This window comes from Crocodylus siamensis, chromosome 12 (assembly GCF_052110815.1).
Source record: "Crocodylus siamensis isolate JL-2025a chromosome 12, ASM5211081v1, whole genome shotgun sequence".
Taxonomy (NCBI): Eukaryota; Metazoa; Chordata; order Crocodylia; family Crocodylidae; genus Crocodylus; species Crocodylus siamensis.
In genome coordinates this window covers 5474700-5763057 of record NC_143406.1, presented here as the reverse complement: position 1 = coordinate 5763057, position 288358 = coordinate 5474700, and the positions used below count along the sequence as shown (strand labels likewise).

Sequence of the window (288358 nt, the reverse complement as noted above, 5' to 3'; positions counted from 1 at the left end):
AAGACCACAGAACTGGCCCCTTATCCACAAAGAATTTCCATCTCTCTATCAAATCAAAGATGTTAGTTGGGATGTTGCTATTCACTCTGAGGAGCCTTTAAGTTTTTGAACACAAGGGCTAACATGGTTCCTGGACACAGTATGTCTTGCATCCTCTCCCTCCTGGGGAGCATCCATGCTGGGTAGGGCAGCACCTTGCCTTCTTATGGGGGAAGAACACAACTCAGCACTTGTTTTGCCAGACTACAAGGCACCTTGAAGCAAGAAACAGCTCTGATATGTCAGTCTGCTTGGCGGAGCAGATGGCTGAGCTAGGCTAAGGTCACAGATGCTCATTAATGCATTGTTAAACTAGGACAAGGTATGTGCAGATGCAGTGGTTATCAGATGCAAGGGATGTGCCTGGAATGGTAAGGACTTGAGGGCCTGTTGGCAAGAGACAAGGCTGCAGTCATGGGCTTTGATCTTCCTTTCAATGACCCTGGAGTGACTGCACTGGAGTCGCCATACACTGAGAAACCAGCCCCATACATCTGTAAAATTTGTTTAAAAAAAAAAAAAATCTCCTTATGGATCATTTCCTTCCTTCCTATGCCAAAATAAAAATTAACATGTAGAAAAGCTCTGGAAGGGTTTATGTTTTCCAGCCAGTATCTTCATCAGAGCTAAATCAGCAGAGCTCTGTAATACTGATGTTCACAAACCTCTCACTCGATACTGAGTCACGTACTTATGTGTTTTAGTGGATAAGCAGGAATTGAGACTGTAGAGGAGATACTGGTCTTGGGCCACACTCAGTCAAATGCAAGCACATGCTCCACAAACCAACCATCTGGGAATAATGCACAACCTACAAGATAACATTAGAAAGAATCAGTCTCTATGAAATATTTCTGCTGGAAACACTAAAATGCTCTCTGCTCAATGTGTTTTGTGCTCCTCGGAAGCAGTATTATTTAGATGATGATAAATGTTTAAGTCACTTTTTTTTTATCCCATCAGTCTTGTGTTCATAAGGCTATGGTTGAAATACTTTCAGCTGTCATTCAGAAGCCTACATTTTAGGGTTCATCTTCATGTAATTGTTTTTTTAAAAGGCCAATGCAGATTAAATAATCCTAAGAACAACTTTTTCTTACAGTTTTGCTTGAAAGATGATTTTTTTTGTTTGTTTTTTTTGCAGCTACAACTCATTTTTAAGTGTGGATATTCTGTAATATAACTTGATCCTTGACATTTTGATTAGTGCTTGATGTTCACACCCGTGAGGCTTCTGGCAGCTTCATGTAGCTGAAGTTAAAAAGTAAAAGGTAAAAGTATGCATCAATATAGATGGTGCACACCCATTGGTACTGCTGCTAGTTCAGTAGTATTATTGACATCAGCATCACCTAGCTTTGCACGGCACAGACCTCAACATAAAATACAACATTCCCCAAAAAAGATTAAAATATTCTATTGTATTTCCTAGTCTCCAATACTAATTGTGGATACAAAAGACACAGGATAACTAGAAAGCTGTATATTATTTTGGCCTCCCATGGATGGAAGGAAGATGTCAGTCTCTAAAGAATGAGGACTTGGACAAGTTATTCAATTGTACAGTCTTTGGAACAGAAAGCATGCCTCCCTACGCAGTTCTCCAATGCACAGCATGTTGTGGGGAGTGCCAGAACTAGAGAATAAGAACAATGATTTTAAAACGACTTCCATAAGTATTTTAAAATGTACCAGTCATTGTCACCCACAAGAAACTGCTGAAGCTCTTAAATTGCAGGAGTTGCTACAAACGATCACGCTACATCTTTACATGGGAGACTGAACAGGCTTCAAAGGAGCACCACCAGCTTTTCAGCTTCCCTGTGCATAGGTTAAATAAAAATCTCAATATGCATTTGCCCAACTGACCCAAATGACTGCGAGGATTTGTTGTAGTTACTTTCTCCTGTGGCAACAATCCAGGTGAGAGGTTTAACAGCTAATATGTTAACCTGCTGCCGATTGTGCAACACAATCTATTCTAGAGACAGCAAGAGAGTTACGAGGTTTGGGGGAGAATTAATAAGTGAAAACAGACTGGGAATTTTTGCCAAGGCTGCCAGAATCATCTCATACATTATTAAAAGCTTCAAGTGACAAAATATCACTTCTTCTGCAAAGCCTTTTGATAATTATCCACTTACAATGCGGAAGCACAGCAACGTCCTACACTCCAACACTAATAAGCCATCTATCTGATGTACCCGAACTCTATAATCTGTGTCTAATTTGGGTTATAAGAGCCTGATTTCCTTTAAAATTGGACAGCTTTGCAGGGTACGCAAGGCTGATTTAGCTGGCCAGGGGAAAGTACCTCTTGTACAGGGAAGTTTTCTGGCAACGCAACTGCCTTAGGCTGTTCTTACACTACCCCACCTTCATTCATGACTTCTGGCCAAAGGTAGGGCCAGGAAGAAAAGAAGTGGACTTTAAATATGTTTGGGATGTCCCTCTCCACTGGTCATTCTAGGCTGGCAGAATGGTCTTGTACTTTTTCAATGCAATTTAGTGCAGCCTGCAAGTGCAGATGGGGATTATGGCTCTCCTGGGTTGCTCAGATCAGTGATTTTGGTTTGGCCAAGGAGAGATGTAGCCCATCCTATTTCAGATCCAGATTCAAACTCTCCAAACTTCATTTCAGAGTTGTGTAAACTGAGTTTTAGTGCCTGTCTATTGGAAGTAGAATTTTTTAAGGCTTAAAGGATACATGCCTGGCTTGAAGAGTCAAGCCTTCTGTCCTCACATCTGTGGACAGCATGTGTGGAAGAGGGGCTTCATGATCGAGCAAAATGCTCTGTGTAGAGCAAACTTGCACGTCCTGAACAGAACTGGCCCAAGCAACCCAGTGCAGTCCTATTCATTGTTCATTCCTACAAACTCTTCTCTTTCCATGACCTAAAAGTCAAGTCTATTCTGCAGGGTTTTACCCAGATTTTTTTTTTGACAAGCTAAGGGGAAAAAAAGTACATTATGCATTGCTAACCCAATATTACACATTGCTGTGGGGCTTTACAGGGTTGGTGGTGGGGAATGAGATCTGAGCAATAGTGCCTGTGAGCCAGGAGAGTCTAACCGTAACTGAAGCATCTGCCACTGCCACGAAAAGTGTCACTTGTGGGCCGTTACTGTCACCGGCTCTTGACCTTGTCCTTTTCATTGTGTATTTCATCACTGCACTGCATCAATCGTAAGAGATGGGATGTGAAATAAATGCCTCTGCTGGGAGATCAAGAACTTCTGTGGGCTATGTAATGGACTCTATAATGTCCATAAGCAATCTCATTTCATCATATTTATTCCTTCTTTGGAAAAGGAGTACAAATATTCAACATTTCAACAGAAAAACACGCTGTTATGAACCACCACTTAACTCCACAGTAAAGCACCTGTATTGCCACTAGAGGTCGCTAAGAACAGGTTTTTACAACAAATGCAACTCTATTAATAAGCCCTCCTGCTAGAGATGGTCATATACATTAAGATTTAACCATAAAAATCAGCCCTTGGGGTTTTTTTGTCCTTATTTGCAGGCAGATAAATTTAATCAAGACATGTGCCAGATGGGCAGTTCTGGAGGCAAGAGTGTTTCATTCACACGACCAGTACAGAGCACAGGGCAGAATTGGTGTGAGTGCCTCCAGGCATCTCTGTCCCCGGGTTTGATGGCTGGCCTGAAGGGACCACCTCCAGGAAGGAAGAGCCATTTTCTCCCGCGTGGTCCATTTTGTCTCCGAAAATGCTTATCTCATTCAAGCATTTTGGTTCTGATCCATTTTATCCCGCGTCGTCCATTTGGTCTCCGACCAGTCTGCAACAACTGCAAGAGGACCTTAGCTTAGCCCTGATTCTATGCGGAGCCGAACTAATGAACCAGGCACACTTTGCTCAAGTTTCATTGAAGTCTACCGGATCAACTGTCCATTTCTGCAGATTTTAAAAGCTATTTTCCATGCCCACAGACTTTCCCAGACTTGTGCTCATTCAAGCATTTGTTCCTGATTTGTTGAACCCGATCTGTGCCAACAAGCAAGAAGTCCAACTGAGCAGAAGCCAAGTCATCGTAAGCTGTAAAGAGTCGCAGCTTTTAAGACCCAAAGGGAACATTGTACATGATTTAATACACAATGCAAGCTATACAATTTCACCGTTACTTCTGCGTTGAACCTGATAACTTGCATTTGATTAAAGAAATCTTCCAGAAAGGCATCCAGTCTTGATTTGAAGACTTCGAGAGGTGAAAAAAATCCACTCATTTCCCTTAATGGAAAGCTCTAAAGATTAGTAGGTACAGCCAGCAGTCCTCTTCCTTGGTACATAGGCCCTGCTTTTAGCTGTATTAAAATCATTTTGTTTTTATGGGTCCAGCATCTCAAGTGATCCAGACTGTTTTGTAAAATTGCCCTGACCTCAATATTATTTACCACTTTGCTAATCTTCACATCATTCATTCACGCATTTTATCAGTAGTGATTTTATATTTATTTCCAGACCATCGATGAAAGCACTGATCAGCCTTGTAGCGATCCCTGAAGAAACCCAGTATAAACTTTCCCATTCAATGACAGAGTTAGAGTTCTGTTTATTGAGTTTGAATATCACTAATATTTTAATCAGATTATAATGCATCATGAAGGCAAATGTCTTACAAAAGTCTATCACATCTGTGCAAACTTGTAAGTTCATGGAAAGATTAAATCAGGCTTGTTTGATGTAGTGTGGTTTTAGGGATGAGTTCCCTGTCCTTTAATTCATTATTGACCAAATCCCATATCAACTTTTCATATCAACCAGCTGATAATTGGGGGCCATTTTTTTGCCTTATTAGCATGAAATTACCACACTTGGAATGTTCTTCAATGCCTCCTATGCTCCAACATTTATTTTAAAATAGTATTATGGTAACCCAGATCATTCTTTGCAGGGGTGGCTGGTGCAAAGCCTGTTTTGTTGCAGTTCTTATTACTGAAATCCTATTTGCCATTCGTATGTGACTTGCCTATTTTCCATGGTATTTTATGAAGAAACCTGTTCATGTGCCCTGCTTCTCCCAAGAGACTCTATTGATTTTCTAGATTTTATTTTCTTGCCATTGGTACCACATGCCTCTCTGCATGCTTTGACACGAAGTCAGGCTCTGTAACTATCTGGCTGCATGTCAGCAAGCATGGGACCTCCAAACCCAGACCCAAGTGAAATCACACACAAAAGCCAGAGTGTTCTCCTCTAATCATGAGCAATTGCAAACATGAGAATTTGCATTTATGCAACACAGACGGGGGACCTGGATTTAGCCCAAAGACCAACTGTTTACAATGAAGTCAGCATATGGACTAGACCCCTGGCAAGATCTGCAGTGAACCAAATTAAAGCTTTCTGATCAGAACCACTTGGGGTACTGTCATTGTAGTGTGGCAAATTAGGTGCTGGGAGTTTGAATAAGTTTGTTTCACGCAACCCACCTCCCAGGCACCAGAAAGAAACATTTTTTTAACTGCTAAGTGTGTCCTTGACTGGATTTACATTGACTTGGCCATTAAGATCTCCACTTCCCAGTGGTACATTCAACACGCTTCCCCACTGTTGTTCCACTGCTCCAAACACTGCCCATTCACATTCATAGTGGTATATGGCTCACAGCACAGGCAAAGTCAGCTAAAAAAATCTAGGCCGATCAAGGATGAAATGGTGGCTTCATATAGTTGATCTAATAAAAGATATCACACCGACCCAAAAAACTCTGGTTTCATATAGTTGCACTCAGCCATTTTTTTAACTGCTATTATCTCTTGATCAGACCAGTCTCTTTAACCCTCCTAGATCTAAAGCATTAATGCCATTTTGCAGCTCTTCACAGCATAAATGTGCTTCCCAGCCAACTTTTTGGACCTTCATGTGCAAGAAGATCCAGCATTTTGTCAAGGAGGTGCATCCACAGGCAATTTAACAGGTGCTTCCTGGCTGTGAGAGCTGCAAAATACTATCTGGGTCATGCCTGGTATCTCTTCTTCCCTTACAGCATGTAAAACATTTGCTCCTTTCTTGGGGGACTGCGGGAGACTTTACTGCAAACCCAAAGCCCTTTACAAGGACATACCTGCTTAGCGACTGCACAAGCCCACACAGTAACCTGCAGATACGGCTTCTCAAATCTGCCTTGTTTCGAGTCCAGTGCAAGATCACTCCTTTTAATGGGGTTCTTGCACATTAGCCTCACTACAGCTGAGGAGACCTATGCAGAGGGGCTTCGTTCCCTGGGCACATATCCCTACACAGAAAGGAGAGGGCCGTTAGCCATACTCCACCACAATTGCACAGCTAAGGGTAGAAAGATAAAGCAGCACCCCCAGGCAGCTTAATTTCTCTCTCACAGCTGTCTTAGTGGTGTTCAGGGTGGGTGGGAGATCCCACAGCAAGTACTGATCTGTGGAACATCCCGTGCCCCAGCAGCTGCATTACTATGGGAAGGACCTGGCCCATTAACTAGTGGAAAGGCCTGGGTCAGACAGCTGTGCTGACCCACACACAACCCAAGAGATTTACAGGGTTTGGTAGCTGACTCTGCAGCACGTTCCTCCAGGAGCAAATTGGCGCTAAAATGCAGAGCTCAGGGTCAGGGGTGTAGGTTGTAGCTGTATTGGTCTAAGGACATAGGCAGAGGGTGTTTGTGCCCAAAAGCTTGCTAAGAAGAATTTTTCCAACTATATGAGTTTGTCTAATAAAAGATATCGGATTTACCCTAACAACTGGGGGTCAGACTCTTGTAACAGGTACTCATCCCAGGGGTGGCTGTGACACACCCCAATGGCTGTTCAGCCCTGGTCTAGTCTGGTTCTCCTTGGGCACTCTCCTTCTTTCCTGCCACGGCTTGATGCTGTTACCTCTTAGAGTAAGGGAGCCTGCCCCAGGGCTTCCCGAGTCAGCTTTCTTCTCGTGAACACAAGTGTCTGTGCTCATTTCCTTCAGGGCTAATTACATGGCTCCAACTGCCCTTACACCACGCCCAGACCTTGCAGACTGAGAGTCCAATGACTCCCTTGTTGGGTCTTGGCCTTCTCAGCCTCCTCCCCTTTCCTCTTTGGCTTTCTAGCCTGGGGCCACTCTACTGGACCTGGCTTATTAGGCACCAGCTCTTGTCTGCATTATTTTAGTTCTGGGCCCCCAAGCTCTGCCCTTCTCTGGGGTCTGGGCCCCCCTGGCCCCAGTTTATACCTTAAGCCTGGAGCCTGGCAGGGCTTAAGGCAGTTACATGACCCTCAGGCACTAATGGGCCCTCCAGCCCCAATTAGGCCCTTTCCGTACTACCAGTTGTAAACTGTGACAGAAACTTCACCAGCTCCAGATATAGCTAATGACAGCACTAGCTTTCTGTCTTGCAGCATGACTTCCCCTTACCCAGGGTTGTGTTGCTCAGTAAGGCATTTATATTTGACTGGCAGTCCTCTTGCTGCTTGAGATAGGCATTGCCCGCTTGGCTTCTTGTGGGCAGCCCAGCCTGGGGAAAGCAGCCATAGTGCAGGTCTCCAGCTGCCTAGTAGGGCTGTGCGAGGTTTCGGATCTGGAGAGGCTTTGGATGCTTCGGACACCGAAGCAGTATGTACAGATCGAAGCGCTGGCTTCATTAGGCTTTCCGAAGTGCTTTGGAAAAGATCCAGCCATAGGGTATAATGGGGAATCAATGAAATATCTAGAACTTTGTTGTTTTTTGTCTGATTTGGATGAAACCTGCAGAGGTGGTAGACTCTGCTGAGAGCATGAAGACCTGCCCAGTTTCAAGAAGATCGGTGCAGGGGTTTGGGGGGAACGGCACCCCAGATTCTTGAAAGCAAAATTCATGTCACGTGTATGTGTTACACCAGGGGTGGGCGGGGACTGCAGGAATGATGGCCCCTGGTGAGGCCACAAAGCCTACCAGGTTTTAAGGTGATAGGTGCAGGGGTTTAGGGGCAACTGCAGGGGTTTGGGGGCAAAACTCATGACAGATGACCCTGTGTGTGTTAAGGTGCAGCGGTCTGAAAACTGCAGGGGCGGTGGCCGCAAAGCCCGCCAGCTATCGAGGAGATCGGTGCAGGGGGCTTCTGGGGCCCTGCACCCCTAGCTGCTGACAGACAAAACTCGTGCCAGGTGCTTGTGGGACTGACTGTGTCTGTCTTGGGGCAGTTGATTGTCTGTATTGCAATGGACAGCAGAAAATGACCTGTTATCTTTATGTGGTGAGGTTAGTGTCTTGTAAAATCTATTTTTATGAGCAGCTGTAAATTGTTTCTCAGTACCCCCGCATGTGACGGTTTCTTATGTCCTCACAGCTGCCAACACTTTCCACTGATTAATATGCCACTACTCCATGCTTATTATTTTTTATTAACAGACCCTTCAAGCAAAGTGTGCAGTCATGTCAAGTACGGGAAATAAATCAGAGTAATTGGTTAGCAATTAGTGCGGAGTAACCAGTGCTGGAAAAGTGTGCACTGCTAGTGGTAATGGAACGCTTTTCCACAAGCTTTTTTGCAGCCCGTTTTCCCACCACCTCTTGTCTGCCCAGAACAGACGTGGCCTGGACCATGCTGTGACAAAACCCTAGGGGTCACGTTACCCCCAGAGATACACCCTGGGTTTCCATGAACTGCTTGGTCCCACCCTGCTGAAGGGGCATGCCCACGGTATTAATTTGCCCACATTTAACCACAGCACTTTGGTAAAGTAAGAAGAAAACAAGAGGGTTTTCTGCAAGGAAAAACAAATGGTATAAAAAAAGAAAAAGGCAATCAATCGCTTTGACAGTGGAATACAGTAAAGCAAGACTGACAGCAGCTTTGCCCTGTGGTTGGACTCCCACGTAGCCCTCCTAAAAATTCCTCTGAAAATCTCCAGGGGTCAATCACGGCCAGCTCCCTCAGTTGGGGACCTCCAGTTTTCCTCTCCTCACAAGGAGCCCTCTCTCTCTTGCCACCTGCCCACATTTACCTTCTGGGGAGCCAGAAAATCCTTTAAAGTGTTTCTGCCTGTGGATCCATGACCGGGGCCTGTTTGTTTACTATCTTGTACAAGATAGGCATATATGGCATGTCTACACATTCAATTAATGTGCTTTAGGTTAATGCACATTAACCTGGCCTAGGTTAATGCGCATAGTCCCTCCATTGGGAAGTACTAAAAAATGTGCATTAGCCTATTTTAATGCACATTAACTAAAGAGCATGGATTTTTTGTGGCGCTTTAATGAGCATTGATATAGACTAATGAGCATTAAAGTGCATGTGTAGATACACCCATATATACACACCCACAAGAGCACCTTGGTCTAACTGGGACTGTGCTTTTGCGTGGTAAGCATAATTTATGTCATAGCAACACATAAGAGTCTACTGAAACTAGTTCCAGGAGTTGCCCTAATGCATTGTAAGGGATAATCCTATTCTCATGGTGCTTCCAGTCCACATAGGCATGACAGAAAAAAGGAAATTTGAGTATTATGGACAGACTTCAAAGCTGGGGAGGCTTTCTCATAGTCATACTGGGGGACTGCAGCAGAGCTAGGAATTGAACCCACAGTCTTCAGTTGCTGTTCATTTAATAAACTCATGCCCAACCACCTTTAAATATAAATATTAAATAATGACAGTAATCCCAGGGAGAACCAAATCCAGCTTCTGTCTCATGGAGTCATGGCTAGCAATATGAAAATCCAATGTTAAAAGCATGTAAATGTCTATACCCATTCAGTGCATAAATGTTCCTGTGCATGAACTTTCTTGATCAGATGAATGCATATTATATTATATATCATTCATTATTCAGTAGTGTCAGTGTTATGAAACTTTCTCATCTTAATATTTTTTGCAAACATTCACTTTAACACAAAGAAGTTGCCGTAGAGATAAGCCTGGGAAGCTGAGCTCTGTTGGAGGTGAGTTAGCTGAATAAGGCTTGGTTTCAACTTGGGCCACTTCTCATCTGCTAGGTTTCAAGTAGACCTTACGCCCTACCCAAAACCAGCATTTCAAAGGGCTCCTATATTTACAGTGGGTTGAAACATTCCCAAATCCCAACATCTTTAAATGTAGGAGCATCGGAGAATTGTGTGAAGTCATCTTTAACACACTAGAATTTATCTTGAAAATTTAGAGTGGAACCCACTCAAATGACCAAGTTTCACAAGGTTTGGTGCAACAACACCACACAAAATTGCGGGGTTTCACACAATACTAATGCAACATGCACTAATGCATGATACTAATGAAGCTACTCCTAGAATCTATAGAAAGTATAGGATATTCCTCTAAAACACAGTTAAGTCACCCTTGAAAGTCTGGCTTGACAGATCATTTAATGAAGTTTGGCTGTTTTAGATCTGTAATGTAATGAAACTTGAAAGCAAGAAGAGTGAACTAGTTCTATGTTTCAATACAAAAAGATCTGCCAAGCTCTAATTATTGACCTGTTTATACTATCTCTGTAATTGCTGTGCATGTTACATGCTGTACAAACTACATGGGACAAAGAAGTTGCCCATTTCCATTTGTGTACTGAAAAGCCTCTGCCTGTAATCAGAAAAGAGCCAGGTAATGTTTCCATTTCTGCCCTTTCTCACACACACAAATGACCGACAACAGTGTAGTAATAGAAATATATTGGTGTTATTTGTAACCATGGCACTACATATTGAAAATCATGTCAATTCATTTTCTTAAAAGAACAAGAATAGAATAAGCCAGTATGGATGTGGCATATCCTTCTCCTGTACTGCCTAATTTTGTTGCAATGTATTTCTGGAAAAAATAATCTTCTGACAGTGACTGTAGCATCACAACAACTTGAAAAAGCTGGAAAGATAAGAAGGAGTGAAATACACTGAGCCTGGTTTTGATCTCAGCATGGTATAAATGAGGGGGGTCTGTCCTCTGACATCAATGGAGTTAGACTGATGTGAAATCAGTATGAGCTCTCATGTATATTTTGTGCCCCAGCCTACCTTATGCAATGAGAATACATGACCTCAATACAATGCATTTCACCCATAGATCTCAAAGCACTTTTAAAAAGGCAACTAAGTATTGAGATCCCCATTTTACAGACAAGGAAACTGTGGCACAGAGAGGTGAAGTGACTTGCCAAAGGTCACACAGCTGGTCACCAGCAAAGAATGATTCCTTATCCTGCACCCTATCCACTAGACCATGCTACCCCTCTAATCTTGCACCCTATCCATGCTGACCATGTGACCATGCTACCCCTCTATTAGACAAATAAAATTCCAGTTTCATCTACGTGAGCACTAGCACACTATTTAGATACAAAAGGTTTGGGGTGATTGCCATACAAGTCAGTTCACATTAACTGTACAAGGCAAAATCATAGAAAACAAAAGGAAAAGGAAAAGGAAAAGGAAAAGCTTTATAGAACTAATACCAATTTTACAGCAGTTAAACAGACGCTACTTCTTGTCAGATCCGATTGTTCTGCAATAGAATACAGTCTTTAGGCTGTGTTTTTCTTGTTTATTTATTATTATTTTAAGCCTTCATGGCTTTTCTATATACTATTTTCAATATGTATGTTTTTAAAAAAAATATTTCCTTTACAAATTTGTTAAAAATAAACTTGTCCTAAAAAGCTGTCCGGCACTATTCCAAAAAGCTCTTGTAACAAATGTTCATTTTCTTCTTTTTTTTTTTTTAACAAAAACATCTACCCTCCTGTAAATAAAATCAAGTTTTGACAAGAACTACAATACAGCCAGAATTGTAGATTTGAGGGCCAGATTCTACTCTTGCTTCATTGTTGTTCATTAAGAGAACACCACTGACTTCAATTGTCATCACTCTGGATTTATACCACAGTGACTGAGCAAAATATAGCCCTTAGTATTTCAAAATGATTCATACCCTGATTCTGCAGGTAAGTCTTTAAGCCTGGGTGAAGTAAATGAGGAGGGGTCCACATGGATCAGCTTGAAGGATCTGGTTGGCCAGCATTCATAATTGATTATGTTATCTTTCCACAGTGGGAAAGCTCTCCTCATATCTAACCCCAGATCCATGTAAGGCATTTTTTAATAATTTATTTAATACTAATTAGTCGGAGAACAAATTATTTGAAGTATATCCTTTGAGAAACATGAACCCCTTTGGCTGAACAAACTCCATGGCAATCTCTGCTTTACAGAAACATAATGTGATCCTATATCCAGTGAAAAGGCTGTTAGGATCATTGCTTTTTAATAGGGATGGACAAGAGAAACCCCAGATATGAGTATATTCTTGCTCCCCGTTCATCAAAGCAATCTTATTCAGGGCAGTAAGTAAGCAGGCGCTTATCTTAAAGCATATAATTAAATTCTAGTGATGTGAATAAGGCTTCAGCACATCCCGACTCAGGGAATTTAGGCTGAAAAATGATCCAGAGAAAATTTTACACTTGGCTTCATCTCCAATAATGTATATATTCAAGGGCAAGCTCTCTAATAATGTGTGTATTCAACACAGATCCTATTTTTCCTCCTCTACTTTCTAAAAGCAAACCACAGTATTAAGTCTGAATATTTTAATTGCTCTTTTTGTATTTCCTAATGGGGACATGCTTATACTCATACTTCAAACCCACTTGTAATGAGGCATGCATTGAGCTCCATAATTCAGACTCAGATCAACCCAGATTGCCAACTCCACAGAGACTGGGGCATTTTAGCTCAGGAGAAGGGACCAATTTTTGAAATGCAAAGCAGCTCTCCATGTTTGGGGCTGTTCAATTCCCCCATTTTGCTTCATCTTGTGTCTCTTTGTAACAAACATGGGTATCATGAAATTCTGGTTATGCAGAAGCACAATGAAAGCACCAGAGTATTTCAATGCATTACTATTCCAGTCGCTATTTCTATTCAATGCTGCCAAGAATTCTAGTTGGAGTGACCCCCTGTTTATAGTAGTCAAGTTATTCAGGTGAGTAATGAAAGCCAGCATTGTCCTGGGCTTGAATGATATGGTAGAATAAAGATACTGAGATCCAGCATTAGTAAACAAGGATTGTCTTTGCCTCATTGCATCAAAAAGCACAGAAGAATGTTATCATTTGTATTTGTACATGGCCAAATGTACTGGGTGGGTAGCTGCTCTACAGCAGCCAGTGATTGAAAGGTTCCCTTTGTCGTTAAGACCTAGAACAATATTGGCTTACGTAAAACATTTATTTGCTTCAGTGAAGCCCCAAATCAGTGTCACTGGCTGAAGGGTGAATATTTATATCCAGAAAATGCTAGCCTTCTGTTACTACTCTGTCAAGATCTATGGACTATTTTGACTGAACTTTGTCATTCTGCAAGTTGAAGAGTTTACCAGAATGTCCCTTTTACCTAGTCCTAGTGAGGAAGGTATATGATTGCTTTTGTATTTCCAACTCAAAGCCCTGCAATAGAGTGGATCCTTTCTGGAGTGTAGTTACAACAAACTAGTAAGCACTTATAGCCATTCAAGAAGGCAATCTAAAGGCTGTCAGAAATTAGTTTTTCTTAAAAAACATGACTTCTCTCCACATCCTTTCCATGTCCTCTTCCCTTCAACTTTGAATGCAAAGACTGAGTAAACATCACAGAAATGTCCAGCTTCATGGTCTCTTGGTTAGAAAGAGAAGTCCAGCCGCAATGTTCTCAGAAGTGCATTGTGCTTTCCGCCATTGACTTGGTTGGCCCATTATTAATTTGTTGGATTTAGTTCACATATTTAAAGAGCTTCCATTTCTTCTTATTTCTTTTATTTTCCCATTATTAACATAAAAAGAACATAGACAATATTCAGCCCTCGCTTTCTTCATCGTCTTCATCCTCACCCTCTTTATTAGGAGCACATCTTTGGAAGCAATGCACCAATGCTGCCAAGAAGAAGCTTGATAGAATAGCAGCAATGGAGACTGCAACTCCAGAGAAAATGATGATAAAAAGGTCTGTTAATGATAAATTAAATTTGCATTCACTGAAGCTGACATCAGATAATTCATTCAGAAAGATTCTTCTATTTTCCACAGGCAGGGAACACTGGATTTCTTGAAGACCTGCAAAGAAAAAGAGAAGACATCAGAAGAACACTGGCCAACTACGCAGCTGAGGAAATTAGTAGCAAGATCACTCTAATGTTCTCAAGTTTGTAGTCAGCTTAATTAGATAATTCCCAAAACTAATATCATCTGATGGCTGGGATATGGTCTAATTCAGATAAGTTTAGGATAACTCAAACTACTTCCCAGTGGACAAAAAAGCAATAGTCAATGTCTATTGACAAACTCCGCAGAGATGGCAAGGACTGGATGGATCCGTTATTGTTTTATCTTTCTCTTCTAGGCCAGGTTTGAGACATACTAGAGGGTCAGTGTAGGGAAGTTTGCCACTGTAAAAAAGTACTGGGTTTCAGTCTTCAGGCTATGTGTATTGGGCATGTTTCATGATTACTATGTTCACCATCAGAAATAAAATGAACATTTTCTTAAATGCAGTCCTCACAGCCTGGATCATGGTAATGATGTTCATGTACCGTAATACAATATTGTTATCTAGAGCAGTGGTTCTCAAACTTTTTTGTACAAGGGCCCATTTGCAAACATTGATGGCCAGTCCTGACCCAGTACCCCTCATTCCTGACCTGCTGCCCCCCACCCCCAGGATGGGGGGGCCATGAGGATCCCAAGCAGTCCCTTGCAGGCTGGAGCTCTGCCATCCTGCAAAGGAAGAGCCACAGTTTCCCATGTTTTTCTCATCTAAAGGAGAATCCAGTTTTAAAGTTTGTTGATCCATTTTTAAAGTTTGTTCCTGTCCCTTTCATATATTCTTGCAACCCACTTTTGGGTCATAAATTCATATATTATAGAGTCAGAAGGTACCAAATGGATCATCATGTCCAACTGCCTGCCCGGCAGGAAAGAGGACTGAGGTTGGACAACCCCAGGTTGAGAAATGCTGATCTAGAGGAAGAAACAGGTTTTTTTTTTCCCTTTATGAAACAATCCCAACCAGGAATGAATTCCCTTTGAGTACAAATCACATCTGTGCAGAGGGGCTGCACATCTAGATCTGACCCATAGCTCTTGTCCTAGGAGAGGCAGCTGCACACCTTTCTACCTTCCCTTCTACCTCATCAAGGATAAAAACATGACAAGGTTTTTCCTTATGATCAAAACAATAGCTTAGGTTTAACTGGTGCTTGTTTAACTCTGTGATCTGCTTTTACCTTCTCCTCATGCTCTGTTATAAGAGATGCAGCTCAGCTGATATTATTCCTACATGCATTATTGAAGAATGCATAGAGCTGGGCAAAAGTGTCAGGTATTTATAGTGAAAGCAAGAAATCTAAATTCAGAAAGTAATGCAAATATATTTGGACACTAACAGCCAGGATACAGCAGTAAAAGAAATTGGTCTCCCCCAGCAAAGTAAGTAGAAGATGGTGAATATTTTAATGGGGCCAAGGAAGGGTGTGGATGAAGCAAAAGGCAGAGTGAGTGAACTCGTCAGGGCCCGTAGCATGACAGGTTCTACTTGGCTATTGAAGATATGAATGTAAGGAGGAAATACGAGAAATGAGTATTAATGACCTGAGATCTATAGCTGGTCTATTCAATACGCATTTCCCTTTGTCTGATGCTGAACACAGGAGGGCTAGAAAGGAAACCGGCCTTTCAGTTTTTGATTCTGCCTTACAGAGATGGATGCTTTTCTGGTGCCATACTGTGCTCCTGCATCAACATAGCCTCACGTTGTTAAGGGCACTATGATGATATGGTTTCTCCTGTGGCTGGGAATCCCTATTTCATGTAAATAATATCTAGCTTTTCCTTTGTGCTGGTCTTGAGTGGTTGGCATTAGTAATCTAGGGCAAGACTCAGAGAGGTGCTTTACAGACCTCCAACTTTGGCACCACAATGGCCAGAATGTAGGTCAGTAACAGGCTGATACAAGGAAATATTGATTGCTATTAATGAGGCACTTTCAAAGGTCAATTTACAATGAATGGAGAGAGTTTTGCACCTCAAACACCCAGGGCATGTCTACTAGATATGCACTTTCATAAACATTAGTTTATTTTAATGTGCATAAAAGGCTCATGTAAAAAAAATACTTTTTATTGAATGTGCATTGAAGTATGCTAATGCATATTAAACATCAATTTAAAAAGTTTGTGCTTTAGTTAATGTGCGTTGTCCAGGCTTCATGCACATTTTCCTTGTACCTCATAATAGAGGTACTAGATGTAATGTGCATTAACTAAAGCACATTAATGCATGTGTAGAAATGCCCCTAATCTTCTGTACTTCTCTGGGACAATGCAGCCAACAAAAACCAGAGCTGGTGAACTAGAGAAAAAGCATTTTTGGGCTGTGGGACAGCCATAAATGGATGGGTGGCAGCCTAGTGCTGGCCAACAGGAAATGCTGAATTCAGGGGGCTTGCTCCACTCCCAGCCCTCTCTGGAGCTTAGAGTGTGGCACATTTGGCATTGCCACCTGCTCTAAATTGAGAATACAGTCATCTTGTAAGGGTACGCACCTAACTGAACAGAACTCACTCTGCTTAAAAGGCATGGCTAGACTGTGGTGCCCAACTTCTGTACAATGGGGAGAGCCCTTGAACAGAAAACAGGAGACCTGGATTCTAGACCCTCCCTGGATTTGCCAAGGGAAGGGATAGAGTCAGACCCATGACATCTCCCACTTCCTACAGGAGACCCCCAACCAGCAGGCTCTGCTAGCTTTCTGCACAAGAGAAAATGCTGTAATTGTTTTGCTGGAAACAGGTCGTGGCTCCTTTTGGCCAGAAGACTTTGAGTGGCAGAACCCTGCAGTCTTCTTTTCAAAGCTAAGACACTGTGCAGCCAGGGGTGTAAGAGCCAGGGGCAGGAGGGAGAGCAAACAAAAAGGATCCTGCATATAGCTTAGTGGTTAGTGCACAGCCCTGAGGGAGTCTGACTGTGGCTCAGTCGGCTAAATTCCACCTAAATCCCACTTTGAGTGCCTAGGCTGGTTCTTTGGAATTGACTTCTTGATATGATCGACTATCTGGATCTAGCCCTGCTGTTACATGCTAGCTGCCCACTTTGAAGGTAGTAGGGAAGGAGTTAGGTTAGCGTACATCACAGGCTTATTTTTCACATTTTTTCAATTTTTTTTTTTTTAAAGAAATGTTTTATGTTCCAAGCCAAATCAGCCCAATCAAGTCCAAATCCCTGAGTCAGTGCCAAACCTTAAGTGGCCCTACAACTGGCAAACATCTTCCACCCCCACCAGGCGCTTCAGATATTGCCAGTGTCTTTTGGCAGGCATCCTGTGTGCAGGCCCAAGCCTGGAGGCTTGGGGTTCAGATGCCCTCAAGTTTCTCCTGCCTTCAGCCATATGGCTGCAGGAGAAAGCTAGGGAGGAGCCTCCTACTTCCATAAAATGGGTTTTAAGTCCCAATACCTCGGCGGGTACTAAACCACTCCAGAAGAACTGTTATCCTGGAGAGGACTTAAGGAAAACTTCCTTCATGGACCCAGATACAGATCCTATAATGTTAGGACTTTGCTGTGGGAAATAGTGACTAAAAAAACTCAGCCTGGCAACAGCTAGTTCTTCCATGTGTTGGTGCCTTTGCGGCTCTCCTCTTCCCTCTCCTCCACTACACAATACACAGCTGCCATCACAAGAGGATAGCAGGCATCTTGCCCACAGTTCTCCAGCAAAAGAAGAGTCTGAGTCATTTTCTCAAGGCAAAATGCCACCTGAAATATGTGCCTCACGTTTCTCTTGAGCCTGGGGTGCTGTAGGAATGTGTGCTGGAAGCCTATGCAGGCTGCCTGGCTTTTTGTACCTTTTAAAACCGTTCTGTCTGCATGGTTGAGGAGGGTGAGGAAGTTCTTGACATCTTCACAAAATTGGAGCTGTCCTGTATTCACTGCACACATAAAGGTTTCCTTAAAGCTTGGGCGCACAGGCTGGCAGATTGGGACCCAGGGAATGGGAGGAAGGTGGAACTGAATTATAATGTCTGTGGCTGCGGAGGACAGCCAGGGAATCTATGGGATAATGTGCTGCCATTTCACAGCTCATGGTGGAGGTTTCTCTACGCCCCAGCCTACCGCAGAGATCTCCATAATGCACAGCCTGTTTCCTAGATCTGTGCTTTGGGTCAGTGACAAACTTCAGAGAAACATCCCACATGGTAACAATAAGAGTGAAAAGTAAAACAAGAATATAAGGACTTCTGCTCCCCCAAAATCCCTTGCAAAAAAAAACCAGGAGCAAGAGAAAATGTAGAGGTCATGGCTGTGAAAGACTCATATTGCTCCCTTTCTCTTCTGTCAGATTGCAAAGCAAGGAGTGGGGTTTTTTTAAATAAAAACATTGTAATTTATAGAGGCCACTGCCAATTTTCAACTGGCAAAAAGAGGGAAAGAGATGTGATGCAACATCACCTGGATCTACTTCCGCCTCCTAGAAATATCTGCCGTTTCTGCAGTTGAGCGGATCTCAGATTGGCCTCCTTGGTCATCTACAGACTCACGGATGGCTTTCCTATTTACTGGAAGACTCATCCTCATATTACGGGTCTGCCATCACCACCAACTAGTTTGTCACAAACAGGTATTTTTGTTATAAATCAGGAATACAAAGCAACTATATTATGTCTTTGTGGGGTGCCTGCTAGGCTCATTTCCACATAGCCACCTAGTCTTCTGTACTCCTCTGGACAACACAGCCAACAAAATCCAGGCCTGGAGAACTAAAAGGAAAGCCTTCTTGGGCGGTGGAATGTCCTAGCAGAAGGGATTACATGCTTTTGCTAATGAACTTCTAGCAGAAGGAGAAGGCTTTATTATTATTAGTAAAAATGAGCACATACACCGACAAACTACTACTTATCTAGTTTCCTAGATTCCTACACCCTGAGAAAGCCAACCAGCAGAAATCTACTATGATCTCTTTACGCTCATTTAATTTACCTTTATGATCTCTTTACACTCATTAAATGCTTAGGCTATATGGGGCCAGCTTTCCCGGCGTATCAAGCATACAGGGTGCTGAGGAGTACTGAAAATCTGACCCCAGCTACGGGCAGTGAACACGTGAATGGCGCTAAACAGAGAGCCCTAAACGGAGCCAGGATGGACCCAGGGTTTAGCATCTGCCAAGGTTCTCCAAGAGTCTGAAACCACTTCTTTGATCAGCACAGTTGTCTTTCCAAGAGCGTTATGCTCTTCCATAACTTAGAAGTTTTCAAAATTCACTCTAAATGATTCATTTCCTTCATCCCCCACCTATAAAGTCTTTATATCCCCTTAGCACAAGTGGGAAACTGGAGGCAGGAAAAAGGTAAGCGCTTGCCACCTACAGTGAGTTAATGGATAATAACGGACACAGAACCCAATGGCCCCGAATCCCACAGCACCCTGCAGTCAATGGCACCTTGAAATGAATTGTCTTTGCTCTAGGGATTTGCAGGAAGGGCCTCATCTATTGTGAGTTTATTTTTCTTTTTGTCCAAAAAAACCCGCAGTTCCTGTTCACCTGCTTTTCAGGAACTTCCTTCCTGATGGGTCATGTTCTGAAAAATATATATTGTCAGGGTGCTTTAGTCACCCTACATCCCAGGATGAAATGCAACAGTGACATAAAAGGACCTGACTAGCCCAACGGCGCTGAAAGAAAAGTCAGGATCTCAGCTGCTGAACCTTTTAGAAAAGCCTGTCTTTTAAAATTTCCTGGCTGATGCATCACACCGGGTTGAAAGATTCAAGTCGTGAATCATAAAGTGACGAGTCAGGAAATGAGAAAGGCAAAAGAAAGATTTGTTCTGAGGGAGACAGAACGTCCCCAAATAGCACTGTCTTTTCACAGGGTACAGCCACACAGAGCAAAGGGATGTCAGGCGGAGACCTGCTGCCAATGTGCCGTATCCATGCATGCGGGGTGGAGGAAAGCAGCCTAGTTGTGTCAGCGCAGCTCTGTGCGTGTGCCGGGACGTTGTCTCAGGTCAGCCTCTGTAAAGTCAATTAGTGTCCGGTTCAGAACATATTCATGCATGTGTCGCATCCCACAAATGCAGCTATACTGTGTCCAGTCTGAAGCAGAGCATTCATGGAGCAAGTACGGTGCGGTTCAGCATGCCTTGCACCATAGAGACATACAAATAGCGGCACATGGTTTAAAGCACTAGGAATCCATGCCATGGTGCATTTCATTGCAAATTCAAAGCTAGTCCTGTTTTGCCTTCCTTATTGTGGCAAAAGGGAATGACTTCCAGAGCAAATCAGCTGCTGAGTTCCTTTAATGGAAGCCTCATTGCCATACTTGAAGCCTAGCTGGCCAGCTTGCTGGGTTAGCCCAAGGCTCGGCTTCTTTCCCCATGTGCTGATGGTAGCTCAGGCCAAATCAAAATTCACTTTTAAATGTGAATTAATATTAAAAGATAACTGTCTCTCCACTAGTATGTATTAGGGCCTGATCTTGCATGGTGCTCAGTTCCTACCGTTTACAGTCCTTGCCCCTGCTCCCGGGGCTGTGGGAGGTCACACTCACAACCACGAACAATGGGGTGGGGAGCTCAGCTCCCTCCCCTCTGGTATTCAGAACAAAATCGCAAACTATTGCTGGCAGATCCAGCGTGTCTGCTTTGTTTTCTGAAGATCCTGAGGTTTTCCCCCGATGATGATGATGATTAGAAGAGAGGCAGGGATAAGTGAATCGGCAAAGGTATCAATTGTGAAGTACACTTTTGGGTTGCTAGACACGACTCCCCAAGGACTTGATCTTAGACCACCAGATCACACCCAATCCACCAACAAGCCATCAAAATAGCAACAACCCATGGAAAGTCTTTATATAGACTAGAGTTGAAACAGGGACAAAGATACCAGAGGCAGCATATCCAATTCCCCAAGGCCATCTAGTTCTCTTATGATTTATTTAATACAATTTGTACACTAGAAATAATGAAGTGCTAGCTGCTCTCTGCTTCTAAAGCATTAATTATGTGTAAAAGGTTAAAAAAACATGGGAACATAATTAGGAGCCAGAAGTGAATCAGGGTAGCATATTGCAAATCAGAATTAACTGGAAGACATTAGCTATGGGGAAGAGATCACTGCAATGTTGTGGCAGAAAATTCTGCTCCCAGGGGATGTGGGATCTGTGGAAAGGTTTTTCAGCTAAGCACGGCTGAGAAAATAATCGTTGTGGAGGTGGGAATTTGCAAATATTCAAAAGAGGAAAGAAAATGTGAGTCTAAATGTGATGGCGAGACTGCGAGCCCTCCCACTTTACATGCATAAGAACATAACATACAGACATCAGAACTGCCATTTACTGGGTCAGACCATAGGTCCATCATGCCCAGTGTCACACAGTGGCAGAGCAGGGAGGCTGAAAAGGAGTCAGCTGGGTGGGACCAGGGGTTTTTCCCCTGTTCCTCTCCCACTTGCAGCTTCAAAGGATTTAAGGTCCAGGAAGTTCTGATTCAGCGGCTGTACCCCTATGCCCCATGCTCCATAGCTTCTCACGCACCTTTCCTCCAAGAATTTGTCCAAACCCTTTTTACAGGCACAGATACTTGAGCAGCGCTTTTAAGATCAGGTAGTTGAAAAGACAATCGAACTGAAACTCCCCCGGCAGCAGAGTGCAAGCACTTTAAATCTATGCCCTGTTTACATTCAGTTGGGCTTCAATACAATTCCAGTGCAAATGAGCTGTCAGCTGGTGGTCTGCCCGGAAGCACAATTTCATCCATGAGATGAAATTCTACACTTACTCTCATTTATCATCATCATCATCATCATCGTATATAGCAAGCAGGCAAAAAACATGTCATGCGAATTTGGCATTATGGTAAATAGCCCTGTAATAAAGAAAGCTGCTATTTTCTTGTGTGCCCAAGGGATACTCAGCAGACGTCCAAAGGAGAGATGCAAGAAGTGACTTTAACCCCACCAGGTGCCTCTCAAACCTGGATTATTTTGGTTGCCAGTGAGAGCCAGTCATCATTTCCCAATTTTTCTATTAGAAAATGTGATCTTGCACTCAAAAATCTTTTGGTGCAAATGTTCCAATTTTGACAAAATCCTACTGAAGCAAATAAGAAATCTCAATACTATTTCAACACTACCGAAGAGGAACACACCAGTTTTTGTTTCAAATCAGCTTGCATTTGAAAAAGGATATAGTGTTAAACACTTTGATAAAACCAGATGCGGATATTAAATGTCATCAATGTGGATTTTCAAAAAAAAGTATTATTTCAAGAGATGCTTCCAGTCTGGTTCCAAATAGCTTTTAAAAATCAGAATACCCTGAAATTTGGTTTTCATGCCAGTCTGCTCCTCAGCTTCATTTAGAGCAATTTACACTGTCTGCGGCTGCCCTTCCAGCCACAAATCAACCTGGCATACAGACAGCCTGGCCACTCTTCCTGGACCAGAAGGTCTCATAGAAGGACTCTGCCAGTGGTCAGATCCCCGACAGCTTTCGATGTCTGTTCCATGCAGGAGTGGTGCAAAGCAGCTTTACTGCACACAAGCATCAGAAAGAAAATATATGCTGCGCTTTCTCCCACCATGTGAAAGAAAAAAGAAAAAAAATAAGAGCAAAAGGCTGAGGGAGATCAGGTGAGATGGCGGAAAGTGTTATTGTTCTGAAAAGCAGCATTTCCGCAGGTCTTGCAGCAAGTCTACGCTGCTTATCTCCTGAGCCTGGGTGCACCCTAGAGAAGCATCCGTGCCCCCTCAGTCCTGCTCTTCACGTGCCAAATCCTGGGCATCAGACAATGTAGTCACTTGAGTGACCGAATGGGCACAGCTGAGAGCAAGCGGGAGCAGTGCTAGGTATACATTTGGCAGAGCTACCATTGCTTCACTTGTAGGACCTGCTGCATGCGGGGCAGGGCATACTTTTTGGTTGCCCTCCTGGCTCAGCACAGGTGCGATGCAAACATGCCCTTTGTCCCTGGGAATAGCTCAGCCTCATGCTGTGCACATAACATGCAAGCAAGGCAAAATGTGAAGTAGGGAGAAGGACTAGGGCCCAATCCTGAAAAACCTATGGCTAGAGCAGGGGTGTTACTAATATTGGTGAGAAGCAGGGTGCAGCTCTGGTCTGTTCCCCAAGTGACATTCACAGTTTACACGTCACTTCGGGAAGCAAAGGCTGCAAATAGAGGAGAGTCTGCTTTGCAGCAAGCTGCAGAAGAGTAGATCCTGCTGCGAGAATCAGGGGACGCCGTAGCGAGGTGGAGCCCAATTACAACACAAGCAAACAAGGCTCCTCTGCAGATTCCCACCCTGGGTCTGGAAATCTAGGTCACACTTTCAGGCGAGCCAGAGTACATTGGAATTTTCTGTTTCCTTTATTTTCTGACGTAACAATGTGCAAGTTTTTGCGGGGCTCTTAATCATGGGAACAAATAGGTGGCAATGGGCAAAGCAGGACCTCAGATCAAAGAGAAGCTGGCACAGAGGCCTAGCTAGCTTCCACCCACTCTGCATAAGCACCTTCTTCTGTGTGCGACGGGAAGGAAAAAAACTCCACAGGGTGCTAAAATTGTGCCGGCAGTAACCAGGCCATGCTCAATGGCAATAGGAGCCAGTGGGTGCGAGGCTATTTATGGTCCCGTTCACATTAGTGGATTGTGGATGTTGCAGGCTGTTGCAAAGCCTCTGAATGTCACTCAGAGTTTCCTTCAAGAGACCTTTTGACTTCAAGGGGCCTTTTGTTTGTAGCTGGAGCAAAAAAAATAGCCATGTCTCTAATGACACATGGGGCTTCTCCCACCAAAGCTAACACAGCTGCCTCAGCAGTGATTGCCGAGAGGTAATGAGCCTTACATGAAGATGTAAAGGAATTGATTTTCTTCATACATCTCCCTAAATTCCTGTTTTAGATCGGCATTGCACACAATGCTGTTTCATCGCCACAACGCTGTTCTTGGAGAAGGCCCCGTCTTATATCAGCTAGATCTACCCCCTATCCTGCTCTACTACATGGAGGTCATGCAGGGTGAAAGGGGCTCTGTGGATGAAGGCAAGGCAGGGGATCTTGCTGCAGAGTGGTCAGCATTAATTACAATCATTATTTTGCTGCCAGGTACGACGCTGGACAGCATGACTTCCCAGCAGCTCTCTCCCTGTCCAACCTGCTAAGGTCAGAAGACAGAAGGATGGTGTCTTATAAGCTGAGCTCCCAGCCTGTGAACACGTCTTGGTCACTCAAATAAGCTTTGTGCTTCCCTGATTAATCTATATTACATCACAGATAACAGGCAAGCTCTTTTCAGCCAGACTCCTGCCCAGTGGCAGCTGCACAAAGGCCATTTTGGACCGCCCTGCCCTGGGTACAAGGCAGTAGCATAACTAGGATGGGATGATTGGGAAGCAATCCCACGCCAACTTGGAGTGGGGGAAGAAGTCATTGCTGCTTCCATATGTGGCAGCTGCTTTCGGTGCCCAGTCATGCCATCACACCTCTAATACAAGGGGCAGAGTTAATCTTGAGCTGCAGCTGCTTCATATCATCTTAAATAGTGGGAAGCAGCCACATGGCTCTCCTCATCCCCACAGCAGAGAAGCCTCCCAGTACAGGATCAGCGCCATCAGCTCTGCGCTGCCTCCATGGGGGCCCCTCCATCCTCCAGATACAAGCCTGTGGGGGAAAACCTGAGGAGGAAAGGGGCATAAACCTCTGGGATTATGAACTCTTGTTGCTATGGGCCAAGATGGAAATGAGAGAAGTCCTAAGGATTTCCCTACCTTGTGCGAAATGCTGCTCCAGCCCCAGACAACCCCTGACTGGAGAAGATGGCAACCTGACTCTTCCAGGCACCAGGACAAGTCTATCCTAGGACCTCTCTAGGCTCCCCCGACTGGTTGAATCTATAAGCCCGCTCATCACTATCCCCCCCCCCCACCCGGGGTGATGGCTGCGGTACAACACACCCCTAGACACCTAGACTGCGCCATTTCCTACGCAGTCGTTATTCGTGGTGCCGTTGAAATAACAAAGCACATTTGATAATTGAGAAGATCAGGATACCACAGCTAATCTGACTAGTGTGGTTATGTAACCTAAAGCGCCAGCTTTACATATGGGTCATGAAGACTCAACTCTTCTGTGACAAGGTGTGGGGGGGGAAGGCTGGTGGTGGGGAAAACAGGACCTTCTCTAGTAAGACGAGCGTTGCTGGTTCATTCCCCAGTGCACTGTAATCCCTGCCAGAAGACAAGCTGTACTGAGTTGGTAGTATTGGTCTAGGGATGCTCACCAGAAAAGTGTATACTTTGCACCTGCAGCAATCTTCTCACGCTAAGAAACAGCACCGAACAGATCCCGGTTACATTTGGCTCCATCACAGAAACAGCATCCGCATAGACAGGCACAACTGACAAAGTAGCTGGTCAGCAATCATAGGCACTATTTAAGATTTTAGCAATTTTACTACTTGGACTAGTAGATTTTGCTTCAAGAAGAAAACATACCCTGACTCTTAGGCACACTCGCCAACTAACGAGACAAGTTGGAGAAACCTAGCGCTTGGGTGGAGCCTCTCCTGAAAATGCCAGTACCTTAAGAAAACCATCCTATAAAGTATACTAGACAAATTAGGCATTCTGTAGTTTGACTTCTTATTCTCTTCATTTGTTTTGAACTATCCTATTCAGTTGCATAGAGCAGTGGATGCCACCCTTGGTACCTATACCCTACCTGGCAGCCCTGGGGAAGTTCTAGATCTTGGCTCGCACTCATTAATGACTATGGCAAAACAATAGAACAAATCTTGCATTGCAAAGAACGTAGAAAGACCGTAGCAGGCCGAAGTGGTCTTCCCACTGTGGATTCCTATTTGAAATTTATGGGCATAATCTTGTGAGTCCTACGTGGGTGTTTGCACTGCTAACGTTGCATGGTGTCCCACCCCTTTAAAAGCCACCCTGGATGAGGATCACTGGCAGACAGACTTCTGTTCCTCCCAAATATTTTTTTCTGTACGGCACAGTTAATCTCAAGTGGTCCTCCAAAAGACGCTCATATACAAATATCTACCACCACTTTTGCTGGCTGCCAGTTAACACCAGACATATAGCAGCAGTACTGTACAGCAGATACAAACTGTCCATTGAATACTGAACATAGTTGTAAAAAGGAGGCTAAAATCATTGCAAACATTGCACTGAGCTCTGTTTTCACTACCCCTGGGTTTGCTACCTTGTAGAAGCTGCTATTAGGAGCATTTGAATATTCTTCTCCAATTTTTCTGGAAAAATAAAATGAATATCTGCCCCCAGGGTGACATTTTAGCTGTTCTCTGAAGTTACAAAATGAAGTTTATAAAGCCTTTATAAAGTTTAAGTGGATCATGTTATCCCTTGGATAGTATTCTGCCTCCACTTATATTTCCCTGTCTTCTACTTAAATACAGTCGCAAATGTCTTAGCTGTATTAATAAAGCAGTGAGAGAGACATCAGCTTTGGAGAGATGGAATTTCATGGAAAACCTGCCTGCAGCTACCAATAAATAAGAAAAAAAGGAAAAAAAAGAAAGAAATCAAAATCTGAGCACCTAAAAAAGCCAGCTTAATTCTTTCTTTCTTAAAAAAAAAAAAAAAGATGCAAGAACCCATAATTCTCCTTGACTTCAGTTTGCCTCAGATTAGGGCCGAAAGTACTTCACTATCTAAATAGGGGCTTAGGGGCTTGTTTTTGAAAACGCTGGCCTGAGTGGATTTGTGAAGTAGAAATGACCAAAGTTGTCCTGGCAGCCTTAGGAAAAAGGAAGAGACTAGTGAAAACCAGCACCTGTCAGATTGTTTTACAGCAAGACAATCAGGATTCACTGTTTTTACAAACTGGTGCAGGGGGCACGCACTTCTTTTTGAAGGAACGGCTTCTGCAACAGCCTAAAAGCTGCTGAATGGGCAAGATGTACTGGAGCTTTTCATTCTTTTCCTGGCTCCTGTTAGTTCTGCGCTAGCAACATGTCTGCACATTCAGTGACGCCGGATGAAGAGCTGTGCTGGGGCAATGTCTCAGGGCTCTTCCAGGGTGAGTCTGGTTTAATCCTGACACCCACTGTTAAGGCTGCTCAGTGTGTACCATGGAAACATGGATCGGTGCTTAATATGAGGAAGGGAGGACTGCACATGAAGGCTGACAGTTTCGCTGATCTTCTACCTAAGTAGAAGGTTAAATGAAACTTGTGCCTTTCTTTATGACACGCTTGGAAATGAACACTCACTGTTTTCAAGGAGTTCATTAGGACCACTGATGTCAGCATGGCCAGTCTGGCCCTTGGCTGCAAGAATCTACAAGGAAATTGAATTAAAACAACCTCAATGCGGTTGTCTCGTGATCCTTTGGGCTAAGGACAGAAATTACACCTAAACCGGTGTAAGTGTTCGGAAACCTGCTCAAATCTGTAATACAACAAAAGTTCAATGCACATAAACCACTTTCAAAATGTCCAAAACTAGTTTAAGATAAACCTGGATGGTTTCAGACTTAACTGACTTAGGTTAAATCAGTTTATTGAACTTCTGTCCCAGACCCCCTCCAGATTCAAGTTCATTTACAGTCTTCCAGCATACCAGGATGCTTTGCACCTCCCCTGAAAACCCCCTCCTCCCCCACCGCATGGTGAGCAGAATAGCCTTGGCCCAACCTGCCTGCCCCAGCTGAGCAGGGGGGCATACTTCAGCACCCCCCAGCTTCTGGCCTGGGTCACTGCAGGCATGGACAGCATTTCCAAAATCAATAGTGAATGTCTGTTCACGAGCTTATCGGTTCAATCCACAGGTGACTGGTGCCTCCTGAGACCCCAGCAGCCAATCACTGACCAGACCAGTGGCAAAACTGGAAGAGCACTTCTGCTGGCACTTCCAGTTTCATGGCTGGTGCTTCCAAGGGGTGCACGGACGATCTCAGCAGGTGCACATGCCATATGCGTCGCCAGCGGTTCAATCTACACAGCCAAAACTAAGCTGCAAAGACTGAATTGATTCAGCCTTGGGCTTTTTGACTGTCTGTACATAGCCTTGATAACCTTCATTCCAGTTTACCAAACCATCAGCATCAAGCTGCTGTCTCCCTTGCTCCAGTGACATTGTTCCATCCCTAGAATCCGACTTCAGCTTCCTGCATCCCATTCAGGGACCTCCCTCCACAAAGCTGCCTACAATGTCATCCTCCCTACTAATTTTTTTCTTCTCCCTTTCTCATTGCCACTTTCCTTTCAAAACTTTTTCTGCAGATCATTTTTATCTATCCATCTTATCACGGAAGTCCTGATGACAGCTCAGCTGGCTATATATCTGCAGCAACATGAACCTAATACTTTAGAGTTTATTAAGGTCAAGTGCCATTCCTGCACATGCAAAAGAGCAACAGCTGATTCAACAAGTGCCTGGCAAAGGAGATGTGGACATGGCTCCAGCTGTAACTTTTGTGTTTTCACATGGGATCTCCAGCCATCAATGGCATTCCTTCCAACAACTGTCAGAGGGAACCAGAGAGCTCAGATTCTCCTATTACCTCAACTTAGGAGACACTCCTCTCCCTCAGCCATGTAAATGCTAATCCTATTGATTTCCGACATCTATAACCATCACGCTACAATCTGTCAGGAACTCGGTGACTGACCGACATCGTGGGCCTCTTAAAAATATGATCAACCCATATTGTTTTGCTAGTAGCCCCTCTCAGACACTGGTTTCTGTTAAAGTGATGCAAGCATCATATAGCTCCATAGCTGGAACGTTTTAATAAATAAGACTTTGAAACTTTTTGTTCCTCTAAATTTGGGAAGGCCCTTCATTGGAACATGTATTACCTAACAACAGGATGATAATGACCCTGTTGTTGTCACTACTTTTAAATGGTAGAATGGCTGCTCTTTGCAATACTGTTACATCATAGTGGCTTTCTGACCCTCACTGGGAAAGCTTTTCCTAAGACACAAAATGAGAGAGAGTGTAAAAGGAGGGCAAGATGATGGAAAGGAGACACCATAGTCACACTTCAAGAACTACTTAAACTCTAATTAAAAGCAATGTTAAAAATGCATTAGCCATTAGCAAACAAGGTCATGCTCACAGCTACCTAAAGCATGTCCATGGAAGGTATAAAACAGAAACAGAGAGCTCTACAAAGAACTTAAATTAATATGGCCACCACAGGCTACTTGAATTCTGCCCAGTACCGGCATTTTTCTCCACGCACTGTCTCGTTTAAGACAGGGGGAAGTCAGGAGTGTACTAGAGTAGATTTTTCTTATACAACTGTACAACTTACACTGTACCACCATACAACTTACTAGTATAAGAGAGTGTCCTTGCCCCAAGTTTTATCCCCAGAAATCTGCTCAGGTTTAAGGACTAAAATTGCAAACTTAGACCCCAAACTGCAATCCATCAGCAGGTGCTTTTGAAAGCAGCAAGTTGTAGGATAAGCCTGGAATTTGAAATAATAGCAGTGGGAGAACAAAATTAAGAAGTGTAGGCAAGAGGCAATATGTGCATTTTCAGCTGAGATGGGACAGGAGACAGACAGCAGATGAGGTCTGGGAAAACAGGAAGGCTGTTTCAGATAGCACAGCAGCTGGGTTGTATTTTTATGGCATTAGTAGCCCTGCCTGAAGCAGCAAATACTAGAAGTATCAGGAAATAAGCTTTTGGATGAATTCCTGGTGCCACTGAATGCAATGGCCACACTACTTTTGGCTTTGGTGGGTCTGTAATTTCCCCTTGTATTCTTAAGATCTCTTCTACACCTCTAGCAGACTTGGATGGTTGGAACACAGATCCCAAAGTTTTGCAAATCCATTCTCCAAACATGCTGGCATTTATTCAGCATTAACTCACACTTCCTAACAGCACAATTCTTACATTGCATCTCCCAAGTTCCCTGGAAAATTTCTAGTGTATGCTCTTCCTCTCACTTTTGATAAATCGGTTTAACCCTCAAATTCCCGGTCTCTCATCCTTCAAAGATAGGATACTACTTGTTTCAGAGCATGGGTGCCTCTGTGTGTGTGTGTGTGTGTGTGTGTGTGTGTGTGTGTGTGTGTGCATGGAGGGGGATGTTCAGCAGAACTGTTATGTACAGAAGCACATTGCAGAATAAAATTCTTTGTTATCTTTAGTATCTGGCCCCTTGCAATGCGCAGCAGATATCTCAGTGGTTCTGCATTTCATAGAATGCATTTTACCTCCATGCAGATAACTTGAAGAAAGCTTAAATACCAGGGTGAATTTTGCCTGTAGTTTGGAAAGCACTTTTTAGATTCTTTCAAGAAGAAAAACCTGCTATACAACACCATTCATTTATTTTTAAACAAGACTTCAGTTCCTTTGACAATTTGATTCATTGACTGGAGAAATTCCAATGGCAAAATGTACATTTGGTTTTGAAGCATGATAGAAATTCAAGATTTTTTTTAACCTTTTCACAATGTTGGAAGAGCAATCAACAGCCTTCAGCTTGAAGCACAAACCTTTATATGCAGCTTCTGTTACAAGTCTGTTTGCAATGTAGTATGTGAGAAGCAACACTTACTGCCACGGGATGCTTTATTTAAGATATGGGTTGGATGAATAAATGCTGGGAGCTGTAAAATGACTCAAATCCCAGCTGGTTATATGAAGCAACAGAGCTGGATGTGCAAAAAGCAGCACAGCTGGGGAAAAGCTTCCCAATCAAACAGTTGGAGACAGGTCAGCACTGACTGCAAGTTTACAGACTTTCTACCTTAAATAAGAATTCAGGGAAAATGGACACGGGTTTTGCAAAATGCCATGGGTTGAATTATTGTTAAGACACGGGCCACCAATTAATCCAGACATCTGGATTGTGCAAGTAGAGGGTTTGGGGGATGAATTGTTCTAGGGTTTAAACAGCATATATGGTGACTACAATCTGTGTATTTTGTTTTTGTTAAATCCTATACATCAGGCATTTGGCTTGTATAATTAAAATCCAAGGCAGCTGGATCAGGATCCCACTTACTGAAGCACCAAAGTTCAGAGACAGAGTAGCTGGTGGGCTAAATAAATGGTTCCAGTTGGAGTCACTCTTCATTTCATGGAAGAAGCAGAGCCCATTAAAATGAGACTCCTGAAATGCTCTTTAAGTGCATGATCAAGAGAAATTTACAGTCTGAAGCCATACTGATGTTCCTCCTTCCCAGCCTCTCCTTCCTTTCTCTCTACCAGCTCTAACCTTTAAAAGGGTTACCATACTCCACAGTCACATCTGAAAGCTGCAGTCCTAGGTCTAGAATCTCTCACTAGTGCAAGTTAGTCCTGCTGGTGTTACACTAGCTACTAAACATCAGGAGTGTATCCTCTTCCTATCCTGGCAGGCCTTCTCCTCTCCCAGTCCACCATATCACACCTCAAGCTAGTTTTGAGCCTAGCAGAGATGTCCACTACATTAGCCAAAGCTTTACACCATCTTTGCAATGCTTTGTGGCCAACACTGTTGCACAAAATGTTGTAGGTCACAGACAATTCAGTTCCTCCTGCACCCTGCAGATTTCACCTGGATTTCAATGTGTTCCCTTTCCGCCAGACCTGAACGTTAAATGTAAGGTATCTGGTGGTTTCAAGCTTGAGACTTTATAGAACTATCCCTTGACAGCCCGCATTGCTAAGTCACAGCCTGTTCTCAGTGACCCTTAGGTAGATGTAATCACCAACCATTCTAGCTTTCCCCATTAAGACACACCAGCAAGTGCAAACAGTGGAGTTGCTACCAAACCAGATAGGGAACGTGTGCTGCAGAATTCATTCTTTTATTTTGAACCCTGGAAGTTCACCCTGCCTCTTCCACTTTTACACTGTCTCCAGGCATAATGTTGGCTGCCCTACTTCTCTTGACATGCTCAAAGCAAGAACACTTTTATGTGTCTCCAGACATCCAGAAGCATATCACAAAGCCAATTAGTCTGAATGCCAAATATCCCGGTGGAGTGCAGTTTTTCCTGCTACCCTGCAGAGTTGTTTCCGGCTGTAATGCTATCAGAGAAGTTAATCAGAATGTGGCTTTGACAACCAGACACATGATAGAGCATCTGATGTCAAATGCCTAGCACTTAGCATTGTTACTTACACTGTGAAAAGCAGGTGGAAAATGCTGCTAAATCAGAATAGTGACATGCTATTTTTATACCTACATTGCCTAAGAAAGTGATAGAGTGATGTTGCCGCCGTGACAGTAAAAAATCCTCTCCTCTCCCATAAGGAAGTGATGGCACAAGTTGAAAAGCACTGGAGAATCATGTCCAGTCTCCCTCAAGAGTCACGAAGCAATGCTCCCACTTTGCGGCTCAGGTTTTTCTTGCACATCCTTAAATAAGGTCTTTATACTTTAACTGACGAGACAACAAGTGCATCTATCTACACGTGCATTAATGTGCTTTAGTTAATATGCATTAAATCTAGTATCGCCATTGTGAGGTACTAGGAAATTGCACATTAGCTTGTCTTAATGCGCATTAACTAAAGAGCACATTTTAAGTGATGCTTAATGTCCATTGAAATAGGCTAATATGCATTAAAGTGCATGGGTAGATGCACCCAGGCTGTACTTTTAAGGGTATTTGAGTCCTGATCCTGCAAGCCCTTCTGCTTACATGCTGTCACGAGTAAAGCTATAACCCTTTGTTTGCAGGATTGAGGTATAGGGATGGGGGGAAACAACTGCAAAAAGAACCAGTTTGAACTTCTGCCCAAAGATAAATCAAAGTGAATCTTCGGAGGCTTGGAAGAAACTAGTGAATACTTTTAGTTACTTGGCCAGCATTTCTGTTTCCTTGATTCACTTGGGCATTAAAGCAGTCCCAATCAGATATTGTCAGAGGGCATACCCTGCCGGGATGATAACAGAAAGCACTGGAAATGCTATGAGAAATCTGGATCTCTTGGGATTTCCAGGCCAAACAAGCTTGGAGTTGAAACGAGCGTAGAAAATAGGCATAAGAGCAATTCCAGGTGAGAGGAGAAAGGAGGCAACTCTGCTGAAAAAGGATGGGACAGGACACCCGCTGGGGTTGAGGGCACAAGGCCTGACCAGAATTGGTTTGGATATGAGGGCAAGATAGGTCAGAATGACTGGGGAAGTCCTGGGTCAGAAAAAGAGGTGGGAGAACCCAGCACTTTCTAACAGGGAAAGGTTTAGGGAGCAAAGTTTAAATGCAGCTCAGACAAGATCTTGGGATGCAGGTTCAGCTGGGAACCTGGGGTGGGGGAGAGGGATAATAGGTGGTGTCTGGGCTTGAATGTAGGGGGAAAATGGACCTGGGTTTGACTCAGAAACAGCAGAAGAGATCCCAGGTGAGCCCATTTTCAACTAAGAAACAAACCAAAATTGGGCTTGATAGGGGAAGAAGGGTTAAGGTGTGACTTAAACATGGTGAAAGAGCCGGGGCAAAGTGGGGCTTATCAAGTGGTTATATAACGCCCCCCTCCCCCCTCCATACACACACTCCTTTTTTTTTTTGAAAATCAGTTGTTCCCCAAAACAACATCCTTTTGTTAAAGCAGAGGGTACATAAAGCACAGATAAAGCCAGCCAAGGGCAGGGACATAAGCTATTACAACCTCACTGGTGATCATGAGAAGAAAAAAAAAATGAAGCTACTGAAATTGGTTTCTTAGCTCACATTGCCTTTTCCTTCCTCTGCCTCTGCCAATGCAGGCAACACAGTGGAGCTGTTTGGATGATGGGGCCCCACCACATCCTCTTCCTCCAGTCCTCAAGCCCCAGTCTTTTATCATCCCAGCCCCTTCCCTAATCAAACACAGTCCTACTCAGACACAGACCCTGCAGCTCCCATCTCACAAAGGGTGTGACTTCACGCACCGAGAGCTGCTCTGTGACCTCCCATGCTCCCGGCAGCTTGCCTTTCACTGCCAGCTGGGTGGCTCAGTGGCAAAAGTTTATGACCTGGTGCTTGTAGGGAGCCATGAACTGTGCTGTGATCTCCAACTAAAGCTTGTCAGATTAAGAGGAGAGTTGAGGAGGGCGTGTCGAAGCCTGCACGTGACAGTCTTAATACTATTTCAGTGCATGCCAGTCCAAGCCCCCAGACCGCGTCCCCTGCACTTTGGGGTGTTCCAGAACCAAACTGCCTGCAGATCCAAATTTTGTAGCTTGAGCCAATGTCTAAATTGGCTTCTCAGACTATAAATGATGTTATTTTCATGAGCGACATCAGCAGCTAACCTGATGCCAGAGATCTGTATGCTGCCTACCAAAAGCAAATAACCCCAAGGAAAGGATCAACCACAGTGGTTTAAAATAGGGAGCGTGGACTGAAGCTTCCTGTGCTGTTTTATAGATGAGCAAGGCAGAGTCAAATCATTTCTCTCAGTGTGCTGGCACAAAATGTTCATCCCTTAAAGGGGCTTATTAGAAGAAATCTATTTATTCACCTGAAAGAAGCCAAAGTCTGGAAGAGAATCAGCATTGGCTCACCCCATGTGAAAAGGCTCCTTTTCTCCCTGATTAGTGCCCAAGCCAAAATCATGCATTATTAGGTCCTACATTTTGCGGGGGGGTGGGCAGGTACGAGTGTTGTTGCTATAAGAAACCAGCTTTGTTTTACTAGACTTACTGGTGTCAAACATGTAATTGTGGATGGACCAAAACCCACAATTTGGGTCACTGCAGGCAACACACCTAGACAGATAATCTGACCCACAGGACCAGCACGTGAGTGCATGCACGCACACACACGCACGCACGCACACACACACACATGCACATGCACCCCCACCCTTTTAGCTTTACCTTTCTGAAGCTTGGATGCATTCTCCTGTATCCAGCTGAAGAGGTTGGCAAAGTCACAGTCGCAGACCCAAGGGTTGCCCTCCAGGCGTATAGTCCGAAGAGATGGAAGAGCTTCCAGGGCAGCCACGCTGAGGGTCTGCAAGTTATTGTCATTCAGCTCTAGCACTTGGAGCTGCTCCAGGTTCTCAAAAGCAGCCTCATCAACATCCACCAGATTATTGTTCCCGAGGCTTAATTTGATCAGCTTTTCTGCCGACCTGAATATCCCAGCATCGAGCTGCGTTAAATTATTGTAGCTTAAGTCTAAAAAAACCAGCTTTGTGGAGCTGCTGAAAGTCCCCTCTTCTATGGAGGTGATGGAATTATTGCTGAAGTCCAAGTAGACCAGATCTCCATAAAAGATAAAGAAATCAGACGGTATATCCTGAATGTTGTTATCAGCTATGAGAAGTTTCCGTACATCCAGGGGAAACGGGCTAGGGACCCTGGGGAGTCCTTGATCTCTGCAGTCGATAGTGTGGTAGTCCATACAGCTACACACAGGAGGGCAGAAGTGCCCCAGGGGTAAGAAGAGCAGGCAGACAAAGAGAGGAGGTGGCAGAAGGAAGAAGGGACAGCATGGCCACATCGTCAAGGATCTGAAATCTTTGAGGATGAGCACCACTGCTAGGAGAAAGACATTTTGCTCAGCTGAGTAGCAATGCCTGGTACTTGTGTGTGTGGTTGTATCCAAGAGATCACATATCATCATAGATCAGATAGCAGCAGACTTGTGCGGGGGGGAGGGAGAGTGGGATGGAGGGAGAGAGGGAGGGAGGTAAGTGTGAGGATTTACACTGTCAGGGAATTGAAATAGCGTAGAGCACAGGGGACAGAGGAAGGACTGGGCAAATACACGGCCTTTTACAGACTCCTTTGTTCTTTTTCTTTTCTTTTTTTTTGCAGGTTAAAGAAGCAAAGAGCCTGTCTTTTGCTGGAATTGGCAGCAAAGGCACAGAGCGATCGGAGCTCCCCCGCAGCTCTGCCAGCAACAGTTTATGTTTAAGCAGCCGTTCAGGTAATACGCCCTGATGCCGTCAGGTGTTTTATTTCCTCCCACGGCATGGTGCGTTCCTGCTTCTGAGTGGTCAGCACCCAAAAGGTGGGCAGGCAGGGGGAGGGAGCTAGCCTGCTCCTGCTGTAGGGAGCTGAGCTATTCATTTCGTCATTCCCCACTGTGCACATCCTTGCAGCACACAGATTTGTGGCCTGGACAGCCCTGAAGGGCTAAAGGCATAAATAGCACAACTCCAGTGAGAGCAACAGGAACTGGATGCCTAAATACCTCTGAGACACTTTCCTCAAACTCCAAAAGAAGCTAGCAACAAATGACCTAAATCCATATATATGATCACAGTCATGGTTACCCAAGACAGGGTGCAAATGTGTCCTTCCCTCTAAATTGGTCCTTGCTTGGCATGTGTTCAGAGCTAAATCTAGCATCTCAGCCTGCGCGCCTTGTTCCATACCCTTCGCTTTACAGAAAAAAAAGCCTTCTCCCTAATGGATGGCTTCTTGTGGTATGCTATTTTAGACTGAGAGTCCTGCATTTTCACATCACCGTTAAGAAAGATGGGGCAATCCTGACCAGCTGGGCTCAACAATGTTGCATGGTAGTTTTGCTTTGGCTTTGGTGCCTGGGATAGCAGATGGATTATACCATTGCACAAACTTCCAGGAGAAGCATGTTTTACTTCACTCGCTGCTGCGATAGCAGAGCACAGAGGAGGAGGGCGATGAGAGCCCAGAGGAGGTAGGGAGCCGAGGGGGAATTAATTTTTGCCGTGCAGATGCTCTAAGCTAGGGGAGCCTGTGTGAATGGAGTGACAATGCGGCTGCAAACCTGTGCCCTCCTCTCAGGCAAGGGGGATAAGTAGGGAGCCAGTATAGGCAGTTCTGTGCCAACCCACGCATTGCCCCTGGCACTAGCAGTGTGCTGGGGGCAGGAAGGAGAGACAGAGAATAGCATAGCTAGGGCTTTCTAACACCAGTCACTGTCCCCTGGGAGCATAATAACCTAAAGCAGGCAGTAGTGTCACAATTATAGCATCCCTCAGAGCTGTTCTGGCCTCCACTAGGGCTATATTGGGCTCAGCTGTCCAAGGACAGGAGAGGTTTAAGACAGCTCCCCTGTCCTTACTCATCATCAAATGAATAAGCAAAGGGAAAGCTGGCTGCAAAAGCCATGTTACATAAAGAGCCCCTTCTGGTCTGGAAACCATCCATCCATCAGCTGCACAAAGGAGCTACCACTGATATTCCTCATGCAGAATAAAAGGCTGTTAACCTTTAATGGCCCAGTCCTGCAGACACTCACTACTGGGGCATGCTCCTGTAAGGAGCTGCAGGTACTTAGCACCTCTCAGTATTTAGCCAAAACTTGAATCAGAAGCTGCTTTCCTATCTGCTTCAGGTAAAAAAGGCAGGGCCGGTGGGAATTCAAGAATGCTCTGAGAATGCCCTGTATTAATAGTGCCTTTAACTTATGACTGTGATTCTGCATCATTTCCCGGAGGTCTGGGAGAACAGACTTGATGAGCCAGGAGTTCCCTTCCAGTCCCCTTGTTACAAAGACCCAGAATTGGGGTCATAAAGCTTTATATTCAGAGATGGCTCCGTACTGTTATGTATGGGAAACGGATAGAGAATCCTGCCTTGCCAGAGGTCCCTGGCCGTGTTACTAATAGAGGCAACAAGAGAACTCAGATCTGCCCCCAACCCCGGGGCTCTAACCACAGCCCCTTGCCCTGAAAGGACTCCCCTCCTGTAGAGTAAATCACGAGTATCCTTTACCTTGCAAGGAGAGTGCTGTGAGCAGGTACAAATGCCCCCAGTGTGATAGTTTGCACTCCTGACACACACCGTGGAGTTTCTGCAAAGGGCCTCAAGGCACATTTTATGTCTGAAATGTCACAGACAGGAAGGTAGAAGCCTAGCGGCTGCAGTCACCACGGTGCCAGGTGTAGTGCAATGACGTTGAATACAGGCCCCAAAGAGCTGACAGCCAAACAAAGCTATGTGCAGAAGAAAGACATGATTGCACACAACAACACTGCCCCTCAGCTGCCCAAAACCAATTGTAGCATGTCCCCCCGCCGCCTGCCTCCCTGCTGTAGTCTACAGCCTTTCCTGTATTATTCTCCATTTGAGCCAGTTTCCTCTTGACCTGCTTTTCTGTCTGACATTTCTGTGTCTGTCTGTTCTGCTACACTGCTCAGCTCTTCCTGTGGCTTTTGCTGATTTGTGCCTCTCTTCTCTCCCTCTCAGTATAGAAAGTCTTTCCCCTCCTTTTAAAATTTCAGTCATTGTAAATATTTTAAAACGTCCAAAACATTTCAGACGCTCCTGGTAGAACAGGGAAGAAATGAAGCAGAATCATCTGTCTAATGAGACACAAAGGCACAGTCACTGGCTGGGTACTTTATTTCTATCATATAGACAAAATGCTATTAAAATAGTGAGTACAATCAGCTTTTTAAGGATATAGCACCCTCTTGTGCCCTAAAGGACAGTGGTCATTCCATAAATAGCTTATAATCTCCACAGTACACCTAGAAGCAATGTCATTGTGCTTTCCCTGCTTTGGGTCTCCTTTCTTCCCCTTCCAACATCCTTCAAAACACACACACCTCAAAATGGAGCTACAGGATTTAATTCATGGTGTATCCCTTTTGACTGGCCACGTTTGAGGTCCTACTTTCAGAGTGGCACATACTGAAATCTCTGTGCTGTCCCCAGGTAATCCTTCTTGCTGTCTGACTGATATGCAGGTAGTGGATTGTGCTTCCTGATACATGTAGAAAGGGGGATGCAATGAGCAGATGTCTTCTGTGTGATACAATTAATGGGCCTCTGAAAGTGCTCTACCGCTGGGCCGTGACAATCGCGCACGGCTGCAGAGTGCTTTTTAAATGGCCGATGGTGCAAAAAATCAGCCCTCCTTCAAATGAGGTATGGGATGAAGGCGCTCTGCTTTACAGCATCTTAGGGAACGTATGCTCCCTCAAGAGCTAATTTTTTGCATGTTGTGGGCTGTGCTTTCCTGCGTTGCAGGTGGGGAGGTGGAGCAGCACAGAGCTGCTGGCTGGGGTTTGCTGCCTGGCTGGAGCTGGAGGTGTTGGGGGGGGGGTGGAATAGAGCCCCACCGCCGCCTTGCAACTGCTGGCTGGGGTATTGGGGTGAGCCAGGTTGAGCCTGCAAGGCAAGGGAGCTCTGTTCCAGCCCCTTTCCAGCTCAAGCTGGGCAAAGTAAAGATGGGGAAAGGAGCAGGATGAGCTGTCTGCTTGCCCAGCCTGAGCTGTAGGTGGGGGGTGGAATGGAGGTCCCTCATCTCACAAGCCCAGCCTGGCTCCCCCAATACCCCAGCTAGGATAGCTGAGGGTGGGGGGCCGCTCCATTCCACCCCCAAACCCTCCAGCTGTAGCCAGGCAGCAAACCCCAGCCAGCAGCTCCCTCCATTGCCCTCCCCCTCCTGCTTGCAAGCCCGGCCAGCTTGGTATAAAGCGCCATGAGTTAGAGCACAGCTAAGGTACTTCTGTCCCATGCCACTGAATTTCCAACCAGCTTCAAATTGATTTCAGCGAAGTTTTGCAAATGCAGCTGTACTCCCTTCCAAAGTCTGAATTTGGTTCATTGTAAGTAGTTCAACAACATCTCCTAGCTAGTTCTTTCGGTAACGAAGACCCTAGAGCATAGATCTTAAAAGGCACCTAGCAAACATGGAGATTTCAAGCAAATGCAGAACCATCTCAGGTCCATTAAGGTAAGGCTGCAGCACTTTTACTTTGACCCCAGAGGAGTTACAGAATAAAATTTCTCCACCAATGAGTAGTCTACAGAGCATGAGGTGCTTGTTTGCTGACATTTCAGCTTTTTCTGGTACCACCCAGCACCTCTTCACAGTTAAAACCATCCCAGTAGGCTTCTCATGGGCAAAACTTTAGTTCATTCAATTTTAGGGGAGATTGGCGACAGGGAAAAAAACTTTCCAGCTGGTATCTTTTAACTAAAGCTGCTTTACTCAGTCTGAGGAGACCCCACTTAAATCAGCTGTCAACCACCAGCCCCTTCAGTTAAGACCCCCTTGAACACTAGTGGGGAAAGATGCTTTTAAGCATACCCAGAAGGGGAGCACACTCACTTTCCTAGTCAAAGCACCAACGTACAAGCTTTCTGTACTACGCATCATCATTGTATCTCTCATCTGTATGGACCCCGAGCACAGTAAGAGGCCTCCTATGCACTGGTTTAGTATAATTAACAATCAAGCACAGCAGCCTATAAAACACCAACATAATTCAAGTACAACCTTCGGAAGTAGCTAAGGAAGTTATGGTGTCTACCCCTTCTGTAGAGGAAGGGCAGACACAAGAAGCCCCTCTCCCATTTGCAATGACAAGCTTGATGCTTGGAGAAAATGAAGACCTGAGCACTAGTTGGCCTTCTAATACAAGGCACATCAGCCTCTCCTAAAATGAAACAGAAGAGATGAGGCCACACAACAAGTCTGTCGTAGGGTTTTGTACTGGTGACCATCACCGCACGGGCCAGCAGCTCACACACAAAAAGCAGCAGCAATAGCAAAGTTATATAGTCTACACCTTTTTCTCCACAAGCCAGCACAGAGGGGAAAGTGGTCTCCTGACCTCAGGGAAAAGGAGGCAAAGCTTCGGTGCTCTCCCTACACCTCAGGAGGCAATCTGCGTGCTTCACTGCCCCCACAAAAGAAGATGCCTTAAAGGTGCAGCATAACCTCGAACAACTCCAATAAAGAGCAGAAAAGAAGGTGCAGCCACAGCTTGGAAATGTCGCAGAGAGAGTCAGGACTTTTCGGCATTACTTATACGTGGCTGAAGCAAGGAACTGCCTGCCCTCAAGCTGGTGAAAAGTTAAGGGAGCTGTTTCTTTGGAAAGAAGTTGCTACTGCAGCCGTGTGCTTTATTGGCTGTCCGACTTCTGAGCATTGGTCACAGGCCCCAGAGGGATGGTAGCCAGGCAGGAGCCTGAGGTCAGCGTATTAATGCCTCCTGAGCCAGAGTCAGCCCGTGGCCTGCCAGTTGGGCAGCCCTGGTTTGTCTCACCTCCCAGGCTGTTGTACCAGGTACAGTTAATGATCACAGGCGACTCGCCTCTTCATTATCGTGCATCACTATTGTGCATTGAGATCCAACATTCATACTTGGATGGCTCAAGTTAACCACCTCACCATCATCCAGTCGACTGAGCAGTGAAATCAATGGTATTTGCAAGTGCATAGAAACATCTCTGACTTAAGTAGATACCTAATCTTTTGGCTTAGATGCTTTCTTCGTACAGCAAACATTAGCAAAGGTGTTGGCCATAGAGGTTTGATGTTTGTGCGCACGGAGCCAAAGGGCAGCATAAGCCAATGTTTCCTTTGATCTTATACTTAAGAGTGAACAAACAAAAGAAAGAAAAGGGGAGCTTTTCCTTGTCTTGAATAATTTATAAAGAATGTTGGAATCTGAAGTGAAGTGAAGCTCATATTACACCTGCCCTGAGTCCTTTATTGCCGCTGCACCATTGAGAAACAAAACACATCACAATTAATCAACACAACGGCAGCAATGATTGAATTTGAAAACTTTCGACATCGCAGTTCAGCAGCCAGGTTCTGCTGGAAAGAAGCCATCATCTGCCCCAGAGGGAACGTGGGTTGCCCAGACATGAGGCCACGTTATTAATCACAAGTCACAAATAACATCACTAGCAAATGGAGCCTGTAGCTTATACTTCCCCACCTAAAGGAGGGTATTTGCATCCAACTGTGGTTAGCTTCCCAGCCTCTGGGACAGGTGGTAGCATGCAATTTTACATGCTGGCCTAGTGCAACAATGGTTTCAAAGGGAATTAAAGGCTGCTGAACACAGCTACTCCAACTTGCAGCGAACTCTGCCATGTTATCTAACTGAGAAATGCAAATGTGCCTGCCCGACACAGTGATGAGAGAAGAGCTTGGTCTCTAGTTACGGGGAGTTTCTCAAAACAAGACGCTGAAGGCTGATGGTAGGGTAGAGAGAGGACTGTGATCTTTATTGCTCATCTGGAGTGCTTACGTATGCAACACATATAAGCTCCCAAAGCCTGGGCCTGGCACTCAGGCTTTAGTGTGAAATTTGACATGAATTCTGCAAAATATTGCGCTACGTTTTAAAAATGGTTCCCAACATAGAGTTTAAGGGTTATCAGTGACTACAGGCTGTCTCTCTCACTTATTTCCAGCTGCTGAATTGCACAATAAAATTGAACACCGAAGTGTTAAGCAAATGGAACAGGAGATGACCCACCTGGTAGCAAGCGGGAGGAGTTGTCCAGGTGACACACTCCCCGTTTAAGATGTGTGGCCTGCTGTGAGAATGCTTGAGAAGTTTTACTTTCAAATAGTCATGCAGGACTGATTTGAACACAGGCTAGACAATACCTGGGGTCTGCATATTTGACTCATAGATTTCATAGATTTCATAGACATTAGGGCTGGAAGGGACCTCGGGAGATCATCGAGTCCAGCCCCCTGCCCAAAGGGCAGGAAGTCAGCTGGACTCATTAGAACAGGGTTTCTCTTGAGATTTATGGTACATCCTACCTCTATTCAAGTTGGACTATTTCCTATAGAATCATGCTACAGGATTCTCCTGGCGAAGACCTGGAGTTACAGAGCATCATTCAAAATAATAGGTTGGGAGACAGGGATAGAAGCTGGGCCCAGAATCATTAAACAGCCTAATAGTAAGTGCTGGATTGGAGTAGTCTTGACTAAACTAGTTTCCTCAGCCTAATCTTGACCCCCACTGGCATAGCTAGCTATCTCTCTTGTGCCCAGGATAATGCACTCAGTCCCTGACAAATACCTCTGCATCAAAATACCTGTACACAATAACTCATCAGCCTACCGCTCCTGATCTCTCTCTTAAGATACCTGTGTACCTAACAGAGTCTCCTGCTTTCAGCATATCTGAGCATCTTTTAAAACAAAAAAGAAGACGCGTTTTCCTGTCGGTTAAAAAGAAATGTACCGTTTTGAGCATCTCCATTGCACTTGTATGTGAAATGCATGAATATGCATACATCTTTCTCTTTATTTGGTTCAAGTGGAATGACTTCATTATTATTATGACTCACATTGCAAAAGTGCCTAAAGACCCCAGCCAGAATTCAGGCCCTCCTTGCATTATACATGGAAAGAAGATGGTCCTCGTCACAGAGCCTCTGACAAAGTAGGCTGTTAAAAAGCTAATGCCTCTTTGAAATGGTTGGTCTCTAAGGTAGCCCTGCTTTCTGTCCGAAAGAATTTGCAAACATTTTTAGACTGTAACTAAACCACATTTCTGTCATCTGTTCTCTGAGTTAAAAATGGCTCCATCTGCAACTTTGGTATCTTTAGTTTCAGGTTCAGTCCCAAACCCCAAATCTTTATCCTGCAATCAAGATTTGAAGAACCTTGGGCAAACCTTGGGCCTGAGTTTTTCAACAATCAGTTCAGCTTTTGGATAAGTCCTGTCAAATTGATGATTTTCAGGAGAAAATATATTAAATTCGCTGGCTTTAAAGCAGTGGCTTGAGCTGAGAGTTGCTTTGACTTCTGAGGCTTGTTTGAACCTAAAACTCAAAGTGAATCTCAAGCAGTGAGAACCTATGCAAAGCAGACAGAAAAGAAGGGTTTGTACAAACCCTTAAAACCTCTACTAAGCCAAAGATTGTCATGCAGCCTCAGTTAAAAGTAAAATGTTATGTGATCTGAACCCATCATTGCCAATATGTCATGTTGGCTCCAAGTAATGAGACACTAATGACTTTATCAAATTGATTTCTTCCAAGTGCAACCCCTGTGCTTCATACTCACTCTCTCTAACCTCTCTATAGACAGGAATAATCAATGCTTTATCAAAGCAGTTAGAGCCTGACCGTGTCATTCCACCTTCTGGCTAAGCAGAGGGCAATGTAAGATGACAAATGGCACATGCCCTGGGAAGCAGAGGTAGCCAAAAAGCTCTTAGAGGAACGAAAGCAAGAAATTAATCTGGAATATGATGGAAACTCATCTGCATTATTCTAGCAGATAGCGCCATGCTTTATTGCCTATCCATAAAACATATGGAGTACTTTGGACATTCTTGTTGCGGCCCAGCTAATAGCATGTGCTCCAAGGGGACTGAGAAAAGCACAGGTTGAAATCCCACTGCCCAGCTCCTTATGTATTAATTTATTGCAATTTATGAGCAAGATGCTTTTCTGTTCATAGGCCTCCATCCTATGCTGTGGGATCCAGGGCAACCTGGATTTTCTGCGTAGACAATAGAATAGCTGGTGGTTCCTTCCACCCCCAGTCATTCAGCAGCTGAGCCTTCCCATCCTTTCATTCTCCATTACACATAGCAAACTTCTTCCAGTCTGCTGCCACTTCCTCAGAAGATTAGGAGAGGGGCTTTGCAGAATAGAAGCATAAGAGATCTTGACCTCTGGGGAGAAGGATGAAGTATACTGAGCCGAGGCTCCACATACCATCTGCATGTACCAGCAGAAAGCTTCCTTTTGGTCCTGGAAAAGATTACATAGAGACGAGAAAGTTTGAGCCACTCCTAGCCAGTGGCCAGGGGAACCACAGCTGTACAAGTCCAATTGCCCAAACACCCTGCAAAAAGGACGGTTTTTGATCATGATAGAAAAAAAGGAAGGATGCTTTAGAGAGTGATTGCGGTGCAGCCCCATCCCCACACCCTGATTTGGGGGAGGTCGTGGGTTGCTTGGGTTTTATGCAAGTCCTTTATATTTTGCAAGCTTAAAGGTTCTTCATCCATTAAGTCAGCATGGCAGCTCCCATTTACTTGCAGACAACTTGAGTTCACTTTGCTATTAATGTTGTAATTCTAACGGACAGAATGTCCTTTGGAGACTGAAGGAGATGATGCATTATGGTGATGGTTTTGTGCAAATACCAGTAGGTGCCAAATTATATCCCTAGCTCAAAAATCATTTCATGGGCAAACAAGGGCACAGGAAAAAGTAATGGCTAGCCAAAGTCTTATTAGCAAATCCCTTGCCCTTCTGTCTACTACAAAACAGAGGTTTAAATAGCACACAGGTGTTCTGAACTCCCTCATTTTTGCTCTGCTATATCATCATATTTGATATGATACAAAACTAATTGGAATAGAAGAAGATAGCTGGGTTTTGCTAATAAACAGAAACAAAAACAAAACAAAACAGGCACAGGGAGTGACACCATTCTGCTATACACTATGCCCACCATTATTATTGCATGCCTTTTGCTGATTCCATGTGCAGAATTCCTGGCTGATGGGTGATCCACAGCGTGTACATAACCTGTGTGCCTTTCTCTGGGGCTTTGTACCATGCCGGCACTTCACAACAGTTACTAAGAGTTTATCAGAACAACAGTCCAAATTTGCTCCCTCAAAACTGCATGCTCAGCAGCTTGCATGCACCTATTAGGCACCCATGCAATGCCCTAAGGAGCGCCTGCTGTTGCAGAGATCATGTTGGAAAACTTGGTCTGCTATACAGAAATTGCTTCATTCACCACCAGAAAGCACCTACTTCTGTTAAATAGCTGCAGTGTTGCACTTCAGTACAAATCAACATCACACACTAATTTAGGACAGGAAGTGAAGGTTGGAAGGGATCTCACAACTCCTCTGGTCCAGCTCCCTGCCTGAACACTGTTAAGACAGCATTGGACCTTCCTGAATCATTCATTAACACACCACTTTTGTAGTTTTTTTCCTGCATCACTGCACTTCAAGCCCCCAGGAGAATGGTGTGGATTGCTCAAACCCTTGAGCACTGGAACAATCATAGGCCAGCTCCTAAAACTAGACACACTGGCTTCACTCGTGTGAGTAGATCCCTACCGAAGTCAACAGAACTAACTTCCAGAATAGGGACAGTGATATGAACAGATATTTTCAGGATGGGGACCATCCCGATTAATTAGTTCAATTACTGTGCCCTGGCCTACAGTCCCATGCACGGTGTGCTAACATGGTTGCTCAACTGTGCTCACATAAAGATGATTTTTCTCTAGTCAGCGTGACTTTCTCTGGCTATGTGAAAATACAGGAGCCCTTAAGAAATGCAGCAGATCTGATTTAATGTTTTCTGACATTTCACTCGCCTTGTTAATAAGATGGGTGAAATGCCAAGAGAAATTAAATCAACTAGTGCAGCAGCCCCCACAAGGGAAATACTAGGAATTCTGTAATACTTCCTCTGGATTTGCCTTTTTAAAATAATCTTTCAGACCCAAACTGATCTACCCTAATTACATTATATTGATATATACTGCATCCACTTTGGTTGTACTGTTCAAGTCCTTGGAACTTTATTTTAGTACTTCATTAATATTTGCGGCACTCTTTCAGTGCTCGACAGTAGTACTGTTAATACTTGGTGATCCCATAGCTTTATATATTGTTAACTAGTAGATTCTAGAGGGATGTGGACTCTGTCTTTCTTTACTAATGACTACATTAACTCCTCTGTATACTTTTTCACTTTTACCTTTATATTTGTGTAAGGTCAGATATTACAGAAATTGAAAAACACCAAAAATGGAATAGTGTGGAAAACCACTAAAAGTGAAGGTCTTTTATCTGGATTAGAAGGTCTCTGTTTGGTGGTCATTAGCCATCATCATGGTCTTTCTGTTGATAATTTTTGTTCCTTCATAGAAAATACAATAGAAAAATAAACATTTTCTAATATATATGCTTTATACATATAAAGCTTTTGTCTTTTTTTTGGAGAGGAAGAGTATCTAATTGTAAACATTTTGCACCATATCTCAATGCTGCTCAGTGGGATGATGTCTTCTGAGATGTCTTCTGAATCTTCTACATGTTCATATTTTAAACATAATGATTTTATTATTTATTATTATTGTTGCTAGTTTTGAACTGCCCTTAAAAAGTGCTGTCTTGGCTCAGCCAGCTAATACCTGGCACATTTTAGTACCTAGGCACATAGACGTGATAGAGGACAAGAGCAGGAGGAATCAGTCAGATTTATGGAGGCTACACTTGGAAATTCCCCAAGGTGCTCTGCACCTGATTTTCTTTTTTTTTCTTGTTAAGGATAAGCCTTGTGAACCATAGAGACGTGAAGAGCTGTAGTATAAGGAATTCACTAAGAGATGGATCATTATTTCATGGCATAAAGTTCTCTTGACTAACAATGCAGGGTCACAGCCAAGAATGAACCCCAACTTTTCCGACGAACGCTTTGGGAGCTTTATCATAGAATCAGAGAATCACTGAAAATGCGGTTTGGAAGGAACCTCAGGAGATCATTTAGTTTAACCCCCTGCTCAAAGCAGAACCAGCCCCAACTAGATCATCCCAGCCAAGGCTTTGTCTACCCGGGTCTAAAAAACCTCCAGGGATGGAGACTCTACCACCTCTCTAGGTAGTCTTTTCCAGTGCGTTACTAGCTTTATGTGCAGTAACATCAGATGAAATCCATCCTATTTGCAATGCACAAGTTGGCACTTTAATGACCCACAGTCTGAAAAAAACCCACCAGGAGTAATCGTGTTTAAAAAAAAAATTCTGCCATTGCTCCTGTTCACAACAAATCACAACAGCTCCATGGCTCATTTCCTCTTTTTTGTAAAAGGGAAAATACTTCTTGTATGCCCTGGCTTGCAGGCTCTAAATCTTTTTTCTCTTTATTTCACAGAGCTGTATGTGCCCCCAAATACAGATAAATCCCATGGGGTCCTTCCCCTGAAGAAACACCAATCTATTTTCCATTCATTTTTGTGAAATCTGTAGTCTATTGTAAAGTATGATTATTGTAATTAAAAATTGCCTCCAGGCAATTAAAAATTGTTAACATCATTAGTGTTGTACATGGTGTACAGCTTCCTACGCCTACAAATATGTGACTCATAAGTCTTTAACTGGTTTTCCTGCACTGATACTAAGGACAGACGAGCAGTCAAGGAAATAAAACCTGCTTCACCCCTTATTAAGATCTAATAAAATCATTGTTAAGAGGGACAAGTGTAGTCTAGCCAGTGGGACATGAGACAGGGAGTCTACAACCTTGGTTCTTTTCCCAGCTCTGCCACTGCCCAGCTGTGACTAGTGGCTTACCTTTCTGTGCCTCAGTTTCCAATATGTCAAATGGGGATAATGGTATTTATCTATCCTTGTTCATAGAGTTCACTGAGATGTATGGATGAAAAGCACTCCATAGGTGCTAACTGTTATTACTGTTGTTATAAATCAGCCAAATTGACTTTGCTGTTGACCTTAACAGGACTGAGCCCCAAGTTTAGAGGAAACCTGTTTCCATCTCATTGCCATAAGAGCCTTCAGCATTTCCAGTGTTAAATGCATAGACCATAATGTATTGATATTTGAGCACTGCCACTATGCCTGGATCTCAGGCCAATTTTAGATGACAGCAGCTCTGAAAGTGCTGCACCACTTTCCAAGGGAGCAGCTGTCTGTCTCTCCGCAGCGTCCTTGAATTGGTTTACGCAAGACAGGTCTTACTTTTAAACCCCGAGGAAAGCAAAAAGCATTTAGCCCTAATTTAAAGCCTGATTTAACTCACCCTGTAGCCATAAAAATCCTGTGTTTAAATGGCCTTTCCCTCACTCCCTCCAGTTACGATCACAGGGTCTCGCTCAGTGAGTGCTACCGCCTGGATTTGCTAAGCCACATCCCATGCCAAGTCTGAGAGTGCATTGCCTTGCACAGTTTCTAGCAATTCTGATGTGTGCAAAGTGAGGATAAAGTGCAACAAACCAACATGGCTGCAGAATCCACTCATTTCACACACAGTTGCAAATGCTGCCAAAGGCAAGAGGAAGTAAAGAACCAAGTCCTCCTGACCTGCCACTGATTAGTATTTTACAGATTGATTCTTTTTTTCCCCTCATGCTTATTTGAAAAAAAATCAAATTGAATTGAATTTTAAAAGGAGAACAAAGTACAACCCCGAAGAACGGTGTAAACAAATACCATCAAAATGAATTATTGGAGGAAAAAATTAAAAACTACTATCTGATTCTGGTATCTTCTCCCAAAGAGCTACCACTCGTTGCTGGAAACATCCCTTTATTAAATTAAAGTGCTACTACAATGCATGAGTATAAAAATATGTATTTGATTATAGAACGAGATGCCTCATTTGGGAATGGAGGAGGATTTTACAGAGTAACCACAATCTATTTTCATGATTCATACATTTGAGGATTGTCTTTGAATTGAGTCTGGGCATTCACTGGGGCCTCCCTGAAAAAAACTTCAGATTGCAGTTAAGTATTCAGTTTGCTACTGGCCAGCAGGTCACTTGGGTAAGTATGGCAACTTGCATTTCAGGAAAGCAAATGTTTTCTACAGTTTACCGTTCATGGAAGCCGATTATAATTTAATTCACTCTCCAATATATAGCTTTGGGGTAGGGAGAGAAGCAGGGGCTTTGGTGCCTGAAGTGGTGTTGCAGATTAGAAGTCCAGTTTGTTCAAAGAGCATTTGCTTGAATTTCTGGAGGGTGGGAAAAGGGTGGCATCCAGCATGTAAATAGTGACAGCCTTTACAAAGAGCAACCAGTGAACATGCAGCTCCCTCTCGTGGCCACAAAACACACATGTCCTATACAGGCTCCCTTGTTGCTGGTTCATTTAACAAACCCTTCGCAGACACACAGGAGAGGTGAGTCATGGCTGATGGGTAGGTACACCGATGTTACAAAACCAGGGAAAACCACCGTGGATTTATCACTCCGGTAACCTCTCCCTTGCTTTCACGAGTGCTCCCTTGCTGTGAGAGGCAATCAGGACTTGTAGTAGAGATGATATCTTTTATTAGACCAACAAGATTTTTGGAAAAAAAAATCTTGAATTGAAATCTTTTTGCAAAAATCTTGGTGGTCTAATAAAAGATATCATCTCTACTGTGAGTCCTGATTGCCCTTTCCTCTAGACCTTCGGTTCTGAACCGGGGGTACATGTACCCCCCAGGGGTACATGAAGCCTCATCGGGGGTACGTGAGATATATTTCATACATTGTCTAACACAGGTCGAAGGGCCTAAAAAATTAATTTCCCATTGAAAGGGGGTACGTGAAGTCTCACTCTGAGGCCAAGGGGTACGTTGACTGAAAAAAGTTCAGAACCACTGCTCTAGACCAATGCGGCTACAACCTGGATACCCTTGCTGTGAAGGCCCTTATCCCTGGCACAGACACTTCAACCTCCCTCTCTGTCAGATCCCTCCTTAAAAACACAATGGGAGCATTTCCAATTAACAGCTGTTGGGTCAGAATTTCCCATCCACATCCCCACACCCACACAGAGGCACCTCAATTTTTCCATAAAAATATTTATAGAAGCGAATCCACCGTGCAAAGAGGCACTCTTCTCCCTTCATTTAGCAGAAGAAATCAGCTGTACCACTATGCAACATCTCCTGTTCTCCTGAATGACTGTTACTCTGTGCAGAAGACCAACAAATGGCCTACAAAGTACTCAAGTCCCAATTCTCAAGTTCATGTAGGGTCATAGCATTACATAAACTCTGTGCTGGCTTTCTGAGCAGGGAGGAATTTCAGCTGCAGTGATTTAGATGTGAATTGTTATCTATTATTTCCCTGTTAAGATTATAATCCCTGTCTGTTTACAGGCAGCACTGAGCAAGTACAAATTATTAACAAGAACGAAGGTGTTTATTTTGGATCTTTGCTTTATTACTTTAAAATCACTGTGAAGCATTGAAAGGCTTGGAAATAGCAGAAAAATCATCAACACAGTCAGACGCATCCTATGCATAATAGATAGGATGAGAGGGAGATAGTGAATAAATACACAGAGTCCATGTTTGTGTCTTTTATTTTTTTGGGTCCTCTTGCTCTATTGCTTTCCTTATTTAACTGGCCTGGTTAAATGAAAACTCCTGACCTAAGAAAACCTGTGTCAACCTTATAATTTTTGGTTAAATACACAGTGGTCATCCACAGATTTAAAATTAGCCAAGTAAAGTAAAGAGTGAACTTTCCATATTTAAGTCTGAGCCACTCTGTTGTATGGCATGTACAGCCAACTGGTGGCAATTTTGGAAGGCCTTTTTCTGGAGAACGATAGTGATCGGTTACTGTGGGTCCTACGTAGCAAGCCCCAGTCCTGCAAACTAATATAGAGTCCCATTAACTTCAGAGGAAACCATATTTGCAAGACTGAGCCCAAAGTAAATACAATAAACATGCATAATATCGATACAACACTTAGGCATGGAAGTTGGCTAGGAGTATTGCTAGTCTACAAAGTACTAAAAACAGTATTTTACAGTGTGTACCATAGTGCAGCTTTATTTTAGAACAGTCTACCTGAATTTCAATTATTGCAGTTGTGTGTACAAACATCATTCATGGAGCACTGAAGTTTCTAGAAACTATGAAACAATGAAACATGCATGTGGGCTTCATTTTTGTCTCACGAGACAGTTATGGGACATTCTTGCCTAAAGGCCTTTGATTGTGGAGTAGTATCAGAGAGGAGCATAGTCTGAGCCCGACCATTTTAGGGCACTTAACCCAGGCTCCTATTATAGCTGAATGTGAGGAGGACCCGAACAGAACATATAGGCAGGCAAATGGAGGAGCGAAGAGCAGAGGGTCGTGTTGCTGCCATTGTTAATCCGGCTAACTCTCCTTGCAGTGGCTAGTGACGGACTTTGGCTATGGTGGGGGGACTGAGGACGTGGTAGAGACACATCTCACATGCTTTGCTGAAGAAATGGTGGTAAGCTGAAATACAGTGGCTCACATCACATATTTAGATCAAATGGCCAGACCTTTTTCTTACACAAACAATAGGCTTTGCATCCTTTTTTATGTAACTGAAACATTGCTTACAAGCCGCCTCCAATCCACTCCATGTTACAGCCACTCCCATGCAGGCTCTCCATCGCAGCATGATAGTCTTCCTTAATGTCTCTCTCAACTAAACCCAGCTACAAGGCTTTTGGGTGTGCACATGAGTGAGGGTTGGACTAGAGGGTTGGAGTAAAATCTGGGGAAGTTCTGCAACGAGGACAAAACCTTGAAGGTTTGAATCAGTGTAAACTCATAAATGGGGGCAGAGTATGTGTAGGGACTACTGTCCTTCATTTCTCTTCTTGCAGGCTGTGACACCGGCTTTAAACCCCTCCTCCTAGCCAACAGGGCCCTCTCTGAGGGAAAATGTCTCTGCACCTTATTCAGTCCTTGAACTGCAATACTTCACTTGGATCACAAAAAAGCTACTGGTTCAGGCAAAATCCTGCCTCGAGCAGGAGGCTGGATGAGATTATCTCATGAGTTCCCTTCCAGCTGTAGTTTCCTCAACCACTCTCATCACACACACAGTGACTTTTGGAAAACGGTAAAATGCCCACGAAATCCTAATTTTCACTTGGATAAAGCATGCTAGCTTTTCGTTTCTGTCCGTGCCTCATGTCCTAGAGCCGTGGTTGGTGCATGCTGGTATAGCTGCAGCCGTTTCAGGGGAGCACGGCTGATCTAGGTCTGACTTCTAACCTCAGCAAGTGGGGAATAAATGCTCTCTAGTCCAAGCAGCCATTCAGTTTTCCTATTTAATAAACTCTCTGAACTCTACATCTGGCTGGGCTGACAGGTCTACACTCGTTATTTGACAGCCAGGAGTATAAAATAAATGTTCAAGAAGTGAAGTTATACACATTTATGGACCTTCTGCTTCTTCTGTTGCGAAGACGAGAAGTGGAGACCTCAGCTCCACCCTAGAGTGCACAATTCACTTCTTCAAGCAGTCATGTGCTACAGCTTTCCCTCTTCGGTCTCCCTCATTTTTTCTGCTCTGAGTCTGACTCCATTTTCAAGTAAATATGCTCATTTGTCAGAACCTGTGGTTTTTTATCAGAGACCAATATAGAAAGAAAGTAGCACCTTCACCTTTTCCCACTCCCCTGACATTTGCCTGATGAAAACCCTTCTGGCTGTAATTCCAACAGTGGCTGGCAGCTGCGGCGATAGGGTGATATGATTTGCAAGGTGATGAGGGTTAATGAGCTCCTGCGCTGCAAGATGTTCCCAAATGATCTTGGAAGTAACGAACAAAGAAATACACCTGACAAATAATGTAGGCCTGAATAATGAGGGAAGGATCTAGTGTCCTCTGCAGTTAAAAGGAAGATTTCCATTGACTTCTGTGAAATTCAGATCACTTCTTTACTATTTATTCACCCTCTTGGTGGAAACCAGGACAAATGTGGAGCAAGCGTTTTACACCAGAACGGAGTCAAATGTTCGGTGCTCTCCTACTCTGGATGTGCCAAAGGCTCTTGCAGCAGTGTCCTTAGGGTTGTTGTGGCCCTGGGCAAGAGAGTCATTTGGGGCCCATTAGAGATACTCAGGTAAATATTACTCCACCACAGTTGCATCATGGATCTTTTTCATATTCTTTGGGGGAATTAGAGAAATAGTCAAGTGTTAAAATGCAAATAGAGCCACTTCCTTGCAAAAACTTCCCCCCCCAAAAAAATTTGTTGCAAAATTTTGGGGCCCCCTAAAATGTGGGGCCCTGGGTGGTTGCCCAGTTTGCTCTCTCCTAAGGTTGCTACCGGTTCTTGCACAAGTGAGTTAAGAGCTAGGAGCAAAGTGACTCAAACAGCAAAAACTGGCACCGGACCTTAGCTACCTAGAGCCTAGGTGAGAGCCAATGGAAAACTGCAATGGACCTTGAATCAAACCTTTGTAAATAAGAGACAGTGGGCCTATCATACGGAGTTAATCTCTCCTCCTTTCTGAGGAAGTGCCCTGGGAAACAGTCAACTTTACTTAGGCAGCCTCTCTTGCTCAGCTCCTGCAGCGTATCATGGAAGATGTAGTCAGAACAAGGAGCCATTTCAAATGCAATCTCTAAAAAAAACAGAGAAATACCAGTGGCGCAACAATCCCATTACTTTTACCAGAAAAAAGGTAAGTGACATGTTGTTAAGGGTGATCAGCACCTAAATTTTAAGGAAGCTTGTGTAACAACAAAACTACAGAATAAACTCGGGAGACCCAGCAAAGGGTACTGTGCTACCCAAAGCTTGTCTAACTCTATCCCAACCAGGCAGTTTGTCCAGTTCAGGATATCACCCACAAAAACCCACTAATTTTGTGTCTTAGCGATCATTGTCACGGGCTTTGCTGCTCTTGCCCATTTCCTAACGCCTCCATAGCCCGTTAAAATAAAAGCTGTGTTTTTGCTATGTATATTAACGATGGCCTCATTTTGGCATCACCTGTATCTTAGTCTCTTGCCTAATTTCTTTAACAAATGAGTGTTGTGGTCACAGATCCACAGATTCACAGATGTTTAGGGCTGGAAGGGACCTCATGGGGTCATCGGGTCCAGCCCCGCTGCTCTGGGCAGGAACGACTGCTGGGGTCAAATGACACCAGCGAGGTGTGTGTCCAGTCTCCTTTTGAAGATCTCCAGGATCTAGAGATGCTAGAGATCAAGCAAGTTATCTTGTCTAGAGCAGGTGATGTTTAATTTTATCACAGAAAGTTAAACTCATGCCCAGGGTGAATTGCTTTACATCAGAAAAGGATCAAAATGCCATTCAGATGATCCATTTTACGCTTGTTTTGCCTTTGTTCTTTTTATTTTCTTAAAGGTTCACTTTCATTACACTAAAGAATGTGGATTTAAACTCGAGTTTGCAGGGACTGGTAAAAACATATATATATTTTATATATAAAATACGCGTGGGTGTGTGTTTCAAGTTCAGAAGTATAAAACATTCCACAACTCCTTCTGTCCCTCATGCTAATGAATTAAACTTGAAAGGGTGGAAATGAGCACAAGATCTGTCCTATTCACTTACTTCCTGTACTGCAGCAAAGCAATTATTAAAAGCCTGTGATAAATTAGTTAGTCATATGTGGGCCTCTGGCTACTGCTGAATGCAGTGTCACAGAGCTCAGCTGATAGGTGACTGTGCTTGCGAAACCAGAGGATCCAGGTTATCTCCTGGCTGTCTCATTAAGATCCAGGTTATCAGCATGCTGGCAAACGTGATGTTTGTGACTGACTCCAGACTTGCTACAGCAATTTTTTGTTCTTGTTCAGCTCCATCTGCTGCTAGGATTTCTTTTTATGCTGAATTAGCTCCAGCACAGTCGAGAGCCTCCTCTCGAAGAGTTTCTCCAGATACGCCAGCCAGTGCAACACTTGTCCATTATACTGCCCTCAAATTTCCCAAGAAAAGAACAACTGAAGCCTACAATTTGTTATCCTTTCAAAGCTGCTCTAAAACTAGAACGAACTTGTCTCTTTCCGTTGTCAAATTTCCTGTTTCTGTATCCTGGGGCAGCTGTGGGCTCTGCAATATTGGGCCAGAAACATAAAAGCTGTTTTCTTCAAGCTTTATTAATTTTCAAGTCATTTCCTGTTTTCCTTCTGCAGCCAAAACCACCCCTTTGGCAGGTAGCGAAATCCCAAACTCCCTGATTCAGACTCAGTAAACGGTCTGAGTAGTCAAAAGGAAAGATCCAGAGTGACTTGGATAGTGTCATTTTTTTGCTTTAAAAAAAAATGGCAATTTTACTTCATTGTGAATAAGCTTCCCACAGCAAACCCCATCACACTCAAAGTCCACAGTCAACTTTCTGAAGCATTGCACACATGGAGACTTATACTTTTCAGAGCACTTCTGGAAAGTGCCTTCCCTTGAAAACTGAACGCATGGTACAAATTCCAGGCGGTATAGGTCTCACATCTATAAAGCACCTGAAGTTGGGAGAGCGCTTGGACGACTAAGGTCCACACTTTCAAAATGACCTCTGAGTTTGTGGATCCAGCTTGAAAAGCCACAGTCCTGTCTGGAAAAGGACTGACTACCCACTGGTCTAAATGAAGTCAATAGGAACTGTGCATGTTCAGCACCTCTGAATCCCTTGACTTAATGTCTTGCAGTAGATTCCCAAGAGACAGAGAATGAAACTCAGAGACCACTTTTGACCCTATTGACCTAAAACTCCTATGACTTGACTTTACCTGCAACCCTGTTCCCCACTCCACAAAGGAAAAATCCCTGAGAGAAATTAGGGGGAGTGGTGGCAATATTGTCATGTTGCCCTGGGATGTCTGCTGCAATAAGCAAGATGAAGCTGCCCGCTTGGTGCTCCATAAAGAGCCTTTCCTCCCTCTGCATCTCCAGGGAAGACACACAGGGAAGATGCCAAATCAGCATATTTCCCACATGTCATACCATGCTTTTTCCCTAGCAAGCATTGGTCCATTTCTGGGATGCAATGGGACCCCTGATAAAGTGGTGGCTGCGGTGGCTTCAGATGGATTTTGCACCCTAGGGGATCTGGGGGCTGGACTCTTTCTGTGAAACTAAATCAACCTATCAATATAGTTTGCTAGGGAAGGGCAGCCATCTCTAGGAAAGAAGCTATAACGGTAGCAATCAATACCACACAAGAGCTTCAGGGGGTTTTGCATAAGCTGGAGGCACTGTAGGGTCCAACACGTGCCAAGCCCAGTTAGCAGAGGCAGGACCCGTTGGCTCCACCTTGCTGTGGCCATGTGCATGCACTCACTCTGTGCACCGTGGGTGACATGGTTCTGGCCATCTGCACTGTCCCCTGAACCATGCTCATCCCTTCCTGCACAACATGTTCACACTGAGTCAGAGGAGGTCAAGACCTCTCCCATCTGCACTATGTGTTTATTGAAACACATATTTGCAAGTGTCATAGTTTTGGGATCTGATCCAAAGCCTACTGAGGGTAATGGGATGTGTAGTCAGACCCTTGTTGCAAAACCCTTTGGTTGGAAACCCCTCCCCGCCCCATCCCACATCTCATTATTGTTTTATTGCAGAGCCATTACATGCAGCAGTACACTCTCTCTTCACACCAGACATCTCTCATTCCTTGTTCTTGATAACATGGAGAGACAGCCTGGCTTCCTAGGAGGCTGGGTCAATGACTGATAGGGTCAGAAGGGAAAAGCAGATTATGAAATTTAAAAAACCAGAAAGGCTGCTTCTCCTCAAGGTCTTCTCCCCGTCTTCCCCCGAAACACCGTGATTAAAAACTCACAGGGCAGCCCTGCACAAAAGCAGGCAATTTTCAAAGGTGCCCTGAAGACTCACATCTTGACACATTTTGATCAAACAGTTCTGGCTGTGAGACTGTAAGTGAGACAGACAGGGAGAAGTGACTATTGGGATATTTCTAGCAATGATCTGTAGAGGTCCAGACCCCAATTCAGCCCCGGGCTTAATGCTTTGCTGAATCCATCACCACTCAACAAAGGACTTATGCAAGCACTCAGCTTTAGATATTTGCTTTCATCCCACTGAAGTACGTTCCTGTTTAAGCATTTGCTTAAGTGCTTTCATGAGTAGGGATGAAGAGTTGAATCAGGAGTCCACTTAAGCAAGGATCTGATGTTCCTCCTCAAAACTATGAAACAGCCACAAAACAAACTATTACTACCTTTCTTTATTTTCACATACTATATGGGTAGGTTTGTTAGAATTGCAGTATAAGCTGGATATATTTTCACTAATAGCCCTTGCTTCCTCCCAACTGGGAACTAATACATTGTGCTATCTTATTTTGCACCTCATACTCCTTGCCTTGGACAAAAAAATTCCCATAACTTTATTGTCCTTCTGAACACTGGCCTTTAAAACTATGATTTTTTATCCATAGGCTTCTAAATGGACCCTAGAGCCTAAATCCCTTCATGTCTGTATTTCTTAGGAACCTCCGTTTCTAGTCTAAGTCCTATAAGCATTCATGGGAGCCACTCACAAGTCAACTGAAACACTGAGTTGTTATAAAATTTGTAATATCTCATTACAATTCTATGTAAAATTTTATCAAGAGATGCAGAATCCCTGTGGAAAGTTCCAGTTGCAAGTGTGTTTTTTTTTTACTAAGAAAACATATGGTCAGAGCATTTTCAACCTAGGAATTATCCATCCCAGAGTTTTTAGGAGACGCCGTATATGCTGAAATCCAATATATGGGAGTACTTTTTACTTAGTTCTTTGACGACATTCATCCAAAGAAAGTTCTTACATTAACAATGAATCTTGGCACTTTAATTCTAGTTTCCTGGTGGTCTGATAGTCAGGCAGGGAATATTTGGCTGTAGGCACCTTAATTTACCAAGGCAGATGAATCCTTTGCCTTGGCATGAAGAACAGCTTGAGAACAGACATAACACTGTGGCAAAAGCTGTCCCAGCCACCTGCGGAGGGTTCGGGATTGACGGTATGGTTGGGGGTTGAAAGCTAAGAAAGGTGTATTGACTTAACAAAAACACAGCTACACATAGTAACAAGACAAACAATGACAGACAAGAACACTTCACGTCGGCAACTTATCGGCAGTCCCCTCTGATGCCTGCTGTACAACAGGTTTCTCTTTTCACCAAGTTCAGTGAAGTCAGGCATCCCCGATCAGCGTTGTCCAAGAGGTACCGGGAAGGACCCTGGAATTCAGTTCTTGGGCTCCTCGAGATCTACGGGCCCAGTGATCCAGGTTAACAGCTAACTAATCTTTTTCACAGAGCTGCATCTTCCTTCTAAATGGTTTCCAGATATTCCAGCTAATTTATAGCTTCTGAATTGTACTGATAACGTACAACCACTCAGATTCCTTTTACTTCAGCTGTCCTTAGGCTGACCAACAGCAGTGCAAGCTTTGCATTCCTTTGATAAGGTAATTTTAACTATGCCACAGTGCCTTACTACTTCAAGGCTTTGCTAAATTGACTAGGCCTTACTTTATACAAGGCTTTACTACATTTTAAACTTTAATTAGGCTTTTAGCAACAACATACAGTTTAATATCTAAACAAATACAGATAAACACTTGGTCTAATCTTCACGGAGTCTTCAGAAAGCACCTTTATCACACAGGTATACTTTTCAGCTGTCACAAAAGCTGAATAATCAAGTGCTGAAACTTGAGGCCAAATTCACCACTGCATTTAGAGAGGGCTACTGCCTTGAAGTCAAAGCCACTTATACTGAATCCAGCCTCTCACCTCTAGAAATTTGGATCAGTGGAACCCTTGTTATTAATAATTAATGTAATTAATATGATAATATAATGTTCATCTAATAACTTACTATCATTGTATATTCTATTCTAACTAATGGAATATATTATTTTATATATCATTAATATGTAATAATTAAATAGTGATTAATATGCTTATTGATATAGTAGAAGCCTTTTTATTTGTAAGTCTCTAGATAAATGCAAGACTCATGTCCTCCAGGGCCAAAGTAGAGGATGGCAAAATGAACGTTGGAATCGAGACATCAGCCACTTCGAAGGGTGGCAGCAGGAGGCATGGTGCCTCAGTTTTAGGGGGTAAATGATTAATATTATCTTGTGCACATGACAGTAGACAATATTGATAAAGGAGCCTGATAAATCATAAAGGGGAAGCACACATAGGCTGAGTCGGTGAAACAGCACATGGGAAAATTTCACATAGAAAACCCACCAAAATCTCTTAAGTAAGAGCGGCTGAAAAAGAAACATGTCTTGTCTTTTTCAATATCACTGGACTAAGTCGCCAAACGCTTTCATTTTGAATCCAATTTTCTCCTGAGAAGCTGAAATTTTCCCTCCTTCCAGGGCCTCCTACTTGTCAATGTTGTATGCAAGTTTGGTTTCTATTGCTGTGAACCACACTGCTAGCAGTGTCCAGCAGAGTAGCAGCCTGCAAATGCAGTTTAATTGCTTAAACATAAAAATTAACAAGTTCTTTGTATTCTGCTGTGCCTTCTATCTGCAGCTATCTTTATGGTCTGTTCAGCTGCAGCTTCATATTTCTCATCAGTACCTACTGCTTGGGTCTTGGGAGCCTTAATGCACAGATGTGATATTATTTATATATATAGTCTCTGCGAGTTCAGGGAGTTCAGGGATACACAGAGGCAAAGGTTGTATCCACAAGTGAAACTATTTGTCTGCTTGCCTGTGCTAGAGGACAGCCCCAGAAACTTCACTGGCTTACTGGCCTAGTCCCTGTGAAACTCAGTCTGTGACCTAGGGGTGAGCACCTGGTGGACAAAAGTCTGGGAGACGTAGTGCTTCAGGAGTCTCCCTGTTTCTTCTGCATCTGGCTGCATAGGGTCAAGCATCACCCCAGCAATGGCAAGAGAGGCAGGCATTTTGATAATGACTTTGATGTTAGTCTGAAGTCTGACACCTGGCTCCCAAGATAGCATCTAAGCCCCAGGAAGCTGCAGCAACCTTGGGGGTTGAAAAGCAGTAGGGCTCCCAAATTTCCCTGCCCTGTACGAAGCGGCAGGAGTCAGCCAGGGCTCAGTTCTACTGTGTGTCCGAGGAGGAGCACCAGGTTTGCATCCGAAGCTCTGTCACCACTGCCCTGGCCAGGCCTCTCAGGGGACTTTGCAAAAGGGATGGGATCTTCCTCTTTAGGCAGTAACTGCAGGAGGGGGTAGGGCCTTATTTTATTATCAGTCTGCAGTATGTTGCCTGTCCTGCTTCCTTCCTTTTAGTTTATCTGTTTCCTTTTCAGGGAATCAACTACCATTATTTTGAGGTGCTCTCTTCTTTACTGTAATAAGTAAGCAAAATGCTAGCAGCTGCGGGGTTGTTAAAATCCTTTACAAGATGCTGGTGGCCATGGGGCCTCTAGATGGAGGCACTGGTCACTAAAGACTCGGGTCTGAAGCATCTTGGTCCTCAGGGCAGGGGAGGGGGTGAGAGAGACTCTGCAAAGGGGGAACAAGGGACCAAATCATCTTCAAAGAACTGCACCACCCTTTGGGAGCCCCGATACCCCTGCATGTGCACATATGCACATTTAGCAAGTACATCTTATCATTATCATAAAAAATGAGGGTTGGAAGGGACCTCAGGAGGTCACATCTAGTCCAACCCCCTGCTCAAAGCGGGACCAGCCCCAACTCGATCATCCCAACCAAGGCTTTGTCTAGCCAGATTTAAAAACCTCCAAAGATAGAGATTTTACATTCTCTGTGGAAAACTTGTTCCAGTGCTTTACTACGCTCCTAGTGAGAAAGTTTTTCTAATATCTCAGCTAACTGCCCTTGCTGCAACTTGAGACCACTGCTCTTTGTTCTGTCATCTGCCACCACTGAGAACTGTCCAGCTCCATCTCCTCTGGACCCCCCTGCAGGGAGTTGAAGGCTGCTATTAAATCCCCACTCAGTCTTCTTTTCTCCAGACTTAATCAGCCCAGTTCCCTCAGCCTCTCCTCTAAAGTCATGTCCTCCAGCTCCCCAACCATTCTCATTGACCTCCACTGGACTCTCTCCAATTTGTCCACATCCTTTCCCCAGAACTGAATATAGGACTCCAGATGTGGCCTCCACAGTGCTGAACTCACCTCACCTGGTGCTCTCCCCTACCCTGGAGGTCTTCAAGAAGAGACTGGAGAAGCACCTTGCTGGGGTCATCTGACCCCAGCACCCTTTCCTGCCCAGGGCAGGGGGTCAGACTCGATGACTACTGAAGTCCCTTCTGACCCTGGCATCTATGAATCCATGAACCAAGTGGAATAATCACTTCCCTCCATCTGCCGGCAACACTCTTACCAATGCAGCCCAGTATGCCCTTATCCTTCTTGGCAACAAGGGCACACTGCTGACTCATATTGTAGGAGTAACTGAATTGGGCTTCTGACCTATTTGACTAGAAAAAAAACCAGACAGAGACTAGGAGTGCTGATACTGCTTATTTCAGTTAAATATTCTGAGATAACGAATTCTACATGCTTTGTTTTTGCCTATGCTATATCACCCTGTGTACGAATGTTAAGTTTATTTTTCTTTCTGAGAAACCAGAAACTGATAACTATTTCTATAAGCACAAAGTTTCACTCTTCTTCAAGTAAACAGCCTGTATGTCTGTGTGTGTGTGTTAATGATCAGTGATTTACTGTCCAAGGTCGTATTTTTTTCCTCTTTCTCTGCCTTAAGTATAAATATGCTTGTAAACTTAGAGAGTGCGAGAAATCCTTTGAAACAGACAGGTGGGCGATTCCCCTTGCTGTAGGGAATTCTCCCTGTGATCACAGTACAGCCCTAAATAAAGAAAAGCTGGCTCTGTCAGTTCTGATTCAACCACAACGTGAACTTTGATTTCTTCCACAATATCCACCTTACTGTCCACCGTCACCCCCAGGTGCTTTTCTCCAGAGCTGCTGCCCAGCCAGTCGGTCCCCAGCCTGCCGCGGTGCATGGGATTGTTCTATTCTAAGTACGAGGCTTTGCACTTGTTCTTACTAAATCTCATGAGATTTCTTTTTGGCCAATCCTCCAATTTGTCAAGGTCTCTCTGAATCCTAGCCCTCTCGTCCAGATAGTGGTTAATGAAGACTCATTGTTCCCAAGTAGCAGATGGAGACCAGTAAACACTGTAAAAACAACATACTTGTCCCAGTTCTCAGGTGGCAGAGTCAGGGGGAATGTCCTTATTTCCAGACCTCGGCATAATCCGTACCTCACTCCCGTTCTCCGTCCTGATCTTATTTCAGCTGTGCTCCAACCAGTGTGAGATTTCTGAGATCCAAACCACATCCCCTATCTTTCCACACTCTACCTTGAAGGTATTGGCATAGAGCACTAATTTATTTTACATGATCCGCTACTGCTGCCTTCACATGCAAGAAAACTCTCAATTAAAAATGAGAACAGTGCTGCTGGCAAAGATTGGCACTTAGTTACAGAAAGAGATCCTCCCTAGAGCTAATTCAGCACATAAGTGCTTGCCAATGCTTGGATTCACACACAAATGCTAGACATATGCTTAGGATGTCACTTGAGGGCATGTAAACTTAAGAGACCAGCATATACACTCCACCAAAATCACGCTCCATACTGACCAGCAGAATTAAGCCCTGCGTGTACGTATTTCCTACACACATTCACACACAGGCTTCCTCTGAAATGAAGAACACAGCAGCTCACTGTTGGAAATTATGCCCTACCATGGATCCATAAATATTTTTGAAGGGTACTTTAGAAAGAAGCAAGCTCCCTGCACAGCTCATTCTGTCTAAATGCCTCCCTCTCCTTTCACTAAATATAACTGTCTCTGGCATCTTCTAAAAATCCACTGCAGATCCTGTAACTTTAAACCTGGGCTGAGATCATAATTTTAGTGCTGACCAAACAGAGCGAAGAGGGCGGGCTTGGCCTCTTCTTTTTGAGACCACCTTAGGTACCCTCCCACCCCTTGGTTAAAGAAAAAATGCTGACTCCTCTCTCAGTTATTTTTCTTTAGCTGTATTCATTATCTCTCTGGGAAAACCTGCCCCTCAGACTACTGCAGTCCAAGGGAATTTCTGCAACTCCAAAAGGTTGTCCACAGGTGGTTTCTCTGTGTGATCTCAACTCCTCTTATCTCTAAAATAATCCACGACTGGAACAGTCTGATCCCAGGACTGGAAAGCTATTCTCTCAACAGAATTAGCCAAGATGTTTCTTAAAACTCTGCTCCTCGTCTTCCTGCTAGGGACTGTACCCTTCAGGGCATTTGCTGAAGAAGGTAAGAAGAATCTTCTACTAAAATCATTTCCCAATGATTTGCTGTAATTCACATACATTTTGTCCTTATTGCTAGGTATGTGATTGTACTGTGTTGTTTATAAAGTTTTCTTTTGAATGCCTAAAACCACTATTGAGTGTCTAACTGGATTGTATCAGGAGTGAGACCTGTCTACCTTTGCAGGCTGGTGGAGTTTCCTGGGTGTTTGGAAAAAAACCCCAGCGACCACCCCAATGACCATTTGATGTGCCTGTGGCAGTCAACACAGGACTGCAAGAGGAATGGCGGTGTATGAGCGCTTGATGGAGGCACTACATGGTCTCCAGTTTCACAGTGCAATATGTGCAATGGACACTGAGAGCAATAATTTAGCTGCAATTATGAGACAGCAGCACTCTGACACCAGCTTCTCCCTCCCATCCCCCAAGATCCGTTTCTCCCAAGGAGTGTTTGCCTTTATTCCGGATTGCAAAATGGATATTTCAGCGCGCTCTCGCAATTTGGGGACTTCCATTCTAACGCTAACTTTGCTAGACTCACGGTTGACTGTATTTCCATGATGCACAAGTGTTATGATAGTTTCTCCCAAGCACTTTGAAATGGCAGATTTTGAGGAAACATAACAAGACGTTATAAGATGTTCTGTGTCTGCTGTGGGCAGGAGCGCGAAGAGTTAGTTTTGTAAACTCTTTCTTTTTGAACGTTATATGTATGATGAGTGTATAGCATGATACACTCTCCATATTGAGGGCTGGTGGGTATGTTTTTTCACCCTGATAAAATATACGGGGTCAATTTGGTCCATTCCTACTGAATAATGCCTGGCTCTAGAAGTGGGCACACTGAAATGGGGGTGACCACTTGCCAAGTAACATATTACTTATTAGATTCAGAATCTGTGCAACAGGCAATGAATCCAAGTCCAGGGTGCAGTATCAGTGTGATAGAGCAGGGTGTTGCCAATATAGTTTGGCATTTCAAATAACAGTGTTTAAAAAGTAAAGTGTAAATCATGCCCCAAATTTTCAAAAGCAGATTATTTTGCATTATTAGGAAATAGGGATCCCAGCCTGAGGTACAGGATCAGAGGCTTGGCTGGCATAAGTAAGCATAGTTCTGCTGGAGGAAGTGGACCATGACAATTTATAGCATCTGAGGATCCGGCCCACTGGACTTAAGCTGGAATTGTGTGTTTGCAGCACCTAGGAAAAATCACACCTGGAGGGTCTCGAGTTTGGCTGTCAGATTTCACAGTAACCTGAAGTCAACAGCCACTTTTGAAAAATGTTTCTTTTTCCATTTTGGGCCCACTAGGATAAGCATTTATGATTTCTATCCCCATCATCCAGCCAGCACCACCTTCAGAGTCTTTTGTAACAGTGAAAAGCAAGTCACAAATCCTATTTTTCTCATTTTATACTGACTCCATACCTGCCTTTCACCAGTGTAAATGATTACACAAAGTGTATAGGACCAGTGAATCAGCAGAGTCACTATCCAATTTTTAACCCAGTGCAGTTTCCAATTATGAAACATGAGACAAACATGCAATTCCTGCATGTAGATGTCTAACCCAGTTAACTAGATGCAGAAATGCAAAAGACAAAAAGGATTTATTTTTTTTTTGGTACGCCTTCTTTCTCCAAACAATAAAGCAAGCATTTTAGGAACTGAGTGGGTATTGTGCCCATCTCCATAGCAAGAGTTACCAAGTATCTTTCAACACTGCAGTTCAAACAGTGTAAGCCAGAGGAGGTTTAAACACAGGTCTTTTTTATAAGGCTTTTATGGCCAGCTAAGATAGGGCTGAACTCTGGTGACTGATGTAGAAGCTGGCGTACAAGACTATTTTATTAGTGAATTCTTAATAGTCTCTCTTATCTATTGTTTCTAGGTTTTGCAGACACACAGTTCTCAGTAAATGCACCATCAGTTATTGTAGAGCCTCTGTATAGTGTGTAAACAAGTCTCAAATCAGCATTTTCATGGCTCCAGTATATAACAAGTGCCCATTAGTGATCGGTACCATAGATAACTCTCTCAGTGCTAATACCATTTCCTTGACCAGTGAAGACTGAGACTGAGATTTTACCTAATAATTTCCTCCCCATTTCTAGTGATATAAAATGCTGCTCAAAATCCAATAAAAACCCACAAGGCAGTACAATCCAAGTGAAAACAAATCTTTCAGTTCACGAAGTGCTTGAAACACGTGTTTCTGTCTGCCCTCATCTTCCCAAACAAACTTGGTTTAACCATCCATGCAAATAGCCAAGTATTCTGTCACATTTTTCACTCAAGCTGTTAATTCTTCTTATCCCCTAATGAGTTTCTAGCCTAAAGCACTTTTTGCAAAAGCATTAGCAGATGCACATTTGTCCTTCTGAGATCCTCTTTCCTGCAAAGCACAACGTTTTGCACACTTCGCCACGCCCAAGCTTATAAAACCCAGAGCTTCTGAACCAAAATGGCACACTCCGGCCCAGACACTCTGATGCCAGTGCACGCTACTGCCTCAGCTTAGCAGTCTGCAGAATTAACCAAATAATGAGAAGCACACAGTTTCAAAGGAATGCTTCCCACAGGCAACAAATCCCACAGCTTCAAGCTTGTGCCCACATGCACATACTATTGCAGATGATCAGAGATCACCCTACTAGCCACCGTCTCCGCTCTTGGCTAGATGGTCCTGCTGTTCTGCACAGACACATGCCAGTTGCCAATTTTGGGGTCAGAAAAGATTTTTTATTTTATATTAGGTTGGCATGGACTTTGTATGCGTGTATGTAGGGGGGAAGGTTCATTTCCTCTGTAGCATAGAGTATTGTCCTTTTCAAAGACTTTCTGAGTGTATATTAACCAAAAACTTCTTTATCACTGCAGTGGTATGGCATCAGCATTGCTGTCATCTCCTGTACATTCACCTATGTCATAGGTGTTTCAGTTATTATGTATGGGGGAGGGTCTGAAGTGATGATCTAGTGGAGTAATTGGTTGCCCACTAATGCACTAAATTGGATTTGGTGGCTTAGGAGGCCCTTTGCAGTCATATGCTCCATGAATCCATGTTATTTTGGCACTGTACAAACCAATATGAAGGCAGCTCCTGTCTCAGGCAGAGCTTGAAATCTAAGAAACCCATTTCGAGCAACAAGTGAGGGAGAAGCCTGTATAAAAACAGGCACTGAGCTCCAGACATAAATGTTTCTGCAGTAAGCCGAGATGAGCTGGAATGTTGATTAAATGTTTTATTTCCAGGAAAAGTTGATTTGGTGAAGCAAGAGACTTTGCAGCAATGTGTCAGTTTTGACATAAATAATAATTCAGAGTTCTTCCATGTGTCTACATTGTACACACATCCCAGCAAGCCCCAGACAAGCAGCATGGGTTCACGTGAGCTGCCTCCTAAATTGAAAGAACTGCAGCTATAATTTGTACAGGGCTGCAGCCAGGCTAATTAGTACTGCCTGTACTAAGATTGTCAGGAGCAATTAGCTCATCCTATGCTAATTAATCTGACCATGAGACCATGCAGATGCAGCTGCATATCTTGTGGGTCAGGAAACTGCCTGTGCAGGGTAATGCAGGGTGTGTTGAGAGCACTGCTTTCTGGCACAGCAAGTTCATTGTGTAGATGTGGCTTCAGTCCCATGTTAGAGTTTCTGATCAAAGAGAATGAAGCCTCAGGATAACCAGAGCACAGAGGCTTGGATGCTCAAATCAGTGAGAGACACAAGCTCAAGTTGCTGCACTTAATCAGGGCATTCAACAGGGATGTGGCCAACCTACTCTGGCCAAACCTAGTGGTCACACGCATGAAATATAGGAAAAGAAAGGGCACATTTTTGTTCTATTTGTACTTGAGAACTAAACCTTAGAGGCTTGACTCCGGGATCTATGTTTTAGGGATGCTAGATCTGAAACTGCCTGCCTCCCAGAGAGATTTGGTCAAGGGTAGATGAAAGGCATCTGGGAAATAGAAACTGCAGAAGGCATATGTATCACTTTGGACCTGTATTAGCCTTAATTAGAGGACCGAGTGCTGGCATGCTATGTGTTTCACTTAGATAAGCATCACATTTCTCAGAATCAGAAACCAAAACAGATTCTAGGGGCGGGCTTTTTCAGGAGCACTCAGTGTTGGTCTAACACGACCACCGCTGAACTGAGGAGTTTTGCCATCAGTATCAAATGGCAAGAGAATTAAGCAGACACCAAACCCTTTTGAAAAAAAAATAAATCCCATAATCCTTGTTGTAACAAGCAAATGGACACACAGATCAGATGCCAACATGCGTTCTCAAAGCAAAAAAGGAAGGCTCGCTTTGGGTCAGTGAGATTTTGAGTTAATAAAGCAGGCAAACTCAGATATGTCTTTAAAACATTATTCAGAACTGGGAGGGATGTCACTCCAGCATCCTGGTTTCACTTTCAACTGGGAACATCAGCTGCAGTCTACAGAAAAATCTTGCCCTGGTTTTAGCTGGACAGAGGGCTTTGCTTTGGACATAAACCTACCACAGGTGGATGCACCAGTGCTGGGCAGCTGCGTTGGTAGTGACAGAAGAAACCATCCTGCAGAGGACGGTATCACTTTGGACCTGCTCCACAGAAACCATTAGAGACTCCCTGCTGCTGCTATGCTGTTGCATAGTTGTGCTGTGCATAAATCATGTTCTGCCTCCCCAAGCCCTAATCCTTTGGGAAACTGCACCTGTTCTGCTATGTGCTCCCCCCCAATATAATGCAAGGGAATGTATAGGATTTGCTCCCCCATTCTGTCCTGAGCCCCCATTGCTGTACAATAGTTTAAAATTTGCCACCTCCCATCCCAAAAATGGCTGCATTGCAAGCAATGGTAAAGTGCTTGCTGCATACACCACTCTTGACTAGAGGCATCATGCTTAAGGTGCATCCTGCATCCACCTTAGACACTAGACTCTTTTGAGCATCTAAAACTAGATAAAGAACCACACACACATGCATGTGTGCACACACACAGTTGATCTGACTTATTTGGCAGCTAGCAATACCTTTACAGCATTACTGCCACGCTGGTTAGCCCCAAGAGACTGCAGAACAGATGTCATTCGTCTTGTTGTCCAATCACTTTTCAGTCCTTGAGAGTTAGAACTAAGTCTATAGCCATGTACCTGAAGAAATCCTTCCTGTTTAAAAGATTACAGTAGTCCTTTCATTAACTGGGGCTGACCAGGGAAAACTGGGACTATAAATCCATGGTCAATACCTGTCTCACAGATTCACACCTGCTGATGATCTGACTTGGACAATTTAGCAGCTGGCACCATAACTCTATATCAAGAGAGAACCCCCCTTCTCCCCCACCCAAAAAAAATACAGTCACAGATCATCAAAACCCAAGTAAGAAAAAAAGCTTAATGCAAAGCAGTTATGTAGCTGGGCTCCTCTACCAGCATTCAGCATGTTTCCTTCTTGTGTCGTTGTTTAAAGAAGCCACACACACCACAGAAATGACTACTATTTCCCCCAAAATGCAACATGTTTTTTGTTTCAGTTGTGCAATTTCTTGTTCATGTGTTTGCTTTTTGTCTGGCTGTGGTCAGGGACTGCAGGACACACCCTGGACATGCCTGATCCTAGCATCTATTGCTTCCTAGGTTCATGCTGCAGACAGGTAACATCTCAAGATCTCTGCTGACTTTTTCATGCATGCACATACCCCAATCCTTTCACACCAATCTCCCATTGTAGCAAAGCTCTCATGGCAATTTGTTGCCCAGTTTGGTATTCAGTGGGCATGTCTGCAAGTCACCCTTCATTGCCATAGTGACGCGCTGCTGTGATGTAGTGATCACTTGCGTCTACGTGTCACCAGCAGCTATATCGCTGTACCTGCACACCCTGCCCATTTTAGCGCACCACTACAGAGAAATGGCAGCTAACAATAACCATGCACCATGTGTACAGTGCAGTACGGGTAGTTATGCCACGTGTACAGTGAAGCATGGTGCAGTAACAATATTGCTGGAGGGCGATGTATATGTGCACCCAGTGTGGGATACCCAGGTGTAGAGTGAGGGTGAGATGGTGACAGGAAGGAGGGGGAGAGGTCTCATGAAAGTAAAACAAAAAATCAGCCATAGACTTTTCTTTCCAGATGATTGGCCAAAGACTCTCCAGAACCCTGGGAATTTTCCTTTGCATCTGCACCATCTAAAAATACTATTTATTTTTTTGAGACCCTTCTGGATGTGGGCAAAAATGAAATGCCATACCAGAACAGCAGATGTAGGGTTCATTTAGAAACAGCTGTTTCTCTACTAGTATCCAGCACTGTAGGATGAGATGTGGAGGTAGAGCGGGGGTGGCCTTGTTCCTCTGGCTAGCCCAGCCACAGCAATAGAAACCATCTGCACCCGGGTGGGGTGACCCGATGCATCAGCCAAAAGAAACATTTCTGACAGTTCAGCAAAATGTTGTCATCAAGCAAAGCAAGCCACATGGAGCGCAGCTGATCTCCAGGGCTCTCTGCAACACAAAGCTATTTGCAACACAAAGCAGAGTACACCTGGATCTAGTATGTACATCAAGGACTTGTGTTTTCAAGGGGTTGATGATGATGCTTTCCTGTTCTCTCGTTCACCTCCCTTCAGTGCTGAATACAAAAGTTCATAAAGTCAGTGCCTGTACCCAGGAACAACAGCAGGCACTTCAGAGTTTAATGTACAGTGTGCATCTTCCTGAAGAAAAATGACATGGGGGCAGCTTTAAGAAAATCATATCACACACACACACACACACCAGTGCACTTTGACAGGTCCTGGCACTGTTCCTGAGTCTGGACTGCTACTAGGAACTATCATAATGAGGAGGAAACAACGGCAGTATGAAAACAATTCACAAATCCCGAATGGATTGATGTTGCTAACTCTCTGGGTTTCATTGTAAGTATCCCAATATTTGGTACTTTTCTGAAAGCCTCAGCTGCAGGAGTCATGTGTGCCAGGAAAAAAAAGTCACTTCTTTAAAAAGGCAAATGTTCTAGTCCTTCTTGTAAAGGACAGCTTCAAAGATCGACATCCCTTCCTCCCTCTCCCATGAGGCTCAGACTCCAAATGAGCCTTAAGTGTTATTTTTCTGAAACTCATGGTTTTGAAGGAGAATTGGTGAAGGTCCCATGTTTTTGCCATGATCTAAATCTGTGGTAGCATTCCCAAAGTGCAGTGTCTGCAAAGTAAAGTTACCACATGATATTAAGTTATAACATGAAATGAAAGGGAACTATTGCTTTGGCTCCGATTGAAACAAAGTGCACTGTTAGCTTATGAGAGCGGCTTGGATATTTGCTGAGCTCTCTCGCTGGTCTATGTAAAGGTTCCACCACAGTCTCAATTAGGCGCACATAGATTTTCCTTAGCCTCAATGACTGCATTGGTAATGGCTTCTCTCAAACTGCCCTGTGTGCCAGACTTCGCCTCTCAGTAAAGATCCTTTTAAATGAGAAGAGCTCAGCTGAGGACAAATCCTTAGCACCAAGTTATCTGTTGGCCTAGCAATGTCAAAGAGGACAGAAATAGCAGAGAATATGGCTCTAGGATGTCAATATTTTTGTACTTTCACCAGAGGTCTGGCTTGACTTTAATCATGGCACTAAGTGAAGTGTAGAACAAAATCCACTCTAGAGTTTCTAGCACAGAAGGTTTTCAGCAGCTCTAACTAGAGAGGTATTTCCTTTTCTTTTAATAGCATGATTGATTTCCATACCTCAGAGTTTAGACAAGCTATCAGTTAAAACAAGTTAATGAACAGGACAACCGACCGTGGAACAGCGGAGGATGCGGTAACCATTTGTGTGCCCACAAGTACTCTATAGTAAGCGATGGGACTAAGTTGTTCCGGTTTGGCTTTTTCATTAAGGGGTAAGGAGCTGCACTTAAGTTATCACTAGCCACAGGCACACAGACCGTCGACATCAGGTTTTCCGTGGTGAGCCCCTGCTCCCACTTACCCCTATTTAATTTGGGCATTTGTTCACACACACAATAACATGCTAGGCTAAAAGTGAGCACGTGCATGTTAATAAAACGTAACATAGTCAGAAAAAACCCACATTTTAATACAAGTAGTGCCATAACAGTCAGTCTGCTTCCTTTACAGTAAATATTCCAAGCACTGAATAGGACTGCTAAGCCAAAGAGTCTGCCTTTAGTTTAATGGGTAAAACCAAAAGCACAAATTGGCCCCATGTTCTTGGTTAAAAGTGCCCTCCCCACATTCTGGAACGTGAAGTGGTGAATATACTGCAGCATATCTTACAATCATGGACAGGTTTCTCTGCTGTTTTATTTGGATGCCAACTGCAAAGTTTTAAATTAAGCAAATATTTTTTTTTGCATTCAACAGAAAAGGTCTTTCCTTCCAGGAGCAAAAGTCAGATTGGTTTAGAATAAGCAACCAATGACTCAGCAGCAAGACAACCTACTAGTTGTGACACCTCCCTGGATTCTGCAAATCCTAAAAGTACTGGGGAAAAAAATGCTGCATGTGGGGTGAAGCCTCAGCATGTGTGAGGTGACGATTTGTCCAGCTTGCATCCAGACCTAAACTCTGTGGTTATCTTGTACCACCAGACCCAAAATACAAACGGAAAAAAACTGGCAAAGTTTGCACAGTTTTCCATTAAAAATATTGTTTGTCCAAAGCTGTCCAAAGATGTTGAAGTTGTTCAAAGCGCCCTTCCTTCCCCTCATTGATTCTTAACCAAGTCACGTACTAGCTTCTATTCTATTCAATAGGCGGTAATTATGCTAAGGGTAGGAAGAAGTTGGAGTAGGGCTTCTCCAAACACTGGGTACCATATTTAGGTCTGGGAACTCAAAGGACTTCCCTTGGCTTTCTCAAAGAAAATAATCTATGCAATGCGAGATGCAACATAGTGTCCCTTGAGAGGCATGGCATGATGAGCACATGTCAGTGAATGACAAGGTTCTTTGGGTAAATCCAATATCTTTTATTAGACCAACTAAAATAGTTGGAAAATTTCTCTTTTGCAAGCTTTTGGATACAAACACCCTTCTTCAGGCAGAGGTGCTCTTCCTTGATGGGATCAAAGCCAGAAGCCGGTATGCAGACTGTCTGCAAATGTGCTGAAGACAGTGGGGGAGAAACAGGTTGAGGGGGAAGGGAAATGGTGATCTGGTGATACAATGCAGCTGGTAAATAGTAGAGAGGTTATCTGGGGTATCAGATATTAAGCAAGTTATAATGTGCCATTAATCCAATGTCTATATTTAGTCCATGATTTTTTCCATCCAGGAAGTCGACAAAGTGAAGTTCATAGGCTTATCCATGAAAGGTGTTTTGTAAATTCCCTTTGAGGATTAGAACTGAGAGACTGGGGAGACAGTTGTTTTCTTGTGAGAAATTTGCCCCCACAGGTAAATGGGTATTTCTGTCTTTGGCAGAGTTTTGGTGTGCATCCATTCTGGTATGCAGTTGTTGTTTGGTCTCTCCTACATATTTTCCACTGGGGCATCTAGTGCACTGGATAAGATGTATTACACTTCTGGAGGTGCAGGTGTATAATCCAGAAATGGGGATGGTTCTGTTGTGGGGTGTAGTTATTGTGGGAGTGGTCGAGATGTGTTGGCAGGTTTTATGTTTCTTCTCATGGATCCATTCAGTGTCCATTCTGGTGATGAGGTTGGCAAGGTTCAGTGCTTGTTTAAAAGGCTAAAATGGGTGGTTTGGGGACAATGTCTTTAAGAATTGGGCTGCCTTCTAGTACGGGGTTACAATTGTTTGAGGATTTTCCATATAGGTTCCAGAGAGGGATGGTATGTCCCAGTGTTGTGCGATTTGTGGGGGTTTTCTTTCTGTACTGCAGCAGTGCTTCAGGTGCTATCCAGGTGGCTCTTTCAAATCATCTTTCAAAGATCACACTTTTGAAAGAGTCACCAGGAATGAAGGAAGAAAGAGCACATACTGCAGCCCTTTCCTTTCTGGCTGTCCTCTGTGATGGCCACCCTATTCAGAAACCGGAGGCATTAGAAAAAGGTATGCAGCCATAGGGCTAAGCCAGTATGGCAAGTTGCCTCAATCCTCTGCTGTAATGTGAAAGACAAAACACAGAGAAATGAAATGTCCTTAACACATTTACAACTCTGATCAGCTTGTAACCTATGTCTGACTCTCTGACAATACTTGATGACAAACAGAATGCACATGTGGTTAAACCAGCAAAATACCCCTTTAGCTTTCTGTAGCTCCCTAACCCATGACTTCTCCTAGTGGATAAATATCATTTTTGTTATAAATAAACAAATACTCCTAGGAAAGCTGACAGTGGATATCTTATCTGAAAAGAAGAATCAGTCATGTAGACACATGCACCTCAGTCCTCTTTGGCAATACAGCTATAGATCTATAGACAGACTCCCTATCAGTGATTGCGATGTGGATTGACATCAAGAGCTTTGTTCCCATTTCTACTAGGTTTGTATCTGGCTTACAGATTTTGAAAAAAATACCCTGTTAATGTGGGTTGATTAGTATTGTCCCTTGAGACATGCTCAGGGCCCTCAAATGACACTAATGTAATCCCGACAAAGGCTCATATGCATTTAAATTTTGAGAGTTCACCACTGGGTTTTGACTGCCAATTTCAATTAATGAATGAAAATAAAGTAACTTGAATTCTAAAAGATGCAATGCTTTCTGATTGACAGCAATAACCTCATAAGATGTATGAAAACAGCTTTCTGTCCTTTAAATAGTGCTACTCAATTTAAAATTGCTAATCAATCATATGGCTCTTTTCATTTCTTTTATTCTATGCTTGGGCAGAGGTGAGGGGTTTCAGGGAAACCATGGATGAGTCTTCTAATTTTTCTTAAGGTGAATTCTTTCAATGTTGGCAGGCAAGGTTCTTTGGGCAGATGTGATATCTTTTATTAGACCAACTGAGTAGTTGGGAAAAACATCTTCATTATTGACAGGGAATAAAACATACCCATGTAGTGGGTAGCTCAAAATCTTCTCACTAAGTTAGATGGCAGCTGGGCCTTTGCTGGCAATGCACATGGGAGTTTAAGTCACTCAGGCTACAAGACAAGTCAAAAGTCGGTTTGATCTCTTCCATCTTCAAAAGCTCTTTGTTATGCTTGGAGGTACCTAAGAGACATGCTAATCTTCAAGCATCATCCAACTCTTGCTCAGTCTATTGACCTTCACAACAGGAGTACTTTGAAACTCACCCTAAGAGGCTTTTCCATTCAGCTGATATAGTGAGCTCATTATTTTAAGAGTGGGCTATTGTATGCATATGCATTGAAAAACTTCTGTAGCAGCATGGAGCTTTCAAAGATATTGTGTCTTGCCCTAGCGTGAGAAGTTGCAATCCTATCACAGTTGGGGACTTTCAACTGGAATGCTCCCAGTTAGAATTTGGCAATGCAAAATGCAGTGATTAATTGACATCTGCACCAGCCTACATCTGCAAAAACAATGGCAAGAGAAAAGGTAGCAGGAGAGAGGAAGACACCAGACAGTAGGGGGGTATTCAGATTTTACAAACTGCTCAGATACAGTAATAGAAAGCTGATGCTTTCTCCTGCAGTTCCCCCTAAAATTTACCATCATGTTAGGTATATAGGTTGGAGCCGTGTTGGCCCAAGGACAAAGGCAGACAAGGTTCCTTGGGTAAATATCCAATAACTTTTATTAGACCAACTAATATAGTTGGAAAAATTCTTCTTCCTTCCTCAGCCTGATGAAGGGTGTTTGCACCCAAAAGCTTGAAGAATTTTTCCAACTATTTCAGTTGGTCTAAGAAAAGATATCGAATTTACCCAAAAAACTTGTCTGCCATCATGTTAGGTGACATTTACCTCTGAACATCGGACCATTAAAGGTCCAATGCACATATACAACTTAAGCCTGATTTGAGCCCTATTTCAAAGTGGGCTACAGGCCCTGTTCCCAGTGAATTTCTCTCCATACAAAACAATAAAAAAAACCACAGCAAAAAACAAAAAAACCTTCATACTGCTTTTGTAACAGTAGAGCTGTTCATAAAAGTTGGCCTGTCCCATTGTACAGGGAAAATTGTATTCTAGTTCTTGGGGTGACATCCTAGCTCCTTTGAAGTCCATAACAAAGTTTCCATTGTGCTGACTCAAATAATATGTTCTTGATGCACATGAGGGAAATGTGTTTCACTAGGTTGGTCACCATGTTCTGGAAATAGGGTGACATTTATGGAGTATGGTTAAACCCCTGTGTTGGGGAGTTTAGACAACTAGAGTGAGATTGTAAATACTTGTAACTGAAACCCAACAATTTATAAGCATCATAGGTTTTTAGGGCCAGAAGGGACTATTAGACGCTCATATAACACAGGCCCAGTTAATCCAAAAAACTGGTTGGGTTTTGTTTTGTTTTTACTAAAGTGAGTCTTCCAGGCAAGTATCCAGTCTTGACCTGAAGATTGAATAGATGGCCAACCCACCACTTAGTTGCAGCAGTTTACCACCCTCATTGTTTAAATCTGCCCAACTGGAGAGCTCATTACTATGTTGTATTTCCTATTCCTGCAGGTATGTCAAGGCACCCCTCAGCCTTCTTTTTGATCATCTAAACACATCTAACTCTTTAAGCCTCTCTCTGCACTAGATAAATTAGGCAAATACATGGGCAGATATGAACTCCTTGCTGGTTATCAGTGGCAAACTTTGCCAATCTTCAGTGCACACAATCCAATTATGTCAGAGTCCCTCTGTGGCACATCTCTCCGTGTGAGGTTCCCTAGGGATCTACATCTTTGTTTTCTTACATTGTTTCCTTTGGGTGCCTGAAGAACAGGTCATTCTTCAGAGCTTAGAGCTATTGCAATGCCAACAGTGTAATTAGCGCCATGAATGGGTTGCTTGTTATGTATGTAATAAACTTCTTTTACTTTCCGCTTGGGGTTTCCCTGTGGTAATTGGTTTTCTCCATCTGCGCTCATTCACTGACTTCTGCATAAGGGATATTTTTTCAACTGGGCCTGGGATTATAACCTTACCTGATCCTTCCGGTGCATATTGCTGAGCTCATGCAGATGGACACGCTTAACTAAAACATTGTCGTCCAAACATGGTAATGGCAATGTAATGGCATTATTTTTATAAATCCCAAGATGGGGTTGTTCTATGGACATCTCGGGGCATTTTCAACTCCACGCTAGAACTTTGCCTTTCTCCTTCATTTTAAATATTTCTTTTTCTAAACTTTCAGGGGGATGGAGGAGGTTGGCCATTTTAGGTCTGAAGAGAAAGAATGTGTTAAACACACATGCACACATATATGTGAGTTATAGCTTCTCCAGGGTAGCATTTCATATTTACCATTATTTACTCTTTTAGAGCTCTTCCCAAAAGTAGATTGGCCAAAATGATCAAGCCCTTGATTTAAAAAGAATCATTTAGATAGAAAAGAGATTTTAATGGTATTTCCCCACTCACAGATAATATTAAGATTACAAGCGCCCTGAAAGAGAGGCCTCCTCTGTGTTTAGCATCAGATGTAACAGGACCCTGATCTGCATGATTGGCAAAGGTGTTACGACAATATAATAAATACAATACATGCTACCCCTGCAATTTATGGCAGTGCTCGCCAATAGAGTCAAGCAGTCCTGCCTTGGCTCACAGCAAGTAGGCCAGAGGAGATGAAATAATTCTTCTCCATAGGATACAAAGGAAGGGAAAGGATAAGTCTAGGGATGGATATAATACAGGCTTTCATCTTCAAGCTGCAAGTTCAAAGCCCACCCTACTTTGGTACTGAGTGAATGCTGACACTTCTATGTTACATTCCCTATTGACCATAGTCCAGTTCCCAGGGGACAGCTCCCGCACTTGGGAAAGTACACTGCAGTTAATGCCCTTACTAACCACCAGAACTGAGAGGCCCAGCAGGCAAGGAGGATGAACACTGAAGTCCATCTTGCAGGCTAAAATGTTAGAAAAAAGTGAAGATTCCCATTGACTGAAATTTTAGGTAAGCAAAATGAGAAGTCATTTAAGGGCCTGATGTCCAGAGGGTGGATGTTCAACACTTTCTCAGAGATCAAGGCTGTTTTAACTCTCTCAAAGGGAAATTTGCTTCACTGCTCTCCATGTTGTACTTGTCCAGGGCACTTATTTATACCAACTTGGTGCCTAAAGTTTGACTCTCCAATCCATTTTGAGGCACCTAAGTAGATGCTTCATGCCTACATTTAAGTAACTAAAGTCTATATTTAGATGCCTAAATAGAAGTTTCTATTTAAGTCCCTAAGTGTGGATTTAGAAATCTAACATTAGATTCTCTGGTTTCAAGATTTTGACAGAGGCATCTGGGATCTCAGTCTCATGCTTTAGAGTTGCACTAGAACAGGATATATTTTTTTTAAAAATAACTTCAGACAGAAATGTCTGAAGGTACTAACCTGTGTTTTGATTCAGCCTGACCTGATTTTCCTCCTCTAATTTTTTGGTTCAAATACTGGGCCCAAATCATCCATCCTTTGCTCAACTCTAATTCATGCACAACCTAATAAAGAAAACAAAGAAGTTAATGGATAAACTAATTTATTCAATAGAGAGATTAAAGCAGTAAATTTCTAATCTTGGATGCCCAAGAGATGAGGATGCAACTTAGATCACCCAGTTGTCACTGGTGCAATTAAAAAAAAAATATTTAAACACTACAGACTGCTCACTTAATGTTTTATTTCCCCTATATAAACATATTAAAACAATACAGTATGCCCTGCTTTCTATTCTCACACTGTGGATAGCTGTCCTCCTTGCTTACAAACAATTAACTGAACTGTGCTGCCAATATATCATTTGACACTTTGGAAATTGCACTGGGATATGGTGCGTGTTGAATGGAAGCAATTCTGTTCATCACATATAAGTAGAGAAACACTGGAACAGAAGCTAGTGCAGGAGGGAAAGAAAGGATCAGAGACACCCACTGCTCAGAATAAAATGGTTAGTAAACAGGTGGTTTTTACATTTTTGAACCCATTGCTGGAGTTCATTTGGGGAGAAATCCAGTCTCTTTACCTTTCCTTTCAACAACTGCTCTCTTGCCCTCTTCAGCCAGTGCAAAGGAAGCAAAAAAAGTCCTGCAATACAAATTGGGACTTCCAACTACTCTGAATGGCAGGGGGACCCATTTCACTGCACGTGATGTATCCCTCAACAAAGGACAGGTATGATTAATGCAGACGATACACAATGTTCCTAAAGCATGTCTTTGGATTAAAACTATCCACAAGAAGACCCTGAGCCTGCCTTTTCTAACACCTGATGTTTAGAATTCAGTACCTAAATTCATACTGAAATGGAAGTATTTCAACTGGACTGCTCATATGAGTCCCAAGCTGCTCATATGTTTAAATATTCATTCCTTTTAAAATGTTTTCCTGGATGAGAGCTTTAGATACCTCACTTGCTGGCCTGATCTTCAGGAGAAATTAGTACCCACAGAGCCCATTCCCAAGTTTGATCTTTGTACAGGTGAAACTTCATTGTTTTTCATCTACTCAGAAGAAGGTACTAGGTATATATTAGTGCCAGGTGGAAAAAGCTAAAGTTACACAGTCAGTGTTTGAGTTGGTGGCTCAAAACGTGGCCTTTCTTCATTCCTCTTTGAACTTGAACGTTTTGCATCAGAAAAGCCTGAAATCCTGATACTCAAAATTTTGAGCTGAGACCTTCAGGAAGTGCTACCTATACTTCAAAGATACCTTACAGAATCGGGCCATTTTTTGATCAGCTTTCTGCACAAATAAAATGTGAAGCTAATCTAAAGAGTATGTGAAGGATGACAGGTAGCAAAAGGTTCAAAAGGTGTTTGGAGATGGAGAGTGGTTCAGCTTGCTGCAGAGACTGAGACCAGGTATAAAGTATGAATCTAGATCTGAGTTCTCCAAACGTTTGTTTAGAAGTGTGTCTGTCTTGGGTTTTGAACTCAGGCATATACTTATTATTAGCTCTTGGACTAATAGAGTTAAGTTTCACAGTGGCATTTGGAAGGGGCAACATCATCATATCCCAAGAAACAGCTTAACAGGCAGCCTTCTTAGTTACGGTGAATTAAAAGCTCCCAGGAAACTGCAAATAATATCAGCATCGATGGATGATCACAGTTTCATGAGTAATTTTGATATCTGAACAGATGGCACCTGTGTTCTTCTGACCTTCTTAAGAATTACCAGCTATTTTCATATAGTTGCCCTTTTCCTGTCCTGTCTTTTTCTCTCTCTCTCTGTTTTCCTCTTGACTGGAAAGTCAGCCAGACTTGGCCATGTCTATGGGAGAAAGTGATAGGACCTGTGCAACAGAACTGTGCCAAGGAGTCGGGTAACACATGTGAGACTAGAATAAAAACCCTTTCGTTTTGGACTGCTGTTTAAACAAACAAGTTTTTAAATATTGAAAAATTGATTTGTCCGTTTTCTACTTGGATTTCCCCCAAAATGTCCCCTTATACCTGCTAGCAATCATGAAGGTTCCAGGTCAGTGATTCTCAACCAGGTGCCATGGTATCCTGGGGTCCCTTGAGATCCTTTCAAGGGTGCCATGCAGTGTTAGCACGGTTAGGTGTGCAAACAAGATTCAAAGGATAAACTGGAGATTTCAAGTAGGAATCCAGCATGTTAAATATATTGGGAGCTGTTGTGGCCTTTGAGTTCTTTGCAAGAGAAGAACCGCTCTTTTACTTTTCTGTTATGAAAACTAACAGTTGGCATTTTCTGTAGGGTGCCTTGCGCCTCAAAAAGTTGAAACCGGCTCTTTCAAAGGTAAGTCTATAATCAGAGATTTAGTTGAGATGAGAAAAGGAGTTTATCAGGAATTAAGTAGGCTTTATTCACCGTATGTTGCAAATGTATGCGTATATACGTATTTAGCAAGACAGAGATGGAAACAGAAGTAAATCCTCTCATGCTGGATGTATTAATGTATGGGCTGTTCAGTTTAGCCAAGGGTGATCAACTGACACTGCAACTCATTTTCTGTATTTTATTTAGCAAGCTCAGTTCTAGAGGATGAAGAAAGTACAACAACGGATTTCAAAGACAGGAACGACACATGGTACAATGAAGTGCCAACTCTGGTGAGTGTCACTAAAGCAAGGCTCTCCAGTTCAGTGTGATACTGCATTCCCTATGTTGTCTTTTGACCTGTCAATATGGTTTTAACCATTAAAATTACATAGCAGTAAGTCATGACTTGAGTTGCAAAAAAAAAAAAAAAAAAGCTGACCAAATGCCAGGGGTTTTGCTTTGCAAAAAGCTGGAAATATTTGTGACAGTTGCTGAATTGTGCAAAATATTCTCAGCCTGCCTGTGCACCGCTGTGCAGTAGTTCTGTCTTGGTGTGTTTCCACTGGCTTTAGTGAAGATGAGCAAATGTCAAACTGATGTAACACACCAGACAAACTGATCTGCAAACTTCTAGAAGATTGGTAAATTCAGCTTTCCCTGTCTCTGTGCTGATGGTTTGAAATTTTGCTGCTAGGGACTGCTGTGGAAAGCAGTTATAAAATTGCTTTTTCTTTATGACAAAAGTTCACACAGTGACACTAAGCAAAAATGCAATTTAATGTTTACTTTACAAATTGATGAAGCAGCATATTGTGCTCTTAAATGGAAACTTGCCTGGGAGCATCCTAAAACCCAGGCCTCCCGATGCAGATGTAGCTTATGACGAACCCACATGCATTCACAGTGGAAATCCAGAGAGTTCGCTAGAGGGTTCTCTCCTTTTATTACTAACCTGTTCCTCCCACTCTCTCTCACACACCTGTTTTGTAAAATATTGGTCTTGATTCTCAGCTGCTCTTGAATTAGAGGTAAAAATACCTGGTTGTGGCTCTCTGGTCATATGCCTCTGGGAGCTCCTGGGCTAAGTACAGACAGTAAAAAAGTCTGAGGCTGAATTGATTCAATCTTCACAAATTAATCTAAGCTGCATAGATTGAAGTAAGTGAACAGACATTCACTTGTGATTCTGGAAATGCAGCCACATGCCTGCAGTGGCCAAGGCCAGAAGCTGGGGGGCGCTAGAGCACGCCTCCCTGCTCAGCTGAAGCAAACAGCTTGAATCTGCAGGGGATCTGGTGTAGACATTCAATAAACCAATTTAACCTAAATCAAGTTAAGCCTGATACTATGTCCATCCAGGTCTATGTCCATCAACATCTTAAACTGGTTTTGGTCATTTTCGGTCATAAACCACAAACCAAGACAGCAGTGATTTATGTGCACTGAACTTCTCTTGTGTTATAGATTTAAATCGATTTCCAATCATTTATACTGATTTTTTGTGTAATGTCTGTGCCTAACCCTGACGTCCAGTTTGATCCTACTCCATCCCCATCAAACCTTGTACCTAGGAGGGAATACCTCACTTTCTATACCCCCACCAGACTCCCCTTCTCTGGGTTATTTATACAAAATAGCCATTCACTCCTTCTGTACTGTAAAAGCAATATAAAGCAGGCTGAAGAACCTGACCACTGGCACTTATGAGGGTGAGGAGATCAACATTTGTATATTATAAATAAAATGGAAACTGGGTCTTACTTTGCCTCTCCTTTCTTTCTTTTCTCTCCAACATTCCCGCCTTGCAGTTGCCTACAAGCCTGCACAATATAACAGACATTCCCCAATTAGAAGACCTAATGACCACAGAAGGTGCAATTGAAGACGGCGAAAACTCTACTGATCCTGACGTTACTCTTGAACATGCTGACGGTAGAAATCTTTATTTGCTACTTTTTGTTTCAATAGACTCTAAGTTGTTTCTCTCACTAGGATGCTCCCAACACTCACTCAGTAGTCTTTTGAAAAAGTCCCCTACAGAATTTGTCGTCCTCTCAAAATCAGGATTACATCAAAAGGAACCTGCAGCTTTTGTGACGCATTCCTGAAGAGTCACTTAACATCCTAAATTAGTAACCAAGTCCATGCACTACAAGGGGAATTCATAGATTTGTTGTTACGTCACCAGCACTTCCCAGTTCAAATCCAGTTCAGACCAAGAGTAACTGAAGTCATCTGACAGTACTTGGATTGCATGTGTGAAGTCACACCACATAAACCATCCTCAAAAAACTCACTCTTTTGTTCAAACACAAAGCGTCTGAGGTACAGAAGACATGAGTATAATAGCCTAAGTATGCTCAGGTGTTATACCAGGGATGTATTTGGTAGCCGTGTCGGTCTGAGACAAAAAGAAATGCAAAACTTAAAACTCTTGGTTCTGAGATGATTGTGAGCCCAAAAGCTTGCAAAGCAAGATATTTTTTTTTGCAATTTCTTAGTTGGCCTAATAAAAGGTATCATCTCTGAACCAAGGGTTTTAGGGGTCTGCATTTCTTCTGGTTTTATACTGGCATGTCTTCTTTGACTTCTGTGGAGTCATGCATGATTTATTGTGGTGTGAAACAAACAAAGAATTACATCCATTGTCTTTGCATTGTAACAAAATTTTCATACACCATCAGATGAAAATCCAGTAGAAGAAATGCTTCCATATGTGCACCAGTATACTGCAAGGGACTAACGGACAACCCCAGCCTCTGCTACAGCAACCCAGTCTGTTAACAATACATAGAGTTGAATATAACTTACATTAAAATAGTTAGAAGAGCAACCTAAATATGGCACCGTGGGTTCTGCATGTACCCTCTCTCAGTGCCTTCCTAAACTGGATATGCTCCATTAACAAGATAGAACAAGGTTTAAGTGCAAGTCCTGAAAATTTAGGCTCACATCCAAATAGCTGAGCAGTGTTCGCCTTCCTGTAGCAAACAGCCATCACCAGCAAGGGATTCTGGGAGCGCTGATCCTGGTTTAGTTAAAAGACACACAAGGCAAAGCAAAGCACAGCTATCAATTCTCCAACTGTAAATGCCAAAATCAAGTATAGGCAAGGCCACCAAGTAGATATAAGCCAGGCAGAGGCACAACATTTGTGGGCAGCAGGAGAGAGTTGATTTTAGGGAGGCATTGTGCAGACTTTACATCTGCAGCTGTGAGAAATGTTTGCAAGGAAACTGCATAAAACTCATCTGGTTTTGAATTTCATTGCAAGCTCAAAATTCGGACCACAGGGTTTATTAAAGCATTCACTTTGGTGCATGAACCTGTCATGGTTGAGCTGGATCCATTCAAGAGAGTTTCCATGAAATCCCCTGAATCCAATGGGTCTCTCCTGGAGCTTTGCTTTGACATGATTTGCTTCAGAAGTTAGGAGCAGATCCTGGGCAGCCCATAGATTTGCAAAGCCCTGCAGTGCCAGCTTCTTGAATGGGCTAGATTTGGGTTCCACTTTCCTAGTTAATCCATACTCCATTTCCCCCCATCTCACACAAGCAACCCTTGCTGCTGCAGATGATGGACCTGTCTAGATGCTGGAATTGGATCTCTTTATTGGTATATTTTAAAAAGGACAAGGTTTGACTAAAGTTCTCTCTTTTTTGTTGCTGGTGTCTCCCTTCCTCTCCCCACTTCTGAATTTTGTAGCCGTTTCATACCCATGGTCAAAAGGTCAAACATATTTGTAGTTAAAAATGTTTGTTCCACCTTCTTTTCCAAGTCCCTTTCTATGGAGAGTCAGGGCATCTCTTGACTTGGTTCATTATTTAATAATACCAGTAGTGGTTATCAGACCTGAATTTGATAGGGTTGCAGACTTGCTTTCCAAAGAATACGTGAAAGACACAAAGAAAGTAGCAGCCACACAGGTTCCATCTATATCTGGTTGGTAGCAAGTTAAGGGGTCGACAATACCAATGAAAGAACATTTTAAAAAAATTATTCAGTAGAAGTTTTTCTACATATGAGATCTCTTGTTTCCAATCTGCTAGTCCAGTGTTGGACCTTTCTACAGTAGAGACAGCCATACAAACAAAAGGAAACAAAATGGGAGGAGGGGGGAGAGTGGGTGTGGGGACATAGGCACATATCTGCCTATGTCCTTAGACCAACATGGCTACAACCAACACCCCCAAGCCTGTATCTGGCATTCAACTGTCCCGCATGACCCATCCAGATTCCTATTTGCACACTCTGTCATTGCAAGGCGACATTCAGTTTTTGACTTTTAAAAACATATACAAACTCTTTTCAATTGCCAGTAAAGGGAAAAGATATCAGACAAGTATGGGGGCAGGGGCAGATATTATATTCACGGCTATGTACTTTGCTAAACAAAGCACATCTGTCATGGGCATTAGCTTAGGTCTGAACTTGTCTTATAGCAAGCGTGTGTCTTTCAGTCTTCAAAACAGAAGATCTTTCACAACAGCAACCAGTCTCCCTTTCTCAATAATAGGACACTTTGCCAAGTAACGCTCTCTAGAGAACAGCTAGTCAAGGAACTTGAAGTGCTTCCCAAGATTACATCATGCCCCCAGCAAGGAGGTTACTGTAAATCCCATTTTACAGGAGGAAGAATTGACAGACTGAGGATCCAAGCGGCTTGTCCAAAGGCACACAGGAAACTTCCTTTGACAGCCACGACTAGAACCCAGATCTTCCACATTCCCAGCCTTAACCAGAGAGCCATCCTTCCTCTTTAAAGCAGTCATCATCTTTCAGACAAATCTTCCCAGTCGTCTAAAAGAATTTTTCCCTAACGTAGGAAAAGCATGTAACACACAGGGAGGTATTTTTGCATCAAAGGCAGCCTCAGAGCCACAAACTGCCATGCAATGCCTAGACACTGGGTTAGTGTGGGGCAATGCTGCATCTCTGGCTTCCTTAGCCGATGAAGCAGCCTTTTAGCTTTTTCTTCATCGTCTGCCTAGTAAGGAGGAATAGTGTTCCCCATTCTTCTTCCTTTCACTCTCTGTGGAGCACAAAGGGTTTCCATCTCTTAGAAGTTGAGAGAGGTTAAGTCAGATTTACTTTTCCCTTGTTGCTGGAAACTAGAGCCATTTTTTCCCTCTGCCTTCTCTCCTCATCACCCTCCTTTCCTGGCCAAAGCCGGAAAGGCTGGATAGGTCCTGAGACTTTGATAAGCTTTCCCCACGATGCTTCATCTACATTGGGTGTCACAGGAATTGTTCTTGGAATCAACATCCTGAAGTCTTACGACAAATGGGCTCTGAACAGGCATAAATAGGCTACCTATTTCCACAATTTTTTTTTTATCAGTACCTGAATATGAAGGCCCAGAAAAATAATTAAATACTCATGACTTGCATGTAATAAAAAATTATTTCTCTCTTTTCAACGTTTTCAAACATTATAAAAGAGTCAGCTAAACCACGAGTACCTGGTTTTGGCAAAGGAACAAAAATATCTTCCTATTCCTCTTACTTTATTTTTTAAAACAGTAAAGCCATCTTTAAAAAAAAATCCTGAAAACACTGGCATTGTATAACTACACATCCAGTGTTGAACCATCAGATTGCAAGAAATGACAGGCTGTCCTATGTGAATTTAAAGCTCCTGGCACTGCGGAGTGTAATTGCTGTGACAAATCTGCTCAGATGAGAGGAGCTCCAAAACAAACCTGCCTTCCTGTTTGGTTAGGCATAAGCCTATAGCAGGCTCAAAAGCAAATATAATAAAGATTAATGTCTCCGAGCTGGAGCCTTGAACAAATCATTCCACGTTAACTGACACTGTTAAGCATACAAGTTAGTGAAGAAAATAATAAACCCAAAGGAACTACATTAATGACAGTATTCAGAGCCACCATATACTTACCCCAGCTGTTTCTCATCTCAATTGTACTTGGCAGATGTAGTTATTCATTACATATGATGGTGAAGTATGTGGTAGTATTTATCTCATCTACATGCACATGTACCATGTTCAAAGAATATTAAGATTTCAAAAAAATCAAGCACTCAGGAGGCAGAAAATGCCAGAATGAAGCTTGCCCATGGAACATTAATTTTTTCCTTCTGGGGCATACGCATCATAGCGCAGTTATTAACGATTCCTGATTGATGGGGGGGTTTTGTATATTTTTAGAGATAATAGTTATCCACCTTTTAATCTATTTAAAAAAAGCATATTGTTGGCTACTAATGTTTTTAATCAAAAAGTTATGCAGTACTAAGTTAAATAATTTACAAAAATCTACTATTTTACAAAATTACTAAACCAAATGTATAATTCTAACCAAATCAGATCATATTCACTTTTTGCTAATTATTTAATTCTATGTCAATTTAATCCTGTATCATCTTTTCCCTTATTTTGCTTGGAATTACCATCAGGTTACCTACTCCATAATTACGTAGATCATTCTGCTTGGCCTTTTAAAATACAGGACAATATACACACTTTTTCACTCTTGTGGATTTTTTCCCGAGTTCCAACATTTCTTTAAAAACCTCAGCAGGCCATCTTCTCAGCCAACTCTTTTAGAACTCTTGGAGTCTACTTGTCTGGCTAAATGTTTTTAAAAAATTGATTTTGGATTTCTAGTGTCCTCCTTAGTTCTTAGGGAACAGAAGAGTACTTCATCATCCACACTGGATGCAACTACATCATCTTTTTTTTTTTTTAACCAAATACAGGCCTTTAATATGGAATGACCTCAACCTTCCTTTTTTCTGTCATTATTAACTTTTACCATTCCTACCTAGCTGTTAGCCTATACTATTGTTTAGATTTCTTTTATTCCTACTATGGTTACAAATTACATCTTGCAAGAGTGATTCATAAAACTCAAAATTTAATCAGCATATCACCTGTCTAACGTGAGTGTTTTATTACTCTTTTAAGCAGCATGGAGAAAATAAAGCAGTGGTTTTCAACCATGTTAGACTCAGGGCACCTCATGGAAAATGCCAGCTCTTAGCTTTCACTCATTTTTGGACAAGAGAAAAGTAATAGGGCAATTTTTCTGTTGCAGTGAAGACCACAACAGGTCAGAATGTCTTTAAACCTGTGGATTCCTAATTGAAATAGTTTCATAATTTCTCTTGGGTTACTTTGTGAATCACACTTTCACACCTAACAGTGCTAACATTACATGTCACCCTTGAAAGGATCTCAAGGCACCAGGGTGGGAATCACTGAATTACATTTGTATGTCTAATATGCAGTGTCCAGGGCCAGATCTTTTCAGGGTACTTAGCATGACAGTCCGTCAAAGCATAGTTTCTCCCTTCAGGTGCAGTTCAGTTCAGTTCTCTGCAAATCAGACTCCAGAGTGTGAAGTTGAGCACCCCGAATGTGAAGATGACCACAAAGATTGGTTTAAATCTGCAGCAAGGGCAAGGAAAGAATCCTTACCTCACATTTGATGTGACCCACGTCCAAAAACCCAGCCTTTCCTATGGGATGCGTCCACCCTGGGTTTGAGAAATATCCTCTCCAACAAGGCAGAAAGGATCTGAAATAAAGAAAATGTTTTCAAATATATATAAATATATATATATATATTTGGGGGTCGGACTTGATGACCTACCGAGGTCCTTCCTGACCCTAACATCTATGAATCTACAAAACAGCAGCTACATCAAAGACTAAATGGGATGCTTTTAAGCAGTCATAATAAAGATGATAGCACAGAAAATTACGGCAATCTAATTTACAGTTGTTTTATATCAGTGGAGCACTGGGTTACTCCTAATTTATACCTGTCTAAACAAGATTAGGATTAATCCATTAGAGTTAATTTTGTCTTTAGGGCAGTTTATGATGTGTGGCCCATTTGCCATTTCTTTCACGCAATGCTGTTCATTACCACTTGGCAGTGGATTCATTTTGAGACAACCGCACTGTTGCTTTGGTAACCTACCATACGATAGGACAACAAATCAGGAATCACAGCACAAGAGTCAGTGCATTCAAGGAGTTATTCTGCTTCTGTCTTTACAGATGAACTGGGTGAAGAGCCAGAGACAACAGCGGAAGAAGGTATTAAGGCAAAGAGTTAGTTATAAAGGAAAGAGGTGTACTGAAATCCTAGATGAGGTATATCTACAACCTGCTTTTCAAAGACCAGCAGGATTTGGATCAGCAGTAAAATGACAGGACTCTTTTTGTCTTCAGTGGGTTTTCAATCAGGCCCCATAAATATCAACAGAGAGCCCTTGATCCTAAGGAACTTTTCTTAAAGTTTAGAGAAGATTCAAGTTCAAAGGATCTCGCAGCATCCCAGGGAGTCCCGGGTCCTGGGTTGAGAATCACTGCATGTTTCCAGCCAGCCTGACTTTTGGGTCAGGTCAAATCTGGGGGATGGTGAAGCACTGGAACAGGTTACCCAGAGGGGTAGTGCAATCTCCATTCTTGGAGGTTTTTAAAACCTGGCTTGACAAAGCCCCGGCTGAGATGATGTAGTTGGGGCTGGTCCTGCTATGAGCTGGGGGTTGCACTAGATGTGACCTCCTGAGGTCCCTTCCAACCCTCATTTTCTATTATTCTGATTCTTAAGATGGGGATGTGGCAAAATGTATGATGCATTATAAAGCGTTAGGACTTTATGCCATCAATCTCCACTCTTGCAAAATGGTAAACATGCTAATACACTGCACCTTTTCTCTCTCAGATGGCCTGGGAACAGCTGCACTAGTTGGAATCATAATTGGCATCATAGTAGCAGTTGGAATCATTGCTGGAATCATTATTGCTGTTGCGAGGAAAATGTCGGGCAGGTACTCGTAAGTAAAATAATACAAGCCAAGCTGTGTGGCTAGATGCTGTTGTACCTCCAGTTGTGCTTCTACCAACAATGGACAGACTCCATAAAGGGCTGAATTCAACATCTAATTGTCTTTCCATTGCTTTCAGTTGACTCATGCAGGTTGGTTGCTTATAGGGAGTGAACCTAATGAGTCAAATAATTTATTTGATCTCTTGGGGAGTCTGGAAAACATACAGGAAGTCAGGCATAGGATTTTTAACATTTCCATTTTTGGACACAGCCAGACACATATTGGGTATGCCCATTATCATGATATCTAGTGCATAATGCAAGTGACGCGGGGAGAAAGACTACCCAAACGTTATCAAAGTTTGATCAGCCTTCTATCCCAAACATCAAATAGCTCCTTTCATTTACTAGAGTGCTTGAGGTTGTGGGACATCGGTTCCTTCCCTGCTGCTGCCCAGCTGAGCTCATCCCTTGCTAGATTTAAGGCATCCCTTGAAAAATGCCAGCTCTTAGCTGTCACTCGTTTCCTGACTACAGAAACATAACAGAGCAATTCTTCTGTTGTAAAGAACTCGGAAAGAGCGCCAGAGGTCAGAACACCTTGACTTTAGGGATTCCTATTTGACATCTCTGGGCTTATCTTGCGAATCATGGGAAGGTGTTTGCACACTTAACGATGCTAATATTAGCATGTCATCCTTAAAAAGATCTCACAGCATCCCAAGGGGTGGCAATCACAGCTTGTTTCCAGCCAGCCTGACTTTTGCGTCAGGTCAAGCTCTTGCCAGCCTCCTCCACTTAGTGGCCAGATACCGTAATAAACAGTGTAACGCCTGGTACTGTGGGATAAGTTAGTCATAGGGGCTCGTTATACATGAATTTGAGGTGGCTCCTGGAACTCTTAACCCCTGGATTGTCCACACATTAACACCTGAAACTAGTTTTAAGCACACTTTAGGCAGCTTAAAGTTACACCACTACAGTGGCTTATTTCTGATCTGTGTTATCCAGTTCATGTTCCATGAATGTGTGGCCACTCCTCACATACAAGTCACCCAAGTTGCAGTCCTCCAGCATCCCAGGATGCTTTTGCCCCCTTCCCCACCCTTCTGTTCTGGGTGGATAAACTTTCCACCCCCTAAACTCTACTGTCCAGGGGCCAATTCTGGCACCAAGCTAACTCCCCCTCCTATCCCTGGGGGTTACTTTCCCACCCCAGGGATGCAACCTCATGCAAACAGGCTGAAGAGCACACACCAGCTAGCCAGGTCACAGATGGGTCCAAGAGTAAGGTGTGGAAGGGATGAGGAGGGTATAAGATAGGGGTTTAATCAGGTCCCCATGTGCTGGGGATTCCTTCCCAGGGCAGGGGCAGCAGCTCCCCCAAAACTGCCTTCCCTCAATGTTCCCAACTTCCAGCCATTTGGGGAAGCACAACCAGCACCCCCCAACACCCCAATCCCAATATACTGAAATGTGAGACCTTCTTTGATTCACTTACGCTTTATTTCTGTTTATTTTTTTAATTCGTTTTATTTTATCCTTCACTGCCTGACTTCCTTCATTTCACCACCCTTCCTCCACTCCCATTTCCTTTCTACCTCCCATTTCATTACCCATCCTCATCCCATGAACTCTCTGCCTCCCAGCTTCATGTTCCTGCCCTACCAACCCATCCCTCACTCCCTACCCCCACTTAAAGTAGGGACAGACAGATGTCCTGGTTCACTAGCCCAGGCCTCTGGTGGCAAGTCACAGCTGTGCAGGTGGGGGACAGTCAGAGAAGGTGTCTAGATTAAGGGTGTGACTGCTCCAAACTCAAGCTAGCACTAATACTGATGAGCAGCATCTAAGCAGCTTAAAGTGCAAGATGTAACAAGGCCCATGGACACATTTAAGCAGCTCAAAGTGCAAGGTGTAACAAGGCCCATGGACATATGTCATATTTGTACTGATGTATGTACTCTTAGGTGCCTGGATACTGCATGAATACTCCATAGGTCATACAACTGTTCATTGTTCACTTCTAATTTTCTTGAAATTAATTCTAGCACTGACAAAATTTGCAGACAACAGCACTAGACTATAATGCTTTCCAAAACCAAAAGGAGATAAAATGTATTGGGTATTGTAGTTGACAGATACTATTCACCAACTCAACCAGATGTATAACCAAAGTAATCTGCACTGGTCATAACCAAAAACTGAAAAAAGGAAAACATAGATTGGAAAAAGAGAGAGTGGAGAAGCGACAGAGGAAAAAGGAGGAAGGAAGGAGGGAGCAGTGACAAACAACTACATAGATTTAACTGACTCAGGTTAAATGTCTCCCTTTTTTTTCCTTGTGTTTTGACAGGCCCTAAAAATAATTGAAGAAATAGTGCCCCTTGTTATGCCAGAAGAGAAAATTGCTTCCTATTTTACAAACTACTAGAAAACTGTTCCCATAACCGTGTGAGAAGATGATCCATGGAAAGAGTGAATGAAGAATTCAGGTTCTATGGGGATACCACACAGCTTTCTGGAGGAACATTTTACAGACATGACAAAAATTGAACAGTTTATAGGACTCTGCTGAATTATTTTAGAGGAATAAAATATAGAAAAAGAATATGCAGTAGGAGAAAAGAGAAGGGGAAAAAAGGACAATCTAAAATGTGGTTTTCAGGTAGTAAAAATACTATGCTAGCTAGATGTTAAAACAACGGCAGGAAAAAAATATTTCACATTGCATTCTATCCTTTTCTTGAAAACATTTTATCCAGATTTTTTTTTTTCGTTCTAAGCCCAATGACTAGTCAGGGAGCCTGCTGTATTCTTCAGTGTTACAGAGGTTTAAAATTCCCGGTGTCTGGGTATGTTCATCTACCAAATCTGTACTGTTTAGCAGGAAACATCATCCTGATAATCAGGAATGTGGTTAAGAGGAGGAAAACACTTTTGTGGCCTGGGAACTTCAACCATTCTGCTGAGACAAGACCTGTGAACCATTATACAGTCAGGCATGGTAGACCCAGCTGGAACTGGACCTACCAATGAAAAATTGCTCCTTCCTCTGACTGATCAACAAAGAACGACCAGTCTTCTCTGTTGCAGAGATGTGCAGAGACTGGAATACACATCCTAAATTAAAGGGTGCTTAGAATATACCCACTTTTGATGGGTCACTTTAACCTATTACTCAGCATGTTTTGGATCCAGTATGTAGAAGCTTCCACAATTGGTATATGCTATATATATATATCTCTATATATCTATATAGAGATATATATATAGATATAATTTCTTTGTCTTCTCTTTTTAATTGTATAGCAAGCTGTGTTTGACTGCACATGGTGCACTGGAAGATCAGTGCACATATGAATGAGGTAACATCTCTCTAGACACAAAGTAACTTGTGCCATGGCATCGCTTATGCAGCAGGACTGAAATGTGACTGAGGTTTCAAACAAAAAGGCTTTATTTGCTTAGTGGCTGCAAAAATCATGTTTTCTATTTCGACCCTCAGAAGTTGGAAAATTACTGGAATCCTCCTCAGAGAGGACTAAAACGTACAAACTTTTCCAGATTTTCTCTTCAATTCCTTCTGTGCGCCATGATCTATCATATCAAGCTGAGCTTTGGAAATGAAAATTATGATGTATATTATGTCTGCTTTTATAATGCTTAGTCCCTATTTTATTTTATGCTATATTATGTCTATTAAAAAAAGCACATATATTTTGTTCCTCCTGATTTTTCTTGTCTCTCTCTTAATCCTTCTATGTCCTGGATTTTTGTCTTCTGTCTGAGTGCTGGATTCTGATGTTCCAGAGTTTGGCACGTTTCCTTAATGTCACGACAACCAAGTGTCTTTAAATGCCTCCTGCCATTCCACTCTGGATATACTTGTGAGCAAAACTTAATTTAGAAGCTGTTTGTTGTGCAAAATTTGGACTTGCACATTGATAACCCCCAGTCTCTGGTGACTTTGAGAGGGTTGCAAAGAATAAGGAGAGCAGAAGGTGAAAAAATAAATTAGCGTGAAGAGTAAATATTTTAAGATTTAGACATGTATATGTCTGTTACGTCCATTTTGTTCAGTACTGTATTTGTACATCTGAGATTGTGCAAACTTTTCTAGCTATAGAAGGGTCCCAACTAAGGGCAAAAGCCTCCAGGCTAGATCTGGAAGTTGGGATATTTAAATGTCTGGCCACTTTATAAAGACGATGTCCCATTATCAAAACCAAAACACAGATTGGCATTTCAAGAAAATCTCAGGAGTTCAAATAAGTTGGGATGAAACATTCTGGTTGTGGCCTGTTATCTCTAAATCCAAACATTTCTCCACGACCCAGGGGACATCTGTGATGCCAAGTCTCTCATTTTCTTTTTTATCAAAAGTTAATTCAGTAGGATAAAAAATCATGCTTATGTTGAGAATCAGCATGGAGCCTATGGACCACTAACATTTTACTTATAGGCTGCTTTGAAGGCTTAAATGGCCTTCAGTGACATGTAAGCAGATGCTATTCATCTATAAAGAAGTGACTTTTGCTCCCCTCCACCCGCCCCTGAATTTTAGGATGACAGTTGTATCCTTAAAATCAAGAAGCCTGACTTTATTGATGTTTTATTCTATCTCGATTTGAGGAGACTGCTCAAAGAAAATAGTGATTAAGATCTGTACATATTAAGTGACATGTTTCTTGCGATGAACAAGATGGAATACAGGATTGCCAGAGCAGTGTAATAAGCCTAAACTAAATACATTTCTGTTTGTTTGGGGGTTTTTTGTTGTGGACCAAATACTACTGCTGTGCAGTTTAACTCAAAGAGCATTAGCTATATGCCTCTGCCATGATATGGTGATATAATGGAATGAATTATTTCCTAATACCACAGAATAGATTTTGATATATGTTCATACTGCAGTCAAATGAAATTAGGCAAGAAGTGAAGTCTTGCCTACACATGAAGGTTTAAGAGGTCAAAATCAGTGTAAGAGGCCAATTAGATAAACCATCAGGCAAAAATGGACAAGGACATGGACACCCTGGAATAATTTTAAACCTGGTTTGTGTATTGATTTAAGTAGATTCTTATGAGGTTAAGCAACATTTGATATAAGCCATTGTAAACCACGAAGGAGAAATCATGGCAGCAATAAAGTGAATAGGAAAACTCCCATTTACTTTCACAGAGTCCACTCCAAGTAGTCACATCCCTTTACCTAAGAGCTCAGACAGATGTGGCAATTCTCTTGCTATTAAAGGGAGTGTTGATTGTTCTTGCTACTAAAGGACACTGATATAAGCTGTTACAGCACAGCTGTTGTAGCTGTGTGGTTCTGTTGCCATGTTAGAAAACCCACTTCATCCTTAACCTCACTTTATTCAGGGTCAAAATTAGAATAATTTAGCTATACCATGATTGTTTTTATTTTTATCTTGCTATCAGCAGTTAAGTTGATGAATAGGCAACTCATTGGTGGTTCCATTGCCTTCAATGGGATGATTACTTGAGGGAATGGAGCAAGTAGAACATGAGCAATCATTTCTAAAAGTTCTGACAATGTGTTAGTTTTCAAATACTGTGGCCCGTGATCCATCATTATTGTATCTAGATGCAGACATTTGGTAATGCCAGTGGAATAAAGGAAATGTGCACATGTACATTGAAAGCTAAGCTAAGCTATGCCCTGAGATGAAGATTTCTATAACAGCTTAAGTTTCTATTCTTTAGTGTAGGGGTGCCCCCAGTGTGGCTGGCAAGGCCCTTAGATGAGACCTGGCACCCAGGACTGCCCCTTTGAAATGTTCCTTGGGGGCAAAACTTTGGGAACCCCTATGTGTGTGGTTTGTATTTCATCGGTGCCCACTAATATTCTTTGCTTTATTCACTTCTCTCCATAATTCTGTTTGGATTTTGAGCAAATACATTTACTTTCAGGGTCCCAAAAGGGAAAAAAATGGCCCTGTTAATCACTGCTGCCTTTAACAGATAATTTTATAGCAGATTGCAAACTTTGCACTCAAGATTTTCTATAATTTGAGCTTATGTGACCTGCAGGATGCTGCTGAGCTGTAGGTGAATCCATGTGAAAGCAGCAAAATTATTGATTTTTCTTACGGCAAGAAACAGTGTGGCAAGATACAGTGCCATAAAGAGTCATTTAGGTTAGTCTGGAGTCAGAATAATGTCTTATATCTGTACTAGACAAAGCCCTGGGAAGTGCACTTGATGACTGACCAGCCATAAGGAACTATGAATTATTCAGCCATTACAGGGAATACCACAGATGTCACCAATTTCTCCCGCACATTAGCTCAGTAGCTGATGACTTGCTCTTGCAAAATAAGCCAGGTTCCCTGACTCCCTGCCAGCCTCCCAACCTAAAATTTCCATATGGAGAAATATTGTTTGAGGCGGAAGTAATAGCACCCTCTCCAAAAATAGCCTTGTAGTAGGTCAGGCAGCCTTTACAGAGTTCTGGATCACTCATACCATGCCAAACCAATGGCAAGCACCACCATCCTGCTTGGATGCATTTGCCAGTAATTCAGATTTTCATTATGGACTGTAAGACCTTCCAAGCAGAGCATAAAGATACTTCTGGATTCACTGACTCTCACTAGCATAACCAGAGCAAGGTGAGCGGGGCACTGACAAGGAAGGGGCACCAGAAGAACTCACCAGAGAGAGTCTTTACTACAGCAGGGGCACCATGCCAGACAGTATATCTGGGGTGCAGGGGGGGCAAGCTGAGCAAGCAGAATGGGAGCTTTTGCTGAGCCTTTGCCTTAGCCCTGCACCCAACATGTACATATGGGAGCGTGAAGCGGGGCAAGGGAGGGGGCAGAGAAGGAGTGAAAAGGGACTAGAGTTTGCTAGGGAGTGCAGCATATGGTGCTACAGCAGCAGTGGGGGCAATGGCAGCGGTAGCCTCAGATGGTAAGCTTTCCTTTCCCATCACCCTGTGTCTGCAGTTCTCGGCATACCTGCCATCCCAGGCGCTCACTGAGCTGCCTATGCCTCTCATCATTAACATCACACAAAGCAAAACACCAGTAACCTTAAAAGGTGAACTTCACCTCTAAGCAGATGTCCAATTCATGGGTGTCCTGCCCACTCTTCCCTGTGCTGGCCAAGGGAGGGATTTCATTCCCAGAGAGGAAAAACATTTAACATTTCAACAGTTCCTATTGTCGAGTCAAAACCAGCAATTCCTCATCAAGTTCAGCCCTATATCTGGTAAAGGGAACGCACCCCTGGCGCCTGGGCTTTGAGTCATTCATGTGTCTCGCTCTGACAATGCAAAAGCAAGGACCAGGTTTCCTGTGACAAAACCAAATGTCAGTGAACTTTCATAAATGGGATCGCCTTGGTTTATTGGTGTCTGTGAGGAAGGCAGGGTAGTGGAAAAGTGCAATGAAGGCCATTGGTATAGGTCAGGCACGCTAGAACTATCAGCACAAAAAACGTTTTTCAACAATGCCCACTATTGGTCTTGTTTTTACAGTAATAACTGAAAGCATCTCACTGGGGATCTTGAGAAATGTCATAAAAATGTAACAAAGTTATTGTAACCTTCAAAAACATTCAGAAAGGGACCCTACTCCCTTTTTTTTTTTAAAAAAAGGAACTCTGAAAATATTTTGTATTAGTAATGAAAAAACAAGCCCACAATTGCTACAAACTTACGGATCCTTGCCATTTGAAAAGAATTAGCTTTATCATGGTAAAGCTATCCCTGTATTTCCCAGAAAACCACTGTTCAGTAAAAAGGTTAGATGATACTCTGTGGATTAACTGTGCCTTCTGTAACAGGTTGTCAAAAGAGCTTTAAATATTTGTTATTTATCAGCTCTCTGACAGAAATCAGTTTAATCCAAAATTCAGCTGGAGAAAGTGAGACTTGGGTATTAAAGGACTTGGACAAGGTTACAGAGTGAGTCAGTAACAGAGCTGTGACTAGAACCCAGGAATCCCAAAGTCTCAGTCCTCTAACAGCAAGGTCATATTACTTCGCAGATGAAGTAATGATTTTTCCATTATATTTTAGATGTCACCAAATCCTTTTATGCCCTTTAAAATGATGCAAACACACTGCAACAAAGAGCATAGACAATAAATTAACTAGATGAAGAATACTGAAGTCACACAAGTCTGTGCCTGTGCTCAGAAATGAGCCTAGAGCAGCGTTCCTGAATAGAGTAGCATAATGATGGATCTTTTTCACTCTGCCAGCTCAAAGCTTAGATTTACCCTCCCAGAGACAACTCCTTAAATCACACTGAAGTCTGCAGCTTCTACTATTGTTAGCAATCACTTATGGTTATTAGCAAGATGCAGAAGGCAGTGCTGGGTAGGTAACTTGACACGGGGTGCCATAATAAAAAATCTGAATCATGCTTTGTACAGTTCTTGCAGCTGCAGTGTGGAGCCATGTATGTATAAATAAACCCAGCATCACACTAGCCATGTGTCTCTTTGTCTGGGTCTTGTGGATTTAGGCATCAGACCAAACCCACAGCCCCCTGCTCAGCAACAAACAGTTGGGCTTGGTTACAAAGGTCCCCATTCAATCAAGTAGCTTGTTTGGTTTCTCCAGGCTGCAGAGGGCAGATTTTTAGACTCCTGTAAATGCTCAATTGGCAAGTGTCTTAACAAGCAAAGAGCCCTGCAGATCCCATGCATCTTCAAGGGTGTGTTTGCTGCTTCCAGAAGGCAGTTGGCAAGGATGATTGATTAGGGATAGTGTCAAAGAAAGGAGATTTCAAAAGCAAAAAAGAAAAAGGAAACTGAGCCTTCTCAAGTGAGGGATCTAGAGGATTGGGGAGGAGGGGGCAGGGGGAGAAATGAGAAATGGAAGGAGGGGCATTGAAACTTCAGCAACAAAGAGCAACATCATTTTCATTGACCTGCCATAACAGCTCTCAAAAGAATCAATGGTCCACGATGGAGGTTCTTTCAATTATAAAACACAACCCTTTGCATTTTTATAGACGATTTTCATTCTTAGAAGGAATCTAAAAGCTTCTTTGAACTCCAGCTCCAATTTTTCAAATATGAGCATTAAGTTAGAACTCTTGGGTGCATCTACATGTGCGCTTTAATGCACATTTTATTTCTATAGCTGACTGATGACATCAATGGTTAAACAGAAATGGTGATGAACTCCTGCAGCTCCTAGTAACACAGAATATAGGATGCTCAATGCCCTGGGCAAAGGGGAGAGAGGAGTGAGGAGGAGACCAAGGAGGAAATCAAATTCCAAAGCACCAATGATGCTTCTAGGGTGTTTGTACCCAAAAGCTTGAAAAGAAGAAATTTTTCCAATTATTTGAGTTGGTCTAATAAAAGATATCAGATTTACCCAAAGCACCGATGAAGCAGCTTGATGCAATGCTCTTCATATGTGCTCGACTGTTTTGCCGATCATTCAGTAATTGGTGGAAGGAGCTGTGTGGGAGGAGTTTCTAGCAGAATCGGAACTTTTCTGCTGAATTTTTATTTTGATAAAAACTAGCTGCTATTTCCTAACTCACTTCTGGATTTAAATACCGTTACTCCTAACATAACAAGGTAAATATCCTGAAAGTTATCAGTTCTCCAAACACACATAACTAGTGGTCACCGCGATAGCAATGAACAAACAGAGATTATGTTGCGGTGTGGAAGCAGTCTAGGCTGAGGCTTTGGCATTTTGACTTGGAATTCCTTCCTAATTCCAAGGAGGTAATTTTCAGATGAAAATCCATTAAGCTATATACACACCACTATTTAGCAGAACAAATATTTGATTCTGTCAGTGTTGCCCCAAAATAGCATGCTCCAGTCAGCAGATCTGAGGCAACTGTGTTTGCATTAGAGAAAATTAGCACTCGTTACAATTTTTCTAGTATTTCACATTAGTATACCCAAAACATGTCTTAGGAGATGAAAGAAATAGTTCCTTGATCATCTCTTTAATTGTATCACTGCTGTGGAAATATCTAGTATCAGCTCAGGGGAACAGTGATGGATTGACATGCCAAGACGTTAATCATTAAGGGGAAATCCCTGGTTTAAATAAATCGAAGTCTGGCTACTGAAAACAACGTAAAACTTTTATGCCTCACCAGCAAGATCCAATTTCAGGTCTTAAGCAAAATGCCATCTTAACTGATGGACAAGTTAGGGGAGCACTGAAGAAATTCTTGGGAACTTTTATACATCAAAATGAAACCTTAAAAGTCTCCAGACAGCATGTTTAATGTAAATCAGAACAAAGGGCCCACAGGAAAGAGGGGCTGTAGCTTTGCATTCTGATCTTTCATCTTTGCTCAAAGTTAGCTTCAGTCATCAGGCAATTTAGGCGAGTCATTGTTGCAGATCTGCCAGGGTACCATACAGCATCATTTTTATACTTACAAATCAGTGTCCTGCAGTCATAGAAAACGATGCAGGTCAGGAATGAAGCATGTTGGCAGCACTTCAGACCTCCCTCACTCATGTCGCCTACTCAGGGCTTCAATTCAGTATGAAAAATGTCTGGGCGTTCACACTGCATGGGGCCAAGCAAGGACAACGAGGCCACAGACATTTCATTGCCAGCAGCTCCTGCAGCCCTACACGGGAGCCCACAGTGCAGGAAATGGACATGCTTTTTATAGCAAATCAGGCCCCAGATTATTATCAAACATAAAGCATCACTATTCACTTATACATGACTGCACCGCTCCACCCTTTTTTCTTATCTTTTTAAATGCCAGTTTCTTCAAAGTGGGATGTGACAGGCAAAGCTCCTGTGCTGTGGAAAGATGGTCAAGACATTTTAGCTAAATGATTATCACTGGGTAAATAAAACCATCATCGTCATCAGACTCAAAGCACAGATTGTCTCATCAAAACCATCTCAACTTTTAAGGACAAGTTATAAAACTTATATGTATATAAAACCAGAGGTTCATAGATTTTTAGGCCAGGAGGGGGCATTCTTGACCGTCTAGCCCAGTGATTCGCAACCTTTTTAGACTCAAGGCACACTGTTAAACTCGAGCTGTCCCTCCATAGCTTGTGAATTAAGTGGCAACCATTTTAAAAAGTAATGTATTTATTATCATGCTTACCTCCTTTCAGAGGGGTCAGGTAGTAGGGGCAGGGAATGGCCAGGCAGGGAGAGCCTGAGCCTGCCTTTATCTCCTTATACTTCCTGAGGCATCCTTCAAAAGATCCCACAGCACCCTAGCTCAGAATCACTGGTCTAGTCTGATGTGTTGCAGAACGCGGTCCAGAATATTTCAGAATGACTCCTACATCAAATAATGTCTTTGAACATAACTTGCAGGCAAAAAAAAGAAGCATCAGTGAAGTTTTAAAGCTCCCAAGGGATGGTGAGTCCATTTCCCCTGGTTAGTTATCCCTGATGTTAGAAATCTGCGCCTAAATCCCTTTGAATTTCCCCAGTCTGTTTCCATTGGGTCCATTGTTTCCATTGCCGTGCCTTTTTGTTAGCTTCAACAGCCTTGATTGTCAGAAATGTACCATCCCTGGTATCTATATATCTTAATCATCTTAATCATCACTTCAGACACAAACTATTAGTTTATTGAAGAGGCAAGTTTTCCAGGATTTAGATCATCCCAATGGCTCTTTTCCACACCTTTTCTAGTTTTTGAATGTTTTTGGAAGTGTGGATGCTGAAATCAGACATGTGCTGTAACTTATCTCACCTAGCAACAGAGATCAGGTTTTCCTAGAAGTGGAGAAAAATCTTAGGTGTTCTTCTCACATATGGGGCAGCCTGTGGAGTTGAGGGCACCATGCCCTATGGAATGAAGCCACTGACTGTTTGGCACCCTAGAACAAATAGTAACTTGTGCCAATTGCCCCTTCTTATGCCATGTAGCTTTGCCCCTTATCTCACCAGCACTACCTATGGAAACAGTACCACCTCATTTCTCTTCCCTGATGTTCACTTGTTAACATAGTTCTCTGAAAAATGCTTATGAGAAATACCATTGTCTTACTCAATACATCTGCCCTCATCTGTATTCAGAGCCTGGATTCCTAACAACCACGTTTTAGTACTGTTTTCTTATTATTTTTTATAACCACTTGGTTCTGCAGAGCCAACATGGCTAAGAGAGCAAGATAAATTGTTTTAATGGCTACATATTATGAAGAGCATAGTTACTGAAGTCTTAGTTATTCTACAAGATGCACTGAAGCCTGCCATATTCTGTAGCTAAATTATGCTGCGCAGGGGTCCTTTTGGTAGCATCCAAACTGCAAAGGTGGCCTCTGCACTCCTGATGCATGCGTAAGTTCAGATCTCTAACAGTGGAGCGGCTCCCAAAGGGAAGGTTGTAGTGGTAGAAAGTTGTTGTAACTTTACCTCCTCTAGAGCCATTTCTGTTTGGGAGGAAGGTGAGGACAAGTCATAACATCAACCCTCCTCTTAAGAGAGAGAGAGAGAGAGAGTTGTGCTGATAGCAGTAAAGTTTTGTAGAGAGGTTTTACCACCTCCCCCCCATTTTTAAAATATTTTTCTTTTGCAGAATCAGAGTTCTTGCATGTTGCAAAGAGCTGGGATTCCTGCTCACTGGGTGGATTGAACCCATTTCTCCCAGGACACCAAACAGCTGTCCGGCAACAACTTTAAGACGCTGCCAATTTGTCATGTAGAAGTGAACAAATCTATAACACAATTACCCCCCTGCCCCCACTGTACCGCCCAATCCCTACTTTTCAAATTTATTGATGCAGGAATTTTAGTTCTTGGGAAATTAGTCATCAATGCCTTATTTGAATGAGGAAATGGCTCCATTTCCTGCTATCAGCAGTTGTGTCTCTCTCCAACAGTACCTTTTTTTTTCAATGCTTTTTAGATATTTTTCACATTCCTGCCTCACAGCATATTTGAGGCATTGTATCATGCGGGAAACAGAGGTGGTGCTGGCAATTCAGTCAGGTACACTCCTGGGAAGGGGGGAAAAGATGGAAGTATCAGCTCCTCTTGTTTCCGGTCTGCTGTTTAGTAAAAAGACTGTCTGAAGAGAGGAATGTGAAGGGCTCGTCAGGCTAAAAATGAACTTTGGGAATAAACACAACAGCTTAGATGAATTTATTGTATGAAAGAATATGCTGCCTTCCATCTGTCCCAACAGTCCCATGCATCCCAGTAGGGACGTGCAGGCTGAATAAGCAACAGTAGATGGGTCTTTGTGGAGAATCGTTTTTCATGTTACTCAATATGCATCTTTTTACTGTTCTTAAGCCTGCACAAGCTACTCTACGTGCAGTTATGGCAAAAGGTACTATTGGCTTGTCCATTAGAGGATACTGATGCATAAGACCCCAGGATGAGGCTCTCTAGAGCACCTTAATCCTTTCTGTGCAGCACATTGCTATTCTCAGAGAGTTCTTAAGGGTAATGGATAAATTAAAGTATTCTTCTTCATCCAGCCTTTATGGGCTGTCTTTGTGCGTGCTAGACAGCTGCACAGACAGTGGGTTTAGGGCTGGGCTACAGTTACCAGACCATCTGGTCCAAGGGGAACTTTGGATTAGCAGTTTCCCCATGTGTGCAAAGCAAAGGGCTTGACGGAGGAATGGGACTTAGAGTGGATTTAACCAGTCTGAGTTTTGATAACCCTGAAGAGTGATAAAAGACAAGATACCTTCTTTGGGAACAGGGCAGTGGCAGACTTGATTTACTTGAATGCACTTTTAAAAACAAAGATATTTCTTCTGAAATGCCCTGCATCCTAAACACTTATCTCTTGTATGCACAATGTGCCTCTAATGTGTCTCTATTTGATGTTTTATTTTTTTCTTTAAAGTGAGCCCAGAATTTTTTGGCTCATCTTCAGTTCCAGGGCATCCTATATTCAAAGGAATGCAGTATCAGAAGAGCGAAGTACTGGAACACCCTGCCACTGTGAATAGAGAGCTGAAAATGAACTAATTTTAAGAATGGACTCAGTAAATTCATGAAAAACATGATGAGATATGATTTTGTTCACTAGCAACAGATGGGAATCAATGACACAAAGTCCCATTAGTTCTATATTCCTAGAAGTCCAGTGGTGTCCTAGCTGAAGTTGCTGCCAAAAAAAAAAGATTTAGCAACAAAATAAATATATGCAACCTTAAGTTCAAGAAAGGGTTTGCATATACTTTGTTAATAAATAATCAAGACTCTGAAAATATCCAACTCTACATCACCCATTTCTGATCCACAAAGTGATTCATTGAAAAGGGCCCAAAAATCTGTTGTTGGTTGGCACAGAAGAAACAATGCCATACCAATACAGGAGTTTGGAAGTAACAACAGTGATGAGAATCAAAGATCTTCTTCTTCATAAACCATCTGGTTCAGATGAGAGGAGAGTTTTCATTAGCTACAGTTCTCTCACAAGTATACCACGCTTACCCACATATCTGAGTAGGCCTGACAGCCACATCTACTTAGTGTAGTGACTATGGTTGGCCCTGGGCAAGAGTGGCAATATAGAGGACACCATAATAACATAGAGAACACCATTGTGCCCTAAAAAAAAATTGCAAAACCTTGTAACTCTTTTTAGGACAAAGTCAACATGCCATAATGCAGATTTCCTTATGACTATGCAAAAAACCCTGTATCAGACCCCATAACCACTACAATGTCATCTCAACAGGCCTCAACACTTGTTTGATAGCAGCTTGACAACTTCTGTTGGAAAGGTACTGTTATCAGCATACAACCCACACATTTCACTTCACCAAGGAAAGACAGTATTCTCTGCTGCTCCAAGTTGTTCATCTTTAATTCTTCTCTTAGGTTTTGGCTGGATTAACAAAAGGTTGAAGTTAGCAAATACTTCTAATTCCTTAGGATAGGTGCAGGTTACATTGATTTAGCCTAACGTAGAACATGGATGGACAAATCAATTAAACTAAGTTAAAATGAGTGGGATTTTGGGAGGGACTTATTGTGCCTTAGTTGACCTGCAGTAATTGTTTCCTGTACCCATTGCTATCCTGCAGTAAAGCTGAAATGGGACAGCCTTTTTCTTAAATGAAAGGGGACTTAGGGTGTTTATTAGGGCTGTGTGAAACGACACCGTTACATTTCACCTTGAGTTTTGAGGTTTCAAGGGAACAGCGTTTCGTATCAAATTTCATTTACATTTGAAACAGCTGTTCCATTTTGATTCATCAAAACAGCGAGGCTGTTTCAACTCTGTTTTGATCTGTTTTGAGGTTTCAATTGGCCGGGGACGGGAAGTCAGCCCACCTGGGCTGACGCTCTGGTCCCGGCCCAATCTTGCATGGAGATGGGAAGTCACCCCAGCTGGACTGACTTCCCATCCCTAGTGCTATGGTCGAAATGTTTTGACTTTTGAAATGTTTTGACTAGCCTTGTTTTGTTTCAAGACTGTTTTGAAGCCCTTTGTTTCATTTCAATTTTGCTGTTTCAACCTCAAAATTAATCAAAACAGAGTCGAAATGAAATGGCCAGAGAAATTTCGCACAGCCCTAGCATTTATACATATGCTCTGGGAGGTGTGGGGGGGTGGAGCTGGGGGGTATGTGGAGGTGTGCTTTAATTAGAGTGGCTCTGAAAGTTGCTCTAATTAAAGCATCTGAATTGTCACATGTATCAGCACCCTAAAACTGAAAAATGGCCGTGGGGGCACTTTAAATAAAACTTGTTGAACAGAGGCTATTTTTCAGCATGGAAACACTGATACAGGTGACGCTGGAATCTGTTGAAGCACAGTAATTACAGCATGTTGGAGAAGCCTCAGTGTACATGTATAAGTGCCCTTCATTATTACAGCGTAGCTTCCACTTACCACAAGAAAGTGAATACATGAAACAGTTACCCCGGAGCAGCTGATATTACCTTAATATCAGTTTGTTCATCTGCTCATACTCCCTGACAAACCCTTATTGCTTAATGGAACATATGGGTTATTGAAAATAAGAAAAAAACAGCATTCACCCTCTTGCAATTCTGCAACACTTTATTTTGCAAATGAAGGTCTGCTGGATTTAGTGTAGACAGCTGCACAACACTGTCCAAAGTGAACCCGAGTGGGAGTCACCCAAGGGAAACGATCCTTGGCATTAGGACATGGCTGTCTGTAGGACCTAACACATTGATGTGATCATGAAAACATTCATTGCTGTTAATCATGCTGCATGAGGAAATGAAAAATGCCATCTGTTCATTTGAACTGAGACGCATTGGATTTTGGAAATGTTTAACCCTCCTGTGTTAAAGTTAGCCTTATTCAATATTGCTTTTAAGATGGGAGTCTTCTAGTGGATTGTTTAACAATTAATAAAATATGTTACCTTCCCAATGAGTATATTTGAGAGACCAAGTGGAAACCAACAACAAAATGGGAGACAGAGTGAGAGGAGATAATGTGTTGTCAAAGGACCAGTATATGTAAAGTGTTTTGTATGCCTGCAACTAAGAGCCACAAGGATACTTTGAACAGAAACAAACAGAAACACTTCTGCAAAATATTAGAAGAAGGGAAGAATTCCCTCTTCCAAACTAATAATACAGATTTTCATTGTAACAAAATGCTCAGTAAATTGTATCCTAGCACCAGCTAGTGGCAAGAATTAATGGAGACATCTGTATTTAAAAGGAAAACAGGGAATATCTTTGTCTTAGGAAAACTAGGTATCTTGTATATTTGGTTGCCCTCCCTTTCTAATGTATATATAGTATTTCAAATAAAACCAAAACTTCAAAATGAACTCACAGGCCATGTTTATATATAAATGGTTTTAAATCACAGTTCCCTTTGGGCGCAGTCCATCTCGAAGCAACGCTGGGAGAAACCACAGCATGCAAAGTTTTACCATTCACTGTGCTTTTAACCTTCTCATGCTTGTCACTACCCCACAGGGTTATTTAGTTAGCTCACAACAATGGCAGATTTAAAAACGTTTTCCCTTCCTTTGAGAGGAGATCCTGAAAATGGGCAACACGATCAACTGGTAACACCAATTCAGTTTCAGCTTATATAATTACCAATCATCATAAATAATTAACCCACTTGAGGGGTTCACAGTATCTGCTTCCACTTCCCAGATGATCAGTTCTGGGTAAGCCTAAATCCTGAGAGAGTGCAGATCTGGTCTTAGCGGAAAAAGGTGATGCTGCCCTTTTTGGCAGCTGATGGTTTAACTTAGCTTTTCATCCTGGTAGGGCAACAGATTGTGTCATGTAAGAGCATGCCCACACTATGCTAGATAGTGCACTGCAGTGCAAATGCACTTCCACATACATGGAAGCTGTCCTGTATCCACTCAACATACCCAGTGCCAAACTCACAAGTATCCTCAAGGCAGAGTGGCAATGGGTATGCACCAAAAAGGGGCTACACTTTTCTTTTTGGTATGAGTTGTATATGCAGCAGAAGCACAGTTTTATGGTGGAGTTCCCTAGCACCTTCTAACATGGTTAGATGTGCCACAAAATTGAAGGACACTGAACAGACACCAATACTAATTTTGGGGACAATATTTATCATTGGGTATTTGTATTATGATAACACCTACAGGCCATGCTGGAGATTAAAGACCTGTTGTATTCATATTTGTACAAGTTACCAGTCCCTGCCCCTAAAGAATTTACAATCTAAATATACTCCTTGGCTGAATATTCACACTTGGCTTAATAGCAGCAGAATGTAGGAAAACACAATATTGTCAATAGGGGGCAGGGGAGGGGACGGTGTGCATTGTCTCATTCTGTAGTCTTTTCTTCACAAATCAAAGCTGTCAATAGTATCTAGAACAGCACACTGTTTCTGGGGAGGGTTAGTGCCTCCAAGATCCTATGTTTTCCTGCTTGACTGGGTGAAAGTCCAGCTCTGCATAACATTTAAAAGCTACTCCCAGCTTTAATTTTTTTTAGCTATTAAACCTTCCCACAATTGGGTGTGCCATATGTTGCATCACCACCCACACGCTCCTGAGCTCCCAGGCCCACATAGACCTTCAGCACAAAAGGGCAGTGAAAAAAACTTCTGCCCATTTGCAAAAAGAGGGCAAAAAAGCTTTTGCCCTTCTGTAGCTGATTGCTCAGCATCAGCACTTCTGTCAGTGTGGACCAGGCCTTAGCATTCACCAAACTTAGTGCAGCTGCAGGTCCAGAGGGCATCATGCTAGAATGACTGGTGAGCTGGGGGGTTTTTTTGTTGGGGTTTTTTGTTTTTAAAAGAAACGTGCATGCCTCTGGGCCAGTGTCCAAGATGCTGCAATGGGTAAAGGTCCTTGACATCGTGAAGCAGGGAAAAATAGCTGCCAGTCTGCGGACCTGCTGACTAGTAAAATTAATTATGTTCATGGAAAAGATGTTACTCTGGAGGACTGCTTATAGAAATGCAACTGAGAGACAGGGTCTGACAAAGCACCCATTATCAGGCAGTTGTCCTAATTATCCATCAAACTTACTATAACACAGGCTCAAAGCATCAGTTGCGTTAGCGGATGCCAGCAGTTTTAAAAAATGGCTTGGCAGACAATCTTTTCTTAGAAGCGCTGAAAATAATGCATGGCAAAATAAACACTCCACCTATCTATGGACAGGTAGGCTCAACAACTGCAAGTTCTACATCTATTTAGCAGAACAGACCAGTAGACAATCTACTGGACATCAGGTTCCTCTAGGTCTCGCCCTGGCATTATAACTCTCTAATATTTATTATAACGATACCGACCTGATTGCAGGAATTTGGATACACGCCTACTCTCGTTCTCACCATCCACATGAGTACTTCCATCTAAGCAGAACACATCCTTATAGAAGATTTGAAAATATATCAAGACTATTACAGCTTATGTGATTCCAACCAGTTTGTCTGAAACAGCTCCCTCCTTCTGTGGGACTTAACTGAAGAACAAGGGCTTCCAAAATAATGTCAATAAATCTGGATCACATACAACTACTACTACTAAATAAATATCACTGCCAGAAGAAGTTGAGAATCTAAATCTGCAAAGTGGCTGGAATCAGCCAGGGAGGAGGAGCTCATACCATTTGTAGGAAAGCTACCTCGGACCACGTCTCATCAACAGTACAAAGACAGCACACATACAGAAGTAGCTGATGTGTGATTGAATGCTGCTCAGAGAATCAAGACAGGAAGGTTAACATTATTTGTGACACTGTGATTCCAGTCCACAAACACAGTTGACCACCATCCCTCAAAAGGGGAGCTTAGACAACACAAAAATAAGACTGCTCTGTAATAAACCCAGACTCTGCTACCTGAAATCTCCAAAACTTCCCAAAGTGCCACCTTAACTCCAGATACACTATTGGTTGGTAGCTAGTAATGCTCTCAGAATCTGCCTGATCACCAGATCAATGTCAATAGTTGTGGGAAAACAGCGGGATCAAGAATAATACCCGATCATTAATTCATCTTGCCGCATAAGGTACAATTTGTAGTGATCTGTATCAGAAATGCATATGGGCATGGCGGCTACACAAGGCAAATAAGAACTCACTCTGCAGTTATGTAAGAGAAGATATCCACACATGTACTGTATCATCTAGAGATGCACTTAAGATTCTTCTCCAGAGGAACAGCTTTGATTTATTCAGCGTTCATGGAGACCACAGAGCAGCTGACAAACTTCCATGTCAACCTTCAGTGCTGCTGTCCAAAAATCACCATACAAAAGAAGAAGAAATGTGTATTTGTTGAAAGAAAGCAGTTGTTTGGGTTCCCAAAGAATCAGGGGATGGCAGTAGGAGTCACTGAAGTGGTTCAGGATTCACAAGAGCTCCTCTTAACAGAGTCCATGTTACACAATGTTCAAACTGGAAGTTACCAGTCTAAATAGGTCGGAAAATTCTTTAGCCTCAGGCTATATATATGGCCTGCTTTTCAGACACCATATTTCTCATTGCTGATGAGGCTAAAGAATATAGTCCTACTTGGCCCATTCCCTTGCCAACCAAATACTTAATTTACATATTTTCCCCATAAAACTGCTAGCACTAGCCATAACACCACTCAGCCTACACAGTCCTGGTTTACTAAAATAACCTAGAGTGACACAGAAAAAATTGATAATGCAGAACTTGTTCCAATTAGCAAGACAAGACATTTACACTTATCAGTGTAACTTTGGTCAAGTAATTTTCAAGGCTACTTCAGACTGTGCAGCTTAAAGATGCCTTCCTAGTAATCCATTTCATATATAACATTTTTTTTTTATTATTAACAACTGTTCATACTAAGGTGCTGTATCAAGGACAGTCCCAAAAGCATGGCTAGATTACAATATAAAATTCACCTTTTTAGTAACCCTATCATTTTCCTACTCTTTTATAGAGTCATCTTAATTGCTGGCTTGGGGTGTTTTGTTTTTTTTGTGGGGGGGAGGAATTGTTAACTAATTTGTATCTCTGTTTGCATTGAATGAGATGTGTCAGCCTGGAACTGGATCCAAGTTTACTGTTAAATCCCAGGATCATTTTGCACTGTGGACATTGAACACAACCAGCTCTTTACTTGTAGGACAATGAACAGAACCTGACAATAAACTTTTATGTTCATAAGCAAACATATTCAGATTTATTCTAGTGCTTTTCATCTTCTGCCATGGAGGCACTACTAGGTTTCAGTGATCTGATAAAAAAGGTTCCGAACTCTAAACCCCAAAGGGAAGGTTAATCTACTGATGATCAGTTGGAATCAATCCACATAAAAGTGCATAATTCAAGTTACTATGGGGTAGAGGAGATGAGAAATGACAGATCCTGTTAGGTTTGCTTTCTCTCTCAAACAAAACTAGAATGGTTTTCAAGTGAAAAAATGCTAACAGTTTAGTTTAAACAAGTAAGTCTATCAGTGTGGCTTTTGTGCTTAAAAGTCTGTGTTACCATTTCCTGCAATTGTATCACAAGCCATAAGCTATCTGGTGTTTTCCTTAAGGCCTAAGCTCCCAAAGTCAGAGGATTATATGAGAATCTCAGCTTTCATTTAAATTTAAAAACAAACAAATCCCTTCCCCCTCCACAAACAACAACTTTCTAACTTTCTAGGCTGGCTTTTGCTTTCTGTCTCCAGAAAACAAATTAAAATAACCCTAAATCTATTGTTTTTAAAAATTCATGGCTTTTTAAACCAAAACTCACAATGTTTGGGCACTCGCAGCTTTGAAATGCTGTAATGCTGAAGCAAAGAGAACACGAAGCATATCCCCGTGCATATGACTTGCCTGATTAAAATACCTACAACTTTAATCAAGTAAAGGTTTGAATGCATGTCAGACTATCTAAACTAAATATAGTGGAAATTAGAGTGCTTGTCTGCCGCATTGCCACCAGATGGTGCATATTTGATTACAAAGATGAGTGGAGACATTTCTTACATGGGAGTAGCCAGATGCATAAAAAACCACTCAGATCCTAGCGGAAGCAAACAAGTAGCTACCTCAAGAAAGCAGACCGATGAAGTCAAACATCTGGATGGTTCAGAGCATGGTCATATGTGGCATCAGAGCTGAAATACTCTATGACAGCAGTTGTCAACTGTTTTAGACCCATTACCCTTCTTAGACTCGAGGCACCCCTTGTTAGACTCAAGGGCCATGTCCAGACGTGTGTGCATATTTGGTTCCCTGGGGACAACTAGCAGTGTTGCACCTTGTGCCACTGCTAGTTGTCCATGGGGAATGCCTATGACATATGCACTTTGGCGCATGGCAAGTAACCCCAAGTAGGGTAGGGGAGGCTGGAGCCAGCACTGGACTGCACCCAGCAACCTTATCTGGCATCCGGGGGGGCATCCTGGGACTGCAGCCATGCCACTCCTGCCGTGTGAAGCCTGGCTGGCAGTGGAGTGTGGCTCCAGCAAGCTAGGCTCCAGCTTTGGGCAGCACATGCTGCCGCCATGTGTGCCACTCTGCTTTTTTTCCCCACAGGTTTTTTTGACCCCTGGATATCCAGGAGTCAAAAAACCCCTCCCTTGCAGCCAGAAAGCAACTGAACATGCAGTATGTGGCACCACAGACGTGTCTGCGCTCACCTGGATGCGACCTTTTAGAAAATGCCAGCTCTTAGTTTCCATGAATTTTTTTACTACCGAAAAATAGAGCTATTTTTCTGTTGCAAAAAATTCAGAAAGGCTAGAGCAGGTCAAAATGTTTTTAACTCCACAGATTCCTAATCAAACCATCTGGGCTTATCTTGTGAATCACACTTGCACGCCTAACTGAGCTAACATTGTGTGCTGCAACACGCTGTATAATTTATAACAATGTTAAACAGTTTCAAGTCCTGAGAATTATTAAGAATAGAATCTTTGGTGGATCCTGAAATATGCAAGAGTGGGTAATAAGCTATAATGCTGCAGAAAAAAAAGACTTTGAACAGGCTCTACTGCATTCAGTAGCTGTATGGCAAGATCTCTTCTGCAAACCTTTCTGCTTTGAGTTTCAAGATCAAAGTTAGCAAGGATTCAAAAAGGTTCACCTGTCAGGTGCCTCTTATTTTTCAACTTAATGAAGAAACCTTGCCAGAAACCTAGCCAGCTCATTGAGTGCCTGCTGGGGGAGTGTGGATAGAGGGGAGGACTGGGAGGGGATGGGTGGACAAATATGGGTATGGTTTGGAGTGGGGGGGGGGAGGGGTTGCTGCCACTGCTGCAACGTCATCAGCTCCACTGTGGCTGGGCTCCCTGCCAGCCTGTGCCTGATTTATTCCCCCACCCCATGCATACATATTGGGCTTAGAGCTGCAGGGGTCCCTGGGAGGGAGGGGGAGAAGGGGGCATGACTCCACTTCCTCCCCTGGGCACTGCCCCAGCCAGCACATATGGCCAGGCAGGGGCAGTGCAGGGCTGCCACTGGCATGGCCAAGACTCATGACCCCAACACCCCCTCGCAGTCAGCTCCTAGGGTGGGTGCTCCTCTCCCCCTGTCCTAGTTACACTGTCCCTGTCAAGTCTTGCACATTCAGAATGAATCACTCAGGTTCTAGACAAAATTGAAGCCAAAAAATAAATCTCCTCTTCTGGCAAGTTTCCCACACACACAAGGAAGGATTTTGCAAAATGTACTGAAGCGCTGAGGACCCAGAGGGGAAGGGAATCGGATGTGAAGCGCTGAGGACCCAGAGGGGAAGGGAATCGGATGTCGAAGGTGAGTGGTTGCTCCTTAAGGAGACGATCCTCCATGCCCAAAGGGAGGTAATCCCAACAAGGGTCAAAGGGAGCAGGAGGGCACATAAACCCCCATGGCTCACTAAGAGCATCCGGGAATGTCTCCTTGCTAAAAGGGAGGCATATACCCAATGGAGAGATGGGGTCATCGCCAAGAAGGACTATGTTATAGTCGCCCGAGGATGTAGGGGGGCAGTCAGGAGGGCCAAGGCAGAGTTGGAGATAGGACTAGCTTCCCGGATTAAGGACAATAAGAAGTCCTTCTTCAAATACATAGGGGGTAAAAAGAGGGTCCCGGGTAATGTGGGGCCCCTGCAGGACACGATGGGCAACTTAGTCATCACACCAGATGACAAAGCTAACATATTTAACGATTTCTTTGCCTCTGTCTTCCTAAGTAGGGACCAGTTCAGCCACCTCCCTGCTGGGCCCCCCTCGGGCCCCGAGAGAGACACGCCTGGGCCAAGGGTTAGCGAGGAGTTAGTTAGGGTACTTCTGGAGAAGCTGGACGTGTTCAAGTCCGCTGGTCCGGACGATCTTCACCCTAGGGTTCTACAGGAACTGGCTGAGGTCATTGCGGGACCCCTGGCACGGCTCTATGAGCACTCGTGGTGCTCTGGCGAGGTGCCGGAGGACTGGAAGAGGGCCAATGTGGTCCCTATCTTCAAAAAGGGAAAAAAAGAGGACCCGGGAAATTACAGGCCAGTTAGTCTGACCTCAATCCCGGGTAAGCTCTTTGAAAAAATTATCCTGGCACACATCCAGGAGGGCCTTGCGGGGGAATGCATGCTCAGGGGCAACCAACATGGGTTCATCAGTGGCAGGTCTTGTCAGACCAACCTGGTGGCCTTTTACGATCAGGTCACCAAATCATTAGACGCAGGGGTTGCTGTGGATGTAGTCTTTTTGGACTTCCGGAAGGCTTTCGACACTGTCTCTCACCCTGTCCTCATCAAAAAGCTGAGAGACTGTGGTGTCGATGCCCACACGGTCAAATGGGTCGCCAACTGGTTGGAGGGCCGCACCCAGAGGGTGGTAGTGGATGGGTTCTTCTCGACCTGGAAGGATGTGGGCAGTGGGGTTCCGCAGGGCTCGGTCCTCGGGCCTGCACTGTTCAACATCTTCATCAGTGACTTGGATGAGGGGGTAGAAAGCACCCTGTTCAAGTTTGCTGATGACACTAAGATGTGGGGGGATGTGGGTGCACTAGAAGGATGCAATAGGCTACAAGCTGACCTTGACAGGTTGCAACGGTGGGCGGATGAGAATAGGATGGGGTTTAACACTGATAAGTGCAAGGTGTTGCACATGGGGAGGAAGAACCGGCACCACACTTACAGGTTGGGGAACTCTCCTCTTGCCAGCACGGAGGCGGAAAAGGATCTTGGAGTCGTCATTGACTCCACGATGAACATGGGCCGGCAGTGTGGGGAGGCAGTCAAGAAGGCCAATCGTACCCTATCATGCATCCACAGATGCATCTCGAGCAGGTCCAGGGAGGTGATCCTCCCCCTCTATGCGGCACTGGTCAGGCCGCAGCTGGAGTACTGCGTCCAGTTCTGGGCGCCACACTTCAAGAGGGACGTGGACAATATGGAAAGAGTTCAGAGGAGGGCCACTCGTATGATCAGGGGTCAGCAGGGCAGGCCTTATGAGGATAGGCTACGGGACCTGAACCTGTTTAGCCTCCACAAGAGAAGGCTAAGGGGGGACCTTGTGGCCTGCTACAAACTGGTCAGGGGGGATCAGCAGGTATTGGGGGAGTCCCTGTTCCCCCGTGCACTGCCAGGAGTGACCAGGAATAACGGTCACAAACTGGCGGAGGGTAAGTTTAGATTAGATATTAGGAGGCGCTACTTCACAGTCAGGGTGGCTAGGGCCTGGAACCAGCTTCCAGGGGAAGTGGTGCAGGCTCCTAGCCTGGGGATTTTTAAAAGGAAGTTAGATGAGCACCTTGCCGGGGTCATCTGACCCCGGTGCTCTTTCCTGCTAAGGCAGGGGGTCGGACTAGATGATCTACCTAGGTCCCTTCCGACTCTAGCTACTATGAAACTATGAAACTACAAGACACATATCACTCATTTAAAATGAGCAGAGTCCCAATAACGGATGCAGGAATTGTGCTTCACTTGTACATATATATTTTTAAGATGCTCATATTAAGCAACGATTTCAAGTCAATAAAAGACCCTGGCTGGTTACTTTATAAACATCAATTTATTATCAAATAGTAAAGAGGTATGCTTTCTTGTCTTCCGTAAATAAACCCACCATATCACTTCTGAATTATAAACGCCTATGTTCATAGCAAGAGCTCTGTTATTACTATGTCAATACCTTTGTTATTGCAGTTATGAAGTGAACCTCAATTTCTTCCAGAGAGAAATGAAACTTCTGAATGGAGACACTTTCTCAACTGCAATGGCTTTAAAATTGAACTGTCCATGCTGCACCCTCCTTTCAAATGCTAATTTGACTTGAGATCAAAAACGGAAATTTGAGTCTCATTAAACTACAGCCCATGCCACACCCCATTGTCCAACACTCCCTCCTCCCCACTCCTCCGACTTGTGATGTTTCTTCCTTTACAAGGTAAACATTGACTCAAGCATTATTATTAACAATAACTAGTGTGAAAAGCATTAGCTATAGATGATTGACACTATGGCTGCCAGGAAGATGTATAGCCGCCCCCACATCGTGTATTTTACACAATCTTGATATACTGATTTAAAAATCAAACATTATTTTAAATGTCAGCAGGTCATTCCCATGTCTCCTCTCTCATTTTATAAACATATTTATTATTTACTGCAGGGCAGCCCATTGGCCACACGCAGCCCACATGGGGGGTTTTTACAGCCCCCAAGGCTCCCACCTGGCCATTGTTTCTTTGATGCTCTGGCTGCAGCAACAACTGAAGACTCCAGGCTCCCCCTCTCTCTGCTGCCACCCAGGGAGCTGGGGAGAGGATGGAGGCCCCAAACATCTGGCACTGTGAAGGGGGCATATCCACTTGTGGCATAGCTCGGTATCACAACAGGAGGGTGCGCCTTGCAGCCCATCCCTGCTTTACAGGCCAACAAAGGAAAAAACACATAGGTACATACATACACATATATATGATGTTAAAAAAAAAAAAAATCAAAGAAATATCAAGGGATAGTTAACTTATTAAAGAAAGATTAGATTAGTTTTCTGTGTACCTTAGGAATGCTTTTTGAAAAGTTACACCCGCTAGGTAATTGTTGCTATGCAAATTTGTCAAAACGTACATAAGCCTAAATGTAGATAGGTAGGTTAAAAGACTAATTGGAGGACACAAGAGATGTTTGTTTGTGTTTGAAGGATGTGAATAGTGAGGAGAACAGAATGGTTTTGGATCCAGTGAGCTGTATACAGAAGCAGTAAAATAAAACAAGGAAAAAGTACATTTACGCTGAAATCTTTTGGGACAGTGAGGATGCTACTGTTATCCTTTTCTCATGGAGAATAACAAAGTGCCTCTGATTGCAGAAATACAAATAAATACAAATACACAATGGTTTGTTGGTCTATTCCCAATTATTCCCAAAAAGTTCATCACCAGAGTAGGCAAGTGCTGAAGAAATAATAGTGTTTAAAAGTACACATATTTTTAAAAACAGAAGTGATGAGTTCAGGTCACTGTAGTTAGTGAGGGTGCATTATTTCTTCTGTGAGTAGTGAGATGACCAATAGGAATTGATTTGGGGGGGGAGGGGATCCAGAAGCTGGAGATACTCAGAGCTGGAGATATATGGAAAGGGAGATATATAAAGGGATCACAAATTTTGCTAAATCTTAAAACAAAATTAATGTTACCCACTCTTTATCACTTTTCCAACCAGTCACCATTCATTTCTTGCTGTTTAAAAGCTTCAGGCATTAAAACAGGGCTGAATAAGATTATCACATGATCTAAGTTGCAAATTGCAGACAGCAACCAAAGTAATCAAAACCAGTCTTGAAGCAAAGCATGTGTGTAGAAACATGTTGATGAAATATTACATGCAACAAATATAGATATACAAATGTAGTAGTTTTGAAGAAAATGCTTCTATTTTTCTTATTCAACACTGAATGCGGATACTGGATTTCCATGATACGTAAAACTGAAAAACCATTTTTTGAGCACTTGTTACTTGATTTATGCCATTCTATTCTAAATATATTCTCACCAGCCTCATCACCATAATATCTGAGAGCCTTCCTGTGCAGCAATATGACTAACATCTAGATGTGTTTGTTCTCTCACCCTCTCCCCAGGGATGTAAGTGTATTCAGTGGACTGGTTTGTTTTGGATTTATATATGTGCATTCATGTGTACACAGACAGAGTGTTATAAATTTACATTAAAGGAGGCAAAGTCAAAGAGATGCACCTTGGATTTAGAGCAGAAGGTGAGGAGGTTTTTAATGGTTCTTATTTCTTGTAAGAGTTTATTCCGCAATTTTGAACTGGCCCCTGAAAAAACTGTGTTCTGGTTACATCACGTTTTCCATACCAACTATGATTTGTCTTACAGCTTCTCACATCATTTCCTATACGAATATCAGTTTGGTTAACCCCCCATTTCCATCCCGTGGGAGAAACCTAAACAGGGAAACGTATTCAATGACAGTATGTCAGAAGGGCTCTTCTTTTTTGGGGAGAAGGGAGCGGGAAAGGGAAAGGAAAAGGAATGTTCTTTTTTGGTATAAAATTAAGAGGAAGTTAAACAGTTCCCTTATGTTACTTCGGTGAGAACAGTCAAAGATCCCACTTGGATGGGTCCACCTTGATCTTGGACCTGAATCAGGAGCACCACCCCTGCTCTCTGAAGGCTCAAATGTGAGCAAATGGACTGAGGGGAATCAAAGCCCTGACTTCAGCCACTACATTAGCATCTTCAGTGGCAGCATTAGCTAATTGTTTGCAAGAATTTATTCCTCTCCAAGCACCAAAGCCAGGGAAGGTAGATACGTCGGAAACTGGGGCATAATTCAGTCCTAAAGTCAAAGAGTAGCCTGCCTGAAAACTCAGACCAAGCCACAAATGATGAAATAATGCAGCATCAGTGATGTCCCACATGATCCAGTCTGTAACATGAAGAGTCTAGTAGTAAGAGTTGCCCCTCTGGAACTGTACTAAGACCCTTGTCCACAGATGACCATTCAGTCTGAAAGGAAATGAACACCTTTTTCAGTTGTTTCCCATCACTTATGTTAAGACCACCTTCTCTAAGACATTCAAAGTCTATTATATTGTACCTTGAAATTGTCAATGTAAATACCACTGAGCCCAAAACAGAAGATAAATCCTGGATCTACTGATCCTGGGGTTGTGCATAATCTGAATCAAACCACAAAACCCTGGAAATGAATACACTGGAATCTTTGGCTTTTTGAAATGTGAATTTAAGTTTAGTTACTATAAAGCTACAAACTGCATCATTAACTACTTTGAAAACATGCTCTCCTGTCCACTCTGTTGATACAGTTTATAATCTACACTGACAAAAAGCAGGTTGTTACAGTGAAGTACTTCTGACAAAGTTGAAATGATTTTGTGTGATTCCTTTTTTTTTTTTTTTAAGAAATGTCTGCATGATCTTTAAGAGGGAGTAGCATCACACCACTAGTTTCGGTTTCCTTCTCTTTCTCTGACTCTGCTTCCGCTCCTGTTTTTTTAACCTTTCTGCTGTTTTACTACTCCCCTCCCCCTTGTTCTCTTATTTTGATAAGAAACCTTCAATACAATACTTTTTCCTGCATCACAGAAGCCTTTTCCAACAGGTAATGGTGATCTCAGTCGCTTTAAAAAGAAGATGTTAGTTTAAAAGTGGTATCTCCTATGCCTTCTCTTTCTCTATGAAAAATCTCTGGGGAACTTTTCAAATTAACAATTGAAAACATCAGGCTTAGAAAAGACTATGCTCCCACTTGTAAGAGAGAACAGAATGACTGGAGACAGATAGCATAATGCCACAACAATGGTGCATCCATTGTCAAGCAGACCACACAATACTGCAAACCTCTTGGTAATGCTTAATTGAAAGAGGAAGACTATTCCATTCATCCCATTGTTAATATGTTAACAATGTTAATTATCTAAATAGTTGATGGACTGACAACTTCAAATTAAGAGTTTATACTGAAACATCATTTTCCTTTTTCTCTTGGTTTAAAATGAACAGGTAAATCCTATCAAGGATAATTGCAGTCTTACGTGAGACAGTAAGGATACCCGGTACTTTACAGCTTCAAAGTATTTTACATACATGAACTAATCAAATTTAAAAACCCCCCAACAACCTAGAAGACAGTATTCTGGAGGTAGATAAGATGGTAGCAAGGTAAGTAAAACTGAACCAAATTGAGAATGATAGCTTTAAGTCCCACTTCCATACTTTTGTCTTGCTCTAGTTATTTATACCCATTTGCTAGTCAACTATCTATTATCAGTTAACAATCTACAAATTTTGGAGCAAACCACTTACCAATTATCTATTCTTGTCTCTTAAACCAGTTTAAAAAATACTGTTTCTTGTAAAAATTAATATTTTAAAAAGCTTCAATTTCAGTTAAAACACAGCTCTCTCTTTCTGTCTCTCTCCCTCTCTGCCCCCCTCCCTTTCTCTCCTGCTGTTCTAGGAAAATTCTTGAAAATGTGTGACTGACTTCTGTTGAGAAAAATAGAAGGGAAAAATCATTTTTTTTTCTTAAAGTTGCTGATACTGCTTCAAATGAGGCTCTGAAGAAACCTCATCCTGTTTAACTTAACAATACTGTCCTAAGTAACAACATAAAATTAAAGGAAAAGTAGCACAGGAGAAAGATGTTAAAGTGACTGGGAAATAAGCAATGTTCATGCGCATACTTGTATCTAAACAAAATCTTGTACAATTTTCCAAACTATGGAAAAGTAAGAATAGGCCTAAACAGGTAGGAACAATTTAGGTTTTAAATATCACATAATGTTTAGTGGCATTGCAAATCCACAGAGAATTGCACAACGCGAGTCAAACACAAGTAAAATATCAATTTTCAGTTGCAAAAGATAACAGATTAAAAGTCCCTGATAAGTACAAAAGTCCTAAGCAAGAAAGTAACATAAACTATAAAATTCCACTGTTTTTCTACTCCACATACTAAATCTAGAAAAGAATTAAGAAAATGTTTATATTTATCTTGCCCTTTTAAAAAAGTTACTTTCCCCAAACTCTAGCTCACCTGCTCTTACTACCAATCTCCCAAACTTTACCTTTCAGGTTAACTCTACTCCCCAGGATGACCTTTGGTCAAATATGCACCAATCAGCTGCATACTTTTTTTTTTTGTTAAATCAGATCTCTACAGGCAGGCTTGTGCCCTAAAATTGTGGAATTTGTTCAAAACATTTTCTTCTTCCCAAAGCAAGCAAGTGATTGAATGTGGATCCTTGGGTATTAGAAATAGAAAAGGAAGAGGAAAAAGGGGTTTAAAACTTTGTGAAAGATGAGGTCTATAATTATTTTGTATTTACTATTATAAATTATGCATGCTACTTTATAGCTGAATAAAAGAACCAGCTCCTTATCCCAATGTGTTTATAATCTAAATTAACAAGTAGAACAGAAAATCTGAGATAGAATGAGAAGTGAAAATAAGTAGGGGATTCTGCTGTAGTAGACTTAAAAAACATAAATGAAAAGCCATATGGATACTATAATAAGAAAAAAGAACATACTTTGCTTAATTTTTAGTTTAACCAACCTTACGGCTAAGTTAACTTGTGTTTGGGAATTTGTGCTTTAACTGATCGAACCTGTTCCCTCCCTTTCCTCTTTATTTTCATTCCTTGGTAACATACCAAGTCTCTAGCTCCTTATCATATCTGATACATGGTTTGTGTCAGAAGAGTTGAATTGGTAGAACTAAATGGAACTAGTTATACCAGTGAAAATCCCTAATACTGTATTTATATTGGTTTGCTTCAGGTTTAAATTAATTATTATTATAGTAGGATAAAACAGATTAGGCATGTTCATAATGAAGACTGGCCACCAATGTGGCTGGATGGGTTTTCATTATGCTGGTGGAACCTTTTTTTAATGTAGTCTTGATCATCTCCGATGAAGAAAACAGCTTCTCAACCTTTTTAGACAATTGGAAAGAAACAACTATAACAATAGCTTACATTTACAAAGAGAGTTTTTTTTACTGAAGGGTTTAACAGACTGACTTTATAACTTCACTGAAATTCATCCACTTCTGGTTAAAAGATAGGCAGGGATCTGGCATACATACAGCAATGAAAGAAAAATGTTGGCATTGGCAAGCACACTGGCACAACCTTCTAGTTTTATGACAAGAAGACAGACTTAGACACAGTGAGGTCCAACAGATCTCTCTCATAACAGAAGAGCTATCCCTTTTAGTAGTTTTGAAACCCCAGCAGAAAGGTACTTTAGTGTCTGTAATGTATGCCAGGGTTTTTAAGAATTTTTGAGGGTTCAGTGTACAACCCACATGGAAATACGGCTGATCTGTTTTGGAAGGAAAGGAAGTCCGATTAGATCTTCTGGGATTTGAACTCCAGAGAGACTAGCTCAGTGGTTCTCAACCTTTTCAGACTTAAGACAACCCTCAGAAAATACCAGCACCTAGCTTTCACTTGCTTCCTGACTACAGAAAAATAACAGAGCAATTCTGTTGCAAGTAACTTGGAAGCCCACAAGTATGTTTTTTGACATCATGGATTCCTATTTGAAATCCCTGGGGTTATCATACAAATCATGCATAGGTATAAAAATACCTAACAGTGCTAATGCAACACCCACAGCAGGACCTGAAGGCATGCCAGAGTGTTGCATCAGCCTGGTTGAGAAACACTTGACTAAATTTTGGTCATGCATCATTACAGTAGCTGACACAGGATAGAGTCAGGAATCTGTTGATATTAAACATATGTTTTATATCTGTCCATCTGCCTATCGATTCTTTATAGTCTTTGAATTTACCAGATACCCAGCTGCTGGAAGCACCTACAAAACGTAAGGTTTTGGGAGCCTACCAGGGAGGACCGGCGGAGCTGCCTTGGTGAGTACTGTCTCGCAATTCTGCCCTTTAGTTTCTAGTAAATGCACTGGGATTTCCATCAAAGCGCTATTTTTGTATCCAACCCTCCTCAGGACTCTTTCTTTCATGCCTGCCTCTGGCTAGTAGGTGTTAGAGAAACAGAGGGAAATAGACAAAGGGTTTTTAAACCCGAAAGCTTGCCAAAAATATTTTCCTCCCAACTATTTAAGTTGCTCTAAAAAGATATCAGATTCACCTACTGAACCTTGTCTGCCTTAGAGAAACATGAAACCCTACCATCTTCTGTAGAAGGCAGTATACGATTTCTGCCTCTTTTCTCCCCCCAGCAAGATTTCCTCGCTGCTATGATGATGGATGGGATTGTTTCTGCTTCTTCCCTTCCTTCAGAGATAATTAGTGACTGGGAGAGGAAAAGTAGTCTCTGGTACACTCCTTCCCAAACTGGGTGTTTTGGAGCCTCCCTCTCGCCTATCCATAACTCCACTGCCTGTTTCTGCGATGCATCCTCTTGAGAAACGGGAACAGCAGCGTGGAATAAATGAGATTCGTGACTGTTTCGTGGTGGTCCTTTGGGTCAGCCGCGAATTGGACCGTTTCACCGGTAAAAACATCACACGACGTGGGAGCCGCCTCGCCTCGGCTTCTGACTCCGAATATCTTGACATCTGGAAGGTGATCTTTGCCACGGCAACCGTTCAAAATCAAAGGGGCTGTTTTAAAGAAGTTAATATTTGGCACACACACACAAAAGAAGAGATTGTTCAGGTCGTTTCTTTTTGCTAATATTTGGCTAAATAAATAATTGTTTAGGGGAAACCCCAACAAGTGATTTTTTTGGTTTTTTTCCCCCAGGACAGATCACAATTATGCAGCATGCAAAGCTGAGGGGAAATACATATAAATGAGTTTGCTAATTTGTTTCTAAACATCCCCAACCTTCTGTGTAGTTTAAGGATCCTTCCCCCCTTATGAAAGACCTTTCCAAGAGAAATGCGACAGCCCACCAGGTTTCCCAGGAGGGGCTCGTTTACAACAGAGAAACTTGGAATGGAAGTTGAAAAAAACCCCAAAACATTTTAATCCCGAGCCATGATCTCGCCCCAGGGCGGAGGCTGCCCGGTGTCTCCTGAGGGGCCTGCTCACCGCCGCACGCAGCCAGGACACGTCCGGGGTGTGCGGACGGGGCCAGCCCCGGGGGACGTGGCGGTGAGGACGGGTCGCCTGGGACCAAAACAGCGTGCTATACCTGAGGGGAAGCGCGGGGGTGACGTCACCCCCTCCCGCCCGCAACGTCAGTTCCGGGGCCGGAGACAAAATGGCGGCCGGATGGTGCCGGAGCCGGGGGTAGCGTTGGGCCACTTAGAGCCGGGTCGGGCCGCGGGGGCAGGCGGTGCAGGTAGGAGCCAGGTCTGGGCCCGGGCGGCGCTGCGGGGACGGGCTGTGCCGGGGCGGGGACGGACGCACGCACGCACAGGCAGAGACACGCGCGTGGACACGGACTGACAGACACCTGCACACGCCCACAGCCGAGACACACAGCGCAGCCCGGCCCCCCGCAGGGGCACCCACAGCAAAGGCAGACACGCGCGGCCTGGCCTCCGGCGGTGACACCTGGGTCCCCCCCACCCCTCCCTGCACACAGACACCTGCACGCCCACGGCAAAGACAGGCGCGCACCCCCCTTCCTCCTCCAAAGGCACACACACTCCTCTTCCCCACAGGGACACCTGCACACGCCGCCTCCTGCAGAGACACTGACAACAGACAGATACACACACGCCTGGCTCCTGCAGAGACACCCACACACGCTTACACAAAGACACACGCTTCCCCACACTGACACCATTACAAAGACACCTGCACATGCCCCCCCCCCCACACACACACACACACCTGCACCCACAACAAAGACAGACATGCACACACTCCTGTCTCCCACACAGACACTGGCACACCCATGCAGACACACCTACACAAAGACATGGACACCTTCCCTACAGACACCCACACAGAGATACCTGCAGACATCCCCCTACCCCTTCCATAGACACCTACACACAGACACTTGCACATGCCCACACAGACACCTCCCTTGTCCCCCCCCCTCCCACAACAGAGACACACACGCCACCTCCTGCAGAGACACCACCTTCACCCTCCCCACACAGGCATGCACACTGCACCCCCTGCACATGTCCCACTGTCAGCCAGCTCCTGCCTCTTGCTAGTGGGTTTAAAAGAGATGGTGAGGTAGGGCTCACCCCACCCCACCCCACCCTCCAGTGCAGAAACAGGAGAGGGGGAATCGGTTGGGAAAAGGGCACTGTGTCCACTGAGATGTCTCCCGAGCTTCCTCTTGGAAGTAGTTTCTCAGAGGCCTGCGTGTGTGTGTGGAGATATTGAAGATGCACAAGACCCAGCATAAATTGCACAGATGTAGTGAGTCTCCCGCTCTGGTTTAGACTTGTCAGCGAAAGACCTTTTGCATCTAAGCATCTTATGACACTGAGCTCACTGTCCATTGAAATGGGTCACAGCTGATCTTTGAAGCTCATCTAAAAGCCCCCAGTTGAGCTTTTCATTGGGTCTGGGGAAAAAAAATCACTCCAGCACTTTCAGAATCAGGCTCTTTACCTCATTGCTTATGCTCTTTTTGAAGCCACAGAGCTCTGGCATGTACATACTGTGGTTTATTGGTGAGAGAAATGGTTTCTTAGGGAAACAACATGCTTAGGGCTGTGTAGATCAAAATCAGCAATTTTAAACACAGCTTCTAACTTACTTTAAAAGCAATTGCGGGATATACAGTATTGGTGCAGTGGTCCTTTGTGCAAAAAACTATCTAATGAGGACATGGGGCTTTCTACACTAAAGTTTTCAAATGGTCTTCAGCTGTAGAAACTACTGCAAGAGTTTCATTTTGAAATGAGGCAAGGAATTTTTGGGGTAATATTTCTTCTTATTGGACTAACTGCATGCTTGGGGCACAGGCTTTTGAACTCAGCATTTTTTTTTCAATGACTTGTTGCGACTTGCACCTGAGAGAGAGTGCCTTGCATGTGAAAGCAGTTAGTCCAATAAAAGATATTGTGCAAAAAAATCCTTGCCTTTCACACAATCCTGGGTCATCACGACTTCAACATCACTCTAACACTACCATTTTGAGAGGACAAAGAACATGTCAAGCTCTTTGCATCTAGTGTAGACTGAAAAAAGCTGCCTTAGTCACAGCCACTTCTTGAACATCCTGCGAAAGAGCTGGCATAACCTCCATATTTGGTATTTAAATAATTAAGGGCATGCACACCAATTAGTGAGTTTGATTACATCTCTCATACTGTTTCAGTTCATGTCTTCCACATGACCAATATTCTCCTATTCTTCCTTTATAAATTCCTTTATAAATATCCTGTTCTCAACCAGTTATACTCTATCTCACTAGCTCAATTAAAAAGGATGGACACGTGGAACAGGGTGTTGACATAATGAAATCACTATAGCATGTCTGAGCCTCCTGACATCCTGCTAGGATTATACACACTGTTTTTTAGATTTAAGTATTCTAACCTGTCAAGACTTCTGATATAACTCCAATAATGCCAACACCAATGTAGACTAGCCTCCAGTATTTTAACCCCTTTCTAGACTTTGTCAATTAGGCTAAAATGATACAGTGGTTAAAACAGTGGCAACAGGTCAACATTCACACTTCGATGTTGTTACTGCAAATGGAGTTGCACCCCTGATAGCAACAGTGAGTAATTTAGGAAACAAAATGCCTATCAGATTTGCATGCACTGAACTGTACATGTGACCAGAGGAACCCTATGGTGCCCTTGCATGACAGCACTGGCTCATCTGCCTGAAGCCTGTCCTCTGGGATCTCGGAGAATGAAAGGAATAGGGCAACAAGCTCTGTCCTGGCAAATGTAGTAGACATATGGCCAAAATTTCACGCTCAGTAGTATTGTAGGCAGCTTCCAAATGTGAAACTCCGTCACACAATTTCCTGATGGATGTATTAGTAGGCAGACCAGGCTTTAGGTTTCCAGGACAAAGATTATGCATATATGGGTGCCAAAGTTGGGCAGATACTGAGAACAGGCTTTTCCCAGCATGGCAGAGGAGGGAAAGTGTGCTGCATATGTTTACCTGTGTTTAGTTGAAGGTTGCAGGTTTTCAGGGGTTGGACTGCACATACTCTGTTCTCTCCTTTCCAGGAATAGGAACTGTTCAAATAGAAGGATCAGTCTTTGTTTTAAAAACTTGTGGTGTTTTCACTATAAAAAAGCAGATAACAAGTGTCTTGACTCTGCTTGTGTAGATTCTGTGCATTGCCTGAGTAGATCTTTTCTGCACAGTTCCCTGTGTTTTGTCTTTCTGCATAAGTCTGTGCCTAAAAGTGTAAGGGAAAAATATAGCAGTAAAGGAAGGTGAATCTAAGTTTCTCTTAGTAAGTGCTGTAGCTATTAAGATTTGAAATGGTTGATGAATGTCTTAAGTTCAGGTCTTCACTGCAGAGATCATTGTGTTTTAGTGGTGTATCCAAGTAGCTGTTGAAGCACGTAGGATCCTTTGGCCTGAGAAGGGATATGACATGAATGTAAAATATTAAGCATTTTTTGTTGCTTAGATGATGCCTACTGCAGGTAAAAATGTCCAGAGTGCCTATTGAATCTGACAGGTGTGATAAGATCCTTTTATTGGGGGTTTATAAATTCAGCTGGAAAATATACAAGTTGGGAGACCTTGTATATCAGCTTAATCTTTTCTTTAGATGAATCTTCCTTCTGCTCTTTTTAGTTAGGACAGTCATATTTATTGCTGTCAGATGTGGAATTTTGACTTACTTGTCCGTTATGCCTTTTTTTGTTCATTTTCCCACAAGGTTTATTGTAATGCCCAGTCAACTTTTAAATCCTGCTCATCAGCATATTTGAGCTACTTTTATGTATACGAAAGTTCTGCCTTTTTCATGGCCATTCAAAAAACTGAGTCCACATTATTGTGATGTTTTTATATCAACAATATTATCTGGCAACTCTATATGTAATAATGTCTTGGAAAGAGAACCATAGTTTCAGCATTAATGTTCTTAACTGGGTGCTTCCATTTCAGCCTGCATCAATTTTTTTAAGAATGCTTTGAAGTTTACCTAGTCTTGATCCATATCAAGAGACCTTTAAAGGACTGCTGCATATTTCATGGTGTATTTGCTAGCTGGTTAAAGAGCAGACCTAAACTTGAACTCAAATATTTAAAAAATATAGCTTTAGCATTTTGTGGTTTTGAAGTCATGTTTTTAGTTTAAAACTGTTCTCTCTGTTAACATATAAAAAGCCCAACCAAAAAAAAAGAGGAGAAATGAAGTTTTTAAAGGAAAGAGACCATACATAAAGTATGGCATTATGACATTGACCATACATAAAGAAAGATCAACTTAAGATCAGGAAAAATGCTTCCTCTTAGCTTTTAGTTAAATTTAGATACTCCCTGCAACAACGATAGCTAACTTAAAAATTACACTTCCCTCAGAAACTAAACCATGTTCCTGTTGAGGTGAATGATTGAAACAAAAAGCAAAGCAGTCTGTCTACTATTTATTTTTCCCTTGGGTTGTTTGTTGTTGTAATACTGAGGACATGTTATTTGGTTGCTAGGACCCCAGACTTCTCTTTCTATCTTACTACTAACTTTTTCATGCAATCGTGAGCAAATGACTAACATTCCTGTGCCTGAGTTTCCCTGTTTAGAAGGTCATAATGCTTGTAGCTCACAATGATGTTGTAAGGTTTAATGGCTCATTATAAAACAATTTGGGGTTCTCTAATGAAAGACACAAGATAAGCACAAAATATTAATATATCTGAATGTACCCAGATAAGTGATGATGTCTGTCCAGTTTTATTTCTGTCTATTGTAATCTAGTATTGCAAGGTATCAAATGTAAAGTTATTTGTGTTATGCCTTGGAGGTGCTAAGGAAGGATGGATGGGCAGCTTTAACCTATATTTACCTTGTTTGGGTTATGACCAAGTTATAGTTTTAATGCAGTCTGAAGTGTGTAATGAGGCTATTTACCATCCCAGAGTCTTGTTTATGTAACTGTACTTTATCCCCTTCTCCCTGACTATTCTAGTAGTTATTCTTACAATGGGAAGAAATTAGTAGTTCTTGAAAAATTGTGGCTGGAAGCAGAGGAGTGGGGGTTATGTTGGAGAGTGATTAGAATGGCTATATGTTAAAATGATGCAAGTACAAGCAGTTCACTTCGTTATTGAGCATGCTGGTGATAATCAAAAGCTTTTTTTTTTTTTATAACAGTCAGTAATGATGGAATAGTATTTACATATTTTTCCCACACTGTCATGCTCTGACTTACTTTTGCATCCTGTCTTCACTTTGCTTTTATCTTAGCCCTCTTGCATAACAGACTTTCTTTGTAATTAAGCTGCCTGGAACTATTTTAATTGTTTCTATTTTTAAAAAAAAAGTGTAAAAAGAAACTCTTTCAGAATTTAACGTCAAGTAAAAGATTTCTGCAAGCGTCATTTAATCTAATTTGCTCATACTTATTATGTACTTTAAATATCTTGGTATTTAATTGCAAGAATAACACTGGAAATATAGCCATCTTTTATCATAGTGAAAATTATTTCATGTGTTAGAATTTAAAAAAGAAGCAGCTGAACATAAGCAAATGAAAGCAAAATGGTAAACCTTTAGCCCAGTAGGAATACCAGATTCTATCACTGGCTTGTTTGTGCATGGGCTTGTAATGGGGCATAAATCTAGATTACAGTCTGTAAAATGGGATTATTTTTGTTATTGTTTTTCATTTCAGTGGTTTGGGGGTAGCAACCCATTTGAAAGTGCTTTATGGTTCTGAGATTACATATATTGCAGATTTACAAAGATGATTAATATTGCTTCAAAGCATGCCCTATTTTGTTTAAAATAACAGTTTTTAGTAAAATACTATAGAAATTAGAAATAAAAGGTGGCCTACACATGCTGTCTGTTACACTGGATGGCTTGCTTTTCTTTGGTAATTTTAGCTGTGGTATGCTTTTTAAAAAGAAATATTTTTAATCCATAATCTTTGCAAGTAGAATTCAGAACAAGGTCAAAGTATTTTTGTCTGTAAATTAAGTTAGCACTTTATTTAAGAACTACCACAGTGTTTCTTCTACTGAGAATGTCATACATAACTTGTTGATGAAGACTAAACCTTTGAGTTTTCTGAAACTGAAATCAAGGTCATGAGATGCAAAGAATTCACCTCTTTCTTAGATCAGTTTATTTGCCAGGCATTTTGGTAGCTGATTCAGAGGATGTCATGCTCTCATTTGTTTATTTATTTTTTTAAAATAAGTTTAATCTAGTGGCAGGTGTTTTGCAATACCTAATTTTTGCTGGATTTTTTTTTGGAAAGAATCAAAGTTTTACTCTCAACTGAGCATGGTGAACCTATCCAATTAATTTATATAGGACTACTTCACATCTCATGAGGATACAATTTATAGACTTATTTAAGCTTTTTAAAATGTCTCTAGGCCAGGAGTCATGAACTTCTGGCCTGTGAGCTGGGTGCGGCCCGCAGAGCCATGGTTTCAGCCACATTCGGTAGTGGGAGGCTCTTCCTGCACTGTACTCCATCAAGGTGCTGGAGGCTTTTGTGGAGAGAGAGCTCTACCTGTGCTGCACAGCAATTAGACTCTGGCAGAGGAGAAGTTCTTCCTGAAATAAGGCTTATCTGCCCACCGAGCTTGGTCATTTTGGCCTGCTGCCAGAAAACATTGCCAACCCTTGCTCTAGACTTTTTTCAGTTTGTGCATCAGGTTTGGAAGCTCCTGTGATTATTTGTTTTTTTTCCCTTGAGAATGATGTAAAGACTCTTGTAGGCATCTGGACACCCTCTCCTGGTAGAAACGGTTGAGTAATCCCTCTTAAACTCCCCTTCAGTAATTTATGGGGCAGGCGTTCCCTTCCTCTAGTCTCTTGGGAGTTGCTCTTAAAGGGGTCTGCTTCTTACTAGGAGATAAAAATAGCCAAGGCTTCCTTCCATTGTTGCTGGTGTCCCACTGTCATCTGCTGAGTTTGGGTGTGGTTTGTAAAAAGACCTAAAACAGAACATGCAGGCACTTCTGGAAATGGACAAAGACAGTATGAGACGATCAACGTTTAGATGTAAAAAAAGACATCTGGTCAGGGTTGGGGAGAGGGTGATGGTGAACATAATAACAGAACAAAGCCTTTGTGTAGTGGTTGGATAAAACCAAAATGGGGACAGAGCTGTGAGCTGTATAACTGGGCAAAATAATTGCATGTAATTGATGCAGATTTTAAAAGTATACATTTGGTAGATACATGCATAAAAACCGAACATTAAATGAACTTATGCCTATTCTAGGAACCCTGACTCCTGTCTGGTATTTTCATCTTACATAATCTTTTTTCAAAGTTTTATTGTCATGGTGGTCAAAAATTGCCTAGTGCTACCCCAGTGTTGATAGATGATGATTTTGGCAACAGTAAATTCTTCCCCAGAGAGAGAATGTCTCTAAGTACATTATTTCTGTATGAAGGTTAAGAATCTGATTCTGTGAGTGATTAGGTCTGAACAAAATGATAAAACAGTGTTTTGGTGGAGGATGCAGTGAAACTGCCTTTCCATTTAATTTATCCAAATATTACTTCAGTATTTGTCATCTTCCTCGAAATATCTGGTGTCTTTTTAAGAAAATATCTTCTTTTGAGGAGTCAATGAGATGAACATATTTTTTTCCTCTTGCTACTTGACCATTTCCATAGTGTTAACATAAAATACAAAACGAAACAAAACAAAGCAAAATGTGTGAGGTTTAGGTGGAGACATTTATTTGGTGTTGAGCGTTTGCCCTTAAACAATTTACTACAAAGGCCTGCAGTAATATTCAGTATTTGCATTTTTAAAGGTTATGTGCTCTCTTACAGGAAGAAGGTCATGTGTGCTCAAACTCTGTGATGGCAGACTTTCCCTCTGATGTATGAACTACATATGGGAGCTTGAAGGTGCCTTCTCTTAGCAGGAAATGAGCAGTTTTTGTTGATGAAAAAACGATGTCATTCCTCTCTTTCTACTCTACTTTTTTCACGTAATGGGAAAAGTAGGGAGGAGGATACTGGCTCAACTAACTGCCCCTTCTACCACCTTTCCTGTTAGAGTACTGTAGAAGTGGGGAGAGGAAAAGGTTATACCCAATGTGCAGTTTGAAACCATATCTGAGAATACTGGACACTTCCAGATAGTTGGACTACTGGAAATTTACATTTAGTCTTTGTCATTTGTGTTTACAATAAAACTGTCAAATGCGGCCAATATTATATATTTAAAAATAAACTTGAAAAGTATACTTCATAGAGTACATAAGGATTAGAACAGAGGTTTCCATCATTTTTAGATTCAAGGAGCCCCTCAGCATATGGCTTTCACTCATATCTTGACTATAGAAAAATAATAGAACAGTTCTTCTGCTGCAAAGAAGGCAGAAGACCACAACAGGTCAGAGTGTTTTTGATACTGTAGATTCTTTTTTGAAATCTTTGGGTTTATGTTGTGAATTAGGTGTAGTTGTTTGCACACGTAAGAGTGGTGGCACCTCATGACACCCTTGAAGGCACATTACGGCTCCCCAGGGTGTTGCAGCACCTTCATTAAGAATCACTGCATTGGGAAAAACTGCTACGCATAAGTCCCCTTTTTATAAAGGGGTATAGGTTGTAGCTGTGTTGGTCTAAGGACATAAGCAGACAAGGTTCTTCGGGTAAATCTGACATCTTTTATTAGACCAACTCAAATAGTTGGAAAAGTTCTTAGCAAGCTTTTGGATTTAAATACCCCTCATCAGGCTGAGGAAGCGTGTGCAGTTGGTGTATGCTCTTAAAGCGCATGTAAACAAGTGAGTCAGCTAAGAGGTAAGAACAAATGATTGGATCATAGATTCATAGAAAATTGGGGTTGGAAAGGACCTCAGTAGGTCAGTCCCCTGCTCAAAGCAGGACCATGTCTAACTATATCATCCCAGCCAAGGTTTTGTCTTGCTGGGTCTTAAAAACCTCCAAGGATGGAGAGTCCACAACCTCTCTGGGTAACCTATTCCAGAGTTTTACTACCCTCCTAGTGAGAGTTTTTCCTTGTATCCAACCGAAATCTCCCTTGCTGCAGCTTGAGCCCATTGATCTTTGTTCTGTCATCTGCCGCCACTGAGAACAGTCCAGCTCCATCCTCTTTGGACCCCTCTTTAGGCTGCTATTCAATCCTCCCCTCCGTCTTTTCTTCGGCAGACTTAAGCCCAGTTCCCTCAGCCTCTCTTCATAAGCCATGTACCCCAGCCCCTATTTTTGTTTCCCCCGCTTTCTGTAGTAGGGGAGGGGAGGTGCAAAACTGGACATTTGATGCTAGTTTTTCTTGTTTCCACCTTTTAAATGTTGCGTCTCATTCTATTCCCAAATGTACCACCATAAGTCTAGAATAACAAATTCATTGGATTGATACCTGCGTAATGGAGATCAAAATTCAGCTTCCTTTGCACTGACGATCCCAGGGCTTTATAGAGAAAGTGACTGTTCGAGATTGGTGTTTACATTTTCCACCTATATTTTGCTTACTATAAAGGAACTTTTAGAAAACCAAATGTTGATATAAAGTCCAAAAAGAACCAGTACCAAGGTCACCCCGTATGAAATCTTCATGCATTTCTTTGTTTTTATTTTTCCTTATTTTATATGAATGAAGGATGCAGACTTTAAATGATACTTCTGAGACTGCCTGATGAATGAACTATAAAGAGAAGCTTCATTCAGAATTGAGGCTGGATTTTTTTTTGTGCTGAATTCCACGATGGGGAGTTCAGGGGCATTCAGCTTGTAAATCTATATTTAACTCAATCCTGAGTTCTCCTTTGCATTTTGTTTTTTACTTAGCAATTATAAGGGGAGTCTTGTTCATTGCACATATCTAATTAAGGGAACATTTCAAATTGATTTGGCCATAATTGTATCGGTGTTGCTGGTAAAAGCAGAGGGGAGAATCCTCTCTAGTCAGAGGGAAAGTGTTATAATTGTCATGCTAGATAATTTGAAAATTAGGAAGCCAAAGAGGGTGGCTGGAGAAAACAAATCTAACCTTCCTAAATGTGTCCAGTGATATTTCTTTCACAGGATTTTTAATAATCTACAGTATAACCAAGACAGAAGAAATGTTAATCCTTTTCCTTTTCCATGAGACTAGTAGAGAATAATGCTTAGTATCTCCCTAGTCATCAAAGGCAACCTAATATGCATCACATTCTTCTACATTTACTGTTAATCTCTATGTACTGTTCAGCAGCCTCAATCTTGCTTGTGTTGTGTTTTCTATTTGGAAGAAGGTATGTGTATTTGATTCTTAAGCCATAATGTGTTTCTCCTTGTTAATTTTTATGTGGAGGCAATGGCTTTTTGTCTATTCATTATTTCACAGATTGCTCAAGGCTAGTTATAGTCCATGGACAGTTACCTTTAAGGAATTACATGTAAAACAAAGAACAGGCTATAGAGTGTTATTCCTGGTTTGAGACGATTATTATGTTGGAGTCAAGTTACAGTTTCCTTAAGTATTTCACTTTTTTAATACTTGCTTTACATCTGTTTTCCAGCAGTGTTTGATTAGTTGTTTTTAGTGGAAAGATTGAAATATCCTAAGCCAGTGCTGTAGGCGTTTCGTGTAAAGGAAACTACTTAAAATATTTTAAGGACACTGCTTAAGCATTAATATTAGAAATATTAACAAAAACCGCTTAATCTTGAAACCAGTCTCATGTCTTGCCCTTTATGAACCTCACTTAGCTCTGTTATAATATACTTGCCATTTTTGTTATTTAATTTTGGTGTCTGCTGTTATCCTGCCAGTTGATTGGCAACATAAAATGGTTATTACAGTGTTTTAAAACTTGAAAACCATTCTCAGAACTCTTGGATGTTGGATTCAATAGAAATGAAACGGTGGTTTTTTGGTTCCTTTACAAGTAATTTTAACCACCGTCTGGAAAATTAAGTAGATAGCTATCAACTAATTGCCCAGTAAACTGTCTGGATGGTGAATGTTATTGCTTGATTATAGCTGTTTATTGTGAAGGTAACTGGCCTTCCTTCCCAATTCCAACTTGAACATGTTATTACATGTGAAGGATTGTGTACTCTGGCTCCTAGAAACAGGATTATCAGCATCAATAATTTATTGAAGATAGGATATTGCCATAATTTAGAGTACAGTAATCGATACAGTTTTGGGACTCTTGCTATAGTGCTGGAAAGGAACAATATTTAGATATTACATTCTTGTCTGGCTTATCTGTTTAGATGCAAGTACATGCTGCTGCTGAACACAATGAGTGCAAGCACTGAGATAAAATATTTTTACTGCTGTCTAATTTGTTTCAGCTGCTTATGTGAGCTTCCCATAGTAATAATGCAGCTGTAATTCTTTTTAGTAGATTTACCCTAATTTCTCTCAGCATGGGATGACTGGATTCTCTTGATCCTAAACAAAGGCAACATAATTTCCTTGATATACATTGTCCATCTAATAAGATAAATGCTTAGGCATATTTTAAAATTCTTATTATATCAATAGGTCTTGACTCTGCTTGCAAACAGTTACTTGTGTGAGTAACTTTACATTGGTGAACTCATTCGCACCTCAGACATGGACAGTATTGTTGTGATGCCCAAGTGTTTCCAGACTCGGGGTCTTAGTCTTTTATTTTATTCAGCGTACTCCCTCTGTTTCTCTCTCTGATCTATTTGGCTGCCTTCTAGAAATTGCTAATGTCAAAAAAAAAATTCTTTTGACACTACATTTTTGGGGTATAAAGAAGCCAGCTAACTATCTGTATGATGATGATTTTCTCATGCAATTAACAACTGAACTGTCAAACTTGCTCTTTGCAAGGAACTGAAGTGGGAAAATAAATTGAAAAAAAGAATCTTAAATCCATTTCAGTTACGGAACTTAAGCATGACTTGTAACAAAAGCCTGCACAACACTTTCAAATGAAACATGAATTTTAAATTGACATCTGGATGAAAACAGGTTATGGCTAACTTTGTACTTTAAGCTTAATTTAATTTCTCTAATTTTGTCTTACAAGCAGCAAGCTCTTTACTTTGGACTAAGGCAAATGTGTAGTAATTTTTTTAATTAACCTTTAGCACTGTTCACATTAGAAAACTCTCCCCAGCTATATATATATTTTTAGATAAAGATATCTAAATATCTTGTGTGTGTGTATGTGTATAGAAGAGTTAAATGAAGTTCCCTTCTCTTTCTTGTGTTGGAGATTCTTTCAGGGAGATTACCCAAGACTTTTAATATTTTGTTAAACTAAAAAAAAGAAAAGTTTTATACAGCCTTTAAATACTTGATTTCTTTGGGAGGGGGAAGAAGTTGTCAGATTTAAAATCTGTTTTATGTTGGTTAAAATCTATATCTCAGTAATGAAGAAGAATGTGAGAAGTAGAACAATCAAGCTGTCTTCATTGTTCGAACAGAACAAAATGAAAAATTAAATGGTGTAATTTAGGTGTAGTGAATTGAGTGTTTACAGTTCTCTCCATTTCAGGAGTCTATCTATAACTGCCTTAATTACATAGATAAGGATGCTTGGGTTTTTTTCTTTTTAATAAATGCCTTATTCCATGTTTTAACCTGGTAGTTTTCCTGTACTCTTACCCCTCAGTGTATACATTTGTGCTTCTTGTTAGTCTGTGTCAAATAGCAAATGTTTAGTGGCAGAGTAGTGGCGATATTGTACATTCGCTTTTTTCAGGAAATGTTTTTCATCCTCATCTTTTGCAATAATTTGTCTGTAGTCCTAGGTAAAACATTGCAAAAGATGTTCCCTGTGCTTTCATTACTGTTTTTCAGTGAAATTCCTCAAGTATTGCTGTGTCCAGATGTCTCAGAAATATAAAAAAAATGCCAAGTTGTCTTCTGAACATAATACAACTCAACTGCATTTTTCCCATCAGTAATTGCTTTTGGATATGAAGCTCAACAGAGCATAAACAAGACATTTATTGTACTAAAAATACATTTCTCTTTCAAGCTACAACATTTCTGAATGCCTGTATTAGTGTCCATAATATTTCAGCTCTAAAATGGCATAGATATTGATATGTAATCCATTTCAGCAATGAATACATGCTTAAATTGCAGCATTGCTAAAAATTGCTCAACTTTTTCATGATGCCAGCCACATCTCTGGAGAGAAGTTTGTCATACTGTCTACTTCTGCTTTTTATTTAATTACCCCATATGATCAGCTTGCTTTCAGCAGAGTGCTAGCATATGCTCAGCAGACCAACAGGAGTCCATGCATTGTATTTTAGGGATCTTTTATCTAATGTAAAAAGTGCATTACTTAGAGAGAGAGAGAGAAAGAGAAAGAGGAGTGAAGGTATCCATGCTGAGGATGGAAAATATGTGGGAGGAGCCATCAAAATATTTCCCATTTCACAACTTATTGAAAATAGAAGTAGAAAGTTTTGAGCATTATATGCTTTTTTGGATTTCATTGCTGCTGCTAATTTGGAAAGTCACATTTGAGGCTCTAGGTAGGATGGTGGATATATTGGGACTGAAATGTACAGTACTATTTTGGACTGACTGTCTTCAGCACATCCATCAGACATATTTCAGAACATCATAATTATGTTCTAAAAAGGTATTCCCTCTTCCCATGTGCCTAAGTGATTCCAGTTGAGGTCCTCATCTGTAACTGGTTCTACGTGGGTAGATCATTCCATACAAGGAGCCAGTTGCAAGATTGGGTCCTAAATGTGTGTTTATCAGCTTATTTCTCTAAACACAGGTCTGTTAAGTGCTGTGCAGGTGAAAATAAGTTTTTCAAAGTAGAACAGAACGCTACAAGAGGTTTCCTTATCCAGGAGAATTTTTTGTTAGACACTGAATCTCTGAGAGAGGTGATACTGTATAGTACATTGAATTTACTGCCTAATATCAGTGTAACAGTTGTGTTGCAACTTCCAACAATAATTCCTTGTACATAAAAAGCATAACAAATTGCTAACTCTCAGGTGTAGTGTTTTCCTGATGACTATAGTTACATGCATAGAGGTTTCAAGCTCTATCTGTCTATCTGGAGTATTTACAGAAGCAGGCCCTTTCAAATCACAGAAATTTGTTTATTAAAAATGCTAACATGCAGTAAACTGGTTTGAGTACTTTAATGCATACTATACTAAAATTTAAGTAAAACCTCCTTGTTTTAGAGTTGGTGAGTAAAGACTTAATTGCATAATTCTTGCCATTATTGAGAACTGTGCAGCTAAGTCCTTTCAGACTGCTCTGAAATACTGGGGGCAAGCATCATGACTCTGGGCTGAATTAAATCTCTGTGTCAGTCCAAGTCTTTAGCAGTGCTTTGCATTGCTAAATGTTACCACGATTGATTTGTTTTTAGTTATTCAATTGATGCCGGTTATTAGAATATTCTTGTCGCAGTTTAAGATGGTGCAATAGAAAAAAAATCACGATGGGGATCTCTTCCTTGTTTTGAAGACGAAATTTTGTTCAATTGCATTGGCAGTGCTGTAGCCTGAAGCAAATATGGTCTAAAGCAGGGGTGGCCAACCCATGGCACATGTGCTACAAGTGGCCTGGGCAGCTTGTGTGTATGACAGGACAGGGGACAGAAAGAAGAGCAACAGATCAGGCTGGGAGTACAGGGCAGGGAGCAAAAGGCAGCGCAGCACATTGGGCAGGGAGCAAAAAGCAGAACAGCACATAGGCACGGGAAAGGATTTGAGTGGCACTCTGGGTGGGTTAAGGGCTTAGTCTGTGGCGCACCTGCCAAAAAAGGTTGCTGCCCCCGCCCCCATAGGTATAAAGTAATACACTGCCATTTGAAAATCCCTTCTTTTTAAAAAGAACTCCACCAATCTATGTGTAGTTTCAAATCACTGTAAATCTGTAGGTAGGTACGTATGACAATTGTCTGTTTTTCTTTTTAGGGCTCATGTAATCAAAGAAGTTTCTTTGTTGTGTGTATCTTTTCAGAACACAACAGGAATTCAAAATGAATCAGGTGAGTTTAAATGTAAGACTTTATCAAAGTGCTTTACTTAGATGTTAGAATAGTTAATAATTTACAACAAAAGTACCAGTTATCCACCTGAAAACCAGAATGTTACTCTGTTCTTTACAATCTTTGCTATCATTAAATTTCATAGTTCTTTTCTACCCACAGTGTTTGTGAACTTTACCTTACTTTGATTTAACTTGGCTTTTCTTTTTGAATATACCCTACTCAGATGTAAGACATTGTGTCTGGCACCACTTAAAAGAACACCTCTCCAGGAAACCCATTTCAGTCTGTACTTGTAGTTCATCTACTTATAAGAACATTTTGAAAATTGCAGACTTCATCTTTCTGAAAACCCACATTCATCTACTGTGGTGATTTGAGACTGATTCAACAAGAAACCTTCACATTATTCCAATTCCTAAAAATTCTTTCTTCAGAACAAATTTGAAGGACAGATAATGAAAAGTAAAGTGCATTTAAAAAAAAAAATAAACTAGCAATCTACTGTGTAGATATAAAAATATCCTGATACACAGCTTTGGTGTGTCCTGGAGCAAGTTCTTCTGATCAGTGCCAAATGATTTTATTTTTTCTGGACTTGCTTGTAATCGGCTAGGGTTGCTTTATATATGCTCACTTTATAGATGCACGCATACTTTTTTTTTTTTAACATATGAATATTTATGGGGTACATGAACACCTCTCTCACTTTTATAAATGTTCCTCATTTTGGGTGGATTTAAGTTCCTCTCCAGAAGGGAATGGAAGTGTAGGATATGATAGTGAAGGATTCTCATCAGTTTTTTGAGTTCACTGAAAATAACTGCTAAAAGCAGATGTTTCTTGTTGTTTCTGTGGCCAGAAACAACCTTGAATGCAGAATAATGTAAAGCAGTTAGCCGTGTGGTTTTATTTTTCCTTAATATTCCCTGTTTCTAATGAGGGCTTTTATTGCTCTCATGCACCAAACATGCCATTCAGGAATAATGTAATTACTTTATCTCCATCAACATAGAACAGAAGCGCTACTACAGTAAAGTACACCGGACCAGCACTACTCCAGAGAGATGATTATAACTAATTGTAATGTGGAATTGGTTGGTGGGATTTCTCCTCTCTTGTTCCTCTTCTGTTATGTTTTGCAGAAGCAGAGAAGTATTCTAATACATATTTATAATAAACATTGCTATAAAATCTTCTACCAATCAAACTAAGCAGCATATAAGGAAATGTGGTCTCTTTTTTTTTTGTATTCATTGTAACACTAATGCTAATGTATCTAAGTGGCCTTTGCAGTCATGCTTGGAGTGGCTGGAAATAACTGCATCACAGTTGCATTAAGTGCATCCAAACTTTTTTTTGTTAGTAAAATTTGTTTTGCACATGCTCTGTGACATAACAGGGAACAGTGGAAATACTCTGTTTGAATGGTAATTTTGTTGCAGCAGTTACCGAAGTGCACTAGAAATAGTGCTGAGAATGTGACAGCTCCAAATTCAGTCTTTGATAATTCACTGGATCATAGAATAGCAGGAGGTTGGAAAGGACCTCAGGAGGTAATCTAGTCCAACCCCCTGACTAAACCATCCTAGTCCAAGGGTAGGTCTAACTTGCTCTTAAAGATGTCCAGGGATGGCAATTCCAGAACTTACTGTGGATAGTTCTTCCTTTCCATTGCCCTCCACCTCCACTTTTTTCTTCCACAATCATTTTATTTCCGAAGTTCAGCACAATTTGAGTTTTCTAGGAAAATCTACTCATTCTTCTGTTGGATTGTTGTTGTTGTTATAAATGCAGTGCCATGTATACGGCATTTTACAGACCAGTAATAAGAAGTCTCTGCCGTAAGGAATTTTCTTATAGTTGAAAACGGACATCTCTTCCTTTTTGCTTGGTCTCCAAAATGCACAGAGCTTACCTGGCAGTTTAGGATTTAGTTTCCATTCAAACTAAGTGTCTCTTTAGCACCAACTTTGGCGTTTTTGTTTTTTTGCAGTGCCTTTGTCACCTATTCACTGTTGACAAGCTGTAATGCCAGGTCTATATAAGAACTGTCTTTGACTGATGCCGAATATCTTCCAGGTGTCTTTGTATTACATCATTCTGTCTGTCTCTACTTTTATTGTTATATAAATGACCCCTCAAGCCAGTGAGGCTTTATCTGTCACAGATTATGCAAAAAATATTTTTATTATTTTCCTGGATCGCTCCATAACATTCTTGAAGCAGTCCTGGAAAATGATTTCAGACATACTTTTTTGCATGGTTTTTATCTATATTGAAGAAAATAAGGCTAGGAAAATTCTTGAACACTGGGATACTTATTTAAGTAGGGTAATACTTCTGTTGTTCCTTGAAGAACAATAGTCATGAAAATTGCTTTGGGATTATCAGCACATGTTCTCGATTTCTCTGATATGCAAAATGTTTAATGAAATAGTTAAGTAAATAGCTTTAAAATAAACTTAGATCTTTGATGCATAACATCTGCTACATCTCCAAATGCATTGGGATTATGGAGAGAAGCTGTGTATCACCTGGGGAAATTGGATGGAGAGCCATTTAGAAAGGGTAGTGGTGATAACAGTTGCTTAAGTAGGCAAATAACATTCTTAACCCCACTTTCCCCCAAAATTTAGAGCATGGCTCTTCAATTTAAGTTAAGCTTGTTGGTGCACAGTCACTTGTTGTTATAAATAATTTCTTCCAAAACTCTGCCAAATTGTATATTAACATCGCAGCCAGTAGTAGTTGTTGCAGGAGCAGCCAAACCAAGGACCTTTAGCCATTCAGAGAACATTTTACTGTTTTGAATGGACTCCCTTTGCCTTGTTCTCCGTCTCAGCTTCATGACTTAATTGTCCCTTTTGCCATCTTCTAATTCACTTTATCCCTTTCATTGGCCTTTCCTTCCATGCATTCTGTCCTTCATATATCTTTAAGATGAGCTTAGTCCCTTCAAATTTAATGTACAAAAATGCTTCTGCCCTGATATGTGCTATTATTGTGTTTACATTGCATGTGGTTTTATTTTACTACGGTAATGAAAGTGACACTGCTTCAGAAAGGTTGCATGAAGTTGATCTAACCTTTTTCTTCCATTTGCTCTTAGGGTAAATTTTTACCCCTCCAAATGCTAATGCTTTATTTAAACCAAAAACCAACATTTGTTTTTAGCCATTCAGTGCACTGCAAATGTGAGTGCTAGCAACCCTGCTTTTATGTAACTTCACAGTGACAAGTCTGAAGAGTAATGATGGAGTTGAATAAGTTGCTTTGGTACTTGGAGAAAATAAAAAAATTCGAAGAATTTTAGTGCTACAGTCTCATTTTGGGCTTCTCTCGACTCTTTCAGGCAGGTTTTATCCCAGTGGTCTGTAAACATTGATTGTTACATGCGTAACAAATTGAATAACCCCAAAATCTTTTTAGCAAAAGCTATTTAGATGTCTGTGACCAAAACCCTAGAATTTCTGCATTTGATAGGCCACAGTCCCCAGCCGGCAACTGTTGCTCTGGAGTAGGCTTATGTAACTGCATTCAAGTTGCAAGAAAGTTTGAGTTGCAATAATTTAACAGAACAGATTTTGGTACATTGTATATTGTATCAAATAATGTTTTGTTAGTTTTTGTGAGGTGTAAAGCTTGTGCCATGAGTGAGACCATTGCCAGTAATGTTCTTGTACATGGACTTGTGAGCTCAATTTGTGCAATGAGTATAGAATTCTTATGGCTGCATTCAGTGAGCTGTATGTGATCAGCTTTTAAACTTGTGTAAATAGATACCATTTTTAAGCGCTGATTTTATATTTTATATAAATAAAGTTTTAGTAACTATCTATTATTAGAGCTGTTTGCAAGTCTTGTAGGCTGGAAAGTAGCACTAGTATTCTGGGATTCACTTCTGATGAGCCTAAGCACACAAAATTAAACAGTGTTGATTTTTGGCTGATTGACTGTGGCTTACTGATATTCTTTCAGAATGAAAGCTGAGACGCAAGCAATTTAATGGGGGAAAACATGCGTTAGTCATAATTTCTTGTCTGCCTAGTTGTGACCAGATTGTGAATATTCAGACCTCAAAAATCTCATAATCAATACTGTCATCTTGCATTTTTTCCCTATATGATCGTAGAAGCCCACCAGTCAAAGGCCAGTATGACCTTTAAGTGTAGAGTGCCTCTGCTGAGGTCCAAGCGGAATGCAGTGATGGGAAGTTCATCCCCATTAGTTTCCAAAGGCTAAAAACCAGGAAGGTGCTAGGACTCTGATCACTGTTTTCAGTCCACTCGGATGTTGCTTATTGTACATTTGTTGAAGGCTAAGTAGTATCCGCTGGTCCGGATGATCTTCACCCTAGGGTTCTACAGGAACTGGCCGAGGTCATTGCGGGACCCCTGGCGCGGCTCTATGAGCACTCGTGGTGCTCTGGTGAGGTGCCGGAGGACTGGAAGAGGGCCAATGTGGTCCCTATCTTCAAAAAGGGAAAAAAAGAGGACCCGGGAAATTACAGGCCAGTTAGTCTTACCTCAATCCCGGGTAAGCTCTTTGAAAAAATTATCCTGGCACACATCCAGGAGGGCCTTGCGGGGGAATGCATGCTCAGGGGCAACCAACACGGGTTCATCAGTGGCAGGTCTTGTCAGACCAACCTGGTGGCCTTTTACGATCAGGTCACCAAATCATTAGACGCAGGGGTTGCTGTGGAGGTAGTCTTTCTGGACTTCCGGAAGGCTTTCGACACTGTCTCTCACCCTGTCCTCATCAAAAAGCTGGGAGACTGTGGTGTCGATGCCCACACAGTCAAATGGGTCGCCAACTGGTTGGAGGGCCGCACCCAGAGGGTGGTAGTGTATGGGTTCTTCTCGACCTGGAAGGACGTGGGCAGTGGGGTCCCCCAGGGCTCGGTCCTCGGGCCCGCGCTGTTCAACATCTTCATCAGTGACTTGGATGAGGGGGTAGAAAGCACCCTGTTCAAGTTTGCTGATGACACTAAGATGTGGGGGGATGTGGGTGCACTAGAAGGGTGCAATAGGCTACAAGCTGACCTTGACAGGTTGCAACGGTGGGCGGATGAGAATAGGATGGGGTTTAACACTGATAAGTGCAAGGTGTTGCACATGGGGAGGAAGAACCGGCACCACACTTACAGGTTGGGGAACTCCCCTCTTGCCAGCACGGAGACGGAAAAGGATCTTGGAGTCGTCATTGACTCCACCATGAACATGCGCCAGCAGTGTGGGGAGGCAGTCAAGAAGGCCAACCGTACCCTGTCATGCATCCACAGATGCATCTCGAGCAGGTCCAGGGAGGTGATCCTCCCCCTCTATGCGGCACTGGTCAGGCCGCAGCTGGAGTACTGCGTCCAGTTCTGGGCGCCGCACTTCAAGAGGGACGTGGACGATATGGAAAGAGTCCAGAGGAGGGCCACTCGTATGATCAGGGGTCAGCAGGGCAGGCCTTATGAGGAGAGGCTACGGGACCTGAACCTGTTTAGCCTCCACAAGAGAAGGTTAAGGGGGGACCTTGTGGCCTGCTACAAACTGGTCAGGGGGGATCAGCAGGTATTGGGGGAGTCCCTGTTCCCCCGTGTGCTGCCAGGAGTGACCAGGAATAACGGTCACAAGCTGGCGGAGGGTAGGTTTAGATTAGATATTAGGAGGCGCTACTTCACAGTCAGGGCGGCTAGGGCCTGGAACCGGCTTCCAGGGGAAGTGGTGCAGGCTCCTAGCCTGGGGATTTTTAAAAGGAAGTTAGATGAGCACCTTGCCGGGGTCATCTGACCCCGGTGCTCTTTCCTGCCAAGGCAGGGGGTCGGACTAGATGATCTACCTAGGTCCCTTCCGACTCTAGCTACTATGAAACTATGAAACTATCTTGAACTTATGTCCGTCTCTTTCTGACTTTTGGAAAGGCAGCTTGACGCTTTCTTTTGCTCTTTAGATTTCCACCTACAGCAAATGAAGGAGAAGGGTGCTTTCTACTCAGGCTGTCCGCTGTTGCAGGTGGGGGGGTGGGGTCTTCTATCATTTCAAATATTTGGGCCAGTCTCTCTTGCACACAGTTCTCTAGCTCATGTTTTTGCAACTGTTACAATGTTACTGAAGCAGTAGCAGGATAAATTTGATGACTGTTGTATTTTCATTCTACCTAGGGAAATGATAACAATGATAGAGGCATAGGAGCGGTCTCTGAGAACTATAGAAAACAATGCATCACAGCACTTGGCAAGTCGCATTGATAGACTATATGTTAATTAATACTTAATATAGGGACAAATGCTTGGGTTGGGCTTTCCCACTAGCCATGGAAAGCTTCCCAACTTGGTTCTGCTGAGTAGGTGAGTGTGTTTATTAAACGCTGCATGATTTAAATATGTATGTAATAGGAGGTTAGGATGGAGAAGGGAGAAAAAAAAGCTTTCAAATGCTAGAACTTTCTTCTAGTTGTACCCATAGTGAGCTGCTAAAGCCGATAGTGCATCAAAAATATCTCAGGGCAGTAGCCATCAACACAAAATTTATTTTTGATAATGGAGTGTATTAATGAAGAGCACTGATGGCTGACTAGAGTGATCCTGAAAAATGACCTTTTTTGGATGATATGGTATTTAAATGACTGCCAGAGTATGTTAAACAAATGGTTCTTCAGTGTTACTTATGAACAGCATTTGTTTTACATTCCTCTTGCTTTACAGTCACTAAATATGATGCTCTATCAAGGTTATGTGACTTTGCGGGGGTAGAAAATTGCTGCATTTACCTGTAGTAATAGTTCTCTGAAGCTCAGGTCCTTTGTACATCTATATGTACCCTCTTGAGTTCCCTCTGAGGAGTTAAGACTCTTTATTATTCCTTTGATACTTAGAATGGTTAGGTTGAAGAGGAACTGGCAGTGAATGGCTGTGATATACAACACACAGCTGTAATATACAGTACAATGAATACATCTGTTCTTGGCATAAAGCATGTGCATGAACTGCCTCACTTTTGCGAGATACATTCTACTTGTGAGCTGCCAAGGTCATGAGACCCCAAGAAAAAAGACTGCTATAGCAGAGCCTTCTTTCATAGAATTGTATTGATAGTAAAATTTCCTTTAAAAGTGCTAGTGAGCTTAAAGTCTGCTTGTCTATGTAGATGGCCACGTTTGAAAAGGTTAGAGTGGTTTTGAACCACTAAACCTCTTGTTGGTTGAAGCACTAAAAAATGGATGCCACAACCACCCCAACAATAAGTTATTGCGTGATCTAAGAGTCCATTTCTGAGAAAATTAACATGCAAAAATGACTCTGTATTCATGCTTTAATGCATTTATTTGTTTTTCTGCCCTTTAAATGAAACTAAAAATCTCAGATTGTAAAGGTATTGGTTATTTTAACTATTTAGGAAATGAAACATACCAGTAATATTTTAGTAGGCATATCTGTTTTCAGCAGAGCTTGCTTATATTTTGACTTCGTGTATCTGTATAATTTCATGCAAATTTTGCAAACACAGGAATTTTTAAACTTATGTCAATACTTAAATGTACCGAAGTATGGGTCAAGTCTGTTCTTCTTCTACACGTTTTTGGGCAAGAAAAAAATTAGTGGGGGAAAACCAATATACTTAAACAATCTAATGGTGCAGCTCCATGTTTGTTGTTGTTGTATTCATGTATAATGTTGATTAATAGCACTGGGAGTTATATTTGAGTATCTTGTCGAATGCAAATATTTTGGGAACGGTTGTTTATACTGCTAGATAGCTGCTTAAAGACCCATTAAAATTCTACTGCTTCTACTTGGTCCTTGGTCATACAAGCTCTATTGTTAAGAAATAATGATTGGGAAACGATGATTGGGAAAATCCATAGGAAGTTGTGCAACAATATCAAAATGTTCAATCGAAAATTAGGCTAGTTACTAAATCATACTGTATTTTATTCAAATGTTTCTTACTTGTGCTAACGTCACAGAAATCACTTACTTGGCGCTTAAGCAAGATGTAAAGCATTTGAGAGAGCAATACTGGGAGACGGGAGGTAAATATTTTTCAGAAAACAAATTTGTGATGGAAAGGACAACATCAGATGTTACAGTTGTGATTGAAACCACACTGTGAATAGATAAGTGATGCAGTCAATACAGAATAGGATTTAATGTTTAACTTCTTCTAAATTGTTGCTGCCCTGTTTTCACTTTCAGGAACCAGATGATAGGTTGTTTGTTCATCGTGACATTTTCTAGCTGCCATATGTTGAGCTTGCAGTCTTGTCTGTCTTTTTATTCAGTCTACACCTGTAAGAAAACTGTATTTGCTTTGCCTAGAAGTATTCATAATGTTTTTGATTAACTCTCAGGACCAAAACTTCTTAAATCAGCGTAGCTATCATTATCTTGAAGACCATGCTGCAAAACTGTTTGGGGAAAGATTACCGAACTGTTTCCCGATATAGGCCTATTCATTTAGTTTATTAGAAATTATATTAATCTGTTGATTTAGAATTGCACAGTCTTCAGTCCTGCCTTGTAATATAGTTAAATGTCAAAGTATGTTCATACACAGTTGAATTTTTAGTTTGCAATTTTTTACAAAGTAAACTTCAAGGACTGTGGGTAGCATTCCTGAAACTTTCTCTAAATGAATTTTTTGGGGTGATTGATTTAGTAAATATAATGGATATTAGTTGATTATGACAGAGTTTTTAAATGAAACATAATCATAGATAGTCCTAGGGTTTTCTAACAGTGATCATTGTGCTATAGATAATAAACCACGTACAACTGAATCACAAGTTGTCCAGCAAATTCCTTGTAAGGTTTTATTGTGTTATTAGCAAGTGTTTTACTGCTTTAAAACTAAAACCGTAATTCAGGAATTGACAAAAGCCCTACACTTGCAAGCTTTTTTTTACTGGACTATTGGAGGGAGGGAGGGAGGAAGGGAAGGAGTCTTCACCAGTTTTGGTGTGAAGGCTCAACCATGAATTTGTTGCTTCCATAAGTATATCTATAAGAAGGAAACTTGGCACTCAAGTGTTTGTATTTGTTCAGACAGATCTCTGGAGCTACAAGACATGTAACAGTAGCAACTTACAAACACATAATATAAAATATGAATATAATATGAATATAAAAGAGACACCATGCTTGTTTACTGTCTATGCTTCCCTCCACTTATGTACAGTTTCACTCTTCTCCCTGTGAAGACAAATTTCTCCTGTTTGCCTTGCTTTTTCACACAAAAAAGAAAAAAAATGTGATTGCAAAAACTGGGAGACTTGAGGACTAGTTTGGTACCTGACACTATCTTAAATCAGTTTAACAACAACAAAAAAAGAAAAGAAAAGCTAAGATTTTTGATTTGATGTCATACATGGAAAATCTGAAAGTAATTGCACTCAGACAGGAAGTACAGAATTAGCAATGCATGTAAAGCTGTGCATAGTGAATGTGAGCGTGCTAGTAGTTAGCAGCCCTTCCAGCCTCATACTTAGTATCTCTTTATGTTCAAAATAATTATCACCCTTTTCTGTTTCAGGGCAGGCTGTTCACTGCATTTCATGCTTATTAGTAACTATAGTGAGTGGGGAGAGGTAGAGACCTGGTTGTGCTGTTAAGATCAGATTCCTGTGTTTCAAGAAGATAGTAAGTTGACTAAGTTCACGTAGTAGTGTGCTTATGCAGGAATGGATTGCAAGAGATGGCACTATCCATAGCGAAGTACAGACAGTCAAAAGCCCCAGGGTAGAAGTGATTAAGTTTTTGCAGTTTGCTCTAAGTTGTATATAGATTGAACTAATAAACTGAATTAACATTTAGTTTTCAATTAGGAAAGACAGGTAGAGGCTTGCACTGACCCAGGCCAGAAGGCAGAGCATGCCTCCCAGCCTGCACCATGGGGGAAAGAGCCCCCCTCCTGGCTTCATTTCCACCTCCCCCACCCCATATTAGTGGTTTGCACTGGTCTGGCTTTGTGGAGGGGGAATTGCCCTCTCTTCCCCACAGCTGGGCAGACCAGGGCTTGGGGAATCCCTGCTATTGGTCTCTCCCCCATGTGGACAGATGCTGAGCTTGGGGGCTGGCCCCGGGAGGAGGGACTCCTTTCACCCTCTCCCCAGCGAGTCAGTGACTTGTGCTGGCTTGTCCTGGGAGGAGGATGGCAACCCTTGCAGACCAGGACTCAGGGCCAGCCTGCGGGCTCTGTTCCCCCACCTCCCTCCCACTGTCCTGCAGGGCTGACAGGCGTAGGCAGGACCAGGATGGGGAGTAGAGGCACTGTGGGGTGGGGCTGGCCCCAGCTCAGCCAGCACAGCCAAAGCTAGCCCACCTACCCTTCTTGGGATGAGGGGAAGGGCTAGCAGGGTGGACCCAATGCATTCTGGGAAGCTGGGGGACTGGGATATAACTTGATCTGGGCCAGAAATAGGATAGACTGATTTAACTTAACAGATTTAAGTCTGATACTACATCTATCCAGGTCTATCTTAAACTGGGCTCAGCCATTTTGAAACCAGTTTATGTGTACCGGGCTTCTGTTCTGTTACAGGCTTAAACCTGTTTCCTAATCACTTATACTGGTTTATATGTACCTTCTGTCCCTAGCCCTTGCCTGGTGTCTTCTATATTGCCATTATAGGGCTCTAACCAGGTGCTATCTTTATCTAATAACATTGCATAATCTATTACTCAAATGTTAAGACTTATTTCAACACAGTATCATTATTATCAGTTGATTCCTTTTAACTAATTGTATCTCAAGCAGAAATCTTCATTAAATTAATATAAAGTTATTTCTAAATCTAGACAAAAATGCAGTGTTATTTGTTTTGGGGCTAGGGTTGCCAACTCTCCTGGATTGGCCAGGAGTCTACGGCCTCGGCATTGATCTCCCAGTGACTATTGAAAGCAGTCGGGGAGATTGATATTGTGAATGGGTTGAACACTACAATTAATGACATTACGTCATGTTGCAGGGGAAAAAAAATCTCCTGGAATAACTTCAGTCAGAGTTGGCAACCCTATTTGGGACATGTTTGTCATTTGCATTGTCAGTTTTAGAGACAATAAATTATAAGCTAGACGTTTGAGGCTGATTCAGTAAACTTGCTTAAAACAGTGATCCTGTTGAGGAAAATTGTTTTACTAGCTTCAATTGAAGCTGTCTCATTATGGATCACAACTGAAGAATTGTGTTGCTAATTCCCATAGACATCTGTGATTTGGACTTATGTTTCTCTAAAATTGCAAGAGGATCAAGCTCCAAACTGGAAATTAACAGCAAAAACAAATGAGAGAAATGAATCAGAAGCTGTACATTTTAAAAAAGAAAAGTGAAGTCTATGCTCACTGAAGCAAGTAAGACAAAGTAAGGAGTAGAGCTGCAGTACTACTTTGAGACTAGTTAATGTGAATAAGTAGTTAATGCTAACTAGATCCATTTAAATGCAGAGTCTGAGTTTGCACAGTACCTGATGTCCTGTGGCTTTTGCTGTCTTATACTAGGAACTAAGCAATTAAAATGTGCTCTGCAACTGTAAGGCTTCCTTACTAAGGACTCCTTTAGCATCTCTAGAGAGATGATTTGAACTGAATGTACTTATTCTACCACAGCAGTTTTACCAACATTCATAGATACTTCAATGCTGACTGCTTCCACTGTGTCATTTGTACAAGTAGAAATGGTGATTGACTTGAAGAGTTTACAGTCTAATATGAAACCTTTTTTCAAATGTCCTCAAGTGGTCAGAGACCAATATAAAAATATTTACTTACTATATCAAGAATGATAGTAATAGCCATTGTGTTGCATTTAAAACTTACTGGAGCTGAAAAGTAAAGTTCAAACATGCACTTGCTTGCCTTACTTGATTGTAGCGTCTTTGTATTAGAAACAAACATTTAAAAAATGCATTTTTCTCTGAGCAGTTCACTGTTAAACCCTAATTAATAGCTGTATTATAATAAGGCAAGGTGGCACATGGAATTTCCCTCTAAGCAATCTTTCGGTTGATTAAAATTTAATGAAAGTGTGCCTTTGGACTGATATTGGATCATTTGGTGGGTTTGGTTTGTGGATTTTTTCTTTGTTTTAACTGGAGCAAAAGTGGTATAGCAGTTACCAGTTGGAAGACGGTTAGGACAGTATTTCAAACATTTGTTTTAAAAAAAAACAAAACGGTTTGCAGACTTGTTTGGAAAAACTCTAGCACTTCAATGGGATGTTCTAGAAACTTGAAATACCATAAAGATTTCTGCTGGCATTAAGACTACTCATTACTTGGTATCAGCTCTTGAAAAATGGAGGAAATAACTAAGTTTAGCCACAGCACAAGTGACCAGTAGGTATTGTTGCATGTTATGGAGCATAATACAGTTCTGAGATAATCCTGTTAACAATTTGACTCCATTGCTGAAGTTAGATAGGAAGGTCATACTGGGCACGTCTATACATGCAGTTAATGTGACTGAATATACTCTAGCTCAATTTGAGCTGGAGTAAACTAATCCTGATGTCATTGTCTATGTGTGCATTTAAGTTCAGTAATTTACTGCACTTCCAGATGCTGCTTGAAGGTGGGACTATCCTATCTGGCAGCACAGTAAATTTGTCTGCTGTACCCTAACTGCCATGTACGTGTAGACAACGACACTTTTTATTGTGCAGCAAATTAGTCTGCTGTGCACTAAAGCATCTTGTAGATGCATCCATGGTATAGCAAAAATGCTTGAGAATTAAAAAGTAGATTTTTTTTTTTTAAAGGGTTTTGTCGACCTTTAGTAAGGGAGAGATACGATTGTGGTTAAGCAATGAACTGTGATTAAGTTGAGTTCCTAGTTGTACCAGGGACTTCAGTTGTGATTTGTCTTATAATACTTTTCTCTCCATGAGGCTATTGTGAAAATAAATTAATGTTTGAGGTATATAGATGTTTTATTAATAAGTAGCTGGGCTTAGGAATCTTGACCAAGTGTTCAGATTTAGAGGTCTAACTGTACACGTAGGATCCCGGTTTGAGCATTCATCATATGATTTTGTACCAGCTTCTGGTTGGTATACCTGACACGGTGTCTTCATGGTATGAAGAGCTAAAATTGATTATTTTTATTTCTGTTCTGTGGACTTGTTAAACTGGTTGGTTTGCAGTGCAGTTCTAAAATGCTGATGTACTTTACCTGAAGAAGAAAGAAAAGCATACTGAAAAATTACTTGATTTTGAATCTTGGAAGAAATGTAATGGACACTTTTCAAGGCATATAGAGGGCACATGTACCTATGCTTCACTGTTTTCTTCTTTACCTGTAGCTACCAGGTGACTTTCATACTATCACTGAAGAATAGAATCAGTTTAGTTGCATACAAGAAATTAAATATTTGTAGTTTATGTTTCTACAAGGAACAAAAGAAAATTCTGAATTTGTTTTTTAAAGAGAGCCCAGGGGCAAACAAATGACTTGCAAGATATAAACAAACCCAGGTTACATTTGCTTACCAAATATGGACTGGAGACAAAACTCGTACTTTAAGCATGGCACAGTCGGAACAAAGCAGGATTTATGGAGAACTACTTGGGCTCTTCAGTCCCAAAGAAGGAAATGTAGTATCGATTGAAGGTCAAAGTATGAACCGGTGAAATGGACATACCAAATAACCTATCATACTGTAATGTGGAAGTTACTTGTTGAATGTCCATGGAGAAACCCTAGTTGAAATGTCATTTTCAGAGATCACTTTTATTCTGTGTTAGTAATGCTTATTTTTGGATTCATTGTCCATGTTCTGGAGTGCTTATTTTTCTGTACTTATGTTTATGATGTTTTTGCCTTCTGATTCCTAGAACACAACTGAATCTTCAGGAGCAGTTGAGACCTTGGCTGATGTACCTGAACACGTGCTTAAAGGGCTTCCTGAGGAAGTGAGGCTTTTCCCATCTGCTGTTGACAAGACACGGCTTGGTAAGTGCTGTAACTGTAAAAGGAGCAGGGAATTTACAGCTCCAAAATAACACAAGCTGGTAGTTATGGAAAGTGAAGACTTAAAGTAACCAAACTATTATTTATTTTAGTTCATTCCGAATGAGTTTTCCTTTTTACTCAGACTAAAAATAAAATGTGCAATCAGTCTGGTGGGAATCCTAAAAATACCTTTTAAAGAACAACTGCTGCAGTTGCATAGTAATGAGATTTTTATTTTAGTGTGGGGTAAAATGGAAAAAAGCCCTGGCTTTTTTGGCCCTGGTTTTTTTTTGTTTTTTTTTAACTGCATGACTTGCACTGATGGAACACTAGATAGCTGTTAAAACCTCCCTTTTCATCTGATAAAGTAACTTGTCATTGGCAAATTCTTATTGGATGTTATGATTCCTATATTTCCATATTGCCTTAGTCCCCGTTCACTTCCACCCTATTAGACTAAACAGTTTCTCATATTAGTATTCTTACATAGTAACTAAGGTAGATTTCTCTTTCCTTGTGATAACATGACTCTTATGTGGAGAATGAAAGTAAGCTTCTGTTGATACCATCCTATATGATCCACAGTGGACTGGCTGACCAGTCTCCTGTTTAGCAAGTTTTACTTGCGAGTTCTGACAAAAGATTGTTCTGTAGCATTTGTGCAGAAAGTTTAAGAGATTGGTGAGGGATTCTGAAATGTAGGTGCAGGCTGGTAATAACTGTTAGTTTAAATTCTCTGAGGCAGGGATAATGTCTTCCAGTAGGATCCTGATCCTAATGGGATACCTCAAAGAGCTTCCATAATGCACACATCTTGAATTGATAACTGATCTTTAAAGTAGGAGAGGAGTTTTGATACGGTATTCCTGGAGTATACATTAGTGTAAATGTTGATATCTTGGGTGAGGAACTACATTGCTGAAAAAATAAGCAAGGTCTAATTAGAAATGTCATTCACTGAATCATATCAGATGTTGAGAAGATGACAAATGGAAGTTTCTATTTCTAAGATGATTTACCTTTCAGTGGTATAGTAAAGGTGAAAGAGGTTGCTAAAGTATGTATCAGAATCTCACAAAAACAGAAACGTATCTTTCCTTTGTAGCCTTACATTTCTGTACCTTGCAAAGGTTCATTTTGTTTGCATGGAATTTGCCTAAGTTCCCATGAAGGACAGAAGGGTTGAGAGAAAGTGGTTTGGAAATGTCATTAGTAAAATTGCAGAAAAGTCAAGTTGGGAGGGACCTCGATAGCTTTTGTCTGAATTCGTTATCTTCCATGCCTACAGCTTTTGTCTGAGCGCTCAAAAACTGCTGCTAAGTTATTAGCGACTGTGAATGGGTTAATGCTTGCTTGCTGACCCAGAGACAGGACAGCAGTTTTGCAGCACAGCCTTTCCACGAAAAAAAGAGATCTAGGCAACACATTGAAAAACTCGTTTGTGCATTCTGCCTTGCAAAAGTATGGTGCATATTTTATTTTGAGGGGCATGTAGCATCTGAGGAAAATACAGTAATTTTTCTCAATGAGTACACTTTTTAATGCCATGTAACATCTTGGGAATGGACATTTTTAAATGTAAGTAGATGAAAATACTTTTTCCCGAGAACATCTTCAAATAATATTTCATAAGCATTTCTTTAACAACATATTCACTCACCAAATAAAACAGGCACCAGGATAATAGTTGAAGGTATTGTGAATATGATCTGATTGTACTTGAGGAGCTGGCAGGTCACCTTTGTCTCTAGACATAAAAATTAGGACTGTGGATACATCATAACCAGGAGAAAGGCCTCAAAATAAACAGGTTTGATTGGAGTTCAGTACGTCTGTCTGTCTGTCTGTGGTGTTAAATGGTCCAAGTTTGGCTCCACATCATTTGCAACACACATCATTTGGTTCTTGAAATATTCTGAACACATGTAAGATGGAGGGTGAAGGTTGCCTGTATTCCATCAGATTAACGTTCTTTTCCTCCCTCCATTTTTTTCAAAGCTAGTTTATTCAGTTTCAAAATCTGTGTTCTAGGTATTCATGAGTGTATTGAGTAAGGTAAGGGGGTTTTTTTTGGGGGGGGGGTGTAGTTGGTTTTCCAAACTGACTTTAATATTTTGTGTGGTTATTTTTCTTTTGATTTTTTTTCTGTTTTGTATATTTAATACTTTGCTGAAATTTAAAGGTGCTAAGAAACTTATTTAACTTAATTGCAATGATGAATTTTAACTTTTCAGGTGTTTGGGCAACAAAGTCAATTTTGAAAGGCAAAAAGTTTGGACCATTTCTTGGCGATAAGAAAAAAAGATCCCAAGTTAAAAGCAATGTGTACATGTGGGAGGTAAGAAAATAGCTGGTTATGGAAGTATCCAGCCTACAGTTGTATGACTTTTGTAACTGATGATTAATTTTTCAATATTTATGCAGATTTTGATCAGAACTATTTCCATTATAAAAATGCACATATTGAAACTTCAAATAGCAGACTGCAACCACATGGGATTACAAAGCTAAATGTCAAGTATTGTCAAGTATGCATTTTGTATAGTAACAATCATTTTCTTCTTCCTGTAAAAGTTCCTTACTGATCAGGCTTGGCTTCCTGTTGCTTGACCGTACAACCACCCCTCTTCTGAAGTGGGGGTTGAGCACCATTAACTCCCAGTGAAATCAATAGTCTTACAGTCTCTCAGGGAAGCCCTTGGCACCTCACTCGATCCAATAATCCAATGGCATACCATTGGGCTGCCTCTGTACTTGCACTTCTCTGCTGGTCTTCAATATGCAAACACTTCTATAAGGTATAGATACACTTGCCAATTGCACTGCTCTCGAAGAATACAAGCTGGTAAAACTGTTACATCGACATGTTTGTAGAAGTAACAAACAAACTGAAGAGAGTAAGAATGGGAAGCTATGGTAGTAGCACACAGTTTATTAGACTTACTATAGGTACAATTTATAGATTTGTTTGTTTTTTTAAACATAGTAATGGTATCTGTAATCCCTGCTAGCCACTAGCCTTATAATATAAAACAAGTTGTGAAGTATTCTGTGTACACATGCAGGCATCAAACAGAATGTCAGTCCGTTGTGGAGATTTCTCTAGAACCTAAAATGATATTCTCAGAAATGCATGCAGTCCAGTTAAGAAAAAAAAACAAAGGGCATTTAAATAGAATGCCAGGTAAGTCAGCAAATGCCTCAAGACGGAAAAGCAGGATACAATAGATTGTAGTATCTCAGACACTGATCTAGTACAAGAACAACTGGGAAGGTGGAATCCCAGTCAAGTAAATTATTGACCTAAAGTGACTTTTTTCTCTTGCAGCACTTCTGTGCCATTGTGGTAGCATGCTCTGGCTGGAACATTCCTGAGCACACTCCACACCACTTACCTACTCCACTGGCACCACTGAGTACTGTACAAACAGAGGCCTGAAGAACAGCCTCCGAGGAATACCCTGGAATGGTCTTGGTGGCATACTTCCAGGGTTGGAGCAAGTCAGTGGAAGCAGATGGGTGGCGTATGCTCAGGGCTGTCCATCTGGAGCATGCTGCTGTTGCAGTGTCCAATTCTGGACATTCATGCAGTGGAACTTTTACATCAATAAACTATTTATTCTAATAGATAAATATATCTGAAATTCAGTTTCAGATTTTTAATCTGCATTTTTCAGTTGTTTTTAAAAAGTTTATAATTTGCAACAGTTGGCCACCCAACTTAATTTGCCAAGATATTGGGATGATTTTCAGATGCAAGAATCTTAATTGTAACACAGCATGTCATGTGGCAACTTACTGCTGTTTTTACAGTGGTCCTTTAATATAGTTATGACTTACAGAGCTAACTAAAATATAGTTTTTTACTTACAGAAAAAAAATTAATAATAATACTGTAATGCAAAATGGCATTTCTGAACAAGCTGTGTAAATTAGACCTCCTTGCGTGTGTGTTTCTTTTTGAAAGTACACTTAGAGTGGCTGGGGAAGGGTCTTTTCCTTCTTGGAAGAAGTGGCTGAACAGAAAGCGATGGAAGCCCAGAATCTGAAACAACACTGGTGAGCCATCTAGGCCCTGTCTATCAGGGATCATTGATAGTCTTACTGCCCTGGAGAGGTGTTAACCCTCTTCTGTTTCCTAGTGTTTAAAAGGTCTACATTTGGTAGGGTGGAGTTTCTTTTAGTTGAATGATCTGGTGTTATGTTCAACTGTGCTTTCCATACTGCTAGATGTCCCATATTAGTACAGCACTGTGTACCACTCTTCCATTTCAACTGAACAGATCATTTTTACAGTCTTTTTATATTTATATTTCCAGTCGATGTAACTATGTACTCTCTACTATTTCAAGGATTTGGCCTGCTGATGAGCATGGCCTCAGAAATCAGCTGACAAAATCTGAGCTGGAACATTTGATGAGGAATGTTATTTCTTTCTAGCTTTTGCATGGCTAGAGGATTAACAAAGGCTCATCAAAATTTGAAAAATCTAATTTTTACCCCCAGTCAGCAATACCTTTTCTATTTCACCACAAAGTAGAATGATATGGACTCTACAGAAATACACTTCAGTAAACCACCCTTGTGTTTATATCTATTTTTTAAATGTAATATCAAATAAAGATATGCCAGATTTTGGGAAGAAAACATTACTGTACAATTGTATGTGAATTAAACATCAGAAATAATTAAAATGATGCAGTTTCATACAACAAAAATGGAAAATGTAAGGTGAAGTTTGGATTTCAGTTCGGTCCTCAGGTCTGCAAGAGACTGAGCTTTGTAAAGAAACTTGCTGAAGGTGCAGGATAGGCTGGAAATCTTCTCTTATATAAATAAATGCATGCAAACAAGCACCCCTGGGCCCCACTCAAAGCATTTTTTTGAACTAAAGATGTTGTATTGTAAACATAGAAATGTGCAATGATTTTTTTCAAGATGGGTGGCTCATTATTTACAGATTATGAGCTGGAAATCACAATTTCCTGGTTGGGATAATCTTGTTGGAGCTGGTCCTGCTTTGAGCAGGGGTTTGGACTAGATGTGACCTCCTGAGGTCCCTTCCAACCCTCATCTTCTAAGATTCTAAATTGTGTACATTGTCTGTGCTAAAACCTTTTATCGTTATTCCGTCCATACTCCCCTTTATCCAATTATTTGTTTCTCTCACATGTTATGTCAGCATTTTTTATGGTACAGGTGCTTTGGAGACGAATCAGTCTTTTGCTATATACTTCTTATACATAATGTAGTACCAATTAACCCACTCTTCTTGCTAAATGTAAGAGAGATTGTCATCCTGTGTAAATACAAAGACATTTTTAAAATAATTTTAGCTAGCATATCCATTCTATCGTTGTAGGCAGAAGACAAATTAATAATTTTGAAATTAAGACTAGATCATGACCAGGCTTAACAAAAGAGAACTCTCATCTCTGGCAGTATAGCATTACTCTCCAAAAAGCACTTTTATAATGCTCTTTGACTATTGTAGCAGCTTAAGCCATGTGTTTGTATAGGTGCAGACATTTTTGCCATTGTCTTCTGAAACTGCTCAGTAGACAATAGCCCTGTACTGCTGCTAACACTAGGGAACTGTATCAGCACTGAACAAAGAGTGGAAAAAGACAAGACTGTAGAGAGGTTGGGATTAATAGAGGGACTCATTTACAGACAGAAACTAACATTGATAGATGGAACAGAAAGGAGCAGAAGCAAATACTAAACTTTAAATAATCAAACTTTGAAAAGATACTCATCCCTTCCTTTTTTTAAAGTTACCTAGTACTAATAAGAACAGCCTAGTACTGATAATTCAGCCTACATGCATGTATACTGAGGTAGGAAAAAACATTTTAAATCATGAAAAATAAGATGTCTCCTACTGCCAAACAGTGGTTATTTCTGTGGTTGGGAAAGAACATTTGACATTTCAGGATGTCCTTAGGCTACACCTTATATCTATTACACAATTAACTAGTTAAATATGCAGTAAGTTTAGACTGGTCATACATGCAAAGTAATTATTACACCATAAAAATGACTTTACAGCTTAAACAAAAAGCCAACCAGCTATGAAGTTAGTGCTTGAAAATGTGTAAGAACTCTATAGCTGGTTCTGCCCGCTTTGAATTTGAATGGGTAGCAGGACTCTTAGAGACACCTATTTTTCATTGTGATGGAGAACATGGTTGGTTTGTGGCATCTTGGAAAAGAATCACATTATATAAGTTGGTGGCCAACACTGATAGCTTGTCAATATATTGACTGTATTACAAGCAGTTCTGAAATGAAAAAGATGATTAAATGGAATTACAAACCAGCTCTCCTGGAAATAAAACTGAAAAATGCATGTGGGACTTGGAATATAAACTATTTCAAACCTGTAGTTTGCTAAGCTTAATTAAGGAGGTCAAGTGAATTTTTAAATGTTAGGATGCGATTTACCCATTGAAGACCAATAATAAGTAAACCTACTTTCCTTACTCATGGGTTTCAAGTGAAGCTAAAAGGGTCAACTTTTCTAGTGTTACTTTTCCTATTCCATCAAATAATAAGAATAATAAACACCGTAATGCATTTCTATATTGATCTAACATTTTCAAATAGAAACTGTTCTTTGAGACCTGATAAATTGAAAGAAAGTTAAATGTTTATGCTAATTTAAAATTTAATGCAGCTTTAATTCCTGTTTTAGATTTAATTTAAAACATAACTATACAATCCTATTCAGCTTGAACTATTACATGAAATACTAATTTAAGATAACCTTTTGACAGAGAGGCTCAAAATCCATATTTTTGCAGAAATCTTGTCTTGTCCAGAGGAATGATTCATATGTGATAAATAGTCAGTGATAAGCACATTAGATCAAGTTGTAGGAAAGTACCAGTTGTGCACACATTAATTTTAACTTTTGTGGCTTTGTCAGTGTATCTTTTTTTTCTTAATTTCACAGTGGAAACAGCATCAAGGTATGGTACTGAAAATGTGTACACTTGCCAATTTTATTGTCTTTCATTTAGGAGGAGAAGAGGAGTCTAATGAGCTATTAAAACATCAATTTGTTGTACAAACAGAAATAGTCTGATTTTTCCAGTTTGACTTCTACTGTTTTTCTATAATAACAGTAGGTGCTTTTTTCAGCATGTTCCTTAACAGTTTTGTTGCGAGTACTATCAGACATACAGGAACTATTAAATAGTACAACTCCAGTATTTGGCAGCACAGAATAAGAAACTTTGAAAAATCAAGCCCAAATAAACAAATTCAGTCAAGTTATTACTAGTTACTTGTTCTAGTGCACCAAGCACAATGTTACCTGAAGTAAACCGTACATTTCTGCAGTTGAAAGGCTTCCTTGTAAAGCTCGCCTACTCTTTCCTTAGTATCTTTAAGTGGCCTTCCTCAAGTCAAATCTTGACTCTTACCAAAAGTTGCTAGAGTTCTGCCAAGAGAAGTCAGGAATATTACCTCTTCTGTCTGTCCGGATGGTAGCCATTAAAACTGAAGTCTTAAGTCAATTCATCGATGGCGGGGAGGATGGAGATGGGGGCAGGGACACAGGAACAGCCAGAATTTTTGCAGAGACTGAGGGAGAATACATTTCTGCTCTCCAAGCCTCCTGGGAAATATGAAATCTGCCAAGTTTCAGTAAAATACTTAACTTGGTATAATGCTTATAAATAAGATTATCAAAATACTCCTTTCTGTCATAAGTCTTTGCAATATATTTCTGTGTGGTCAGGATAATTATTTTTCTGCCTGCTGAAGAGGAGTAAATGTCTTTTGTGGTTTTTTTTTTTTCCTTTTTCTCTTTAGGTGTATTACCCAAACCTGGGGTGGATGTGTGTTGATGCCACTGATCCAAAGAAAGGGAACTGGTTGCGGTATGTGAACTGGGCTCGTTCTGGAAAAGAGCAAAATCTGTTCCCACTGGAGATCAACAGGACCATTTACTACAAAACATTAAAGGTAGCACTGTCGGAGTAGTCAGTGATTCTTTCTCTTTGTTCAGGATCCTGTTTCTATTTAACTTTTCAGCTTAATTTTTGAATAGCTTTAGAACAGGGGTGTCAAACTCATCTGGCCCCAGAGGCCTGATGAAGGGTGTTGGGCTGATCTGTGGGCTGGATTAGGCTGCACTGGAGCCAGCATGCTGAGCTGATTGGACAGGGTGCTACGTGCATCAGTTCCAGTCCCACATGCTGCACGCAGCAAGTAGTGGCCCCACTTGCGTTGTTCTGCACGTGATGTTTAGGGCTGGCATTGGGGCGCACATTGCGTGGAGCAGCCTCCTAGATTGGCCCTGTATGTTGGTTCCAGGGCTAGTCCAGATCGGGCCCCAGGTTATCCATGCATGCCAGAGCCAGTGTACAGGGCTATTCTGATGGGGTGTTCCATGCAGCGTGTGCCCCACATGAGAGCTATGCATAGCTAAGACATATTTTATATCCTCAACAAAAAATAATCCCACTACTTCAGAGACTTAAATATGTTGTAAGAATTTTAAAAGACTAGTTCTGTTTTGTTCTGGTCTTTCGCACCTGTGATTAAGGGAAGTATTAATATACACTGATAGCTGTTTCAAATCAAGGTAATGTAGTACGATGTACATTTATCTTTGCCATCGTTCTGGCAAATAGATGTGTCGTATTTTATATGCCAGCAAAATGATAGACATCTAAAAGTAAAGTAGTGGTCACCTAAGGATAAGAAGCTATGGATATGATATCATTCAGTATTGAGGCTTTTATATCTTAACAGTGCCTTGATGTAATGCAGAAGTTTAGTAAGCTTAAAATTGTTCTTCATGTGTTCTCTGAACTGCATGATTTTTAAATGTATGGTCTACAGCAGGGATGTCAAAGTCAACCAACCCCCAAAGCCAGATGCAGGCTGCAGGGCTCTTCATGGGCTGGATCTGGACCTAAAGGCAGTGGCGGTGAGCTGAGCAATGTAAGGGAGCTGCAGGGATTAATGCAGCCATTGCTCACGTACTGCCTCTGACGTGTGTCCTGAATGGGGCTCCATATCCTGATTTCAGCAGTGGGCCCTGACCCCAAATTACTAGGCCCTGGCTTCTGGAATTACTGTGGTGTAACACACTGCATCCTCTCTGCAATGATGTAGTCTTTGAATCAGTCAGTAAGCAACAACAGGAATAAAGTTTTTGAATTTATTCTTCACATGGATGGTTACTACCTGATGGCTTATCATGCTGGTAATGGAAGCTAAGAGTTATTTATGGTACAGATTATCTCTGTTCACAAATGTATCACTTCAGTTTTTGAAATGGTCCTTGTAATTGGACTACGCTTTCCCATTGGGATGGATTCGGTCCTAATAGGTCTTGTCTTACCATTACTAGTCACCCCATGTAGTTCACACAGTCAAATAGCAGTTCCTGATCAGAAGCTGATCTGATAGAATCCACGTTATCGGTGTAGAAAACTGTCTGAGATCTGTCACAACGTATGATCAGTTTGGACACTAGATTGGAAGAAAAAAAAATAGTTTTGAGTTTTCTACATGCAGATCTACCACTTTTCCAAATATGAGAAATTCTGTATGAAATAAATTAGCATAAAAAATCTATTCAGTTTTTTTATTTTTTTTTTTTGTATTTATTTCCTGCAACTCTATTGCACAACAGAGTCTGCTTGAAGCCACTTACTTAGTACTTCTACACAAAGACCTGAAAGGCTGGCTGTTTTTCAGATGCCAAGTATGGATTTGACTAAACCCTATTCATTGCAAGTTTTAAATACATAGATGTGTGGTTTCCTGTGCATTAAATGGTAACAGCATAGGTTATAATAAGGCTCCCATTCCAATGCTGCCTCCCATTGGCAAAAAAAAATGTGTAAACTCATATGTAATAACAGGAAGTAAATAGATCCACAGTGGCCAAACCGTGGCTCACAAGCTGCATGCAGCTCACCGGCACGATACTTGCGGCTCTCTGGAAATTGGCCAAAGTCCCCGCTCGCTTCTCCCAGAGGCAGCTCCAGGGGACAGCGCAGCCCTGCACCTCCCCAAGCCTGCCTTTCTCCCTCCTTCTCTCCCTCCAAAACTGCCAGCTCAGGCATTGGGCTGCTGGGGTGAGGGCTGCAGCCGCACTGCTTACCCTGGGGCATGCTCCCTGCGGGGAAAGCTGGAGCAGCTTGGTGGTGCTGGGGGGTGGTCAACTCCACTCCGGGTCACTCAGCACCACCCTTTGCTCTCCAGCTCTTGAACTTTGATGGAGGATCAATTGTGGCTCCCAGGGTGAGTAACTCTGGCCACTCCCGAAATAGATCTACCTCTACAGCAATGCAGATTGTCCGTTACATTTGAAAGCATGTGTTTCAGTATTTTTGCCCTTCCTATTCATATACATTTTTGAGGAGGGGGTTATTGGCTAAACTCTTACCCTTCTAGTTTGTCACACTTTGTGAAGCAATGAAGAAAAACGTTTTAACACTGGAGGTTAAAAGGTTCTTGGCAACATTTTACTTTCTATATAGGGTCAGTTTCCTAATACAGTCCAGCTTGGGAGAGTCACTTAGGCTGCTGACAGACATAAAAAACAAAAAATTGCACTTTATGGAAAGAAGCAGCACTCTAGGTCGACCTGGCTCCGCAGCATCAGTATAAATTGGGTGCTTCAGCAGGGCTTTTTGGAACTTTTATTTAAAGCCGATTCAATCAGCTATTTAGATAAAATGCCAAAAAAGCCCCACTAAAGCACCTGATCTATACAGATATTGGGCAAGCCAGGTCCAACTAATGTGCTGCCTCTTCTGGCCATGTGCTGGGCTTGGTGAGGGGCGCACTGGGTTTTAAATTGCCAGGTTTTTTTTCACTTCTGTAAGCACCCTTAGATATTACAACATGCATTAAAAAGAAATGTGTGGTAGGCAGTAATTATACTTTGTAAGTTTTCAATAAGAATACTTGTTTTTAATCTGGAATTTTGTTTGGTACTCCTCAGTGATGTCATGGTTACTATAATTAAATTAAAGGAGACAGATATTAAGGAAAATTGTTTGATTCGCAGTGCTGCAGAACCTAGTATTTTGTAGCTATCTGAAATAACTACATAAGTGTTAGGTGACGTGTGTGTTTATAGGAGGCAGATTCCCAAGGTTAAACTATTGGGAAGAGAAGCATGCAAATAATAGCTGCAAAGACTGAACAAATGGACAGAGGATCACGTAGGACAGATTTCAGATTTCTTGAGGCTGAAGAGGTGTATTGCCACATGGAACAGTTTAAAATATTCAAAATCGTCTCTTCTGTTGGATTAGTTTAAGTCACCGTACATGCCTCAAATGGCTTCTTTCTTAAGGAACTCACATCTCCTTTAGTAGAGTTTACTCCTGCTGTGGTAGTCTTTTTTTTAATTTGTGTTTTTAAATAAAATATATAAATAATAGCATATAGTCCGGTGTCTGTTGATAACACGCTCTAATATTAATTAACATTTATTTGTTTAAATGTGCCTGCCTGCTAGAATCAACTAACATTCTTTGATTCAGATACTAAGTTAGCTAAGGGCAGAGAATATGTCCTTGCTTGAAGTGGTATGTACACAGATACCATAAATTTATTCAGATGGCTGAAATACTCTCCATGTTAGTTTGAGTCCTCTTGCACTCAGCATGCCTTTAGAAAGATTTGCAGTGTCACTGCTGTTCTCTCACAGAACTATTGTGGTGTATTTATGTTCAATGTCCTAGGCTTTTAAAATTGTCATAAACTTACCACCTTGGGCACACAACTAATTGCCTGACCCTTACTGCAGAGATTCACGAAAAAGAATAAAATTAAGTGTATTTTACTTGCAAAAATAAGGAAAAATAAATTTTGTAATGCTGGCATCTATGTAGCTTTTTATTGTTATTTGATTAGTTGACATTTAAAAGGTTTTTACACACACAATTAAAAATAGCTTCCATTTAATTATTCCAAATTTTCAAGTTTCTCTTACATTCTTGCGGATTTTCAGTCTGTAATTTAAGTAGCCTGATTTCAAAATGTGAAAATATTATCATAAATTTTAAGAAAACCACTTGGCCAAGATGAGTAGAGTCTGTCTGAGCTTGTTTGCTAGACTAGAATCTCAAAGCCATGTAGGTATTTCATTTTCTTTATTGCATCTGTTAGTAGCTAACAGCAGAATTGCACGTTTGGGACTTTCTGTTCTAATGAGGCTTTGGGTAGAGTTTTAAAAGGAGAAGTGAATAACTTACTTCACTTCTCACAAGTTGATGCTTTCAAGTTAGAATAGGCAGTATTTGGAGGCTGTTTTGCATATATCTTCCCTAATATACGTATATGCAACCGGGGGCTGCCTTGCCACAACTATTTAAACTCATAATTGTTTTTCAAAACTCCATTAAAAAACGCCATTGAGAGACAGTTTAGAAGTATGTTAAAGTTCTTGGAAACTGTCCATACGATACAGTACTTACAGGATTATGTCTTTAAATATTAACTAAACAGAACTAGCAGTGAAAATTCAACTTCAAAGTGTTTTAAGAATCAGCTTGACTGTAAAGCTGTGCCCAACTTAAGGTGAAACGTCTTTATGGAAAGCTGTTTTTTCCAACGGTAAATGCATAAAAAGCTTGAGACCTTGCTATGAAGTGACACAACTGTAAATCAAAGAATGGAATTTGATTTTTTTCAGGTGTGAACACAGCACATATGTAGAAACACTCATATGTAGAGTTCAGTGCTGTTGCAAATGAAATCAGGTCCTTATTGTGCTGGGTGGTGAATCAGGGTAGTAAAAGACATTTCTTTTACTGAAGAATTTAGGATCTCATGAGACAAATGTTGCTGGTAAACTGTGTCCAACTTTTACCAGGTTGGTATTAAGAAGCCAAAGCAAAGACTGTACTCATAGGGTTTGCACAAGTGTTAGGCTTCTATCAGGAAAATCTCAGTTTCCCCAGGGAAACCCAAAGTGTACACATGTGCACATAGTTTCTACCAAACTACAAATGTCAGTTCTGGTAGAAAAATAAACTGACTGCACTCCAGGAGGGTACAAGTAAATCCTGGTAGAGTTTCTACCAGAGGAACAAATGCATTTACACTTACCTGAGGGTGTTGCGGGTAGGAGTTTGCTGAGTAGAACAAAACCATGAGAATTTTCTTGGATCTTCTGAACACTTGTGCATACAATTTTGCACCTGGTACTCTTTAAAAAAATCAAGTGATTCAGGGTTTCCTTAAAGTAGAGTTCTTGTTTTAAAAGTATTGCTAGCCTAAGATCTGTTCTAATTGCCCAGGCTTGGATTATGGATGACAGCATCTCATTTTAGAAAAACTGGGTCAGGTGGTCTTATTTAGACACTGATTTAGGTTTCTTGTTTTAAGTTCTTAATTGATTAGAAAAGGAAAATCATCCAAATACAGAGTGAAGTTGATTGCTTAACTTCATCATTCTATTTTCTCTGTGGGTTGTTTGTTTAAAGTACAGGTTCTTTGGAGTAGGAGCCTTCTCTTCATACCTAGCTATCAAAGAAGGAAATAATAAGCTACTCAAAGTTTATTCCATTAGCTCTCCAAAACTTTAAATAAAAAACAGTCTATGCTTTGTTTTATATAAAAAGATTACATTGGATTAATTAAAGGGTGTATTTTAAAATTTGTGCAAGTCTCTTTATAATTTTAGATTGGTTTTTTAAACCTGGCATACATCTATTTAGGTTACTTTGATTTAACATTGGCCTTAAAACTCCTTGGTGTGGAAGTGTGAACAGCCATGTTCTACTGGGATCCCTGGTGCACATTCATTTAATGGTGCTGTGGGATCTGATCCCAACAAGCAGGCCTCCTGCCATACTGCACGTGCATGGCAGGATGCATGATTTTGGGATCGTGGATTAGAGTCCATGCTTGCCATTATTACTTGCTAGTGGAGGGGGAGGGGGGCCCAGGACCAAGATCTCAAGACCAAAGTGAAAGCAACCAGTGTGGTCCCAGGACCCGGACTGACAGTCAGCTGCTTGCTGGTCCCAGGGCCTGGACCACACCAGGGCTGCATCAGGACTCTATTGTGGTCCCAGGGCTGGGACTGACAATCAGCTTGTTTGGTCCCAGCCCCAAAACTACACTGGGGCCAGATCAAGACTCCAGTGCAGGCCCAGCTCTCAGTCCCAGCCTCAGAACTGCAAATACCAGAGAAACAACTGCACGCAGTTTTTTAAGGTCCTGTTACACTGGGATCAGGGAGAGGTTGTCTGATCCTGGGGTCCCCATGTGCTGGGCATGTCAGAAAACCATGTATACAGGTAGACCGCATGTCTGCTTGTTAAAGGTCTTAGCACACAGCAGCCCTGGGATCAAGGAACCTCTTGTTGATCCCAGGGTCCCCCCATGGCTGGGATGCATCAAGTGTCTTGCTTTGCAGCTCCGGGGCAAGTGTGGAAAAGGCAATCAACCTTTCAGGTCTCACTGAGCCATGTAGCTCACCATCACCTGACACCAGAATGTGTCTTGTTCTTCAATCCCTGCTGGAGCTGCAGAGCAAGGCAGGTGTTATGCTGGGTAGTGGGGACCTGGCACCCCAGCACAGCTGGTGAGCTCCCCTCAACTTGGCACCCTGAAAACCATGAGGGGCAGCCCCACACAGGGCTGTCCCACATGGCAGCCAGCTTGCCAACACAGAGAAGTTGTCAGCTAAGCTCCAGCCTGCAGCCAGCATCAGGCTGCATGGTATGGTTATCCTGCCACATGTTCCATTTAAGGCACAATGGAAACCAGCTACAAAAGTGTTGCATGTTTTGTGGAATATTTTTGTGGCAGGTTTTCCACTTCATCAATCTATTAGTTACCTGAATGAATGGCAGAGTTACTATTTATGGCCTGATTTAACAGGTTAATCCTGTCTTAATTGTAATGTCTGTAAGGCCTTGGATTCTCAGTGCTAAATAATACTATTACTTTTGTGATTGTAAGAATTAACAGAATAATGGGATGTTCTGGAATTTAGCAATGGGGAGAAAATAGCACTGATATCCATACATTAAAATATAAAAGTACTTATTTTAAAACGAGGGATGTTTTTAAACGTACTGCATGCTTTCCCCTTTCCATCAGAATGATGCAGTTATTGCTCAGTTGAGGTGGAGTCTATTAAATACATTTCAATACTATTTATATAAATTGTTACTTAACAAAGTTAACAACCTTTTACTTGCACCAGAAATTTGAAACCTAAATCGTAACAGTACTTCTGTTTGTTGAGGCTTGTTTTTTCAGCAGACCTATACCAGTGCCGATTGTGCAAGTTGCTGCTTGTAGTAAAGGAATCCCATTTATCATGTACTCAGAGTAATTTTACTTATTGCCATTCTTCCCAAACTAGCTTTCAAATACAGTGAGTTTAAAAAAAAATGAATGAAGTGTGACTATCCTATCCAGTTCTTGTAAAGTCCACTTAGAGTGGGCATGTAGGTTTGCAGACAGTTTCCACACTGCTGCACTAATCAACTGAGCAGGGTGCAGGACCATGAGCAGACCTCAGGATTGGCTGTAAAAGGGAATCGAGAATCATAAGTTCTTTTATTAACCAAAAAACCTGAGGTTTTTTTGTTTAGTTTTTTTTTTTTTTTTTTTTTTTTTTTTTTTTTAGGAGAAATGATGACATTTTAATGATGCTTGGTGATTTCTATCTTCCAGTCAATTAGAGGCAAGATTAATTCTAGGCCTCTCCTCACCCTTACGCCATGAAGGATTGCTCAAACAGTGTGGTTATAACATGGATGGCTCAAATGTGAACGTGTTCTTCTTTCTAGCCTGCAAGAAAGTATAAAGATAAGGACTCTCTTTGTGCAGCATTTTGAGATCTCCTGACAAAAAAACTCTGTAAAAGAAGTAGGGTTTTATTTCTTAGAACTTTTCCCCTTTGGCTGAGGTGAAACTTGGAATAATAGTTTGAGATTTTTTTTTTTCTTTTAGGATTTAATTTTTAAAGTAATTACTTATCTCTGATAGCACATTTTTCAATTACAGAAAGGAGTGATTGGGGTCAAGAGAAAGAAAGGTATTTATTGTTTGTTCTCACCTATGAGTAGAGTTGTTCACAACCATGGAAAAGTGTCTGAAAGATGTTTTTCTTCTGAAAAATATGTGCACAGAGAGATTTTTATTGGGCTAAAATTGGGGACACACTACAAATGAAGGGCTTGATGATTTTTAAAGTAAGGTGAAATAACCAAGTAAAGTATTGACTCAGCTACTGATCAGCTTGGCAGCAGTGCAGACAGATCAGAATATTAACCTGAATAAACCCTACTTGCTTTTTTATTCCTTTTCCTTTTGAATGTCTGTGTGTGTAAGAACTTTATTAATAAATATAAATGTCAAAAGAGGTTTATTTAAATACACAAAAAACCATCTTTTGGCATTTATATTATTAATAAAGTTGTATATAAAAAAAATTTTACTGTACCTCAGTGACTCTTTCTTCTGAGCCCTTTGCCTATAAACATATACCAGCGGTTCCCAGCCTGCGGTACAGGTGCCACCAGTGGATTGCAGGCAACCTGTCAGTGCTACCCGTTAGCAGATTTATTATAATTACTTTGAGAGAAAAAATTGTTGGTGGCAAGGTTGACTTGAAAACTTGCTGGTGGTACTTAGGGCTGATCTGAAAATGTGCTGGCGGTTTTAAATGGGTGGCGTGCAACCTGGCGGAGTTTGGGGCTCGGTGGCAAGCTGTCAGCCCGAACAGGTCACAGTTTCTGTGGCTGTAGATATTTCTTCCTCGATTGTTTTCCCCGGCAGATCGGTGCGGTCTGCACCACGCTCAAGTCGCTGCCGTTTAGTGCAGCGAAAAGGGGAAATTAAAGCAGCATTAAACTCGACACTTCAAGCGAGTGCATGACGGCAGTCCCGTTTGCGAAACCCGCTCCGAAACAGCGTTGACGTGAAGCGCAGGCCGGCCCCACCGGGGGGTTATTGAGAGCAGCAGCGGGAGGCAGCGCGCCCCCGCCGGCCCACTGCAGTCCTCCTTCCAGCAGAGGCGCGTGCGGCAAACGCGTCTCCCGGCGGCTGCGGGCGGGCGGCGGGCGGGGAGGGCGCGGGGAGCTCCCTCGCCCTCGCTCTCGCTCTTCCTGTGGGCGAGCCCGAGCCCGAGCCCGAGCCCGAGCCAGGCGGGTCGGAAGTATGCGGCGGGCGCCGCGTCCAGCCGCTGCCGGCCCGGCCCGGCCCTAGGACCTGACCGCTGTCGCGCTTGTGTCTTTGCCCCGCGCAGCCCATCGAGCCGGGCCAGGAGCTGCTCGTCTGGTACAATGGGGAAGACAACGCCGAGATCGCCGCCGCGCTAGAGGAGGAGCGAGCCCAGCACCGCAGCAAGAGGCACTCGCCCAAAGCCAGGAAGGGTAAGAGCCGGCCGGGAGGGCGGGGGGGGTGGGACTCAAACTTGCAAAGTTTGGCAGCCGCGGGGCGGGTGACCTTCCGTGGGCTGCCGGCCTGCTCCGCCCTGCCACAGGGCCCGCCGCCGCCGCCGCCGCCGCGCCGCATTGTTTGCTTGCAGCCCTGCGAGGGAGAGGAAAGGGGGCGCGGGATCCGTGCGGGGGAGGGAAGTTGTTTGCGAGTTTAAGGGGCGCGCCCCCCCTTGCACAGGCGCGGGGAGACTCGCGAGCTGGAGCAAACCGAGCATTCAGCTTCGTGGGTTGTTGCTTGGGGGGCGGGGGTTCAATCTGTAGCTCGTGAGACTTGGGGCCTGGAGGGTGCTTTTGAAATCGCCCCTGGCTTTTTGCAGCGTTCAGGTTCTTTGGGGAGATGTGAGATCTTTTATTAAACCAGCTCGATCCTTGGGCCGGGGGGGAGTTCCTTTGCACGTTTAAGAGCACTAATCCGCAAGTTTTCGGGCACAGCCCCCTTGGACAGGGCGGGGAGATCAAAACAAGCATTCAGCTTCAGGGCGTTGGTGGGTTGGTTTGGTTTTTAAATCTATAACTTAAAACTTGGGAGAAAGGAGGGTGCTTTTGAAACCACATGGCTTCTTGCAGTGCTCATGTTCTTTGGGGAGAGGTGATTACTTTTTATTAAGTCAACTCAATCCTTGGGGGTGGGAAAAGTTCTTTGCAAGTTTGCAGGCACAACCCCCTTCGCTAGGCATTGGGAGGCACTGAGCTGGCGATCAGAACAAGCGTTCAGCTTCAGGGTGTTCATGGCATTAAAAAAAAAAAAAAATCTGTAACTTTTGAAACTTGGGGGAAGGAGGGTGCTCTTGAAACCACATGGAGCCCGTGGCTTCTTGCAGTGTTCAGCAGACAAGGTTCTTTGGGTCGATCTTTTATTAGCCCAACTCGATAGCTGGAAAAACGTGTTCTTCGCAAGCTTTCAGGGACTGTTCAGCTGCTTTTCTGTTTTGTTTTGTTTTGTTTTTTTCATTTTGAGTTAGTTGTCATCTGGCTGGAAGGTGGGGTTAGAGGTAAATATCTGCTGGTTGCAAATTTTAATCTCCAGCCAGCTCTTTTCGAAGGGATTAAAGGAAGAATAGTGCAGGCCTCGCACAGCAGATGCAAAGAGCAGCATGGCCTTTTCAGGATTGGGGGGGGTAACAATGCACTTCCCTGCCTACAGTGAGTTCTCTCCAAGTTGGGCCCATGACACTGAAATGTTACAATGTTGTTTGGTAACACTTGGGTTTCCTTTTGAGTGTTAACATTTTTCCTGCCTTGCTGTTTGGAGCACAAGTCTGGGGGTTGTGTTTTCATATTTAAAAACAAACAAACCACAACACCATTTTGTGTGAGTGGAGTGGTTATTAAAATTATTTTGGGGTTGCAAGTTACTGTGCAAGAGAGGTATCTATTGAGAAATAGTTTTGTTTTAGAAATGTAACTGTCATTTGAGCTGTCATGTACGGTGAGTGAAAAATATGGAAGTTTTGGTTGATATATATTTTTTTTATAGTAGCAGTTTTAAACATCATCAGGTTTTGCAGCCTTAATTCGAGTTGCCGCTTTTGGAAGGGAAGGAGAGGAGGTGAGCAATTCTGAGGCAGCACAGAAAAGCTCTGTTTTCAAAATACTTCTGCAGCAGCCACACTGAGAGGCATAGCTTTATGTCACAGATGTTGTAGTTATTCCGGCTGAAATCACTTTTAAAAAGCTATCCTGAACGTCACCATAAGAAATATGTAAAAAGTAAATGTGTAGATAATATGAAAGTGTCTGTTTAACTCAAGGAAATGTACAGTATGTCCTGATCTTATTTCAAATGAATAAAATAGAAAAAGAGATTTTTTTTTACATGGAGTAACACATGTAATATTAATTTTAAATTTAACAAGTTTAGGGCCTTACTTGATTAAAGCAGGATCAAACTTCAGGAAAACATACCTTGCTCTTAATTCAGATTCATTTCAGATTAGGGGAAGAAAACAATGCTGAAAGGCAGTTTATTATCAATCTGAGCCTTAAATGTTTAGGGTTGTGATAGGTTGTAAAAGTCTGGAATTCAAGCCCTTCCTTTTATGAAAGTACCAATTCAGCACATATTTGAGAAGAGCAGTTTGTGTCTGTTAAGGGCTGACTTTTGCTTTTTATGAAATGTATGTTAAGTTAAATCAAGTTTTGGAGTATGTTGTTTACCTAAGAGGCTGTAACAAAATCAGGTTCAAAGAATTTCATTTATGCATCAGAAAATCCAAGACTGAGACGCTTCCAAGGGCGATACTTCACTATATTGAAATGCTTTAGTATAATTATATACCAGTCTGTAACTTATTTCGCAGTTCTTAAAATTGTTGTTGTTTGGTAATGCTAACTGATGAGGATTTTTAATTGCTTGAATTTACAGAAATGTTAAGCTAGAAATAATTATACAGTGAACCTCATCCATATTGGAAACTTAACAAACAAACAAAAAACTCCAATACATCCTAGGCCCTCAATACTTTAAAATCATGAACAACATAGTGTTTATGTGTATATGTCTATTTATACATATGCGTATATGTAAATAAATAAATATAAAATCGTGGCGTTGTGTGGTCTTGGGTCACTGAAAAGAAGTAGGCCAAAATTATAGAAAAGCATGGCCTCGAGGCATGATTAAAGCTTCATCCTCCATATTTTAAAGGCTATAGCATATCTTGATGGATGGTAAAGACTCCATGGCTTTCTAACCTTTGTGTATACTCAGAAGCTCTATTTTTTTTGTTTGTTTGTTTCATGGATTTCTTTGGGAAAAATATAGAGGATGAAAAAAGGTACATAGTGTTAAATTTCATATGTGTAATATGCAACAGTTATTTGGAAATCAAGCTAATTTACCTGAATGTAACATGATATTTTTGCTTTCATTGGTAGTAACCATTATAGTTAATATTGTGGAACAGTTTTCATTATTACCTCATCTTACATAGACATTTAGCTTTTTGGAAACTATCTCTTGGATCTGAAAGTCTCCACACTTGATCTTAGTCCAACTATAAAGTTTTTATGGAAAATACAAGGAAATTTTGATCATATGTATGAATTCAAAGAGGGTAGAACATAATTTCCTTTTGGAAAAAAATCAATGCCACTTCTTTTGTAGTTTTTTCATTTCAATTTTTTTTTAAAAGATCTATGGTTTAATTGTCTGCAGATGAAAAACTTGTTAGCCAAACTGTCAGGTAAGCTTACTGGTTTACCCCCAACTTCACAGAGTTTCTAGGGGTTAGCTCCTTGGGAGAGTTGTGAAATTGAATTACCATTGGTCACCTGACCAGATTAGTAAATTCTCCTGCAAACATTTTTTTCTGACCTTCAGATTTTACTCCCCTTGTAGATCTTAAGAAATAACTCATTAGGAAACATCAAAGTATACAGTTTAAACAGTTATGAAGGACTACTTAAGGCAACAGTGTGTCATGTTAAAATGCTGCCATGAGCAGTCCTAATTTTTACTAGTATCTAATTATTCACTTCTCCAAAATGTGTAGTTATTAAACGGCTTTTTATTTCTATATTTAATTAGACATTTCTATTTGGGTTTTTAAAAGTTTAATGCATTTTCTCTACAAGAATTTTCTCTAACCTCATGCATGGACATTTAATAACTTGCAATAAAATAATTATTTCATCTTTTTTGTTTTTAAAACAACTATTTACTTCAGAAAAGTTGGTTGTAAAACTTAGCTAGCAGAATTAATAGCCCCTCTATGTTATCCATGAAGGTCTGTTGTAGGTGAACCCTAGCACACACCTTTAATCAGTGTCTATTCAAACTTAAGTCTATTGACTTAAAAAAAATGGTTTCCTTTAATCTAAAACTTTAATATGACATAGCACTTGCTTGCTTTGAAAAATTCAGATGACAGATAAGGATTAGTTAGCCAGCTGAAATGGAGACAATGCAAAAAGTAAGTTTTGAAGTATGTTCTGCATTGATTCTTACTGGCCTCTTGGTCTGCCCTTTGTTCCAGTATTTGGGATGGCTCCTGGTATTCTCCACTTAGTTTCATAGTTAGTAGGGTTAGAAGGGACCTGAGCAGATCGTTGAGTCCGACCCCCTGCCATGGCAGGGTCAAACGACCCCAGCAAGGTGATTGTCAAGCCTTGTCTTAAAGACCCCCAGGGTAGACTTGATTCTAGTCTTTCCCATTGGCCTTTGAAAACAAAAGGTCCAGTTTTATTCTTGTTAAAACTGTACATCCTCTTTTCTTGCAGTCTCTTTACCAGTTACATCTACTCATGAAGCCTAGTTTTTATATCTTTGTCCTTAGAACTGTTCTAGAAAATTTTGAATCTTTTACCTATGCAGACTGATAGCACTTGTCTCACCCATACCTCTTTAGGATGAAATACATAATTTACCATTGTTTCTAACATTTAATGTTAGCTTAGCAGTCACTGGGAACAGTTTCCCCAGATCAGTTAGTTCTTTATTTGCACCTAACTGCCATCCTGCACGTACAAAAGCTTTACTAATGTGGTATGTATATTTTAGTCTGGGAAAGAAAATTAATGGCTTAAGTGAAAAAGCTCTCTGAGCTTTCCTAGGTGACATTGAAGATACTGCTCAGCCTAATGAAACGAATGTGTGGCTCCTTTATGACATACAACACACAGGACTACACAAGAACCATGTACTTAAGAGACAGTAAGTAAAGCTGGGACAGTTTGTGTGAGCGGACCATTTCACTGAGCCAACCTCGGGCAGAAACATCCTCCAAAAGACATTGGATGGCACTATCAAAATGTTATGCGTTTCTGTCCTGTGAACCAAGGCTCACAGAAAACTGTCTCAAGCCAAACAGTAGCATTATGTTCTTTTTGCTTTTGATTCATTTTTTTTTTTTAAAGGAGACCGAAAGCTGTCTGTTTAATAGTTCAGATTAGATTTTAACATCTCCATCAGTTGAGTACATGGTCGGAGATCAAAAGCTGTCTGTTTAATAGTTCAGATTAGATTTTAACAATCTCTATCAGTTGAGTAAATGGTCATTGCTTTGAAACCATGCAGTTGGCATTTGGGGCTGAAAGGGGATTCATGGGAGTTGTCACTTGACTTCTGCTTAGGTCAGATGGGCCACCTGGGCCTTTCAGTCCCAAATAACCCAAAACAAGTCCCTCTCAGTACTCGCCCTAAATAGCGCACTTAGACCTATGTCTGTTCAGTACGGTGTACTTCAGGGGCTTTAAAAACAGGGTCCCAGAAGGGTATCTCCCCATTCGAAGCTGCTGGGCCCCTGAGAGTTAACTTTTAACCAGGGCATTATTCTTTTCTCAGAGTAGAAGGCTCCTCTCTTTTATATTATGCTTTGCTCAGTGTATGTAGGCTTAATACACCTGACCACTCAGTGTCTAAGGTACATTATTAATTTGCTTCCTGTAAGGCCCTGGGTTAAATTAGAAACAGGCAGGTATTGCGGAGGGGAGAGATTTCCAGGGAAAATAGGAGAAGGAAGGAAGAACTCAGTGTAGTTGAAACAGAGAAGGAAAAAGAAATGCACTGAAGAATAACACAGGAAAAGCTTCATTTGGGAAAGAGGAATTCTAGTGTATACCAAAGAGTAAGTTGCTGTGACAGAAATGAGAGGTGTAGTCATGTAATACAGGCACACTAAATAAAAAGAAGATTGACAATATACTGCTAATGAATGCTGTACGTAACTTTTTTATTTGTTATAATTTGTACGGCTTGTAGCTTTGGAGGGGGCATACATACTACACACGCATTGCTAGACTTCTAATCAACAGGTACTGGGTGAATTTGTCATGCTGTCAAGCCTGGGTTGGATGCTCCAACATTTATAAATTGCTAGCTGGGGGGGGAGAGGGGGTTATACCAAGGATTTAAGCTTTACTTATTTTACAAACATGTTTTATAGCATATGTTAATTTTATTATGAAAGCTCTTTTGAAATGGGACATTTATATTAGAACTTGGGAGGTGTATACCCAAATCATCTGTTGCAGGTTACAAAGTGGGCACATAAGGTTTGTTAAGGAACAGTTAAAATAATCTGCAATATGTTAAACCAGGAATTATTTGGCAGATGAAAACTGATCCAAAAATAACTGATTTGGTAGCTCAGAGTGGAAAGATCAGGCCAGTTTAATTTAATTAAATTACAGATTCTAATTTTGTTATGCTTTAATACTTCCCTATGCTCCCACAATATAAAACTTCTTATAGTTCGTCCCTTCTGTGCCTGTTTATATCCTGGTGGTGTTTTTCCCACTGTGCTCTTCAGCTGTATTTGTCTCTGCCGTGTTTCACTTAGCACTTATCCAGGCAACCAGCAGCCCCTGTGGCATAAGCTCTACTATTGTCTGGCATGAAAACTATATGTGCGTCTGCTTCTCCACTCTCTGCAGAGTCAGGCTGACAGACGAGAGCAAAGTATGTGATTTTGTTTTGACAGAGGTAGAGTGCTTCCCTTGCACTGCAGGCTGCAAAAAGAAACTTGAGTAGGAGTCTGTGATGATGCTTCATGTCCTGTCTATATTAGCTGGGTCACCTGACATGGTTGAGTTTGTAAAGACGGTACCGGAATTGAAGTATAGACAGGATATAATTATACCTCAAATCACGTTAAACTGCACACTAGCTATCCTCATAGTGCTGTCTGTAGTATGCAGCTTTTATAGCACTGTCCCAGCATCACTAATAATCTGTGCTGCCTAACTTGTGTCATACAATAATTAACTCTTGTCGCTATCTGTCTAACATGGTTCTCAACAGATTTTAGAGAGGACCCGAAATGTAGTTTCCCTCAAAAATGTTGTCTATTTTGAGGCCACTTTTGAAGCAACTTGGACTAATTATAGCTTGATAGTTGTAGTATCTTTATATAAGGCTGTCTTTGACAGTGAGCCTTGTGCTACTGCTTTAGAGAACGAAAAGTAACTGTTTAAAAGTTGCACTGTATATCCCGTGTGTACGTGGGTTTTTCACATAGAAACAGGAGAAAAATGGGAACATACTGTTGCAAAGCTCAAAAACTGACAGAGAAAGTAGGTTTTTTAGTTTTGTTTTAAAGCTCGCTGTATTTCAGTTTGATATTTATCTTATTTTAAGTTTTGAAGTTGTATATGAGACTTTATGTAAATAACCATTTTGAATAGCAGCTATTGAAAATAACATTGTGTTTCTTTATTAGACAACCACATTTTTTCTCCATGAGTTAACTTCCCTTTCAGGATTAATAATCACGAGCTTTGGGGTAGAATGGAATATCAACATAGTTGATCAGATTTTTCTCGTGAAGGAACTTTTATAACTCCAGCTGTGTTTGACATGTCACAGAAGAAAAATTTAAAATTACAAAAGGATGGTGTTAGTTGTTTGTTTGGATATCCTGTGATTTCTTTTTTTCCTTGATGATGTGGAAACTTTCATTTCACGAGACTTTAGTGTTGTTTTGCTCCAGCAGCACGTTTATTAAATATTCAAACGTATCACCTTAACCTGCGTATACAGTGCAAGCCTTAATTAACATTTTGAAGCAAATCAGTGATAGAAATCATGACCAAATGGTATCAATCATTGTTGTCCACTAGTATTTTTTTTTATTTGAAAAATGTTTTTTCTGTAGAATTAACTTTAACAACACCACCTCAGAAGAAAGAATTTTTTAAAGAGATTTTAGTCCCAGATGTAAAAGAGAAAATAAGTTTTTGGGTGAAATCCTGATGGAGAAAAAATGAAATTATTTTTTAAAAAGGGCTTTGAAAACTGGTTAAGTTTATAAGGGTTCACATGCTTGATACTGCTTTTATTGCAATAGATCCTATTATGTGAAATAACTCAGCTGGATGGTATTACCAGTCACTTTCCACTAGTTCATTCTAACAGTTGAAAAAATCTTAGATAACATCTAATAACGTGGCTCAAACTTTTAGCCAGAGTACCATTGGCAAAATTTAGACACAATACCTAACAGAGTCCTACTTTTCTTCTTTCTTAGTGCTCAGATAATTTGAAGAGGTGGGGGGTCGGCACGTCTATTAGAAGGCTGCCTTTGGCTTTGTCCAGGGATTGTATATTTGATAATAAGCTCTGTCTTGTAGATGTCCGATAAATTGGAAGTCCCATTGGCTGTAGGAGTGAGCTTTGCTCTCATTCCTGCATCACTTTTGCAGATAAGGAAGTTCTGCTATTTTACATCTCCACTTGGATTTTCTTTCCCTGGAAATGCCTCCAGTTCTTTCTGATGCTGCTGCCCTGAGCTTCCCTAAGCATTGGAGTGAAGTTGGCATGATTCATTTCTGCTTCCCTGCCACCTGCAGGGTTCAGAACAGCAGATGACAGGGTTTAACTTTTAGGAACAAAAGATACCTGCATCTTAAAAAATAAAATAAAAACATTTTTTTTATATGTAAATTCTCTAAAATTACGAAAGTGACTCTCTTCAGACATGGGAGTCCAGAATAAGCTCCAGAGTATGTGAGAATTCATAATTTTACTATATAATCCAGTTGTGCTCAACCTTTTTGCTCAGTGGGCTGAACAGGCAGTGCCCCATTGTTCTGCAGGCCAGATCTGGCTGATGGTCCCAATCCGATGCCTGGGGCAGGTGCAGTGGGGCTGAGGAAGGGCAGCCCCCAGCACTGATCCAGCTGCCCAGGCAAAGGGAGCTTGGTCTGGACAAGGAAGGGGTGTAGCCCAGTCCCAAACAGACCAGACCTGCCTGGGGGAAGGAGGCATGGCCCATCCCCAACCTAGCTCTGCGGAGGGAAGGGGGGCATGGCCTGGCCCAGATCTGGCCATGTGGGGCGGGGGGATGTGACCCATCTCCAACCTACTGCCTGGGGCTTGGGGATTTTAGCAGTGGGGGAGTGTGGTGGTATCAATTGCCACTGCTCCTCTGCCACCAAATTTACTGACCTATGCGGAGCCTTGTGGCCCAGATACCATGGCTCTGTAGGCTGCATTTCGCCCACGGGCTGGAAGTTAAACACCACGGTATAATCCATTTAGATGTTCTCCATTTTGAATTCATTGAGGTCTTTATCAGGTTTACATTATTGTTTGAAAATGTATTCTGTACATGCATAGAAGATGCCTGTGCATGACTTCTTTTATTGTGGAGAAGCTGTTGCACATCAGCTTTCACACGACTCTTGGCAGAGTGGGACCTTGATGTAGTGGCAAGGAGACCAAGACAACTGGGGATCTTGTTCTGCTGCAGCCTTCGCCCACCTTCACAGCCTTTGAGATTCTAACGTCTTCTGCCTGCTCCGCCGTTGAGGGCTTGTAGACCCATAGCTGGAGGCTGGGCAGGCTTATTAAATTAGTGGCAACCTGTACTCACCATATCACAGTACCAGCAAAGGATATATTTGACTTTTCAGGAGGGAAACCATTGCCATCTGCTGTCTTCACCACATCATGGTGGTGCTGTCATTGCTCGGTCCTCAACCACTTATTCATCAGAGTTTGCCCTACTTATTTCACAGCTAACCTTCCCTGAAGGTCATGCCTCTATCCACCACCTGTGGATGTGCTGGGTATCAGTACAGCTCTGCCCCTCAGTGTATTATGTCTTACATATGTTATTCTTTAATTGGAAGCTTCCTGGCTTCAGTATTATAATAAATGAATGTGAAGGAGGACATGATTGACTTTCTCACTCTCTTCCTTTTGTTCACTTACATCATGTCACTACTTATCCTTCTGTCATCCTTTTAAGCTCTCCTCTTCCCATGTGTCTAATAATTTTCAGTGCCCTTTTCAAGACCTTTCTGATTTGTGCTGTATCCCCTTGAAAGTACTTAAGCAAGAACAGTCGAGATGAGGCCATGAAACTTGGCATCACCTTTGTTGCTTTTGACCCTTATTGCACGGTGAGCACACATTTTCTTTGGATTGTTCATAAGGACACTTTGTGTTTTATTATTCTTATTTGTAAATTCAGCTTGTCTATACACACAGTTGAATTAGTCTAGTTTAAAGCGTGATGTTAAAGCGGCACTAAGGTTGGGTGCAGGTGCTCTTAGTTTTGCTTAGCCTGGTTTAGATAGGTTTATCTTAAGTCATTGAGGAATGGTTTTAAATTAAACGAAAAGACTTGTGCAAGTAGAATTTGTTATTGGTCTCAATAAACCTTTTCATATTGATTTGTTTGTGAACAGTTCGAATTCATCAGAACAAAAGTTAGATTCTCTTCCCCTAGTCAACAAGTGTTGTTGAAACTTCTGAAGTTTTATAATATTCTTTAATCTTAACTAATTTAAATAATTTTGTCAGTACACATTTTTCCACGTTATAGTTTACCCCATCTGCCTCATAGTTTACCTCATCAGATCAGTAATAATGAATAGCAACTGTCCTGGCATGGATTGGTGGGGCATCTTGTTATTAACCCTCGTTCAGAATATAGATTGACTTGTTTGTTCCCCATTTTTCAGCTTGTTAAGTTTCTCTATTTTGTTCATACTTGCAAGGAATTCTCAGAGGATTGATGGGTGTCACTTTTGTCTTCAGAAATCATGCCAGTTTATAGCCTTATGCGTTTTCAAGTGATTTGCCATTACTAAAACAGAACTTGCTATTCTTTAAAACAGCACTTTTGAGCAAAGAATTTAGGAATCTCTTGAGCATCATGTATTTTGTGGCTGAGTATTTAAGTTTTTCTTTTCATAAACATGTTCCCTTGGGATCAGTTTGATCACCATTACATTTTAGCTTTTTGGGATGGGATTTTCAAAAGCCATCCAAGTGCTCATCAGACCAGATAACCACTTCTGTTTAGGAGTAGATTTAATTATTAATAGTCTGTCTGCGTAAAGCTTCTCACAGCATTGATGGCATGTTAAAGAGTATATTTTTTTCATTATGAAGAGGTGGTAGTATTGCTGTGACCATTTAATATATTAACTGTAGGGATAGTTTAGCAGCTGTTGTATAAATATTTATAGTATTTGCTCCTGTGGCATCGCTGAAGATGGACTGTCATGAATACAAATGAACTGAGACTTGCAGAAGAATCTGCTGCATTCAAAAGCTTGTCTCAGTCCATCTTAAGTATGCAGTGGATCCATTAAAAGATAACACCCAGAAAAATGCTTGTTTTCACAGTAAAAATCAAGATATACATCAGATTTGCTAAACTGTTTCTGAGTTGTAGAAACTTGTTTTGAGAATTATGCATTTGAGATTTGGGGGCTTTTCCTCCTTTATCTGGGATGGTAGAAGGGGAGTAATGCTTACTGACTGCCACTGGGAATGAGGCACCTAGGTTCTTCAGGCCTTTTTTGTGTTGCTCAAGTTCAGCTTTTTATTGAAAATAACAAGAATTTTGAATAAGGGAAGTTGTTTTAAACCTGATAACAGTATGATAAATTCATTTTGCACTCTGCTACTGTTCCAAATTTAGAAAAATAGGTATTTTCCACAGCACTTATGTAGAGCTCAGAAAACATGTAGTGTAAAATATTGTTTTCACCTGTCAAGCTGGCTCACTTTAAGCTTCTCTTGGGTATTATACATAAGAGTTTCAACGTAGCAAAAGTAGTTGGTTGGTTTTTTTGGATACATAAGCTTAAAGACAAAATAAATACTTAAGAATGCAACATTTTAACACACAAGATTGGTTTTCCCTTTTAAAGCAGTTTGCAAGATTCAGTGTGTATCCAGAGGTAAAAGTCAAATTATATTGAGATTTACAAAGCTGCTAGGCATGCCCAAATTTAGCCAATTTTGGAGTAAGAATTGACTGTGCAACTGACTTTCCGCCTAGTAGTATTTCATTTTAAGATTCAGAAAAGCAGAAGTCCAATGTGTCAAGTCCTCTGGGCCCTTGTTGAGGACTGCAAAAAGAAGGTGGACTTTGTTTTCAAGCTTCATTAATGGCAACCACATTTTTAACTGTTGAATGTCAGCTTCATATTCTCTGCCATCCCCTGTAAGAAGTTTTTCTTGTTCATCTGCCCACAGATGAAATTTCCCCAAATATATTTCACTGCAAATCATAATTTTGTGCTCTTTTCAAACCATGTTCTAAAGCAGCGAAAGTAGCAAGTGTACAGAATTAAAGCAAGGACATCCTATACGTGATCAGGGTTATATTTTCTTCAAGATTTGATTGGTGACTAAGGTAATTGCCCAGTCAATTATCATTATAGATGTGTTGCTACTTGTAGGAATTCTAATATTTCTGTTGAAAAAATAAATGGTAGTAATTTTATTTGCCTTTTTAATGAAGTAAATAATCTTGTGCTAGCTGTTTTAGTTTCTCCTGGCTTGACGTAAATTTTAAATTTAGTAACTTCTGTTGTTGCTTCTGTAGACCAAGACACCAACTGTTGTGCAGTGCTGCTCCTGCTGCCAGACAAGAAAAGTGCTGACTGGGCAACTGAAGCACTGCAGCTATACATTGCCTTTGCATCTGTAATTCAGTAAAGCATTTGGTCTCAGAAAGGGTACAAATCTGTTTCTTTTGGAAACCATTCAGTGGGGCTGTTACAGCAATAAGTAATATGCTTCCTTTCATAGAAGAAGGTTGAGGAAATCCCCTGGAATTTAGCAGTATTCCTTTCTGGATGTCCAGGAGAATGAAAATGATTCCTTCAAACATGCACATAAAAATAATGGGTCTGTTCAATGTTTATTACAGACAAAAAAAAAAAAAAAAAGAGTAGTTGTATACCAGAAAGGTAACCTGGAGCCATCATTTGCATCATGACCTTTAATTGTCACTTGAGTTGGAAGGCGGTAATTTTCCAAATATAAGAGATGCAGTTGAGGAGGTAAAGTTTTAGTGCCTGCAAATGCAGAGCCTTAATGCTGACTGCCTAGCGGCCATTAAAGGTACACTGCTTAGTGTTAGCTGGGAAGTTTACAGCTCATATAATATACTTAGATGGTCCACTGGAGCCTAAGGATAACAAAGTAACAAAAAGGTCATAGTAGTTTCCTGTGTAGAAAAGTATATATATATTTTTGGTAATAGGCAGTGATAGATCAGTGCTGTCTTCTCAAGTGCTAGAAATCATGTACAAGATTGAAAACCTTACACTGACACACTTGGGTTTTTTTATTACTTTGAAACTGTAGATGGCTCTGAGGGCTGGAATTAGACAACTGCTAAACCTCTACTTCTGTATCTTCTTGCTCAGCTCCTTTAGAAAATGTAAGGACTTTTCTTTGCATTGAGATGTTATAAAATAAGACTATACTTTATTTGACAGCCATTTTCATACAGCCAGCAGGCCTATTTGCAGTGAAAATATTTGGATGGTTGTCCATTTTAAAATGTGTTATCAGTTTCTTATGGCACAGATGTGGAGAGAGCAAGAATACTGAGAGAGAAGTGGGGCAGCATACGGCATTGTAAAGTGAGTTTTGCATCGCAACCCAAAACTGATACCAGAGTCTTCTGCAATTTGTACACTGCGTAGATACCAGAAGCACTATAGGCAATGAGAAGCAATGCAAGGTTGAAGTTGTTATGTATTCCATCTAGATGTAATGTTTTGAACTTTCAAGTGGAAAATTAACCAGTTACATGTTGGGCTGGAAATTGTTGCTCGAGTTAACAAAAATAATTCTCGGCGTATGCTTCACATTTCTGTGAAATACAGACTCTGATCTTTGCAGGCTGTCAGCATTTCTAGACAAGTCTTGTGCTTTCAGCTGTTCTTACAAATAAAGGGGAAGATGATTTAAGGGTGCAAAACTGGCAGTGTCTAATGATGAGGGCAGCATAATGCACACTTCACCCTATAGTTCCTAGGAGTCTCTTCCCTTTTTGGAGAGCTGTTTTGGTGAATTATGTTTTCTGGGTCAAGCAGAAGCTATGTTAAGTTTAACAGTAGCAAACCTTTTAGGAATTTTTCTGGGCTTCACATTTCTGGAAAGCCTTGGTCATCTTTTCCCAGACAGCTGTCCAATTACAACACCCAGTGCTGCAGCTAGAAACAATGGTAGCCCTGTTTCCTGGGTACGACAGCTATCACATAGCTTTGTTCTACAAGTGAACCCATAGCCTTTTGTTTAGACATAGCTATTTGGATAAACCCCTTTGCATTTTCAGACTTCCATGTGGTCATATCTTTACAGTGAACTTTTTTCATCGCTTATTATCGCAAAGGGGACCTCTTTTAGAGTGGCAGCAGCAGTACTTAAGTCGCATTGATGACAAATATTGGCTCTAGTGTCTGCACTATGGATTGAACGCTCTTAAAATGCGATATATTAGTGCAGGCAGTATTGGAATGTAAGGTCTCTTGGTTACAATAGAAAATGCTAGTAAAGTTGTCATTTATTTCTATTTAGGGATTACTTCAATGATGAAAATCACAAGTGGTCCTAACACTTATTTGAAGTATAAAACCAACTTTTTTTTCCCTTAGAGATGACGTTTCTAATAATTCCTCTTGGAAAAGGTATTTGCATAGCCTACTGCAAAGCACTAATAATCTTGAATAAAAGGCAATTTTACGTACAATACATATAAGGTTTGTGAGGCTAGTTCATGTCTTGCCAATAAAGAAATCTGAAATTCATAGTTTTATACTATGCCTGTTTATAAGAGAAAAAATACCTCCTTCATGATGAGTGCAGAAGTAACATATTTTGAATGCAAGCAAGCATTTATATTTATGACACTTCGATTTTAATTTCTGGAACGGCTTTCTTCTATGGGGGTTTCTTGGTTATGTTACATTATTTAATGTATTTTAACCGTATTGCATGTGAACACAGAAAGATGCCATACAGCTGTCACTTCTGAAAAACTCATTGAAGTATTTGTATTTTAATTTGAATGGTGAGCTAAGTGATGTCTAAAGAAACATAACCAAGGAGAAAAACGCATTTCATATTACCTGAAATAGTCAGGATGTGTGAGTGTAGGTGTCGTTAGCTGTCAAGACGCTTGTAATGAACCGTGGGAAGCTATATTATTAGGAAGAGTGGGAGGCACTGTGCTTGTATGATTCAGACATAGATTATACACCTGTATTTAATGCTAGAGAAAATTTTACAACTGGTGTGAAATATTGATGCTGTTTATTTGCCTATTTGAAATAACATATGCTGGATCCAGGAAAAAAGGTTGGGTTTTTCTTTTAATTTCCAAAAGACAGGAATGTGACATTTAATTATTTTACACTTGATTGCTCTAGTTGTCATGTGCACGTGGCAACTTTAGAAAACACTCATAAACATACCTGACCTATTTTGTGTGTTGGAAGGGGTTGTAATTTCCCTTGTTGTGGAAGGAAAGCTGATCTATCTAGTGATATGCTGGAAAAAGAAATGACATTTGATGACAGGGAGATTGCAGAAGGCACTACCTAGCTGGTATTCTGAGGTTATTTTACAATTCGTAAGGAAAAAAAGTGTTGAAAGTGGCTTAATTTTTCAAAAGTGGGATACTTTTTCCCCCAAAAGACCCTGAGTGACTTAGGGGCACACAGCTTGTTGAGCTCAATGAGATGCTTCTTAAAATGCAAACTGTAGGCCCCTAAATCTTTGTTTGTTTGTCGACGACCTTTGCTAGAACTCGCAGATTTCTTGTACTTTTGGCAAAGATTTTGTTTCCGGAAAGGATGCAAATTTTCAAATCAGAATGCTTTATCTAAGGGATATAAAAGCAGTATTAATTACAGTATAATCTTTTCCGTTTTTGATGCCCATGCACAATTTTTTTCCTTTGTTCAGTTCCCTGTTTGCATGCTTTTTCAATATAGCATTCATGTGGTTTTAGTTGGTTTTAATGTCTTTGGCTTGTCTCAAAAGAGGCACTTGTGGTTTGTTTTTTTCTCTCGCTGCTACAAGATATAATAGTATTTCTTGGGCTGCTCCTTTTTCTGTCCTAATTAAGGCATGGGCACTTGCACTCATTAGTCTGCCAGAGCCATGAAATAGTGAGGAAATAAACCCCAGAAGTGTTTATCTACCCATTTTCAGTCATTGTAAGAGAGTATTGTAGACTATAAATCATCCTGGATAAATAAGTCCCTCTTATATATACAGTAATTAAATGCATTCTATTTTTGTGGATAAGTCAGTGCAACAAAATCATATGTTTAAGAAATTAAAGCACCGCAGTTGTATGTGCTTTATCTTTAATATAGAAGACGTGTGTGATTTCTGTTCCTTTTCAAATCATGAATAGTCATGGTATACAAATAAATAATATAGCAAGAACACGAGAGACCCTGGAGCATTCTGGTGTCACTTCGTTTTGATCATTATAACACCGCATAGGGAGACATCTTTCCAGTTCTTATGGCTGTTCATCAGAAAGCAAGTACCATATTTACTCAAATCTAAGAGTACCTTGAATTTAAGAGAACCCCCCCCAACTAATTGGATTCTGTACATGGAAAAATGTATTGTAATTTTCCATATATAGAACCTAATTATTGAAAGGTTGCCTTTAATTCATCCCCCCCACTGCTGCAAGGGGGACAGGCAGTGGGGAGGCAGTTGGTGTGGAGAGGTCAAGCACTTTGCCCCCTGCTTGTGCCTGCCCACCCAGCTGCCACTCCTGCCCCCAGCCTTTGCTCCCCACTCCCCTCCCCTTACCCTTTCTCTGTGCCAGCAGGTCCTGTCCTTGTTCTAGCCTTAGACACTGAGCACGGCCTCAGCTCACCCCCCGTAGCAGCTGTGCAGGTTGCACACTGCTGTGGGACCAGGCTGGGCTGTGCTTTGTGCCCCAGGCTGCAGAGTTCATGGCGTCTGCTGGCAAGAAGCAAGAGTAAGGTGGGGGGGGAGCAGATGGGAAGGCAGAGGCTGCGAGGTGGTGGGGTGAGATGGGAGGAGAGGGTGCAGAGGGGGTGAGGAGGGCAGGCCGCAGCTACAGCTGGACCCAGGTAGGGGTTGGAGCCTGAGCTACAGCTGCCACCTGCCCATTTCCCCCCCCCCCCCGCCCCCATGCAGTTGTAAGACGTTGGGCTTTTTTAGGGGGGAGCTTGTCATAGAACTGAGCAAATATGGCATGTTCAGAGGATGCAGAGCACTTTTTACACTTTTCAGAGACTGTGTAGACATCCAGGTAATAGTAGTGATGATACTTGTGCATATTGCAAATCATAGTGTAATCTTTCTATTGGGTAATGACCTGCTGTGTCACAAAACCATTTGTCCCAAATGTATAGGAAGGCAGGGTGAGGTGTAATAGTAATATGCTACTTTCTAATAGTGTCATTCAGGTGCCCAGGGTAAATGTTTTGATGAGACCATAAAGCAATTCCTTTTAAATAGCCACAAGTAATTTTGTCATATTTTTCCAAGGTGTTGCAGCTCATTTGCTATGCAGATAATCTCACTGTTTGAGGTTATGCTTGTTTTTGAAAGACATGCACTTACTGCTCGGTATGAAACACCTTTTGATATACTATAGATTAGGCAGTATCTTTTGTTACCTACACTACTAATTTTAAAATGTACAGGATACATGCAAGTAAATGTATTTGCTACCCTTGAGATTTTTGTTGCCTGTCTTCCCAATTTTGTTTGCCCTTGCCAATTATCTTATTTGTACTTCGAAAGTGAATGACGTCTTTTCAGGGAACATTTCTTACTTGCCTGTGAAGTTCACAGCAAACTTCTAGAAGCTTGAATTAAAATTAGTCTTATAATAGACCAACTGCACTCGTGGTTAAAAATAAAGACTCTTTGGAGCTATATCATTTCCTTTTTCTTTGCCAATGCTCTATATTTAGTAGGTAAAACTATATTTGCCTAGCATTTTAAAACTCTTTAGCAGTTGTAACATATGAGGAACATCCCAAACAGTACTACCACATGGACTATATGACAAAATATGACTTGTTAAATAAGTTAGACCAAAGTTGATGGGTACAAGAGAGTAAGCGGATATTTTGGCATGGCCTTTCCAGAAGGGAGAAAAAAATTAAACCATAAATTTTCATTGTTACAAAATTGCCAGAGTTTATGTATTATCATTCAGGTGGCTGCTTTCTGTGTGTGTGATAAAAATGCATGCATATGGAGCTAATTTTCATTGTTGTTAAGCTTCCTTTGTGGGATGGAGAAGTAGTCTTAAATCTCCAGAGTAGCAGTAGGAAGGAATCGGGTGAGTTACCGTACAGGAGAAAATAGTTTGATCAGTCAAGGTTTATTCTTTCCGGGTGAATGCTGTTGTAGCAGAAGACCTCTCTGTTAATGTTGTGCTACTGTATGTGGTGTTTAGATTACAGAAGTTATGGGTATTTGTGTCTCATCTGCTTATTTTTTTTAGCAAATTTAGTCACTGTAAAATTTTGACATCTACAGAATTTTAAATGTTGAGGCTAGCAGTCCTTTTGTGGACCTTACCTTGCAGTTAGGTTTTTTTTTTTTTTTTACTTTTTAAGGGCTGAAAGTTTGCTTTGGAGCTTATTAGTAACCCTTGACAAACTTGAGGCAATTACTGGACATATCGTATTCCTATGGTAGTTCAGGCCCCTGCCAAGCTGTAGAGTTGAGCCTGTGCACATATGAGACTTTTGTACAGCCATCCTCCTCCTTTGCTTGTACGCTCACTTGCTCTGTACTGATCTACTACTATTAGCTGCTAAAGTCTAACAGAAGCAGTGCTGAGATTTTCATTCTCAGGAGGGGTAAGAGTCTTGAGTTTAAAACCACATTACACTGAGTGCATCTGTTTACTGTGGAGTAGGCTAATTAGCTTTGCAGTAAAACATCTGTACACAAGCTGAGCTATTAGGCTGGAGTAAACTAATTAACTTCACTGTAGGTTAGTATTGCTAGATACAAGCTGAGCTATTAGGCTGGAATAAACTAATTAACTCCACTGTAGGTTTGTATTGCTAGATACAAGTACTAGCCGATGGTCCGAGTTATTCCACCACAGTACATGTGTATATGTGGATGAAGCACCCTTGTACCCCATCCGGCCCCAGTGCAGGGGCTGCCTGCCGGCGAGGCCCACACTGACGCACCCCCGTGCCCCAGCCAGTGCCTCTGCAGCACATTGAGCCAGGACGGAGCAGCCCTGGGCTGGTAGGCTGATTTTTCTCCCCCCCACCCCACCCTGTCCCCTGCCAGCTGGGGTTGCACTGCCCCCAGCTCAATGTGCTGTGGTGTCGGGCGCATGTGTAAATGCAGTGGTGCGGTGCAGTAAACTCCGATGCAAACTGCTGGAGTTTGTCACCTTAATATTCACGTGTATACATGCCCACTGTGCATAAAAGATGTCAGGTATCAGCACCAGACTGCCATCTTTAGCTGTATATTAAGCATTCTGTAGTAAATGCCTATTTACCTCTTTGTGTATAATACTTGCCTTTCTAGTTGTGGTTAAAAAGTTGTATAATTTGAAGCAAATATCTGTATCTATAATTCTACTAATTTATGATGGAGGCAAGGCAAACCAGTTGCTTGCAAATACTGCTAGTTGTGCTGTTTCTGTTCTTTCTGAAAACCTCTATCTACCATTGCATTTCTCGTGTATATCTTTTCTGTATAGCCCTTCGGATTAAACTCAAGCCAGATTTAATTGGTTTTCTCTTGACAGTCAGGTTGCTCCTGATTTCATCAGCTCTGAATTTTGACCTTTGTTACTAGAATGTGAACACTATTTCTAGTGCCTAGAATCCTTGCAATTATCTTCAGCTTGCAGTGTAGCAAGAATCTCTCTTCTGGAGAAATAAAGGTCCTTGTAGTCTCAAACTGGATCTACAACTCTGAATCCGCTCAGGAGATGACTTGCATAGGGTCAGAAGGTTGCATTTTGTCAAAGCTTTTTAGAGTTTCTAACTTTTGGGTCTCCAAAGAGTGTGACCTGTGCAAGGCCAAGGCTTTATCATGGAAGATTCTCTTGATTTGGGACAGTGGTGTTCAACCTTCTGGCTCCATGGGCTAAATGAGTGGTGTAGGACTGGGCTGTGGGTCGGATCAGGGGATTGGGCCCTCACACCTGGATCTTGACCACGCTGTCCTGAGGGACCAGGAACTCTGCACCACATCTGCCCAGCTCTGCGTGCTGGGGTCAGGACTGTGCGCTGCCCCTACCCAGCCCTGGGCCCTGCATGCAAGGATCAGGCCCTGCACTGCCCTGCATGTCAAATCAGGTGCTCAGGGCCATGCTCTTTGGGGCTCCCCATAGATCAGATGACAAGGAAACGGGGGCTGGATCTGGCCCATGGGCTGGAGCTTTGAGCACCCCCTAGTTTAGCATGATCCTCAGAAGGGGCAAAATAGAAACAGCCACATGCACCTTAACTTAAAGGACAGTAGAGGAGGTTGCAGCAGAATACTGTAGGTGACTCAAAGCAGTTCAGTGCTAGAAAAAGATTGCTTATATCCATGTACATTCAGACCCTCCAAGTACAACTACTCAAAGCAGCAAAGATATGCTTTTGCTGTCAGTTTGTACTGGATCAGTGCGTGAAATAAGCTCTGCTGACAAAAAATCCTTTTTATACTAGTAAAAGCTGCATCTAACTTGGGACGTTCTGCTGGTATAGGAATATTACCAAAATTCTGCCCCCCTGGTCAATATTGCTATTTCAGCAAAGATGTCCTGGCCTCAGTGATATTTATTGGATGTGGAGTACATTTGTAGTTATTTGTTTAGCTGCATGTAGTAGTAGAGAAAGCAGGGATAATATTTTTATCTAATTTTGATTTGTGTTTTTGTCTAGAGTTTTAGTTCTATATTTTGGGGGGAAAAATACACACACACGCACAAATTTTAGCAAATATCATTAATCCAAAATAAAATTTTCAGCTGTAGCATGTCAGACGCTTGTGAGCGTGCCTTTTCAGGTGGACAGACTTCCAGGCAATTCGCTTCCTGATCCAGGAATATTCCCTGCGATGCATTTCCTAGCGTGTTGTTGCTTTTGTTCTGGAGTTTCAGGCTTTTTTCTCACGAGGTAGATAGTTTTGAGCTTCAAAGATGCCCAGATGAGCCAGGGAATGTCTGCATAGTTTGCATACGTATTCAAAACTATATGCCATGGGAATTTGTCATAGAACTTGCCCTAATCAAATAGGTCTCCAAATAGTAACTTAGAAGGAAGTTATACCTACTTTCTGTCACATTGTGGCAATATCTGTATAGTTTAGTGAGGGATTTTTGGAGTTAATGTCAGAACATTATAGTTCATTAATATCTTTCTCTGTATAGGCAGAATTGGGGGATTTTTACCTTTTATCTCCTCTCCTCTGCCTGATATAGAAGAACTTATCCTTCTAGGTTCTCTTTTTCCAAGGAGTTGCAATGTAGCATCTCATTCCCAGCCTGGGTGGATTGGCACCTTACTTCTAAATGCTTCATGGTGCAAAATGTTGTAGAATTAACCCAGCCTCCATCAGGTAGCTAGAAAATATTGACAGGTTTTGATGCCTGCTTTAGTTTTTTAAAATTTATTTTTCAGTTCAGCAGTATTGATGGATGTATAGGTCTGCAGGGCTCCCTCCACACACAAGCTTTCTAAAAGGGAAAACGCTAAAACAGCCCTCCCCACCCCCCGCCCCATGCTGTATGTGTTTAAATATGGCTGATTCCTTTAAGCTTTAAGTGTTGTAAAGTAGAATCTTTAGAATTTGTCAAGTTTCATTCCTTGCTACAGTCTGCAGTTATACAAATGCCCCCCCTTCCCCCCCCCAGAAACCCCCCCCTACTATGGAGTATTTTAGGCACTGCATACACAACATTTGTATGACATGCTTTAAAAAAAATGCAAGAAATTGTCAGCTGGAAGCAGCCAAGCAGCCTTTTTAACTCATAGGAGTGGTTTAGCTTGTTTTGTGATAGATTCCTATAAAGATTTTATCATTAGGATTTCATTTTGCCAAAATAAGTGTTTGACAGCAAGAAAATACGCATTGAAAGAAATGGCCTTAAAGTATTTGTCTGTTCAGGATCTGGCATTTCGTCATAGGTAATATTTTTATCTCTTAACTTTCTCGCTTGCCACAGCACGTGTGCTCATTTTTCATGCCCAGCTGGCATAACTGTCTTGTTAACACAGTTCTGCTACCAGGGTAGATATTTAATTTTTTGCTAGCATAGTACTGCACATAACTATTTTTAATTTTTGCCTAATCCCATAATCTCAGTTATTAAACACGTGAAGCCCTGATTCAGGCTGATTTTATAACTTTTTCTTAATTTGTGGTTTCTTTAAAAATGTCTTAATTTTTTTTTAAACTTTAAAGCACAGGGATTAGCATCATAGAATTTTCCCACCTACGTTGTAACTTTCTCTGGTTAGCAAAACGGAAGAATGACCTATGCAAGAGGAAGAAAAGGAAAATAGTGTTAAAAAAATTAACTTTCCCTGCCTTGCCAAGTTTCATTGAATCTGAAGCATTGCAATATTTACTGTATTTTCAATTGTACGGAACTTGAAGATGCTGTTTTAATATAGCAACATTGGAATTAACATTTTTGATACAGTTTTTCCAATGTTTTGACCTTGGCCTTTCTTACGTGTAAAAGGCATACCTTTCTGTAAACAGTTGTTCTGACCGTTGCAGGTGCCTGGGTGATGGGGCAGTTCATTTACCACTAAACTCAGATGTGTGCACAAACTGTAAAATTAGTTTGCATACATTTTGGATGCATGTGGTCCTCCTCCCTTTACAGGCCAACCTGTTGTTATTCAGAGTAGAAATATTTTAAAACCACAGGCTGGCCACTGTGGCCACTGCAGCCAGGGTAAATATGTACTAAGATGCCCACCCCCTGCAGTTGCTCCTAGTATCCATCTTCTGAGGTTGGTTTTGAGGAGAGTGGATAAAGCAGTTTTCAGGGGAGCTGGGCTTTTAGGAGCCATTCTCTAAATGTGCTGTAGCAGCAGCACAAATGGGTAAAGTATTCCTTTGCTATTGTCCATCTATGTAGCCAGCTGCAACATGACCCTTGGCTTTAGGCTTCAAGGAAATACCTAATCTTCTGCTACCAGTGTTGCTTGGGTTTTTTTTGTCTTGCATTGTTTCAGGGTTGTTGTAGAGAAGTCCGTTCCATTCTTGTAGTAAACGATCAGGCACTGTTAATTCAGTATTGAAGCATTTTCTTTTTTTCGTTGGATATTCCTTTTTAAAACAGTTTTCTTAAAAGCTAGTCTTGATTATCTGCTGCATCTCCAACTTTAGTGAAAGACTGAGTTTAATTTCCCTCTCCCCCTTTCTTGCATATAAATGTATCATTCCATTTGTTCATAAACACTGTCAGCTGTGGATAGAGTTACAGCCTTTTATTTTTTTTTGGACATTTGCAGTTTGCATAAATCCTGTAGACTGTTTTGAGTCTTCTCTTGGTCTGAGCAATAACACTTGCTATTCCTGTATATTATGGACAAACGCATATTACTGATTTTGGGGGTTGTTTTGCTAGGTAGCGTTCAAGTTTTATCTGATACCTGCAGCAACTCTGGCTGTAGAAATGTGTGAATCAGCACAACCCTACTGAAATCAGGCAACCTCCACTGATTTACGTCAGTCATGTAGGACTTCTGTGCCTACCGTATTATCTTGCATGCCACACGCCCCAGAGTCCTGGCCTACAGCTGGCTTTTTCATGATGGTGGTTGCCAGCTTTTCTCAAGGACAGCAGGGGGAGAGACAGAGTCTAGGCTGAACCCTTTCACATCTGCTTTCGAATTGGCAGCAGTTTGTGGCTGCCCGTTTAGCTCCTCAGCCAAAAAACCTCTGCTAACTTGCAAGTGGCTGGTGAAAAGGTTAAGACTGGACCCCCCTTGCTGCTTGCTGCCCCTAAGAGAAGCTGGTGGTCATCTCGAAAGCACAGTGTCTCCATGTTTCTGGTCTACTGGAGAAAAATCAGCCTCCCACTTAAGATGGCCCTCTGTTTTGGAGGGATGACTTTTGGGGAAAGCATGCGTGTGATATGTAAGTAAATACGGTATGTCAGTGATTGATAGCAAACACTGTTGTGATGTTGTAATAGCGTAAGAGCTATCAGTGGTCTTGGCCCAACTAATTACAAAAACATAGGCAAAGAGGGAGAAGAGAAGCACATTTTCTATTAACGTGGCAAGATAAAATGGAAACACCACTGAAAGCCAAAAAATATAAATGTTAGCCATTCCCCTTTTGACCTGTGTCACTGTAGGAAATTTGACTGTTCTCCATCTGTTTCTTTCACTCAGTTTTCTTTTGCATCTCTCTTTTGCAATCCTTTTTATACACACATATAGACTGAGTTCTACCTTTCATTTACCCTTTTGTCATTGTTTCCATTTCACTGTCCCTATGTTTCATTCCTGTATCTTTCTTGTTTAGACCAAGTGGAGGATCCAGCTGGCAGTAGCAGCCATGTAGGACCCTTCAGGAACCTGATGGTAAGTGCACATGTGTACTTATACTCAGGCTTCCACCAGGTTCTGTTCTGTGTTTTTTCTTCCATGGGCTTTTGTTGGCTCCTGAACCATTTAATTGCAAGAATATTAAGGGACAAAAATCATTGGCTAATCACTTGGTATCCGTCTTTTTGAGTGTTGCAGATATTGCTTTTGCTTGGAAATGTAGTGGGTAAAGCATGGCAGTCTTCAGGTTTGTCTCGTTTGAGCATGAAGAGTCTGATTTTACCTTTAGAAAAGAATTACGAACCAGAAAGAGATGGCAGGATGAGGCTAACTTCTGCATCGGAGGAAAACTTGGGAGAGCGGTTGATTATCTTTTATTCCTCTTCAGAAATTGATCTCACAAATCTAAAATTATATGTGCATGCAAATCATCTTGCTGGCTATTCTGAGCAAGGGCAAGTTAAGTACTAGATGAATCTTCACATCCAGTGTATTTAAGTTTAAAGGTCGCAAACTTGAAAAACTTCCAACTGTATCAACTAGGCTTTTTTTTTTTTTTAAGCAGGAGGCTGTCAACAGGGAACTTACAAATTACCTTCTTTCCACCCTGAAACTAAGAGGACTTTTAGTACATCACAAGCAGTTCAGTGACATAGAGTAACTGATGATGAAGTAGCTAAAATTCATTTATGAAGCCTGCTGTCCTCTTGATTTCCCAATTCAGAATCATAGTTTTGGGATTGCATTTTTCTTTTTTTCTTCTGTAAAGGGACAGTTTTGTGAAGTTTATATTATTTTAACATATAATAAAAGTAAGGGCAAACTCCTTGCGACTGTTTTCCACATAATTTTACCTAACAGCTTAATTACCAAAATACACGTCTGTGCTTCCATTTCAGAGTTCTTACGACAGGCTGGCAGTAGGCTGAAATGTAGCCCTCTAAGTTTAAAAGTGTCCACCCAGTAATTTGTCTCACTCAAATAGCCTGTAGTAAGATGCAAGCCAAGGAAAATGCGGTCTGAAGCCACTGATGCATGTGATACAGAGGTGAGGACCTGAGAGACTCCTGGTCTTAAGAGCACTTTTTGTTATCATAGACTATCTCTGTTGGGGGCCAGAACACTTGGTCTCTCCATCTGTAAATCAAGAGATCACTTTTCCTCCTCACTCCAAACCTGACCTGATCTGGAGTGAGAGAGGGAGCTGTAGCATTCTGCTGGTGTTTTCAGGGAGCTGTTATTAGACCTCAAACCCAAAGTTGTTTCAGAGACTTCGAGGCTTTATCCAAAGGTTGTATAAAAATTGGAACACGTGAGGATGTACAAATAAGGTGATTTTTTTTTTTAACACTATTGTGCTGAGTGTTTGGGCCTTTCTAAATATACTGTAATTTGACATTTTCTTTAATGTGTGTGCTAGAGCTACAGGAGCATCAGCTACGCTGCTGTCAACTTCTAACAGGAATCACAGGTGGCTTAGCACAGATGGCTGACAGTATCCAGCTTTGAGTCCTTTAGTCTGCAGTTCTAACACAACAGCAAAGGTTGTGAGAAGTATGAACTGATGTAATATTGAATTGTCAAGGCTGGCAGGCAGAGATGTGCTTAAACTCATTTCAGTCAGTCTGTGAACATTGGAGAGCACACTGAAACATTTTTCCAGCCCCGCTTTCCCAGATTTTGGTGGCTCCTCTCATGCTTATAGGACCAGGGAAATTTCCATAGAAACAAAATATTACAGTTTGGGGTAATGTAATGAAACATGACAAGTTTAGAGAGGGAGTATTGCATATATTAATGAGCAGCCCATACGTGCTAAACCTGTGCCTGGTTTCAGTTGCATAGGTCATTTCTTGATGTGATAAAAGACTAGTAAAACAAGAGTGACTCAAAAAAATCTGAAGCACACTAAGAAAGCTTTGGAGAACAAATTAAACTTGAATCCATATTTTCTCCATCCTCCTTGGAAAAAACGAATTGGTATTTTGGGATCCAAATAAAAATAGTAATTATTCTTTTGTGATGGAAAGGTGACTTTGAGTGATCTGACCCATAGGAAGTATAGCAGCATCCTTTGACAGTTACAGAAACAACAAATTTCTTAAAGTTTGTTCAGAAGTAACAAAACATTAGCAGAAGTACAAAATACATTAAGGAGTAAAGGAACAACTTCAGATAACATACAGACCGTGTCATGCCAGGTAAGTCCACTGTTTAAGTATCAGAGTATGTCTCTCAATTCTGTGTTTCACTGGCCCGAGGAAGGTCAGCATGTTAAGTTATTTTTTTGTCTGAGAGGCTAGCAGAGAAGTGGCGGCATCATTCCAATGGCTGGGTGTATAGATGCTTGAAGGGAACAATGTAATATAGAAGTGTGAGACTGTCAAGGATTTATACTGAATGAAGACATAAGGAAAACATGTGTCCACCCTACACTGCAAGTATCCCTACCGTTTTGATTATTTTGTGCATGGCAAGAGTCTGTGTTTGCAAACAAGGAGAAAAAATTGGAGTGCATACCACAGAGCCATTTCATGTATGCTGTATCGGGCTTAAATGACTAAGAATTTGGGTGATGCCATATTTGGGTTTTCCTTTCATTCAGCAGGATTCTTGCTTTCTTTTGCATTTTTCTTCTCGGAGAAGTTCTCTGGGTTTTTTTGCTGCCACGTATGGGCTATTTTTTTGAGCAGTAAATTATTCGTCTCGTCATCTAGAGTGACAGTGTTCAGGTCTTCACTTGTCTCGATAGGTCTTACTTTAGAAATAAGGTTTTGTTTTGGGGGTTTTTTTCCCCTTCCTGTCTTGTTAGGTTTGTCATATTTATCAGAGTGCTGCTCAGGTTTTATGCAATATGGATAAATAGTTTATTCTGTTTTGGTGTTTCTTTGGCATTTTTTGGCATTGTGTCATCATTGCATTTATTCCTGCTTATGTTAAGCATCTACTATGTCTGCAACAGACTAAGTCTGTAATTCTGCTAACCATCACCTATTTCCTTCCTTACCTGATTTTTGCTTCTGCAGATTTTGTCACTCTTTATGCAAGTTTTATTCTATATTTTTTCTGTAGTTCATCAAAATCATACGGAGGGGTTTTTTTTCTTTGTAACACCTATGCAGTTTTTGCTTTTGATATCTTTCCTACACCTACAAATTCATTAATTTAAAAAATCTACATAGAAGCATGCAGGATGCAGAATGAGAGACCTGCTGATCCTCACTTGAGTGCCCCCAGATTGATGTAAAGCATTAATATTTGAGGCAATTTTATATTCCTTGTATGGTAGTGATATCTAGGTATCCCAGTGAAAGTGTCATGTCACTGGATCTAAGTGAGTTACTTATGTAAACTCAATTACTTCTGTCCTCTGAGTTTGTGTTGTCAAAGAAAAAGTTATTTTAATCTTCTGTTACTGGAAAGCTCATTGTAACATTGCTTTTCATTTAATTTTCATCTAGACCCTCACTTACTGCTTTATCAATTTACAGTAATTGACAGGGTGTCAAATTAAGCTGGATATGTTATTTTTCACCTTTTTCTCTTTCTTCATTCTGTGCTTTGCCCTTTAGTGCTTTTTTGGATATGCTTTATTCATTATCTGAATGTTAGTTTTAGTTTTTTGATTTTTTTTTTAAAAATCAATTATGTGCCATTCTTTGAGGCTGGGAACACGCACTCACTCTCTTGCACACTTTTCTGAGCAGCAATACACTTTTTTTCCCTCTTTTTTCAGGGAAAAAAAAAGTCCAGGAGGGTAAAAACAAAGGAAAGAGGGCAACAGATACAAAGCAGAACAAGACTGATTTAGATTTTACTTCCAGAGATATGAAGGACTCTAAAGAGGGTAAGAGATTTCAAGCATCTAACTTCCTTATTTGTGTTAATTATATTTTAAAGGAATTCATTGCATTTATTATCTGTTAAGAAGAGAAGTAGTTTTACACTGTTTGCACAACTATTTAAAAGTGGTAGGTAGCTTATTTAATCCAGTTTGTTTTCAGAAGAATTTATTGCAAGTTTGCAACCTTCTCTTGCAGTGCTGAACATCTAGTTTAATATGGAAGTTAAACAAAATCCAGTACCCTCCAATATAGGTCCTCCTCTATAAAATCCTAGAAACAGGACAACAATGCAACTCATGGAATCCTGGTAGATTAATTGCACTGTGTAGCAGCTGCCTGCCCTGTAAAATGTAATGTAATGCAAACAGAATAAAATGGCCACAAACACCAAGGATGATTTATCTAAATGGCGACCTGCAAAGATTATTTAAAAATTGGTTTTATGCTCTTTTTCACTTTCTGATGCATCTAAAATACCTAAAGGTTTGTATGATTTTTTTTTTTCTACTTGTGGTTTGTTGAGGTTTTTGTTTGGTTTGGTTTTTGTTTTTTAGTTTAAAAATATCAGGAATGTAAAGATTGTCTTCCCTAGCACTGCTGGAACGGAGGGAGGGGGGTATAAGTGAAGGTGGTAAAGGGCAGCAACTATTAACTTTCATTGAGGTTCCTTTCATCCAATTTCCCCTTGTCACTCACCAAAATAAAAATAATAATAATAATCTGTGCATCTGACAAGCTCCTGCAGGAAGTGGCAAAAGGGGAATTTTTTTATGGATAGCGTGTTAACACGCTGCTTGTCAGCAGCCAGTTGTTCTGTGGATGATACTTGCATCTGGAAGCAGGTAGATGAAACGGGCATGCACATGTGCTGTTGGAGACGCTTTACATTAGCAAGAGGAGTCTGTGATGTTTGATTCAAAAGTCTGTTTTACATCTAATTGGGAACCAGAAGTTAGGACAATTGGTTTAATGAGAAAAGCATTACACTGTGTTTTTAAAAGCAAAAACCCAGACTGGGGCTTTATATCTTTCAAGGTCAAACAAAAATCAAAATAGCTTTGGGTAAAAATGTTTGAAAAATAACCTTTCAAAGTAATTTTGCTGACTATTTAATGTTGGTGTAAACTGTGCTGAGGTCTGAAGAGCAAAACTTCTGCTTATTGTTTTGCTTCCCTTCATTAAAAAGCAATAAGAAAAGTTAATTGAATTTAATCCAAGACTTTTGAACAGAACAGAACATACAGCATTTCAAAATGAACTTAAACCAAAAGCAAGTAGTGTGTTTCTTGGAATAGGTGTGGCGTCACAGGGTTTCATAGTTCCTCAGTGTATTTGAATGAAAGGAGCCCCCCCCTATGTTTGGCCAAGTAAAAGTCCAGAAAAAGCAACGGAATGCGGTTTTGTTCTAGACTACATCGTAAGAATAGAATGAGTAATGTTCCAGGGAATTTGCATGTTAAATAACTTGTGTGAGGGGAAAGGATAGAAGAAAGGAACAAAACATTGTGAATTAGTAAACTAACGTTTTTTCTCTGCCGACTTTGTTAGGCCATAAAGAGGAAGATGAAAAGCCTTCTGTTTCTGCTGTGCTTTCACTGGAACAAACAGCTGTGATTCAGGAGATGGTAAATCAAGATGCACTTCCAAAACTGGTGATCCCCAGTCTTACAAGTGAGCAACAAATAATGTCTGAAGAGAAATCAGAAGTTATTACATCAGACGATTTGGAGGAGGAGGAGGAAGAGGAGGACGACGAAGATGAAGAGGAGATGGAAGATCCCAGTATGCCCATCGAAAGTGGTGGAAAAGAGTCTCTCCTGTGTGAAGAAAAGTTGGACTCTCCAGAAGAACAAAGAAGTATGTCAGAAGAATCTCCCGAAAGCTCTCCAAAAAAAACGCCTGTTGTGAAAATTCCTAAAGTAAGAGGCGAATCCAATGGTGACCTCCAGGAAACTTTCATGTTTCCCTGTCAGCATTGTGAGAGGAAATTTACAACAAAGCAAGGACTTGAACGTCACATGCATATCCACATATCTACTGTCCATCATGCTTTCAAATGCCGATATTGTGGGAAAGCCTTTGGTACTCAGATTAACCGGCGAAGGCATGAGCGGCGTCATGAGGCAGGGCCAAAAAGGAAACCATTTTTAACATTAGCTTCCTCGCAGCAGTCAGATAATATTGCTGATAACCAAATAGTTGTAGATGACGGTCTTAAAGATGAACTAAATGTTTCTAATCTTGCACAAGACTCTGCAATCTTGGATCCTGAGAAGGTCTCCCAAGAAATGTCAAATTGTGCTTTTGTGGAAGAGAACAAGGAACCCAAAGAATTGCATCCTTGCAAATATTGTAAAAAGGTTTTTGGAACTCACACCAACATGCGTAGGCACCAGCGTAGGGTTCATGAACGTCATCTTATTCCCAAAGGTGTCAGGAGAAAAGGATGCTTTATTGAAGAACCACAACTTCAAACAGAACAGGCCCAGCCAGCCCAGAATGTGTATACAGCAAATACAGAGTTAGAAGAAGAAGGTGAAGCAGATGATGTATACATAATGGATATTTCCAGCAATATTTCTGAAAATTTAAACTACTATATTGATGGTAAAATTCAGTCCAATAGTAGCACTAGCAATTGTGATGTGATTGAGATGGAATCCAACTCTGCAGAGTTGTATGGATTAAATTGTTTAATTACTCCAGTCACAGTGGAAATTTCTCAAAATGTAAAGGTTACGCAGATGCATATGAATGATCTTCCCAAGGAGCCCTCAAGCAGTGGAAGCAATGAATCAAAGAAGAGAAGAACAGCTAGTCCTCCTCTTATACCAAAAATAAAAACAGAAGTAGATCCAGAACCTGTAACGCCATCAGGTTCATTAAACCTTCCTCTTAGCATTTCAACAGCTGAGAGTTTACCTTTTCACAAAGAAAAAAGTGTGTATTTGTCATCTAAATTAAAACAACTGCTTCAGACACAGGATGGTAATAAGATAACTCCATCAACTGAAATCCCTAAATTAGGACCTGCTGCGTCGTCACCCATTTTGCCTCCAGTTTCTAGTAGGTTTAAGAGAAGAACCAGCTCTCCTCCTAGTTCTCCGCAGCACAGTCCAGCCCTTCGGGACTTTGGCAAACTGGGTGATGGGAAACCTGTGTGGAATGATACCGTTCTAGGTTCAAAGATGCCAAAGTTAGAAAGCCACAGCAACTCGCCTGCATGGAGCTTGACTGGAAGGGAGGAAAAAGAAACCATGAGCCCTCTTTGCTTTGAAGACTACAAGATATCTAAGGAATGGGCAGGCCCTCCTACCTTTGGTAACGTGTGCAACCAGCAGCCGTTAGATTTGTCCAGTGGTGTAAAGCAACGGTCTGATGTCAAAAGTAAGAACCAGGTTCCTTGGGAATCTGTATTAGATTTAAGTGTGCATAAGAAACCTTGCAGTGACACTGAAATTAGAGACTATAAAGAAAATAATCTGGTACAGCCAGCATGTAGTAGTATTAAGAAGAAACCGACCACATGCATGTTAGAAAAAGTTCTACTGAATGAGTATAACGGGATGGATGCAGCTGCAGAGAGCACACCAGATTTGAATAGGACCCTCAGTCCATGTAAATCAGCAGAACTCCAACCAGAGCCTGACCCTGAGCTTAGTCTGTCTGCGCCTTCTGTTGAGGCTCATTCACTTAGTTCCTGTACTTCACCTTTGCCTCAGATGTCGTCTGCATCATCCTCGTGCCAGCTGCCCCCTCTCCTAACTCCAACAAATCCTCCTTCCCCACCACCTTGTCCCCCTGTTTTAACAGTTGCCACATCACCCCCTCCACTCCTTCCCACTGTTCCTTTACCCCTTTCAGATGCCTGTGCCAGTGTCACTCACACTCCTTGCCCATCACCACTTTCAAATGCTACAACACAGTCCCCACTTCCAGTCCTTTCACCCACAGTATCCCCCTCTCCATCCCCTGCACCTTCTGTTGATCCTCTCACTTCTGCTGTTTCACCCGGCCCTCCGACACTCTCCTCCTCCTCTCCCTCCTCCTCTCCCGCCTCTTCTTCCTCTTCCTCCTCGTCCTCTTCTTCCTCCTCCTCCTCGTCCTCATCCTCCTCGTCCTCGTCCTCTTCCTCCTCCTCTTCTTCCTCTTCCTCCTCTTCGCACTCCTCCTCCTCATCGCCTTCCTCCTCTTTTTCTTCCTCCTCATCCTCTTCATCTCCTTCCCCTCCTCCTCTCTCAGTAGTTTCTTCTGTTGTTTCCCCTGCTGATAATCTAGAAAACCCCCTGCCCATCATAGCTTTTAAGCAAGAAGAAATGGAAAGTGAACATGAGAAACCAAGAGAAGATCCACAGACTTCAAGTGAAGCAGGTGTAGTTCAAGAAACATTCAATAAAAGCTTTGTGTGCAATGTTTGTGATTCACCCTTTCTTTCTATTAAAGACCTAACTAAGCATTTATCTGTTCATGCTGAAGAATGGCCCTTCAAATGTGAATTCTGTGTACAGCTCTTTAGAGAGAAAATGGACTTGTCAGAGCATCGCTTTTTGCTTCATGGGGTAGGAAATATCTTTGTTTGCTCAGTATGTAAAAAGGAATTTGCTTTTTTATGCAATTTGCAACAGCATCAACGAGATCTCCATCCGGATAAAGAATGCACACATCATGAATTTGAAAGTGGCACCCTTAGACCCCAGAATTTTACAGATCCTACTAAAGCAAATATTGAACATATGCAAAGTCTACCAGAAGATTCCTTAGAACTCTCTAAAGAGGAGGAGGATGAAGACCTAAATGACTCCTCTGAAGAGCTTTATACAACCATAAAAATAATGGCTTCTGGAGCAAAGGCAAAAGACCCAGATGTCCGTATGGGCCTCAATCAACACTATCCGAGTTTTAAGCCGCCTCCATTTCAGTATCACCACCGAAATCCTATGGGTATTGGTGCCACTGCTACAAATTTCACAACCCACAATATTCCACAGACTTTCACTACTGCCATTCGTTGTACAAAATGTGGGAAAAGTGTTGATAACATGCCTGAATTACACAAACACATCTTGGCATGTGCCTCTGCCAGTGATAAAAAGAGATATACACCCAAAAAAAATCCAGTACCACTGAAACAGACTGTTCAGCCTAAAAATGGTGTGGTAGTTATAGCTGGCACTGGGAAGAATGCTTTCAGGCGAATGGGACAACCTAAGAGACTTAATTTCAACGTTGAGATTAGCAAAATGTCCTCTAATAAACTAAAATTAAGTGCATTGAAGAAGAAAAATCAGCTTGTCCAGAAAGCAATCTTGCAGAAAAAGAAATCTGCACAACAGAAGGCCGACTTGAAAAATAGTGCCTCTGAGTCGGACTCTCACATCTGCCCGTACTGTAATAGAGAGTTCACTTACATTGGAAGTTTGAACAAACACGCATCCTATAGTTGCCCCAAAAAACCCGTCTCCCCATCCTCGAAAAAAAGCTCATCAAAAAAAGCTGGAAGTTCCTCATCACTTGCAAGCAGTGATAAAGGCAGCAACCAGCGTAGGCGAACAGCAGACGCCGAAATCAAAATGCAGAGTATGCAGGCTCATTTGGGAAAAACGAGAGCACGAACCTCGGGGCCCACGCAGATTCAGTTGCCCTCTGCATCTTTCAAATCCAAGCAAAATGTAAAATTCATACCTCCACTTAGATCAAAAAAGCCAAATTCATCTTCTTCATTAAGGAACTCCAGCCCCATGAGAGTGTCCAAAATGACTCATGCTGAAGGGAAAAAACCGAAAGCGGTAGCTAAGAACAGTTCTGGAATCTCGAGCAAAGCGTCTCGGAAGTTGCATGTAAGAATACAGAGGAATAAAGCCGTTTTGCCAAATAAGTCTGCTGTGGCAAGCAAGAAGAAGGCAGACAGGTTCAGTGTAAAATATAGGGAGAGGATTGGAGGACCTGTCACGCGGAGCTTACAGCAGGCAGCTAATGCAGACACAATAGAAAGCAAGAGAGATGAAAGCAGTGCAAAACAAGAACTAAAAGACTTCAGGTAAGCTCTTCACTCAGTTTGACTAAAAGAGGAACATGTTTTATACCCGGGGTTCTGTCCAGCTCTTTTTCAAGTTTGTCTCAAATTTTAAATTAAAGAAGGTTCAGCTTTGCAAAACTTGCAGCATGGTTAGCAGTTCAGTCAGGCTGAGTGTGTTGTACATGCTTTATGCATTTGTTCACGTCGTGCCATGAACGTCATCTGAAGAAAGAGGTTGAACTGCAAACTTAAATGGAAATCCTGGGGGGGTGGGGGGTGGAAACCAGTCAGTGTGAAGGCTAATTAACTTAAAACAAAGTTTGTATGTCATTTGAGATAGGACCTTGCTTTAACATCCCTTGTGCAATTATACATGAAACATTCTAGATTAGGTATGTATGTCAGGGTTCTTTCTCATCCATTGGCCTAATAGTGTGGATGATCTCTGCAAGTATTCTGTGCCTAGTGTGCAGGGTAATGCAGATGGTTTAATAAATGAATGCATAGCAAGTATGTAATTATTGGCCAAACTGCGTTAACTAGTTCTCTTGGGCTCTGCATAGACGTAACATTTGGAGCGCTCCAAACAGTGGACAGGTGTTCGTAGTGCTTCAAAAACGATCCTCAGAAAATGAGAAACATCTCTGAAGTGCTCTAAAAAGTGTGACAGGGGTTTGCCAGGTCCTCCAACATCCCATCGTACTCCATTCTGCTTTCCTCCGCACCTCTTGGGATACCTATCGTACTGGAGGACTGTGTGTCCTCATCCTTTAATGCCAGTCAGTCCCTGGAGTGCTCTGCCTCAAAGCTGCTGAGTTTCCATATTTAACTTGAGTTTATCCAAAAGCTTATGCAGAGAGAGAGAGAGTTTATCTTCAACCAAAAATTCTCATTGCATTTATATGGCCAAAGAGCTTTCTCTTAAATTTGATTTAGTAGTGGTTTGTTGTTTTTTGTCAGGGTGGGAAGGAGTTGGGGGTTGGGTTTTTTGTTTTTTTTTTAGGGATTATGCAGAGTAAAAGTCACTTCAGGTTTAATAAGCTATGTAACCTTTCTGGAACCATTCATTGTGTTCTCCTGTATACCTTTCTGCAAGCAAACAGTTTGAGAAAATGACAGTAAAGCATTTAAACAGGGAACAGTTAAAAACAAAAGGATTTTTTCAAAGAATTGAGAGAGATTGAAAGTGTCATGTATTTTGATTAGGGATAACATGGTCAATTTGAGCTTATCAAATAATATATGTGAATGCTCCCCTTTGTCAAAAATCTTTTACACTATCTTAAATGGAAATTTGAGGCTTGGAATTAAGGTGATATACTAGTTTCATTTTGAGCAAACCTGCTTTCTTGATCACCAGAAGAGTTTGAAGCATACTTCAGTATTTTGGAAGTTGGAATCCCATTAAAAGTTGTCCTGTTGACTCGTGAATCACTAATATATCTTTGCAAAAGTTAACAAGGATTTCCAATAGCTAAGTTGCTTTCTCTGGGTATTTCAAAACTCAAATGTGATGGACAAATAAGCTACTGAGTCTTATTTCTTTTCTATCCAAATAAACTATTCCAAGACTTAGTGGTAGCAGAGTTGCTTTTTTTTTTTTTTTTTTTTTCCTGCTTACAGTACAGTGCTTGTGATTTAAATACCTTCCAATGCAGTTTTAAGGAAATATTTTGTTTCAAAAAAGAAGTTTCAGCACGGGCCTGTGGGTTATAAGGGAAGTAGACAGCAGTTCTTTTGAACCATAAAAGAATAACAAGGATATACACATACACAAGAAAGAAAGAAATGGAAGCAAGAAAAGGTTTGAATTTTCAGACAAATAATATATTCAAGGTCTTCAAAGAACAAGAGAAATCAACCAGCCCAAATTATCCTAGTACTTTAATGTCTCTATTACTTGCCTCTAAATTAGTTGCTTTCTTATAGTGCTGTCTGTAACAGACTGTTTTTACTAGCCAAAGTTTTTTCATGAGACAGTATAGTGGAGATTAGAGGAATTTGGACCTAGAGGCACACATCTTTGCATCAAGATGAACAATTTAAGCTGCAGTGCAAAGTGATCCTCTGTAAATGACTGTAAATACTTAAGGTGTTTCATGTTTCTGCAGGGAACAAGGAGTTAGTTACTGAAGGAGAGCTTTGACATAGTCTCAAATAGGGTATGTTCCCCATCATTGACGGTGTATAGGGGGTGCACGTGCACCCCCTGGAAGCCCCAGTCGCCAAACCAGAAGTGCATTTACGGTTTCACCACTGGCTTGGTGATGGGCCACTGTGGAGCCCCCCAACCCTCCCCCCTGTCGACGATCTGGTGCCCCCCCAGACTTGGAAAGTACCAATCGCCCATGTTCCCCATTGCAGCATATGTTCTGGGCTAGTCTTATGAATGGTTTTGCTAAAAAGGGACATTTGGTATCTTGTGGGAGTATTTCTTCTGAATTCCTGACGACAGATTTTGCATATTCACTAGGTCTGTGCGAAGCAGCTAGTGTTCGATTTGGATTTGGCTGATTTGCGGGGGCAGTGGTTTGGTTCGGTGACTCAGGTCACTGTCCCAATTTGATTCAGCCGAATCAGCCAGGCCAGGCCCATCCCCTGCCCCTCGCAGCCCGCGATGGCTGCCCCAGCTCCTGGCACGTGTAAAAATAAATAAATAAAAATAAAAAGCCCCAGATGGTGCTGCCGGGCAGGGGGCGATTCTTGCTGCCCATCACTGCGTCATGCTGGAAGGGGGGCTCTGCACGAGCCCTCTGACCCCCTGCCCCCTCACTCTCCCAGCTCCCCCACAGGTGCCCTGCACGGGCCAGCTCTGGCCCTTTAAGAAAAAAACGAACTGACCCCCCACCCCCAAACTCACGGCTCCTGCCAGCAGGGGGTGATCCCCACTGCACCCCACTGCTCTGTGCCACGTGGGGGGCTCTGCACGAGCCCCCAAGGCCACTCCAGGTGTGGTGAGTCCTGGGGCTTTTTTGGGCTTTTTTACTTAAAGGGCCAGAACTGGCCCAGCTGAGGCACCTGGGGAGGGAGTGGGGGGGCTCATGGCAGAGCCCCCCATGCAGTGGGGATTGCCCCCCCACCCAGCAGCACCCGGTGAGCACCAGGACTTTTCTTTAAAGTACCGAGCTGAGGCAGGCGGGGCCAGCCATAGGGGGTCTCGGGGGGAATGCGGAGTCAGGGGGGCTGGCAGAAGTCCCCCCATGGTCCCCTCCCCCACCCCTAGTACTTACCAGTTCTGAGTCAGCTGCAGCTCTCTGTTGCAGCCACCGGGGACTGCCCGAATCACCAAAGCTCTCCGAATCTTTTCCAAAGATTCGGAGAGCTTTGAATCGATTCAGACCTTTAAATTGGTCCCCTGATTCGATTGAGTGGCGAAATCTCCGAATCTGAAGTGCTCCAAATCTCTGAATCGCCTTGCCACCCGAAGCTTCGCACAGCCCTAATATTCACCATTGGTATGTACGCCAAGAATCAAGGGTTCTGTGTATCCTCCCTGCTTGATGCACTAGTTGACCCTCAGGTACCAGTGGGCAGACTTTGATTCTGTTCTTCATACCAACATTTCTGTCTTTCCCAGGAAATTTTAACTTAAGCATTTCCAAACCATCCGCTTCACTCTGAAATTGTGTTCAAGTCTGTTTTTCACCCTTTAGTTTTTGTTTTCCCTTTTGTAAGCATATCCCTTTCACAGACAGTTTATTATTTTTGTCATTTATCTTCAGTTTTTGTTTCTTATTTTCTAGGAACCTCCTGTAAAAACAAAACAAAAATCCCTAAATGACAAGGTAGAGCTGTTGCATGCTCCACTTAAGATAAGCACTACGACAATGGATGTGAAATACACCAAGCTTGCGAAACCAGCTGAAGCTGACTCACAATCATAAAATGCAGCTGATTGCCTGCAGGCTTCTTGCTAACATTTAGTGCCAGGCATACGTTTTCTTCTTTGGTGCCTGACACATGCTGGGCTACCGGATGATTCACAGAAAAGAAAAGGGTACTAAAAAAAAGAAACAAAGTGGGTTAGACTAAACAGAATTGGCTGCCATTGACCTACCTGCTAGCTCAGATTCCTCGTTTAGCCCATACCTTCATGAAAGGCACACACACAGAAGTTCAATTTCATCTTTGCGGAGCAGGTTCCCTGTTTTATTAGTAATTCAGTGTAGATTCAGGGACAACAAATATTGCTGCACTCGAAGTATTTTTGTCATGTGTTGAGTCTCTTGAAGCTTTTCTTTTAAATGCTTCTAGTAGAGAAGGACCTAGGCTGACGTAATTTACTTTGTTTTGCCACCCTTTCCCCATTTTTAATTGGCCAACATAAATGTGGGGAAAAAAACAGATCTGGACATTTTATGAATTTCCCTATCTCCTTTTATACATGCAGATAACCTCCCATGGCAATGAAATACTGGCACCAATTTGTGAATATTATAGAAGTGGATACCATTTTATTAATAAATAGGCCAGGAATGGGGCTGTGTACATGTACAGTTTGCAAGTTAAATATATAATTACTGTAAAAGATCTTATGCATCATCTTCTAGTAACTGAATGCAACACATTGACCTACAGATCATAAACAGTTTTTTTCATGGAAATACAATTTGTCATGCATTTATATAGCCTTCAGGATTAATGACTGGGTTCATGGAAAGTGGCTAGTATCATTATGCACCCCTTGCCCCTCTTTTTTTGTTTTGTTTTTCCTTGACTTAAAAAGTAATCTACCTCTTAAAATTTGTAGTTTAATACTTGTTTGGTGAATTTGTGCCACTTTAACTTTCACTTTCACTATCATTCCCATTTTGTTACATTTCTGTTATGGGGACTTTATGTTGAAATATTGTATAAAGCATTTGTAGCAAGTTTAAAAAATAAAATATTTAAAATTATTTAAATTGTTTTGGACACTTCAATTGTATTATATGTGATTTACATTTTACATTAATTTCATTTTTGTTTTTATTTTGGGTTGTTAATCTGGAGAGTGTTCTTGTATTAAAGTTTGCTGTTAGTTATATTGTTCTTTTGTTGGAGAGTGATATAAAAACTATTCTAATGAAAACATTAAAAATTACAGTTTGACATACAAATGGGGTTGTCCTTGCTTTTGAACATTGTAGACTTGTTGGAGATGTTTTAAGTGCAGGTGAGCAAATGAAGAGAGGTGTCCTCTTTTTCACTCTGGCATGAAATGAATATTGAGAATTCATCCAATGTATTAAAAAAAACCTAAGCTCTTGCAAGCACTTAATGACCAGCTAGATGGGACTACTGTGATACATTTTATATAACTGTAATCAATAAAGTAAACTTTTTAAAAACTTGTGGAAAACTTGCCTTTTGTATCTAAACGTGGACTATGAGGAAGAGCAATGTACATCTAGAAGGAATTAAGTGTGCTTGCATCCTTTAATTACATGCAACTCATCAAAGCAAATGTATAAATTCTGTCCTACTGTGTTTTGTATTTTAATAATTACTTATGTAATTGCTATTAGCAGTCAGTTTAATAATATAGCTACAAATTCAAAAGCAGTAGTTAAACTTATCGTGTAATGATTGACTAGCTGGAAGTGTGTCATAAAATACTTGGTCTACATACTTTTTATGCTCTGATTTATATTTCTAGCTTATTGAACTAGTTTGAAATCAAAGTGCATTTTAAGGCTTGTAGGACAGTTTATTTTTATTCTTTTTTAGAACGTAATGTTCCAAAACAAGGAGGAACTATGACACACCTGACCATCCAAATAAAATCCTTCCATAATGGTGTTGTTGCATGTTAAAACCCGTTCATGCTGGTGTGACATTTAAGTAATTTTAAATGATCATGTCATGGATCATACTGAAACGATATGAAGTTAATAATCATAAACCTATTGGAACATCCTACCACTAGCCCTGAAGGAAAAAGCTAATTGATACTTTTCAGTGGATGGAAACAGCACAAGATGGCATGTGATGATATCCCATGATTTCTTTCACTGTGCACACTAGCTTGCCAATGGCTGGTGAGAGAGCCAACACCAACACACGTTTGCCTATTCAAATAGATAGTTGTGTTCATTTGAATGAGATATACAAGCAAAAATTACATGTTTACTTTATTTTGTGGAAGTAGATCCGTTGCTACAAGTATTTCCCTTATATTGGCCAAGCAGGAGTATCCTGTAGGAATCGGCTCTGAGAGTCAAAGCGCACGATAAACCGCTACAGACTTTACACATGTAAAGTGTTTGAGCCATTCCATTCAGCAATATATGAGCTACTCGAACCACTTAATTGCAGTGAAGATTGGGAATAACTGTGCTGAGGATACACATCAGTGATACATCAGTTTTGTTCCTGATCGTTTGTTTCTATTCTCATCAACACTACAAATAAATTGTGCAGAAGCCAGTACTTCCCAGGTACTTTTAAGGGATTTTTTTTCTTACTGTGGTGTAATAATTGCTGTAGTTTGTTACCTAGTGTGGTTAGACATTAGATTGAGACAGAGATGCATGGTTAGTGTGGCTACCGTTAGCCAGATGTATAATTCTCTTAATTTACATAAAGTAGCATACTGCAAAATTTAGAACAGCCATCAGTTAAATTGGCTATTTTGGCTGAATGAAAACATTTTGTAATAATTACCCAGTACAGTTGCATGGACACATCAAGTGTGAAGCAAGTTTAGAAAACATCCTGTATGTCAGATAGTAGGTTGGTAGTGTCACCATTGCATGATGTGCACCGATCTGTTCATACTTCAATCACCATTTCAAGTTCTACTTGCATTTTCACCAACTTCAACTTGTTACCATTAGGTACCTGCTTTGTGGTGTCAGTATATCATCTACCACAGTTTGGGAATCTCATGAGCCTATTCGATGGTCAGATCCAGCATTGAAATGGCCTCAGGGGCAAGAGCCCTTTCTGTCACTGGTTTACGTCGTGGTAGAAAAATCTGGTGCCATTGTCGTTTGCTGCCTTCAGCGACTGAATCCTTCTCTAGGGCTGCTCTCATTCTGATATATTTCAGAAACCAGATTTATGCACGACATAGTACAAGGGGGAAAGGGTTTTCGTGCACCCCTGAGCCTGGGAGATTGTGACAACCGCAATTCCCCCAGGCTTAAGGGTTTCATGCACCCTAGGGCAGCTGTGCCCCTTGGCTGCTGGGACCAGCTACAGGACTGGGTCCCTGTGCTGCTAGGACCCTGAGTCAGCAGCTGCTGGTGCTGGGAGTTGTGGGCCTCCCAGTTCCAGCTAAGCACGGTGCACCCCCGTAACTGGGAGCCCAGCAGTTGATGGGTATCCTAGCCATGGGGGGGGGGAAGCCATGCTACACATACAAATTAAAGTTCAATAGCAACCAGCTATAAAATTAATACACATTTTCACGGTCTAATTGTATAGCTGGTTGGAGCTTTTTGTGGTGTGATAGCTACTTTGCACATATAGCTGATCTTAAGTTAATTGCATAATTAACCAATTAATTGCCTATGCCTCTAAAATGTAGAGAGGGCCTTATTCTCTTAATAATGCCTGGGTCTTTTGTCAGTTCCATTTCACTAAGAACAAATAACTGAAAATGTTGGGCAAACATTTTTTCAGCCCCTTTTTCAAAGTAAGGAACAAATCTATACTGAATATCTTGTAGTTAAACTGTGCATAGAGATGATCCTAAATGCCTTATTTTTATTTTAGAATTCCTTTTCGGTTGTGCTGTAAAATTTTATATTGATTCTCAAACGTTCATTCTGATTGTTTAACATTTCCATAACTTTCCCATATCTATTGTATATTTTCCTTTCCATTTCATAATTCAGTCACCACATACAAGTCAGGTTAGCTGCAGCACCTGCTTGTCAGCGGCAGCTCACGTTTTCACCCAGTCACCTTATGGGCAGCCAATGGCGCGGGAAAGTCGAGTGACTTGGGCAAGGTTGCACAGTGAGTCAACAACAAACGAGCTGGGATTTCTATCCTAGATCCTTCTAGCTGCTTGTCCTTTATCAACACAAGTCCTATTCAAGGGCACGTATAAGTTATTAGACTGTTCTTCAGGGCAGGTGAATGCTTGCAGCTCCTATTTAACTCGGAGTTGCAGCTGGCCCACACCTATGAAAAGAGTCCTGAACACAATTGAATTAAACCAGTTGTTTCTCCTGTGGGCTGTGGTTTATATATGCCAGGTAAATAGTTTTGAGCAACCCTGCCCTCCAGCAGCTCTTGATGCTTGGCTCTCAATGCTGCATCTGCCTCTCTACGTTACTAAGTGGTTAGGAGACTGCGTGATATCCTCACAGTGGCAATGCTAACGCCTTCATCAAGTCCCAGAAAGATTAGTAGAATTGCAGTTTGCTTGGCCTCAGAAAAATCAGTCACACAAAAACTGCTCCTGAGTGTTACGTTGCTCTGTTCATTGGAAATTGGGAGCCTGTTTTTACAGGCTTGTGTACCTGTGAGTTGTTGGGGAATTTGATTTGAATGAACTTTTCAAGTGGATGAATTAGCTATGTTCCAGCCCCCGTGATGGATGTTTATTCCAAAGGAAACTAAATGGCATTAAGGCTGCTTTTAACTAAAAGCAGTTGTGTCCATAGTGAAGCTCACTGCCGTTAAAATAATCCACTTGAAATTCATACCATTGGGCCATAAACAGATTAACTTTTGGCCACTGAAATGTTGCAATAATTCAAATAGAAAAAAGGCACTGATATTGATGTAAATCCCCCCCCCCTTTCCTCCACTGTGGGGTATTTCACTCCCAGATGGATTTTCCTCAAAATTTTCAGATGGCAACTGAACACAATCTGTTCGCTTACGTGTGGCTGCCATGAGGCGCTTTACTCCGTGGTTATACTTCAAGCTGTCTCTCTCATGATTTTGCCCAGTTATAGCCAGGACCTTAATTTGGGGTAATTTTCCTGAATGTCTCTGTTCAGAGAAGCATTTTTTACTCGGGCATGTAACCAAGTTACCAGAGGTAAGTTGGGATTTGAAAGTCAAGCACATCAGCTACTGTGTGGCAACTACCTGTTTTGTATAGTCTTATCCTGTGGTCAAGTAAGGGTTTCTTTACTTTACTTTCACTGAGGGGCAAGATACTTTTGACTTGCCACGGGCTAAGAGCGTGTAAGTGGGCATTTATAGCAGCATAGCTGACAAGTGTAAGTGGATATCTTTTACTTGCTTGTGATAAGGTGTTTGTGTGCCTATACAAAACCCTTGAAGCTTTCGAAAATCCCAGCTTGGGTAGAGCTACTTCCCTGGGGAGTTTTAATGGTGTCCAAATTTTGTTCTGGTTTCCAATTGGTATAGAGAGGCACAGTTCATAGAAAAACTGTAAGTAGAGATGAGCCAGTAGCTTCCTGGGAAAATCTCCAACCTGTGGGCCTATAGTTGGTTCCTAAATCTCTATTTAAGCATCTGCGTGAAAAGAATGGAGGAGCTACAAAAGTCATTGCAACCTTTAGGACATACAACAGTTAAGCATCTCTGGAAATCTGGCCACTGTATTAAAGTGCCTTGAATATATTTATTTCAACTGAAATTATAATAAAAAGGTGTCTACACACAGCTTCAGATGTCCTGACACCCAATTAATCCTACAACAACCCAGCAGAAATAGCATATTCTAATACTCAGCCAACCTACCAGTGACAAAAAGGCTATCCCTTTTACCCTTTCATTGCTCTTGGAAGCAAAGATTAACTAGTCTTTTGTGTTGTCCCTGAAAGGCCACCAAATCTGGATTAAAAAAAAATGTTTAGGGTTTATTAAGGAGTAAGAATCCGTATTCTAGGTACCTGCATTTGAAAATAGTTGTCTATTTCAAATAGTTTTTCCGAATTTTGGAAATTTGAAGGGTATTTTATTTCATTGTGATATTGTCCAGGGGAAACGTGCGTGTGTGTGTGTGTGTGTGTGTGTGTGTGTGTGTGTGTGTGTGTGTGTGTGTGTGTGTGTATGTATGTATGTATAAAATAGACTTTGTAATTGGTTTCACCACTCAACTAGAGCATGCGTAATGTCACATTGCACATTCAATAGAGTACCTTTTTCATTGCCGTCACCGATCAGGTTTCACATGCATCAATCAACCCCACAATCTGGTTTAGTAGTGTAAAGAGCCTGGTGAATATGAGAGTTTAGTTTGAGGGAAATGGATGGGTTAGCCATTTCAGAGTACGTTCCTGGAGTAACGACATGCAATTTATTCATAAAACTGCCTGCAGAACACTATGAATAGTCTGAAATGAAATATATAAGAAAATTGATCTTTATAAGAGGTTTGGGTGGTGACACAAACCATGTTTTAGTGTGTAGTAGTAAGTTAGTTGAATAATTGATCATAGTATGAAAAGCAAATGGTTATTTTGTTCTGTTGGATTTGGTGCTTGAACTCAAGCCTTCTGACCTTCAGCTTGTAGAGGTGTATATTCATAGCATCTCTCAACGGTCTTCTCAAACTGGAGTTCCTCTATCTCTGTGGTATACAATGAACTTCTAAAGGGCTCATGAGAGGAAAGAATGGAAAAGCAGGAGAGAGAAGGGATATACAAATGGAGGAAAATAAAGCAAAATAAAACATAGGTTGTTGGAGAAGTTAGAGTGTAGGCGTACTGATGTGAGGTGTTACTTTTTTTTTTTCCAGTTTCCATAACATTGAAGCATAGGGGGACACAGTTAAAAGAAAAAGGAGCATGTGGCTACAAAAAGTTTTTCATAAATAATGTAGCGTCACCCTGAAAAGTAATGAAATGGGCCTGGTCTTCAGCCATTTATAATCCATTCCTCATCCTTGTCAAATGAGCATGAGAGTATGAATGTAGAAAAAAATTACCATAGGGTAAAGCTGGGTGGAACTGTGCACATTGGCTGCTGCATGGTAATGCATCGTGTGGTAAGTAGAAGTCAAACCATGAGAGCCTAGACATCAGTGAAGGAAGGACAAGTAAGTTACTGCAGTTTAGCTTCCATTTACCATTTATTAAGAGCTATATATAGCTCTTACCCTATACACATGCTCTTACCGTAGTTCATTCTGATTGTTTAACATTTCCATAACTTTCCCATATCTATTGTATATTTTCCATTTATATATAGCTATTTATAGGGTAAGAGCATGTGTATAGGGTAAGAGCATGTATAGAAGTAGCCCCCTTGAAGCAGCTGATGTGTGGTATAACTCCCTGCCACATACTCATGCTTTTTACTATGCCTTACATGCTTTATATGTTCAAACGACAGGTTGCTTATGTTGCAGAGCATTTAAGGAATATAGGTGGGACTCTTACAGCACCCACTATGATTATAAACTAGTCTGATAGCTGACGTGGACCATTTTATTGCAAACATTTAACGTTTGGGAGATTTATAAGTAACTGAGCCAATTTGAGTCAAGTGAAGCACTGTGTGACCCAGTGGATCCCCAGTGCAGGTCCCTCTTGCACACAGAGGCAGAGGTTCTGGTGTGACACGGGTTGGGCAGACAAAAAGAGACCGAGATGCAAACAAACTCAGGGAAAGATCCAAAATGGGACATTGAAAAGCATGAGACGGACATGGTCAAGCTTGAGGAAGATGCATGAAAGGAGAATGACGGCAGGTAATATGCTGGCCCCTGCCGTCTACAATGGCAGCCCATGCTCTTGACCTGCTAGTTCTCTGCTGCCAGTGGAAGTCGCATCAGTGCCGGTGCATGCAAAGGGTTATAACATGCTATTGCCATTGTGTACTGTGACTTCTGGTGACAGGGTCTGTATGGTGGTTTTAAAGGCTCTGTGCCAACTGACGCCTTGTGCATCTCAGTATGATACATGTGAGGGAATTTCTGGATTCCCCCTCCCCCCTTTTTTTAAGCCTGGGAAATTTATGCACAAAATTACACAAAGTACATGATTAACATCATCCAGGTTCAGCCTCTTCATGTATATGTTACAGCACAGTCTTCAGTTACATGCCCAGATCTCTCCCCCAGCACCCCAGCTGTGATTAGTGCACACAGTGGGCCTACATTGGGGGTGAATCAGGGTTGTGTAATGAAGGCAATTATAGGACCCTAGCCTCATTTATTGTTGTATAGTGCACTATAGTGTGTAGTATAGCACAGTGAATGAGGCGTGGGACTGCAGGAAGAGAAGGAAAAGTCTTGTAGTGAGTCCTGCCCTGGAGAACAGGATTCTATCCTGCCGCTAAGCCGCAAAGTTCCTGTGTGATCCTGGGCAAGTCACCCAAATCAAAGTTCAGTGGGTCACTAATTCAGTTTTTCCTTTATTTCCTGAGTGCTCAACTCAATACTCTGGGGTTTAATTTGCAGAAGTACCGGTTACTTGCAACTGCAAGTGAAGCCAATGGGAGTTGTGCTTCAGTTCCCCAGCTATAAAATAATATCATGCCTGTGCCTCGCAGGGATTTTGTATAGATGCATTAATTTCATGCTTGTGAAGCACTTGGATACAAATCTACGAAGCATCATACAAAAAACCCGCAAGGAAATTAATGATTCCATCCTCAGAGCAGGATTTGAATAATGTTGAGTAAATAAGGCATGGAGAGACAGTGAACAATGAGAATAAGAAAGAAGTTACCAACTAGCAGTTCATTCAGTGAGTCAATTCTGTTCAGTGAATGGGACAGTATAAAAATATGTATTCGTGTAATTGAAGACTGCACCAGAAAGCATATGCACAAGAAGGCTATATTGGGGTTGCACGTGACCTTAACTTCAGCATTTCCTAATATTTTGGGTGTTTGACTGTACAACATGAATAATGTTCCCTTAATGTAATGTTTTGTGGATAATTAAAATCTAGGTAATATCTAGAGGCTCCAGCTGCAGTCAAAGCCCTGTTGTACTGGATACCACAGAGAAGAGACTGTCCATGCCCAGAAGAGCTGGAAAATAGACTGAAGCCAAAGATGGGTGGGGAAACGGAGAGAATCTAGTTTGTTTAAGGTTAAGCAGCTGTTCATTGCCAAGGCAAGGACAGAGTCCAGGGGTCCTGATTTCCAGTTCTCTTTCCTTGCCACAGGATCATGCAAACTCTCTTTCCAGTTACCACTGCCACATGTTTTCTGCCCTATCTATAGCTTTTGGTTCTGTGAAATAGTAATATTAGGATTTTCAAGAGAAAGAAAAAATCCTTTTGACAGGATATAGCAGCTGGGACAGGTACCCCCATGCCATTTTGCTTCTCTTTGGGACAGAAAGTTATTAGCATCTTATGTTCTCTTTCCCCACTACTCCGAGCCTATAGGAGGTTGTTTGAATCTTGTTTCATCTGCAGATCTGCTCCTCTGTCAGTGTCTTCTGTAAACTTGGTTTTGGTTGTGCTTCTGCAAAGTAAGACACAAAAACATTCATGGTACTTTGTGGAAATACTAGATTTCTTAGGTTACAAAACATCTCTGGACACACAGGGGTCTTTAAAGGAGCATCAGGTGGGGTAGCAAGGAAGGTCTTAGAAGTGTGGCTCTTATTTTGCCATCTGGACGGTTACAACCCCTCAAGGCGAGTGATTTGTAGATCTTAATCTGGGAGCTAGCGTAGCGAATTTCAAAATGGGTATGCCACGTCTGCTTTGTGGTTAAGTATTACAAAGCAGCATTGGCCAATCATTACTTGAATGGGAGAACTCCAAGAACCTGCCAACAGTTTAAGAGATCTGGCACTGGTATTTCAGCAGATGATTCTTTCTTCTGAGTCATTACTGGCTCGGGGACCATGCGGTCTTCTGCTTCCAGAGGTGTGTGTCACTTCTCTGAGAAGGAACATTGAGGCTCGAGCACTTGCCACTTGCATCTGGCATCAGTAAGGAGTGATGAAGTTAGTTCTGGCATCTGGGCTAGGTCTGCTAGAGCCAGGAGTCCATTTCACCTAATGTTGAGCATTTTGTCGGTCTCTCTTCCTGTCTGAATTATTTGGCTAGGGATAGAAATTGCACGTAAGCCAGTATAAGTGATCAAAAACTGGTTCAAATCTGTAATACAACATAAGTGCACATAAACCACTTTCAAAATGGCTGAAACTGGTTTAAGATAAACCTGGATGGATGTAGTGTCGAACTGATTTAGGTTAAATCAGTTTATGGTACTTCTGTCCCATATCCAGATTCTGTCTCAGATTCCCTCCAGATTCAAGTTCCCCAGCATCCTGGGATGCTTTACACCTCCCCTGCAAACTCTGCCCCCTCCTCTCCTTGCTGGGTGGGCAGGCTAGCCTATGCCCAAGCGGTCTGCTCCAGCTGAGCAGGGAGGCGTGCTCTAGCGCCCCCCAGCCTCTGGCCTGGGCCACTGCAGGCATCTGGCTTCATTTCCAGAATCAAAAGTGAATGTCTATTCACTTACTTATCAGTTCAGTCTTTGCAGCTTAAGACTAACTTGCAAAGATTGATTCAGTTCAGCCTTGGGCTTTTTGACTGTCTGCACTAAGCCTTTGGGTAGTGTTACTCAGCAGGGAACAGGTGAGGGCTGCTGTAGCCTAAAGTAGACATTTACATCTTGGAGAGGCCAGGTGCTGTTTTCAGTGTGGCTCTCCACTCCCCCCATCTTTCTTAAAAATTCTGGGGAAGAAAGAAAGCTTTATTCCTTGCCTGAAGCTTTTCAAGGAGTCCTGCCAATGGCAGCAGCAGCAGGGACCAAGTCAGTGTCCTTGCTTCACCTGGTGGGAGAATCATAGGCACCTTGTACTGCTTCATGACCCTTTGGAGGGCATTCACTCCCAGGATAGTTGGTGCAGATTGCTGTTCAAGCTGGTAGATGCTTGATTTGCTTGTGGTGAGGCTGCTATGTAATGTTAGCAGAACTGGTTCTGGGTTTCATTTGGGTACTGGTTTGTCTGTTAACGCAGCAGAGGATGACAAGAGCTGCTGTGACATGCGACTAACAATTCCTACATCAAGGTGCTGTTTGAACTAGTTTTAATATATTTACAGATTCCCTTGGACGCAAGCCCCACAGTTAAACATAACCTGCTGCTCTTCTTAATGTCACCTCTCCTGTGCCTGATCTGCAGAGGAGGCGATTCCGCTACAGCTACCAGCTAAAGGACTTAGCTTCCTTTGACACAGCAGGGCCCTGGTTTAATCCCCAGTGACAATCAAGATGACGCTTATCACACCGGGTACCGGATTGACTAACCATCCCCCTGCACTACTGCTATCATATTTGTCACATCAAAGTGTGTTTTTTAAACCATAGCGTGTTTTGTTTTATCTGTGCATATTGTTTTGTGTAGCAAATTATACAAGAAGACCTGCAGGGCTGAAGCAGCTGTTTCAGTTCTGCTAACCCCTTAGTATTAACCTGCAGAGTTCTTTATATAACTCACCCAGGGCAAGCACATCTATATATAAAAGCCCACATATTGAATGTTCCCTATCTATGATATACTTTCTGTTTAATAATACATAATGAACCTTACGCTTTTTCCACAGCCAGGAGGGTGATTTGGTAGATGCGAAAGCTTTTTATCAAACTATCAGATTATATTTTGTGGCAGTAAAGAAGACTCATTTGAGGATTGCTGTTTGATCAAATGTTCTTCACCTCTTGGTGCTCAGAACTCAGTGTGCTGCTTTAAAAGGGCAGGAAGATAAATCGCTGAAATGATACAGCTCATCTAAATTTATAGACTTGGAGCAAGAGTTCCAAAAGCCACGTCAAGTTTTAAATACAGGATGAGATTTTGAAAAGGTCTCGGCACCAGACAAATGTTAATCCCATCTCTGAAGTCAGTAAGAATTTTACTGACTGGCCGGAGTTAGGTTGATACTGAGCACGCTTAAAATCCTACACCTGGAGCCGAGCTTGAAAATTAAACAGCCTAGATATTTTGGGGATTGGTCTGAATAAGCAGAGAAGCAGAAACCATTGCAAAGATATGGTGGCTTGTGGGCATTCATAGCTAGACTCCCCTGTTCTTTCCCCCTAGAAAAATGAAAACCCCAAACTCCCAAAGTTAAAGGCTTTTATAGCCTAGGTAGTTCATGAGAGATCTAACCATGAAATAACGTTATCTGGGTCATGCCCTTGCAGTATACCTCTCTGTCCTGTGATTGCAAAGATACTCCTGCCCTCTAACCTAACCTCACTGTCCCTTTTTTTAAAATTAATCATAACTCTCAAAGTAAGCACAGTGTAATGATTCAAGATCATTTTCCCCACCTTTCTTAGAGAAGAAGTGGTTTTTATTTTCTAACTCAGTGGCTATAGAATAAAATGTACAAAAAAAATCATAAAATTCCTTTTGTCCTGTTAGGTACTTGCTCCACTTTGAAAAACTCCCTGGTTTGCAGTGTTGCTTGTGCAACTGGTATTAATGGCTGCTTTTTCTTCATGTCCCCTAATGGCTGTCTACATATTCACTTTCCCAATAAAAACAATGCAAAAGCAAGTGATTTAACTTAGCCGTGCAATGTTCTCATAGTATTTCAGCTCTGACCAAGAACAGGAAGCAGCAGAAATCTTACTGAAAATCTTGCTTTCAAAAGATTAACTAGTTTTGCAAATAAAGCAGGAAGTTTAGATCATTTGGAGAAGTTTCACTTAAAACATCCAAATTGCTGCATAGAGGAGCTTTGATGTAAATCCGCATAGAGGAGCTATTGGTATCAATCCCCATCAGTTAAAAACTCAGTTTGCTTCTGCAATGATGGAGCATGTTTGTCACCTTCTTTATGTGAACAACTAAATGCAAGTGTAGGAAGTGATTTTATGTGTGTCCAAATTCTGACCCTACAGGTTTAGTTGTTGTTAAATTTGGGAATTGGAAACGAGCCCTAACTGAAAATAGTGTCAAGCTCGAAATCCTCAGCACTTTCTCTTTAAAATTTACCCTTTTTGCACCATGGACTAACGCTTGGTATTTTGTTACCATAATGTTCCATTCATTATATCTCATCAAGATCTCTGTCTTCTGGATCTCAGTGCATCTAGCAACCCTATCAAATTGCCCCAGGGCTTCATTCCCATAAGTAACTGGATGGATGTTTCTGGGCTTAATTGGGTAATGCGGAGGGCTTACGCTTTACAAGAGTCTAAATCACTTTAGTGCGGGGAGGGGGGAATACAAGGTAATTTGCATGAGAAATCCTAAATGCATTTAGAGTACATGTAAAGGAGGGTTGTATGCACTCAATCTATTGTTTTACCTAATTGGTGAGCTGGATGACATAACCTTCTGCTTCCCTGCCAGAGTTCAAGGACTTGGGTAGATATAAAAAGCAGAAATTTGATTTAGAAAAATATCACCTTGTGCTGAAAAGTGAGACCTTTCATGTCTGTCAGGAAGCTGCAAGACTTCTGAGAGAGGATGCAGGGCAGGAACTTGGGAGAGTCGTTTTTTTAGCCCTGTTTCAAGCCTGGTACTAATAATGCAAAGGTCACAGGTCCAATTTTCATAGGGGGGCACAAGACCTTTCCTGCTTCAGGCAGGGGGTTGAACTAGATCAGGGTTTCTCGACCTGTGAGTCACAACAATATATGAAAGGTTTGCGAACAAACTTTAAAAAGGGATTCCCTTTTAAAGGAGAAAAATGTAGAAAACGGGCTTTTCTCTTGCAGGCTGGCAGAGGTGCAGCCTGCAAGGGGCTGCTTGGAGGGCTGGGGGCAGGAGGCAGTGGGTCAGGATAGAGGTGCGCTGGGGTGGGGCTGGCCATCGGTGTTTACAAATGGGTCCTGGTACAAAAAAGGTTGAGAACCACTGGACTAGATGACCTCTTGAGGTCCCTTCCAGCTCTGTTTCTCTATGATTTCCTCACTCTGCCACTGACTCGATAACCTTGGGCAAGTCACTTCCATGTCCTGTGTCTGTTTCCCTATCTGGAAACTAGGGATAAGGTTCCTGTCCTCCTTGGTAAAGCACTTCAAGATATGGAAAATGCTATAAAAGCAATGAGTTGCTTTCTTCTCTTTTTTTCAACATGATGATTCCCATTAAAGTACATGGTTAATCCCTGCTACCCCTGAGAATTTTCTCAGCCCCTCCCATCTGCTGCATTTCACTATGCTGGGCCTGGCTTTCTGCTCAGAGATGTGAAGAATGCCATGTATTCAAAGGACTCTCTAATTTTATCCCAACAGTATAGTCAGTCCATTAGAAGATGCCACCCTAAGAAATCCTTGCCTCTCGTATAATTTCTGGACCATCACAGCTGCAACATCGCTCTTACACCCCTGGGGTTAATGCCCCTAATTTGCCAAGAGACGATGTAGGTTTTTGTTTACATGAGAAATTTGCACTGCTCAGCTGAACTCCATTTTCCGTTGATTCAGATCATATGGTAGAGAAGTGGTTTGCTATGTTGGGGCAGGGTGGCACCTTAGAGACTAGCTAGTTAGTATTATGGTGCACACCATGTGTGGGCCATTTTATTTCAGTTGAAGAAGTGGCTTATGATTTATCTTAAGGCAATTTAGGACTTCAGTAAATTTAAGTAAGTAAACTATTTCTATATAAATCCCACTACATCACTAGCGGAAAAAAGTGCTACGTGCTACTATTTTGGCTGCTTTTCCCATTTTCTGCATGGTAAGTGTCTTTTCTGAAGGGCTCTCTCCTGCAGCCAGGAGAAGAGTTCCTTGAGTTACTGTTATACTGTGCATTTGACACACTACTAAGACTGCCTCCACAATGAATGCCTTTAAAATTTTCAGCCTTTTGTTCTCACCTGAGTTTAGCCTTACTATTATTAGCAATGGTAAGAGCAGGTATTTAGTGACAATGTTAAAAATAGTAGGGTCCAAGCCACAAAACTGGTTCCATATGAGGAAGTAACTCTGGTGGGAGTGTTTCAGCAAATGTCCAGGGTAGACAAGGCAAACGTTGGCCAAAGGAGTTAGGTGTAGACTGGAGAGCTAAGGTATGAATTACAACTATATAGGATAGTGAGCAAGTTCGTTTCCAGTGACATCTTGCCTGCTCTCTTCCTTGCTTACTGATGTCTCCGTCTCAAGAATGGAGCCGTGACACCAGGACCAGAGTCCCAAGAAGCTAATTTAAGATCAGTAGAGTCCTGTTTTAATTTTTGCATTGAAGCTGTTCATGACAACACGGGGATTCGCCCTGGCCCATCCACTACAATTTCTTGGCAAGACAAGCTGCATAAACGTTGCTTAAGTTTCAGATGCACTGAAGACCTACATGTCCTTGCTGGAGGGAGATAAAGCATATGACTTGGTCTGAGTTTGGGACATGGTCCCCACGTCATTTTGTCTGTCTTTCGTGGTGTAACACCGGGCTGCTACATTAAGGTCGGCGCCTGTTTGTGCTGTCATCTCTCCTAGCTATAGACAACCCTGCACTTCATGGGGAGGCAAGGGCACCACCATGTGGGAGATCCTTACGTGAGCTTCTCTAAATATGACTTTTGTTGCAAGACGAGAGGAGCTGAGTGGGAGAAGTAGAGGGCCTATCCCGCACAAGTGGGCAGTCACAAGACGCACCAAATGTTTTGCCTTTCTGAAAAGGCCCTATGTTGCCACACAACTTAAAACGCAAGAATTCATTTGTTCTTTTGAACAGATCACTGCCAGCACTTCCCTCTGGTTTTAAGGCAATATTTCTTTCACCAGGAAGAGTTTTCTTCCTTCCCTCTTTATTGGTTGACTCTGTGGGACTCCTGTTGTTTTTATTCAAATGTTGAATTGCATAGCATAGCAAAATCGTAGTGCCGCTCGGTCCTTCTCAGTTGAGGGTTTCCAGCGACTGCAATTATTAACCGGCAGCCTGTTTCTTTAACCTGGGCTTAGGATAAGTCTTAAGTGCATAGTGCAGCACCATGTAGCAATACCTGAGTGCTTTGGTTTAGATTGAATTTCAAAAAAGAGGGGGATAGCTTCTTTTTTCAGGCTCATTGCCATTCTGTTCTGCAGTTTGACTTTTGAGTTCTCTATGTTTAGGTGGCCGTCGGTCCTCAGATGCCTTGCATGTTAAAAGTATTTTTATTTCATTAATAAGGACTCAAAATCACAGCATGTCCTTGACATTATTCAGTACTTAAATGGACACATTCTGATTCAACATTATGTGTTTCCTGATTTTGGGCTAACAATAATTTTTTTAATGCTGAAACTGAAGGAACTTTCTAACTCAGATTTACATTTAACTTTATTTTTAACAATGAAAGTTGGACTCGGTTTCTGGTCATTTTTATTTTTGAGTTTCCTCAGGTAACTGCAGCTGCTCCACAGGAGGACCAAAGTACAAACAAAAATATTTTGATGGCCTATTTCTAGACATCCCTGACAATGCTTTTATTAGAGCAGGTGGAACTATTTCCTTTTAAAATTTTGATGACCTTTTCAGATTTGATGAACTGGCATGAAAACTGTTCACCCTTTCCCATTTACTTCTATGGAAGCTGGGGGTTGGGGGTTGAAAAACCTACATTAGTGGAAATTTTTAAATACTGAACTAATGAAGAAGAGAAAAATTGGCTTCTCTGTAACAACTTGTGTCTGTCCTGTACTGCCTAGGTGTATTTGCACTACTTGCACAAAGAATAAAGGCTAAAATTAAATTGAATTCCCCTGTTTCTCTTAGTTCTCCGCTGCTGCTTTTATCTATTTTTAAAATTATCATATACTATGTTCTGTTTCAGTCTTTTTTTTAAACTGGTAGAAGGTGGAATCCTATTATATGCTTTTAGCAAAAATTATAAATGCTATTACATTATACATGATATCTATATATATTATACAATTTTATTTTTCATTTTATTGTGTTGTTTTAGCAAAAGCTATAAATAAACTAATCCTGCTCCTATTTGAGGACTAATGTTAATGGATTGTAATGTTATAGTTGGAGTTGACTTCAAAGACATGAGATTTTTTATTTATTTTAAAGAAATAATAGGCTGAGGTCATTTTTATCCTTGTCTTCCGGTGTGAGGTGTTTACCACGTGCATGGGTCATGTTTTCAAACTTTTCCTTGTGACCACAAAGGTTAGAAAGGTTCATTTCTAAATGAATGCTGAGCTCCTTATATTGTCGTAAGAGTCCAGGCAAAAATCTGTCATGGGGTATATGGGGAAAAAAGGATCCTGGCACTGTGTCCAGTGTTTGGTGCAGGTAGCTTGCTGCAATTAGTTTGAGCCCTGTTCACTGGTTTCTTCTCCTCGTGCTTGTCCAACCCTGGAGGCCATGTCTATGCGGGGGGAGGCTGGAGTCTAACCCCTCTTGCGCCTTTTCACTTTACCCCATAATTCGATTTAGGTGAGATGGCAGAACAGTCTAAATCATGAGTGGCCTCACAGTACTGCCTACCTGGAGCGTAGGGCCCTTATCTGAGACCTGCTGAAGTCACCAGAAGGTCTCCCATTGCCTACAGTCCAGTTAGGTTTGGGACACAGAGGAGCAGGGCCAGGAAGGGTGTTCTGATAATGGGCTACCAGCTTGGCCAGCTGTTTGGGGTAAATGTTTGAACTGAGAATTGTATCCCTGTCTCTGCTTTTGTTTCTAATATGACATGTGGGTGAGAGTTTCTCCTGCCTCTTTATACAGTTACAGACTCCGCGTGGCCTCTAGATGTCCCTCCTCCTCTTCTCATAACACCAGCACCAGGCAATGCAAGAAATCCAACTGCACTACCACCCACTTCTTCAAGGAATAGGCTCTTCTGCACATCAAACCAAAACAGGTACAGTTGTGTGCAGGTAAAAGAGACCGACCAGGACTTTAGGACAGATGTCATCTCTATAGCCAAAGATCAGAGTGTGCTTTGCAAATATTAACCTAGCCTCACAGGCACCCCTGTCAGCCAGTTAATAAGTACTGTCCCAAGGCACGGGTGAGAAAACCAAGACGTGTTGGGTAAACAACCTTCCCAAGGCAACTGAGAGAGCCTGGGGTGGAACTGGGTTTCTTGGGTCCTGGTTCTTTTCTTTTGTCATAGAAAAATGCTGCCCTCCTGCTCTGAAACACCTGGACTCATGTTTTCATCCAAGTCCCAGCAGTGCATACTGCACTCTTTATATTCCTGTAAACTGACTTTCATTCCATGTGTAGTACATGAGCCTCGGAGAACAAACAGGCTTTAAAACTCAGAGTGCTGCTCCTGCACGTCTTGCATGGCAGATGAGAGGGCCCGCAGCAACCCTGGGAAAGCCAGGGGGTTTTGCCCATAATTCCCTTCCGGTCTGGATGCAGGGCAGGATGCCACATGCTGTGCAGGGTGCTGTGTGTGTCCTTCAGTTGCCACCTTGGTCTCAGAGGGGGCTGCATTTCATTTCTGCTATTGGTAGTTTCTGAAGCGTTGTCAGATCCTTTGGGACATGAGAGCCAAATGCTGAATGTCAAATATTATTAAAGCAGCTGCATTGAAATCCTATATTACCAAGAGTTGCCTTGGCAGAGTGCCTAAATGCAAAAATCATGCCTAGTTTGCATATTCATTTACATATTTAATATTTGCTTTGTAGAGAGACATTTTTAATACAAAAGTACAGTGCCATGATACATTGTAAATGCATTGCTTCGAGTCTCAGCTGAGGGAAATCAGTGGAAGTCAGCTACATACACTTAGAGTGACTGTGGTGCTTGTGGCCCGACACCTCTAGTGCTCCCAGCATGACTCGCTTCTCCCTGAACTCAAGAAATTTTGACTAGACTGGTGGGCTGCCAAAGCCCAACGTATTAGTCAAAGTTTACTGAAAACTGCTCGGGTTCTGATTTTGCAAAACCTTGCCATAGTGGTTAAAGCACTGGAAAGGGACTTGAGAAGCCTGTGTTCATTCCCTACCTCTTCAGCTGGCCTGTGGGGTGACTCCAGGCATGGCACTTGATCTTTCTGTGCTTCTGTTTCCCCATCTGAAATGGGGACACCAACCACTTTCGAACCCTACTAGTGCAAAGCTCTAGCCAAGAGCCTAGGAAATATGAATGGTCGTGCGAGCAGTGATTACTCACGTGCATGTGCTAGCACGCCTTGAACGAGGGCTGGGTCCTGATCCCAGAGACGTGTTTGTTGTTCGCACAACAAACTGTCAATAAGCAATTTAGATCGGGAAAATATTCATAAAATTAAAAAAAAAAAAACCCACAGCTGCTCCTTGCAAAGTAAAAGTGGCTGTCTGATGAAGGCCCTTGCATATGACTGTGTTTGTGTGTGTGTGTGTGTGTATTTGCAGGCACAGAACAATGCTGACCTGAAATGAGGAGGCAAAATTATCCTCAAACACCATCATCTGTTCTGTTTCTCCTCCGCTGAGGTGAGACCGGTTCCTCAGGAGACAAAGGGGCCAGCGATTTCCTCTGCCAGAAGCACTGGCATGCTCTTGTCATATTGTCCTTCCTTCCAGGGAAAGAGATCAATGCAGGGCTCCTGCCTTCTCAAGAGAGTCATTAACTATGAAGGCTGATGTGAGGATGATTTCATAACAGTCCCTGCAGTGTGAAGTCCCATCCATCAAGACCCAGTGGAGTATCATGGAAAAATGTTCAGAGACAATTGCAGGCTGATTGACCATGTGTGAGGGTTGATAGATTTGGGTGAGTTTCCTCTTTCTGGTGAAGCCTAGAGGGGTTTGACATACTATGCAATTAAATTTTCAAAAAAAAAAGACTGTTAAATTATTTTAGCTTCAGTGTTACTTTAGATGCTATGGAGTATAGAACTGGGCAACACAAGAAACCCCACCAAAGGAGCGGTTACATTTTACGGAGGTTTTTACATCCCAAATCTTTGGGAGCCCTAGTCTGTTTAACTTTGTATCATGAGCTTTAAGAGCCTGGGGCATTGTAAAAGTTCGGATGCCATCGCTTTTAAAGTGTGGTAGGACTTACATCTCCTGTGAAGTGGCTTTTGTGAAATGCGATGATGGTCTCGGCCCATTTTTTTTTCCTCATGGGACAAGTATCCATTTTGCAAGTCTCCATTATTCTCAGTGCCATCGTTACTCACGATTTGTCTTTGCAGGCATTTCTAAAATGCCCATTGCTGTGCACGGTATCAAGCAGCATCTTCCCCCAAAATAGTGTTTGTGACTTCCAGAAGGAACGAGTCCAGTTTCAGCAGGCTTAGCAAGAATGGGTGTGCGGTGATGACCGGCAGCTGATGAAGATGGAGGTTCAGAAAGCTGCAAGTCCTGCAGCTTGTGCAAACAGATGTTTTCTTGCTAAAACATGCCCACAACACACACAGAAATATCCTGTGGAAGAGATGCCATCCTCTACAAGCTTCACTTTAGCAGTATAGAGTCAAAGGGGTCCTTTTACATTATCCACAGGCCTGCACCAGTGCAGCATAAATTTGGGATTTTCAGAGGAGTTCTAGACAGTTGAATGCCCAACTCCCGTTACATTTCACTAGAAGCTGGGTGATTGACTCCAAAGACAGATGAAAATGTGCTCCCCTGTACCTCCTGGCTCCCTGCCTCCCCAGATGTCAACAAAACATTTTATAAGGTTATGTTTCTTTCCAAAAGTTGAGAGGGCTTTTGAAAAACCAAACACCTCAACCGTTTTCACGATCCCAAGAGGTCAAAAAGAACAAAGACATTTTAGTTTTAATGACCATTTTAGGGGTCCCGAAAACTGATTTGTTTTTTGTGTTTTCAGTGAAAACCTGATTTTTATTTATTTATTCTGGACAGAATTGTTTAAAACGCTAGATTTGTGAGAGGATGGAAGCCAAAAGCCATTTTTAATTAATTAAAAAAAAAAACAAAAAACCAACTACCACTAAATAAAAACAGAGAGGAAAATATTTGGAGTCCTTGGCTGCTTTGAAAATCCCAGCCTGATTACTTTTCAAGTGCAGTTGTCACAGGGAGAAGTCTTAGGAGAGACGGTATGCGAGATACCAAGGACTGAATGAGCCATAAAGAGCCAGGTCCCTTACTGCTTTGAAAGTAGCCAAGGGGACCTTTGAGAGGAGGGCTTCGTGGAGAAATCCCCAGCCATCTGGCTGCTTCTGCCAGTACTCAATTCTCTATATGTACATATGTATATGTATATATACATAAAGAAAAAATAATAATTACAGATTAAGACTGAGATTTTCACAGCTGCCTAAGAGATTTAGGTGCCTTACACTCTTTAGAATTACTGGGAATTTGGTGTCCAAATTCAATAGGCTGGTTTGGAAGTCTCAGCCTGATTGCAGAGGAAAAAACCAACAGTTGTCAGCATTAGATCTGCCTAACAGCACCTGACCTCAAAATACAGTCACGTAGCTTCCCCTGCAGCTCTCTATAATTCACTCTGCTCTCTTCTGGGTAGTGAATAATCCTTCCTTTCATTTTCTCCCGCTTTCTTTCCTGATCAAGAATTATTATGGTAAACCTGCACCAGAGTTCTTCAGGACAGGGACTATGATCTGTCTTTGGACCGCAACTAGCTTGTCACGCAAACAGATGTTATCAGTAAGAGACCAACTCCAATACATAACCTCCATCTGAAAGCATAACTTTAAGGTATCCCCAAGTTTTCCAGTAGTGTGTGCTGGGTTTTAGTTAGAGATCACATTTACTCAGCAGAGACTTTCCAGTGGTCACTTGGGGGCAGTTGCTCAGGAGAAATGTCGTTGCGTTGCAGCCTGAATTATACTCAGCCCACTCTTTTGAGGTGCCCCGAATTAGCTATGGACAGTATGGTAAGTTAAGGATGGAGTTTCTGGCACGGATTCTGCTGGGTTTAGTGCCTTTATGGCAAACCAATGAGGTTATTCCAGTTCCATTTTGTGCAGCTTAATTTCCTTTGGGTTTTTTAGAGGGTTATTAGCAGTAATAATCGACAAACTCAAGGAGAAAAATGTGTAAATTACTATGATATATGAACATTGTTCCCAGAGCAATTCTGGTTTATCACACAGACCTGTAAATATGTATTTACAATTTTAAAAGCACGTCTTTACATCCCTGATTGTAAATGCTCCGTTTTTAAAGTTTTATAACTTGTGTTATTTAACCAAGAGACCACAGCACACACAGCTTGATATTGTATTTGTCCACTCAAAGGATCCATTACAGTCTGAACTGTGGTAGAAAAATATCCACACCATGAACAAGAAATAGTCCATTATTGCACCAAACTTGTCACTGATTCTCAGACAACAGAAGCCGATTCGTTGAAGGGGGGGGCGGGTGATGGAGTCTATTTTCCCAGAAAACTTGGCAATCCAAAATGGTATTATTTCTCTCTGATGATGAGGATAACTTCACCACAGTCAATTCAGGAAAAATCACCATTTTTTTTTTTCTCCCAGGGCAGAATTTCACAGTTTTGCAGCAAACTTCCTAACCTCCCCCGTGCCTGCTGGTGAATTGTGTGAAATTTTGTCTTTGACTAATATCACCAATTCTCATGAAAATTCAAGGGAAAAAAAAAACTCAGGTTTTGCATGTAGAATTTTGCAAGGCTGACACTGGAAGCTCTGCAGTGCCCTGTGACAATGTTAATATTGAGATGGGTATTAAAAAAAGAAAAGTAGAGATACGATGTTACCTGGTTGGGTGCTTGGATTATGAGCTTTCCTTTGGAAAATGGAGGGCTCTGCTGTCTGTCTGCCATTGTAACGAAAAACAATAAACTAATGTGATGAACTTCAACCTGGGGACATGTACTGACTTCTCAGCATTGTCAATCATGCCACCAACTTTGAATCCCAACGGTGCAAAAACAAATTGTTGGAAATGGAGAATCGGTTTCTTGTTACCACCCTCAAACTGCTAATGGAATTTGTTACCTCCTTAAAAATGACCAAAGTATTTTGTTTTTGGAGTGTTGTGGAGTCTCATTTTTTTCTGAGGGAAGCTGGAAGAAGAGGGAGGGAGAAAAATTGTAAGTAAATGAATATTCCTACAGTGTACGAGGGCCCATTGTGCCCTGTGTGCACTAATAATTACAATCAATGGTACAGTCTGACTGCTTCTTTTGTATCAGTCTGCCATCTCTTTGAACAAGACCAAAGCATCACGCTAGCCTCTCAGGTCTTTGGGTGTTCCACCCAAACACATTTTACTCTACCTCTCCAGCCCATCCCTTTCTAGGGCCATGCTGACCCATCACAGTATGGGGACATTGTATGCTATGAGCCATTGCACTGGGACTTGGGGATACCTGGGTTCTATTTGGGTGTATCTACATGTGCGCTTTAATTACATAAAATCACATAAAACTCTGCGATTATGTTAAGGCGCAGTAAAATAGGTTACTGTGCATTAAATGTCACTTAAAAACCATGCACATTCATTGCTGCACATTAAGGCAGCCAAATGTGCATTTCCTTAGTACCTAACACTGGAGGTACTAAACGTAATGCTCATTAGAAAAAGCACCTGAATGCACATGTAGACATACTCTTTGTGACCGTAACACTAATCTGCTTTGTGACATTCAACAAATCAGCTCTCTTCTCTCTGCCACTCTTTCTTCTCTAACCCATGGTGTGTTTAGACTGTAAGAGATGGTCCACTCCTGAACGAACTTACGATATCCTTCCATGCCAGCAGGTACTGCCAAAATAAACAAAGCAGGATAAAGTTTAAGAAAAATCCTGAAGAAACAAGCCTTTACAGAGTCTGTCATCTAGGCATGGGTAACAGAGAGCTGCTTGAGTCTGAGTTGGAGAGTTTCAGTTGCAAAGCTTAGATGATTTCCTATATTATGAGAGATTCGGGTGACTAGCAGTTGAGGCCAACCCTTGCCAACCATTACGATTGCCCTTGCACACTGCTTGTGCTTCCCCATGTCAGGAAGTGACCTTCCATAAAAAGAACTCAAAGCTCTTGTTCTGTCTAAATCCATCCTTACCTGCCCGGAAGTCTTCATTCCTTCTCCCCAAACACATTTTTCTGTCCTTTGATTATTATCCCTTGTGCACTGCCATATTTCTCAAGAAAACGAATCATTAGCTCAACCTGTTTCTGTGCACATGTCTGATACTGTTCTGAACTCTGGGAGCTGCAAGGCTGGGACAGAAATCCATGCTGTTCATACAGAGAAATCCAGACATTCAGAAGTGTGGTAAAGAATTATAAATCAAGACAACTGGGCATAGCCATATGTCAGAGCCAGGGTGAGTTTTTCTCTTCCATTATTCATTCCCAAACCCATCCTCGCTTGGAGTTATGAAGCCCTGAAAATGAACTCTGCAGAGTATATGCCGCTAGACTTAATTACAGTGGTGCATTGGCATTTAGTTGGACGTTGCAACATTTAAACAGGAAAAGCTGCCTCTGATGAAGCATCTGCATTGTTGGTGTTTCTATAATGATGCCCTCATTGCTTGTACTGGGCATACATCTCATCATCCTACATTACGTAGCTCGTGCCCTCAGTATCAGGGAGAGAGAAATATTCCCAGCTTGTACCAGAATTTCAGCTACAAAAATTGCCTTAAAGCCTGACAGAAGGGTCCAGTGACAAGTCACTATCATGAGCTTGGGGGTTCTCAGTCCAGTTCCTCCGAGACAGGTATCCATAGGTATCCGAGGCAGGAGGGCACCTCTGCAAGCCATATGAGCAGAAGGACATGAATTAAACAGCCAAGAGCACAATCTTACATGTTAAGGTACACTTTGCAAGGCAAGGCAGGCTCAAATATATAAAGAACGTGGAGGGGTCAGAACAAGTCAAAAAGACCTTGTGATCACTTTTCTAACTCCAGGGGACCTGCCAGCCAAGGGAAAGAAAAGGAGGCATTGGAGAATGGTTGGGAGAGAGGTGAATGAAGGGCGAGATGTTGGTTTAAGTGCTTCCCACCCATATTCTCTGAGACTACACAAAACCCAAGTGAATGGACATCTCTGCCCCTTGTTGCATCCCAAATGCCCCAAAATGGTGGTACAACAATTCTTAGTAGCAATTTATGCTGACTTTTTGCAGAGGATATTTGTTCATTACTGGAGCTAGAACACAGATAGCTCAAGCCTGACTGCAGTCTTGAACCACCCTAGGCAGGTGCTCCCAGTACTCCAGGGGTCTGATCCTGTGCCATAATCAGGTGACCAGCCCAGGGTCACCTCAAGGTACCCCACTTGATGCTTGCAGGGGATTCCCTTGGGATCCCAGACTGTGCATCTCATGCTGCAAAGCAAGGAAACCCCATAGGGCCAGGATCTTGCAGGATGGGGCCCCATAAGCCCTGGGAGTGGCAAGGGGCTGATCCTGTAAGACAGCAGTCCCAGGCAGTGTCTGTGCCAATCCATGGGATCAATCGTGCAAAACATGTCCCAGCACAGCCAATCCTGCCACAAAAATGATGTGTGCATACCCTGAGTTCTCCTGTGTGGCTGCCTGAAAGACATGGTCCCAAGTTTATCCCTCTATTACAGGAGGAGAGCAATGATGGAGTCTAGCTTCTTGAGGTGGAAACTGCTTTTCCAAATGAAGGGCTGTATATGGGCAATGGGGTCTTCTTTTTCTTAAAAAGGTGGTGGGAGAGTACTTTATTTGTGCAGCATCCTTCATTCAAATGGCTGATCTGATCACTACCCTTGGGAGTAACTCAGGGCAAGTTTTTAAGAATTTCACATGAGGTGAAAGATCCATTTCCCACCCCCAGAAATGTGGAGTTCCTTTCATGCCCCATAAATGTAGCCTATTACCTGGAGTCACTGCTTTATGTTCTCCTTGATTCCCTCATTTGCAGCCAGGTACAAAATCAGCGGGCTTCCTCTTCCCTGTTGTAGCCTTGATGGTTTTAATAACATCTAGTTTCAATTATATGAGTAACGGCAAACTTCTCAGAACCACACATCTTTCACTGCCTGGGTGCTTTCTTTGAAGTGTTCTTCAGCTAGTTAACTAATTGTTTTTCATCCGCATGTGCGATCAGAACAGCAGCACTCATTCTCCCTTTTAAAGGTCTCATGGAAGAGGTGAGAAGAAAGACCCTCCTAATATTAACGTGACTGCTCTTTTGGCATTTTGTGTTGCATGATATATGTTACACACACTTGCAGTCTCCAGAGAGATAAAAGGACATGGCGATTTTGAAAGAGCCAACGATGACAATCCCTTTGGAAAAAGAATCGCAGCCTTGTGCGAAAGTACTGATGTAGGTTAGATACATTCAGAAGGGAGAAATCCTGTTACCCCTTATAGCCTTTGATGTCTATGCTCAAGTGCTGCTGGATGGTAGCTAGAGAACAGCGTGCACAAAGGTGAAAGAAAATAGGAGGATATCAATCTGCCAGCACAGTAAGTCTGGGATCCCCTCAGTCTATTATCTCATGTCTGACACTGGGATAGCAACCGAAGGCAAAGGACAGAAATGGGAACGCAATGCAAAAATCAAGCTCCATGGGGTAGTGTGTTTTCCTGGAATACAAGGAATAAAGCCTTTTCCCCTCTAGGCAACAGGTCTAAATCCTGCAGTGCTCAGTGTTGAAAAGTCCCAACCAGCTGATAACTAACCAGCAGGAGCCTCTGTGAAATGTAGAGGGGCGTGTTCAGACCAGTCTCTCAAGGACACTGGTGTGCACACAACACTGGAACAAACTGCACTATGTCCTGGCTGCATCTCTCCAGGTCAGGGAGGAAACAGCTTTGAAAGGGTGCGGGGAGGAAGCTCGCTGTGTAACAGAGCGTTCTTCAGACAAAGAAGGGTGCGTGCTTCACTGTGGCAGCACCTGTATTGGTCAGATCATTACAAAAGCAGAACAGGTGGGCCCAAACACCTGTTTGGTGATTGTGTTGGGGAGGGGGACTGTAGTGCCTTGACTTTACAGCTTAAACTCTTAAACCAGTGGCTGGAGCAATGGGAAAGGGTTTGAATTTCTGCTGTATTGCTCTTTCGGAAGATGGAGAAAGTACTGGACTGCTTTTTGCACAGAAATAATTATTTCTGGTCTTCTAACTAGGTACAAACTATTTTATTAAGATGGCTTTGCTATGTAGTTGGTTATTTAATATCTTTCTCTTGAAGGGAACCACAAGAGCTATCTGGTCTGGTTTTTTTGCTAATGCTTTCTATGCAAAAGGCTAATCATGTTTGTCCCTCTCTTTTTTTAAAGTGTGTGTTGTACATATATCTCACACACACACTGAAATGACTGCTGTTCTTCAGGATGATTTAATTGTGAAGCCTTTTAAATCAACTTTACATAAGAATAAACGATGCTCTAGAGGAGAGGTTATGTTGTGGTGCTCACTGACAGTGTTTGTATCTGCCAGAACAAATGATTTGAGACTTAAGAGCTCAAAGAGACTGGAACGTCTTAAGAAGTGCTACCCACAAATGCAACTTTCTTGGAGTTCAGGAGCATTTAAGGTGTCGTTTCAATGCATTTTTGTGTGTTTCTTAATTGAGTCGACTCCCATGAGTTAGATGGCCCCCTTAGTTACCTCTATGGAATAAGGCTGATTCTAGCGGGTACAAACTATAACTGTTATACTTCTGGAGGGTAGCTATCATCGTAACTACATGGCACTTCCTCCCTTCCCTTTCTTCTCTAATTGCAAGTCTTAAACGCAATATTGATTTCTGGAACACATCAACTGACTTCCAGGATGTCATCTTTAAACGTCCAGTAATTTCCCCCATCATCTGTATTTGATCTTATTTGATGTTTGAGAAGCCACACATATGTGAATCCTACTTCAAAATGTTTATTGTCATATTTTGCTGGTGAACTTCATTTTAGATTAATGGATTAATTCTGACCTGTTTTGATTGTCCTCTGCTTCCAGCGCTCTTTCCTTCTATGGCTAGGGACAGAAATTGCACATAAATCAATATAAGTGATCAGAAATCGGGTGAAACCTGTAACACAACACTAGGGACAGGAGTTGCACATACACCAGTTGAAGTGATCAGAAACTGTTTTAAATCTGTAACAGAACAGAAGTTCGGTGCACATAAAAACCAGTTGCAAAATGGCTGAAGATCAACCCGGCTGAATGTAGTCTCAGATTTAAATAAATTAGGTCAAAATGGTTTATGAAACTGGTCCCAGACCAGTATATAGCTTATTCTTCCTGGTTTGTCAAAAATAGGATTTTTCCTGCACAGATATTTATTAAATACTTTATCTGCTGTCTTGGAGGTTCTCCATTTTGTTATGACCTTCTCTCTGTCCTTTGTTACAACCTTGACTATTAGCTTTATTTTCTTAACCAGAGAAGAGAAATGAGTACCAAATAGCTCATACTTATCTAGGCCCAGGCTTTTTTTGTGCACTTTCCTTCTACTCTGCAGCTGTATAAGCTCTTGGCCAGATCTGTAGAAAGTTTTATGTGGCAAGGCTTCTCAACTCCCTGTCAGATCAACTGAACCTCAATAAGAAAATAAGTTGTTACATCTTCATAAAATGACATTAGGGGTCTTATCAGTGGGAATGTTAGTCAGTTCAGACAGAATGCTACTAAAGATGAAATAGCTGAATTTACTCTTTATCAAATCATCCGGTTCTATAATCATTAGGCTACTCTGTTTCCAAACAGACTGGATTAATGTATTGTGGGGTGGGAGGAAGGACTTTCTGATCTATCGGATGTTGTCCTGGTCTCTTACCCTAGGGGAAATGTTAAAAGCCCTGTTGTTTTAGATGCTTTTGTTGGCTTGGCTTCCCAATGAATGTGTTGGATGACAGCATCAAGGTGGATTGGACAAAGTGTTTCTAGATGCCAAGATGAACATGGGCCGGCAGTGTGGGGAGGCAGTCAGGAAGGCCAGCTGCACCTTGTCCTGCATCCACAGACTCATCTCGAGCAGGTCCAAAAAGGTGATTCTCCCCCTCTATGCGGCACTGGTCAGGCCGCAGTTGGAGTACTGCATCCAGTTCTGGGCGCCGCACTTCAGGAGGGATGTGGACAGCATGGAGAGGGCCCAGAGGAGGCCACTTGCATGGTCAGGGGGCAGCAGGGCAGGCCCTACGAGGAGAGGCGACGGGACCTGAACCTGTTCAGCCTCCACAAGAGAAGGCTGAGGGGGGGGTCTAGTGGCCTGTTACAAACTAGTCAGGGGGGACCAGCAGGCATTGGGGGAGTCACTGTTCCCCCGAGCACCACCAGGAATGACCAGCAATAATGGTCACAAGTTGGCAGAGGGTAAATTCAGACTAGACATCCGAAGGCACTACTTCACGGTCAGGGCAGCTAGGATCTGGGACCAACTTCCAAGAGAAGTGGTGCTGGCTCCTACCCTGGGGGGCTTTAAGAGGAGGCTCGATGAACACCTGGCCGGGGTTGTTTGACCCCAGTACTCTTTCCTGCCATGGCACGGGGTCGGACTCGATGATCTGCTCAGGTCCCTTCTGACCCTAGATACTATGAAACCTTCAAAAGTAACAACAAAGAGATTTCCTTTGCACATTTGTACCAAACAGATTGGAGTCCTCTACCTTGGACAGACATAAGTCCCATGGATGCTATGTGGTTATGCACTATGTTTTTTAAATGGACAATACGTTGCAATAAATGTGTGTTCAGGTGTGCAGCAACATACTTTGAACATTATTTTTAACCTTCTAGCAACTACAAGCCCCACTGGGTATACCTTGCTATTAGGCTAGTGTATGTCCATACATGCAAGGCCATCGCTGTCCCAAGAAACTGTATTGACCAACTTAAGAACTAAATTCAGATGACATTCTCATGACCAAATCTCTTTTCTCTGCACCCCATAGGCTTCTGCTAAGAACAAAATGTCATCTCTTCTATGGCTCATTGGACTTGGAGACGAGCCGTAATGTCCTACAATTGCACTTACTTCAAATGCTACAATTGTCCTTTCAGGTAAGGGACAGAACATGCAGTAATGATGTCAATAGCTAAAAGCTGAGCACATTTAAGTTCCATTGACTTGAACTGGTACGACTAGTGCACTAATTAAAACTGGGCCACTAATATTTTTACAAGCCTCCTGAAAACTGAACCCTTGGTTGTAAAGAAAACTATACTGTGACAGGATTAAAAAATGACCATAACAGGCAGCCATCAGCCCATAACTATTGAGATGCCCATTCCTCCTCTTTCTGCACCTCCTTAGTAGGGTGGGAGAAGAGATCTTTCAAGAACATTTCTGTTCCCTTAGCTTAGCCGGTAAAGGAGATGGGTAGGAGGGGTAATATTTTCTACTGATCTTGTAGCTCCGTACTGTTGCTCATCATCACAGTATCTGACATACTTTCCACACACAATCAATAGCAACAAGCAAACTCTCCAATCAGATTTAAAATGATCACCTTTGCACAGAGGATTTATTTTTTCCCATGCACTGCATGGCACCAAATAACTTGCTGCTTTCAAGGGCAGCCCCTACTAGAGCAGTAATGGAGGCCAGTCCTAGCCCCTGGTCTCTGGCTTAAGACCATCTGAGCAGAAAATATTGCTGTGGCTACTGGTGACTGCAGCTGCTGCTGTTTCTACCCTTTCTACACATGTTTGGAAACATTTTCTTCCCTTATCTTACAGAAAACAAGAGTGTGGGGTATTTGCAATGCAAAGGCCCTGGCTGCTGGCCACTACTGCCTTCTTGCTTTCTTCCACTTTAAGCCAGCATGTTGGTTCCACTATTACTGCTGTGGTTCACTGCATGCCAAGAATAGAAATCCTCCTCTAAGTGCCGGTGAGACTGGGGAATTGAACGAGCTCACCAGGCACCGCTGATTCTTGCTTGTGCTAGAATATTCAAGGGTAAAATCCTGCTTGTCTGATCTTGCGATGAAAGAAAACCCGTAGCAGATTACCCTGGGAGATGGGCATCTTCAAAACAACAAGAGAAAAAAGCAAGTCTCAAATCAACCCTGTTTACTGAAGATGGAAAAATAACCCCTCCTGTGCCAGCACACTCAGCAGCTAGTAACAAAATTTTGCAGCTTTAAAGCTGCAAGAACTTGACTTATTCCAGATACAGAGAACTGGAGCATGGAAGGGCTAAGGGAGTTGCCAAAGATGGTGCAAGTCTGTAGCAGAACTGGGAGTTGAACCCAAACCTTCTGAAGTGCAGGCTAGCACCTTAACCACTGGATCATCCCACCTCTGGAGAGGGAAGAGGTATTCTGAAATTAAAAATGTGTTTCAAGGGCTCGGTTGCTGCAGTGAAGGACATAATAGAAACCCACTGAATAAAGCATTAAGCCATACCCATTGCAAGAAAAGATTGTTCAAAAGAAAATGATTTGTATAATGTTTAACCAGCTTAAGGTAATATGGGGCTCTAGAAGCTCTAGGGGCTTTTTAGTCTTTCTTGTGCTGTTTTCATGAGTGTTTTTTTTTTTTTTAACTCTTAATAGTGAATTATCCCTCATACGATCTGAGTGGAGCATTTGCAAGCATGTAACGACGAAGTGCTCTATCAGCCTGTTAGCCAACCATGTTTGTACTGTAGTGCATAGTATCTGAATGGGAATCGATTGCCAGGTGTCTCACCCAAGTCTTTTGCTCTGGTTTGTCTCGGGGGCAGAGGGGTGTGTGTGTGTGTGTGTGTATTGCACAATTTTCCCACTTGAGCTGCTGTTTTTGTGTGGGGTGGGGAAAATTCCTATAGTGCAGCTTGTTCCACCTGCTTCTCATCTGAACAGCCCCACACACAAAAGCACCTGCAAGGGTTGGAGGCTTTGCCCTGAGACTTCTACCCGTCCGTAGGAGCAATAACCTCACGGACTAAATGAAATAAACATGGTCAAGTCCCAACATCTGTCACTTAATAAGAAATACTTTACTGTATGAACAGAATTCCATCAATATTCATTAGCACGGTAATAACCTGCAGGTAGTTAAATCCATAGCAAACACTCCACATGAACACTTGCACATCTTTTTAGCTGAGAAATGTCAATCAAAAGTCACTGATATTCCTCTATCCGGGCAAAGCGAGACTCCAAAAGCCATCAGGTCACTATGAATATAAAACTTTGAAGCCTGACCCCAGTTCTTTCCTTCAAATAGTGAAAATAGGTATGTGTAGAAATGATCTGAGCAAACTTTGTATTGGTAGGAATTGTTGTAAATCTAGGACATCGTAACAGCTGATCACAACCCCCCCTCCCTCCCCCCCGCCCCAACAACTTAAGTTGGGAAATATTGAAAATGTTCCAGAGCTGAAACCACTTCCCAGTTCATGTCCTTTTTGCTCTTAAAGATGTGTGGTCATATGCCAGTTCCTGGAAAACTAATCCAAACCCAAGAGTTTGTGTTAGTCTGAAAACTTAATTTTTGTGTGTGGTTAAAACCATATTTGTTATTATCTGCTTTCTAACTGTTGCTAATCTGTATCATGAACCCTGCTCTGCAACTAAGTCACTCACAAAGCGTTCACTTTGAAAAGCGTGCTTTCCAGTTGCCCCCAAAATGAGTGCAAAGGTTTAACTCTTTCAGGTTAGAGTTGTATTTTTGTTCATTTGCTTTTTGCCCCAAAGAACTTAATTGCGCAGGTGGGCTTTAATTTGTAGGTGCACCACAGGAGCTGATTTTAATTTGACTTCTAATGTATGTGTTACATTAGCAGGTAACGTTCTTTGGGTAGATGTGATATCTTTTATTAGACCAACATGCTAGTTGGAAAAAAGTGTTTTGCAAGCTTTTGGGTGCGATCGCCCTTCTTCAGGCATAGGGAGTCTCTGCTTACTAGTAACTTACTTGTAGGAAGTGTTATGCTAGTGACGCTTCAAATTGGAGAAAGCTGCAGGGTTGCAACAGGTGAGAATCCAGTGTAGAAGTTCTGCTGAATTTAATTTGTGCACTGAAAATAAAGGATGCATTTGTGGGAATAGGGTCTCAGTCTCATTGCTCTCGAATGCTGAGCACCTTGGAATCCTATTGCTGAAATCTAGGAGCTGTTTTCCACCTCCCCTCCCAGTTCTTTTTACAGTACTTGAAAACCCATCCATTTTTTTGAATGGGCAAATCTCATGGTGCTTTGAAGTATAAGGAATCCTGAAGTGTTTTTGTAAACACTTTAAATAGGTCCTTCAAACACTTTTTTGGGGGCACTTAAACCAATGAGGACCCTCATCCCCTTCTCTCCCCCCCTAGTATTTCAGTAGTTAAACTGGTAGGTTGGTTTGTTAGTTTGGGTTTTTTAAATCTTTTTGGTTTTATTTTTGGGGGTTTCATAGTTTCTAGGGTTGGAAGGGACCTGAACGGATCATCAAGTCTGACCCCCTGGCCTGGGCAGGAACGAGTGCTGGGATCATAATACCCCAGACAGATAATCTATCCAACCTCCTCTTTTGGGTGTTTTGTTCCTTTTTCTAGAGAAGAGAGTATTATATGCAGTAAAAGCTTAGTTCGCAGGAGTGGCTGCTCTGTGGAATACATATATTGGGTAGCATGTATAATGGCGCTCAGAAGCATTTCAAGAGCATGAAGGCTGCCAAGGGTTAGAAAATGACAGACCTAAATTGTACCTACACAGCCACTAATTCTGACCCAACTTAATGGCTCAGTCAGAGTTTTTATTTGACAGGCCTCTTGGCAGGAGAGATTTAATGTTTTTACTAGACCAACCCTGTAGCTGTCTAACATTTCTCCCAACTATGCAATTGGTCCAGCAAGATATTGCCAAAAAAAACCTGCTTCTCCCATCTCCTGGAACGCCATGACTATAACACCACTACTCCAGGAAATGCTTTTTCATTGACAAGAACATTTTTATTTCTCAGGAACGTATATGCTATTTGGGCCTATTAAGGGAGTTACAGAGACCATGAGAGAGGCAAGCGAAAAGTTTCACAGTTTTTAAGAGCCTAGATCCCCATGGCTGCACCCCAGAGCATCTGTCACAGAGAAAATCAGATAGATTCATAGATTGTGGAGTCAGAAGGGCCCACAAAGGATCATCATGGCCGACCCCCTGTCCCTGGCAGGAAAGAGGACCAAGGTCGGATGACCCCAGCCAGGTGACTATCAAGCCTCTTCTTGAAGACCTCCAAGTTGGGTGATAGCACCACCTCTCTTGGAAGCCCTTTGCAGGCTCTGGCCACCCTTACTGTATTTAAAAAAAAAAAAAAAAAAGTTCTTCCTAATGTCTAACCTAAATCTACTCTCCACTTTGGGGACTTTAACTGATAAGAAAGTCAGTCTCTATTGAATGAACAAATGGATTGCTTTGAAAAAGAAGCTGAAACCTGCCCAAACTTGAGCAGTTTATTTTCACAAAAAATGCACACAAAAGTGCACATCCATGATGCAGGTCAGCCCCTTGATAAAATAAGTCTCTGTCCAAACGTACAAGTAAACTGAAACTTTTGAAAGAAATGGTTGCCATAATCTCTCTTGCTGTGGTTAAAATGGTGTTAGTTTGTTTGTTCATGAGTTTTCTTTTTCTTAGTCTCTCTTTGTGTTAACTGTTCAGTCTTACTACCTGCCAGTTAAACAAAAACCTTCTACCTGGGGCAGATGTTGGGCATGGAATACTTTATTCAAAACGCTTAATCTTTGGCAAATGAGGTAAGAAATGGAGTACAGTCTTTACCAAGTACCAGACAAACTTACAGAAAGAGGCTGGACTTATTAGATACAATTTAAAAAATTTTGCCCCAAGAGCTAGCAACTTTCACCAGGAATGCCTTGGTAAGCTACTCTTGTGAACGGAAAGTCCCAGCCCAGCGCTTACTGTCTTTTTAATGGGAGTTGAGCAGCTAGTTGTTTTATGGTGCCTTGGCCAATTTCTCCTTTGTCCCATTTTCCCCCTGTATCTTTTTCCTCTCTGATCTTTCTGCTCAGAGACAATGCACAGCATCACTGTAACTTCTCCTTATTCACACATGAATGAGCTGAACTGTTGAATCTGCAGTATATAGTATCCATCCAAATAGATTCAGAGCTGAGCAAAACAAGCACATTCATCCTAAATTCAGGGCACCTACCAAGTCGTAGCAGAAGCAGAAATGAAGTGATGTAGAACATGGTGCCTCTGACAGCGACTTTATAGTTTTATCAGGAAACCATCCGAGGATAACAAAGGCAGAAGTGACATTTACACCTTGGCCCTCAAGCAGAAGTTACTGTTTGAAGCAGCGGGCTCTTTGTTCAGGTTTATGGTTCCAGGGAAGGAAATGGATGTGCAGCCTGTAATGGTAATTAAGAGTTAGCTTCAGAAAGCATAACCCAGCAGTAGGATTCCTGAAATCTGCTTGATCAGCAGCAGGAAGAAATGCCCTCTGTTGTAAAATAAATTAAAAAAAAAAAAATGGACAGCATTTTCACGGTGCTTTCCCTCTGAAGATCTTGAAGGATGTTAAATGTGCTAATCAAACCTTAAGCCCGCATTGGTTAACTGGGTAATACTGACATGGTGCAGAAAGGGAAACCTGGGGTTATTGTAACCTCCCTAGATGAAATGCAGTTGGGGATAGAAGCCAGGAGCTGTCAGCTGTGCCGGGGAAGGAAAAGTTCAGACAGCTGCAGTGAAGCCTATAGCTGTATGTGTGCCACAGGAAATGTCACCAAGGGAAAACATGCTCTCAGAGGGCTGCCCAAACGCAGCAACGTGCATCTCTATGGAGCAAAATGCACTATATCATGGCATTAGCTCTATCCCCGCTGTGCAGGACGAAGATGCGGTATCTTTGTGCCATTCTGCTTTTCTAGCCTCATAGGAAAGTGGAGCTAGAAAGGGACCTTGTGAGGTCGTCCAGTCCAGCCCACTGCTCGAGGCAGGATTGTCCCTGATCCTGAGCTTGCTTCTGATGCCGAGCTGGGTAAGGAGGGAACTTGCTGGTGGTATGCTGTTTCCAAATCAGCCCATCCTTATTTTCTTCCTTTTCTTTGTGTTTAGGGACATGTGCTGGCTTGATTTAATTGTGGCCAGCTGTGACCAATGCTGTTAAACCTAGCACGGCCACCCGGTGCGTGCAGAGACCGGTGTTGTATAATCACTGCGGTGCTGTGTGCAGTGCGTAACCACTGGGCTCTGCTCCTGCCGGGGGATACTGCTGAACAGACCGTGGCAGGAAGATGCGGTTCCCCCATCCATCTGCCCGGGACTGCGGACCAAAGCATGTTCAGCCATCAAAAAACCTGACCAGTATTAACACTTCCATCACCCCCACGCTCTGAGGGTGTTTTGTTTTCTTCTCTCCAAAAGAGGAAGATTTTGCAAACCTGGGTGGTCATCCTCCCACCCTACTACCATCACAGGATTCGTAATGATTGCAGGATATTTTCCAAAATACTTGGGTCATGTTTTTCCTGAGCTTTTGGTCTGAGTCGGTGTTTCCTTGGAGCTCAGAGAAGGCAAACCTGCTCTTGTATTCTCCCCGCCCGGCCGGCCCCCAACCTCTTCTGAATTTTAAGATTTTTTTCAGTTTTAAAAACTATCGGGACTGCACCCGATGATCTTGCAAGGTCTCACCCAGCCCTAATGTCTATGAAAGATAGGAAAAACTCGCGATTCGTGAAAGCTGCCCTTCCCCCCCATTCTTTTAAACTTTTTTCAAAATCAAAAGAGAAACTTCTGGTTTTATCCTCTTTGCTTTCTTTTGTGCTGTTAAAGGTCCCCAAACTTGTTTAAAAAAAAAAAGGCACTGAATTTCTCTAATCAACATGGCTCTGTGCTGCTAGGCATTTTAAATTCTTCTTCTTTCTTGTTCCTGTTTTTTTGCAGATGGAGAAACCGAGGCGCAGAAGTGAAGTGAATCACATGGCAAGCTGCTAAGAGCCAGGCACCAAACCCAGACTATTTCTTGACCCGAACACGTTCCTGGTACGTTGACTCGGTCATAAGACAAATGACTTCTGCAGCGACCCGCTTTCATCTATCGGGCCATGTTTGAAAGGGGGGACATGGCGTGAGCCAAGGTTTCTCCGACTGAAGTTGAAAAACCCCAAAACCCTCCTGACTGCTGTGGAAATAGCAAGTCGCATTGGGGCCCTCTCCTTTTATATGTGTTCACTCAGGCTGGATCGCAGCACTGTCCTAGCCGTGTATTCAGACCTCGGTTTTGCGGCGAAGCGGGGGGCGGAATTCTCTGGAAGCCTCGGCGGCGGCACCGTCCCCCGGGCTGAGGGGAGGCCCGGGCTGGCTCGGCTGCGCTCACAGCGGGGACTAGCCCTCGGCCTCCTCAGCAGGCGGGAGGGAAAGGAGCTGGAGAAATGCTCTTTCGAAGCCTAGATTAAAATGAACGGCTTCACCCAGCACCCCATTACCAAGAGTCGTGGCTGCCAGGCTCTTCACGCGGGAAGACTTTCCTCCCCCCTCAAACCCAGTCTAACCACTGAAAATAACCATCTGCCGGTCACGGAGGCAGCAAGAGTGTGGCCTCTAAAGGTGGGAACCTGCCGGGTTACGGTCGGCTGTGAAAGAGAGAGCGGTTAAGTACGGCGGTTACGTGACTGGACAGTTGGGGCCCGCTGCAGCGAGGCCCTGAGGAGAGCTGCCTCGGAGTGATCCCTGAACACCCCCCGCGGGGCTCAGCCCGAGCAAAGAGCTTGGTAAATGTTCACACGTGGTGTTCGGAGGTCACCCGGCTCCTACAAAACACCTCCATTTTTGGATTTTCTTGGACACGGGGGGCACTGCTGCTGCGTGTCTGCACCCCCAAGTGTTCCTCTGCGGAGTCGTGCCAGGCGGGTGAGGGGACTTACCTCAGCCCAGGGAGGCTCTCGCGTTTAAAGCTGGTGCTGCAGTCTGGCTTAGTTTGAACACTATCATCATATAGCAGCACATTGTTCTGTTTTTCTTAAACTGGGTTTCAGCCCTACCGTTTTTCAGGTAATCTTTGTAAAAAGGGACCAGAAAATTGCTACATGTGTGTTGGGCAATGGATATAGAGCTATATACACATATCTATATCTATAGATAGATACAAATATGTGTATATAGCTCTATATCCATTGCCCAACATGCATGTAGCAATTTTCTATCTATAGATGTAGCTATCTATCTATAGATAGACGTATTCAACTAATACTATATTGTAATATATATGCAACTATAATATATTATAACACCGTACTGTATATGCAACTAGAATATATTATAAAACTTATATGTATAACCAATTATTATACAACATAATATAATATTATAGTATATATTGTATAACTGTATTGTATACATATTTCTAAATGTATAAATATATACTATATCTATAAATTATATGTAACCACTATATTATGCATAAATATATACATCAAAATGTTTATATTCTCTTTTTTTTCCCCCTTCATGGACTTTAAAGTTCTTTGGAAGTCAAGAACACCATTATCTTTACATTTTGGAGGGGGAAACTGAGGCACAGGGTTCATATGACTCTCGGTCATGAGGTGCTGAGTGAAGCAGTTCAGTTTAATCTAGGCTTCGAAATAGCATTTCTCCAGCTCCTTTCCTTCCTTTTCCTCCCAGCCAAAACTCTGTAGCTGGGCTCAGTGTGTTCTGCTGTAATGATGGGAGCTGAAGAAAAGCACAGCTTCACCTGGAAGCAGTAAGGGTAGGGTTTACCTCTCTCTTGATGAGGGCTAAATTGCGAGGGGTTTTCTCCCAGGGCAAATGAATGTACACGGGCAGCTACTGCAGGAGCTGACGCACAGAAAGCCCTGTCCTCCAGCAACTCTTATGGGTGCCAAATTCTTCTCTCCTCACTAGCAAGTGCATGGGTGCACACTTGCCTATGCCATGTGTGCACACGCACATGACCAGAATTAGGTCCAAAGTCTTTTGCATTTTTAAACAGACAAACAAGACCTCTTTTTGTCTGGAAGTGGGGTATAAAGAGCTAAAAGTCAAGCATGGGAAGCTGCTTGATGGCTGCGGATAGATTCTCTGTTTGTGGCTTTCAAGAGTCAAGTGAGCTCTGACCACACACAGGGAAGAGGGAAGGGTGGCCTCACCCTCAAGTTCTGATGTTGAGGGATGAGCTAGGCGGGTGCTGGAGGCCAGTCTGAGCTCGAGGGTTTTCAATGAAAGTGTTTGGCACACAAGAGTGAAGGCAGCCTGAGCAGCTACAAGCAGACATGCCCTTGTCTCTCCCTCTGCCTCAGTTGTCCCCGTTCTCCAATGGGAAATAATACTTGGCCGTCTTGTAGGGCTGGAGGGAAAATGAAAATGATCATGACATGGTCAGTTAGCAGAGCAGTGGCAGCCATGTAAGTGCTGAAGGCAAGCGGGTTAGTTTGCCCTTATGCTCCTCTAAAAAGGTGCTTAGAAGTTGGCCAGAGCTGAACTCGGCGCAGGCACACAACAGAGCCACATACTTTCTCTCCCTGTAGTTTCTATTGCAATAACTGGACAATTCTTGTATTTGAGCTCAAGTTGTGATGTGTGTGTTCACACAATTTGAACCTCTCTCCCTGTAGGGCTCCTAGGGTCCCAGTGCTGCACAACGGACAGAATTGTATGCAAAGCTCTCTGAAGTCGGCATCCTCTACGCTGCCAGATGGGATTTTGAAAATACAGACGAATCAGCTGTCACAGACTTTGCTGGGAGTTAATGCTTGGTCCCTCTTCTGCAGAAATAGCCTTGCTTGCCATTTTTACACTGAAATATAATTGTGGAACAGCAGCAGCTACACGTGACGTGAAGGCTGGAGTTAAATATGTGGAGATATGCTCCAGTCCGCATCTTCTTGCCCCCTTTCTCTTGTAATTTTGTTGGCCTTTGATGATTGCAAATGGACATGAGAGAGTTAAAGCAACCAGCTTTCTCCTGCCTGGCTGAGTTAGCACTTCCATGTGCTTCCAGAATGACTCTAAGTAACAGCCTTTGCATCACAGAAGGGTGGGGGGGAACACTGCAGCAGGTCAGAGGAAGCATTATTTAACGATGGCTCCAATCTCCTCCCACTTTCCTGTTTTGCTGGGTGAAAGAGAAAGATTTGTAGTGAAGGAATTAACCAGGGACTAACGCCAAGAGCCAATACAGCCCCTGACAGCAGAAGCTGCCTACTGCAGATTGCTGCTGGATTCGGAAAGGGAGACAGACAAGGAATTCAGTCGGACCACCTGGAGGGGAAGGATACCATCTTTTGAACACCGCTGCAGGTAGGCAGGTTCCCCGAAGCCCAGATCAGGCATTAAGTTCGTAGGCTGAAAACAGAATATTTCATTCTTCAGTTTTGGGTCCAAGCTTCACATTAGAAAAGCTGGACAGTGATGGATCTTCCTGGTAACATGCGCTGCTGAATTAGTGCAAGGATCCCTGCGTGTCTGGCTAGCAGCCTGAAATGGTGAAGGGTTAATACCTCTGCCAGGAACAAGAACCGAACCACTGGGGGAGGAGAGAAATACTCCCTTCACCACCCCCAGGTGGAAATGTGCCAAGGCTCGTGGACAAGGTAATTGCACAATTAGACACTTAAGTGGCACAAGTATAGCAGATGCCTGCTTCTGGGGGGCAAAACGTGCACATTTCTTATAACCTGATTTTTCTTTCTTAACTGGCTGATGAGGTCCTCTGGACCTGCTTCAAATGCATACAATGGCCCTGGAGAAAGACTAGTCTTAAGTCAGATACAAATGATGCTCTGAGTGAGCGTCTGGACATTGGTGGTGTTCTTCCCACTGAAGAGAGAAATCCCTCGGGTGTCTAGCACAAGTAACCTTGCCAGGTGTCTGACCCGTCTTCTACCCATCGACATCCTCAACCTCAGACTGGGGGGGGAGTGGGAAACTTCAGAGGTCCTGGATTGTGCCACATGACTAACACAAAGGACCCTAAGAGAGCCATGGACTCTTCGCCAGTGACCTCCAACTCTGCAGCAGGCCCTGTTACCTTCTCGCAGGTTTTTGGGCAGCAATGTCAACTTATGGAAGCAGGTAAGAGAAATTTCTATACATCCTCTTATATATTTCACCCTGAACTTCATCCCCCGTAACTGGTAAATCGCTTCCCCTAACTCCTTACCAATATCGGGATGATGGGGGTAGAGGGAGAACCCACCTTTTAATAAGGATCCTAAAGGTTTAAAATACCAAATTACCTTCGGATTTGTCTAAGCAATGCCTTTTACCTCTTTTTATAATCCAATAGAAAGAGCCCTAAAACCAAATAGTCCCAAATTAGACTGATTTTGGGTGACGTGGTTTGAAATTTAGCTGTTTTGAACCTGGTAGTGATGTCCCACTTGAGCTATGCTTGGAACAGTAGATGATATGTCATAACTTATCAGTGCTGCCTTGGGAGTGATTATTGAAGCATGATGCATCTCTGGGTGATGTGGATCTATGGTTTAGGCATTGCATTCCATAAAGGACTTTGTGGGAGTGGTTTTCTGTTTGTTTCAGTATTCAAATATCCCACATATGGATTAGGGTCCCCCCTGTTGTCCCCTCTTCTTTCCCTTCCATCCCCTATGCAAAGTGCTGTACAAATTTAGAATAAAAATAAGTCCCTGCCCCCAAAGATTTTTTTTTTTTAACAGAGTAACAAATTCTCTAAACTGGGTCTGATCTTCTGACATCCTGCATCTTGTAGAGTCATTTAAATCTAAATAAAATAGGATTCTGCACTCCTGCTTTTCTCAACTCCCCTGTTGATCTCCCCTACCTCCCTATATTCATTCTGCACCCAAATGACTAACTACCCAAAGTACAAAGTTATAATGAATTGGGCCCATTGCTGCTGTGTAGCTTCATATCTTATACTCATCACCATTGCCAAACCATCTGAGTGTCCTGAATTTCCTGGGCATCCCCAGCCTCTGCGGGAGGAGGTGGGTGTGAGGGAAGGATAGAAATGGGCTTGGTTGCTGCATGTGAATTTCCTTGGCCATGTATTTTGTTTTACTTGGGTGCTGCTGCTTAATATTACCAAGACTCACTGGTACTTTCTCCATAGTGCCTGTGACACACGTGTGTGTGTGTGTGTGTGTGTGTATGTGTATGTCACGGGCACTATGGAGAAAGTACCAGTGAATCTTGGTAATATTAAGCAGCAGCAGCAGCTAAATCGTGTATATATAGGATTTATTCTGTAGGACATACTCAAATGTGTGTTACTTCTCTTGTCACTTTTTCCACCTCCCCACTCCCATATGATCATTTTGAAAAGTTTTGCCTAACTCTTATACTCACTTATGTTTGCACCATGTTGTTATAAACCTCTTTTTATCTCCCACGTGTGGGAGAAATTTCAAATGGGATTAAAGTAAACTAGATGATACATTCAGAGTTTCATTTTCTAGCCTGTGATGTCATTGGGTTATTAAAACAAATCTTCAGGAGTTTTGAGGCAAGCTTGTTAGTCATCCACAGATAGCATAGGCCATGTTATCAATTTATACCAGGTCTGTGGTCCTCTTGCACCTGGCACTGTATTTAACTACAGCATGGGAGGTCTGTGCCTTAAGGAATTTGCACTCCAATGGAAATAATGCATAGAAGTTGTACGAGTAAGTCTTTAGTATCATTCTGGTTTTAAAATGGGGGTCTGAAATGTGTAGGGTTTTCTACTTCATACACACAGTCTTTGGAAGAGCCAACATATGAACCCAGGGCTTTTGAATTCCAGTCTAGTAACCTGACCACGAGACCTTTTTAGTCTATTGGTGTCTCACTTGTTTGCTGCCTATGTGTAACTAGGGAGTGTATTTTGCTTGCAGAAAATGTGGTTGCTGGCATACGTTGTGGTTATCGTTCGGTTCATAGATTAATTATATGATAAATAGTAATATGCCACAGATTCAACCTATTTATCCTGCAACAAAAAGGAAAACAGCCACAGAAATGTTCCACGTTGAATGCAAACCAGCCACTTGAAGCGGAACATTTCTGTAACTGTTTGCGTGGCAACTTCCTTTGAATATGTAGCACAGAGCAGTGTGTAGTAGTAGTAATAATAATAGTAATAACAACAAAAAAAAAGAAATCTGACTGGTTAAAGAGCATTACCACTCCAACAAGCATGTATCTTGTCTGTGTGTGCTTCATGTCTCCCCTTCTGGTTAAGAATGGTGCCTCAGTTTAGTATTGGCACGTGAAGGAAAGTGGGGTAGAAATGTATTGGACTAAATGGGCAAATGCTAACTGGGGCTTCATAGCTATTTCTGTATTGCATTTTGGTTGCTCAGCTCTGCTGTGGCAGTAATGGCAGAACTTGACTGTGCCACAAAAAGAGGGTCTGTGCTCATTGGTAAGACCCAGTTCTGTATTAGCTGAAACATGCTGCTACTCTTACCTTGAAGAAACTGTAACAGGTGCTATTGCAGTAGCATAGTTTGAAGGCAAAATGTTGGCATGCATGTGTATGGGTCTGCTACCCCTACAGAACTAGCTACTATATTTTGGTGTCAAAATCATTTGGATAGGAAGAAGAAGGATGCCTCTGAGGTTAGACAACTGGGCTCAAGCTCGGGGCCACAAGATTCAGTTCTTCAATCTTCCTGGGTCTGAAACATGTAGGGTTAGATCTGCACGAGCTTTTAAGTACTGCCGCATTCATAGCTAAGCTAGTCATGCTCGCTCATCCTAGCTGAATTAATGTTTAAATGTCATGCCAAATGAAAGGGCTTGAACAGAAGGGATTGGGAGAGCCCCCACCTGACTGCCCTATAGAAGCAGTGCTCACAACCTGGGCCATGTAGCCCAGATGAATGGTGCAGGGCTGGATGGGGCCCTGTGCCACTCCTGCCTGGCCAGGTTTGGGTTCTGGGGCCTCATGCCAGCACTGCCCAGCTGGGACCAGACCTTGCATATCCAATCTAGCATGCAGGGCCATGACCCCCAGAACTCCCTGCCCCGCCCCAGCAAGCTCCATAAGGAGCCCTGCAAGGCAAATAGCACAGTACTGGGCGGGCAGATCAAGCCCATGGTCCAGGTGTTGAGTGCCCTTGTCCTATATAGAGCATTCCCTTGGGAAGCAGAAGATGTGGGTTCAAGTTCTTTGAAGCAGAGGAGGCAATGATATCATGCCTTCACCCTCCTCCATCTCAGGGGAGTGCTCTAATCACTTGGCATTTTTATGCCAGATCCAGTCTGTCATATATTCCCTGAGAGTACTTGCCACATTGGCAAGCAAGACAAAAGATGGTCTAGTTTTGGATCTCAGCAGTGTTTGAGTGTGAGTTAAGGTACCTTGCTTCTCAGTGCGGTTGAGATTTGGGTGCTTCTCTACATGGCCAGTAGATGTTGAGGGGCTTGGGGAACTTTATTTTTGGAAACTTGTGGCTCCAGGTTTAGCTGGTATCCAGTCAATCTGTATCTTTCATCTGGGTGCCTACCATGGTAATAAGATGGTATTTCAGTGCTGGAGTCCTTTTGTGACTCTTCTTCTTAGACCCATCTGCCTAACCTCATCTTGCCAATAAGAAACAACAGCGCTAACTTCTCAGAGGTGTTCCAGGAAGACATTTTGTGTGTGGTGTGCTTAATTACAAGTGGCAGGGCTATACAAGTACCTTAAGAGCCTTTGGGTTAAATTCTGCTTTTGGTTGCACATCTGCACCGCTGACTTTACTGGGACTGCATGCATTTACCTCCTGGCATTGGCTCCCTTGATCACATCACTCTAGTTTATGAATTTTTGTTTCAACAACATGCTGTACTTAAATCGTAAGTCATGACCTACCCAGAATATCAAACAGTGCACCTAAGGAAATACCGAACTCTGAATAAGTCCCTAGACTTGGCAGTAGACTTCCAGTTGACCCTTTTCAAGTCATGTGCAAGCCGTTAGGGTTTTTCTATGGCTTTTTTGTGTTCAGAATAGTAGAACCTAGTTGCAACAAGGAGGGTTTTGCTTTTCAGAGTTGTACAAACCCATCCACACCCTTCAGTCCAAGTCCCATTGCAGGGAGCCCTGACACAGGCTTTCTTTCAGCATTTTGAACCTGTTCAAGCAAGACAGTCTGTCCCCCACCCAGCCACCAGGGATAATGGGTTCAAATTCTGAACCAAGGTCAACAGAAAAAATCCAGCCCTTCTTGGTCAAAACATGGATTCCTGCCTGTAGAGCATCAGCAGCAAGGGGTTTGCACTGGAATATTTGTATTGGGGGTGGGGGGAGGTAGACAACTTGAACACAAGCCATCACAGAAAAAGCCTCAGTCAGGATTTCCATCGTGACTCCTTTCCTTGTTGGTGTTGGGAGAAGGATTGTGGCCTTGGTTATAAGATTGTGTCCCTCACTATCTGAGGGAAGTTCTGGGCTTTGCAGGCTTCAGTTTGACTGTGTGAACATCTGGGAGAATCCCCGGTGACCCATGGCTAGCTGGGAATCCAAACCCTCCTTTCTGCAGCTCTTAAGTGTCTGCGAGTGAAGACCTCCCCATTGGCAAGTGCCTTGGCTTTTGTGCTTTCCCCTAATACCAATTGTTTAATTCGATAACAGGTAAATTTGCTTTAGCCAGCCTTGCATCACTTTTTTTTCCATGCAAAACTTGCAACAAAACAATTTTTTTCTGTGCCACTGGTTTTGCATAATCTGCTAATTATTAATGCATAGTTATTGCACATTTGCATAATTCCTGAGGATGTACTATGGCAATTGTATTATTAGTCTAAATAGCATGTTGTCACAAGGGAGCAGCACTGCCAAGTCAAGCCCTTTACATAAACGTTTGCTCTTTATTTAACCTCTGAGATGCTGTTTACTTGCAGTCTTCTCGGATACTTACACTAGCTGTATTGAAAAAGCTCCAGTTTCCCAGGGTAAAAACTCCTCTTTGTGGAATGTGCTTAGTAGGTCTGATGCAGGAGAGATCTGTCTGAGATGCATAACTAGTCCAATTGAGTACTTTTGCAAAAGAAGGCATTAATTCAAAATCACCACGGGGATCTTTAAGAGGAAATGGATCCTCTTAACCCTTTGCCATGAGGGCTGGCCTTTTTTAATCGTCTGGGTTGTATATAAAGGCACAGAGCTGAATCTGTTAATTGGCATGGAACTGGGAATTGATGGGACCGCCACAGAAACTTAATGGAAAAGGAGAACAAAGTGGCTGAAGGGGAGAAGGATGGTATATAAAGAAACAATTTTTCAACCTGTGTCAAAATGAAATGGGGATTAGCAATCCAATCACTCAATCCCTTGGGATGGAGGATGGGAGGTAGCAACCTAGATGAAGTCTGAAATGAAAAATCCCATGAAAGAAGCCTCAAGTTCTCTCTGTGAAGCCAAAGAGGGATGCATTGCAAAGCATCCCGTGCTTGGATCTTTATTATCAGAGCAAAAGCTTCAGGAGTTTGCTTAGGCTGTCTCCATGTATGAAAGCCAATGTTGCTTAAAATAGGTGGCACCTTTCGAGACCTTTTGTCCTCAGTCTATGTAGTGATGTTCATATTGCTTTTGATGTTGGTAGTGTTATTTGCCAGGATGAAAACTGGCAGAGGGCTGACTGAGGGGGAAAAAATACTCTTTCATGAGAGAGCGATTCCTTCCCCCTTTGCACTTACAAATAGGCAATAGGTTGGTGCCTGAGATGCTCCCTGGTGATAGTGGAGGCTCAGGGTCTGGTCACTGCTGTGACATGCCTGGAGCAAGCACACGAGCCTGAGTTCCCATGTTCAGGCGACAGAGTCAACCTCTTATTTTACCTGTGCTATGAATACTTTAATTATGCTTATGGTGGAATAGCTCCAATTGGAAAGATGACAGTATAGTCCAAACCTGGGTGGCTCATCCCAGTTGTGTATCCTGTCAACAAAGGTATTTCTCACTTAAACAAAAGGATCATTAAAACTTTCTTTTTTCAGTAACTTTTTCAGGTTTTCAGTTCAAATCATCATTTTGATGCTCATCATTTAGTCAAACCTCTGCCTGTGCCCTGACCCATTCATCTACTATTGCTTGAAGTGGGTCCAAACCTTTTCTGATACGAGATGCTAAACGCTCTCAACTCCCTCTGATTTTCGGTGGAAGTTGGAGGGCTTTCACACGGGAGCTGTGTAGCACCCTGCAGCATTAAACACACCAATACAACTGCTGAGTGTTTCTGTAAGTCTGGGTTAGCTGTCATTCTGCATGATGCACTTCACAGGGCTGATGGCTGTATCTCATTCTCTGACTCACTGCTCCATAAATACGTTCTGTATTAAGTTAATTGTCATTTTCCATTAGTTCTACTTTGGCTCACAAATATCCGTTTTGCTGGTCTATAATATTTTAAGGTTGGCAGCTATGGCGGGTGTGACCAGCCTGCTGCATGCATGCTGCAAGTTGCACGGGCAGCCTATGTGGGTGCGATGTGGCAGACCAAGGACAGGACAGTCAGCACGATGGCAGAAAGCAGTAGATGGGACAGGAAGCAGAGCAAAGCAAAAGAGAAAGGGGATTGGAGTTGCACCTGAAGAGTGCAGGGCTAATCTGTAGCATCTCTGAAAGGCTGGCCCCCATAGAGTTAGAACAAGTAAATCAAATATCTGCATGATTTGAATGGGCAAGGATATCTAAAACTCAGGTATCTGAAAAGGTGCTCAAGCTTTTGGATGTACATGCTCTAACCAAGTGTTTGGTTGGCCTGTTAAGTAACACACTCTTGTCCATGGCTGGTCAACAAAAGATGAGTCTTTCATTTTCAGTTTAGGGAATAAGGGCCTGATGTCAAATTTATGGGCATGCTTTATGGATGTTAATAGGCTGTAGTTCAACCTTAGACCTTTGGCTCAAAATTAAGAGGTTTATGATTTAGTAAAAGAGATCTGGGGTCCAATTCCCAGTGATGCTGGAGCATGACTCTTATTAGACAAAACATGCTAAACTTGGCTCGGAATGTGTAGTGGTGTACAAAATTATTCACAGTGTAACCTGAGAGAACCTGAACCTCACCTGATCTCCTATCTTATTTCCATGCTAGATTCCTAAAAATGGCCACAAGCTTCTTTGGGCCAATTGGTAATTTCAGTTACAAAATGTGTAAAACTAGCACTGGGAAAGGATCAGTTGTGCAACTCTGGTTTTGACAGAGTCTTAATTTATGATTTGTGGCAACCTTAAGAGTGGAGAAGTACAAAACTTGTGTCTGGAAATTTAAAATATTTCCTTGAACTTTTATGACTCAGACCCACAGTTCTGCTAAACGTCCTTTTTTTAGTGTTCGTAGATGTACTGCCACTTTCACTGACTCATGTTTCTGGCAAAACTGCACGGCTTAAGAGAAATGAACAATATCAGGACTGATTGCTTTTAGCACCATCTGTGTATTAGTAAGACGGCTCTCTAAATTAATGAACTGGATGCTGTAGAAAGTGATTTTATTTTCAGCACTGAATAAATGAACAACTAAGTGTAGCCTCTGAGTTTAGGATCATGGATGGGCTTTTTATTATTTAAAAAACAAGGGATTCTTAATATTAACTATTAAACAGAAAAGATGTTAGATTTTCCAGTGCATATAACTGGCCTCTCCTGATAGACAGTTTGCAGTAAAATGCAATTGGCTTCTAGAGAAAAATATTGAGTGGAAGTACAGTCTAACGTAAAGCCTACTGAAGTCTGTGGTGTGACTTCCCATCACCTTCAATGACTGTTGTATCAATGACTTGTATAGCAACTCCTTCCTTTCTTCCTTTGAGTAAGTCTCTTGCCACTCCATATTCCAGTGCTGTGCTATGCAGAAGTCTTGCATGGCTAATAGGGTAAGTGGGCAGAGCCACTCTCAAAAGTGTGTCATAAGTAGCTGATACTACTAGTGGCAGTACTTCAGTTTAAGATGTGGTGGCAGGGTGTTGGCCGCAGGGGTGGGAGGCCCCTACCCATTGGCAGCATGCTAACTGGTGAGGGCAGCATTGGGGTGGCTGAATAAAAGGCAAGCCAGAAAAAGGATTATTCTTGGTACAGCTTGGAGTCTGCTGCATCTAGCTTGTGGATCTCCGATCTGCGGCAGATGACTTTCATAGATTTCATAGACATTAGGGCTGGAAGGGACCTCGGGAGATCATCGAGTCCAGCCCCCTGCCCAAAGGGCAGGAAGTCAGCTGGGGTCATAAGATCCCAGCAAGATAAGCATCCAATTTACTCTTGAAGGTGTTCAATGTAGGCGCTTGAACCACCTCCGCTGGCAGACTGTTCCAGACCTTGGGGGCTCAGACAGTAAAGAAATTCTTCCTTATGTCCATCCTGAAACGGTCTTGCAGGAGTTTGTGATTTGGGCATGCCCTTCCCGCTCTGCCTAGTTGCCAGTCACAAGGGAGTGCTATGGTGATCTGGAGACTATGAGAAAAGAACCTCCTAGGAGATGCATTTCCCTACCTGTTGCGTGACAACGAGCTGAAGTAGTGCATTACCTTACATGGGTCCAAGCTGCATGCGTCCTCTGAGCCATGCTTCCCTTTGTAGTCTATGCCTTATCATGAAATCTTATTCAGCTCCCAGACATGTATTGGTTTTCTCCTCTTCTTCAACCAGAAAGCACTAGTCTAAACAAAATCACTTAGAGTGAAAGCAAATCACTCAGTCCAGCAAGACTGGAGTGGACATAATGAAGCTAAATATATTTTGGGCTTTTTCTATGCAGAGATGATCCTTGAGGCGAGTTCACTTGTGATGCAATTTCTTTGAACACGGTTTTCTAGTTTGGGCTTTTTATGATTTCTTCTCTGCAGCAGAGGAATGCCCACGGCAAAAGAGATTTTTTCCCTGTGTCAGCAGTAAGTGGAGGCGTGTTAGCAGAGCTCAGTAAGACGCCCTTCGCCTTCTAGTTCAGGGGAAATTTTGATGCTCTTGTGATGCAGTAATTCACTTGATGGGTAAGTGTGTGCAATAGTTATCTGCTGCTTGGGTTCATTACTTTTGGAAGAGTTTCTGGACCAGTAAATATTAAGAAAATTAGTGTCGTCTTCTCTTTTTTCTTTTTCTTTTCTTTTTTTTTTAAGCATGCATTAAACTGACAGCCTGGCAGACTTTCTGTATTCAGAAATCAAGTATAGTTTGGACATAATTGGGATCACTCAGAATCACCCCCCACCCCCACCACCACCACACTGCTTATCTGCAGTATGGAGAACAGCTGAATGTGCAGTATGTGGCACCACAGAGGAGTCTGCCCCACAGCCACACTTGTCTGGATGCGGCCCAGAAGTTCAGTGCATATGAACCACTGTTTTCAAAATGGTCAAAACCAGTTTAAGATGATTTAACTGTTTTCAGTTGCATCAGTTTTATTGAATCTGGAAGGGATCTGGGACAGAAGTCCAAGTTAACATACATAGTTAACATAACACAGTCCCTCCCAGCATGCTTTGCATCTCCCCTGCAACCCTTCCCTCATAGGGAGGGTGAGCTAACCTTGGCCCAAGCTGCCTATTCCATCCAACCAGGGAGGTGTGCTCTAGCACCCTCTGGCTTCTGGCCTGGGTCACTGCAGGCATGTAGCTGCATTTCCAGAATCAAAAGTGAATGTCTGTTCACTTGCTGATTGGTTGAATCTATGCAGCTTAGACTAGCCTATGACGATTAAGTCGATTCAGCCTCAGGTTTTTGATGGTCTATACTTATCCAGAGTGGCCATTTTGTTTTAACTATTTGCATGGGCAGAGAGTTCATTCATCAGTAGTTCTGCAGTTTTGTTTTCCTGCCTTCACTGCATAATGTACTTGATTGTCTTTTCTGGGCCATGACGTAACATTCTCAAACTGAAGTCACTGGAGGCTACTCCTCCTGAGGTCATGGCTTCAGACTCTGGCTCTAAAACAAATCATTGACCAATCTGCTAATAAAGGGCCAGAACCGAGGCTGAACTGAACAAGATGTTTTGCGGGGCGGGGGGTTGTTTTTAATTTGTTTTGTACATGGAACAATTGTGGTTCCATCTTTTAAATGGAACCACAAATCACGGCATATCTACAGTCTGTTAAGCTTTCATGCAGGACTCCTCAAACAAATTACTTGTACTCAAGGACTTTTGTCAGAAGAACTTTGACCCAGATCTAGATAATACATTATGCAATTTAATGCAAAACTTGAGAGAGCTTCTCCATTTAACAGACCACTAAATGGAAATCGTGGTATTCCAGAATAATGTAAAGGAGTTTATGAAAGTTTACTAACAACATCCTTCATCTGGGTGTGTGGGGATTTGTGTGTGTGTGTGTGTGTGTGTGTGTGTGTGTGTGTGTGTGGCTTTTTAAAAATCATTCTGTATTCTTGCAGAGTTTTAATTAACTACTAGGCAGAGAACTAGACTGCCGCTGAAGGTGGTTCAAGCACCTACTTTGAACGCCTTCAAGACACATTTTGGCTGTTTATCTTTCTGGGAACCTATGACACCTGCTGACTTCCTGCCCCGGGGGTAGGGGGCTTGGGCTCTAATGATCTTCTGAGGTCCCTTCCAGCCCTAATGTCTATGAAACTACCACTTCTCAAAAACCTCTAACTTGGGCCTAAAATGGAATTGAAGTGGTATAGATAAATAACATTTATTCTTATCCAAATGACCTAAGGTTAATGGTGGTCATCACTGTTGTTCAAAAGCCATGTGAAGGCATTTGTAATCTCTTCTTTGCCAAAGAAATAGACTCAGTGGAGATGATTTAATGGGCTTGTATCAAAGCTGCATTACCTAGCTGAGGCTGGTACAATTGATCTTCTCATGTCATTATGGAATATGCCTTTTCCAAAGTGACTGGTATTCAGTGTGCAGCCAACAGACCAAATGCTGTTCATATCTGGCATGAAGTACAATGACTAGCAAGGAGATGCAAAGAGAAGCGTCATCTTGGTTTCTCCTTTAATGGGTTTTTCAGCACTGGCGTGCTGGGATGTTTGTGGGCCCACCCTCTTCTGTAGCAGGGATTAGTTTGGAGCCATGTAGAATCTGCTTTTCATTACAATGTTGTACAAACAATTAAAAATGATCTAGTCTGAAAACCTAAAAATCATTCCTGGTGTCATCCATCTCTAGCTGTTGCTACTGTTGTTAGAGCAAAACCAGCTGGAGGTCCCAACAGGTTAGTATGTTCTGTACTTTATATTCACACAGTAAGAAATACTCCCTACCTTCAGACCCGTATACTCTTCAGTGGATAAGCTAGAAATGGGAGAGGAGTGAAAAGAAGCAGAGGGGGTGGAGTTATTTGCCTAAGTCCACACACAAGGTCAGTTATTGGTGGGAAGGGATCCCTGATATAACAGAAACATGAAGCTCTCATATGCTGCATCTCTGCACAATGGGCATATTAAGCAGATGGTTTTCAGTCTGCACAGATGGTCTCCAGAAAGCCATCGACTTGCAAGTGGAAAAGCAAGTCTCATCACTTGTAAGTGATGCTGAGTACCTACGGCACAAAAAAGAAAGCTCTACCAGATGAGAAGAGACGCTGATGTGCCAGATGCTGTAGAAATGACCAGTCCCCTGCCCTGGAGGGCTTGCAGTCTAAGAGAGACTGAGACCTACAATCAAATGTGTAAGAGTTGCATTGGTTTGACCCAGGTCACTTTTAAATAACTGTAATCTAAATGAAGTGAGAGTCTGACTTGCACATGATACTCAATCTGACTGGACTGGCTGATTGTGAGGCAGAGCATCTAAGAAGTGTCACAGAGATATGGAAGATAATACAAAATAGTTCAGAAGCAGTGTTGAGGATTCGGTTAGAGCTGGTTAACCTGGAGGAGGGTTAGTAGACAAACCCTCTTAAAAATACTGTAGCATTCCAGGCAACTGCTCCCAACACCATGGTGTGATGCTATTGTAAGTCTGTTGACTTGAAACAGTACCATATCATTCTCTAGCACTTTTGCTGTAGGTGTAAGTCTAGTGTGCAATGAACTTTAATTGCTGTCAGATCAAACTGCAGCTTGGCAACTATTGAAAAGGCACCAGCAAGGGGCAATAAAGAACAGATGTGTCCCTCATGGGTTTCCTGAGTTATCTGCTTCTTAAAGTGGTGATTTTTCCCTCAGGTGCCAGGTTTGGTGTCTATTGACCTTAACAGGAATTATGCATGTACAAGCAGAGGATTCTTTCCTCTCCCCTCCATCAAAATAAGGAAAACCTTTTTTCACAAAACCTTGCATTTACTCTGTAAACCTGTCTTTGCTCAGAAATGGTCCCACTTCCGAGTGAAAAACAAAATGCAGTGATTGATACTTTTCTACCTATAACATCTTTCAAAATCTGAGTTTGTCATGTCTCTTCCATTTTGCTTGGAACATCTTGGAAGCAACCTCTCCTACCTATTGCCAGCAACAGCAATAGCTGCTTTTTGTTGTAAATGAACAAACCACCTGTTAGTAAGCTGTGAAATCCATGTGCACCAGGACTGCTTCACTAAAAACCTACTTTATGCATACCTATGTTTATGGGGACACTGGTAGTGTGTAGGTCTTGAGCACCCTCTGTACACAAGAGTGAATTTCACCCAACGTGAAGGTTTGTATCAATTGGGCTCCGCAGGGACCACTTTGTTAAAACTGCTTTCAACTTCTGTCTTGAGCCAAATCTATTGTGACAGCAGCAAATCAAGTCAGCAATAAAATTTTGCTTGGATCAGTATGGTGAAGACCATAGACATTGGGACTGGAAATTGTATTCTTTGGTAATGAAGGCATTAGGTTTCTTATGCACAGTACTCAGTTGTTCATTTTTGATGATACATGTTACCTTACTTCATCTCACGGAAACATGAATTGAGTTGCATGTAGTGAATGGGTTTTGTTTCAAGATAGGATTGCAGCAGACTTGCTCATTTGAATGTGATGACTTGAGCTTTATCAACAAATAAGGTATTTTTAGAGTTCATGAATCTGACGTGAGAAAAGTATCAAATGAGTGGGGAGACATTCACGGTTTGGTCTCCAGGTTCTCAGTGCTTGTGTATGCATCAGAGTTAGGCTACTGGCCAGTTATTGGGAAACCAGGACAGTAAACTGTTTATTGCAGCAATAAAAAATCAGGACCCGATCATTATCTCATTGAAGTTTTACTAGCGCTTTTCTCAAAGTCCTGCTACCCTTTTAGACAGATCTTTCTGATCTTTCTTGGGATCAATGCATCCTTTCGATTTGATGTCTTCATGGTGTTGAGCTTCAACAGTTTAAATAAATAAATAGAAGAGTTATGAATCTGTTCTCTGGGGCTATGCAGGAGGGGTCCTAGGCCCACTAGAATCCCATCCTCCTGCCCCAAGCAAAAGTTAGGAGACTAAGTTCTATAATTGCCATTGGAAAAGAGGGAAAATAAGCCTTTCCTGCCCATCTCTGTGACTCTGGGGATCTTGAATGCTATGTCATACATGCTCTTTGTCAGGGCACAAAAAGTGTATTTTGGAGGGAGTATAATAAATGCAAAGTTTTTGATGCAGACTGCAGGAAATGCATTTCAGGACTTAAATCCGGGAAGAAGGAGGGCTAGAAAGGTCTAAACCATTTCCTACTCCACCTGCATGCACTATATCTTGTGTAAAGGCAATAAAATGAGGTGGCCCTGATAGGGGTATAAGTTACGGGATGTCAAGAGTGAGAAACTTCCCTAAATTGGGGTGCTGGAAAAGGTTAAAGGGATGGAGAAAACGCATGGGGAAACATTTCATACCTCTTCCTAATCTACAAAATAAGTCAAATAAACATTAAGGACTTTTAAGTATCACTTTACCCCTCCAGTTTTATGTAGGTCTGCTCTCCTAGCCATGCAACTGGCATGTGCCTTCTACTGGACACATGTGTTAGACCTCTTGCTGCTATTGGAGGCTTTCTTGCATCAGTGGGGTTTCTGTTTGTTTGGTCCAAAGGGCCTGTGTGCCACTCCCCTGCCCATTAAATTACAAACTCCCATAGTGCACTGTATGGGGTTTGGGCGGTATGTCTCTTTTGGCTTTTTGGGGTTTTCTGTTTGTTCCTGGGGGTGTGAGGAGGGGGGTTGTTTGGTTTTTTTAAAATGCATACTGGTTTCCCTTATCTTGCTTTGAAGAAAACCTAACTAATGGATGTTATTTTAGAGACTTCACTTTTATCTGCTTAAAAGATTCACACATGTCAAAATAAAATATTTGTATAGTGGGCACAGAAGATTCAAGGGTTTTGCTCATCTATTTTCTTGATTAAATTTTTTTTGGTGGGGGGAGTTAAAAGCACTTGTGTATTGCAGCACATTTGATGAAGTTGCTGGTCAGTGATCTCCTACACTGGAGGTCATTTGGTCACAAATAAGTAAATGCTAAATTACACTTACAGGAGTGTGGAGGGGGAAGAAAGTTTGCATTTGAGCAATTTTTCTAACTGGGGGTTTGCATGGAGTGGAAATTAAGTAACCTGCAGGGTGGAAATATATATATATATTTGAAGTGCAAAGGTCCGTACTGGGCTTCTTTTTAAATGGGTGACAGCACAAGGAAAATCAGCCGGGGGCAGCACTTCCATGGGTCTGCCCCTTACTCTAGGGGTCACTATATCCATCCCATACCAGGCAGGTAGTCCCTCATAGCAAGGCAATCCTCAACGCCCCCATTAAACTGACAGAACAGCACAAATGGGCCACAAAGGAAGCCAGGATGCATCCCCATAATCGGGACAAGACATGTCTATAGGAAGATACCAACAGTCATCAATGGAATGCCAATAGCTGGCACTTGGTTGTATGTAGCGTCGCTGCTGGATTTCCTAGGACCAACAAAACTGACTGGGGTTCCAAGCAAATGATTTGCATGGTGCAGCTTTTTACATGAGCTGTTAATGGTAGCCTTGAAAGATGCATTTCTGTCAAACATCATTTTCTGATGCCTGAAATGTCGTCATCGGCTGTTCAACGTGAAGGGAGGTGACTCGTGCACTGAGCCATTCAGATCATTACTGAATGTGAAACCGTCTATCGGACTGCATAAAGTCCCTCTGTACCCCATCGATGAGTTACGTTTTTAAGAAGTCGAACACTGGACTGGACTTCTTGCCACTTGCTGAAGTGTCTGGGTGAGCTGTAGCCATGGACTCCACCTCTTTCTCTGTTCTTTACCATCCTAAAGAATGGCTGCTCTACAATGCCTGTTCAGTTCAAGCTGGAAGTCTGCAGTAATCAGTCAGAGCTGTGAGTTCTTTATGTTCAGGATGCCTTTGGTAAATCAAAGTCAACAATCCCTTTGGATTTTTAGTGACTTTGCAGGGCACAGGCAGAGTAGCAGATAAGAGAAAATGCATCTCTTCCATGCTATAGACAAGAGGATGCTCCTCCTCTTTTTTGGAGAAGCTTCATTCAAATTCAAAAGGAAATATAGGATTCCCTTCACAGGGAGACATGGCACAGAAGATGCAGCCAAAGAGCTAGGCTATTTTTGTGCCACCCAGTTTTGGGGCTGTTGAGGGACAAAATGGCTTGCAGACCAATAGGCAGACCCCCATCCTCTTGCATAATGCTGTGACCCTACATGGGGAAACCTTGTAAAGCCCTTTATATCATCTGTACTTTGGTGCTCCCCTGGGAGAATAATTGCTTTGTTGGCTTCCATATGGCCCCTCTGTACCACAGATGATTGAAAAGGGGTGAAGCCAAAGACTGTACGAAAATCCTGGCTGTTGGGGTGAAGTTTGCAAAAACTGAAGCTTTCTCTGCAATGTCCAAATCCAGTTCTAACTTGGGTACTTCCATTTTTCTGACACACATTTGTCCTTGTCACTTCAAACATGCATGACTTTCACATACGTAAGCCTTTCATTACTTATACAGGACATTTGCATAGCTGATGTGTGCAGTTACATAACTCTCTATTCTGCCATAGAGGTAGTTTATTTTCCAAGCTGGATACAGTGGTTCCTACGTTGCATATATACAGTTTATAAACTTCTGAATAACAGGCTTGGTAAAATGAAGGTAGTTCATTCCTAACCTATTTGCTTGTGCGGGCTTATTTTGTGCAATGGCTGTTTTCCAAACCCAAATAAATCCTCATCAGGTGCGTATTCCGAAGGAAGGCTTCGTACTTGTCCATGTATGAAATTTTCCCTCTAGATTCACCAGTGAGATCCATTGTTTCAACATCTGTGCGCTAAACAGTTGATTTGCTCCTGATTAAATTACAGGAAACATTCATCTCCATTCCTGATGGAAGGATTTAATTTTGTCAATTAATGTTAGGGAACAACCAAGTCTAAGGAAATTATAACGTGTCTGAAATTGAAAGCATGCACCATATTTTATGCTACTGCAGTAATGAGGAGCTGAGTACATGGGTCTGAGTGGATTTGTAAGCTATAAACATGAATTAGTTATTCCCTTTTTGTAAAGAGCTCTGTGCTTCTCATGCATTTTAATTGCAGCAGAGGAAGAAACCCATTACTGTGACTCCTGAGCAAGGTATTTGATTAGGAACGTTGTCTGATTCTTGCCTTATTTCATGGAAAATTATGCCTTTTTGGCTAGCTGTAAAATTTCCCACTACTATTTTTAACTGGCAGATTCTGATTTTTTTTTTCTTCCCCCCTCCCCCCCCCCTTTCTTTTTCCCCTTTACCTGATCAAAATACTCCCATTTTTCATTGGGAAACTAGGAACAAAAATATTCCCATTTCTGAAACAGTTAGATACTTTTATCATTTTAACTAATATAATCAAGTAAAAAAGAAATTTTTGAAATTGAAACTAAATGGTTTTATAAGACTGAAACAATATATCGAAGCATTTATGTTTCAGAAGCAATCCTGAAATTTCTTCCTTTCCCTATCTTGATTCAGAGTAAAATTATTTCAAAGTATTGGAATTTCCCATAGCATGGGATCCTGTTTTTATGCATCTCTAGTATTTTGTAATGATAATGCAGCCATAGTAAATTCAGATAATCTTCAATGTGGATGGAAAAGGAATTTAGGATGAGGGAAGCACATTTCTGGGAAGCAACTCCAGACAACTGTTAAGCTTGAACAAACCGATGCCATGATGGTATAGGACATGCTACTTTCTGGCAGGACTGGATACAGAGAGTCTCTGTTAACCTGTGACTAGCTAAGACACAACTTCTAGCCTTCATTCCCTGTGTGACCATCATATCGATGGAGCAATGTTGCTGTCTGTGGTGTTGGGGGAACTGCAAATTTCGAGAAACCTGGAACCAGCGATAAGCTTGCTTCCTCTGTGGGTCCCATCTCAAAAGACTAAGGGACTTGGTCAAGGTCATGCATTGTGTGTAGCAAGGCCTGGAAGTGACTCTGTGTTCCAGGTGCCATGTTACCATCAGAGCCATCTAGGGTTGCCAACTGTGACTGAATCCATTTCAGGAGATTTTTTTTTTTTTTCTTAAAATCTCTCAGATTGCTTTCAGTAGTCACTGGGAGCTGCATGCCAATTCCGGTAGACTCCTGGCCAATCTGGGAGGTTTGGCAACTGTAGAGGCATCCTTCCTCTCAGTGAGAGGTAAAGGATGCTATTCTTAGGAAGCATGGCGATATGGCTAAAAAGATAACCGAGACTAAGCGACTGCACTGGCAAAAGCAATCCTGGAGCTGCAGGCTCAGATATATCAATGACTTGCTGCGTGACCTTGGACACATCACTGAACATGTCTGTGTCTCTGCAAAATTAAAAATACCAGCCTCCCTCCCTCCCTGAGGTGCTATGAGAACTAATTAGATAATGTCTGCAAAAGACTATTGTCTCTACATGCCAGGAATTATTGCTGCAATCTCCTGGTGCTTTCAACAATCCCATGTATAAGTATGCTACAAATGCCTTGGTTGCATGGACAGTACAATTCCAGAGGCTATTTACTTCTGCTTTTGCCTCTTTCCCTGTCTTGCCTCTGGAATATTTGTTGATGAGAACAGTCCTCAGTCGGGCAGTTTTTCAGATGCTTCAAAACTGTCTGTTCTTAAAGGAATCCCTCCTTCCTTCCCAAATGTTGTGGCGTAGGTAGCAGTCCTTTAACTCTGCAATCTCTGCTTCACTGTGCATAGTCCCTTTCCAGAAGACCGTGTGCAGCTAAACATGACTGTAAAGCTGGTCTGTGCCACTGTGTTGCCTGTCTTTTTGCTGCCTAGGATTCATTCATACACTGCAATGTAGCTGGTCACATCTTAAACTGACAGCAATTTTATTTCTTGAAATAACAATTCCTGGGAATCCCACTTAAGACAGTGATCTTGCAACAATTGCCAAAGACCCCTCATTAATCACCTAATTCTTCTGGAGGAGGTTCAGTCCACCCTCCTCCATCTCACCTTTTTCAGGTCTCCTTTCTCCTCTCTCGTATAACCTGCAGTAAGTAAGTATAGCCGGACTGTACCTTCTTTTGTAATGCATTATCGGTGGGGTTCACTGCCTCTTGTGTCAGAGCTGGACTTGGGTAACAGAGTTGATATCATTTCAGAGGGGTCTTCACAGTGTTCCCTAGTTGAATGATGATTTCAGCAATATGGTTATGTTGAACAGTGCCACCGAAAAGGATGGATATTAGAACCAATTATGTGTTGCCTTCAAATTTCTTCAGTAGCTTTTGCTAACTTTCTCTATGGACATTGCAAGCATCCAGTGTGGACTTCGAATAAACTGCATGCTCTGAGGGGCAGTGACTGGCTCCACTTTTGCACCTTGTCAAATTGCACCCCAACTGCATCTCTGTCTGTTCTCAAACAAAGATTATATCTGCTTGTAATTATTCCTTATTTGTGGTAGCCGTTACAATCTTAATGAAAGATGCTGTACTGGCAGCTTTCAAGTCTCTGGGTGCAGTAAACTTTACCTCTTGGCAAAGGTCCATGTCACAAATAAGCTTTAAGTGGGGTTGAGCTGGCAAATAGCCCTTTGCTAAGGGATGAACCTCTTCCTTTGTATGCAAAATAGACAAAGCTTAGATAGTCCTTTTTAAAGCTGCTCTTGATTGTTTGCTCCCCTTATGAGGGGAGGAGGGGGCAGGGAGGAGAAGAGAGTTGACTTTCCATGGTTCTTTCACCTTGGCCTCTCTGCAAAAGTAATGATTATCATTGGTTGTGCCATCAAATCACTATCTAAAGCTGGCAAGGTTCTTTGAATAGAAGTGGTATATTTTATTAGACCAATGGAGTAGTTGGAAAAAACTTCTTGGCAAGCTTTTTTCCAACTACTCCATTGCTCTAATAAAAGATATCGCATCTACTCAAAGAACTTTGCCTACCTATTTTCTTAGACCAACATGTCTACATATTGAAAGTTGCTGATTTCTGTTGCAAACTAAAATGAAGAGGCTTTTCCCCTGGTTATTCTTTTATCTGAATATAATTAATTAAATGTACAAAGGAAGAATCCAACCTGATCTTTTAGGTTCACCAAAACTTGTCACTCTTCTTGACTTGTGTTAGAAGTCATAATAGCACCAAAAAAATAAATTGCTGAGATCTGTTGGGGTTTAGGATACTATTCCAGGAAAAGTTTGGGAAAGTATTGTTCTGAGGTTTCTGTCCTTACCCCTGTGCATCTTACTTGGGTATTCTGGCAGGAGGCAAAACAGATGGAGAATCATTTTAAACCTGACCAGGGTGACTTCTGAAAAAAATGCATTAAATCCCTTAAAGAATTTTAGGGGAAGCTACTGAGTAGGTAAAGAAGCAGAGATCCCCACACATTTCTGAGCCCCCAAGTTAGACTGTTGGTTCAGAGGATGGAGGAAGACGGTCTCCTTTTTCCTTTGCTGACACTTTGTGAAAGAAGAAAAATATTTATGGAAACTCCGAGGTTCAGTCCACCCTCCTCCATCTCATCTTTTTCAGGTCTCCTTTCTCCTCTCTCGTATAACCTGCAGTGAGTAAGCATAAGTGAAGTTCTCCTTTTAGTGCCAGGACCACATCAGTTTACAGCTTTATAGATTCTGGACAAACCAAACTAGTCCATGTGATCACTCTGGCAGTAGAAATTAATGCTTTGAGCTCTAAGATCCCTATTTGATTTAGTGGTGTTGCACGCTGTCATGAGTTGTTCAGATAAATATTACAGGTTTGCCTTTTACATATGACACTTGTTCAGGAGAAGGTCTGGGAACAGGGAGCTAATGGACAATTAAGTTCACTCTTTCCACTAATGTATCCTCAAATATCCATTTTAAGTGCCAGTTGTAGTACCCAATGCAGAATTGTCCTTCCCAGCTAACTGGCTAAAACAATTGCTACTGTACCTAGCTTAATTTCACATGGCAACCCTGGTGCCTTGTCAACTTTCAAGCCTGCTATAGTTATCATTAGTTCATTGTGGTGGTTATTAATGTGGGGCATGGTACGATGCGTCTTTCATCGTGCAAACTCTTGCACTGCCCCGCTACAGGATCCAGCAAATAAAATGGAGAATAAACTAGGCAAGAAAGCCGAAAAGGTAAAAAGTCACTGCAGCTCTTGTAACTGAATATACTCACATGATGCCACATTCGCAGATTGTAGCCAATATTTGCTGATCTGGGAGGTAGTTTGCTTAGCCTAGGAGTCCACTGGGTGGTTAAATGCAGACATGCAAAAAGCCCAAGGCAGAATTGATCCAATATACATGGATTTCTCTAATCTGTGTAGATTGGATTACAAGTGAATGGACCTCACGTTTGGTTTTCAGTGGGGAGAGGCAGGCAGATGCCAGTAGTGTTCAAGGCCATACAATGGGGGACCACTTCTGCATGCCTCCCAGCATACCGGACATTGCTGAGCCCAGCCAAGTTCCTAAAAACTGTGCATGGTGGGGGAGACTCATCCTTGTGCAGAGGGTGGGTGTGAGTCCTACTGGAGCCTTTAGGGACTTAGGCTGGCACCGTCTGAGGACAAGGCCTCTACACCGGGTGAATCTAAAGTGCGGCAGAGGGAATTTTTCCTTCTTGGCTATGGTGTAGGTACAGAGCAGCTACCAAACTTTAAACTAGATGGGCCCTTTCTCTGAGAGAGCATTTACTCCCAGCTGATGGCTGTTAGGCCTGTGCAAATAGGGAATTATTCAATTCGGGTTCGGATTCAGGCAATTCAGGTGCTGAATCAGTTTCCTGCTTCTATCTGGTTGAATTGAGTCCCTGCACGTTTCATCTGAATTGTACAAAAAACAACAAAATTATAGGTATTTCATTGATTTCCCATTATACCCTGTGACCGAATCTCTGAATCTTTTCCAAATTGGTTTGGAAGCTCCAAATCAATTCAGAAAGCCTAAAGCTTCCTGCGATTCAATTAGGGTTTGTAGATTTAGCCTCTGAATCAGAATCATGATCTGAAGCTTTGCACAGCCCTAATGGCTATGCACAGCAAGTAGCAAACACCCAGGTGGTTACATATGAGCACAGTTCAGCTCTATAGCAGTAGTTTTCAGGATCTCTGGGCATGCCCACAGACCCTATTGTGCTCAAACACTGAAAAAAATGGCTGTTCCTTCCCCAAAGAACTTCTAATTTAATGCACAAATAAATCAAGTAACTTCTTCCCTCTTATGACTAAAATGGCAATTTTATAGGAACTGATATTGCCCACACTAAGGTCACGAGCAAGACTTATTGTTGACTTCAACAGAAAAAGTACTTAAGCCCCCAGCTTTGACATGCTTAGCAGATGTCCATCTGGAAATGGGCTGCACTGAATTTTTCATTAGAAATATCGGCTGCAACTCATCCTCCATTTTATGCAAAGCAAACTAAAACGCAGCTGTTGAGAAGATTTTAAAGAAATATAAAGAGAATTAGTCCATGCAACTTTTAGAGCTATGAAACGGTTTTTTGTTTGTTTGGGGGTTTTTTTATGCTGTTTCCCAACACAGTGGCTGGCTGTTCTGCTGTCTACAATGCATGGGTTTTGTTGTTTTTTTTTTTCAGTTGAGTGTTTTGGAAGGTATATTTACAGATTTGGCAATGCTGAAGATGCATCCTGTCCTGGATGTACTTTCAGCACTTAGCAGCAATGAGGATTCATTGCACTCCTATGTGCGTGGAACTTTCCGCAGCAGTGACAAGTGGCTAATAAATAATGCCCTGGGCTTATGTAACATTTCTCATCTGAGCTGCTCAGACTTTTTTTGGAGTGATTATTATTAGCTCCATTTCATAATGGTTGAAGCCAAGGCACAGAGCGCTTCAGTGACTCTGCAAAAGTCACAGAACACATCACTGGAAGAGCCACGAATAGAACCATGTCTTCTGATTACCGGTGCATGCTACATCCTTATTATATCTAGTGTGAGTTGAACAGTTATATCTGATGAGCTGAGAAGTTTGTTAGGTTATCGAATTTACCTTTTCAAGATGTTAAATAATGGGATATTCTGTTACATACAGTCAACAGGGAGTGAGAGAGAACAAGGGCCCTTTCTTTCTAGTATTTTTATTTAAATGAAGCACTGTTTCCATCAACGTTCCCCTCTTTTGTATTCTTCCCCCCCTCCTCCTCAAATCTACCTGTCTGGAGTCTGACACTCATTAACTCCCATCCCCTCTGATCTTCCCTGCCATGCATTTGCATTTTTGCAGACCTGTATTTTGCATATCGGTTTAAACTTCTATTCCACCCAAGAGCAGACAAACACAGGCAGACGCTCCCAATGCCCGAAGAAACGTGTTTGTGCCTGAAAGCTTGTTAAGAAAATTTCTCCAACCATTTAGCTGATCTAATAAAAGATATCAGAGTCACTCAAAGAACCTTGTTTGTACCGTTTCCATGGAGTTCGTGTGAACTATTTTACATGCATGTATGTCTTTTTTTTTTCCTCTTCCTTCTGGCCATTATAAGTGTTTGCTGTTTAAGATTTATTCATTTTGCTACTGCAAAATCCAGTCACCTAACACTTTAAAAAAAATGTATACTCTAAATATACTAACAATGCATGGATAGGTTGGGGCAAGGAAAAATCAATGACATGATCCTAGCATCATTTTGCACCTGCACACAAGGTTAACACAAGTCCTCTGCACTGCTTCAATCCCATTCTAATGGGTATGCAGGTGGGTTTTCTGCCCATATGGGAGAGATTTCTTCATTTCAATTTATTTTTGTACCTTTCCCACTACTGAACACCTAGCAGATAAAAGAATACAGGAAGCTTCATGGTCCTGATTCAGGAGTTTTCATATGCAAAACAGCACTTGGGTATGCCTTCACTTTAAACATATGCATCATACCCAGGGAAGTTGGTGTTCTCAAGTGCTGTTTTCACTAGACTGATCTCCTCTGGGCAGAAAGTACCCTGGGTCCTATATACATACAGTGCTACACTGTGGGGTCCTGGTCTATGATTGGCCTCTGAAATGATCCAGCAATATAAATAATTATGTTTTCCCGAAGGGGGCCTTTGTGGGACACCAATACCAATGTTAAAATTCTCTACGCAACACAAAGCCAGCAAATGGATGTGACCCTCTACCTGGTGTTAAAGTGAAAGAATAGACGCTTTGTTGAATACACAGTTCTGTAAAATCAGCTATAAAAAAACCTTCAGGTGAGTTGTGGTCTGTACAGATCATCAAAAGGCTCATCTCACATGACTACAGCATTCTTCTGAAAATGGGGCAACCTGTAGTTCACCGTTGCAAGTACACCTCTATCATCAAAGTATTTTTTTTTTCATCTGACATAGACTAGCCCTGAAACTGTCCCCATGTTTTATCTGGTGATGTCAAAGTCTCTTTAAAGCATTGCCTCTCCTGTTTCTATTGACACGAACTGATCACATTAGCTGATATTTGAGAGTGTGATGTTAAAATGACATTTCTTATTGCTGTTCCTTATCAGGACTGTTCCTCAAGGACTAACACAAACTCATTCAGCTTGGGCTGTCACTGTGGCAGAAGCAAGCCTCAGGTCTGGTCTAATTCTTGAGGGTGGCCAGTGCAGACATTATGAAACCACTACAGGCTCCAGCAAAGCTTTCTGTGGGCCCCTGCAGTTAGCCCATTGCTAGTACAAGCTTTAAGCTTCACAGATTAATCAAATAAAATGGAGCCAAATCTGGAGGCCCACATCCAGGAGTAAGACCTAATTCAGTATTGCCCTGTAGCTACTTTATTTCCAGCTCACTTATTATTAAAAGGCAACAAAACAGATGTAATTCCAACCTCCTTGGCACAACCCCTCTGCTCACCCCCACCTCACTTGCTTTGTGCACTGGCTCTGTAGTAGCCCTATATGAGGAGGAGGAGGAGGAGACATGGCTAGATGAGACCTGCACAATCCTGCCTTCACAGTCCTGTAATGATCATTAGATCAGGGTGTAATTGAAGACTCATTTGTCCTTTCCCATGGAAGTCCCTAACCCTTACAACCTCTAAATGGGGTAAGACATGTTCTGTCCTGGTGCCAGGACTGGCATTTGTATGAATATATGCTTTTGACCAAAGCCTTCAGTGGAAGTTTGCCTGGTCTGTGGTAAAGAGATGCATTCAATCAAGACAAAGCAAAACAACAAAGATGGGGCTCCTTGTATTTTTTTATTGAAACAGAGTGATTGTGGTATCTATTCATATGTGAAGAGAAAGCATTGTGGGAAAGTTGTGTCCTGGCACGAAATGAGAGCACTGGATGAGCCAAAGAGACTTTCAGCACTGGAGCTTTCTGAAGGGGTAGGGGAGGGTATGCGTGCGTTGCAGCTTGTTCAATGTGACCCTGGGCACCATTCTTCACAGCAGTTGTTAAGGGGACTTAATTTTCATTGGGTCTTTTATTAATATGTCTAGAAATCTACATTTCCTGTGTTAATGGTCACTAGTGGCAAGTTTAATGGTGTACGTCTTACCTTGGGAGATCATGGTTATTATAATGCAGACCATGGGCAGAAACGTATAGATAAATCTGTATGCAATTCCCCTGATTCCAAAGGCTTTCCACCCCTCTTGCAGCTCACCAAGGAAAAGTTGATCAGAAAAAAGGTAACTTTGTAAAAGAGCTAATTCTGACTCACTGAAATTTGATTTGAAACAATAGCCACTCTCTATGGAATGGCATTCCCCATACATCTCATACATTTTTGTGTGTGTGTACATCCACTATCTCTGACTGCTTTTTTCCCCTGTAGTTTTGAAAAGTTGGTGTTTTATTTGGGTTTTTGGAGGTTGGGGTTTTTTTTATATACAATAGCCTTAAATAGAAATATCCTCCCAGCCACATGTGCTGTGATACTGACCTCCTGTGGCCAAATATATTAACCACATGAAATTTTACCTAACAAGATCTCAGAAGAAAACAGGCTGCCTTGAGCCTGTCATCAATCATCTGGTGAGGCCAGCTCATATCTGCAGCTTTCCCTCCTGCTTGCAAGATGGAGAGATGTTTTGTTTAATCGTTTCTATCAAATGATGTATAAATGTTATAGGAGTAACAGGTTAATTCAGCTGCCATTGTAGATATGTATATTTTTATGGGCTACTATAGGAGTTAGAGCAAGCCCTAAAGTTATCAAAGAATGGAAAATCTTAGAGGTGGTCTGGATTTCAGAGTCTGTGAGATGGACAGAAATGCTGCTGAGACTGCTGTTCCCTTTTTTTTAATAATCAGTAGAGAGAATATAACAATTCACTAAAATGGAAAGCTATTTACAAGCTATACTGCCCCTGTAAGTCTTAGTCATACAGTGTGGGGAATTTCTGCACAGACTGCACTGCAGGAATAAGACCTGAGACTCAGTTACCTTCTTAAGTTGAATTTTTAAACTATTTATTTAGTGTATGGACTTAATGGGGATGAATGAACCATGAAAAGATTGGCTGAAGATCTGACTCACACCCTCAGCAATGCTAAATCCAAGTATAAACTCAATAATTTTGAGCTGGGGACAAAATAAATCAAAGAAAATAAAAAGAAGTGAGGTTTGAGTCTTCCAAGTGCTGCATAACACTTGCTTTTTTTCTTTGGAGTCGTAAAGGCTAAAAGTTCTTCAAAGTGAGAGCTAAAGGTTTACTTCAAGGAGCAGGACTGAAAAATAATAAACGTAATGAGACCTGCAGTAAAGTTTCATGAGTTGGCAACACTGACACTTGCATTTGTTTTCTATGAACATTCAAGTGTTTGTGCTTTATTCACATAAATACAGGGAAAAGCCTTTTTTTTTTTTAATCTTCAAGACAAATTGTAACATGATTGGCATGTTGTTGTAGCCAGGCTGGTCCATCCAGGATAGGTCCAAGAGATGATGGAATATATCGTCATAAGAAGAGTTTGGACTATCTGCAATAGCAGTATTATATTCATGATGCTGGGGTCTGATCTTGAAAACAACTTGCACAAAAATATCTCTTTGAAGAAAGATATTGCATGGGTGAGAGAACTATTTCGAATGGTATCTAGAACTTTATTTTCACATCACTTAGAAATAAAATGATAATGGTGTAAAAGAAGAAAAAGGAAAATCCCCAAACCAGCTCTGTGCCTGTTAGTTTTTGGATTGATGATTTTCATGAGATGCTGAAAATCTAAAGAATTTATGTTAGGTTTTTGGGCAGAGAGAGGAACCATGAGTTATTTGTCTGGGAAAGATGGATTTCATCACATTTTTTAATTTTGTTTGATTTATGCTTGGTTAGGAGTTGCAAATCAGCTGTTATCTTTTAACTTCTGTTAGTCGTAGTTTGGCACTTTGATTTAGGATAGCTGCTTTTTCCATGTACCTTATATAAAGTCATACTATTTGTTTGTTTAATGTTTTCATTAACAGCCTCTCACAAATCGCAGACATGCACATCTGATGATGGGAGACAACATGAATGTAGCGGAGGTTTGGGATATCCTACAGGATGGCTTTGAAGGCTGGAGTAATAGAAATAGGATGCAATTTGGTAGTGTAAAGTCATGCATTTAGGAACAAATGATAAAAACTTTTGCTCTAAGCTAGGAGCTCTCATCCGCTGGAAGTGAGTGAGGAGGAAGAGACCTTTGGTGTGCTAGCCGATCACAGATGACTGATGAGCTGGTCTAGATGTGCAGCTGTGATTCTGGTGTGAGAAGAGACATTTCTAGTAGAGAGGAAGAAAAGCTACCATATTTTCTTGTGTATAACATGCACTGGGATATAATGTGCCCTATTTTTTTAAAGGAAGCATGAAGAACAAATCTTTCCCCATAAGTACCTGAATAGCAGCAACTGGGGAGCCAAGCCTGTTCCTAAGCCTGCTGCCATCCCTGTGTACCAGGTGGGGCCCTCAAGCTGACCCCATGTACCATCCCAGTTGGGCATGCAGGACCATGCCATCCAGCTGGGTCCAGAGATTTGGTGGCAGGGAAGCTGTGGCAGTGTTGTTTGGCATGGCCAAACTATTGGCAGTTAATTAGCCCTAGCTATTAATGCTGTTGCCACTGCCACCAAATTTCCTGATCCAGCTAGATGACATGGCTCTGCATGCCCAACTGGGCTGGTACATGGGGTCAGTCTGTGGCCAAACCAAGTGCACAGCCCTGGACCTGGCACATGGGGTCTGTCTGAGGGCCCCATCTGGGGTGCCCCAATCCAGCCTTGGCTCTGTGGATCAGATCTGTAATTGTCACATACAATGTGGCCCTCAATTCCAACCAGCCTTGATTTGCCTGCCAGATGAGAGAGGTTTTTTCAAGCTTTCCCATCATAGCTAATGGGTGAAACGTCAAAACAGCCTCACTGTTTCAACAAAGCAAACGGAATAGCTGTTTCGTATCAAAATGAAATTTGAAACAAAACGTTCTGCTGAAAGCTTGAAACTCAAGTTGAAATGGAACGGTGCTGTTTCGCACAGTTCTAGTATCTGTCTAACTCCGAGGTGGGGAAAATGTGGCCCATGGGCTGGATGCAGCCCGCCAGGCCATTCTATCTGGCCTGCTGGGCCCCTAAAAAATTTAGAAAATTAATATTTATCTGCCCCTGGCTGCCTGTCATGAGGCCCTTAATGGCTTGCCAAACTCAGTATGCAGCCCTCCACCCAAAATAATTGCCCACCCGTGGTCTAACTGGTGGAACGTCCTGGTTTGTTCTCATTAGACTGATGCCTCTTTCTTCCAGAAGCTGAGGTTCCTTGCGTTGGAGTTCCTTATTTGCATTGCATTCACCTCTAGGATTATCCTTACAAAATTATCAGAGCTATTTGCTGCACTTATTTCAGTTTGTCATTCATGAATTTGGGTGGCCAGAACTGTTCACAGTATTCATGATAAAGTCTCTCCAGAGTCCTGTATCCTGGCATAGGCCAGGAGAGGGAGGCAGAGTACACTGTAAAGCAAATGGGCCCTTCAGACCTGCCAAAACTACTTACAGCTCTTATTGTATTTATGTGTACTGCATATTTATGCATCCTAGTCAGCTTTGGAGTCCCACTGTGCTAGGCTCTGTACAAATGCAGAGAGACACTGTCAGCCCCAATTAAGCAATCGGATCTATTTTTCTAGTATCCACTACCCAGCATTGAACATGGTTCCAAAAAGCTTTAAAAATGCTGAGTCCCATGAGGTAGGTAGTCCCAGAAAACTGGAAACCATGGAAAGTGCTGGGGGCAGGGGGGATCTACTAAGGTCTTGTGTACCCATAAATCCTACTCAAAGTCCATAGAAGCCTTCTTGGTGCAAAGGAGAGAAAACTGTCAGCAAAGCAGTGATTGATCAACAGTAGCTGGAAGTGTTCAACATGTTTAAGAATCAGACCATCAGAGCAGAAGTAGTAAGTGCAACTCATTTTATTTTTCAATAACACTATATAAGATATTGTTGCTAATGCAGATGATGTGCATTTTTAGAAGCTAGTCTTCTGTATACTGTATGTTATTGAGAGGCTCTAGTCTTCAGGGACCATCTCTTACTTGTCTTTTAAGCAGCCAGGATAAAAATGCTTGACATTGATTCTTCCTAAGTTGCAGTGAAGATTCAGTAAACTTTATATGCAATGAGTTGCCAGGAGGAGCAGTGTAGGTCATTACTCCAACTGCTGCAGCTTCTGAATATATGCAAATTGTATCCCCCTCCCTCCCAGTAGCTTAGCAGTGTGTTCTTTTGAGGCTGATGAGGACTACTATTCATCTCACAGATGATGAATTCAGTGATGGGTTTTCTAGTGTTTGGAGAAGATCTATTGTTTGAAGAACGCAAAGTGATTCAGAACCCAGTTCTATGTTTTCTGACCCATATGTCAGGATGAGGGGAATATTAGATTTAAAAAATATATATATATTTCAATTAGTTGGCTAGGATCCTGTCAAGCCCAGCAGAATCAGGATGTCATGGCAGGATTTTTGGGTTCTGTTCCCAGCTGTCACTGATGCCCTGCTTGACCTTTGACAAGTTTAAATAAGCCCCATAGCTCAGCTTTTCCACGTGTAACATGGGGGATAAGTAAATAAGCATTGACTGGCCCAAAAGGACATTGAAACACTTATTATGCAAAATAAATTAACAGCAATTACCAAGAACATTTCCCCAATGGGATTATCAATGAATTATAGGAATAAATATATGCAGCAATTTTACTTTGTTTTTCCAAGGAATATGATGAGTGACTTATCCTTAACTTCTACCACTTCTAGGTTGTGAGCTATCTTCAGCCATTATAACTCTGTTCTTTCTTTGGGCTGCCCTAGACAAAGTCAGCCTTGCTTTCCTTTCTTTATTTCTTTCTTCTTTTCCATTGCACACTTTATGCTTGCCTGTCACACTAAGACTGTGGCTACTTTGGTCCTATTATCATAAAGCCCATCCAAAAGAGACATAATGATGTAATTACAGTCGTGTAATTAACTGTGATAGATCTCCTTTAGGTCAAACTTGAGACCATCCCGGCTGTTATGCGAAACAGAATTAAAACAAATTGCTGTAACCTTTGTCCGGAGGGCTTTTCATGAAGGCCTGGGTCTGCATTATATGCCTTTAAACTCACATAAAGGAAACAGAAGCATAGAATCAAATTCATATTTTATGGCTTGGACTAACCTTTCCAGATGTGATAAATCTTTGGGGGACCAATAAGAGTCATATCTCATAACATATTTTTAATTTCTTGGAAACTCCCAGTTGCACTAACACAAAGGGCAGCAGAATCTTCTCGAAGTGCAGAATTGCTCAGAGCAAGCTCTCGTTTTTCATTTTGAATTGTATTGTTTAGCCTGCAGGACCCAAATATACCAATGTAGGAGCAGCTGCTGAAGCTCTCTTTAAGATTTTGAAAAAGGAAACAACTTTATTTCTATTAGAAATTTGCACCAAGCTTCTTTAGTTTGATGGGGAACTTGCATCCTTACCATAGGGCAATTTGCCTTATTCATATTCAGGTTCATCCAGAACAAACAGCTTTTTGCCTGAAATAAACTAAAACATAAATGGAGCAAACAATATAGAAACAATAAATAGTCACAGGAATAGCTGCTAAGAAAAACACACAAGGCCTTGAAGGCAGTTCTGCAGAAGGTATACTAATATGAATGTTTAACCACCAAATCAGTCATACCATTCATTATGGCAGTAAATGGTCATTATCCTTGAAAATTTGTATGCTGCCTGATCATGTCACAGCAGTTTCTCCCATAATCACTATGCTTAACTATGCATCAAAAGACACCAAAACTGTAATTTTCCAATTTAACGTTGCTTTCATACTTTATCTTGCAAATAAGTACTCAACCACATGCCTTGCCCGTTTAAATATTTGGTAGAATAACATTTTCTGATGGACACATTGGAATTACAACCACCAAAATGAAAACGTGTGAAAGTAATCTTCACACACATCCCAAACTCATGTAAAATAGCTGAAACCTCTAGGCACTCAGTACCTCCCAAGGTCAGATTTTTACGTCTTGTTACATGGTAATTTTGCGTGGCTCCTGAACCCCTGGACTGTCCCCTCACATTAACACCTTAAAGTGGCTATAATCATTTAGCTCCTTTCCTTCCTTGGAGTCTCAGAACAGCGGAGACTTCCTATGCCTGAAGAAGGGTGATTGTGCCCAAAGTTTGCAAAGAAATGTTTTCCAGCTACTCAGTTGGTCTAATAAAAGATATCACATCTACGCACTTTCATATTTCATAGACATCAGGGCTGGAAGGGACCTCGGGAGATCATCGAGTCCAGCCCCCTGCCCAAAGAGCAGGAAATCAGCTGGGGTTATAGGATCCCAGCAAGATAAGCATCCAATTTACTCTTGAAGGTGTTCAGTGTAGGTGCTTGAACCACCTCCGATGGCAGACTGTTCCAGACCTGCCTACCTTAAAGTGGCTTTAAGCACTCGTGGCTCAAAGTCGCATCACTGCAGGGCAGAATTGTCTCTGATGCCCAATACCCAGCTCCTCTTCCATAAAAATGAGACCACTCCCACACGTGCTGCTCAAGTTTAAGTTCTCCCGTATCCCAGGATCTCTTGCATCCCTGCCCGTAGAGCAGAGGCAGAAGCCTGTCCTGGCTCTCCATCCCACTAGCGGCAACTCCCAGATACACCTCCTAGTCTTGCCCTTGCTCACCAGGCCTCTGGTGGCAAGTCACAGCTGTGCAGGTGGGGGACAGTTGGAGGCTTTGAGATTGAGGCTGTGACTGCTCCAGAGTCCAAGATAGCGCTAACACTAGTCAACATTTGTGCAGCTCACAACATAAGGTGTAACAAGGCCCCGAGTATAGTCCCCTTTGCCTTCAGCAGGTCTGTTGCACATGCTTTAAGGTAAGCAATGGCATGCATCCTTAAAGGATTGGGACCTGAGCTATTGGTGACTGAAAATTCACTTCTGCCCTTTAGCTGCGCAATAAAAATCAGCGAGGGCTGGGTGAACAGATTATTTCTCCAAGTCCTGGATGGGGTCTAAAAGGGACAGCCTTATTGTAAAACTGAGCAGGCATCACCTCAGGGACAGCTACTTTGTTGGCAGAACACAGGCCTCTGCAGAGCTTAGGTCAGGCTTGCAATGTTTTGTCATGAGCAGGTGGAGACTGTAGTCTTCTCATGACTTGCCTTTGTTAGGAAATGAATAGTGTATGCCATTTTTGCTTTTTGTTCACATTTACCATTTTTCCCTTCACGAGACTAAGGCATCAGATATTCAGAGCCTCACCTCAACTATTATTTTTAGTGGCTTGATGATCTAGTCAGACCTCTCCATTCTTGTCGGTGAAGGCATGACAGTCCATCGCTCTTTCTGTTTACAGCTCCGCTTGTGCGAACAGACAGCCAATCCAAGTACCAAACAATTGAAAGGTCAACACAGTAAAAACAGCACACGTTGCCTTTAGGTATCAGCATTCTTGTGTCAAAGCTTGCGATAGGAGTGGAATATGGCACAGCATGAATCTAATCTAGTGACAGACGAAAGCAAAAAATGAGGAATGGTAGAAATTTACAGTAACTCATTCCTGTTACAATCTCCTGCCCATAATCTCCTGGTCTTCTGTAGATGCTGGAGGGGGCTGTTAGACTGATGAATGGCTCCTTTCATTTGTTTTACTACATAGAAGGATGTGTGTCCACTGTTAAGATACTTCCCTTTAGGGCGTATTTTTGCCTAGCTCATGAAATATGACTTTCAAGTATATTGCACTGTGCAGCGTATTTTTTTTATTTCTCCTAATAAATTGAAATGGGCATAAAATGTGAGAAGGAATGACTTGCCAGGAATGCAGAATTGTTGTAAACATTAATATGTCAAAAGAAAATCACTGGCCACATTCTCTGCAGTTGGCAGGCTTAATAAATGTATGAGTAATTAAAATAAATCAGTGCACAGCTAACAGTTGTTCTCCTGTTAAAGAAGGTATCACATACTGGGCTGCATGGTCTTTTGGGCATGTGATCGAATTAAGCAGGCTTCTTATGGAGATGTATATGGATTAACCATTTGGGGCAACCTTAAGTCATTTTAGCTAGGAAAGATTCTGGTACTGAGAATTGGAGTTCAGGGCAGCTACTTTTTCTTTGTGTAGATTGCTTGTGATGCTGGTACAATTTATTGGTAAAATAAAAAGAGGTACATTCCTTTTACTATCAGGCTGTAAATCTTCCTTGTGTGTTTTCTCTAGGGATCATGTGCAATCTTCTATGCTTTGCAGTGCTATACCATGCTGTATGTTTGGCTCTGGGACTGGACAGGAAGAAAACACATAGATCATATTACAACTATGTATGAAATGAGGCTGAGAATTTAACACTCCCATTTTCATTGAAATTCAAGAGGAGTTGAGTGCTTACTGCAAATTCTCTCCCTAATTGGATATGGTTGGTTTGTAAGCTTTGCCTTGATTTTTATATTTGATGTACCTGATATTTTCATTTTGATCAAAAGCCTTGAATAGAAATCCTAACAATACATGTGAAGGCTACTGAAGAGAGATCTTCTCTTGAAACGTCATAATATGTGACAGAAGCTGAAAATAAGGGTCCTATCCTGCAGGGCTGTGAAAATCTTTTGGAGGAGCTGGCTTCTGTTAGGAATGGGTGGGGGTCTGAATAAATAGCTGATGGTGTGTGTGTGTGTGTGTGTACGTGTATATTTAAAAAAACAGGAAAAAGTGGTGGTTGTAGTACTGACTTTTCAGGCAAGTCTGGAGAAAAGATCCTAGGATCTCTGTAAGATGCTAGAAGAGGTATTTTCTATCAAATGAGAGAGGTTTGGGGGTTTTTTTCCCCCGGTGCTTTGATGCTGCAACAGTTTCATAGCAGTGACAATTTGCGCTGGGGTAGTTAACAAAAACACAATGTAGACTAATTGAAAAGTGGAGTTTACAGATTAAGTCATCCTGGTAGCATCCATGTGGCTGCCCCAGCCCTTACCCCTGCCTGCCCCTCTACCCCTGTCTTGGCATGAAGCCCTGCTCACTACCTGCTGTGCCGCTCTGTTTTTATGGAAAGGAGGGTTTTTTTGTTTTTTGTTTTGTTTTTTTACAGAAAGGAGAATGTTTTTGTGGACTGTTATGGACAGGGCTTTTTAGGGTGGTTTTTGACTGAGTATCCACAAGTTAACAGACAGCTGGCAACCCTGAGACCATCTGCTTCTGTGGTTTCATGGACATGAATTTGGAGGCTGGTTTGCAATGAGTTGAAAATTTAGCTCCTTATGTCTGAAGCAAGCTTGGAAATTCATGAAGTCCAATACAGCTGCCATACTTGTGGCACATGCTTTGTTTGATATGTATTAACCATTAGCTGTTCTTGGCAAGAAAGTAATTTTTAAAAACATCTTATAAGACAGGAGGCATTCACCCACCAGTAGGCTGACGTCAGACTGTGAGGGAGAGCTTTCTGACTTTGAAAATGTTTCCCTTTTGCATCCAAGTCTAAAGGTCTAGTGAGTAGCGGTGTTAGTAATCCCTTACAAGTTGATTTTTTGGAAGCTGTTTCAGTACAAGGCAATTTTGAGTGTGGGATGTTCAAGTCTTCTAGCTTGAGAGTTTAATTTTCTTTTTCTAAATGTTTTTATCTACCAAAGCCAAGGAAACCCATCAAAATGTTGGCACTCATTCAAGCATAACAGGTTCTGAAACACCTGAACTGTAACAAAATGTTTCATTTGGTTACTTTTCACACTATCTTTCTACTTAAAATGTCTAAAACCATACACGGTGTCAAAATGCAAAACAGTAACTTGGATGCTTGTATGATTTGAAAATTCAAATTGAGTTCAGTTGCTTAAATCTAGATCTACCTCTTAATACACTGAACCTACAAAAAAAAGCCAAGGATGATATTAATTACTAACATTTATAAAATGCTTTACATATCTCTTTTCCTAAATTTTTGCAATTCTCCTGAGAGGAAGGGAGGTTTGTGAATCTTGTTACCTTTTTTTTAAAGAATTGGGACAGAGATGCTTAAGCTAATACTTTGATATCTAGGCACTTGCAGGGTTAGGTCTGATTTTTGGAGATGTTGAGTGTCCTCATCTGTCCCTGAAGTTAGCAGAAGTCATGACTGCTCAGTGTTGCTACTTAATGAGTCTTTAGCCATGAAAGTTTGAATGTTTTAACCTTGTTGATTGGCCAAAGACCATAATTCCATGCTAAGACTGGATGTAGGAAGAGTGGGGTGGAATTATCTACATCACAGATAGCTGTCAGTCATCTAGCTCTCATTGAGAGATGCCCAACAATCATGTTCAGCTGTTGAATTCCCACTTGTCTACCACCAATGGACTAAAAAGATTCAAAATTGGGCAAAATGAAAGATTAGATCTTTTCACAAATAAAAAATTGAATCCAACAAAATATCTATTTTGGAGGTGATGCATATGTACCCATTTCTTTTTCACTTTAGTTCCCCTCCTATACTTCCTTTTTCTGACTATGGGTTAGAAGTTGTTTGTTATTTTGTATCACACTGGTGTCCTCAGCACCATCATGATAGGCACCAGACCAACATGTAACAAAGAAATGGCTCTTGGTCCAAAGGAAAAAGTTAATATATTCTTGTAGTACTTCCAGACATGGCAGAATGAAAAAAGAAGTGGAAAGGACACACCCAAGATACGTAGGTTTAGATTTTGCAGTCTCAAGAAGTCCAGATCATTTGGATGAGCTTTGAAATGTGGTTGTTTATCTGGCCCATACGTGAACTTTGAACCTTTTGAGTACTGGTTATCACTGACAAATGTATTAGAAATCCTCATAATAGTAGCCTCATAATAGGGATATTGTGATATTAAAGGGGAAGAAAGAAGAACTGGAATATATATTTATGACTTATTTTTCAATCCAAAATAAGCACCATTCAATCTAATATTTTTCTAATCCTTCCTGAGGGACTTTTCAAATGTTATTCACACCTTGATCTTCCAGGAGAACAAATGAAAAATTGACTAATAAAAATCAGCAATGTAACATTTTTAATAACTCAATTTGTCCTTTGCTGTCAAAGAAACAAATGCCTGTTACTCCATTCAAAAGCTCATCAGATGAGATGACCTTCACGTCAAGAAAAAAATGACTCCATATGGTAATGTAATCACAAAAGAGAAACATTATTCTCCTATAGATTATTCCCTCTAGATAGCCTAGTAAGAGAGTCATTATAACATAAAATATAGAGAGTGTTGCAATTCCTGGTTGCAAATCTGATTGACTTTCATTTCCTGTTAAAGGCGCAGTATCCTTCTCTGACACTGCTGTAGCAATTTATTGTAAGTGTCCATTTATTCATCCTAAATTGCAATAGAACACCTGTAAGAAGTACAGATTATATCTGCATGACTATAAATGAAAACATTATGATCAGTGTGCTATTACAAGCAATAACAGATGGCTTTGAGATAACAGAGATCAAAATATATGTGTTCACGCACATAGATTCTCTCTCGTTTTTAAATCAGTCTAACTGGGAATCGCCAAGTGTTGGTTTTGCATCTTTAAGTATTTATAGGGTGTCAAATGACTACATAGAAAGGCACCTTTTCATCTGAAGTCACTTTTCCCTTAGCGAGATCTGGTTGGTTTACCAACAGAAGTGGTCTCTGATTCTTACTATTAATTATATTGTCTATGTCAGGGATTCTCAACATGTTTATGCTCAAGGCTCCCCTTGGGAAAGGACAGGTCTTAGCACTCACTTCTTTCTTGACTCTGGAAAATATATAGAGTAATTCTTCTGTTGCAAAGAACTCAGACCACAACAGGTGAGAATGATCTTGATGGATTCCTACTTGAAATCTCTGCTTTTATATTGTAAATCACATATAGGTGGTTACACACATAACATTGTGCACCCTACAATATCCTGGCTGAAAGTCAGTGGCTTATGTCATACCATCAGATGGGAAGCTGGAGGTTTTTTCCCTGCATATGTGTCTAAAGTTATATTGTCAGCCAAGCTCCAGGAATAGGATGTTTCTTTGCTGGACATGTCTAAAAGGCAAAAGCATGCAAAATTGAAAGTGCAGCTACAGAAACATTCAGGCAAAACAGTATTTAAGTTTGTAAACTAAATACGCTTTATCTGGAAACTGAGTGAATACTTATGACTACTATCATTTTAAATCACATTTTTACATGTAATCACATTTTAAAGGCAAATACTTGTAATCTGATATCAAGTGCCTTGATGACCAAGATAATAGGTCAGCTGCCAAAGACAGATATTGCAAAAGCTAAAATGTTCAGTGTAATTTCAGTAAAGCACTGGGAAATAACCAAAACATTGTATTTCTCTCTAACCTTTGCAAACATCACCTGTAGATCTGTGGCCCATGCATAAGAAGCATTTGTGCTTTGCACAGTACTTTGGGATTAGTGGGAATGAAAAGCACCATCATTATTTTATTGTTTGGCACTTTCTCTTAACATCAATCTCTATGTAATACCACAATACAGAGATATACACACAGAGATATACCCAAATTTGGTCATAACTATAGTTAGGCTTGGCAGAACTCAATGTTTATTTTTTTAAATAATTTCAACAGCTAAGATCAATGACCTTTCTTTCCCTTTTTTATTGGCTTAAATTTTCAGGATTGCATGAAATTAAAGGTGCGGGCGGGGGGCAGACAATTTAGTAATGACAGTATACTGTTAAAAGCTTACATATTAAACTGTAAAAAGTAAATACCCATAAATCAATAAAGCATACCTGATCACACAGGGACCAAGGCGGGTTCAGCAAGAGTTTGGCTTCTGCCTCAATCAGGCAGTGGCTGGGCTAAGCTCACTGGGAGTTTGGTGCCCGATCCCCAGCTAGGACCTGGGCAGAGCAAGTGGTCGGCAGTGCCAGGCTCCCGGCTGCCAACAGCCCTGCCCCTCCAACCCCCACAGCCCTACCAGCTCCTGCCTCCCCAAGTCACTGCCATGTTCCCTTTCTATACATACATGTCAATGGTTACCAACGGAAATATTTTTCTGTCCGTCTGTGAGTGTCAGGTGAAATCGGTGATTATCGATAAAAATGGAATCCAGCCAAGCCTAACTATAGTATGTGATGATAATCACCGGATAAAACTTAATTAAACCCAATTATTCAATATAGTCTTTACATGAAATTCTGTCTTGTTTTGTTGTTGAGCTCACTTGGAACAAAAATGGTTGACAACGAGGGCTGTATACCTGAAAGGACCTCTTAAATTAATTTTACCTCCTGATTTAATGAGCACATGTACTTATAAACTTGTAGAAAATGCATTTTGTGCTCAAAAATTAAGGTAGGTTTTGGAAATAGTTACTGTAGTCTTCATGACAAAGAAAATATCTGCTTTAAGTGCAAAACTCATATAAGCCTTAATTAGGGGGTTGCAATCGATATCACTATTTTGTCTGTGTTCAGTAAAAGGTTAACAATCCAGTCTTTTATATAATGTAAAATATGAAGTTATTATTTCTAAAATAATGTTTATGTGATTGCTAGTACTTTTTGATAGAGTTAGGGAAAATGAGATGACAGATGATAATGGAACTGGAGTTTTTTAAATCAAGTAATTGTTGTATTGGGTAGTTAAGGAAGAGTAGAATGCTATTCATCCACTCTGATTGTCATTATCCCTTATTCATGCGGAGCAGCTGAATGAAAGGATTCTATAATTATGTTGGGAATACTCTCGCATCAATATGTTCTTGACTGAATGTCACATCCACTTGACGGTGTTTAAAGAGGAGAAGAAATCACTCAGTCTTGTACCCCTGAGAAAGGTCAGAACATCAGACTTGTTCTGGTTGTCTGAAAGCAGTCCAAAAAAAACAACATCAGTTTTGGCTTTTAAGACTTTTATCTGAAGTCAGTATGCAGGAGGATGAGGTTGCCAGTAGTTCACCATTCTCTTACCATTGCTTTTACTTTCAGAGACCACATGGGATGAATTTCTGGCTCCATTAAAATCAGCAGGAACTTTTGCCATTGGGCTAGGATTTGGGTCCTAATCTATATAGCTAGAACACAAGGTGACTTGTTCCCTAACAAGGCATCAAGAGCTTGAAGGAGAGAGGGGACAGGCAGTGGTGTACTTCTCTTGGGGAAAACATTGACTTTCAGTGTACCTGGCTTCAAATAGAATCGACTAGCTTCAAATCTGCTGCTCAAAAAGTGCCTCTAGCACAAATCATAGAATCAAAGAAAATTTGGGCTGGCAGGGACCTCAGGAGGTCACATCTAGTCCAACCCCCTGCTCAAAGCAGGACCAGCCCCAACTAGATCATCCCAACCAAGGCTTTGTCTAGCCAGGTCTTAAAAGCCTCTAGGGATGGAGAGTCCATCACCTCTCTGGTAACCTGAGAGTATAAAGGATGAAGTCTAGCACAAAGGCAAGGCAGCTACACTATCCTTGCAAACTGTTTTATTGATCGGTCCAGTGTAGTCCCAGGAATAAAATTCAGTTGATTCAGCATCTGCCTCATGGAGCTGCTGTGGAAGTTTCTCAGGATATAAAGTTGTATAGAAACTACTGCACATCTTTGCATAGGAATGAGACTAACTCAGGGAAGGGGAGGGTACGCCCTCCAGTGGGCTTAGGAAAGTGCAGGTTGTGAGGAGAAGGAATTTAGTGGGATTTCTTTAAAGGTTATTCTTTTGTAGATTACGAACTACGCACCAGCTGGAGACTAGTATAATCTTTCATCAGATCAGATGTGTTATAATCCAGGTACAAGTTAGTCTCTTGATATTCTCTTTTAATTGAAACTCCAAGTACATAATAGACTTCAAGATCAGAAGGTGGCATTAGATCACCTAGTTTGATCTGGTCCTGTATATCAGAGGCTATTAATTTCCACCCAGTTATCCTTATATTGAGCCCAATGATGTGTTTGGCGTACAGTGTTGATCTGAAGACTTTAAGAAATGGTGAATCTACTATTGCTTTTGATAGTTTGGTTTCAGCAGTTACTCCTCCTCTGTTAAACTATCTTCTTATTTGAATTTGTCTGGCTTTAGCTTCTTGCTGTTGGCTTGTGCAATGCCTTTTGCCATTCAAGAGCCCTTTTGCACCAGCTCTTTTCTCCCTGGGAAGGTTCTTACATGCTGTAATCAAGTTTTTTTCTTAAATTAAACAGTCTAAGCTTTTGAAGCTTCTCCCTGAAAACATTTTCTTCATGTGTCAAATTTTAATTTTTGGCTCTTTTCACTTTCTTCCATTTCTCACTAATCTTTTTGAAAGGTGGACACCAGAACTGTATGCGCTTGTCCATCATGCCATAGCAGCAGTAAAACCACTTCCTTATTCCAAGGATTTTGTAGTGCCTTTTTTTGCAGTGGGCTAGCACTGGGAGCTTGTGCTTAGGCGCTGCACTATACGACTTGTAAGTGCTTTTCAGACTCATAGCATCAGTCCCTTGTTCTGTGGATATAGCCTGCATACCTCGTTGTGAGGGGATGGGGTGCGTCACCTACCGTGAGTCCCCCTATCCCCAGACGGCCCCTGGAGAGGAGGGGGTACGTGACGGACCGTCCCTGCTTCCGCCGATCTCGCCTGCCACGACTTGATGGAATATGGGGGTTCACCCGTACGGGGAAGCTGGCAGTCCGGATGGGGTACCTTGTCTCCAAGGTCCAGGGGTCCTGAGGGCTCCTCCTCCCCTACACCCTCGCCCGGTCCTCCGGGATTAGCCTCCGTTAGGGGGTCCCTTGTCTGTGTCCTAGTCCTGCAGTGGGGGGGCACCCTTGCACTGCCGGACCCTCTCCAAGAGTCCTTACAGCACCTAGCCTACACTGGTGCCAATCGCTCCTCTAGCTCTGGGGTGTCCTTACCCCTATGGATTGTCTCTCTAGACCCGGGGGGGCTATGAGGATTGCCTCCCTGCCCGCAGGTCTTCTTCCGCGGCCACGCGGCCCGCAGCTGCCGGAGAAGGGTCCCTCTGTCCGGGCCTCCCTTCCCGGGTTCCTCCGGCACGGCGGTGGCCCCCTTGTTACCTTTGG

At 41.8% G+C, this 288358-nt stretch overlaps 4 protein-coding genes across 12 annotated transcripts in view; 3 read left to right on the top strand and 1 right to left on the bottom strand.

Annotated features, from left to right (window-relative positions):
- Positions 1-10696: 10696 nt before the first annotated feature.
- Positions 10697-35572, bottom strand: LRRC38 (leucine rich repeat containing 38). The gene is made up of 2 exons (XM_090023725.1): positions 34822-35572; positions 10697-14079 (listed from the first exon to the last, which is right to left on the bottom strand). Exons 1-2 carry the CDS (start codon positions 35570-35572, stop codon positions 13823-13825), a joined length of 1008 nt encoding a protein of 335 aa, XP_089879851.1. The 3' UTR covers positions 10697-13822.
- Positions 35573-63086: 27514 nt separating this feature from the next.
- Positions 63087-92804, top strand: PDPN (podoplanin). 2 transcript variants are annotated; one of them, XM_090024689.1, is made up of 6 exons: positions 63087-63438; positions 80486-80571; positions 82090-82213; positions 88310-88348; positions 88980-89091; positions 91441-92804. In XM_090024689.1, the coding sequence occupies exons 1-6, from the start codon at positions 63369-63371 to the stop codon at positions 91445-91447; spliced, it is 438 nt and encodes a 145-aa protein (XP_089880815.1). In that variant the 5' UTR covers positions 63087-63368; the 3' UTR covers positions 91448-92804. The 2 variants fall into 2 exon arrangements, with proteins under 2 accessions (XP_089880815.1, XP_089880816.1); XM_090024690.1 differs by having other exon boundaries at positions 63089-63438; positions 88980-89085.
- Positions 92805-122618: 29814 nt separating this feature from the next.
- Positions 122619-244597, top strand: PRDM2 (PR/SET domain 2). 8 transcript variants are annotated; one of them, XR_016438718.1, is made up of 12 exons: positions 122635-122723; positions 137384-137457; positions 151279-151396; positions 153631-153734; positions 159218-159370; positions 168651-168777; positions 196832-196942; positions 198489-202977; positions 224462-224597; positions 226087-226447; positions 236530-236638; positions 243453-244597. XR_016438718.1 is itself a non-coding variant. In XM_090024106.1 (10 exons), exons 2-9 carry the CDS (start codon positions 137449-137451, stop codon positions 224568-224570), a joined length of 5220 nt encoding a protein of 1739 aa, XP_089880232.1. In that variant the 5' UTR covers positions 122635-122723; positions 137384-137448; the 3' UTR covers positions 224571-224597; positions 226087-229506. The 8 variants fall into 8 exon arrangements, 6 of the variants coding, with proteins under 6 accessions (XP_089880234.1, XP_089880232.1, XP_089880233.1 ...); XR_016438719.1 differs by lacking the exons at positions 236530-236638; positions 243453-244597 and having other exon boundaries at positions 226087-226167; positions 226258-229506; XM_090024106.1 differs by lacking the exons at positions 236530-236638; positions 243453-244597 and having other exon boundaries at positions 226087-229506.
- A 1623-nt stretch (positions 244598-246220) lies between these two features.
- The window catches only part of KAZN (kazrin, periplakin interacting protein), a 644812-nt gene continuing 602674 nt past the window's right edge, over positions 246221-288358 (top strand). The window contains exon 1 of the mRNA XM_090024112.1: positions 246221-247601. Coding sequence (XP_089880238.1) covers positions 247481-247601 — 121 coding nt within the window. The 5' untranslated portion in view covers positions 246221-247480. The remainder of the gene's footprint in view (positions 247602-288358) is intronic.

Bases quoted from the DNA above. Each gene is read 5' to 3' on its own strand.
- PDPN (XM_090024689.1), top strand. From the start codon at position 63,369: ATGTTTCTTAAAACTCTGCTCCTCGTCTTCCTGCTAGGGACTGTACCC. The intron at 82,214-88,309 runs GTAGAAATCTTT...CTGTCTTTACAG, and splicing joins TACTCTTGAACATGCTGACG to ATGAACTGGGTGAAGAGCCA. The intron at 88,349-88,979 runs GTATTAAGGCAA...TTTCTCTCTCAG, and splicing joins AGAGACAACAGCGGAAGAAG to ATGGCCTGGGAACAGCTGCA.
- PRDM2 (XM_090024106.1), top strand. The intron at 153,735-159,217 runs GTAAGAAAATAG...TTTTCTCTTTAG, and splicing joins GCAATGTGTACATGTGGGAG to GTGTATTACCCAAACCTGGG. The intron at 196,943-198,488 runs GTAAGAGATTTC...CGACTTTGTTAG, and splicing joins TATGAAGGACTCTAAAGAGG to GCCATAAAGAGGAAGATGAA.
- LRRC38 (XM_090023725.1), bottom strand. From the start codon at position 35,572: ATGATGATATGTGATCTCTTGGATACAACCACACACACAAGTACCAGG. The intron at 14,080-34,821 runs GTAAAGCTAAAA...TTTTCTTTGCAG, and splicing joins TGCATCCAAGCTTCAGAAAG to GTCTTCAAGAAATCCAGTGT.